The sequence below is a fragment of the Homo sapiens genome, chromosome 7 (assembly GCF_000001405.40).
Source record: "Homo sapiens chromosome 7, GRCh38.p14 Primary Assembly".
In the NCBI taxonomy this organism is placed as follows: domain Eukaryota; kingdom Metazoa; phylum Chordata; class Mammalia; order Primates; family Hominidae; genus Homo; species Homo sapiens.
The window spans coordinates 115,922,995-116,184,466 of NC_000007.14; the positions used below are offsets into that span (position 1 = coordinate 115,922,995).

The 261,472-nt window shown below is 35.4% G+C and overlaps 1 protein-coding gene across 21 annotated transcripts, besides 2 other annotated features; it reads right to left on the bottom strand.

Annotated features, from left to right (window-relative positions):
- On the bottom strand, nt 12,158-236,902 carry TFEC (transcription factor EC). 21 transcript variants are annotated; one of them, XR_007059992.1, is made up of 11 exons: nt 236,796-236,902; nt 188,998-189,044; nt 187,714-187,932; nt 61,268-61,519; nt 51,176-51,262; nt 33,685-33,799; nt 31,592-31,648; nt 27,880-27,955; nt 18,899-19,046; nt 17,115-17,937; nt 12,158-15,181 (listed from the first exon to the last, which is right to left on the bottom strand). XR_007059992.1 is itself a non-coding variant. In XM_047420050.1 (11 exons), the coding sequence occupies exons 4-11, from the start codon at nt 187,909-187,911 to the stop codon at nt 17,557-17,559; spliced, it is 1,314 nt and encodes a 437-aa protein (XP_047276006.1). In that variant the 5' UTR covers nt 187,912-187,932; nt 188,998-189,044; nt 197,126-197,435; nt 236,796-236,902; the 3' UTR covers nt 12,158-17,556. The 21 variants fall into 21 exon arrangements, 19 of the variants coding, with proteins under 19 accessions (XP_047276006.1, XP_047276007.1, XP_011514265.1 ...); XM_047420050.1 differs by adding an exon at nt 197,126-197,435 and having other exon boundaries at nt 12,158-17,937; XM_047420051.1 differs by adding an exon at nt 197,126-197,435 and having other exon boundaries at nt 12,158-17,937; nt 187,714-187,961.
- Nucleotides 174,441-174,735: an enhancer, noted in NCBI's record as "tiled region #6568; HepG2 Activating non-DNase unmatched - State 24:Quies, and K562 Activating DNase unmatched - State 8:EnhW". NCBI's record gives its function as "activates a minimal TATA promoter and a strong SV40 promoter by Sharpr-MPRA in HepG2 and K562 cells {active_cell/tissue: HepG2 | K562}" and the evidence as "EXISTENCE:reporter gene assay evidence [ECO:0000049][PMID:27701403]".
- Nucleotides 244,148-244,662: an enhancer, noted in NCBI's record as "OCT4-NANOG hESC enhancer chr7:115807196-115807710 (GRCh37/hg19 assembly coordinates)". NCBI's record gives its function as "activates a minimal SCP1, AML or CMV promoter by ChIP-STARR-seq in primed H9 embryonic stem cells {active_cell/tissue: H9 hESC(primed)}" and the evidence as "EXISTENCE:reporter gene assay evidence [ECO:0000049][PMID:30033119]".

Genomic DNA, 261,472 nt, shown 5'->3' on the forward strand with positions numbered 1-261,472 from the left:
GCAAAATGTTAAATTTTTGGAGGGGAACTTGCAGCTGTCAAACATTGCTTTTAGGATTTCTAAAAGTGAATATGATTCAGCTTTACCATTACTCCTACGACAGAACCATCATAACTCTTAGGGCATACTTCTTACTCCTAGGGCTTAGACTTTCTCAACTACAATCCTAAGATATTTACTAAGAACTCTCCACTTTATCTGGACTTGCACTTTAATTTATTTATAATACTCTCTGCTTCTGAAATTTATGCTCAGTTCTCTGGCCTCCTAGCAAATGTGTTATGCTATGCTTCCCAGAGACTTGCTCTGTGCATGTACAGCTTAGGCATCAGCTAAGGGCCCTGAGAGGGATTTTATGCAGATTTTGTAAGTATCTTTATCTGCAGTGTTCTATTCTCTAGTACTATGCTCTCCAAATCCTGGTTGTCAGTCAGCTCCAAATCCCAATCAATGTTTCCGCTTGGCCTCTATTTCCCTAATTTCTTAACGAAGGACTCACCTTTTGGATTTTCTTCTCAAAAATTGTAACCCTATCTTGGAAGCTTATCAATGCTCCAAACCATTGTTTCATTTAATTAATTATTTTTTTTTATTTACAGTGGGAAGCCAAGTCTAATCTCAGCTGCCGTATCATGTCCAGGACCAGGTATCATGAAATAAAATTTGAACAGAGAGAATGTTTAAATTTTAAAAGTAGATTAATCACTGGTAGGTCTAACTGCATATGGTTCTAACAGGTGGAGGCTCATGGTAAAGAAAAAAATGTTTGTTGTTGTTGTTGTGTTTGTTTGTCTGTTTTTTAAAATAACGCAAGGTTGCGGTATGTTGCCTAATCTGGTCTGAAACTCCTGGGCTCAAATGATCCTCCCTCCTTGGCATCTCAAAGTGTTGGGATTACAGGTATGAGAGCCACTGCACTCAGCAGAAAAAGCACTTTTAAAAAATGAAAAAAAAATTTTATCTGCATATATAGGAAAATGCAAATTATTTTTCAACCATGCCGCACTTTAAAAAATTATTTTTAAGACTTATTGTTTTTAACACATGTATTTCTTTTTTGAGGGCTGTATGTTAATGTTCTTTCTTGTATATGCCTTTAAAAAGCAAGTTACAGGCTTCTGTAGTTGAAATACAAGAAACTGATTTCTGCACCCACTTGAAGTATTAATCATATTTTTTAAGATACAGATAGAACATATGAAAAAGAAACAACTGGAAAAGAGACTGGACATCAGGAAGCAAAAGTGGTCCATGCGAGATAGAATAAAAATGAAGTGAGCCTCATAACTGCCCCAGCTCACTGCCTTGAGACAGTTTCAGAGCCATTGAACAAGGAGGGTAACCTAAGTGGAATTCAAGAGACTTCCTGAGTTAAGGAGACAGACCTAAGAATCTGGAGAGACAAAGGCAGGTCAAGTTTACAAAAAGAGTACTAAAGAGGAAAGAACTGGACAAAGAGAGAAATTCAGAAATCTCATAGGGCCTCTCTTGAGTATTCAGCAGAATATTGATTAATGCATGTGCTTCAACTATCCAAGCTGAGGGAAGTATTACTGAAAGGATCAGAGAAAAAAAAAAACAAATCCATGGAACAGACGCAAGACTGGGAATAGTGCCTATTCCACTAGCCAAACGGAAAAACAAACAAAACTTCATTCTTCACAGGCTTTGTGTATAGTACTTAGAAAGGTTTGCCTCAGTAGTGGAAAACAATTAGACTAGATTGAGCACTGTCCCAGATTCCAAAAAAATTGTAAAGCAAGTCCCAAAAGGATCAAACTATTTCCAAGTAACCTAATTCCATTCCAGAACAAAACATCCGTGCAAGTGAGCTAGGAAATGGATCTTTCCAAATTGAACCTTGAGATGACTGCAAACTTATAGAGATTCAGTCAAAAGATAGCTTTAAGTCATGTTTGGATTTCTGGCCCACAGAAACTGTGGTATAATAAATGACATTTTAAGTCAAGAAATGTTGGTGTAATATTTAACCCAGAAGGAAACTTCCTTAACCTATTAAAAGGTATCCATGAAAGACCTACAGCAAACATATTTAATGGTGAAAGACAATATTTGTTCCCTAAAGATCAGGAATAGAAAGGATGTCTGCTCTCACTACTTTTGTTCAACTTGTACTGTAAGTTCTGGCCAACAAGCTAGCCAGAAAAGGAAAATAAATAAAAGGCTTCCACATTTTAGGGGAATAATTAAAGCTATCTTTATTCATCAACAACATGATCATGTATGTAGAATATCTGACAAACTGTTAGGACTAGTGAGTGAGATTAGCAAAGTTGCATACCTCAAAATAAATTTATAAAAAATTATTACATTTCTATATTTTGGAAACAAAAAATGAGAAGTTGAAATAAAAATACCATTCACATTAGCATCAAAATATGAAATATTCGGGATAAATATGACAAAAAATTATACACCAAAAAGTACAGCACCGAGGGAGACTGAAGAGAAACTAAATAAATGGAAAGAGACCTACTTTCATGGGTTGGCAGGCTCAATATTGTTAAGTTGCCACTTCTCCTGAAATTGATTTATGTATTCAAAACAATTCCAGCTAAAATTCCAGTTGTCTATTTGAAAAAATTGATATTAATGTGATTCTAAAATTGATTCTAAAATTCTAAAATTGATATTGATGTAGAAATGTAAAGTACCTTAAAAAGAGAAAAAAGTTTTAGAACTTACACTATGTGCTTTCAAGGCTTGTTTATAAAAGTACAGAAATCAAGACAGTGTTGTATTGACATAAATTAATTAAAGAGATGAATAGACTAGAATAGAGGGCCCAGACATATACTCACAAATATATAGACAATTGATTTTCAACAAAGGTATAAAGATAATTCAGTACAAATATTACTGATAATTACCATTTACTAATTTTTTGTTTATTGCCTATCTTCCTTATTTAAATGTAAGCTAATGGAAGGCAAGATCTTGGTCTTATTAACTACCGTGTCCCTGTGTCTATAGTAATGTCTAACACTGAATTCAAATACCACCTTTTGTGGTGAAAAATGCAAATAACTTAGAGCTAGAAGCAGTTCTGGGTTATGCAATATAGTGCAATCTTATTAATCTTATGCACTTTAACTGTAATAAAGAAGTTGTTTAGTGGATGCGTAGATGGATGAATAGATAGGCAGGCAGAAAGAAATGCTGCAATGCATTATTAGAAACTACAGAAACAACATACCTCTGAGAATCTCACTTAAAAAATAAATAAACATGTGACAAGAAATGGCAATAGAAAGAAGAATCTTTCCTCCTCCTCCTCCTCCTCCTCCTTCTTCTTCTTCTCCTTTTTGACATGGGTTCCTGCTCTGTCACTAAGGCTGGAGTGCAGTGGTACATTCATGGTTCACTGTAGCCTCCACCTCCTGAGCTCAAGCGAGCCTCCCACCTCAGCATCCCAAGTAGCTGAGACCACAGGCATGTGCCGCCACACCCAGCTGATTTTTAAATAGTTGTAGAGACAAGGTCTCACAATGTTGCCAAGGCTGGTCTTGAACTCCTAGACTCTAGCAATCCTCCCACCTTGGCCTCCCAAATCACTGAGATTATAGGTGTTAGCTACCACACCTGTCCCAGAACCTCATTTTTTATGATAATTATAATAGCTATTATTTATGGGGTACTAAATGTATGCAGGAGATAATGCTAAATTCTTTATGCACCTTCTCTCATTTACTAATCCTCAGCAAAAATTTACTATGCTGGTTATTAAACTTGTTCCCATTTTACACATGAGGAGACTGATGCACAGAGGTGAAATAAACCTTCACAGTCATGTGCCCCTTAAACTGTAGAGAAAGGACTTGAACTAAGTTTGCCTTACAACAAAGAGTGTAGGACTCTCAAATATTACATACTGCCTCAGAATGACATCTGACAGTCTCCAAGAAATTCATCCCAGGAAACGCTTTGCATTTTCTTACTTGTTAAATGAATGTACTCTGTCTGAAAAAAAAATATTGAAAGTGAGCAAAGTTACTCAGAAAAGTTGCTGAAAACAATAATATCTAGAATGGAGTAATACAATCTGAAAACCAAAAAGTCATTCAAAACAACTTTTCTCGTTCCTCACTTCAGTAATTAAAGAAACCAGATATTTTCATTGAATTTGTTTATCTTTGTCTTCACTTTTTCATCCTTTTCCTCCTGCTGCCACTCCCCTATTTGCTCTTATTCCTCCTTTTCCTTCTTTCCCCTCCTCTTAACTCCCTTTCATTCTTGACTCCTCTAACCATCCTTTTCTGGTTTTGCCTTTTCCAAGACCATACGCATTTCCCTGGTCTTCAATACCAACTCTACCATGAGCAGTCTCCATCTGTTATAGACTAAATATTTGTGTGCCTCCAAAATTCACACGCTGAAGCCCTATCCCCCAGGGTGATGGTATTATGAGATAGTGTCTTTGGGAGATGATTAAGGCAAGAGAGCAGAGCCCTCCTTAATGGAACTGGTGCTTTTGTGAAAGAGGCCATAGAAAACTTGTTTTCTCTTTCTGCCAACTGAGGATGATGAAAAGATGGTGGCCTCTGGACCAGGAAGTGGGCCCACACCAGACACTAAATTTTCTGGCACCTTGATCTTGGATATCTCAGCCTCCAGAACCGTGAGAAATAAATTTCTGTTTTGTTAAACCATCCAGTCATGGTATTTTTGCTAGCAGCCATAACAGCATCTCCTTCATGTTCTCTCCAGTGGTCTACAAAGTCTACCACAATTCCACTGCACCCTCAAATTAGCTAGGCTTATTACCCCCATCACTCTATATTGGGTGCTTTAAAGCCCCAGTCTATATAGGCCTTGTGACTTTCCTCTTGTTTAGGCTATAAAATCCTGAACTAATTATTTACTATGCACCTCCACCAGCTGTCAAACTTAAGTCATATTCATCCAGGAAACCTGCATTGAAGAAATAATTGAAATAATTGCACTGTAAGCCCTATATCAGCTGTTTCTAGAGTGAAGCAGAGCTCCTAAAATCTGCAAAATAGCACATTCGGCTGAAACCTGGATACGTGGGATTTTAGTCCTAGATCTAGTTTTGCGATGGTGACAAGTAACATAACTACTTCCCTCTCAGCTGAGTGTTGGGAATCAAGAGAATGATAAAATCACACATTCTTACCACAGCAGGAATTATTCTCTGCTTTTAAGGTTCTATGTGATTAGATTAGGCTCACCTGGATAATGCAGGATAACTTCTCATTTCATTTAAACACATCTGCAAAGTCTCCTTTGCAATGTAAGGTAGCATATTTACATGTTCCAGGGATTAGAATGTGGCCATATTTGTGGGAACATTATTCCACCACAAGGCTGTTAAAACTAATGTTTGTATTAGGGCAGAAATCTAGTTATTTCTAAGAATCTTCCCAAAATATAAATGCAAATACTGCATGTCTGTTTTATTTTTTTTTTCTGCCTTTGCTGTCTTCAAAAAAGAAACTTAGAACTGTTACTGGTCAAACATTGAAAGCCAACATTGCAGAAAATACTATGGGTGAATGAAGAGAACGAAACAGGAGATTAGAAAAATAAACCGTCATACTGAATGGGCAGAAACTAGAAGCATTCCCTTTGAAAACTGGCACAAGACAGGGAGGCCCTCTCTCACCACTCCTATTCAACATAGTGTTGGAAGTTCTGGCCAGGGCAATCAGGCAGGAGAAAGAAATAAAGGGTATTCAATTAGGAAAAGAGGAAGTCAAATTGTCCCTCTTTGCAGATGACATGATTGTATATTTAGAAAACCCCATCAGATCAGCCCAAAATCTCCTTAAGCTGATAGGCAACTTCAGCAAAGTCTCAGGATACAAAATCAAAGTGCAAAAATCACAAGCATTCTTATACACCAATAACAGAGAAACAGAGAGCCAAATCATGAGTGAACTCCCATTCACAATTGCTTCAAAGAGAATAAAATACCTAGGAATCCAGTTTACAAGGGATGTGAAGGACCTCTTCAAGGAGAACTACAAACCACTGCTCAACGAAATAAAAGAGGACACAGACAAATGGAAGAACATTCCATGCTCATGGATAGGAAGAATCAAGATCGTGAAAATGGCTGTACTGCCCAAGGGGATTTATAGATTCAATGCCATCCCCATCAAGCTACCAATGACTTTCTTCACAGAATTGGAAAAAATGACTTTAAAGTTCATATGGAACCAAAAAAGAGCCCACATTGCCAAGACAATCCTAAGCCAAAAGAACAAAGTTGGAGGCATCATGCTATCTAACATCAAACTATACTACAAGGCTACAGTAACCAAAACAGCATTGTACTGGTACCAAAACGGAGATATAGACCAATGGAACAGAACAGAGCTGTCAGAAATAATACCACACATCTACAACCATCTGATCTTTGACAAACCCGACAAAAACAAGCAATGGGGAAAGGATTCCCTATTTAATAAATGGTGCTGGGAAAACTGGCTAGCCATATGTAGAAAGCTGAAACTGGATCCCTTCCTTAAACCTTATACAAAAATTAATTCAAGATGGATTAAAGACTTAAATGTTAGACCTATAACCATAACAATCTAGAAGAAAACCTAGGCTATACCATTCAGGACATAGGCATGGGCAGGAACTTCATGGCTAAAACACCAAGAGCAATGGCAACAAAAGCCAAAATTAACAAATGGGATCTAATTAAACTAAAAAGCTTCTGCACAGCAAAGGAAACTACCATCAGAGTGAACAGGCAACCTACAGAATGGGAGAACATTTTTGCAATCTACTCATCTGACAAAGGGCTAATAACCAGGATCTCCAAAGAACTCAAACAAATTTACAAGAAAAAAACAACCCCATCAACAAGTGGGCAAAGGATATGAACAGACACTTCTCAAAACAAGACATTTATGCAGCCAACAGACGCATGATAAAATGTTCATCATCACTGGCCATCAGAGAAATGCAAATCAAAACCATAATGAGATACCGTCTCACAACAGTTAGAATGGTGATCATTAAAAAGTGAGGAAACAACAGGTGCTGGAGAGGATGTGGAGAAATAGGAACACTTTTACACTGTTGGTTGGACTGTCAACTAGTTCAACCATTGTGGAAGACAGTGTGGCGATTCCTCAAGGATCTAGAACTAGAAATACCATTTGACCCAGCCATCCCATTACTGGGTATATACCCAAAGGATTATAAATCATGCTGCTATAAAGACACATGCACATGTATGTTTATTGTGGCACTATTCACAATAGCAAAGACTTGGAACCAACCCAAATGTCCATCAATGATAGACTGGATTAAGAAAATGTGGCACATATACACCATGGAATACTATGCAGCCATAAAAAAGGATGCGTTCATGTCCTTTGTAGGGACATGGATGAAGCTGGAAACCATCATTCTCAGCAAACTATCGCAAGAACAGAAAACCAAACACCGCATGTTCTCACTCATAGGTGGGAATTGAACAATGAGAATACTTGGACACAGAAAGGGGAACATCACACACCAGGGCCTGTCATGGAGTGGGGGGAGGAGGGAGGGAAAGCATTAGGAGATATACCTAATGTAAATGACGAGTTAATGGGTGTGCACACCAACATGGCACATGTATACATATGTAACAAACCTGCACATTGTGCACACGTACCCTAGAACTTAAAGCACAATAAAAAATAAAAATAAAAAAAGAAAAAGAAACCATCAATATAAGCATACTATGCATCTTAATTTTTTCTTTGAATAAATACATTTGTATGCTTCAAAAAATTTTTAAAAGGTATGTAATAAAAATATTCCCACATCTTCTCCCCCAATAACACGGCTGTTAGGTTCCTATACATCTTCCCACAGTTCATTCCTGCATGTATAGCAAATATGTATGCATATCCCTATCTTTCACTCTTCACCACCAAGAAAGAAGACAGCATTCTACATGCAACTCTACTCCATATAGTATTAAGTAAAAAATCAATCCCAGGGAACTTTTTATATCAGAACACAGGGTGTTTTTTTCTCCATTCCTCATTGCAAAAACATTCTACTCTATTTAATAGATGTACCATAAATCTCATGGCCATTTGATGTGATTACACACCATTTATAGAATAGTCTCGTCTATACTGATTTGTAATGATTTCCTTTACGTATAATTCCAATATGCATTTAGGCTTATCTATGTCCTATGAACTGTTTATTCATTTCCCATTCCACAAAGTTTTAATTAGTGAGACTTTAAGATATGTTTTAGGCCGGGCGCGGTGGCTCACGTCCGTAATCCCAGCACTTTGGGAGGCCGAGGCGGGCGGATCACAAGGTCAGGAGATAGAGATCATCCCGGCTAACACGGTGAAACCCTGTCTCTACTAAAAAAAAAATTACAAAAAATTAGTCGGGCGTGGCGGCGTGCGCCTGTAGTCCAAGCAACTCGGGAGACTGAGGCAGGAGAATGGCTTGAACCCGGGAGGTGGAGCTTGCAGTGAGCCGAGATCGCGGCACTGCACTCCAGCCTGGGCGACAGAGCGAGACTCCATCTCCAAAAAAAAAAAAAAGATATGTTTTAACGTCTGGTAGCCCTTGACTTTTCTCATTACTTTTCTTTTTCAGCTATTTCTTTTACTTCTTATTTGCTTATCTTTCTTTATAAAGTGTTATGGCAACTTGTCTTCTTTACAAACACCTATTGGCTTTTCTATTTATATCCATAAAATGTATGAATTTACATAGGGAGAACTGATACCTTTATGTTGTCTTCCTATCCAATAATATAGTATAATTTTCTACTTATGTAGTTTCTTTTCCTACTATGTTTCTTAAATGATATACGTGGGCTATTAAAGAAAATAGGCAAAGTGTTATTGAGTACTATTGGGCATTCATAGACAGTGTGGGAGAGGTACTTAAAAGAGCAAACTGCTAGCTGTAAGCATACGGTTAACTATATGCTTAAAACTAACAAGAAAAAAACAAACAAAAAAAAAACCCTTATCCCAGACAGGGACAGTAAACTAGCTGGGAAGGATAGCAGTAAACTAGCTTCGTTCACTGATACAGTGAACCACACACACTTAGACACACACTGAAATATACACTCTCTTACTCTGCCTAGGAGAAGTGACACAAAGGTCCTCTGACCAAGTGCCCCCTTCCTGAGTTTTCCTTAGTACACAAAACAACCTGGGTTTTGTGTACTAAGAGCCTTTTTAAAGTAATAACTCCAAATAAATCCAAATCTTCTGAAACCCCAGGGTATTAAAACCATTGATGAGCCCCCTGAATGAATAATTGTAAACTCACTGGATGCTTGTGCTTAAAGGACCTCTCCCCCTTCTCTCTCTCTCACCTCCCCTCTGTACCAAGCTAGCTCTTGCTCTGCCTTGAGGTATCAGTTTCCCTGAGACTGGTTTAGATGCACCAATGTTTGCTTCCATAATACCCTTAGCTCTGCTACCATCATATTTACTAAACCTTATTGGAAGATTTCAGTGACTTTTGTTTTTTATGTTCTCTTCAGCAACAACCACTGTTCCTTGGGAGATGCTCATTAAAGGAACAGTAAGTGAATCAATGAATAATTCTAGAATAGGAATATTCTCTATATCAAGTTTTGCAAAAGTTAATGTTATTTTCATTTCTCAAAGTTATAAGCCCAAAGAACACAAAAATTCCTATCTCACTGTAATAGAGATAATTGCAAAGAAAGATTGAAAGGTAAACATTTCAATGAATGGTCACAGCCTTGAGTGAACGCCATTTTATTATCTGATTGAAGAATTCGGCACTTGCATACTTTCCTTACCTAAAATTACCCATCACTTAATTATTTACTAAGAAATTAGCATGTTAAGTGATGTAGAATAAAAGAAAGCTAAGGTATATGTTTTGCCTCGAGTGCCCATCCATCTAGTGAGAAAGGTAATGTATGTATTAGCCATACAAAGATAAAAAGCAATACAAAGATAGAATTTAAGTACCAGCTGACTGGGATTGCCAGAAAAGACAATGGTGACGTTAACTGTTGACTGGGGTGGTGAGGGAAAGCCTTCAAAGTAGGAAAATGTTGAGTAGCCTTGTTAGATTAAAGAACAGAAGGCCAGATGAATATGGGAGTTGCCAAGACTGACTGACTTTATTGATCTGGGGACCTGTGTGGAAAAAGTAATAAATCTACATCTCAATTCTACTTTTTATATTTACCAATGAATAAATAGAAATTTAATGCTAGAATAAATAATGCCTCAGATATATCCTACTTCCTGTCCTTAGGAATATCAGAATCGATTTTACACAACCACCTACTGCTTCTAACATTACAAGTGATTGCAAAGTCTTGAAGAACTTAGAGGCCTGCTTGTTCCATATAAATATATGAAATAACTATTTCTTAAGAGATAACCATGTAACTCAAGCAATATTTTTTCTTTACACATATGCACATCACTCTTCACTTGTGTAAGCAAATAAATTATAATCTCGACTATAGTATTGGTTTTCAGCAATTTAATTTTTTCTGAACATAGCTTTTATTCTATTATAATGCTTGAATGACTCACATGCAGTGTTTCCAATCCACTTTTCCTGGCTTGTGAAACTTTTTAACAAAATGTTAGCATTTGCAAGCACCAGATGTTTTGACATAAGGAGAAGCAATATGTAAATTTTAATCCACGCTAGGAACAATAGCCTGCAGGCACCTTTTTCTTATTACGTGAATCATATACTTAACCACAATGTGGTCGAGCCTATCAAAATCATCACTATCTCAAATGTAATACTTTTGTCTTATGGTTGCCAATTAATGAAACTGATACATATTTAAAATGATAGGCATCCATTACTTAACCAATAAGCCTTATTGTATTTTACTACTTCACTACCACATAGCTAGAACTCTGCAGGTGACAGTAATAACTTTTTAGAGGGTTTTAATCTTCCTTTTGATGGTCAATAAAATCAATGCTTGTATTAGATCTTAATGTTTTATAGCTGCAAATATTATTTTACCAAAAATATTAAAACCTATTACAACTTTTTTCATCTTTTCCACCTTTAAACTCAACTCATGGTAAGGGGTATGATGTATGATATGTGTGTGTGTGTGTGTGTGTGTGTGTGTGTGTGTGTTTCTAATAGGAAAGATTTGGAGACAGCTTCAGTATTTGCTACATGTATTTTCCAATAAAGAATAACATATTCTTTTTAGCTTAAGGATTTTTCTAGGGCTAAAAGAATAACAAAGAAGAACATATTCTTATATGCAGTCTTTTCTAATATTGAAGAGTTATAAAACGTTTTAAATAAGCTCCCACATGGACACGTATATGTATGCCCAAACACACCACAGATGTACATACACATACAATAAACAATCAAGTATCAAAACCATTCAGTCATCCAAATTTTCAGCCTATATACTGTTTAAGAAGTCATCCTGACTTATTTTTACCTGTATTAGATTATTCTTTCCATACAAAGATTATTATAATGATCAGTATTTTGGGCATTGATAATACTTTAAGAAAAATATTCATATGATATCACTTTTTTAAAAAAAGCAAAGAACCTATATTTGAACATAGAATACCACCCTTTATGGTTAACTCTGAGCAGTCCTGTTTTAGTATTTTAAAATAAAGTATGGAGGGAAAAATTTCATAAACATGGTATTAAATATTAGAAAGTCTTAACACAACTGAAATCCTTATTAATTTCATTATCAAAGGATAGGTCTAGTCAATACCAATTAGCAGCTTTAAGATGATTTACATATTAAAATACAGTATTCTATTTATCCTAGATTGTCTGGGGACCATCTAGTATATTAAAAGGTTTTGCAGAGTTTCTTAGTGATTTCACTGCTACCATTATGCCTATTAGCAATTTAGCAACATTCTGATAAATATTTTCCATAAATCAAAGCCATAACAGCATGGTGAAGCAGATGGCAGGAGACCATATTAAAGAATGTAACAATTATTTTCATTAATAGGGAAATATTGAATCATCATTTTCAGCATGGACTATGTAGTGAGTAGTTGTCAGCTGTGATGTCTGGTGACTGTTTTAAATATCCTTTCAAATGATTAACCCACATTCTCTGTTTTCCAGTGCAGTCTATATACAAAGGCAGAACAAAAACTGTAAAACATTTCATAATTATAGTCTTTCATTTAATATATGCAAAGAAAATATTGGTACATTTTAAGGTATTTTTACAAAGATTTTTGTATGTATTAAAGTACACCAAAGTTCTCCATTTTCTTAGAAAATAAGACACATTACTTTGTTATTAAAAATGAAAAATAGCAATAATTACAAATTCTACAGTCTTATTAACAATGTTTTCTTGATCTAACCAATGTCAGATTAAAATTATAGGAATGTTACTTCAGCTATTTGTATATGTAAAACACTATTAAAGTCAAAGATTTTTAACTACATAATAATTATTAAGATTAAATAGCTGAATTAATTTTAGCCTTGTATGCCATAAGCAACTGCTATGCTGTTAGATAAGATTCTTGAATTTCGTTTGCTTTTAAAATTCAGTATCATATTTAAAGAACAATATGTAACTTCTTGATTATATATAATTCTTTCAGCAAAATCAGTCTCTTCTTTTATTTGTATATTTTGTCTGCTACATAAACTACCAGCTTTAGCACAAGAACAAAATTTATATTCTATGGAAAAAATACAGTGACAATATAGAATTTTTGCAATAAAACAGTAGTGCAGGGATAAAAGAGGTAGTATTACAAACACAAAAGTCTTTACTGTTATTCTTTATGCCTGTTGGATAATGTAAGAAAAAGACATTTTACAGAGAATTTCATCAGTAGAAAACACAATAGAAGTCATCTGATTATGCAGAAATACACATAAAAATCCCTTTACAAGCAGATAAAAAGTTCCCTTTTATGTATAAAGCAGTAGACAATAGTACTTCATCATTAAGTTGGTTGAATCCTGGGAGATATATTTTTTAATCAAAATAGCTGTTTTCGGATAATCTCCTATACATTCAAATCTCTATGGACCTCAGAGGGAAAATGTAGCACTGAAAATTTTAAGAAAAGCTATTTTTTCTGCTTTTGGATTGTTTCCTTGTTTTCAAATTAAAATTCATACAAACAATAAAACATTGGAACATCAATGCACAATGATTACAGGAGGCTCATGTAACATAGGAGATCAGTAACACTCGAAATGTATTTTGTATTTATTAGGTAAATGTAATGAAATCTCTGTATATATGTATACTAAGTCAAACTGACATACTTATCAACATATAGGGCACTGGAGGGATAAATGATGTAATTCCATGTAGCACATAGAGACTATGCCATTATCAATACTGAAACAAAATTCAATCCTTCGGGTGTCTTTAAGAAACCCAGATGGTTGATCTTGCGCTGATAACACAGTGAAATAATTAATTGATTCCAGTTTTATTCCACATCTTACACATCAGACGGTCAGTAAATACCTAAAGTGTTTGAATAGGGTCAAAGACATTGTAAAAAAATTTGGAACACTTAGTTATGCCATTTATTTATTTGAACGTTTAAATTCCACAATATCCAAACAGGAAAAAAGTGTTTCCATGATGCCTTGAAGTATAAGAAAATTCCTATATGACTCAGTTTTTCAAAATAAAATAAAAATATATTCCTTTTAAAGTTGTGAAATCTAATTCCCCTCATGACATTATGGTAAATGAGCACACCAAATCAAGACATTCTTTGTATCTGTTTTTTTAAGTAAGAGCTATTAAATATTTGATTTACAGTCATGTAGGTGGGAAAAAAATGAGTTGAAAAAGGAAGAGGAAGGCTATTTCTCAATGTCCCCAGCTCATCTGGCTATTTATTATTTAGGGCTTTTTTAAAAACCTATATAAAGAAAGCCATGGTCACTGATATGCCTATAAACTGAGAAAATACCATCTGTACATATATTCTCCATTTGATATAGGAAAAATTCAAGAAGAAAAGGCACTAAAGAAAAAAATTGTAAAGAGCTGTATCTACTCACAGGAGGTCATCATTATTTTAAGACAATTGGAAGTTGGAAAGGGCTGTTTAATGTGAATCCAAGAAAAAGCAGCCAATATTTAATAATATAAAAAATGATTGGATGGGATATTTTGTTGAAAAAAGAATGAAAAACAATAAAATTATTGTATCTTACTTTAAAGGAAGTTTTATTATAATTGTAATTATGAATTAAATCTTTAAATGAAAAGGGATAATTGTATATTAATTGAATGAATAAATCAATAATTATGCATTAATAGTCCCATTACAGTTGATGCTTTTTGTGACAGCATTGTTTGATAAACATATGCCTCTTTTACTATTATGAAAAATCTCATTTCTGCAAGAAATATTCTAGAGAGTCAAATTTTTCTAGAAGTCTATCTTGTTTCTTAGATACTCAAATAATTTGCTTTTAAATTCACACTATTTTTGTTTGGAAATTTATTTGCATCATTTCAAAATGTTATGGTCAGATGTTTATAACACTCAGTAATTATAGTGAAACTGACCCATATATAATAAATAGAAGGCATAGTTTGCTGAGTGGGGAGGACATGTTTGATAAACGACTACTTCATAAATGAACAACTTTTTTAGTGAATAATCTAAAGTTTGGTACACTATTACTTTCCTATGCAACCTCATCATTATTAGGATTGGGATAATTATATTTAGATAAGTAAGGGTCCCCCCATTGTTATACATGACATTAACCGCACACCTAAGAGACCTGATTCAGGAATTTTTCACTTGGGATCCAAGAAAACATTCAGGAGATCCCTAAGATCTCTGAATGCATGTGAATTATTGTCCATATAAACAGTTCTATACTTTTCTAGGGAGAGGGTCTATAACTCACTAGATTCTCAAGGTATCTGCCTTAAAAAGTTAAGAACTACCATCTAATTAATTTTTAATGTATTTCAGTTGACCGGGACACAGCATAACTCTTTACTCTCTTTAAAAATTCATTACCCTTTTTACAGTTCCCTGACATCTCATAATCTGAATGTAGCAGCAAATAGCAGTTCCCTCTCCAGATCTCTTGTGTCCAGGCTCTATCATCCTGTGCCAAGTCCTTATCTCAGCCAAGATTGTGAAGGATAGATTTCAAGGCCCAGTAGTTGTACCTTAACAGAACAGAAAATAATGACTGAGTAATGACATCATCAGTGCAAGTCTACTCAAAATATGAAGAAATGAGAAGAGCAGATAAAATGAGAACTGAAGCCAGTCTCTATCTAATAAAGTGGTGTGTTTTCTATGAACTCCAAAATATATTCCTTATCTATAATTTTTAACATTTAATCAAATTATCAACTCAGATAATGAAGTGGAATTTTGTTATAAAATTAAAAGTATGTAATATCGTCTTGAAAATTATTGAGAAGATGTATCTAATAGCTGTTTCACATGGCATATTTCAGATGAATTTATCTATCAGGCTTTAATGACTGTACCCAGAAGTTAGTAATTATTTTTCCATGTCAAACAATAAAATTATTTTAATTCTCCAAATTCTGAGCAAATGATACAAGCTAAGCCTGAGATAATTATTATACCATAATGATTTACTATTTTTCTACTTTTATCAGCATTAGGGTCTCACATTTCATAGTGACATATTTTCCATGTGAGAAGCAACTAAAAGATCCTTTCAAAATTTATCCCAAAGCTTAATATTCATGAAAGATTACATCTCACTCATTAGTAATATATATTTTAGTTTTTAGCATCCTCCCTGCTACTAAAAAGATTTGTTTCTATTATATTAATACTATATTATTTCACCATAGTTTTCTAAGGGCCTTCACAACCTGTTGTCAGTCTTATGCTTCAGAACTCCCCAACAGACATCTTCTAGGGCATCCAGATCTTTCTAATTAAAGTCCTATAAAGATACTTCCCCTATTATTCTCACTTTTATCATTTGGTTGGTATTATTCCTTTATATGCCCTCACTTTCACTCAATTAATGCCTTTCAAAGAGAAGTCAAATTCTGCTGTTCCCATAAAGTTTGTCAGTCATTTTCATTTTCTCTGACCTTCTGTATTTACAGTTTATGCTTAGATTTTTTATTCTATATGTCTTCTATCTTTTGTTTTTGTTTTTCATGCATTCTCATTAACTACCTTAGGAGTAAGACCATATCTTTTTCAACTCTTCTACATTTTCTCAGGACTCACTGCAGTTCTGAGTATGCCTCCATGAATACTCATTGATCGGATGATCACTCTTGGAGGTCCAGCACAGAGCAACGTGCTTGGTAACTTAATTTCCTAACCTAAAACAAGCGCAAGAGATAAAAATCTAAATGAAGCATCATAGTTATAAGTGCTTATAATAAATGCTAACAGTGCAACCAAAGATCATAGGACACTCTAAGTGTTTATAGAAATAGAACCTTACGTTCCTCTCAGAACTGAAAATAATAAGAAATAGTTTGTTGTAATAATTATTTTGTCAATTGGCAATTCAATTTTCAATATTTTATCCATTTGGAGAAAAACCAAATCAACAACTAATTGATTTCTGTCCAATACTGATGAAAAGTTTTAAGTACCTGAAAACTGTCCTTGCAGGGGGACATTTTATATTTTATTTACTAAAATTGATGATCTGACATCTCTTCTTCATAAGAAAAGAGAATTTGGAATGTGATTCTGATGCAGTCAGAAGCATGAAGAAAACAAAAGAACATATACTACCTGAATGATGTGCATATGTGTATGTGTATGTTTGTGTGAAGGGATACAATTCTGGTCCATATTCCTGAGGAAAATATTCAATATGTTCCTTTTCCTGAACAGAGACTGGAGATATAAATATGCATGGATGCTTTTAGAATTAGTGTAATTGAACCAACTACAATAAAATGAGGATCTAATTTTAGTAACCAATGTTTTTATAAGTTATCCATATTTTATTGTGGAAAATTCTCACATTTATTGTAGATTTGCCTTTCAACCACAAGTGACAGATAATCTATTATACATTTATTTATCCTATAAAGTTTGAACTTTAGACATGTCTACTAGACAATGGAGAAAGGCAATGACCACCTGATATGTTGATCTTGATTCCGGAAGACTGATGTGAAAGTTGAAGAGAAGATGGAAATGAGTAACTAAGAGACTGTTTGTATATTTCAGTCGTTTAACACTTTGCAGTCATTAGTTCCAGTAGTACACCACCAAGTTGCTGCTTTTAAAACATCAATAAAGAGCTATTTCTTATGCTGTACCTCTTTTCAGGAAAACAGAATTTAAGTGGATTTGGACTCCGTAGTCAAAGAAGAAAACACCTTTTTTTCGCCCTCAATAATTCATTAACACTATGATTTTTCTTCCTGCGAATTCTTCTGTTGCTTCTATCAGTTTTTCATGAACAACACATTCCTTTAAGAAAAAAAATAAGCCAAAGCAACATATGAAACACAGAGCATAATTGCATAGCACCAGCATAGAATTGCTTTCCAGTTGATGAATTGGGTCTGTTTATTTCTTATAATTCATCACCATCATCTGAGCTAAAGCTACTTCTCCTACTGCTTTCTTTGGAAACTGCAGGGGAAGTGGCAGATAGCAGAGGATCTGTTCCAAATGGAGAGATTGTGTCATCCAATAGCATGCCATCCAATCTTTGTTCCTCTTTCAATGCAGCACTAAATGATAAATCTGTGAAGTATGACAAAGGATCAGAAAAGGCTATAGCTTGATCACAGAGCTCAGGGCTTGGCCCCTGAGACACAGTCAGTTGTTGGCAATAGTCTACTGAATTCTGCTCAGGATGGCTCTGCTGTTTGGTGACATGAGCACCTAAATCAACCGTGCCAAGTGAAGCCAGGGTTGGCAGACCATGAGTACGAGCCTGAATTTCTAGTTCCTGTAATTTCAAACGAAAATCATTAAATAATGTCTTTGAAATTGGATTTAACACTAGAGAATAAGCCAGACATAGAATCAAAATATTAACAAGCATTTAAAATGAAGAGTAATACAATACAAATTATGAATAATCTTTGCAAATAATGAAATTGATACATTTCTGATGCATGAAAAATAACTCTGAGAAAATTACTCAGACTTTTTTTTAAGTTTGGTCTCATTGTTCTACAAAGGTTATGACTGATGATGGTTCCATAGTGGCTCAGACTACAATATAGCCATTTGGAGATAGCAGAAAGTCATCTATTTATTCTTCCTGATTAATTTCTCACTGTAAATGCAGGACCTTTTCATGGAAACAGTAAATGTTTTACCTGGTGCTAAGCATACTCACATTTTTAAAAAATCTTGAGAGTTATAAAAGCCCATATTTTGATATTTTGGATTATATGAACAGATGAGAAGTGACTTAATATACACTGTCACAACATGCCTTGAGGCAATGAAATCCATAGCAATGTTGGAAAGAAATGAAAGAAGGAGGGGAGAATTTAATGTCCAATATAATGTAGAGAAACAAATGTTTTACTTAGTATTATTATTTGATTAGGATAATAATGTGTGCATTTATGAAATGAGTTATATTTTATGCATTTTGTAATTTGTTGTCATTATATATGTGTATATATATATACATGCACACATACACACATATATACACATATATGTGTATATACATATATACATATATACATATTCAGCCATCTTGATCCTGGATTTCTAGTCAAATCCTAATTGAAACAACCCAATTCACGAACTTCTAAAAAGCAGTAAAATTATCCTTCAAAAGGAAAAATAATTGTTAATAAGAGAAAAAATAAATGAGACCAATGAAGAAAACTGATGACAGCTGAGTCATGTGTAAGCTATGTGACTCATGGCTACATTCTTATAAAAACCTGAATCCGAAGTAGAAGTCGCCTGTTAGCCTGCTCTAATTTCTTCTGTCTGTGTTCCAATTCTCGGGCTCTCTGTTGTTCTTTTTGTAGCCACTTGATGTACTCCACTGATGCTTTTAGAATGGTTCCTTTGTTCCAGCGCATATCACTGTAGAATGGAGAGATAACCTTTTCACAATTGTGCATGTCAGCAGAATTCATAAGAACTTACAAAATCTTTTACATTAATATGAAATAATGATTTACATGACTATTATTCACTCTTAGATATTATTGCTTCTGAATAGAAATTTTAATAGAATAGTTAAGAAGCCCTTATATAGTAAAATTAATCCCAGAATGAAAATAAGTGTCAAAAGAAAGTAATAAAGTGACTTTTTGTGGGAGAGCTAAATGCAATATCATGATTCTACCATTACAGTTTTTATATTTTTAGTGAAAATTGCTTTTATTATTAACTCCAAGATTAAAATCTATGTGCAGTATTTCTGCATTAATGAACTAGGAAATGTACATTACTGAGGACTTAAGCCTAAATTTTTTAAGATCATTTCAAATGTAGCAATCTTTTAACCTATTTTCTAATAAGGTTGCTTTTATGTTTCTAAGAAAAAATTAAAGTCCCTCCTGAATGGTGATCCTGAGCAATTGTGAAACAAATCAGACTCTGGCAACATCACTTTATGTAATAGAGCAAACTTTCTAAAACCATTCAGTCATTTTTTTTCTATACAAACATCATCAAAACTTTTTAAAAGCTTGATGTGAATAGCTATTTTTAAATACATTTAAGATAAGTAAATATAATTAAACATTACTGGATAACTTTTTAGGCTATAGCATAGAAGAAATCATTTCATTAAAACTTACTTTTAAGACAGGAGAAATTAAAGATATGAAATTGTGGAAGAGGCTACTGATTTTGATATCTGAAAATATACATTAATGAATGTAATACTGCATGAGAACTAATAATATGTTTGGAGAATGAGTCCAAAGTAATTGCTAAATGTTAATCAGAGTTGTTGGAAAACCTGGATACATTTTGAATTTAGAGTCACGAGATGTTTTTAATATAGCATAAAGTACACAGGTAGGGAAATATAACATTTTTCTACATATATTTTTGGTGATGTGACAATGCCATTAGCAGTAAAATATTAAAAGAAGAGACATTTTTCTACCAGCAGGTGAAAGTGCTTACTGGAGCCTGGATAAGAGCTCTGTTCTACTGCAATGCACCAAAACATTGTCAATGGACATCGCAAGTTTGAAAATGCTTTGTCATTTCTTTAAGGCTATAATGGCTGTTGGTCTCATTCCACTCACAGGGGGTGAGGGGAATGAGTGGGATGGTGGTGGTGGGAAGGGTGGGGAGAGACAGTCTATCTTTGGTGCTAAACCAAGTATCTGTAACTGAAACATGTAATGGACTCTAAACTAAAATTTAAGTAGTAGCAAAAGCCTTATGGACCCTTATTTTGTGTCATTTTTTCTCATGGAAAGAAAAGCTTGAGGACAGAGAAACAGATTTAAAAAAAAAGATAACCCTAGCCATATTTGAAGTTTAAAGTACTATTAGTTCAAAAACAAACCTTCAAAATGGTAGTAGAGAACACACAATGAGCCTCCCTTCAATTTGTACCTGATGTCACTTACAATAATTTTTTTAAGTTCCTCTATTTTAAAGAAATTTTAATGTACTAGATTCTTTCCTATTTATTTTTTATATTTACTAAAGAGACTTTTGCCTCTCTCCCAAAACAATTTCAACAAAGTAGGCATTACAAATATTATATAGGGTGGTACCATATAAACACAGACACACCAATAAAGGCATGGCTAAAGAATGAATGTTGATAGTTGATGCTGGCCCTTCATTTTCTGCACAACAATTTTTTAAGATCTTAAAATGTTGGTGGATTAAAAGCCTGAATGCATTTACAGTCAGAGCAGATAATACAAATGTATAAATTGGAGTAAGGAGTGCTGCCAGGCAAAACTATGGAAAATGTACAATCTGTTGTTATCTTAGGGGTGTACATCCACTTAAAAGCATTAAAAAATAATTTTAAAAAAAGATTTTAAAAAGAAAGAAAATAATACTATGACAGGTCTGAATTTTTTTTTTTTTTTTTTTTTTTTTTTGCTTCAACATTTTGTGACTCCTGACTTAGAAAGTTTTGTCAGGTCTCGTATTCTACACCAACTATCATTCTTACACAAAAGCAGGAGGAATTTGGTTGTAGAGGAGAGTAAAGATTAAGTAAAAAAACTTCAAACTATTTAGAAAACTTTTTACAGTGCAAAAACAAGAGTAATAGAGTAATTAAAGATCTAATAATACTTTTAACTTTCTACTCATGTAATTTTTGTAAACATGGCTCACAAAAACACATATGGACAAAAGTGTTTCCAAGAAAGCTAAAGAGGACAACTACTACATGTTGTAGAAGCTCTTCACTCTTTCTCTTTGATTGTTATTTTTGTTTGGGTTTTGTTTTGTTAACACCGGTCAAGAGATTGTCATTGCCTGGTCATGTTTTTTTCATGTAATTTTCTCAACCTGTACGTCTCAATTACAGCTGTTCTCTATATTACTTTTCCTTCTGACCTCACCATTTTGACCTGCAAAGAAATAGAACTTTCTGAATATTTTGATACATAGAAATAAAAACTTCATAGAATTCAAAGTGTCTTCAGGTATTAGCTTTTATTTCCTAAGCCAACTCCAAAATATATTCCAATCATGAGCTGGAAAGGTACTCAAAGGCCAACCATGCCACAATTGCTGCTATATGCCCAAGAGTATATGGTGTTTAGGAGATAAGCCCCAGGTTTCCTCTCTCAATTCAGTACTCTTTCTGCCAACCTGTGGCTTTCCCACCTTTCAAATGCATCTGTCATAAGAAATACGCTTTATATAGTGACTTGGCACACTCTTAGTAAATAAAACTGCAACAAAGATTTCACAGGGCTTTCCTATTCTCTTTACATGTAATACTCTCATATTTTCAATGCTATTCTTCCTTTTTTGTTTAAAATGCTGCATTTGTCTCATTTGAGTGATTCCATGACTCGTTAATAGATATGGCACATAATTTAAAATATCTCATACTAGATAATTGTATAGTCTGATATACTTTTTATTTTTTAAAAACTGTTCTTAGTCATTTTAATGGTTGTAGTCACCTGTTCAACAAGTTATTCAAAAATTTGCTAAACTCAAACTAAAATCTTGTATGGTCTTTTTTTTTTTTCAGATCCACTGTTTGTTAATTTCCTCATTGTCATAACATAATAATGTCATTTCTTCTTTTATTTTCTCACCCTCAAAGTAAATTTGCCTCCTCTATGCTACCCTTCCCTTTTTCCAGCATTCTTGTTTCCTGTGACTTTTAGATTATCCCTAATAACATTTGAAAATTTGACAAATGGATCCAGAATAATTTTGTCACGTAGATGGGTACTCCTTAGTCCATGGAGCCAGACCATGGTTCTCAGGTAGAGTCATTTTAAGAGGATACACTCTGGATTCAATCATGGGACCCTCATTGCTAAACCCTAAAGAGGGACACTGGAGTAACAGGTGAGGCCACAGCAAGCCAAGGAATAAAATGTATTTAAACAGAATTAGTACTGAGATTTTTGGAATGTCACACATTTCAGTGAAGTGTCTTCTCTACCTGTGATATACGGAAAAATCCACGTATAGACATATTCAACATCTAATTAATGTGTTTTCCATTAGACCCCAAATAAATGTTATTTGCCTACATACAACACAATAGAAATAAAACAAATAATAACCCTCCTTTCTGAGATTCATAAGGAAGAGAAAAACAATGCTTGCAATGCAGTTTTCCCAATTCTGGTCTATCATAAATTGAATTTTCATATTCTAGACCAAGGGTAGACAAACTACGGCCCATAGCTTATTTTTGTCAATAAATTTCACTGGATGAGGTCAAGCTCATTCATTCCATGTTGTCTGTGTCTGCTTTCATGCTACAATGCCAGAGTTAAATAATTGTGACAAAGACTTTTGTATGGCCTGCAAAGCTTGAAATATTTACTATCTGGCCCTATACAAAAAGTACTTACCATTCTATGTTCTAGAAAATGAATTAGAACTAGAAAGGAGTCTTTAGATAAAGTTTTTATTAAAATTTGGAGTAATAATCTCTCATAAAACTTTATAACTTGCAAACTATTCCCATACACCTTATTTGATTTTATTTTTATAAAAACACAGGCATATAGGGAAGACAAGTGTTTTCTTTAGCTAACAGAGTCACATGTTTAGAGACTTTAAAAGATTTGAAGAGTTTGGAGTAGAGTCTAAATTAGGCCTGAGCTCTTCAGACCCTAAATGTCTTCACAATCTAGTATGTACATAAGGACAAATATTGCATTCCCTTTTCTAACAAATTGTTGAATTGTCCAAATAAATGAGCAAATTCGGATTTAGAGAAAAAGTGCTTTAAAATCTCAGAAACATAACGTGTGTGTGTGTGTGTGTGTGTGTGTGTGTGTGTGTGTGTGTAGGGTCTTATTCTACCACCCAGGCTGGAATGCAGTGGTGCGATCATGGCTCACTTAAGCCTTGAAATCCTGGGTTCAAGTGATCCTTGTGTCTCAGCCTCCTGAGTAGCTTGGAGTACAGGTGCATGCTACCATATCAAGCTTGCTCTTTCCTTCTTTCTTTCTTTCTTTTTTCTTTCTTTCTTTCTCTCTCTCTCTCTTTATTTTCTTTTTCTTTCTTTCCTTCCTTCCTTCTTTTCTTTTCTTTTTTCTTTTCTCTTCTTTTCTTTTCTTTTCCTTTCTTTTTTTTAGAGGTCGGATCACACCCAGGTTGATCTTGAACTCCCGGCCTCAAACAATCTTCCTGTTTGGTCCTCCCAAAGTACTGGGATTACAGGCATGAGACAATGTGCCTGGCCCACAAGTATCACTTTATCAAACATGATCATTTCCGGATAATGAATAATATCCAGTATTTGGAGAAAAAAGTTCTCAGTTTTTTTTTAAATTTATTATTATTATACTTTAAGTTTTAGGGTACATGTGCCAATGTGCAGGTTAGTTACATATGTATACATGTGCCATGCTGGTGCGCTGCACCCACTAACTCGTCATCTAGCATTAGGTATATCTCCCAATGCTATCCCTCCCCCCTCCCCCCACCCCACAACAGTCCCCAGAGTGTGATGTTCCCCTTCCTGTGTCCATGTGCTCCCATTGTTCAATTCCCACCTATGAGTGAGAATAGGTGGTGTCTGATTTTTTGTTCTTGTGATAGTTTACTGAGAATGATGATTTCCAATTTCATCCATGTCCTACAAAGGATGTGAACTCATCATTTTTTATGGCTGCATAGTATTCCATGGTGGATATGTGCCACATTTTCTTAATCCAGTCTATCATTGCTGGACATTTGGGTTGGTTCCAAGTCTTTGCTATTGTGAATAATGCTGCAATAAACATACGTGTGCATGTGTCTTTATAGCAGCATGATTTATAGTCCTTTGGGTATATACCCAGTAATGGGATGGCTGGGTCAAATGGTATTTCTAGTTCTAGATCCCTAAGGAATCGCCACACTGACTTCCACAATGGCTGAACTAGTTTACAGTCCCACCAACAGGGTAAAAGTGTTCCTATTTCTCCACATCCTCTCCAGCACCTGTTGTTTCCTGACTTTTTAATGATTGCCATTCTAACTGGTGTGAGATGGTATCTCATTGTGGTTTTGATTTGCATTTCTCTGATGGCCAGTGATGGTGAGCATTTTTTCATGTGTTTTTTGGCTGCATAAATGTCTTCTTTTGAGAAGTGTCTGTTCATGTCGTTCACCCACTTTTTGATGGGGTTGTTTGTTTTTTCTTGTAAATTTGTTTAAGTTCATTGTAGATTCTGGATATTAGCCCTTTGTCAGAAGAGATAACTAAAATCAGAGCAGAACTGAAGGAAATAGAGACACAAAAAACCCTTCAAAAAATTAGTGAATCCAGGAGCTGGTTTTTTGAAAGGATCAACAAAATTGATAGACCGCTAGCAAGACTAATAAAGAAAAAAAGAGAGAAGAATCAAATAGATGCAATAAGAAATGATAAAGGGGATAACACCACTGATCCCACAGAAATACAAACTACCATCAGAGAATATTACCAACACCTCTACTCAAATAAACTAGAAAATCTAGAAGAAATGGATAAATTCCTCGACATATACACTCTCCCAAGACTAAACCAGGAAGAAGTTGAATCTCTGAATAGACCAATAACAGGAGCTGAAATTGTGGCAATAATCAATAGCTTACCAACCAAAAAGAGTCCAGGACCAGATGGATTCACAGCCGAATTCTACCAGAGGTACAAGGAGGAACTGGTACCATTCCTTCTGAAACTATTCCAATCAATAGAAAAAGAGGGAATCCTCCCTAACTCATTTTATGAGGCCAGCATCATCCTGATACCAAAGCCGGGCAGAGACACAACAAAAAAAGAGAATTTTAGACCAATACACTTGATGAACATTGATGCAAAAATCCTCAATAAAATACTGGCAAACTGAATCCAGCAGCACATCAAAAAGCGTATCCACCATGATCAAGTGGGCTTCATCCCTGGGATGCAAGTCTGGTTCAATATATGCAAATCAATAAATGTAATCTGGCATATAAACTGAACCAAAGACAAAAACCACATGATTATCTCAAAAGATGCAGAAAAGGCCTTTGACAAAATTCAACAACCCTTCATGCTAAAAACTCTCAATAAATTAGGTATTGATGGGACGTATCTCAAAATAATAAGAGCTATCTATGACAAACCCACAGCCAATATCATACTGAATGGGCAAAAACTGGAAGCATTCCCTTTGAAAACTGGCACAAGACAGGGATGCCCTCTCTCACCACTCCTATTCAACATAGTGTTGGAAGTTCTGGCCAGGGCAATTAGGCAGGAGAAGGAAATAAAGGGTATTCAATTAGGAAAAGAGGAAGTCAAATTGTCCCTGTTTGCAGATGACATGATTGTATATGTAGAAAACCCCATTGTCTCAGCCCAAAATCTCCTTAAGCTGATAAGCAACTTCAGCAAAGTCTCAGGATACAAAATCAATGTACAAAAATCACAAGCATTCTTATACACAAATAACAGACAAACGGAGAGCCAAATCATGAGTGAACTCCCATTCATAATTGCTTCAAAGAGAATAAAATACCTAGGAATCCAACTTAAAAGGGATGTGAAGGACCTCTTCAAGGAGAACTACAAACAACTGCTCAAGGAAATAAAAGAGCATACAAAGAAATGGAAGAACATTCCATGCTCATGGGTAGGAAGAATCAATATCGTGAAAATGGCCATACTGCCCAAGGTAATTTACAGATTCAATGCCATCCCCATCAAGCTACCAATGACTTTCTTCACAGAATTGGAAAAAACTACTTTAAAGTTCATATGGAACCAAAAAAGAGCCTACATCGCCAAGTCAATCCTAAGCCAAAAGAACAAAGCTGGAGGCATCACACTACCTTACTTCAAACTATACTACAAGGCTACAGTAACCAAAACAGCATGGTACTAGTACCAAAACAGAGATATAGATCAATGGAACAGAACAGAGCCCTCAGAAATAATACCGCATATATAAAACTATCTGATCTTTGACAAACCTGAGAAAAACAAGCAATGGGGAAAGGATTCCCTATTTAATAAATGGTGCTGGGAAAACTGGCTAGCCATATGGAGAAAGCTGAAACTGGATCCCTTCCTTACACCTTATACAAAAATCAATTCAAGATGGATTAAAGACTTAAACGTTAGACCTAAAACCATAAAAACCCTAGAAGAAAACCTAGGCATTACCATTCAGGACCTAGGCATGGGCAAGGACTTCATGTCTAAAACACCAAAAGCAATGGCAACCAAAACCAAAATTGACAAATGGGATCTAATTAAACTAAAGAGCTTCTGCACAGCAAAGGAAACTACCATCAGAATGAACAGGCAACCTACAAAATGGGAGAAAATTTTCGCAACCTACTCAAAAGTTCTCAGTTTTAATGAAATATTTTCAAATCATTATTAATGCTACAGATTCCATGTTTTCACTTTTTTTTTTTTTTGAGATGGAGTCTTGCTCTGTTGCCCAGGCTGGAGTGCAGTGGCATGATCTTAGCTCAACACAACCTCTGCCCCCTAGGTTCAAGCAATTCTCCCACCTCAGCCTCCTGAGTAGCTGGGATTACAGGCATGCACCACCACACCTGGCTAACTTTTGTATTTTTAATAGAGACAGAGTTTCACCATGTTGGCCAGGATGGTCTTAAACTCCTGACCTCAAGTGATCTGCCTGCCTTGGCCTCCCAAAGTGCTGGGATTACAGGCGTTCACATTTTTAAAGAAACATTCAACATTTTAAGTTAACACTTTATTTCTCAATATTTACAAGAGTAAGTAATTTGTTTGATGGACATTTTGTGCATACAGCACAAAGCCTGGTCAGCATCAATCAATATGCTTTTATGATTCCATTTGTTACTTGTGTGTCTCCAAAATTCGGGGACCTTGGAAAATCTAACAATTCTATTTTCACTTGCACACAAATTTTAAATTGGAAGAATTGTTATACTCATAAAAATTGAATATACCAGTCAGCATCATAAGTAGTATTTGACATTATCACTAAATTTGACAATATTGTCACCATACAGAAAGACTCACTATGAACTGAGGAAAAATAACTTATTTACTTCTTATAGCTCAAGAGGACAACTCTTAGTAACAGCCCTGATGCTCAATAACAATCAGACTGGAATAGACATTTTAAAATGAGCCCAGCAATAGCCTTATTTTTGCTATAAGCTGCTTAGTTTCCTAGTCATTGGTTCTCTCCTCCCTTCTTCCCTCCCATTCATTTTGGGGGTCTTTAAATTATAACATTATTATAGAAATGATTGTTGAACTCACGGATCATTAGACTTTGGAATAAGAGTGCCAAGCTCCTTGATTCGGTAATTAATATTATACCTTCTTCTTCTTTCAACTATTAAAGAAGAAATATTATTGATTATTCTCATTAATGCACAGTTCACTTTTGGTCAGCTGTAAACATTTTTAACAATCTTTTAAAAACAATGGGAAAAAAACTTTCCATTTAGTCAAAAGATAATACTTCTCAAGAATAAAATAAAAATTCTCATTCTAAAAGTAAAGGTTTCAATATTAGAATTATAAATCTATGATTTACACTGTTTTAAAAACATTTTGTCACAAAACATTTTTAAAAATTCCTTAAAATACTATAATACTCATAATGAAATGTGTATAAGTATATATTAACATGTATAACTCTTTGATTATTTCACACATTGGCAATTTGTCAGTCCATCAGGATTGTAATCATTCGAGGTCGTGCAACACTCTTTACTCTTCTCATATACTGTCCTCAAAGCCTAACGCAATGTTTAGCACATAGTAGGTCTGTGTATCCAATTAGACTCTATGACCTCCTTGAGGGCAGGGACCTAACTTACTTATTTTTGTATCACCAGAGAGCTTGACATATAGGAGGTGGTAAATAAATGTATATTGATTAGGCTGTAAATTTATTTTTCTATTTTAGTTTCCAATAATATATAAATAAGTGGTTTTTATACTTTGGCACTCTTTAGACACACCTGGAAGGATTGTTAAAATAGATTTGCACCACACACTTAAAGATTCTAATTTTAGTGTGTCCTGGAAGTAGGGGGACAAGAGTGGGCAAGAATTTCCATTTCTAACAAGTTTCATGGTGATGCTGATACTGTTTTTGTGGGGCCAATGCTTTGAAAACTGCTGATATAAGCTCTTATTCAGAGACTGTTTTCTCTTTTTGCATTTCCATACATTCATTGCTTATGGCAATTTTCTGAACATCGTAAATGTTCAACATACAATATATATCTGTCAAATTTCCTGTATTACTCTTCTCTAAGAGCAGTCTTCTACTCTATATTCCTAATATCAAGAACCATAACATATACTTATACATGGTATCTTTTTCAACAGATATGTTTAAAGCTTTTGGGGAAGTAAAGGTAGAAAAGGATATGAAGAAGAAGGAAAATATATTTTTTTAAATGTTGGAAAATACTTAAACAGTTCACATTTGAGAATTATGAACTGCTACTAGAAACAAGGAAAGTCATCAAAGACTATCAATTGCCTTGGTGAACTTACTCTACAAAGCAAATTACATGAATGAATTTGACCTTTAGGAATAATACATTGTGATTCCTCTAAAATGAGAATATAATTGGTTCTGGTAAGAGTTTATTTTCCCTCTTCACCAATCCTATTTCCCCTGTGCACATAATTCAAATAACAGCAAAATGACACCACAAAAAACACTGACTAGAAAATAAAGGTAAAGCTAATAGAAACATATATACACACATATAATACATATATACTTATATAGAAATGTATATATATAACATATGCACATATAAAATAATAAGAATTTCTTAATAATTTTGTGTCCACACACATTAACTCTTATAAGCCAGACTTTTAAATACAAGATGAAGAACAACTATGAAGGAAGTTCAGAGATTTTTTTCTCAAAATAAGGGACTGTTTTTGTCCTGTCACATTTCTTTAAGATATTTTATTTAAATTTATCTGATGTAGAATGTCAGAACCTTCTTCTCTACTCTTCTTAGGTAGTAGTCTATGAATTTTTAAATGGCTAATTAGAATGAGAAATCTGGCTCCCAATGGTGTTCATACCTAGTACTAGTTACTTATAAAGGAGTCAAGTTTTAAGAAATTACTAAACTACTTCATGTCATGGTGGTTTCACTCTTCACAAAGTTTTTGACATATTCACTTAATCCTGTACTTAGATCCAGGCAAGAGAGGCTCTTACTCTGATCAATATTTAGAGGAAGCACTCTTGCCTTCTCTGGCCATGCCTCTCTCCACTCAGCAAGGCAGCCACAGGGCCAAGGGAACCCTTCTAAACTATACTCTGGGTTATCGGCACAAGCAATTTCCTCCCTAATTCCCTGAGTTCACTTCCAGAGCCTGTGCAGACCACCTCCCTGGGTCCATCCTCCTGAAGACAGAACATGACACCGATGTGCTCACTGGGGGCCCCAGTTCTGACCAATGGGCAGTTGTTTGCAGGGCTGTATATGGAGCTTGAATGTACAGGACAGGGTGTTCACCGTCACATTTGAGGCCACTTGTAGCACAGAATGGAATAGGGGGTGCAGAAAGAACAGTGGGGGGCTGCAAGCTGAGAGCTGACACTGCCCTGCCCTGACATTTTCACGCCAAAATCCTATGAGCTGAAAATTCTAAATTCACTCCTGGCCTCTGGGTCTTTATGAAGAATGGAACATAATTTTATGTAAACTTCTGGTAAATTGGACTTACTTTGTAATTTTGCTATGATCATCACAAGTTTTTAGGGTTTTTCTAGATTCATTCTATTTAAAACTTATAATTTTTTAAGTGTTTGTTTCCTCCAAAAGCAAGATGATGTAGCAGGTGTATCTAGATTAAGAAACACTTCGATAATGGATATACAGGACACCATGTTACTCTACATTAAATGACTTGTTTAAGCTGCAGACACAGAAGAGAGAAGGTAGGATTAAGGTCAGTAATCGTTAAGTGGCTGATTAAGAGAAAAGTCCAAAAGTTCCTCAATTTACTAATCCCTTCTCTCAACCATTAGCTCTCCCCACTCATAATCTGGACCAAAGTTATCTGCTCTGACACTAAAGCCTTTGAGAATAAAATCATTTCTCAGAGGACTGTTATGACCATGTGCCAGCTCTTGTCTTACAGTCACACACTCAGCAAACATCACTGTGACACAGGCAGGTGCTTTATGAACAGATGCAGGTTTCACAAGTACGTGTATACTCAATTTCAGCTAGCGATACATAAGGAAATTAGTCATTAGTTTTAGGAATTTGCAATATTTTATTTATTTTAATTTCATTCTACTCTGTTCTCAGTTTTTGATTTGGCTTCCAGAACGAAAAGGCTTCACACTCAATTAGTCAAGCTCACTTGAGACAGTTACACATTTAAGACATGACCAAGCATTCTAAAGCTCAGCCTCGCTGCCAATCTACTTTTCTTGCCCGATTTCTCCATCTCATATGACCTGTTATCAGAGTCTAATTGACCCTTAGGAAGGCATGAGGGCTCTATTTGTTCCAGAGGTGAAATTCAGCACTGCAACACAGCAATGCCTTTCAGATAACATATCATTAAGAAAGGAGGAGCAAATTGACACAGAAAAATGAGAACCTGGAGTTATGTTTCTTATTATTTAAATGTTGTACATTTTCAAAAGTCACTTTTATCTCTTTAAACCTTTGAGTCAGTGAGTCACAACAGAATTCAAATGTAACCAAATGCACTCATCTCAGTCACAGGCAGCCTCCTTGGAAGTGAATGATCAAGGAGGGAATTCGAGATGTTTCATTTTGTGAAAATAGATAGCTTTTCTGAGAGCTCACATTGTTAATATTTCCCAAAATAAATCAAGTTATATGTGCAATTAATTTTGGCCATCTGACATGAAAATACTTATGGAGTATAATAAAAGACCACACACCTTAACCTCTATGCATTTCCTTTTGCATTAATTTTATATGGAAAAATATATACTCACTGAGGTTGTGGTTGTCCTTTTTTTGTCTCTCTTTTGCTAAAGCTCTAGTGTCAGTTTCTGATCAAAAGAAAAATAATAAAAACCATGCTTAGTTCTACCTTAAAACCCCTCCAGGCAACATAATTCAGAACTCCTAGGTGAAAATAAAATATTATTTGCTCCAAAACGGTACAATAATATTTTTGATGCAAATATTCAGAAATTTGGAAAACAGTACTCTTCAGTGAAAGGCAATGGCAAAGCTTTTAGGCTCTGGGATAATAAAAACTGAATTTATTTTCTGGCCCTCCATTTAATAGCCATGTGATCTATTGCCACACTTCTCTGTGTTTCAGGCTCTTCATCTGTAAAATGACTATAATACAATACCTACCTTAAAATCATTGTGATAACCAAAAGAAATATAGTATACAGAAAATATAGTATTCAATTATTATTTTCAGAATTTTGAGATTCAGAAATTATTCCAACCTAAATATTTTATTAGTAATTATTATTTCTACATCCCAAGAGTTGCAACTCACTATATTTCTCAAATATCCATATGAAACACTTCCACACTTTCTTCCAGTAAATGGCACTTCCCTGTATATATGGTGTGGTTGTATTTATATGACCATCAACCTCCAGGATGGCCTACAATGATTCTTAATTTGTAGTATTCACACCTTGTAATTCCCTCCCACATTAAATAAATAAGGCTGACCTGTGAAGCCACTAGCTTGTTGTGGAAATGACTAGTATGGTATCCAAGGCTAGATAATAGGAGAAATTTTTAACTTTCACATTGGCATCTCTTTGATCTCTAGTTGTCATGTCATGAGGACACTCAAGCAACCCTATGAAGAAGTCCAAGCAGTCAGGGACAAAGACCACTTGCCAACAGGAAGCACTATCCTACAAGAACTTGAGTGAAACACCTCGGGAGTGCATCCTCCAGCCTCAGTCAAGTCTCAGGTGTCTGTACTTCTGGCTGACATCTTGACTACAGCCTCATAAGAGATTCTGGTCTGAACGAATTCACTAGGCCACTCCTGGATTCTTGATGCTCAAAGACTGAATGAGATTATAAATGTTTATTACTTTGAGATTATAAATGTTTATTACTTCAAGTTGCTAAATTTCAGGGGTAATTTGTTGTTATGCAACAAAAATAATACAATATTATTAGAGTTATAGTTTAAAAAGTTAATAAGATAATACATTTTATTTAAATGTATTTATTTAAAACTATAGTCATTAATTTTAGTCTGAATAATTTGGATGCATAGACATTTTTGAATTATTGATTGAGCTTTAAGAGTGGTCATGTTGTATTTATTTAAAATTTTACCGTGGTGTTTGAGCTCCAAACCAAAAGTTTATTGCAGAAATCTCAAGTGAATTTATTTACTTTATTCTTACGGAGGATCTAACACTGGACTTGGAAGTCAGGAAACCCTTACGTTGATCCAGTTCTGCCTGTAATCAGCTGTTACACCTTTAGGAAAGTAGCTCCTTTGACCCTGGGTTGATTTCCTCATTTATTTTGGAAGAATTTGACTATGCTCCTATAATTTGAGTTGTAACAATTAAAATAAACTATTGAAAACTCAGGGTTTATTTTCAATTAAGAAAATTAAATGTGAGTCTATCATGAAATCCATAAAACAAGCTAAAAAGAAAAAAAAATCCAATATTTGTTTTTTATCAAATTCTGCATACAAAGAATAGACTAATTTCTCTAATTTATTATTTCACTTTGTAACCATGTTAATAAATGGCATCTATTTAATATAAAAATGAGCCTATGTTAAATGAAGCTGTCTTTTATATATGTATGTATATATGTGTGTATATACATGTATATATGTATGTAAAACATATATGTGCATTTGCTCAATTTCCAAAATAATGAATCAATTCAGTCAAACTATAAGTTATTTTAACTTACTGCTTGATTATCATAAAAAGAAAAGATGAATTTACTGTCTGCCTTCTTTTTTGTAACTGTTTTGTTATACTTTTAAAATCCTAGTTAGCACAATATATGTCACTCATAACTTATGTCATTAATAAAAATAAAAAGGGTAAAACTATAAAAGCAACATTACCTGTAATTTCTCTTTTCATTGGTAGACTACTTGGACAAGAAGCACTTGTAAGCCCCATGTTAATTGGTGAAATTCCTTGTTCACCGCTATACACATCCAAAATACTTCCAGATAACTTGAGAGGAAAAAGGAAGAAAAGATTAATAAAAACCTTCTGTGCAAATTGATATATTTAGTTATATATATTACATTTTCCACTTTAAATGTGGCATTTTGTTAATAATAATTTCTAATTTGGGGCATTTTGCTTTTAAACAAGACGAGTATGCATTAACTTTTTAAAAGATGCATTATAAAATGCTTACAGATAAGATGCGCTGAAAAAAAGTTATATGTGTTTAAGCAAAAAGAGAAATCAGTTCATGTATGAAGGAAAATTCCTATTAATATTTACAAAGTTATGGAAGTTTGATCCAGCATATGACCTGGTTATAAATGGATGTAATTAAAAATATTATTTTGGACAAAAATCAATATACATCTTTGCAAAGCTGGAAAGTTCACCACATCCCACAAATTAGGTATAACGGTTGAACATTTTGGGACCCTTCTTAATACCATCAGTGCTACCAGCAACTCACAGTCAAGAGGTGTTTTACACTGTTAATTAAATGAGAAACTCTTCCCTTCCTGGAAGGCATACTTTTTCTCATTGTACACTTAATGTTCTAGATTATTATAAATATCCCAGCTGGTAACCAAAAGTAGTCTAAAACTACTTTTGCCTCTAGTGAATATAGGGTACATCCAATTATAGCAACACTGCAATTCTTGAACTGCTTCTTGGGAACAATTTTTCAGAAAACCTAAGTTGCTTTATACACAATTCAAAATTGCACCAATTCATTATTCAAAGTGTGCTTATTGATTTGATTTCCCAAGAAAATAACATTTAAGTAATATTCATATTTCAGGTTAATACTCATTATTCCAGAACAAGCTGCATTCACTATGCAGGATTTGAAATTTTAAGATATTTCCATTGTGAGTATCTTTCTTCCACTTCTGTGCAATAAACCAAGAGCTGAATAAGAAGCAATTTTTTTTATTTCCTCAATGACTAGGAATAAAACATATAATAAAACAATGCTTTAACAAGTCTTCATGAAGAATCTAACTTCACAACCCACTTTTTGCAAAACTCCAATTCAATTTGAGAGAACTGATAAAATCAGACAGGAAGTAAATATGAAGAAAGGACATATTATATCCAAAATTAGTTTCTGAGATAATAATCTATTACAGTATATATAATAAATGTTGTATATACCTGAGGGGAAAAATTGGAAAATACAGTTGAAATCACGTCAGTTTATATGCATATCAATAAGGACATTTTAGACTTATATGGCTCTCAGATGTATTTTTTCATATTTTTTCATTATTAACTCTATTAGGACTCTTCACGTTTACTTTATATAAACTTAATTGTAAGAGAATTTTTGCTTTATGGGTCTTGGAAGGGAGCTATAAAAGCCACCTATTGGAGTCATCAGCTATTTCTCCTCAATTTTCTCATCTGTAAAATAGGGACAAAGTTGAGCAAATTAGGCAGACAATGTGTGTTAGTATCAAATAAATACAATTATTCTTTGGAAGAAATCCAAAAAGCAGATGTTTTTCTAAGATGTGACTCACTTAGCCATACTTTTTAAAGTGTAAATTTTCCAAGGTCATTTTTGAAAGGCCTGTTGGTTATGAGCTGAGGCATCACCAGCTTGAATTGCACATTTCCACTGTGCCTTTGAGAAGCATAATGGACACGTTGAACAAAAAGGGAGTGAGGGGGACAGAACTAGGAAAAGGGCACTTTCCCTCTGAAGAGCCTGAATTCAGATGGACTTCAATGAAGAAGTGGCAAGTTGCAGAAATGTTAAGGAAGAAAAGGAGCCATATTACAGATATACCGCAACAATAAAGTAAGAGGTACCTAACTATAGCATTTCCTTGCCTCCATATTACCTAGTCAGACAGCACCCAGTGCATTATTCCTTAGAAATGGGGTTTAAATTCTGATAATGAATCTAATCCGGCTGAACTGTAGCCGTATTGCATATTCTTCTGATCTTGGTTATTGTCTAATTTATGCCCTAAAGCACAATAATTAATATCCTATTTAATTTTATGCTATAGGTACTTCTCTATTTCATGTAAATGGCTCATCACTTTTTGAATATCATTAAACAATTGAGTTCAGTTTCAAAGTGTGTAATACACTTCATGTAACCTAAAGTGCATTTTCTCCATTAAAAGATGTAAGAGTCCAGTGTTAGTGAAAATGTACAGATTGCATTCACCTGTGAAAAAGTTTACAAAGAAAACTTCTATCAACATTTGTCAAAGGTATAAGTAACTTAGGTAATAAAGTCCAAGTTTTAACTTAATTTTGTAGATCAGTAGGCAAATGAATACCTATTTTATGAAGAAATATTTATTATGATATTTTTAAAAGGTTGCTTTCTCAGTAAAGCAAAATCTTTGATGTGACAATAGGCAAACATTATTATTAACAAAAAATTCACAAACTTTAAAGACATAAAATAAATAATTTATTATAAAATCCAGTCAACAAAGTGAGAGAGAAGGCCTGATAGAGCAGAGTCTACTTCTCTATAAGGCAATACTTCTTTCTGATAGAAAAAAGTGAACTCCTGATCTGAGAAACTGCTTTGAGGTGAGGAGTGAATAACAGTAGTTTCCTGGTATCAGAGGCTCTTCGCCGTAGATTTTATTCACATCTCCACGCTGAAGTCATAGGGACTGAAACAAATAGAGTCTAACCTTTCCACATATACACTGCTATCTACAGTAACTAATATTTCCTGAAGAAAATGAGCTAGCAGGTCAAAATATCAAAATATTTGAGGAAAATGACTATTTCAAAAGTAAGGCAACAAACACCATTATAAATAACATCAAAGGTATTTGTAATAACTTGTGATATAAAATAATGAACAGTAAACATAATGACCAAAGAGACCAAGGAGAAATGAGAGATATGAGAAATAGAATGCTTAGAAAAAAAATCCTATAGAATGGAAAAATAACATAATGGAAACAATAAAAAAGGAATAAACGAATTGGTAAAATATAAAGCCAAATTTTTAAAGTAATCTCCCAGGAGGATAAGGAAAAAGACTAAGAAATAGAACATATGAAAGAACACCTAAACAATACAGGGAATAGAATTATTAGAACTAAATTACAGATAACAGGAGTTTCGAAAAGAGAGAAAAATAATATTGGAAGAAAGAATTTTTTAAAGTAACGGAGACACATTTTTAAGAATTAATAGTAATCAATGGGCGACAGTATTTTATTTCACCATAAGTTATCATTATTTTATTTTCATTTAAAAATCAAAGTGTTTATAGAATGCCTAATAAGAATGATAGAAAAGACCTGCATTCAGATATATTATACTAAAATGAAATAATATACAATAATAAAGAGAAAAAAATCTAAAAGCCTAGAAAGAAAGATTGTGTACAAAGAACAAAAGTCCAATTAATATAAGACTTTTCAGTAGCAAAACTGAATGGAAAAATAAAACAAATCTGTATTTTAAAACATTGAAAGAAAATAAAACGAAGTTTTATAGTTTTATATCCAGCTCAAATGTCATTCACACATGAGGCCATGATAAAATATATTCTTAGGCATACAATGCTTAAGAAAGTTTATCCCATAAAGACTAACACTGGAAAAAGTTGGGGTGAAATGCTTAAATAAGTAGAGATATTTAAAGAATATGCTCAAAAATATAAAATAAAATTGATCGAATATCTTGGTAAAGTGATTGCGGAATAAATAATGGCAGTGGATCCAAGATCAAAGATTGAGTGAAACACATAACCATGTAACTCGATCCAGATAATATCAGCACAATTGGGTTGCTGTCGCAGGGAAGCCAAAGGATGTGAAAGTGGTAAGAATGTATTAAGGAGAAACTTAAAAATGGGGCACAAAAATGAATTAAGAAGAGCAAGTGAAAACATATCAATAATAATAATTGATCTAAACAGGTCAGACTCCCTAGGTAAAGGATTGACAGATAAAGTAAGAAAACAGGAACTAGATAAAAGTATCTTACAAGAGACATATCCACACAGTAAAAGGACACATAAAGATTAAAACTTAAAGAATGGAAAAAGACATATCCAGCAGATGATATCCATGGGGAAACTGATGTAGCTATATTAATATCAGAAAAAGGGCTTTCACGCTTAAAAAATTATTAGGGATAATGAGTCACTATTCCTAAAAGGTATAACAATTACAAGCATGTGTGCTCCTAATAAAGTAACCTCCAGATATGTGAAACAAAATGTTTAGAACTACAAGGGGAAATGAATAAATACACCAAAAATAGTGGAAGACTTTAACACACATCTCTTCATTTTTGAAAAGTCAAGCAGACAAAAATAATCAGTAATGCTACAGAAGACTGGAACAATAAATGTTAAATCTCAGCCCAATAGACTTGTATATAGTTTCACATGAAGAAATAGTGAATACAGTTTTCTCAAGTACATATGGAACATATACAAAAACTGACTAGGTGCTCAGTCAAAAGAAACCCTCAACACATTTCATAGAGTGATTGCCAAAATATTTTGAAATTTTAGAAAATTGTTAAAAACCTCAAAGTTTAAGATGAAATCATAGTGGAATTTTAAAATACAACAGAGATAAAACACATGTAAAAATGTCTAGAATATGGCAAAACAATGCTTTAAAGAAAATTCATAGCCTTAAATAATAAATGATAAAAATAGATTCATTTTTGAATTATATAAATTAACCATCATTCTTTTAAAAAAAGGGGAAATAACCAAATAAATCCAAAGAAACTAGAATAGATAATATAATAAGGCCGTAAATCAGTGAAGAACAAAACAATACAAAGATAGATTCATAAACCAAAGCTTGTTTTTGTTTGAAAAAAAATTAACAAGATTGACATGCTTCTGGCAAAACTGATTAAATGAATAACATTTCAAATGAAAGGAGAAAGTAACAACAGTACATTAGATTTAAAAGGTAAAAAGTTTCTCCACTAAGCTTAGGAGCAAGATAAGGATGCCTGTTTTCACTACTTCTATTCAACACAGTATTGTAAATTTAGGTGAGAATAACCAGGCAAGAAAAAGTAACAAAAGCTATCCATATTGGAAAGGAATAAATGAAATGATCTCTGCTAACTGTTGACACGATCTCATATTAAGAAAACCCTCCCTAAGATTCTACACTTACACACACACATGCACACACGCACATACACCATCAAACTGTGTGCTGATTTTATGTACTGCAGCTTAGCTGAACTCATTTATTAGCTCAAAAATCAGTTGCATTTCTACACATGAACCATGAACAAACTGAAAAAGAAATTAAGAAAACTATTCCATTTAAATAGCATCAAAAGGAATGAAATACTTAGGAATAAACTTAACCCGAGAAGCGAAAGGCTTATACACTGAAAACTAAAAAATACTGCTGAATGAAATGAAAGAAATCATAAATAAGTGGAAAGGCATTTTGTGTTCATGGATGAAAAGAAATAATATTGTAACATTGCAATACTATCTAAAGCAGTCTAAAACTCAATACAATTTTTATCAAATTCCAACTGCATTTTTTAAAGAAATAGAAAAATGCATTTTAAATTCACATGAAATCTCAAGGGACCCTGCAGAATCAAAACAATCTTGTGAAAGAACAAAGTTGGAGCACTCACACTTCTAGATTTCAAAACTTATTACAAAGCTGCAGTTATCTAAATCTGTGCTAGTGTGAGTCTGACAATAAGATATATAGACCTAGGGAGTATAATAGCAAGTCCAGAAATAAACTCTCTATTTTATGGTCAAATGATTTTTGACAAAGGTGCCAAGACCACTCAGTGGGGAAAGGAATTCTTTTCAACAAATGGTGTTGGAAAAACTGGCTATCATCATGCAAAAGAATGAAGTTAGATGTTTACCTAACACCACATACAAAAATTAACTCAAAATGGATCAAATACATAAACATAAGAAAAAAATCTATAAAACAACCCTCACAGGGGGAGAAGCTACTGGCCGATCATGTATTTCTTAAGAGATTAAGATCCAGAATATATACATAAAAACAAATCTTAAACTCAACAACAAAAACTAACAACCCAATTTCATTTATTTATTTTATTATACTTTAAGTTCTAGGGTACATATGCACAACGTGCAGGTTGTTACATAGGTATACATGTGCCATGTTGGTTTGCTGCACCCATAAACTTGTCATTTACATTAGGTATTTCTCCTAATGCTATCCCTCCCCCAGTCCCCCTCTCCCCGACCAGCCCCGGTGTTTGATATTCCCCACCCTGTGTCCATGTGATCTCATTGTTCAACTCCCACTTCTGAGTGAGAACATGCAGTGTTTGGTTTTCTGTCCTTGTGATAGTTTGCTTAGAATGATGACAACCCAATTTTCAAAATGGGCAAAAGACTTGAATAGACATTTCTCCAATTAAGATATATACAAATGGCCAATAAGCACATGAAAAGATGCCCAATATCACTAGTCATTAGGAAAATGCAAATCAAAGCTACCATGTAATACTTCAATCTCATTAGGATGGCTAATATCAAAAGAAAAATTGAGGAGTGCTGGTGGTAACGTGAAATGGTGCAGCCATTGTGGAAAGAAGTATGGAAGTTCCTCAAAAGGTAAGTATAGAATTAACATATGATCCAGTAATTTCACTTCTAAGTATGTATCCAAAAGAATTGAAAGCAGGGACTTAAACAGATAATTGTACACCAGTATTCATATTAGCATTATTTACAATAGTCAAATGTCCATCAACAGATGAATAGATAAACAAAATGTGGTGTATACACATAATGGAATAGGCTTAAAAGGAATGAAATTCTGATGAATGCTGCAACATGGGTGAAACTTGAAAAAATTATGCTAAGTGAAATAAGCCAACCACAATAGGATATATATTGTATTATTTTACTTATATGAGGTACCTAGAATAGTGAAATTCATAGAGACAGAAAGTAGACCAAAGGTTATCAGGATCTGGAGATTCAGAGATAAGGGGAGCTATTGTTTAATGAGTACAGAGTTTTTGTTTGGGATATTGATAAAGTTTAGGAAATGGATAGTGGTGATGGTTATACATTATGAATGTACTTAATGCCTTTGAATTGTACACTTAAAAATGTTTAGAATGGTAAATTTTATGTTACTTATATTTTACCCCAATATAAAAACATAATGGGATATACTACCAACAGGGAGCAAGATAAGGATGCCTATTTTCACTACTTCTCTTCAACATAGCGTTGTAAGTTTTAGCCAGAATAATTAGGCAAAAAAAGTAACAAAAGCTACCCACATTGGAAATAAATAAGTGAAATGATCTATGCTCACGGTTGACAAAAATTTGCCATTGATTGTAAATGCTTAGACAAAATGCAAAATTTTCTAGAAAAATATTACTTAGTAAATGTAATTACTGACTGAAGAAGTAATTAATAGTGGTAATCGTATTATGATTACTGAAGAATCAAAAGGTACTTTAAACATACTTCACAAAGAAAAAATCTGAACTAGATACTTTTATGGGGAAAAGTATCATATTTTCAAGAAATATATCATGCCATTTTGTAAAAATGCTTCCAAACAACTTTAAAGGCAAGCGGGAATATGTCCCAATTCACTGACACCAAAATCATACAAAGACATTAGAGGAGGAAAAACTATAGGCCCATTTCACTCATTATTATAAATATTCAGCAAAATATTATTAACACTTTGAATTCAAAAGCTATAAATAATTTGCCACCATCAAGTTTGATTTCCCATAAGTGTATTTTATAATTTAAAAGAGAAAAAGAATCTATGATCATCTCAACAAATTCAGAAAAAAGCATTTGATAAAAGTTAATCCCATTTATTATAAAACTCAGTTTATTAGGAATAGAATTTTGGTAATTTAATAAATAATATGTCTGAAACTTTAAGGCAAACATCCTAATTAATTATTCCCATCAAAATCATTCCTTTTGACATTCAACTTTGTATTTGAAATTCTAGCCAAGGTAATAAGGTAAGAGAAGAAAAGTGCTATGTTTACAGTATCAGTCTATCTCTTCATACAGAATATAGTATTAAGAGAAAACATTTGTTACAAAATGTCACACACAGCTTGATATCCTTTATATATACAAAGTTAAAAACAACTAAGAAAAACAAGTTGATCATGTTTTCTTAGCCCAATGCATGGTAGACTAGCAAAGGAGAAAGAACAGATAAGGCCATTGTTGTCAAGTGTGGTAACAACTGTAGAAATGACAGTAACAATTTCACAATGCTGCCAGATTTTCTTTTTAAATGCCTAACTGGAGTTTTCTGTATAGTTTTACATTAATTAAGTTTTAACTGACGTTGATATGAAAGTAATTCTACACATAAGGTATGTGTTTCATAAACTTTTTTGGATAAGATCAGTAAATAGTTTGACATAATATTTCTTACCTACAAAAATTCTACCACGGTAATAGCTTCTTAAAGGGAATTTTTCCTACCTCTTCAGGCTTAGATATTCTGATTCTGTTCATCAAATTTGTTACTCTTAATCTCCTACTCTACTACTGTGTAAAGATGCTGATTTAATTACATGTAGAATGATTCTATACAAAATTGTGAAACACTGTTTACCATATATCCTTATCCTCTAAATGGAATGCTTGTGGGTCAAAGTTTCCATTACACATTTGCTTACTGTTAGGATAAGGAATCGTGTGCATTTGTCTCACATTTTATCAAAATAGCACCCTTTTTTTTCTTTCTTTTTTAGTTGAAGTTACTAATGTCTCCAAATTGCAATTTTAAGTCTGGAAGAAAAGACAGTGAAACTTTTATTCAAATTCAGTGCATTGGCAACATATTTTTGAGACAATACATGTTTTCATAACCCTAGAAAAATATAGCTTTGTCTTTGTTTAAAATCAGTGCTGCTCTATAAGAAAATAATATCTGGGTCCAAAATTATTGTAGAAACATCTAAGTAAAATTAACCTCTGAAAATGTTCATATATCCATCTATTCTTATCAGGACAAATACAGGACAACATAAATAACCTGACCTGAATTCCACATATGCTTTTTCTACTGTTTTGGCCTCTTCCCTCTTCATATTTTATATCTGATCTATCACTCAGATATGACTTTTTTTAAGAGCTATTTCTCAGTTTGAAAATTCTTCCCTATTCTCATATTTCAAGATCCTCACAGCCCTAAGCCTAAATTATGTTCCCCGCCACTAGTATTTCTTCATCTCTCTCAATTAACTACCACTACCCCTCCCAGACTAACTCATAGTTTAAAAATACAACTTCCTTCTGCTTTCTCCCAGTCAAAAAATCTGAAATCTAAAATCTTTCTGCCTTAACTCATGTATTAAGCCCAAATTCTTGCGTTTAGTTTTCAAAATCTTGCTGCATGGCCCCACTTTCTCTATTCGACATTATTTCCCACTAACTCTCAAGATGAAAGATTTCTTACCACCACATGTAAACATACTGTGCCCATGGCTCTCAACAATAGACTTCAAACCCTAGCGGCAGGGAGGGTGTGAGGGGGAAGAATGTTACTGCAAGGAATCTGTGAATTTATATATGGGGAATTTTTTTAAGAAGATAATAAAATACAAGCATGATCCTAACATACGTGCTATGTCATAGACAGCTGAGTATTTATTACATACCAGGTACTAAACCAAGCATATTTCATAGTAATAATTTAAATAACTATATCTCAAGTAATCTTTACAACAACTCTAGTATTATAATTGTCATTTTAAACATAAAATAATTAAAGCTCTAAGAAATGAAATCATCATTTCATGATCATATAGCTTTATAAAGAAGTAGAGAGCTTGGATTCAAACCAAGGAATGTCTAACACAATGTCTGGATTCTTTATTATCTACCCTATAGGTAGAAGGGCCTTGCCTTTAAAACTTTTAGTCTTAAGTGTTTTGAGTGCTAAAAAAAGTTACAAGGCATTGGATTTAATTTTTCTCAGTTATATTCTTTCCCACTGCTGTTTTCTGCACTACCAATGTCCCCATTCCTTCAATAAGCATCCAAATCTAAGGCTCAACGTTGGGAAAGCCCTCTTCAGCACTCCTCCTCAGGCCAGCCTGGTTTATTTTTCCTTTCACCCTAATAACATGGGGCTAACAAACTTGCAATACATTTTCTAATTGAATTTAAATTAATTGTTTTATCTTTCTCCATTTTTATTCACTCAGCAAGAGAAAAGGCATTATAGTATGTATTTACCATGTTCCTGAAAATGGATTATATATGTAAAGCTAAGAATCTTTGGCATATATATGTGTATATACATATACATATATATAATGTCCTAGATAATTTCATTATAAATACAAAAATGTAAAAAAGTCTTATATATAGTCACATATTATATTTCCAGATAATTTATTAGTAGAGATAACAAAAGAAAAAAATACCTTATATATATGTGTCTGTGCACTATGATATATTTAATATGAGTGTCAAGGGAAACTGAGGCAGTATTTTGAGTTGTTTGGATCCTATATTGTGTTTTTTTGTGAAAACATTCATTGTGACCCTAAGATGGTAAAAGATTAGATAGAATAATTGTAGACATAAAAGGAAAATAAACTTCATGTATAAAGAGGATCACTGTAGGAGAGCCTAGAGTGCACAATGCATGCAAAAAATTGGCGTTTGAAAGATTATTGTCTTTCCTTTTGGGTGTTTATTAATGTAGATGCAATAAACAAGGTCTTTATAGTTTCAGGACACACACCATTAATATTCCTCTAAATTTGTTTTCTTTGCTACTAAAGCAGAGGTATACAGTTTAAATGACATGCACTGAATAGAGAAATCCCACTGTGTTATTGCTGTTATTATTTTTGTCCTATTATGACACATGTAAATATAATGTGTTGAGCTGGAATAGGAGATCCCCTGTCCTTGGTGAGCTGGTTTATAATATAGTGGCAGATTATCTGGAAATACAATATGTGACTATATACAATAATAGAAGAGATAAAATATAAAACAAAGAATGATAATTTATAAATACTTTTGCATCATGCATATTATATACATATGACCTATTTAGTAATAAATAAAAACAATTAATTTAATGTAAACACTGCAACAATTAGTTTGAAACCCTCATCTTTTGATTAAAAAGTAATAATAAACAGGAGTTTGAATATTTTTTACTAAATATACTGTTATAATTTTTTACTATAGTCCAGAGCACTAAAAATAATCTTGTAAGTAAGCATGCTTGTCAATACAGCAGAATATATTTTATGCGTTTCAAAGCTCAATGTTCACATACCTTATTTTATTGACTATAAGTTTATAAAGTTTAAATTCAGTATTTAAGGTGGTTTCATCTCCAAACACTGAAAGAATTCCAAAATATACTTGCTCACCAGTTTTAACTTTGAAGTGTCTATAACCTTCACAATAGCAATGGTTTTCTCTTTCTCCTTCATCATTTTCTTTTCCTTAAACTTGCAAACAATAACCAAGAGAACTGTGTGGAAACTTCTACACTAAAGTGAACTTTGGTTCTTCTTTGGACTTTAAGACTAATCTTGTCTAGATTGTGATTGACAAAAGCTTGCTCACTGATGTTATGCAGTCCTTTCAAGTTCCAACCAAGCACAGGGGGTTGTTAATATTTACTCATTCCTCGTCTCTGGAATGATCTTGAACTATAACAGTTTACTTAGACTACCAAATGCCACCAGCATTTACAGACACTTGATTGAAAAAATACCTATATATGTTAAAAGAAATGAGTTACTATGCACAACCACGTCTCTGAAAGAAAGGGGTGAAACTAAGACCAATGGGTGTAAATAATACACAGATCTAAACTCAGAGGCTAAGCAATCATTCAGCTGGAGTGTGCCAGATGATAAGATCTGTCTCAGACCCCTTCAAATCATAGGATTCTATAGTTCTATGCAATGGCTACTTCCCTGAGACCGCTGGCACAGCAGAATGGGTAAGATAGTTGCACTGGTTTCATGCAGGGCTGGATTCAAGGCCCTACTTTGCCATTCATTAACTATATGAACTTGGGCAAGTTACTGAACTCTCTAAGCTTCTTTCCTCATTTGTAAAATTTTAATAGGCAATAACAGTCTCTATCTCATAGGTTTGTTGTGAAATTAAATGTAGTTTTTCACTAAAAGTATTTTGCATAATTCTTGTCACCTAGTAAGTAACCAATGCATGGTAGCTATTATTATTGTTGTCTTTATTCTTGTTGCAGTAGTACCATGCTACTGCAACAAGAATAAAGTATTCCTGAATAGGAATTATAATGAAAACAATTATTTCAATACTATGTGTGAATTTTAGTCATTTATTTAACATGCATTTGCTGAGCACCTGTGATGTGTTAGTCACTATGCTGGGTACTAACAACAACAAAACAGGCTACTGTTTTAGGCTCCAGAGACACAGCAGTAAATGAGACATACAAAATCCCTGTCTTCAAGGGGTTTGCATTCTACAGGGGGAAGCATAGAATAAATAGGTAAATGCAGTAATAAAGAAGATCATTTGTGTTACACTACTCATAAGTCAGAGGGTAAATAAAATAAGACATTGATTTGAGGAGTCATGGAGTTAGGGTAATTGTGAAAGGCCCCTTTGACAAGCTGACATTGACTAAAGATCTGAATCATAAAGAGGTAACCATGCAAAGATCTGAGACAAAAGCATTCCAAACTAAGCAAAGGAAGTGCAATGGTTGTAAGATGATAATATTCCTGTCATGTTTGAGGAGAAAGGATGCCATTGAATCCAGACCCTGAAGTCAAAGGGAAGTGCTGACTATAATAAAGTGTCTGGATTATATTCCGAATATTTCAGAAAGTTAATAAAATGTTAAGCAAGGAGAAACAGGATCTGATTATTTCTTTAGGAAGATTATTCTGGCTGCTCTGTGAAGAACAGCTGTAAGGGAACAAAATGTAGCAGGAAAGCTAGGTCAGAGCCTGTGGCTGTAGGGAGAGATGATGGAACTTGTTTTACAAGAGGACATGATAGGAACCTGTGAGATTCTGGAAATCTTGGATGTAGATTACAAAAACATATTGATAGATGTGAGTATGGGAGTAAGAGAGAGAAAAGCAAAGAATGACCATTTTTGTTTGTTTCTTTCACATCAACTAAAAGCAGATTTTGGAGGAAGGACTTCTTTTCAGCCATGCTATGTTTAAGATACCTGTTAGAACCACAAAAGATATCAAGTAAGCAGTAGAATATATAAGTCTGGCATATAGGGGATTGATCTAGGCTAGAGATGTGTTGATGTTACCTATAGGACATGTATTGATATATGAGAAAAGAGGACCAAAGACTGAGCCTTAGGACACTCCAGAATTTAGACATCTGTGAGAAGAAAAAGAACCAGTAAAATGAGTGAAAAATCAGAGAATCCACAGAACCCCAGATAGCTCTTCAAGAAGAAGGAAGTGGTGAACCATGTTAAATGCCACTGAGGAGCCAAGTCAGGTGACAATGGAGAATTTGCTACTGGATTAGTTTGCTATTGATTGCTATTGATTGGCTTGCTATTGATTGGTTTTCAGAGCCCTTTTAGAATTGTGAGGACAAAAGCCCTATTGGGGAGGAGAGAATGAGAGGGAAGGAAGTCGAGGCAGGGAGAAAATGGGGGCAGTGAGTTTTTTTGTGTCTGTATGTAAAGGAGTCATGAAATAGCCTAGTAGCCAGAGAGGAAATGCGTTTAAAGGGTGCTGTTTGGTTAGGTTTGCTTTTAGTGAGTGTTATTAAAGATTGATAAATGCTGATATTTATAATACAGTAGATCAGCATATATTCATGATCTAGAAGGAGGAGCTATTTAGAGAAGAAAAGTCCTTTGGAAGGGATCCCAGACACAAATGGTAGGGCTAGCTTTAGATAATGAACTAGGACAATTATTCACATAGGAGCTAGTTATTTAAAAGAGCATGGCAACTTCTCCCCTCTCTCTTGCTCCCTCTCTCACCATGTGACACTCTGGCTCCCCTTCCTTTCTGCCATGACTAAAAGCTTCCTGAGGCCCTCACCAGAAGCAGATACCAGGGTAATGCTTCACGTATACAGTCTGCAGAGCCGTGAGGCAAATAATCCCCTTTTCTTTAAAAAGTACCCAGCCTTAGGTATTCCTTTATGGAAATGTAAAATGGACTAACGCAGACAACCCATGTCATATAGTAGGTAAACATAATAATAATTATTGGTAAATATTCTCATTTTTGAAGCTTATTTTAATAAACATCTGTTAATTTAGCCTGACTAGAATCCATTCACATTTGCTTGGGTAACGACTACTGCTTTCTTGGTTCTCACTCTTAGTCTGGGCAATTTGTTGTGGAGGGCTGTTCAAGCCACAGCTCTAGGGTAGGCCCAAGACCCAGAGACATTGGCTTAGAAATAGATATGTGACAGAAGCTGCTCCATTATCTCAGAGCTTTAACTGGAACTAAGAAGAAAAATACTTCCTCTTAGGTATCCCGTACTAACTGAATGTTTCCATTAGGATGCATTTGTTTTTGAGAATCAGAAAATCCTGATATAATTGGCTTATAAAATAAAGAAAAAAAAAACCTTACATATCCATAGGCAAAATAATTCTCCAGGGGCATATAAGCAGCATTTCTTTCCATATCTGTTGATTTTCTCTTTCCCTTTGTTTCTTTTGTTTTTCCTCACTTTATCTACCTTTTGGGGGGAAAAAAAAGGCTACAGAAGCCCCATAAATCATGGAGAAGCAAAAAGCCTTCTCTTTCTTGAAATTACAGACTGAAGAAAACTTCCAAGCAGGTCTCAGTATCCTGCTCAACTTGCCAGAATTGCAGCACAAGCCCATTCTTAAAACAATCTCTGGCAAAGGAAATGGGGCCACCAGAATTGGTTTAAATTAATCAGAAACTTCCTCTTTCTTGTGAAGGAATGGATGTCTGAAAAAAAACTAGGTTAGCAAGAAAAAAGTGTATGCATGGCTGGGAATAGGCTATGACAGTGTCTGTTCAATGGCTGAGAATAAAGCCAGCACAGAAGAAAACAGAGACAAATTTACAAAGGGATGCCCACATACAATATTACTTAGGGATTTTTAGATGGCATGAACCAATAAATTCCTTTCATGCTTAAGCCCCTTATGAGTCAGGTTAACCACCTGCAACCAAAAGTTCACTGGCTAATATACTTACTCAAAGCTTTTTTCTGAATCTAACAAGTCTTTGCTTTTATCTACATAAACTATAAAAATCCTTCAGAGTTTCCTACCCCTATTCTACCAGCTATTCTTGTACATTCTCTTTTTTCTCACTTCTTGCCTTATGTTGTTCTCTTAACTTGCTACTTTTCTGCCTTCATGTCTATCTCTTAAAATCTTAACTATACAGTACTTCATAACTATATTTCAAACATCACCTCTTTCTAAAGGACTTCCAAAAATTCTCACTTTCTCATGGTTTCTCCTTCATTTGAGCTGCAGAGCAAATCTCTGACTAGCATTCAAAATGAACACATGTAGTCTATAAGATATCAATTAAAACAGCCTTCAGAGACCAATATTTTTCATTATTCCCATAATACAGAAATAGATACCAAAGCAAAGGCAGGTTACGTGATTTGCACAATGTCTGGACTAGAAATGGGTTTGACCCAAGTTCCACATTCTTTCCCGCCCTCTCTCAGGTACAACTCATTGTGCTACCCCATTATATTGTCATCTCTTGACATGTGAATTGTGCCTCACTCAACTTGCAGTCTCATATTGTGTGAATATTATGCTTTACATATAATAAGTATTCAGTAAATATTTGGTTAATTGAACTGCTTTGTTTTACATGTGGATCTAAATTATCAGTTATCTTTGGTTAGTTAACAGCAGATATTTCTTTATGTAAATACACTTAGACCAGTAGTATCCATCTATGTAAAAGTACATTGTGTATATCAAACACATATTCCCAATGAAATTCATCACCAATTTTTTACTGAGTAAACCATTCTACAAAGACTCTACAAAACAAGTAGATAATTTGACAGAGAATGTTTCAGTATACAATTTCAATGAAGTAAGTACCATGTACAAAGAAGAGAAGGCTGCAGGAAATTAATATCATTTCCTCAAGCTCAGAAGTTGAATATTGCTTAAGAAAATAGGATCCTCATGCTGTGAAATTAGAAAGGGAGATATTAGCATTAATATCAAATGTATCTAGAGAATTAGTTTTCATGTCACTATGGCTACTTGAAATCTGAAGAGAAAAAAGGTAGAGTCATCATTCTATATTTAAAAAAATGAAAACTGAAAAAAAATCCTGCAACAAAAAACAGATTTGAAACCTCATCTGATATTTAGCAGGTAGAGTTAGTACTGGTGACTTGACTAGCACTATGTGGAGGTCCTGCATACTAGAGAAAAGGAGAAAGAGACACTTCTCTCATTAGATAGTCTACTTAAGAATTGATACAGAAAAAAGGGATGCTTCCACCATTTTTTTTCTAGGCCCTAAATTGAAAACATCCATCATAATGTAGTCTAGCCTATTGACTTATAGATGAATAGTCCACAACTCAATATAGTCAGAATTCACTTTTTTTAAATTAAATATTTAAAGTAACAATTCAATTGCGATCTTTGAGATTCTTTTTTCTCCTGTTCTCTAAAAGATTGTAAACTGTAAACAAACAAACAATAATCCTTCAAAATATGTTGAAAGAGCTTACACACCCTTTACAGATAACATTTTTATGATTCATAAATGAACAATCAGAAGGCGCATAGCAAGCAAATAGGAGATAATACACTATCCCTTCATATTGCAGGAATTTGTACTGATTTCAACATAGAAGTCTTTCTACATACTTTAAAGGAGGGTGAGGCCTGTTCTATCTTTTTCGATTTGACTTTAACCTCTGGCTATTGGCTTAGAAGTAAATTTATATTTTTCATTGTTGTAATATTTTCTTTCTTCTACAAAGGTATAGAGCCTCTAAATCTGAAAGCTGTATTAGTCATGGTAAAATAGTCAAAATTTAGTCATGACCTTTTAAGAGTGTTTGATTACTTGCTGTGCTTAAAATAGAAAATCTAAAGATTAAATTCCTTACAGAAAATGCTAGCAAATTAGATATATAGTTAGATGCATGTATATAGGATTAGACAGAGAGAGACAGAGAGAGAGATTAGTACAAGCACTATATTCTTCAACCATTAGATAACCTTTTTTTCTGCACCAATAAATATTTTCTAGTATTCATCTTTTATCTTGTCTGTTTAAAAAGTGCAGAAAAAAGCACCAGTTGCTAATCAAATATTTTTATTATCAGAGTGTATTCATTTCTGTTTCAATGACCTTCTTGGGTCTGAAAGCACTTACTGTTCTTTGCATTAGCAGAGGAGAGTCTGCTCCTTCCTCTTTAAAACTTGATTCCATACCGATTATATCCTCAATAACGTCCTCCATCTAGCAAAATATAATACATTTAGAATATTGTACATAATGATAAAAGTTGTGCTTCAGTCTGAAAACAGAGAGAAAAATTCTAGCAATCTTTAAAAGTTTTTAGACAATTTAAATTGAGGTTATATATACATATATATAAAACCTCAATATTATATATATATATATATATATATATATATATATATATATATATAAAAACACAGATTACTTTAGCATTGAAAATGCAGGAATCCTGACAATCTTTGGTCTGTTGCTTTTTCTTGCATTTGTGTCCAAAGGCTGACAGGTGACAACTTGACAAATCACCCTGGGCTAGTCTCTTGGAAATCAGTATCTACATAAATAGAGTGGTTATCATGAAATATCTCAAGGCAGATAGGGTCCCTATAGTTAATATGTACAGAGATTACTTTCTACAAACTTTATTTTTCTTTTAAAATGTTCTGATTGCATCTTACATGTGGATATCTAAATATTCATGGTTAAATATTACCCAGTACATTCCTGTAGATATAGAAGAGACGGAAACATTTCATCCTACCTTCTCTAAAGACCAATAATAATAGGTAATAGCAATAGCAATAACAAAAACAGCAATAATTATGAACATTTTAAATAGTAACAATAAAAATCACTTTTATAGTGCATGAGAGGTACCAGGCATGCTTCTAAGTGCTTTACATACATCATTCATTTAATACTTATAATCACTCAATGAAATGAGTACTTTGCTATATAGAAAAGGAAACTGAGAGAAAAAAATTCAATAATTTGTCCCAGATTATATAGTGAGTGAGTGGTGGAGGAAGGACTGACATCCTAGAAATTTGGCTCTATAGTCCAAATCTTATTGGCTTTCTATTTCCTTTCTCAGTTCTTTTCTAAAATAGAAACTTTCCTTCCCTTCTGTACTTTAGCTAGGGGAGATTTTTAAAGTTTATATGTTTAAAAAAATGGTTGCTTCTCTCTCTCTCTCTTTCTCTCTCTCTGCTCTAGCTCTCTTTGCTTCCATCATATTCCATTTAGTTAAATTTTTAAATGTGATATAAACTCAAATATATTGTGAATGTTTTATTTATATAACTACAGTACTGTGAATTTCCCATGATATATGCAGATACAGTCAGGAGTACACTCTAATAGATATGGAAAAATATTTTATAATTCTATTGATGTTATCTTCAAAGCAAGATATCTAGGAACTTAAGAGAATTGAGTGTTCGGAGAATTCTACTAAGATACTCCAAAAAATATGGAACACTATTCATATCTTAACAAATATTAATTAAGCAATGTTTACTGTGAGATCTTGTGGTTAGAACTGGAGCTACCATAGCCAACAGCAGGAAATTCTTCCTCTTATGCAGCTCAAAGTCTTAAGGAAACAGACCCATAAACAGCTTAATAACAAATAGTGGGCTGAGGAAATTAAAGCAGGTAGAGGATACGGCTTGATGAAAATGGTTGTTATTTTATAAAGTGCATCAGAGAAGATTTACTGACATTTGAACAGACATAAGATTAACATGGGAAAGGGTCATCCTTGGGAAAACAATAAGAAACACCTAAAGTAGGAACAAGTTCAACATGTTTGAGAAAGAATGAGCACTAATGGGAATAGAGCAGAGTGCGCAAAGGCAAGAGCGGTTAGAGATGAAGTGGAAAAGTATGCAAGAAACTGACATCACAGAATCCTCAAGGCCAGTGGTATCCAGTAGAAATTTCTGCAATGATGGGAATGTCCTACATCTGAAATGACCAATGTATTAATAGTAATAACTAACCACATGCCCTCATATGACTACTAAATACGTGAAATGTGGTTAGTGTAACTGCGAAAATGAAATTTTAATTTCATTTAATTTTTTTAAATGTTACTGAATTTGGCCGGGTGCAGTGGCTCACACCTGCAATCCCAGCACTTTGGGAGCCTGAGGCATGCAGATCACTTGAGGTCAGGAGTTCTAGACCAGCCTGGCCAACATGATGAAACCCTGTCTCTACTGAAAAATACAAAAATTAGCCAGGCGTGGTGGTGTGTGCCTGTAGTCCCAGCTACTTGGGAGGCTGAGGTGGGAGAATCATGTGAACCCCGGAGGCAGAGTCTACAGTGAGCAGAGATTGCACCACTGCACTCCAGCCCAGGTGACAGAGTGAGACCCCATCTCCAAAAAATAAAAATAAATAAGTTACTGAATTTGTACTAACTTTAAATTCAAATAGACACATGTGGTTCATGGGTACTACAGTGGAGGGTGTAGCTCTAGCCATGGTCAGATGTTAAATCCTTGTGCACAGAGAGATCTTTAAAGAAGCTAGGTTAATAGATGTGCATATTTTGTTTCTTTTGTTTGGTCCAGTCTCTGAAATTCTTTAAGTAAATTATTGATTGTTATTAAACTTGAATTTTTATTTTGTGATATTTTACTTATATTCTACCACTAAACGGGCAAAAACCTTGTACTGAACAGATGTGAAGAAGATTTGAGGAAAGAAGATTGCTAAACATAATTTATGAGGAGTGCTTTTCATTTGGATACTTGGAGTGGATTCAGTAAAAGTTACACATAAGTCATTCATCTATTTTCTCTCTGGAAGCTTACGTCATAAATGACACGGTCTGTTTAATTTTTCATGTTGACTATAAAGCATGCTTAGGTTTCCCTTATTCCAGAAAGAAACTTTTCTTTGTTACATGAGAAACATCCTCCTTTGGAGGCTGTGCCTTTGCCTTTAACACTACTATCCCTCATTTCTGTCATCTACCTACATGACTACTTTTTTCCCTAATTTCAGTTTTACCATTATCTTAATGGATGTTAAAATCTAAAACCCAGCCTAAAACCTTCACAACTTCTAAGTATCTCCATAATTAAAAACCCAAGAATCCATTTGTTATTTTAAAAAGACAAAAAACACACCATTTTGTATCAGATGAAACAGAATTAATAGATCAGACAAAATAAGAATTACAAACCCGCAAGTAAGCATCCTCAAAATAATAAATTAAGATCATAAGAATACAAAGAAAGAGCAAATTGCTTGACAAAAGTAAAAATGGAGATAATAGGCATAGAAAGTATAAGATTCAAGGACAAAGGAAAACATTTATGTTTTCAGATATGTGAAAATAAAGGTTTACAAAAGAACAAAACTTTTTAACAACACTGAGTGCAAGAAGAAAATGGGATAATACTAGAAATATTAAAGGTAAAGAACTTTGAACCTACATATTTATAGCCAACAAAGTATCTTTTAAGTATGTGGATGAAATTAAATTCTTTTTGGATATAAAAACTCAGAAACTTTAAGGCAAAAATACCTTTTAAAAACAGTTTAAGGAGTACTCCAGTCAGAAGATAAATAAAACCATGAAACTGATACAAAACAAAAGAATGAGTAAAGAACAGTAAAATGTTTGTGATCTAAGTAACTCTAGATATATGTAGAGAGAGACATACATGCATAATAATTACATATGTATTTCTATAGATAAGTACATATATATACATGAATTCTATACATAGATAAATTCTATAAATATCAATTCAGAAAGGTGGGTGACAACAAGGAGATGAGACCATACTAAGGTAGATTTTTACTTAAGAGTATGTCATATATAATGTTAAACAAGGATATAGATGTAGAAAAAAACATAATGATGACTCTTAAAATATTAGAAGTAACAAACAGAAAAGAAGATAAAAACTGACCAATGGAAGATAGAAAAAAGAGGGCAAAGAAACGGAAAGCATAGTAACTTAAAACATAAGAAATTGTAACTGTTAAATCCTAATAGTAAAGTAAGTACAAGAATATAAATGAGTTAACATACTGATTGAGAAACTCTCTCTTGAATTGGATTTTTAAAAGGTTTTGTAATATTTTGTCTATAAGAGACACACTTAAAAGTAAACAACAGAAAAAGCTGAAACAAGGTTAAAAAAGGTATCATAAATATAACCAAAAGGAAATCCACAGTAGTGGTATTCATATTAAGCAATATAAAATTCAAGGTTAAAATCTAAAGGAAAAATAATACCAAGTGATCATGAACACGTATACACCTAAAAATATATACAACTGTCAGAATTCTGTGGAAAAGTACATCAACACTTGCAGTTGAATATTTTAACTCAGCACTCTCTAAATCTGATAGTTCAGCACATAAACCTAAAAATCTTAAAATCCATGATCTTACTCATCAAATGCAGCCTTTGTTTTAGATCCAGTCTGAACACTGGCAGATCACCTGAACAATTTTTATTTTATGACCCGTTATGCCTTTGCTCTGTTACCTTTCTGTCCAACTATCCCAAACATCCCAGATAGTCAATCTCTCCACCTTCTATTAACTCTGAATTCAAAATAGAATGGCTTCTGCTCACCATCCTACTGACATCCCTTTTGTTGTTATTTTTATTCACTCTTTGCCAAGTTCAACAGATATTGATCAGTTCTTATTTTACTAGACTCATCTGCTATATTTGGGTGTGTGAATCACTCCCTCCTTCTCTAAACTAATTCTTTCTTTGGCATCAATGACATTGCACTCTCCCAGTTATCTTTTTACTTTACTTTTATGGGCTTTCTCTTCTAACCATCCCTTAAATGTTGGTCATCTTCAAAAGAGTATCTTTAGCTATCACTCTCCTCACTGTATTCAGGTTCTCAAGGGGATTTATTTCTCATTCAAGATTTCAAAGACCATCCGTATGCTGACAACCTCAAATCTCTTCCTCCAGTCCAGCAGATTTGGATATCTAGCTGTCACCAACATCTCCACGTGATGATCTCACTGATACCACAGTTCAACATGTTTTAAGGGAGAGTCTCACTTTCTCACACCCACAATAGAAATAGACTCCCAGCTGTTCCCTATCCCTGACTCCAGACTTCTCCCTCTATATAGCTGACAAAGTGATCTAGAGTCAAATCTGATTATGTTACCCTAGGTCCCAAGTTTCAACCCTACAGTGACTTGATACTGTTTAACATGGAGTACTAGCCTCTCTGTAATTTGCTGATTACTTACTTCTTTGATGTCATCTTTTACCACCATCTGCCTTCTTTTCTATTCATTTCACACTGCTTCCCATCTCTATTCTGCGCTCATGCTATCCCATCTGGCTAAATGCCCTACTAGTCATTTTCCTCTAAGTCTTTTTATATAATATTATAATTATTTGTTAATTTTTTCTCTTGCCCTCAACCTGAAGCTCCTATATGGTATAGATTATATAGGATGTGCAGTTTGTTCCCTGAGCATGTGGCAATGACAGCTGTCTGAATGAAGAAATAAATGAAATCTTATTGACCGTTCTAAGTTCTTTTTTGAGAAATAGATTTTTTATTTTCATTTGTCCTTTGAACCTCTTCTCCTGGTTGTCCTAAGTTAACTCATCATCACTTTCATGCCAAACTCTACACTCCTTCTAACTACCATACTTCTCTTAACAGTCCCTTCATCTATGTATGTTATTCATCCTGTAAAGGCTCAAAAATCTCAAAATTGCACCAAACTCATCTTCCACCTTCACTTTCGTATACAATATGACACTGAGACGCATCAACATTACCCCTGAGTTCATTTCTTTTATTCTCTCTACCACCAATTTTCCTGATTCAGGCTATAACTAAATTGCACTGTAATATTCTGTCATCTGTTCATGTAGCATGAAACTTAACCTCAATTCTTTCCCTCTCAACCGCCATTTAAATGTTTCTGAAGCATTGCTTTGATTATGATACTTTTGTACTCAAAAACTTGTTCCCACAGCAGATCCATTGAGAGTTGTGTAGTAAATATCAATTTTCTTCTTCTTTCTTACTAATGTTTTTGATGAAACAATATGCTCAGAAGAAAAATGCATTTTTCTCAGCTTCACATCAGCTAAATGTGGCCATGTGACACAGTTTTGACTAAGTCATAAGCATAAGTCTCTTGTGAATTCCTGCAAAATTTTTCCTTTCCTCATGGAGGCATTCTCCTAGCTTCTCTCTCTACTGTCCATCTGGTTTGAGGGCCTGAGAGATGAAGCAGCCCCCTTGTGATCACATGAGGCCCATTAAGATAAAAGTCACATAGTGAAGAAGAAAGAGGAAGAACTGATCTATGTTGACATCACAGAGAACTACAACAGCCTCTGACTACCTACTTCTGGCCTACTTTTCATGGGAGTTGCCCTGTTTTAAAAATGGAGATAATAGGGGCTGGGCATGGTGGCTCATCCCTGCAATCCCAGCACTTTGGGAGGCCAAGGCAGGTGAATCACTTGAGGTCAGGAGTTCAAGACCACCCTGGCCAATACGGCGAAACTCCGTCTCTACTAAAAATACAAAAATTAGCTGGGCGTGGTGGCTTGTGCCTGTAGTCCCAGCTACCTGGGAGGCTGAGGCACGACAATCTCTTGAACCCAGGTGGTGGAAGTTACAGTGAGCCAAGATTGTGCCACTGCACTCCAGCCTGGGCAACAGAGGGAGACTTGTCGCCAAACAAAAACAAAACAAAACAAAAAAAACAAAAAAAAACAAAAACAAAAAAAGGAGATAATAGTAAACCATAGTGCTGTTTAAAAAATTAATTTAAAATACCACCTGACATAAAGACTAAATGAATACTCTCTTATTTTTGTTGTTAATATCACTGTTAATATTCTATGTTGTTAATAATTATAAGACATAATTGCATAAGATTATATGAGATAATATAAGATTATTATGGGAGAAAAATTTGTAACTCTCATTTAGTTAAATCATGGGAAGTTATTTTCTCTTGCATGTTCCTAATGCAGATCTAATTGATACAGTCCCCCACTACCTTGGAATCATGTTCTAAGTTCCCAGATCTGCATTTAAGTCCTGTAGCCCCACCCTAATCCTCCTTTCTAACCTCAGTCACTTATTTGTACCAAATTGTATCACTCTCAAACCCACTTATGCTTGTCTACTCTGCCCTTAGCTTACAGCATTCTCTACTCAAAAAAATTATCTTCCGTCATCTTTGCTGTTGATGTATATGTCTTTCAACACCCAACTCAAGTATTACCACTTCCAGAATTTCCTGAGACCTCACATTGAAAAAATTTATCTTCTGAGTTTCTAGAATACCTTGATTTCACTTTTCTAATGGTTCTTCTCAAATTATACCACATTACTTAAAGTATCACTGTACTAATAACAGCAAGTAGAGAAATATTATTGAAATAAGGGTACTCATTATTAACTTATAAATTTGCCAAAAATATGCACTGATTATTAATTGGCAGAAATTCATCTTAGGAGCTAGATATTAAAATGTGAATAAGGTATTGTATTTTCATCAAGCAATTAACAGACTAAAAGATAAGAAAAAGAAAAAAGGCATAATTAAAATGTAGCATGTGCTGTGAGAATGCCATGAAAAGTGCAATTGTTATCCATATGATATCAGCGTTGCTATGAAAACTCAGATAACAGGCGCTAAGCCCAGACAGAGCATCACCAGGGAAAGCACCTTAGACAAGAAACCTGAAATGAATTTTGAAGGGTGAGCTAGAATTATCCAGACAAACGGTCATGATCAAATAAGCAGGAGGTAAAGAAAAGGTGTAAGAAGGAGAGCCCCGCCACCATGAGAACCAGTGGTAAACCCATAGAGCTGAAACATGAAGCTCTATGGGGATACTGAAGGATAAGTCTGAGCCAGGTGCAAGGGTTAAGTGCAGAAGGGTCCATGTGCTATGGGTAGAAGTTTGAATTGTATCTCAGAAAGACCCATGTTACAAAATGCTTCTTTTGATTTTACATTTCATCTTAAAGATTTTCAGTCTTCAAGTTACTCCTAATTCCAATTACCAAATCCTGAATCTAAAGCTGTTCTCAGACTTATCCTGTGGTAGCTATGATTTCTGGGGTCTTCTTTGAATTGATGAAATGCTCCCTGATGTCACAGGTGGAAAAGGCTTGGGAGAAAAAAAAAACAAAAAAAAACAAAAGATGGCAACAGACACCATCTCCTGGGCTCCCACTCTGCCCTTGTGTTAAAAATTTAAAATTCAAGCATCAAAACAACTCTACAATGTGTACACACATGGGTGAGAGAAATTAAGGACTGAAACCACACAGCTATACTATACTGACTATATCCAAAGACTATACACTTTCTGCCTTGAGTCAGACTCCAAGAACCAGTAAAAGTATTAGACTATTGCGACAACACAGGGTATATCCTAGCTATCAAAGATAGTAAGTCTGTGAATGATGGCAGTATGTGAAAATGTATAAACATACCAAATTCAAAGAGACCACACACTGATTAAAACTATTACAGACTCAGTAAAACTGTGATTAAATGGACATTAATGATGGTTGGGAGATACTTTTGTATACATAATTTAAAATATGATGGTTTAAAAAAATAGAAAAAAATTGTCTATAGCCATTGTTCGTTCACATTGCCCCAAGGCCAGAGCAATTCTTGGGACTTTCAACCCTTCTGAGCCATGAGATTATTTGATTGAGAGCACCCAAAGACCACTAAAAACATGTGAATTTTCTTTATATATACAAACTTAGGATAAAAGCAAAGGTAAGATGTGTGCTTAAAGAATAAAAAAAGTAAATAAAAGGCAGAAAGCTGATCTATGTTGCTTTTCCATTCTCATTTTTTAGAGTACATATTTTATAAAATATATAATAAAATCATTTCTAGATTTTACCTAGAATTAACTGGCATATGCATATCCTTCAAGATTTGTTTTTCTCTTTAGAAATCAACCTTTCACACAAGAAAATGAACTTTGGGAGAAGTAGTTGTAGGATAAACTGTACTGTGTGTAGATCTAACATTTACTGAACAGATTATTTCATCTGATATATATTTTTACAATCTTCATAGACTGAATAGAGAAACTGATTCTACATTCATTTTTTAGGAAAGTTTTTTATATATCCACTACTGTAAAGTTTGAGTAAATATACATGTAGGTATTTACATTCGGTTTTAGATTTCAAAAAGTCCCTTTTTTTATTGTTTTATTTTTTATTAACAATCTGCCACATCCTTATTTTTTTCTCTTTTCCAGGTTAACATAAAATTTGTTTAAAAAAATTCTCTATCATTTGGAATTTAAATAATGGGATTCTGAGCATTATCCTTTTGTGCCTGGAGGCTACAGGCTTAATAGATGGTAAGCATTGACCTGAAATCGGCAATAAACACCAGGAATGTAGATTGGGAGATTAAACCTGGGAGATCATAGGACCATAGCTTTATCAACAAATCTAATGGAAAAAAAGAAAAGAAAGCTCAGTTATTAATGTAGTTTTTTATACTGAAACATTAAAGGAAGTCTTTTTTCTAGTATCAGTGTTTCCCAGTTCTATTCATACTTCAACATTTTCTGAAGGTTCATTACAAGCAAGTCACAATAAATATAAACTCCATGAAGCTAAATACTCATTTATTTTGTATGATCAGCACCTCTAAATTTCGGTTATTTAGTAAATAGTAGCCAACTATTTATTAAAAATAGAATTGAATGTATAGAAAAGCAAAAGTTAAAAGATCCAGATATAATTTCATATAAGTGCAATAAAATTATTAGTCTTATTCTAATAGTCAATTTCTACAGCAAAAATTTACTGCTATTTAAGTAATTTCTGTCTGTTTTATGTTAATGGATATTTAAGACAATTTAACTACTGATAAATATTTCAACTAAATTTATCAGAAAACATTTACAATTAGGGCTAAATCTTCTAAACACATACCACTATTAGTGTCTATTTTAATTCACATTAATACATATTTGAAGTGCATATTAAACAAGAATTTTTATAATTTATTATGCATAGGAATTTATATGCATATAGTTAATAAATAGAGAATAATTAATTAAAAGCACATTTCTTTTGTTACATTTGCAATCAGAATGTTTACTGTAAAATGTTGACTTCAATTACTTTAATAGAGGTTTTTTCAAAAACTGATGATATATTTTTATAACCAGCCATTAGACATACATGCCATTGTGCATTGTCATCTTCTTTCCCAATAGCTAGTAACTTGGTGAGTGGGTTTTCTGTGAGGCCAGCATCACTGTCCAGAGTTGTGTGTGCATGCTGCACAAGAGGCCCACCACTTGGCACTGCAGGTTGTGACCATTTAAGAGTTGGATTGATGATCTGATGATCAAGGGTCATGAAAGAGTTTACTTTCTGTCTCTGGGCTTTCTGTAGCTGAGGCCTTGCAGAACTTTCCAGGTGTGCTGGGACCTACAAGATCAAAATTAAACAAATACAATGTGCAGCATCAGCTGTGAAATTAGAGTTCTCCTTTCCACAATTGCACTAGGATAATAAACACACTACACTATAGCATCTAGTTTCTCTCCAATCTATCGTCCATACTTCTGTCATAAGTTACATACAATTTTAATGGGTTATGATTATTAAGAAGTAATTTAAACTTTAATAAAATATTTTAAATGCTAACCAGTTTTTTTAAATGAGTAGCCCTAAAAATTAGGAATAAATATAAAAACCACAATATTTTTTGAGGGTCTAAAAAATGAGGGCCTAAAATAACGTAAGGAAAATACAGATGATTCACTATTACAAGTAATTTGTATATAACATGTATTACTTGGATTCCTTTATATTACACATAAATATTCTATGGAATATGATCAAAACTTTGTTCTTAAGAAAACTAAAAATTATAAGAGAGCAGGAACTAGAAATATATGTACAAAATATTAAGTGTGAAACTGTATGGGTAGTGAAAATCTAGATGATTTTTTTCTACTTTTCTGTACTTCCCTATTTCTATCCTGAGCCCAGTTTTATTTTTTTAATCTTATTTTTAAACCCTTTCATATTTTCACCTTATAAAAATGAGAAAGTGGTATAGTCATTATTATGACTTGACAGGAGCATTCAGAAAAAAATCTAACGATTGTCATGTGTCAGCTAAACAACTGTCCAGTCTGCCAAAATCCCTTTTTCAAAATATACCACATACTTTCAAAATTTTACACCTTCAGTCTAGTTATCATAGTTAATATTGTACTATCATTTGTGTAAGGACAACTTTAAGCATTTCAAATCTGCCCTTTAAAAGCCTGTGAACGTAGTTTTGCCTGGCAGTAGTCTTTATATTTACTGTGCTATTCTGTGGCTTCTAATACATTTTTCTCAAGTGGCCTATATATAAACCGATTTAATATTTCCCTCATGTTAAACAATAGTAAAGATTGCTGTACAGTGCTTATTTTTCCTTTTATTTCAGTTACACAAACTACTCCTTAAATCCCTTAACATGCATTAGCCCAGATAAATAGCCTCTACAAAGTATTTTGCATTTAAATTAGCTGGTTTGGGGTACAATATTGTAGTAGTTACTTTAGTTTAATTCTGTTATGCTGACATTTTTAGCATTATTTTAATTGTACTAGCATAAAATAATTTTTCAGTCATATAAAAAAGATTAAGATTGGTAATAAAGATTACACATATTACTAATTATATTGCTATGAGCTTTAAAGTTGTAAAATAACATTTCATTAAAATGCCAGTGGTAATTTTTTTAGGGTAGCTATTTATATTATCCTACTGTTCTAAATTAATTCTTTTTAATCTGTATACTTTTATGAAATATACATTATGAAGAACACTTTCAGTTTCACAAATCTGAATGATCTTTCACACTATGCAACTGAATGCCAAAGAACATTGTATACCTACAATTGGGAAATAGCTCTTGTTCTAAGAAGAATATGTTGAATCAGAATTTACAACATGCATTAACTAATTCATTTTTTACTTTTCATCCATTCATTCCAAAAGCCTCATTGAAGCACTTACTCTTGTGTTATATCAAGAATACAAAAGAAGTCACAGATGTGATCCCAAGGTTATAGGAGTTTACAATCTATTGGGAAGTGTTAATATCAACTATAGCAACAACAACAATGATAATAATATTAAGCAACAGATACTAGGCACTATGCTAAACAATTTACATATATTATCTTACTCCATTCTTGTTTTAACCTTAGGAGATAGGTACCATTAGTTAGTATCCCTATTGCACTATATAGATGAAGCCACTAAAATTTAGAGAGTTTAAATGGCATACCTATTACCATTCAGCTAGTGAGAGAAAGAAGTGGAATACAGAGCCTGTCTTCCTCAGCAGTACAATATCGGTTCCTGAGCAAATAACTGAAATGTTCACAATGCAAAGCAAAAGCTCCATAACACATGCAATGAAATTAAAAAGAAGTGGTTTTAAAAAAACATATTGAAAGAGAAAGTGATTTTAAGTCAGCTGTTGGAAGGAGAGATAGTACTACACAGCAGGCAAAGGAAAGAACATCTCAAATATTCTCAGCAAACTATTGCAAGGACAAAAAAATAGACACCACATGTTCTCACTCATAGGTGGGAACTGAACAATGAGAACACTTGGACACACAAGTGTGTGATGAAGGGGAACATCACACACCAGGGCCTGTTGTGGGGTGGGGGGAGGGGGGAGGGATAGCATTAGGAGAAATACCTAATGTAAATGACGAGTTAATGGGTGCAGCACACCAACATGGCACATGTATACATATGTAACAAACCTGCACGTTGTGCACATGTACCCTAGAACTTAAAGTATAATAAGTATATATAAAAAAACATAAAAAGAAAATCTCAAATAGAAAAGATCCAGATGAAACAAGACAAGAAGTTGTGAGACAGTCACAAATGTTACTCATGCAAAAGAAGTCACAGATACTTTTCTCAAAGCAAGAATACCATCTCCTCTTCAGGCCACTCTATACAGAGTCAGAATAAAATATAGTATGGGACTAACTCTAATTCTCCCGAAATTATTGATTATCTGTGAGGAATTACAAAAGTTTAGCAGGCAAGAGTGAGGACTGTGTTGGAAGCTATCTGTACAACATCTGTAAACTAAGCAGAAGAGTATAAAAACTTGGTGTAGCATGGAAAGATTCAATAAAATGTGATTATACTGTTCCCTAGAAAAAAAATCTCTGACTTTACTAACCATGAACTAATATCAGAACAACGGGATAACTCACTGTAAAACACCAGTTTAACTATGTACCACTAATTTTAAAATACCTTAAAAATTGCCTAGGTTATAAAGACATAAAATTATCTTGTGAATTTCTCTAACTGGATGTGCCAATATTTTGTGGGATAAAGTAAATGAAATTATAGGTTGCCATTGTTCATTTGTTCACTTATTCAAGACACAGTGTTTGAGTATCAAGCATGTGTGGGCACTAAGTGGTACACTGAAGGTAGAAGGCAGATTAACACAGTGTCTGCCCTCAAATAGTATACAGCATAGTCACAATCTAGACAGGGTAGTAAAAAATGAGTTCTTCATGGGCAAGGACTGTATTTATCTTGCTGGCTGCTCAACTGCTATGCTTCTTGTACATAGCCCAGAGAATGACAGACAGCAGGCACACAAAAATGTGTTTATATGTGCTCATATAAACACATATAAAATGTGTTTTATATATATATAAACATATAAACACATATAAAAATGAAAGAATGAGTCATTAGAGTAAATCTTGGGAATCCACTAGAAGACCATATAAACCATAATCAGGATATCAAAGTATTTGCTAGGAGGTCAGAGCAGCTACAGATTGTGATTTGTTTCATTGAATTCTCAAAGAGATAAGACCATCAAAATGAAGAGAAATTTTTTGGTTTTTAAAACAATAAGTAAATCATATCTTTAGAACTCAAAATTATGTTTCAATATTATCCTAACATGCTGCTATTGCAAATTAACCTATATAGAGAATATTTTCCTTTACCCAAAACCTTCCCACCACATTACTAACAGCTTATTTATAAGTTTCTTTTACATCCAGTACATCCTGCCTATCAAAAAAAATTACAAGACATACTAAAAGGCTAAAAAACATGGTTTGAAGAAGCAGAATAAGCATTATAACCAGACTCAGATATGGCATGGAAGTTAAAATTATCAGACCAGGATGAATTTTTTAAAAACTATGATTAATATGCTAATAGATAAAGTAGCCATCATGCAAGAGCAGATGGGCAATGCAAACAGAGTGATAGAAATTCCAAGAAAAAAAACAAAAAGGAATACAAAAATCAAAAACACTGTAGAGAAATGAAGAATGCTTTTGATGAGTTTATTAATACACTGAAGATGACTGAGAAAAGGATCTCTGAGATTAAGGATTTCACAACAAGAAACTACAGAACTGAAAAGCAAAAAGAAAAAGCTTAAAAACAAAAAAAGAAACAAAAAAGAATATCTAAGAACTGTGGGACAATGACAAAAGATGTAACATGTGCACAGTGGGAAAACCCAAGGGAAGAGAAAGGGAGAAAGAAACAGAAACAATATTTAAAGCAATAATGACTGAGAATTTCTTCAATTAATATAATGTACCAAACCACAGATCCAGGAAGCTCAGAGAACACCAAGCAGAACAAATGCCAAATGAAAACAAAACAAGAACAAAAAACAATCTATACCTGGGCATAATATATTTGAAGTACAGAAAATCAAAGATAAAGAAAAAAACTCTGGAAAAAAAATCTAGAAGAAAAAGCACCCTACCCATACAGAAGCAAAGATAAAAATTACATCTGACTCTTCCTTACAAACCATGCAAGCAAGAAGAGAGGAATTAAATACTTAAGGGATTGAGGGGGAAAAAACCCACCAACCTAGAATTCTGTAGGTTGTGAAATTTCCCTTAAAAGGTAAAGGAGAAATAAAGACTTTTGTAGACAAGCAAATATTGAGGAAATTTGTTTTCAGTAGCCCTGCCTTACAAGAAATGCTTTTAAAAATTCCTAGGAGGGAAAGAAAATAATGTAGGTCAAAAAGTCAGACCTACATAGAGAGACAAAGAGCATCAGAAACAGAATAAATTAAGGTAAAATAAAATTGCTTATTTTCTTATTCTTCATTGATCTACATTAATGTATTTAAAATAATAAGGCAATCATGGGAGGAGGTTCCAAGATGGCCAAATAGGAGCAGCTCCAGTCTACAACTCCCAGCGTGAGTGATGCAGAAGACAGGTGATTTCTGCATTTCCAACTGAGGTACCACGTTCATCTCACTGGGGCTTGTCAGACAGTGGGTGCAGCCCACGGAGTGTGAGCCAAAGAAGGGCGGGGCATCGCCTCACCCGGGAAGCATAAGGGGTCGGGGAATTCTCTTTCCTAGCCAAGGGAAGCCATGACAGACAGTACCTGGAAAATCAGGACACTACCACCCTAATACTGCGCTTTTCCAGAGGAGATTATATCCCATGCCTGGCTCAGAGGGTCCCATGCCCACGGAGCCTTGCTCACTGCTAGCACAGCAGTCTGAGATTGAACTGCAAGGCGGCAGCGAGGCTTGGGGAGGGCCGTCCACCATTACTGAGGCTTGACTAGGTAGTAAACAAAGCGGCCGGGAAGCTTGAACTTGATGGAGTGCACCACAGCTCAAGGAGGCCTGCCTGCCTCTGTAGACTCCACCTCTAGGGGCAGGGCATAACTGAACAAAAGGCAGCAGAAATGTCTGCAGACTTAAACGTCACTGTCTGACAGCTTTGAAGAGAGTAGTGGTTCTCCCAGCACGGAGTCTGAGATCTGAGAATGGACAGACTGCCTCTTCAAGTGGGTCCCTGACCCCCAAATAACCTAACTGGCAGGTACCTCCTAGTAGGGGCTGACTGACATCTCATACAGCCAGGTGCCCCTCTGAGATAAAGCTTCCAGAGGAAGGATCAGGCAGCAAAATTTGCCATTCTGCAATATTTGCTGTTCTGCAGCCTCTGCTGGTGATACCAAGGAAAACGGTGTCTGGAGTGGACCTCCAGCAAACTCCAACAGACCTGCAGCTGAGGGTTCTGACTATTAGAAGGAAAACTAACAAAGAGAAAGGACATCCACACCAAAACCCCATCTGTATGCCACCATCATCAAAGACAAAAGGTAGATGAATCCACAAAGATCGGGAGAAACCAAAGCAGAAAAGCTGAAAATTCTAAAATCAGAGCGCTTCTTCTCCACCAAAGGAGCGCGGCTCCTCACCAGCAACGGAACAAACCTGGATGGAGAATGACTTTGAGGAGTTGAGAGAAGAAGGCTTCAGAAGATCGGTAATAACAAACTTCCCTGAGCTAAAGGAGGATGTTCGAACTCATCACAAAATAGCTAAAAACCTTGAAAAGAGATTAGACGAATGGCTAGCTAGAATGAACAGCATAGAGAAGACCTTGAATGACCTGATGGAGCTGAAAACCATGGCACGAGAATTACGTGATGAATGCACAAGCTTCAGTAGCTGATTTGATCAAGTGGAAGAAAGGGTATCAGTGATTGAAGATCAAAGGAATGAAATGAAATGAGAAGAGAAGTTTAGAAAAAAGAGTAAAAAGAAATGAACAAAGCCATCAAGAAATATGGGACTATGTAAAAAGACCAAATCTACATCTGATTGGTGTACCTGAAAGTGACGGGGAGAATGGAACCAAGTTGGAAAACACTCTTCAGGATATCATCCAGGAGAACTTCCCCAATCTAGCAAGGCAGGCCAACATTCAAATTCAGGAAATGCAGAGAACGCCACAAAGATACTCCTCGAGAAGAGCAACTCTAAGACACATAATTGTGAGATTCGCCAAAGTTGAAATGAAGGAAAAAATGTTAAAGGGAGCCAGAGAGAAAGGTCAGGTTACCCACAAAGGGAAGCCCATCAGACTAACAGCTGATCTCTCCACAGAAACTCTACAAGCTAGAAGAGAGGGGGGCCAGTACTCAAAATTCATAAAGAAAAGAATTTTCAACCCAGAATTTCATATCCAGCCAAACTAAGCTTCATAAAGGAGAAATAAAATCCTTTACAGACAAGCAAATGCTGAAGATTTTGTCACCACCAGGTCTGCTTTACAAGAGCTCCTGAAGGAAGCACTAAACATGGAAAGGAACAACTAGTACAAGCCACTGCAAGAACATGCCAAATTGTAAAGACCATCGATGCTAGGAAGAAACTGCATCAACTAACGAGCAAAATAACCAGCTAACATCATAATGACAGGATCAAATTCACACATAACAATATTAACCTTAAATGTAAATGGGCTAAATGCTCCCATTAAAAGACACAGACTGGCAAATTGGATAAAGAGTCAAGAGCCATCAGTGTGCTGTATTCAGGAGACCCATCTCATGTGTAGAGACACACATAGGCTCAAAATAAAGGAATGGAGGAAGATCTACCAAGCAAATGGAAAACAAAAAAAAGGAGGGGTTGCAATCCTAGTCTCTGATAAACAGACTTTAAACCAACAAAGATCAAAAGAGACAAAGAAGGCCATTACATAATGGTAAAGGGATCAATTTAACAAGAAGAGCTAACTAACCTAAATATATATGCACCCAATACAAGAGCACCCAGATTCATAAAGCAAAGAGACTTAGACTCCCACACAATAATAATGGGAGACTTTAACACCCCACTGTCAACATTAGACAGATCAACAAGACAGAAAGTTAACAAGGATATCCAGGAATTGAACTCAGCTCTGCATCAAGTGGACCTAACAGATATCTACAGAACTCTCCACCTTAAATCAACAGAATATACATTCTTCTCAGCACCACATTGCCCTTATTCCAAAATTGACCACACATTAGAAGTAAAGCACTCCTCAGCAAATGTAAAAGAACAGAAAATATAACAAACTGTCTCTCAGACCACAGTGCAATCAAACTAGAACTCAAGATTAAGAAACTCACTCAAAACCACACAACTACATGGAAACTGAACAACCTGCTCCTGAATGACTACTGGGTACACGACGAAATGAAGGCAGAAATAAAGATGTTCTTTGAAACCAATGAGAACAAAGACACAACATACCAGAATCTCTGGGACACATTTAAAGCAGTGTGTAGAGGGAAATTTATAGCACTAAATGCCCACAAGAGAGAGCAGGAAAGATCTAAAATTGACACGCTAACATCACAATTAAAAGAACTAGAGAAGCAAGAGAAAACACATTCAAAAGCTAGCAGAAGGCAAGAAATAACTAAGATCAGAGCAGAACTGAAGGAAATAGAGACACCAAAAGCCCTTCAAAAAATCAATGAATCCAGGAGCTGGTGTTTCGAAAAGATCAACAAAATTGATAGACCGCTAGCAAGACTGTTACAGAAGAAAAGACAGAAGAATCAAATAGATGCAATAAAAAATAATAAAGGGGGTGGCACCACTGATCCCACAGAAATACAAACTACCATCAGAGAATACTATAAAAACTATGCAAATAAACTAGAAAATCTAGAAGAAATGGATAAATTCCTGGATACATACAACCTCCCAAGACTAAACCAGGAAGAAGTTGAATCCCTGAATAGGCCAATAACAGGCTCTGAAATTGAGGCAATAATTAATAGCCTACCAACCAAAAAAAGTCCAGGACCAGATGGATTCACAGCCGAATTCTACCAGAGGTACAAAGAGGAGCTGGTACCATTCCTTCTGAAACTATTCCAATCAATAGAAAAAGAGGGAATCCTCTCTAACTCATTTTATGAGGCCAGCATCATCCTGATACCAAAGCCTGGCAGAGATACAACAAAAAAAGAGAATTTTAGATCAATATCCCTGATTAACATTGATGCAAAAATCCTCAGTAAAATACTGGCAAACCGAATCCAGCAGCACATTAAAAAGCTTATCCACCACGATCAAGTGGGCTTCAACCCTGGGATGCAAGGCTGGTTCAACATACGCAAAAATCAATAAACGTAATTCATCATATAAACAGAACCAAAGACAAAAACCACATGATTATCTCAACAGATGCAGAAAAGGCCTTTCACAAAATTCAATAGCCCTTCATGCTAAAAACTCTCAATAAACTAGGTATTGATGGGACGTATCTCAAAATAATAAGAGCTATTTATGACAAACCCACAGCCAATATCATACTGAATGGGAAAAAACTAGAAGCATTCCCTTTGAAAACTGGCACAAGACAGAGATGCCCTCTATCACCACTCCTATTCAACATAGTGTTGGAAGTTCTGGCCAGGACAAACAGGCAGGAGAAAGAAATAAAGGGTATTCAATTAGGAAAAGAGGAAGTCAAATTGTCCCTGTTTGCAGATGACATGATTGTATATTTAGAAAACCCCATCATCTCAGCCCAAAATCTCCTTAAGCTGATAAGCAACTTCAGCAAAGTCTCAGGATATAAAATCAATGTACAAAAATCACAAGCATTCTTATAAACCAATAACAGACAAACAGAGAGCCAAACCATGAGTGAACTCCCATTCACAATTGCTTCAAAGAGAATAAAATACCTAGGAATCCAACTTACAAGTGTTGCGAAGGACCTCTTCAAGGAGAACTACAAACCACTGCTCCATGAAATAAAAGAGGACACAAACAAATGGAAGAATTCCATGCTCGTGGATAGGAAGAATCAATATCGTGAAAATGGCCATACTGCCCAAGGTAATTTATAGATTCAATACCATCCCCATCAAGCTACCAATGATTTTCTTCACAGAATTGCAAAAAACTACTTTAAAATTCATATGGAACCAGAAAAGAGCCCACACTGCCAAGAAAATCCTAAGCCAAAAGAACAAAGCTGGAGGCATTACGCTATCTGACTTCAAACTATACTACAAGGCTACAGTAACCAAAACAGCATGGTACTGGTACCAAAACAGAGATATAGACCTATGGAAGAGAACAGAGCCCTCAGAAATAATACCACACATCTACAACCATCTGATCTTTGACAAAACTGACAAAAACCAGAAATGGGGGAAGGATTCCCTATTTAATAAATGGTGCTGGGAAACCTGGCTAGCCATATGTAGAAAGCTGAAACTGGATCCCTTCCTTACACCTTATACAAAAATTAATTCAAGATGGATTAAAGACTTAAATGTTAGACCTAAAACCATAAAAACCCTAGAAGAAAACCTAGGCAATACCATTCAGGACATAGGCATGGGCAAGGACTTCATGACTAAAACACCAAAAGCAATGGCAACAAAAGCCAAAATTGACAAATGGGATCTAATTAAACTAAAGAGCTTCCGCACAGCAATGGAAACTACCATCAGAGTGAACAGGCAACCTACAGAATGGGAGAAAATTTTTACAACCTATCCCTCTGACAAAGGGCTAATATCTAGAATCTACAAAGAACTCACACAAATTTACAAGAAAAAATCAAACAACCCCATCAAAAAGTGGGCAAAGGATATGAACAGACACTTCTCAAAACAAGACATTTATGCAGCCAACAGCAGACTCATCATCACTGGCCATCAGAGAAATGCAAATCAAAACCATAATGAGATACCATCTCACACCAGTTAGAATGGCAATCATTTAAAAAGTCAGGAAACGACAGGTGCTGGAGAGGATGTGGAGAAATAGGAACACTTTTACACTGTTGGTGGGACTGTAAACTAGTTCAACCATTGTGGAAGACAGGGTGGTGATTCCTCAAGGATCTAGAACTAGAAATACCATTTGACCCAGCCATCCCATTGCTGGGTATATACCCAAAGGATTATAAATCATGCCGCTATAAAGACACATGCACACGTATGTTTATTGCGGCACTATTCACAATAGCAAAGACCTGGAACCAACCCAAATGTCCATCAATGATAGACTGGATTAAGAAAATGTGGCACATATCCACCATGGAATATTATGCAGCCATAAAAAAGGATGAGTTCATGTCCTTTGTAGGGACATGGATGAAGCTGGAAACCATCATTCTGAGCAAACTATTTCAAGGACAGAAAACCAAACACCACATGTTCTCACTCATAAGTGGGAATTGAACAATGAGAACACTTGGACACAGGGTGGGGAACATCACACACTGGGGCCTGTCATGGGGTGGGGAGGGGGGAGGGATAGCATTAGGAGATATACCTAATGTAAATGATGAGTTAATGGGTGCCGCACACCAACATGGCACATGTATACATATGTAACAAACCTGCACATTGTGCACATGTACCCTAGAACTTAAAGTATATTAAAAAAAACAAAAATAAAATAATAAGGCATTTGACTATGTATGCATATATATATACACACATATATATATGCTTACGTATGCTTATATAATAATTAAAATTAATGACAGCAATTATACAAGTGGCAAGAGGGAGAAATTAGGAATATTATTTGGTTGTTACAAGATATTTCCCAGAGGAGATGGGGAAGATGGCCGAATAGAAACCTCCAGCAATCATCCTCCATGCAGGAACAACAAATTGAACAACTAGCCACACATAAAAACACCTTCATAATAACCAAAAATCAGGTGAGCAATCACAGTATCTTGTTTTAACTTCATATCACTGAGAGAGACACTGGAGAAGGTAGGAAAGACAGTCTTGAATTGCCAACATCTTCCCTCCCCCAACCCTGACACGGCTCGGAGAGAGTATCTGTGCTCTTGGGGGAGAAAGAGTGCAGCGACTGTGGAACTTTGCTTTGGAACTCAGTGCTGTCCTGACACAGTGGAAAGCAACATAGGGCAGAACACAGCTGGCACCCGCAGAGGGAGCATTTAGACCAGCCCTACCCGGAGGGGAATTGTCCATTCCAGTGGTCAGAAGTTTAGTTCTTGCAAGTCTCACCACCATGGGTAAAGCTCTCTGGGTTTCTGAATAAACTTGAAAGGCAGTTTAGGCCACAAAATCTGCAATTCCCAAGCAAGTCTTGGTGCTGTGCTTAGCTTACAGCCAGTGGACTTGGGGAACGTAAGACCTAGTGAGATATCAGCTGGGGTGGCAAAGGGAGTGCTTGTGCCACCTATCCCCCAACCTAAGGCAGCACAGCTCATAGCACCAGGAAAGACTCTTTCCTTATGCTTGAGGAGGGGAAGGGAAAGAATAAGGAAGACTTTGTCTTGCAACATGGGTACCAGCTCAGCCACAATAGGATAAGAACAAGGCAGAGTCTCGAGGCCCTCATTGCAGAGCCTAGCTCATGGCCATTTCTAGATACATCCTGGGCCAGAAGGGAACCTACTTCATAGCAGGGAAGGATCCAGTCATGGCAGGATCTTTAAAATGCTAATTAGACCCTGGGCCCTGAATAATCAGCAGTACTACCCAGGCAGTACTTGTGATGGGCCTTGAGTGAGACTCAGAGACATGCTGGCTTAGATGTGATCCAACGTATTCCCAGCTATGGTGGGTTTGGGGAGAGACTCCTTCTGCTTGAGAAAAGGAGAGGGAAGAGTAAAGAAGACTTTGTCTTGCATCTTAAGTAAAAGCTAGCCACACTGGGGTAGAGCACCCAGTGAGCTCTTAGGGCCCTCAATTCCAGAACTTGGCTATCAGACAGCATTGCTGGACATTCTCTTGGCCAGAGGGAAGCCCACTGCACTAAAGGGAGAGTCCTGGAGCTGGCAGCATTCACCAAAAGCTGACTGAAGAGACCTTGGGTCTTGAGTGAACATTGGGAGTAACCAACCAGATAGTACTCACCACAGGCCTGGGGCAGTAATAGCTTTGGGAGAGTCCGTAGCTTGTGAAAAGGAAAAGAAAGAGTGGGAAGGACTTTGTCTTGTGGATTGGGTGCCAGCTCAGCTGCAGTAGAAAAGAGAACCAGGTAGATTCCTAAGGTTTTTAAATACAGGCCCTGGCTCCCAGCTGGTATCTCTGGACTAGCATGGGGAGGGGGATCTCATCACCCTGAGGGTGAGGACACAAGTCTGGCTGACTTTACTACCTGCTGATTGTAGGGCATTAGGCCCTTGAGAGAAACATAAACAGTAATCAAGCAATGGTTACCACGGGCCTTGGGCAAAACCCAGTGCTGTGCTGGCTTCAGTTCTGACACAGCATAGTCCCATTGGAGGTGGCCAGAGGGGTGCTTGTGTCACCCCTCCCCAAGATCCAGGTAGCTCAGCACACAGAGAAAGACTCCATTTGATTGAGAGAAGGTAAGGGAAAAGAACAAGAGTCCGTGCCAGACAACACAGAGAATTCTTCTGGATCTTATCTAAGACCGCCAAGGTGGTACATGTATGAGTCTGCAAGAGCCACAGCACTACTAATCTTTAGCTGCCTCCTAATGCAGATACCACTGCAGTGACCAAGAACTTAGATTACAACATCCAAGTCCCTTTAAATACCTGGAATGCCTTCCCAAGACGGATGGGTACAAACCAGCCCGGACTGAAAAGAATAAAATGAATACCTAACTCTTCACTGCCCAGACACCAACAAACATCCACAAGCATAAAAACCTTACAGGAAAATATGACCTCACCAAATAAACTAAACAAGTCACCAGGAACAAATCTCAGAGAAACAGAGATATATGACCTTTCAGGCAAAGAATTCAAACTAGATGTTTTGAAGAAATTCAGTGAAATTCAAGACAAAATGGAGAAGCAATTCAGAATATTATCATGTAAATTTAACAAAGAGATTGAAATAATTTTAAGCAAAAATTCTGGAGGTTAAAAGTTCAATAGGCATGCTGAAGAACGCATCAGAGTCTCTTACCAGCAGAATTCATCAAGCAGAAGAAAGAATTATTGAACTTGAAGACAGAATATTTGAAAATACATGGTCAGAGGGGACAAAAGGAAAAAGAATAAAAAAGAATTAAGCATGCCTACAGGATCCACAAAATAACCTCCAAAGGGAAAATCTAAGAGTTATTGGCCTTAAAGAGGAGGTAGAGGAAGAGAGAGGGATAGAAAATTTATTCAAATGGGTAATAACACAGAACTTCCCAAGCCTAGAGAAAGATATCAATATTCAAGCACAAGAAGGTACTAAAACACCAAATAGATCTAACTCAAAGAAGGCTACCTTAAGACATTTAATAATCAAACACCAAAGGTCAAGAATAAAGAAAGGATCCTAAAATGAGAAAAACAAAATTTTATGCAGTCAGTGGTAAGTTGTCATCAACTTACCTATTTAAACAATAGGTTATAAGATGGTATTTGCAAGCCTCGTGGTAACTCAAATGAAAAAACATTCAGCAGATACACAAAAAAGAAAAAGCAAGAAATTAAAACATACCACCAGAGAAAACTACCTTCTCTAAAAAGAAGACAGAAATAAAGGAAAGAAGGAAGAGAAGACCACATAACAAACAGAAAAAAATAACAAAATGCAAGAGTACTTTCTTCCTTATTAATAATAACATTGAATGTAAATGGACTAAACTCTCCAATCAAAAAAACATAGAATGGCTGAATGGATAAGTAAAAAAAAACACACAACAATCTGTAGTCTATAAGAAACACACATTAGCTATAAAGATACACATAGAATGAAAAGAAAGGGATTGAAAAAGATATTCCATGCAAATGGAAACCAAAAATAGCAACAGTCATTATACTAATAATAGATAAAGTAGATTTCAAGAAAAAAGGTGTAAGAAGAGACAAAGAAGGTCATTATATAATGATAACGTAGCCAATCAGTAAGAAGATATAACAATTATAAATATATATGTGCCCCAAAACTGGAGCATCCAGATATATAAAACAAATATTATTAGCGCTAAAGAGAGAGAGAGCAACCCCAATGCAATAACAGCTAGAAACTTCAATACCCCACTTTCAGCATTGAAGAGATCATCCACACAGAAAATCAATAAAGAAACATCAGACTTAATCTGAACTATAAACCAAATAAACCTAATAGATATTTACAGAACATTTCATTCAATGGCTACAATATACACATTCTTCTTCTCAACACATTGATCATTCTCAAGGAGAGACCACATAACAAGTCTTAAAAATTCACATAAGTCTTAAAAATTTTAAAAATATTGATATTATGTCAAGTATTTTCTCTGACCACAATGAAATAAAACTACAAATCAACAACAAAAGGAATCTTGGAAACTACACAAACACATGGAAATATAAAAATATGCTCCTGAATGACCAGTGGGCAAATTAAGAAATTAAGAAGGAAATTTAAAAATTTCTTGAAACAAATGATAATGAAAACACAATATACCAAAATGTATGAAATACAGTAAAAGCAGTACTAAGAGGAAAGTTTATGGGTATAAACACCTAAATGAGAAAAGTAGAAACATTTCAAATAAACAACCTAACAATGCATCTTAAAGAAATAGAAAAGCAAGAGAAAGTAAACCCCAAATTAGTGCAAGATCAGAACAGAAATAAATAAAGTTTAAATGAAAGAAACCATACAAAAGATCAACAAAATGAAAAGTTGCTTTCTTGAAAAGATAAACAAAATCAACAAACCTTTATCCAGGCTAACTAAGAAAAAAGAAGAGAAGACACAAATAAATGAAATGAGAGATGAAAAAGGAGACATTACAACTGATATCACAGACATTCAAATGATTATTAGGGCTACTGTGATATGAGCAAGTATATGCCAATAAATTGGAAACATCTAGGAGAAATGGACAAATTCCTAGACATGTACAATGTACCAAGATTGAACCACGAAGAAATCCAAAATCTGAACAAATAATAAGTAGCAAGATCAAAGCCATAATAAGTCTCCTAGCAAAAAAAAAAAAAAAGGCAATGGCTTCACTGCTTAATTTTACCAAACATTTAAAGAATTAATACCAATACTACTCAAACTTTCTGAAAAATAAAGGAGGAGGGAAAACTTCTAAACCCATTCTACAAGGTCAGTATTACTCTGATCTCAAAACCAGACAAAGACATATCAATAAAAGAAAACTACAGGCCACTATCCCCAATGAACATTGATGCAAAAATCCTCAACAAAATACTATCAAACTAAATTCAACAACACATTAAAAATTCATCATGACCAAATGGGATTTATCCCAAGGATGTAAAAAGATGGTCAGACATATGCAAAATAATGTGATACATCATATCAACAGAATGAAGAACAAAGACCACATGATCATTTCAATTGATATGGAAAAAAGCATTTGATAATATTGAACACTTCAAGATAAAAACCCTCAAAAAACTGAATATAGAAGCAACTCACCTCAATACAATAAAAGCCACATAGGACAGACCCACAGATAATATACTGAGCAGGAAAAAAACTGAAATCCTTTCCTCTAAGATCTGGAACACAAGGTGCCTATTATTCAACATGGTACTGGAAGTCCTAGCTAGAGCAATCAGACAAGAGAAAGAAATAAATGGCATCCAAATTGGAAAGGAAGAAGTAAATTTATTTGTGTTTGCAGATTAAATGATCCTACATTTGGAAAAACCTAAAGACTCCACACAAAAAAGCTATTAGAACTGATAAATTCAGTAAAGTTGCAGGATACAGAATCAACATACAAAAATCAGTAACATTTCTGATTTCAATATATGCCAACAGTGAACGATCTGAAAAAGAAATCAAGAAAGTAATCCCATTTGCAATAGCTACAAATAAAATAAAATACCTAGGAATTAACTTAACCAAAGAAGAGAAAGATCTCTACAATGTAAACTATAAAACATTAATGCAAGAAATTGGAGAGGACACCAAAAAATGGGAAGACATTCCATGCTAATGAATTGGAAGAATCAATATTGTTAAAATGTCCATATTACCTAAAGCAATCTACAGATTCAATGCAATCCCTATCAAAATACTAATGACATTCTTCACAGAAATAGAAAAAAAAAAAAGAAAACAGTCCTAAAATTAATACGGAAACACAAAACACCCAGGATATCCAAAGCTATCCAGAGCAAAAATAACATACTGGAGGAATCACATTACCTGACTTCAAATTATACTTCAGAGCTATAGTAACAAAAACAGCATTGTACTGACACATAAACCAATGAAACAGAATAGAGAACCCAGAAACAAATCCATAAATGTAAAGTGAATTCATTTTAGACAAAGGTGCCAATAACACATATTGGGGAAATGACAGTCTCTTCAATAAATGATGCTGGGAAAATTAGACATTCGTATACAGAAAAACAAATGACAATATGACCCTATCTCTTATCATATGCAAAAATCAAATCAAAATGGATTGAGACTTAAACCTATGAAACTACTGAAAAAAATTAACGAGACGTGGCAGTGTGCGCCTGTAGTGCCAGCGAATCGGGAGGCTGAGGCAGGAAAATTGCTTGAACCCTGGAGGCGGAAGTTGCAGTGAGCCGAGATCATGCCACTGCACTCCAGCCTGGGCGACAGAGCGAGACTCAGTCTCAGGAAAAAAAAAAAACAACCAACAAACAAAAAAAACACAAAAACAAACAAACAAAAAAAACATTGGGGAAACTCTCCAGGACATTGGACTGGGCAGTTATTTTTTGAGTAATATCCCACAAGCACAGGCAACCAAAGCAAAAATGGACAAATGGGATCACATCAAGTTAAGAAGCTTCTGCACAGCAAAGGAAACAATCAACAAAGTGAAGAGACAACCCATTGAATGGGAGAAAATATTTGCAAACTAGTCATCTGACATGGGATTAATAAACAGAATATATAAGGAGCTCAAACACTCTATAGAAAAAAATCTAATAATCCAATTAAAAATGGGCAAATAGTCCAAATAGACATTTCTCAAAAGAAGACAAACAGGTATATAAAAAGGTGCTCAAAAGAAGACATACAAAAAGGTATATAAAAAGGTGCTCAACATCACTGATCATCAGAGAAATGCAAATCCAAAACTACAATGAGACATAATCTCACCCTAGTTAAAATGGCTTTTAATCCAAAAGACAGGTAATAACAAATGCTGGTGAGAATGTGGAGAAAAAAGAACCCTTGTACCCTCTTCGTGGGAATGTAAGTTAGTACAACCACTATGGAGAAAAGTTTGGAGGCTTTTCAACCAACTAAAAATAGAGTCACCATATGATCCAGCAACCCCCTGCAAGGTATATACCCAAAAGAAAGGAAATCAGTATATCAAAGAGATATCTGCACTCCCATGTTTACTGCAGCACTAATCACACTAGCTAAGATTTGGAAGCAACCTAAGGATCTATCAACATATGAATGGATGAAGAAAATGTGGTACATATACACACTGGAGTACTATTTAGCCATAAAAATGAATGACATCCTATCATTTGCAACAGCATGGACGGTGCTGGAAGTCATTTTGTTATGTGAAATAAGTCAGGCACAGAAAGACAATCTTCACATGTTCTCATTTATTTGTGGGAGTTAAAAATTAAAATAATTGAACTCATTGAGCTATGTAATAGAACAATGGTTGCCTGAGGCTGGGAAGAGTAGTGGGGGTACTGGAGGTGGTTAATGGATACCAACATATCATTAGATATAATGAATAAGATCTAGTGTTTTATGGCACAACAGGGTGACTATGGTCAACAATAATTTATTGTACATTTAAAAATAAGTAAAGAGTATAATTGGATTGTTTGTAACACAAGGATAAATACTTGAGGTGATAGATACCCAATTTACCCTCATGTGATTATTATTCATTTTATGCTTGTATCAAAATATTTTATGTACCTCATAAATGCACCCCTGTTACATACTCACAAACATTAAAACTTTAAAAAAAGAAAGTGGACTTGGATTAGTTGTAAATGTATATTGCAAACTCTAGGGCAACCACTAAATTTTCTTTTAAAGTATAGTATAACTGATATGTTAAGAAAGAAGAGCAAATGAAATCATATAAAATGCTCAATTAAAACCACAAAAGGCGAAAAAAGAGTGGAAGACAAAGATAGGAGCAAGAACAAGGGTAACAAATAGAAAATAGTAACACATAGAATAGATATTAATCCAAATATATTAATAACCACTTTTAACATCAATGGACATCAATGGTTTAAATGCATCAACTAAAAGACAGATAACAAGAAATCTACTTTAGATGAAATGACACATATATAAATTAAAAGTAGGGCTAGGCCAGGCCAGCACCCTTCAGCCTCACACTCCTCTCTCACATTACCATTTTTAAACTTTAAATTTAAAAAAAAAAATTAAATAATTAAAAGTAAGTGGATGGGAAAAGATTTATTATGCTAACAGTAATCAAGAAAAAGCAAGAATTACTATGTTAACTTTAGACAGAGCAGGCCTCACAGCAAGGTAAGTGATTAGGGATAAAGAGGGCCATTAGATGATTTAAAAAAAGATCAATATTCTAAAAAACATAACAATCCTTAATATTTATATGCCCAAAAACAGAAGGTCAAAACACATGATCCAAAAACACAGGGAACGGCAAGGAGATAGAAATGAGTCCACTATTACAGGTGGATACTTCAGTACACTTCTGCCAGAAATGATTGAATCCGACAGGCAGAAAATCAGTATGGAGATAGTTAAAGACAACAAAAGTATCAATCAGACAGACATATTTAATATATAATAGACTATTTACCACCACCAACAGGATACACATTTTTCTCAAGCTCTCATGGAATATGTACCAAGATAGACCACATTCTGAACCATAAAAGACACTATACAAATTAAATTTTAAAAAATCATACAATATCTGCACTCAGATAATTGAGTTAAGCTACAAATCAATAACAAAAAGATAGCTAAAAAAAACCCTCAAAATATTTGGAGATTAAACCACACACTTTTACATTACACAAGTGAAAGAAGAAATCTCAAAGCAAGTTTTAAAATATTTTGAATTAACTAAAAATAAAAACACAACATTCTAAAATTTGTGAGCTGCAATGAAAACAGTGCTTAGAGAAAAATTAATGGCATTTTATGTACATGTTAAAAGAAAAATCTAAAATTAACCTGAGCTTCCAACTTAGGAAACAAGAAAAAGAAGAACAAATCAAATCCAGAGTAAGTAGAAGAAAAGGAATAATAACAATTAAAGAAGAAATCAATAAAGTTGAAAACAGGAAATCAATAAAGAAAGTTAACTAAACCTAAATATGATTTTTTGAAAAGATCAATAAAATTAATAAGCCTCTAGCTAACTAAGAAAGTTAACTAAAAATGAGGGAGGACACAAATTATTATCAAAAATAAAAGAATAAATATCTATACAGATCCTATGAACATGAAAGGGGTAATAAGTGAATACTACGAACAACTCTATGTTCAGTATAATGAGGAATACATATCCTTATGCATTTGTCCAAACCCATAGAATGTACAATGCCAAGAGTGACCTCTAATGTAAACTATGGTCTTTGGGTGATAGTGAAGTGTCAATGTAGGTTCGTCAATATTCACAAATGAACCACTCTGGTGAAGGTTATTGATAAAAGAGAAGGGTAGGCATGTGTCAGGCAGGGTATATGTGGAAAATCTCAGTACCTTCTGCTCAATTTTGCTATGAATCTAAAACTTCCCTAAAAAATACAGTCCAATATTAAAATAATGCTTAGATCCATTAACCAAAGAACCAGGGGCAGTATGCTTATTGAGTAAACCAAAATTTTTAAGAAAAATTAGAATCACACAAATTCATGCAAGTACAATGAAGAGAATAGTTGGTAAGGAAGAGAAAAAGCCATCTCCTGGTTGGAAAAAAAAAAAACATAATCATAGGGAGATCAGTATTACTGATATGATTTGGCTGTGTCCCCACCCAAATCTCATCTTGAATTCCCACACTTCGTGGGAGGGACCTGGTGGGAGGTAACTGAATCATGGGGGCAGGTCTTTCCTATGCTGTTCTCATGATAGTGAGTAAGTCTCATGAGACCTGACGGTTTCATAAGGGGGAGTTTCCCTGCACAAGTTCTGTTCTCTTGTCTGCTGCCATGTGAGACATGCCTTTCACCTTCCACTATGATTGTGAGGCCTCCCCAGCCATGTGAAACTGTAAGTTGATTAAACCTCTTTCTTTTGTAAATTGCCCAGTCTGAGGTATGTCTTTATCAGCAGCATGAAAATGGACTAATACAGTGAACTGGTACCAGTAAAGTGGGGCACTGCTGAAAAGATACCCAAAAATGTGGAAGCGACTTTGGAACTGGGTGACAGGTATAGGTGGAACAGTTTGGAGGGCTCAGAAGAAGACAGGAAAATGTGGGAAAGTTTGGAACTTCCTAGAGACTTGTTGAATGGCTTTGATGAAAAGCCTGAGAATGATATGAACAATAAGGTCCAGGATGAGGTGGTCTCAGAGGGAGATGAGGAACTTGTTGGGAACTGGAGCAAAGGCAACTCTTACTATGTTTTAGCAAAGAGACTGGCAGCATTTTGCCCCTGCTGTAGAGATTTGTGGAACTTTGAACTTGAAAGAGATGACTTAGGGTATCTGGTAGAAGAAATTTCTAAGCAGCAAAGCATTCAAGAGGTGACTTGGGTGCTGTTAAAGGCATTCAGTTTTATGAGGGAAACAGAGCATAAAAGTTTGGAAAATTTGCAGCCTGACAATGCAATAGAAAAGTAAATGGGCTTTTCTGAGAAGAAATTCAAGTGGGCTGTAGAAATTTGCATAACTAATGAGGAGCTGAATGTTAATCACCAAGACGATGGGGAAAATGTTTCCAGGGCATGACAGAGACCTTGGAAGCAGCCTCTACTATCACAAGCTCAGAGGTTTCTGAGGAAAAAATGGTTTCCTGGGCCAGTCCCAGGGTCCCCATGCTGTATGCAACCTAGAAATTTGGTGTCCTGTGTCCCAGCTGCTCCAGCTGTGACTAAAAGGGGCCAAGGTACAGCTAGGGCTGTTGCTTCAGAGGGCGGAAGCCCCAAGCCTTGGCAGCTTCCATGAGGTGTTGAGCCTACGGTGCTCAGAAGTCAAGAATTGAGGTTTGGGAACCTCCACCTCAATTTCAGAGGATGTATGGAAATGCCTGAATGCCCAGGCAGAAGTTTGCTGCAGGGACAGGGCCCTCATAGAGAACCTCTGCTAGGGCAGTACAGAAGGGAAATGTGGGGTCAGAGCCTCCGCACAGAGTCCCTACTGGACCACTGCTTAGTGGAGCTGTGAGAAGAGGGCCACCATCTTCCAAACCCCAGAATGGTAGATCCACCAACAGCTTGCACCATGCACCTGGAAAAGCTTCAGACACTCAACACCAGCCCATGAAAGCAGCCAGGAGAGGGGCTACATTCTGCAAAGCAACAGGGGTGGAGCTGCCCAAGACCATGAGAATCCACCTCTTGCATCTGTGTGACCTGGATGTGAGACATGGAATCAAAGGAGATCATTTTGGAAATTTAAGATTTGACTGCCCTGCCAGATTTCAGATTTGCATAGGGCCTGTAGCCCACTTTTTTTGGCCAGTTTCTCCCATTTGGAATGGCTGTATTTACCCAATGCCTGCACCCTCACTGTATCTAGGAAGTAACTAACTTGCTTTTGATTTTACAGGCTCATAGGCGAAGGGACTTGGCTTGTTTCAGATGGGACTTTGGACTGTGGACATTTGAGTTAATGCTGAAATGGGTTAAGACTTTGGGGGACTGTTGGAAAGTCATGACTGGCTTTGAAATATGAAGACATGAGATTTGGGAGGGATGGGGGCAGAATGATATGATTTGGCTGTGTCCCCACCCAAATCTTATCTTGAATTCCCACATGTTGTGGGAGGAACCTGGTGGGAGGTAATTGAATCATGGGGCAGGTCTTTCCTATGCTGTTCTCATGATAGTGAGTAAGTCTCATGAGATCTGATGGTATCATAAGGGAGAGTTTCCCTGCACAATCTCTCTTCTCTTGTCTGCCACCATGTGAGATGTGTCTTTCACCTTCCACCATGATTGTGAGGCCTCCCCAGCCATGCGGAACTGTAAGTCGATTAAACCTCTTTCTTTTGTAAATTTCCCAGTGTTGGGTGTGTAATTACCAGCAGCATGAGAACGGGCCAATACAATTACATATACAAAATGTATGTATCTACGGTTTTACCTTTTTGTGTTTTTCTATCTTTTTTTTAGACAGGAAATTAATGCAGGAGTTCTGACTACTGAGAGAACTGATAGAGATCCATGGGAAAGCAACCTAGGCCATAGAAAAAAGTCAGGTATCACTCTCTGATAATAGCAGCTAAACCAACACAAAGATGATTTCAGGGTATTTGGTATCTGATTTGACATCCCCAAGTTTGGATCAGTCTCAGAGGGTTCAACTCTACAAATCACCAAAGATTTAGTCAGAAATTAATTAAGATTAACTAAATGTTATTAACTTACCTATTTGCATTTGAATTTTAAAATCTCCTGGTAGTGGGGAGAGTTGTGGAATAATGTGGGCCAGCCAAGCAATGCTGGCTAGAAAGGTTCTTCATGCCCCCACACGGAGATATGATTATTTTCACAAAATGGTTTACAAATTATGCTCCTAAATACGTGACTTATTCCCACGATTTACTTTCTAGTGTTCTACGCTGTAGTCTTTTGACTTAGTTCTTGTATGTGTTTCAGATCCTACTAGGTGAATAACAGTAGAGACAGCATATTGTATAAGAAATTTAAGAAACAAGTGGGTAGTTGCAGCAAAAAAATTGTGAAGGATGCCATCAACCCCATGATTCTCTATTGTATAAGACTGTCTACTTGCATCATATCTCCTTAAATATTGTGATAACATCATACAAATGCTTTTAAATGTAATTCATATTTATGTAGGATTATATTCATTTTAGCTTCTTTTAAAATATTATCTTTCTATACAGAAAGCATACAATAATGGTAAAAGCCCTCAGCTAATTCTTTCAACATTCACTCAGCAAACATTTAATGAGAGTTTGTGCTTTGTTAAAACCAGTCCCAAGGGAAAGTGATTCCTCTCCAGAAAGCAGGGCTGTGACCTATATGTCACCACCCACCTGGAGACCACTTATCTAAACTGAGGGCAAAGAACCTGGGAGGAGATAAATCCGCTTCTTGGGTACTGGCCTTTTGAAACTCAAAACTAAAAAGTGATGGCAAACATCAGACAGGCAATTATCTCAATAACAAGATTTTTTATCACTGTTATTATAATAGCCAATCAAATTACCAAAGCAAACATGGGTGCCTACCTAATAAGCCTGTTTAAACCATCAGCAAGAATACGAACAGAAATATTTACAGGCAGAATTAGATTTATTCTAAGTAATTACCTGGTGATAGTAAATAAAAACATATACAACATCACCAAATACATACACACATGCATGCACATAGGCACATATACATATCAAAAAGCAAGACCATTCCATTCATTATAATATGACAGCCCTTATTTAATTTTGTTAATTTCATACTAAGCTTGAATTTAATAAATGAACTAAAACTCTGAGCTTCACAAGTGAATAATAGGTAACTATTAATTATGTTCTTGGTATCAGAGGTATATAAGAGGAAATCTATTTTGGGGGGCTTATGAAACTACTACCTCCTAGGTACCAACTCATAAAAGCCACATGACATTTGTTAATGTTCTGCAGTAAAGATTAATAACTCATTTCTTCAAATCTTTCTTTCCTCACAGCAGTCTGTGGATATGATATACCCATAAATCTCATCTTGACTAAAACTTAAATTATACAGTCGAGCTTGTCTGATTGAGATATAACTACTGAACTAAAGTAGAGCCCGGTTCATCAAAAGTTTTACTTAGGTTTCTGAATAACTGTCAGCATATTTCAGCTGCGTATTATATAATCCAAAGCTATTTAATGGATAATAATATAAAATGTGATTGTAACATATTCCTTCAGTCCCAATCATTTGAATTTGGATAATTCCAGTGGTGTGTCTTTGAGAAAAGATCCACACTTAAAAGACTAAAAAGACATGAGTATTATTAAGCAGAGTTTTTCTAATTCAATGGTGTTCTAGCAGTAAAATTCTTGCACTTGACGAACACTTGAATTTGGTCTATAAAGTCTAAGCTTCCCTTACAATTTCATCTACCTCCATTTATACATGCATTGATTTGTTTATAATAGTTTCTCAGTAAAATTACCATGTTATACCTTTAAAATAAATAAAATGAATACCAGCAATAACCATGGTTTGTTTAGGCTGATCCATTTTTTAAAAGTATGAGTAATTTTTTAAGATGTAAACTTGAATTAAGACAGAGACTGTCAACTTCATTTTGGCCTCAAAACAATACAACAGCCATGCACATACTAAAGTCAACTGTCCCCATCATCAATAATCAAAATAAGTTAATGTGAAACATTCAGAAAATGTAAGTAATGATACTTAAAATACACTTGACACTGTGCTCACAGTTTAGCATTAATTGAATCTGCAAATATTTTTGAGTGTCTACTACATATCATGTTTCATATTACTGCAATGGACTCTGGAGATATAATGAAACAAAACAGATATAACCCACTCTTCAAAGAATTCACAGTATATTAGGGGAGATAAATATTTAAACATATAACTATAACACAATGTGGCAAACCCTTGAAGGTAAAAGGTGTCATAAAACCAAGCAGAAACTAGATAAAATAGGAACAAGTCATTCAAGTGAAAGTCAGTTCTTGCTAGTAAATTCACTGATTGATTCATTTAACAAATATATGCATGCCTATATACGATAGGCACTTGAGTGGGCAGAGTGGTAGGCACAGTCAAACATGGTCTCTCTCCTCATGTAGCTTATGGGCAGGTGGAAGAGACAGATTTTAATCAATCACACAAATGACTATAAATGGTTAAGTGCTATAAATGATAGGACGGAGAAATGCACATGACTTTGAGCACATAGGAAAAGGACATTGTCTACACAGAGGTCAGGGAAGACTTCCCAAAGGATGGGATGATAGGGCTCAAACAGGATGGGTGAACAGGAAGTAACTACATCAAGAGTATAGTAAAAAGCATTTCGGAGAGATGGAGCAGTATATGCAAAGATCCTGTGGTGAAAGGAAGCAAGGGGAGAAAAACACACTGAAAGGATAATGGAGCTAGAGCAGAAAAATAATGACATGGTCCAAAGGGGCTGTAGAGGCTAGTAGGGCCAGCCCATGCAATCCTTTAGCTATATAAAGGTGTCTTATTTTCTTTAATAAAGGGAGGGGCAAATAAAAGTTTATTCAGATAAATGCTGAAGAGTAAATGAGGGAGTCCAAGAAAGAAAAAAGCATTACTTGAATGAGGGTCATGTGGTGAGGGTAAAGTTGTGATGTGGAGACAAATAGCTGGATTCAAGAGATGTTTAGAAATAGATTAAGGAATGACACCTGAGTTCCTGGCTTAAGTAACTGAATGGATAGTGATGTCCTTTACTGAGAAGACTGGTGTTCAAGAAAGAATAGAGAATCATGAATTTGGTTTTAAACATATTGAATTTTTGAAGCCTTGAAGATGTCCAGGAGGGGAAATGAAATAGGTAGCTAGACGTATGTCTGGAACTTGGAAGTGATGTATGGTCCATTATAATTTATATGACATCCACACTTAAGTGACAGGTGAGATGGACATTGAAGGAAGAACCTACTTAGAAGACAAGAAGGCTTAGAACTAAATATGATGGATTCCTAACTTCTAATTACATATAGGAAAATCTATTCTGATATTAAACTTTATTTTTCCCCCTTCTCCTTATTGAATTTTTTTGCGTGTTTTGCAAAATTGTTGTTTAAAGTCTGTGCGTGTTACACTGTCAGGTAAGTTAACCTTAATTAAATAATTATTAGTTTGCCCTATTTCAGAAATTATGCATTCAACCCTTTGATACAGAAAACCTTTATTTTCCTAATCCAACACTATTATAACTTTCATATTAGCAGTTCTCAACCCCTTATCTGCAGCTCTAAAATCCAAAAAGCTCTGAAAACCAGAAGGATTTTTTAAATTGGCACAAGCCCATTAGGTGATAAAATCATCCAGGAGATAAAGGCTATTAACAGTCTTTCTTTATTCCAGTTAGAGTAAATATTCGTATGCTTTGCTGCAGATGTATTAATATGTTAGATTATGGGATGCTGCCTTAGGCCCTTCTGGGGGTGTCAAGTAATAATGTTGCACCATATTACTTTTCTAAATCTAAAATATTGATAACTCCAAAACACATCTAACCCTAGGATTTTGGATAACACATTTTGCACCTCTTTTTGCTTATTGAGTAAATAGCACGTGGAAAAGACTATCCTGCATGCTTTGAATATATAATATCTCATTTAATTTCATGACCTCATAAGGTGTCATGATATCATAAAACTCAAATAGGTCTCCACAGTTATTTTTAAGACTTCCCTGTATATAAAATTGTTTATTCTTTTTATAAATTATAGTATATCAAAAATTAAAATTCAAATTGATTGTATGCTATCTATTGAAGAAATAGTATGAAGAACTGTCCTTTCCAATTCAACAGACCAACTGAATGAATGAAATATATATTCTTTTAATAAGAATTAATTGTCCAGGTATTAACAATATTATATGGTTATATTACTAAGCATATTTATATTTAGAACTTATGGATTGATGTGGTTTTGACATTTGCCTCCCAATCTCATGCTGAAACATGACCTCCAGTGTTGGAGGAGGACCTAGTGGGAGGTGTTTTGGTCAGGGGGTGGATCCCTCATCAATGGCTTGGTGCTATTCTCACGATAATGAGTGAGTTCTCACTAGATCACTTCACAACAGAGCTAGTTGTTTAAAAGAGCTTGGAAATTCCTCCTCTCTCTCTTTCTCTCTCTTGCCATGTGACACACCTGCTCCCTCTTCCCCTTCTGCCATGACTGTAAGCTCCCTGCAGCCTCAGCCAAAGCAGGTGCTGGCACTATGCTTCTTGTAGGATCTGCAGAACCATGAGCCAAAATAAACCTCTTTCTTCGTAAATGACCCAGCCTTAGGTATTCCTTTATAGAAATGCAAATTGGACTCACACATAACTGTATTTAAATAAGTTAATATTACAGTTTATATGCTTTTTAGAAGCTTAAGGCCCTCTACAATTCAATAGTTTCCTGTAAAGGTGGAAATGTACAAGTTAATTACTTCAATTAGATTCAGTAAAATTTCTTTAAATTTCTATTCAAAAAAGTTCATCTGATTGCATTAGAGTTTAAACATTAATATTTATTAAGAAGGCTTTTATAAAGCAAAAGACATTTTGCTTCAGAAATCAACAATTGTGTTTAGATGATGTTTTACACTTCACAGTTACTTTTAAGTTAAAACAAAGCTCTCATGTCATGCTTAAATGTACTGTTTTCCATCCTCAGTATAGTGACCTTTTGATATCATTTTCATTATGAAGTTGTGAATGTTCTTTCAAGGATGCAGAGAATAAAGGAGAAACAAGACTGATTTCTTTAAAAGGTCATATTTCAAATATCTGGAAAGTCATCAATGCACTTTTTAAAAAAATCTACATGCTGTAAAATAGATCTAAAGCCATAAATGGGAACATCTGGGATAAAAACCCAAAACTTACTATAGTGTTTGCCATCTCTTATAAAATTCTGTTGCAAATACAGTATATTTATTGTTGTATTATATCCTAATGCTGGATATGGAATATCAATGTATTCTCAGCCTATTCAGATATTAAAAAATGAATTCATTGGCTAGAAAATATAGTTGAATTTATAACAAAGAAACTTATACATTTTCATAAGAATAAAAGGATTATAAAGATTTATTTCTGGAAAAAAAAAAAAAAAAAACCCAAACAATTCAAATGGTCTTATACTATCTTAGGCTGGAAAACTTTTTATATCCTTATTTTATGGGTTGATATATGATCATCAATTAATGAAGTCATTTTTATCATAATAAAATGTCATGATTAGAACTGCAGTATTCTAGTCTAACCATTTTCTAAAGAATATGATTGGGGCATTTTAGGTAGTTAAATATTAAAATAATCTAATTGAAAATGAGACTTTTAGATTATTCATTTTGATTGACAAACTGCAGAAAATGGGTTTCTTTCCTAAGTACATTTCTATCACTCAATTTTGGTAGATAAAACCAGTATTTCTGAGTAAAAGGTAAAATATACCTTGTCTTTGTTTTACTTAACTAATAAATGCAATTATTCTTGAATTTTTGTGTTTTAAATGCACCTGTTATTTTGGCATCTACATCAATCAAATTCCTCAAGTACTGTGCTTCTGTGTAGGAAAGGTGTTCAGTTACATGGTTGTCATAGCTGCATTTTCCCCTTGTAACTAAACAACAATGTTCTTTGGAATTAAAGAAGCACACTTTTGATTTAAATTATTTATAGTTATAAAAAGAACATTAAAATGGAGGAGCAATTCATTGAGAAGACTGATCACAGGACCTCATGGACTAACTGAAAGCTTCAGAATGCAAAACAATAGCCACAGTCATGAGGTGAGCATTCCAGTGACTTAACTTGTACTTCCATTTCATCTATTAAAAAATACTGGACCTCAGATGAATTATCAGACTTGTTCACAATCACACAAGCAACAAGTGAACTAAATTGCATGTATTTTGATTGTAATAGGGTATTCTTTCAACTGTAAGTTACTTATTATCAGTTAATAAGTATAATGAAATTTAAATCCAGTCCTCATTACTAGGGGAAAAAAATGTGTTCTATATAAACAAACAAATATGAATCAACTGACCTCACTTTCTGGTAGAAAAATCATTTGGAGTTGCTTTCCAAATATAGGTGGAACTTGACATAGTCACTCATTACTTTTTGTTGTGTCTTGTGTTTCACTTTGTTTTGTAATCACCATATGCTGCAAGATCTAGGTTCTTCATACAGTACAGGACAATGTTACAATTGAAATCTACCATCAGAAAATATTAACTTTAGATGAGTGTTTTATTTCTTTTAGGTGCTTTCTTCCACTTTAGTCCCTAGATTATGTAATAAATATACACTGAACAGACCCAGCCTTCTTCTCCAGGAGAAATTTTAGTTTCTTGAGATCATCTTTACTGTTATCTTAATGTTTGATTTCCTGAAAAACCTCTAATTCCCTTTCACAAGAAAGAAGAATGAAAAAGGAGAGAGGGAGCAGGAGGCAGAAAATAATATTATTTTCAGCTTGGCTTATCCTGCATAAATATCATGATTATGCTATTTTTTGAGAGATAATTTTAAGAAATGAATAAGTGCATATAAAATGTTGGAAAGAACTAAAATGACACAAAATTTCTTTGTACGATTTTTCCTCTGTGTCAAATACTTTTGAGAGATACAGAGAAAATAAAAATACTAGATAATGTAGCTTTGGAATATATGGAAAATGTTTTACTGTAACTTCATAGAGGAGGACCCAAAATTCTGTTTTCCATACTAATTTGAGCTTACAAACCAACTTTAAAAAAGAAAAAAAATTCATTGAAAATTTACAAATTAAAACAAAAATATTTTTGAAAGTATATTTGTTTTAGCCTTTTTAATCTTTTTTCCAGTTACTTGCAATTTCTCTGTAGCAGGCAAAATAATACCTCCCCACCAAAGATGTCCACATCTTACCCTAGAACCTGTGGATAAGTAAATTTACATTATACAAGGAGTTTTGTATGTGTTATTAAGTTGCAGACCTTGAGATGGATAGATTATCCTGGATTATCGTGCATGGCCTAATATAATCTCAAGGGTTCTTATAAGATGGTGACAGGAGGACCAGAATCAAACAGAAGGTGTGACTGTGGAAGTAGGTATCAGAGTGATGTGGAACACTGAATCAGTGTGGGCAGCCTCTAGATGCTGGAAAACGCAGGCAAGCACATATTTCTCTAGAGCCTCCAACAAGGATCTAAACCCTCCTGATACTTTGATTTTAGCCCAGTGAAACTCATTTCAAACTTCTATTCTCTAGAACTGTAAGATAATAAATTTGTGTTGTTTTAACCACTGAGTTTGTGGTAATTTTGTTACAGCAGCAATAGAAAACTAATATATACTTATATATCATTATCAATATTATATTTATAATATAATTATAAATTATTAGAATTATATAATTCTGAGTTTTATTTTCTCATTCTTATAGCACCTGAAATTTTGCTGATGGTTTCTATCAAACACGTTTCCTGGAAATGCTGGTGCCATGGTATTTCCCCATCATAACTGAAGTAACTTGAGGAAAATTCTGACAAAGGTCAGTTTCCTAAATCTAATGCCTTTAATCAATCCCTCAATGTTATTAAATGCTCTAATAGTAGAAGTTATAAAGGAAAAAAGTTCTCTCTTTTTCTCCCTTTCTTTCTCAGCATGATCTGAAGAAAGTGTAGATGAGAACAAATTACAATAGAAAAGAAAGCAGAAGCTATCCATAAGGAAGTACAAGCACTACCCTAAGCTTTGTTCTTACAGCCCCGATGACACACTTGAGGCTTTTAGTAGGATAATAATGTGATCAATTAGCATTTCAGAAATATCCCTCAGGCAATAATATAAAGGGGGAGTTATTGAAAGACCTTACTGGGTAAAAGGACGAAAAAAAGAAAAAAGAAGACTCGTGAGCCAAATATTACCGATAATATATAGGAATTAAAGGAAAATGTGTATAAGACTTCTGATTGATTTATACACCACGATGAAGGGAAAGGAAGATTCACATATTATGCATTCAGATGAAATGGGAAATAGTGAAGAAGATGGCACCAAAATAAGGAATAGAAGTGAAAGCAAAATGTTGAAGGAAAGAAGAAGAATTCAGCATTGGGCTTAATGAAATGAGAGCCTGTGGAACATGTAAGGGGAAGGTCTAGTTCACAGCTAAGATGTGCAGATTTAGAGACACAAACGTGGTGGCCAGTTTAGAAGCCACTGCATCAGGGTTTTAGATAAAGTCACTCAGGATGAAGAATTAGATTTAGAAGGACAGAATGTTAAGTAAAGGACTTGAGGAGCATCAATATCCAAGGGGTAAGAGAGACTAAAAGAATCTCAAAAAAGTATTACACAAGGAAAGTCAAGACAGAACACCATCACAAAGCTAATGTAGGATAGAGTTTCAAGAAAAAAGTGGTTAACAAAATCAAATGCCTCAGGGATGAGGGAAGAGAAGGAGCAGAAGATATCCCCAGCAGACTGAGAAATAACTGGGTCACTGGCAAGCCTCAGGAGAATTAGTTCAGGGACTTGGCAAGAACAGAAATCAGCCTGCAGGGATTGGAGGAACTTTGTGAACTGTCAGTGAGGAGACCTCAGGGCTCAGACTAGGCACCTTCTTCTCTCTCTCCACATTCTTCCCATAGAGGATCTCATCAGTGCTCATGGTTTTAAATACCAGCTATATGCTAATGACTCCCAAATTTGCATTTCTGTTCCCTATCTCTGTGTGAGGATGGAAGCTCACATGCAGTGACTTGAACAGTGAATTGGGGGTGCCACAGGTACAGCACTAAGCACCTCCTCCTCCCTCTATTCACTTTCCATGTGAATGACACGCCCTATTCCCACAGATAAAATACTATGTACATGCTAATATAACATAAATTCCAAAGTTATGTTTCTGCTCTGGAATTTTCACATTTTTTTCTAGGAGGCCCAGCTACGTAGTATATATAATATATAGTATATTGGATATATATAGTTATAGTATATGCATACAGTATATAATATTCTATATGTACATAGCATATCTTATATAGGACACCCAGCTTTATATACGATATACTATCTGTATTATATACTACTATGTACTATATCTACCTATCTCTCTATATAATCACAAACATCTCAATATTTAAAATTTATATGTCCCAAGCACTTATTATTTCTCCTAAAACCTGCTACTCCTTAGTCTTGTCCAATTCAGAAACTAGTCTTCCTTTATTCCTTCATTTTCCTTACCCCCAACATACAACTCCACCATCCACTCTAACCTGCAACTATGTCTCAAATAGAACCATCCTTGCCTCTGCTACCAGAGCTCTAGTCCAAGCCACCATCATTGCATACTGTGAATCCTTCATTACTAATCTTCCAGTTTCCTCCAACCCTCTCCAATCATTCTTCTTACAGCCTTCAAAATGTACTTTTAAAATCACAGAATGGATCACCTGTTCTCCCATCTAAAATCTTTCAATTGCTTTCCATGTTTTTTTGTTTGTTTATTTAGACAGAGTCTCGCTCTGTCACCCAGGCTGGAGTGCAGTGGCACGATCTCCACTCACTGCAACCTCTGCCTCCCGGGTTCAAGTGATTCTCCTGCCTCAGCCTCCTGAGTAGCTGGGACTATAGGCACACACACCACCGCAGCTGGCTAATTTTTGTATTTTTCGTAGAGATGGAGTTTCCCCATATTGGCCGGCTGGTCTCGAACTCCTGACCTGGTGATCTGTCCATCTTGGCCTCCCAAAGTGCTGGGATTACAGGCATGAGCCACCACACCCGGCACTTTCCATTTTATCTAGAATGAAATCCAGCTTCCGTACCATGACCTTCGTGTTGAATAGGTGATCACCCAACTATCTATCCAACTTCTTCCCATACCACTCTCTCTCTCCTATGCCTACTGTGGTCTAGCCATACTGGACTTTTACAGTTACTGCAATAAGACAAACACTATCCCCCAATACAGCTTCCATTTATGCTTTTCCCTACTGCCTGGAATGCTCTTTCTTGGGTTCTACAAAAGCATGGCTTCTCTCTTTTCAGGAACAGGTTACAATGTCTTCTAACCACTGTTTAAATAGGTCCTTCCCTAATATATTTTTGTTTCTGAACTCTCATAGTATTGGCATTTTGTAATTAGTTATTCATTTTTTTATGTATTACCTGTCCTACTGACTACATTCTAAGCTGCTTTAGGACAAGCAATTTGTCTCTCTTTATTTATTATTGGACATCCAGTGTTGGGCAAATATTAGGTTCTTAATAAATATTAATTAAATGAACAAATCAGTGAATGAGGAAAAAAGCCAATAATAATAATATAGTATTAATAACTACCACATATTAAATGCTTATAGATGTCAAGACCTATTGCACATGTTTTACATGTATTAATCTTTTAATCTCCCCAACAGCCCTATGAGCTAGGAACTATTACTATCCTGGTTCAGTGATGAGTTTACTAAGATAAAGAGAAGTTAAGTAATATGCCAAAGGACCCATAGCTAGCAGAGCCAGAATTTGAATGCAGGAAGTCTGATTCCAGAGTTCATACTCTTCATCTGCTTTAAAGATTTCAGAATGCCTGATCATAATCAGAAAGAGAAATTTTGGGGACTTCAGTTATTACAGATGGCTCCAGGGTTAATGGATGTATGTGAGTGTGTGTGTTTATAAATGGAGAAGCTTTACCAACTTTATATGCACAGGCTAACATGTTATTGGATTGAAGTAGAAGATACAAGCAAGAAAGGGTGACTAATTAAGTAAGTGACTGAAAAAACAGGTGTAAGTGAGACCTAACACAAGGAATCTAGCTTTGGGAAGATCATTCTACTTCTGTGAAAGAGGAGAAAAAATAGAGCTGAGGCTCATAAGGACATTTTAGATTTCTGGGGAGGAAGTTGAAGATTTTAAGTTTTTATTAGATTTTCCCAATAAAGTCATAGGCAAATTCGTCTATTGAGTGTATGGGGAGAAATGATGAAGTATGAGGTTGAATGAGAGAAGTGAAATGTACCAAATATACCAAATGGAATGGAAGATAATGGGCTAAAACAATGCCAGCTGGATAAGGTAGAGGCCCCAACTGAGATGGAAGACCACTCACTGGTTTGTAAAAGCAAGAATCTGCAAGTTGTTGTGGGACTATCTTCCACCACAGCAGCCTGGAGGCTGAGCTGATAGGCTGCACTGGTCATGGATGGTTAGGTAAAGCAGAACAACAGGGCCAGAAGTGACTCTAATTATAAGAACTGATTTAATCATCACAAGAAAAGGTAAAGGCTGGATGTGGAAGGGAGCAATGGGCAGGCCAAAGAGTGAGGAAAAAAAAATAGCCAATGGATTAGGAGACTCCATCAGACCAAAGAGAATGTATAGAGAGAGAGAGAGCAAGAGAGCTGGAAGACTGAGAGCTATGGTCCAGCCAAAAACACTGGATCACTCTGAAAGCTCCTGGGCCTAGGAAACAAGGCACCCCTCAATCTACCCTTGTTAACTTTTACAACAATTTCATCTTTCCCTTCAATTGCTCACTAATTCTCTAAAGGAATGACTCAACATTCTCATAAGTGTCCGTGCTTGTATATTCTATCACAAAAGATTTATTGGTAAACTTGTCTACCAACCATACTTCCTGTTCTCAATGGGAAATTATTCCCAAAGGTTGCAGCATCCAACATGGTTTTAGTCCTCTTTCTTAAGGCTTACACACTATCTTACAATGACAAAATGGCAGCCATCTTCTTAACTTTAAGCGCAATGTTTTCATCAGACTAAATAAAAAATCAGTGATGTATTGCACAGATAATTTGGTTTCTAAATGTTTCCATCATTTAATAATTTTCACCACTGGTGACACAATTTATGTGAGTGTTCTCTATTATTGAAACTGAATATTTTGCTACACAGCCCCAAGATTATGAAACAAGCAGACAAGTGGAATAGAATCCAAAGAGAACAGTGAAAAGAACAAATAAGACACCCATACAGTATTTTGCTATTTACAGAGCACTTTCTTAACCACTGGCTTATCTAATCCCTTCTATAATCTCTTATCTGATCCCTTATGATTAGAATTCCTTATTTGATGCATTTTATTGATGAGCTAACTAAGGCTCAGAGAGATTAAGCAACTTGTGTGCTAACTTCAATAACTTGCTTAATCTAAAAATCAAACCAAGTCTACTTCTATTCTGGTGAACTCTTCAATTTTAAAAATATATTAATAATAATAGCATGAATTGCTAATAATTACTGAAAGTTTGCTATGTGTCAGGCATGTTATTTAGAGCTCTGCCTGCCTTGCTTCATTTAATCCTCACAGCAAGCCAGTGAGGTGAGCCACCTTATTCTCTACATACTACATAATGCCTGAGAAAGTGGGGCCAGAGGATAGGTTAAGGACTTCTGAAGCAAAACGATAATTCAAATCCACACTCACTACTCACTACTGAGTCTTTGTTCCTAATCACTTAGTAATTATGAAAACAAAGCTTTTGCTTTCCAAATTAACATTTTTTTTCTAAATGAGAATACCTTGTGCAGAGGAGGGAGCAATCCAATAGGCTCTGTGAGTTGCTGGTAGGGAGATAAATTTGGACAGTACATTTTTATAGCTAAAGAAAATAGTTCTGAATGTGTAAAAGATTTGAAGCAACAAGATGATCGCTGAAACATTATTAATAATGATTCTATAATGTAAATAACACATAAAATTTAAATATATACCCTAGTGGTCTCCCTATAGCATTCTTTAAACTGTGGGATTCGATTTAGTTCTCTCTTTTATTCAGGTCAAAGGGCTTCTTTGCTAAAAACAATCATAATATAATTAGAAAGCATAAACCTGCAAAGCAAAGCTAACATGTTTCCTTTCCTTGTCGTAATCACACAGCAAAAATTTTAAATAGAATACGTAAAGTGACTCTAAGAGAAAATATTACTGCTTAGCAATTTTAAGAAAAGTGTCATTATTTTAAAGTTGTTATTGACACTGTAGCCCTAAAATCTATCTAATCGTACCATTGGATTTTTTTTTTTAAGTACAGGAGATAGCATCTAAGTCCTGAACATTTAGAAAACATATTCACAGGAAAAGTTAAAATTTTAGGCAAATTAAGGAGCAGCACATGAATAAGACTCTCAAACAATAACAGGATCTTTCAAACTCTCAATATGAATACATTAGAATATTCAGCCAACATAAAACAGACTTTATAAAAATGTGCTTACAACAGACAATAACCTCATTATGTTCTCCTCATAAAATCCAACACTATAATGTGAGAATAAATCATTCCTTCCATCCTTATGGTGTTATTTTTGTCTTGCCCAAACCTGGGAACTTATATGAAAGTACATTTTCTAAAGGAACATAAGAATTGATATATAAAAGCATTTCCTTTTAAAAAGCCATGCAAATAATAATTCCAACCAAATTCTCTTTCCTCTCATAAAAGGTTTTGTTTGGGATTTGTTTTTGTTTTCTTTCATAGCTTCTTCTTAAAAAGCACTACCATTAAAGGCAAGGTCGACTTTGCTTACCACAAGTTACAAATGACTGAATTGGTAACCCAATATCTGAGAAGTCATTTGCTGTTATAAATCTATTATCAGTGCTTCAGAAGAGTAAGAGGATAATGCCTTATTAGGACTTGGCCACAACAGGGTAGAGTTTCAAACTTCTTGAACTCTGTATATGCACAGGGGAAAAATGTGATGGTGTTGTAGCCTATAAATACATTGTCAGCTCTAGCAAGCAATGAGACATCTCACTCCAGAAAGTCAAAGCTGCAATGTGTCACTTTCAGACTTCTCTCACTGGTCCCAAGAAAATAGGTATAGATTTCAAATACAGTTATTTAAAGTAGATTCTGGTATACAGACACCCACGTCCTCCAAAGTTAAATTTTCCAGTTAAACTGTCTCCAGTCAATCTGACCACTTCAACCTGACAGGCAAGCCAGTCAAATAAGCAGTCAGTGGGCCAAAATCTGTCAAAATGGTTTTCTTAACTGGTAATTACTTTTTGACTGACTTGAGCAGTCAAGTTCATCAGAACAGTCAAACCAGGTTTCCAATGTATACAGTTTTAGCTCTTCCTGTTTTAGTAGGTGTGCTCTGTTTATATATTTGAAGGGAGCTTTATTAAGTCATATTGTTTAAGAGAAACAAGTCAAGAAAGTTGTGAGCAACTAGTTTGACAATAAGGGCTCCCCCCAGAGTTGGTCCTCAGATTCAGCACTGGGGAGAACAGGCTTATCGGCCCTGCCTGAGAGCTATGAAAGGCACAAGGGGAAGGGGTGGCCAGGAGAAAAGCACTGTGGAAGTACCCGCGTGCCCACCTCTTGACATGTCCTGGTTAGAGGTCTGAGACATGTGTCCTCTAACAAGGGAGAGATAAGGGAATGGGCTCACCATATTTTTGGAGATTTATAAAAAGACACTTAGAACTCAGTGGAGGGTTTGATGACATTGATGCCATTGTTGGCAGCGGTTTTCCATTCTTAAACAGCCATTTTTGTCAAGAGAAAGAGAAATTTTAAGAATCCCCTTAATTTAAAAATGAGGGTGAGGGCAATGTAATTTCTCAGCTTTCACAAATGACAACCTTGAAATGCAGTCTAATGCATGTTAAAAAGCATTGTTTGAGCAGCATTTAAGATTGCAGATTTTGGAATTAGCCCACCTAGTTTCAAACCTGGGCTCCCACTGACAAGCTATATGCCTTGGAGCCACATATTTCCTTCCTTGGATGTCAAGTAGCCTTATCTTTATAATGAATAAAATTAAACAACTCAATTCTCAGAGTTATTTTGATTACTAAGTGATTAAATGTTAGTAAAATATTTTCAACAGGGCAGGGTAAGGAACACTAGCTATGTAGAGGCATGGCCCAGTTCAAGTTCACCATAACTATGAGAGCATCTTGTTCAAATATAGTATTTTGTAATGTATTCGACTTCTTTTTTACAGGTCTCTTATGTTTAAGTTTTGCTTTAATTAATAGTTTTATCTTTAATATCTTCATAATTTATTTAAAAGCAGCACTAAAAAGCATAAAGGCTAAAGTTGCCAGGTTACCATTCTATACAGGCATTGAACTATACGTTTTACCCTCCCTTTCTCATTTAATAACCATGAAACCCCGTGAGGTAGATCAGGTTTACAAATGAAGATACTGAGTTTCAATCAAATTATATGACCTGTCTGTGATCAAACAGCTGATTATGGCAGAGCTGGTTTTAAAATTAAAATGTAACCAGCTTGCTTTAAAATCTATTAAGAGCCCGTAATATAACAAATAGCTAATTAACAATAACAAATTTCTGGTTCTTCCAGCAAAAAAAAAAAAAAGAGTGGTTTATATTGTAAGTTCATGACTTCCTAAAGAGAGACACTTGTCTATTAGGCCTCTGAAGTTATTGTAAGTAAATCAAAAGAACTAGAATGATTCAATACTTATCTATCACATCCAGAAACCAATCTTATTTCCACTTTCTGCAGTGCCACTTTGGATTTCAAAACAATAAAACAAAATATCTGAAAGATAAGACTCATGTATTCCAAAGTACTTAGAGGTATACAAGAATTCAAAGACTGATTAATTCAGCAAATAAAGATAGAATGTCTTGTTACTTGAAAATGGTCCAAGCACCAGTTAGTATCCTGAAAACTGAGAAACTATTGTGATATCAAACTGATTTCATAGTGTTTTCTTCGGTGATTTTTTGGTCATTGATAGAGATAGAACTCTTTTACAATATTGTGCAAAAAAACTAAAGACTCTGAAGGAGCATGAATGAATTGAACCTCTGGAAAGAACTTAGGCTTCCCGCTAAAACTCACCCTCAGAGGGTGTAATCTAACATACAGCATGAACATCTCAAGAGACTTGCCCTAGGTCAGTTCATCTCTCTGTGATGCCATATCCTCTAGATGGAAATAAAAACAGTGAACTCTTTTAAATGTGCCCTATGGTCTGATTAAAGATTGAAAAGGGCTCTAAAAATCCACAGCACTCCCAGGGAAAAATGCTAAATATCATTATCATTATTACACCAAATGCCATAATTTGGTCTCCTCAGATTCCCTTTTTATGTAGATTCCATCACACTCTGACTTTTGACTTTTCGCCTCTCTGACCAAATCTCCAATGACAAAGCAAAGGGAAATATTGAGGCAATTAGTGGGAAATGGAAGCAATTAATTCCCTTTTTTAGTGGAGACCTGGCCTCTGTGAACCAGTTTAACCAAAAATAATCAATGACCTTTCTCTGACCAAACTGAAGCAAATCTACTTGATATTTGTCACTGGTTATCCATCTACTGCTTCGACATTAATGAGTCCCTTCACTTTGCCCCTTTCTTTTATGAAATAGAGCCATCTTTTCTGGTCCCATGTTACCTCTACAACTACTATTTTTGCAAATCTAATACAGTCAAAGGCCTCATTATCCATGTGTAAGCCTAGAAACCATTTTTAGCAAAACCGTGATTTCTGATTTTCTTCTACCCTTCTCCCTTGAACTGTTTCCCTTTCTCTCCTATGGAGAGGCGAGGTTGTTCAAAATGAATGAAAGAGAACAACAAAGACAAAGTTTAAATTTAAAAGGGTCCTAGAAAAGACTGTATAATCCATCTGGGCCTAAACAGCATCCAGACCTAGATCTAAGTCTTTGGCCAATCATTGCTCACTGTTCAGCTTTCACCTTGGGAAATTTACCTATCCTTCACAAATCTCAGTTTTCTTTTCTGAACACTGGAGACAACATTACTTGCCCCAAGAGTCTTGTCAGACAAAAATTAGATGATACATGTAAAGCCGTTAGTACATAAGGAGAGCCCAATCAATGTTTCCTATTACCACCTGTTTCAAAGAAGAGGAGAATATTTCATAAAATATACTGTTTTGATACTCAATACAACTCTTCTAAAATGACTGCTACTCAAGCAAGAATATTCAGCATTCAGGGTCTCACTTTTATCCCCCTGTTAAGAAGAGTACTTCATGTTTTAGCTTATCCATTTATTTTATACATTATTTCCATCTCCTATCATATTCCAGAATATCTTTGCTTGCTATTTTGTTTTAGCTTATCCATTTATTTTATACATTTTTTCCATCTCCTATCATATTCCAGAATATCTTTGCTTGCTCTTTTGTTGTTGTTGTTGTTGCTGCTATGGTTTTGTTTGTTTCATCTTTAGACAAACACCCCTTAAGCAACTGTTCATCAGCTGTCATATATCTCACTAAGTGTGGTCCATTAGGCCTGAATCCAAGTGAATTTAGAGACAGCTCGGTATAACCAGTGTTTCATATAAAAACAAATGGAGATGCAAATGAATTGGCAATACATTTTGAGAAAATATGGAACACTAGAGATGTCCTGTGAAGAAAAGGCAAATTAACAGTTACTTCTCAAATTATGCAAGGAGCTGCTTTTTCCTCTATTTCATTTTGTTCTAAAAAGCTCTGTCCTAAGGCAGGCTTCCCTGAGGCTGTTTGAATAGGAGAGAATATTAAGGAAAACAAGACCAGATGTATGAGACATTGGCCCATTGTTATGTTCTGTACTCTGAAAATCTTTCAGAAATGTGGGATGAAGGGCCTCAAAGGAAAAAGGAGAGAGGTCCTTCCTTTGCACTCTGAACTAGATTTCCAATCTTAGAGCTCCTAAATCCAACCCAAGTTTGATTTCTCAGGAGCAAATTCAGAGCTGCTCTTCAGGTACAAGAGACCTAGATTTAAGCACCACCAGACACTTCAACCTTCACCCTCAGGCCCAGCCCCAGCCTTTCACTCTCCACACTAGATATTAATTCAATGTGAAATCTTCAGGAAATACACACACACAGACAGACAGACTTACTCATAGTCACATGTCAAGTTGGTAGCAAGCTAAAAATGCTGAACTTCTGACTTCCCATTTCACAGTGTGTTCTATCAAACCAAGCAACCATAAAGAAATCACTGGATCACTTGTAAATATTTGCTCAGTCCACTGGTTTGCTAATCCATGTTCAGTTTAAGAGAGAATTGCTGCAGTAAAAAATGTAGTAGTACATCACCTTCAATTTTCTCATGAAGTACATTCTACCATCTTTTCAGCCTCTCTCTTCTTGCCAAAGGTACAACTATTTTGAAGGTATTACCCATAGTCACCACATACAGTCATTTTTGCTCTCTTAAATCGGATACAGAAACACTCTATCAACAAAAATTTAAAACTAATAACTCCAGTCTTTCACCCTCTAATGTGTCTTCCAAATGGCCAGAGCTGGAGAACATAAAACTAAACATAATCAAAATATGCTAAAACATAATCAAATCAAGCTCCTTCTCTGGGTAAACCCAACAACTCTTAAAAGCATAGCTGTTCATGGTCTGCCCCCACCTTAACTCTTCAGCCCCACTTCATGTTATTTCACACAATGGTTCCACTTCTAATCAAAGACCCCTGAATATGCCATGCTTTTCACAACTCTGCACATGCTAGTCTTTCGATCCACTGGACCTTTTGGCCCAATGCCTTCGCCTGCCTAAAGAATAGCTAATTCATTTTAAAGATATGCTTCACCCATCTTCTCTTTGAACCCTTTCCAGATTGGCAGATAATTCATATATACTTTCATTGTAACATTTGTCTCTGTAATTAATTGTTGAAATGCCTGAACTGCTCACTGGCAGGTAGCATACCTTATCCATCTTAGCATCCTCAGAACCTAGTACCGCACCAGGTACACTCCTCCTCTACTTGTACACCTCCATCTTAACTAACCTTACATAGATATTAATTAAATTACTGAACGAGGTAAAATCACATATTCTCTTCCTTCTCCAGAAAATGGTGTCATCAGTCATGTCACTGGGCAGATTCATCCACTGGCTTATTCCTACTGTAAGAGTGGATATGCTCAGAGCTTTTCAAACACTATTAGAAGGGTTAATAGAGAAAAATGGTTGTTTGCAACAAAAGCAATAGATGTTTTAACATTTGAAAGCAATGACAAAGTAAAGAAGGTTGAATATGTCTACAGAAAAATCTTTAACAGTAGGTGCAATTCTGATGAAAAGAGCAGATCATCCATCACATAAAAATTGCCTTGCACATGTGAAGGACAATCATAAGCTGTAGAAGAGGAAAAGTGATTGGCTAAGTGGGGAGAAACACTAGAGAGTATTACTAAAATATCAGATGCCTCTTAGCCAAATGTTAATTAAGAAGAAGCCTAGAATTTTACCAGAATTTAAAGGCTGGGGGTGAAAATGTTGCTGACAAACTTTCTATTGCAGACCTCAGATAGTTCAGTAGGTTCAAATCCATTTGAGTCTACACAGGGTCAAAGGGAACAGAGTGTTAACATATTAGCCCCTGAGAAGTTCTCTGCAGACATTGGCAGGGATAAATACCTGTCTATAGACAGATTGTCAATAATACGGTAGGTACTGGTCTAGATTTTGGGAGCGTGAGGAAAGATGCCGCATAGAATGAGTGCTGCAAGTGGAAAACAAGATATAGCCAAATATTTGATTGAACAGATAGGAAGTCTAGGCTTGGCAGGGTGTGGTTGCTCATGCCTGTAATCCCAGCATTTTGAGAGGCTGAGGCAACCACTTGAGTCCAGGGGTTTGAGACCAGCCTGGGCAACATGGCGAGACCCCCCATCTCTACAAAAAAATACAAAAAAATAAAAAGAAATTAGCTGGATATTATGGTGCATGCCTGTAGTACCAGCTACTCTGGGGGGTTGAGGCGGGAGGCTCTTTTGAGCCCGGGAGGTCGAGGCTGCAGTGGGTCCTGATCAAGCCACTACACTGAAGCCTGGGTGACAGAGTGAGACCCTGTCTCAAAAAAATTTTTTAAATGTGCAGGCTCACATTCTTACTTGGGTGGAAATACATCTAAGGAAGCTGAGCATTGGAAACATGTTTGTGCAAGAAAGAATAAAGAAGGGAATAAAGGGAGGTATAAAAGAAGTCTCTGGCTCAGTGGCAAACTGAGAAAGCATGTTTCAAGAAGAGAGACAATTTGAAAATACTCTTCCATGGTAACTCTTAGGAATGAACATTAGGAGGCATGAGAATCCTTATTAAAACTCCACCTCTACGTCCTAGACTCTCCTTTCAATTCCTTTTTTTAGATCGATTTTCAAATTCTCACCTATTCTTTCAAACCTGAAAAGAGAAAAGAGAAACAGAAACCTAACGGGTCTTTAAGATCATTAGGCTCAACTTCCCTCTATTTCCTGAGAGCAACTGAAAAACTGGGAACAAGGGCTTTCTCGCCTTGACCAATTCATTCTTAAACCTGGTCACCTGAGGAGATTCTACATCTCTATCTTACTATTTCACTTTTTCAATTATACGAATTCTCCCAATTCTCCTAACATTTAACATAAACTACCTCTAATATTCTCCTGTTCTTCTTTATTTATTGGTGTGTAAATGGCCAAGACTTTTTATGCTCCAATAAATACAATTTAATGGAATCACAAAACCATCTATCATCAGCTAAGCTCTCATAGGCAAAGTATTGTCCACCAAATTTTTATAAATCTCCAAACACCCACAACACAATTCTACAGATTTCTCTAATTAGCTGGCATTCACAATTCTATATAATAAGGAATATTTGCGTAAATTAGTTTCTTGCTGTTTTTCTTTTCCTACAAGACTACTGTTAACCTCTCTCTTCGTAGGTTATGACTTTGGGGATGATTGTCATTCCTACTGCTCTATGCCTCCCAGACTCTTCTTAGTAAACACCCCCAGTAAAATCTGTGCAGGAACCATGCTTTGCACTATGCATGTGTTTTATTTTGTTGACAAATAGTTCAAAATAGCAACCTATTTGTAAACACCACCTTTCTGGATCTGCTATCACTCCATATCATAATCCAGTATTTTTTACTGTAAGAGCTTTCATCTCCATGAAGAATCTGGAATGTCTAATTGACATCTGATAGCTTTATTTGTAAAACGATTTATAAAAGATTAAGTGATTGCTTTTCCACTATTATGGAAAATATCAACAGCCATAATGATTCCATTTGAGTTATATTTCACTAGTTTATCTAAAACCATTGTGTAAGAATATTTTGTTTCTTTCAGTTTCTTCTTTCCTTATTTCTCCTTTCTGACTATTCAAACCACTGTTTTCAAAACTATTTTTACTTCCACTATATAAGTTAGTAGTATTTCTGAAAATTTCACTATGCTACAAATTTGTACCTTATTTAAATGTCTTGTAATTATTTTGGGCTATCTAGAACTTACAACAAACCTTATGCCGCAGTCGTTAAAATTAAACTGACTTTTAAGAAACATTTTTCAGCTTGTTTCATTTTTGACATGAGCTCCAAGTTTCAGTTCAACAAAATGTACTACATTGAACTATTCTACTGTTTTGGAATAAAATTGAAAACTTAAAAAAAAAGTAATAATAACCCAAACCAAGGAAATAGACATGAAAATTATATGTATTCCATTTGTTTTAGAGCTAAAAAAAAAAGTTTAAAAAAACTTCTTAAAAGGAGATCTTAAAGTTTAGCCTACTTAAAGTAGCTTCCATCCAAAAGTAAAATATTTAACATAAATTTAAAAGATACTTGCAAGTGCACTGCTACACTCAGATTCATCTAAAATAGAAGTGAAGCAGAATTGTCCGAATAATGCTGATAATAAACTGCGTACCATTTCACTTTGCTGTGCTGACACACTTTCTGAATACGAAAGAATCATGAAGGTTATTTTACACTCTTATAGTTAAATGAAGTTTCTTATAAACTATCCAAAATGAATTTGAAATTACCTCAGGTTTCTCCTTCCCTTAAAATGCATATTCCCAGTGAAATATTCTAAGACAATATTGAAAGTATGGAGTTATAACTTATATAAATATATATGAAATTATATCTATTGTAATTTATATAAGCAAATGTATATATACAGCATATATATATGTATGTACATGTGTATAAATATCTTCATATGTATCTTAATCTTAAAGTTTCTACTACAACTCTTTTGATTATTACAATTGAAAACTATTACTTTAAAAAAGTAATTGCTGGGAGGCCAAGGCAGGCAGATCATGAGGTCAGGAGTTCAAGACAAGCCTGGCCAACATGGTGAAACTGCGTCTCTACTAAAGATACAAAAAAAAAAAATTAGCCAGGTGTGGTGGCGCATGCCTGTAATCCCAGCTACTTGGAAGGCTGAGGCAGGAGAATCACTTCAACCCGGGAGGCAGACGTTGCAGTGAGCAGAGATCACGCCATTGCACTCCAGCCTGGGTGACAGGGTGAGACTCCATCTCAAAAAAAGGTTGTTGCATTGGGATACTTGACATCTTCTACACAAGCTATTTAGATCCACATCTACATAAAAATAGGAATTAATTTTTAGTCCTGGAATAAGAATATATGCTAATATACTATCTGGTACTATTTTGCTATAAATAGAGCTCATATTTTCTTACCTTTAAAGCCAATAAAATAGATATTGCTCAAATGTAAACAAAAATTAATATTTACTCATAAAATAACATATATAAGAGGCAACAAAATGTTAAATCATGTTCCAATTTAGTAAATATCTGAAAATATTAAACTTGAAAAATAAATAACTTTGGTTACCATGAACTAAAACAGTGATTTCCACATCTTGGTTGAAATAAGACATTAATAGAGTTTCAGACATATTTTCCCCAAATAATAGCAAATCACAACTTGACTACTCAGATATCCTGATACCTAGTTATCATAAAAGATGAAATTATAATTATAAGCAAGCCACACATATCAAAATAAAACAAGTATTGATTAGTTTGTCTTCCTAGTTTGTTTAAAGTACAGAAAATTAACCTGCCGGTTTAGTTACCTACCAGCAATGAGTGGATTTTATCAGTGTTGTCATCTCTACAAACAGCACCAAATTATAATCCCTCTTCCCATAACATATGCACCATGCCAGAAGGGACAACCAAAGTAAACGATCTAGCCGTGAGTAATGAATACTTTGGGCTGGTTGGAATCCAGTTAGTTGAGGAAAGAGAAAAGAGAAGTGGCTCATTAGGGCATTTCCTGAACCCTGGTTGGAATTTCAGTTAAGGAAGAAGAAATGACACAGCAGTTTCAAGTTAAGACGACTTCCTTTCTTTATCTGAAATATGCCACTAATTTGAGAAAGAGCACTCCTAGAAAACTACTCCACAATACTGTGGCCACAGTAAAAGCTCTTGTTGGTCCCATTGTGGCTCCATAATTAACAATTCTTACCAGAATATACACAAGCAGTACATGGTTGTTATCATAATGGACTGAGATCCTACATTTATTGCAACATGTTATGTTTCACAATGAACATTTCTTCAACAAATTGACCTGCATCATTTTTTTTTCAATTTTAGGAATTGCACATTTCTTTAGAGCATTAATAGATTTTGAGTTTTTAAGGCCATTGCATTTTCCATATTTTCTATAATTACATTTTTCTTACATATGATTTTACTCCTAAAGTGACCCCAGGATAATTTTTATCTTGTCCAAGAATATTTTATCTTCCCATGTAGATTAAAAATACACAGTTCAGCTTATGAGATTTCTTTGTCTTATAATTATTATTTACATCCCAATTTCATTTGTATTTTTAAGGGACATGAATATAGGATACTCATGCCTTTACCAATGTGATAAAAGAGGTCTCATTTCATGTGTTAGGTATCTCAGGAACTTAAAATGGAAAGGTACAACTTTGTTCCCACCCTGTAATTCACACTGTGAAAATCTGAATTCATTCTTGTAACAGTTACATGACTTTCTTGTCTTACCTATATTTTAAAAAATATATGCAAAGCAAGGCATTTATGCAAGCTACTGAAGTTTAATGTGAAGGTTACATTCAGATTTCTCTTGCCTTTGTGATCTAAAAATTGTGCAATTAAATTGACATTTGTGTTTGTCAAGAAGTGGAGATTATATGAAAATATTTCAGCACTATATCTTCTGTAAGAACTTCAAAGCTATTAAGTAAAAAAATTGTTCTGTCACTATCAATAGCACATTTTTGAGTCACCTTACCTTTTCTGGTTGTTTTATCATACATCTAAATCTCCTAAGGTGAATGGAAATAGTAAATAATTAAGTGTAAAATCAATTTATTTAGGTTAGTATTAGAAATAAACAACATTGATATTAGAAACATTGTGAGAAAAGAAAATATTTGGGATTTTAACTCATTAGAAAATACTTTAGATTGAATTAGAGTTTAATACATTTGTATGATACAACATGTTTAACATATTTAATGTATTTGTATGAAATACATTTGCGAGCTTCAGAAGGTAAATTTTAAAGCTGTATTACTATGTGGGCTTCAAAAGTTGGAAACATGCACATAGATACATATTCACACCTGAAAGAATAAGCATCTATTTGTTAATATCAGTTATTTCTTAATGGTGGCATAATCGGGTAGTTACTTTTTTTACATTTTTATCTATTGCTTCTATATTTTATATAAAGTGTGGCAATTCCTCTATCTAAAACCAGAAATACCATTCAACCTGGCAATCCCATTACTAGGTATATGCCCAAAGGAATATAAATCAATCTATTATAAAGACACATGCACACGTATGTTCACTGCAGCACTATTCACGGAGGAAAGACATGGAATCAACCTAAATGCCCATCAATGGTAGACTGGATAAAGAAAATGTGGTACATATACATCACAGAATACTATACAGTCATAAAAAAGAATGAGATCATGTCCTTTGCAGGAACATGGATGGAGCTGGAGGCCATTATCCTTAGGAAATTAATGCAGGAACAGAAAACCAAATATTGCATCTTCTCTCTTATAAGTGGGAGCTAAATGATGAGAACACAAGGACACATAGAGGGGAACAACACACACTGGGGCCTATCAGAGGGTGGAAGGCTGGAGGAGTGAGAGGATCAGGAAAAATAATTAATGGGCACTAGGCTTAATATCTGGGTGACAAAATAATCTGTACAGCAAACCCCCATGACACAAGTTTACCTATGTAACAAACCTGCACATGTATCACTGAACTTAAAATAATAGTTAAAAATTTTTAAAAATCATGCATGTCGTTTCTAATAAAATATAGTTTTCATTTCAAAAATAGTTTATAAACCAAACTTTTAGTATAGTATACTACTTGCCACAAAATAATTTTACCACAAATTATCTGCTCCCTTATGACAAGAATGAGGGAGATCTTATAAATAACTGATATAATTTAAATCTTACCTTCTGTCTTTACCTGATTGATGTTTACAGACTCCCTGCAAGATGCATTTCAGTTAATTAATCACGTGACAAAGAAAAGGGCAAGACATCTTCTCATGATTCATCAAAAAAAAAAAAAATCTTTGTTTCTGAGGATGTATCCTCACTCCTCGCATTTAAATGGTCAAGTTCTGGCCATTCTATGCCTGAAATTCTTCTCACAAAGAAGAAATGTGTCAAAGTGCTTGGCTGCAGGAATTTGGTTAAGAGTCAGACTGATTTGGTCTCAACTCCCAGCTCTACCTCTTTCTAGCTATGGCACCTTGGTTAAAATACTTCACTTCTCTTTGCCTCAGTCTCCTCAACTGTAAAACAGAGAAACTAATAGTACCTAGAGCAGGGCTAGTATGAGGATTAAATAAATAATAGAAGTAAATTGTTTAAATAATGCCAGGCATGTAATAAATGCCATGTGAGTTTTACCCATTTTCTTCCTTTTTTCAGTTGCCTCTGTCAATTTCTTTATTCCTGCCATTCTCCATCCTCCATGTCTATCCACTCCCTGTACCAGTACCCAAATACTCCCATTTGTTATCATAGATGAATTATATGTCATCTTATGCAGAGAATAGCTCTCTCCATTTATACCAGATCCCATCCCTCCCACTACCCAAGACCACCACCTAGCAATGCCCTCCTCTCACCTGTAATCTACAGTGCCAAACATTGACTCAACCAGATCATTCCTTTTAGAATACAAGCAAGTGTTCTTTCTCCCACCTAAAGGAAAACAAATAATCTTCTCTGAACCCTACTTCTCCCACCAGATGTTACTCCATTTCTTTGTGCCCTTTTTGAAAAACTCAAAAGAGCTATCAATACTCACTGTCTTCAATTCCTCTTTTCCCATTCTTTCTTAAGCTCCTTCCAGTAAGGCTTTGTGCTCCACCAGAGCACCATAACTGACCTTGTCAGGACTAGCAATGACCTCTGTCTTGCCAATCAAATGGTCAGTTCTCACTTCCAACTTACTTTCCCTATCAGCAGTGAATGCGTGATCATTCTCTTTGCCTTTAATGCCCTTTTTATGGGTTTTCAGGACACTACAGACTCAAATTTTCACCTATATCACTGAGTATTTCTTCTCAGTCTCCTTTGCTGTTTCCTCTCTTCTCTATAGTGAAATGTCCTAAGTCTCAGCCTGTTCTTTCCCCTACCCTAGCTATATTCATTACCTTGGCTATATCATGTACTTTCATGACTTTATATCATCTATATGCTAATGACTCTCATGGTCATACTTCCAGGCCTGATATCTCTCTTGAATTCCATACTCATATATCCAACAACCTACTCTATGTTTGCATTTTCCTGTGTTACAGACAACCAAAATCTTCTCTTCCAACCATGCACCACTTGCAGCCTTCCCCAACTAGATTAACACCATCTTCATCCCTCCAGCTCACTCCTCTCTTTCTCTATACCCTTCAACGTGTCCATCAGTAACTCCTGTGAGCTCACCTTCAAACCCACCTGGAATTTATCTGCCTCATCCAACTTCCATTGCTATTATCTGAGTCAAAGCTAACCTCATCTCTCACCTGGATTGCCGCAAAGACCTTACACCTGCTCTCCCTCCTTCTATCTGTTACACACACACTAACACGCACAGGCATGCATACACACACACACACACACACACACACAGCAACCAGAGTGGTTCTCTTAAAACTCAAAGCTGATCATGTAGCTTTTCTATTCAAAACTTTGTCAAAGCATTCCTCATACTCAGAGGAAGAACTTAAGTCATTCCAATTCCTTAAAATGGTGTCTAAGGTCCTAGGCCTACACACCTCCTTTAACTCTTTGTGGAATATCAACTTCTGAATGAAGTTTTTCCTGACTTGTCTGAAATTCCACCATTCTCTTGTCTCCCCCATCTTCCCCCACTGAAACTGTTTATTCTCCTTACCCTACTCTGCTTGTCCTTTTTTCCATAGACCCCATGACCTACCAGGTTTTCTGTTTAATTTCAATCATTCATTGGAAAGACAGCTTCACGAAGACCAGGATCCCCATCTCCTTGCTGATGGACATATCCTAAGCACTAATCACTAAATGATTAAATGTGTGATTTTTCTAAATTTTATTCCCTTTATTTATAATCATAAAAAAATTCCCTACTGCCTAAATTTTGACTCCAAATTCTCTAGGATCACTCATAAATGTCTTCTCAACTAAATCTGAGTCTGAATCTCAAGCTTTACCATAATACATTCTCACTTTCTTTAGGTTACAATGTCCCCCTGCAGGACGCTCCTCTCTTCAAAGTCCAGATCATACGTGACCTCCTGTCTGTACTTTCCTTGAAAGATACAGAATTAAGGGCTCTTGTGTGTATGTGTATGAACTGAGGACACTTTACACATATTTCTTTTATAAGCATTAATGTTAACATTTTTATTCTCTTCAAATGTTGCAAAGTCAATATAATATCCACCAAAATTATAGTTTTATTCCATTGGGTACATTTGTTAATATTTACCAAGAAGAATAAATGAAAAAGCATAGCCAAAATATTTTGAAAATTAAAAAAGTAAAGAAGGATTTGAAAAATGAAATATTAAACACACGATAAGACTATGCTAATTAAAACAGCTTACTACTAATATATAATAGACAGAAAGTGAAAACCTTCTGCATTTTTAGAAATTTAGCACATTGTTGAAGGTTGTATTTCACATCAGAATGAAATAAATATATTTCTTAATAAACACTTTTAGGACAAATATCTAATAATTTGTTGAGAGAGAGAGAGAAAGAGAATGGAAAAGAGAAAGATCCGTACCTCTGATTACCAAGAATTTAATTTCAAATACCTTAAAGATTTAAACATAAAAATTTTTAAATGTGGCTCAGAAAAATATGTGACTACTTTGTAATCCACACAGTGGAGAAAAAAAATCACTAAATACAAATTTTGGCCACATAAATATTAAATCTCTAAGAAAATAATTATTTTTAAATTTCACAAAACCAAAACTGGGAAAATATTTTTCCATATGTTAAAAACATATAATATATAGATAATTGTTATACTGTATTGTCGATTATTTTGCCTCATTTGTCTTCTATCCTGAAAATGTGCTTATTTTGGAATTGGACCATAACATTTTCTTCTTTGTGTTATAGTTCTGTCTTAGTTTTATCACACTGAAAATTGTGTAAAATGCATGCCTCAGATGTTTCCCAGGCAGAGAGGAAAAGAGCTAGGGTATTTACACTCTCCAGTACTTGTCAGTCACTGGTTTCAGGCTGCCTTCACGAACACATTAATTTCCAGGCACATGCTTCCCAAGTTGCAAATGGGCAAAGTAGTTCATATCATGCAGAAAGCAGCTCTCTGACAAAACTTAAAAGTGCTAGCTTTCTGAAACAAGCTGTCATTCACTGAAATGATATAGGGGATATGACAATATAGACCAAATACCATCAGCATGTGAATTGGTCTTGTCACATAGTAGAGAGTATATATTAAACACTATGCCTTAATGTTCTTTACATTAGTGTTCCCATCAAAACTAATGCTGTAATTATTTATTCATTAATTAATAAGCTTCCATTAAATACCTGCCATCTGTCAGGCAGTAGGTATACAAAGCTAAACACTCCTAGCCTTTACCCTCAAGGAGTTTAAAATCTAATCAATTTTTAAAGATAAATTACCCATGGTTTAAATTAATCCATAATAAAAAAAGTAATTTAATGGGATAATATATAAAGTAGAAAACAAAAACTGGTATCAGGAATAAAAGAATTGTTTTCCTTATATCTGACTTTTGGCCAGGCCCAGGATGTTGGAATGAGAAATACCATGAAAGTAGAGGTTGTCTTGGTTTCCAAAGTCAAACATAAGTTGGCCACTAAGGCAACAGTTGATAATAGATAACATTTAAGTTTAAAATATTAGCAAATAATGCAGAAACAAATGTTATTTGCCAAATGGCAGCTAACGCACTTTTGGAAATGGACTCAGAAAGTCGTTCTGCAAGTAAATAAATAGTAGAGGAGAAGATCTCATATTAGTCCTTCAAAAAAGAAAGAATAATTTATTGTTACATTAGATTGCTTTTACAGAAGTCTCAAAAATAAAAGGCTACTGGTACAAATCTTTTTAACGGCAATTGATTTTGTGCACGGGATGTTGAGGGTCTTTATGCCTACAACAATGTCTTTTCTGTTAGCAACAAGTGGGCCAGTTAAAGGCAATCATTATTTATGAAAACTTCTAATCTGTTAAATCTGAAGAAACTTAGCTTCCCTCCTAAAAATCTAAGGCAAAGGAAAATATCTATGTCTCCTAAGAAATTTAGAAATAAAGTCCAAAATCAGTATCATATAGAAAACGAAATCAGACATGGGTGCATAGAACTGGATTTTTTATGCTACTCATTGATCAGAATTGTACCTTTAGAGTTGTTAATATTATAATTGAGTCTCTTGGCAAATAATTGGCATTAATTATTCAAAAGTCAGATTTTATTACCAGTTTGAGAAATGCGGAAGAAATTAGGAAGTGAAAGTTTCCTACTTTTATGCAATAATACCAGATTTTGCCTGTATAACACTTTAAGACAAACATTAAATGTCAAATTTGGCCTTGGCTTCCAATAGCATTTAATAACTACAAATTATCTAAAATATAGGAGTTCATCCCTCTAAAAGACTAAAATTGAAACTTACCAAGATTTTTACTATTTCATTAGCATACTAGTAAGCATAATATTAGTAAACTTTTGAAATATCTTTAAAACTGCATGAGGTTTTACTCTACCAAAGTTATTATGTCCTTAACAAGAAGCATGTCAGGCAAAAGTGTGGAGGAACACATTTAAAATGTGCATATCACTATACAATTGCAAAAGCAGTACTTTTTCACTGCTAAAACGCATTTCATCTATCTCGATGAGCTTCAGAAACATCAACTCATCAATATCTCACCAGTCAGCAGAAGTACATCTACTTATCATTGCTCTTTGAGAAATGGGTAAAATCAATCAAAAGAATCATATGACTTTCCCAAGTTTTCTGTCCCCTGCAAATCAGTTTATAAGAACAAGGAGTTTCTAGAAACCTTTAAGGCATTAATGTAATTTAATTCTTCTATAATACCAAGGACTAAAATTTCTCTAGAGCTTATATTTAATCTTGGCATACACTAGAGTATTAAACAAAGAACCAGTCCATCTAAAAATTTTGAAGTAGGCAAAACTTGTCTTTAACATGCAATCTCTGTGTCCTTTTCCCTTTTGCCAGACAGGTGCCATGATCCCTTATCATTTCCCCATTTTTGCCACTACCTAAAACTATTTTTAGAAAACATTCTAATTCATTACATACCTTACTCACTAAGGCATAAACGACTGATAAGACTTAAAATATTCTCCTTCCCAAAGGCATTTGCATTTGGAAGATAATGTATCCTGAAGGTAAAGAAGGAAAGATGTATTTAAAATTGGGAAAGGAAGATTATGTATGAAATTTCAAAAATCAAAAATATTTCATGGAGGCTACCATCTCATGTTAGCATGCTATATTCAAACTAGAGAGCATAAAAGAGATGAAAGTAAAGCTTCTTCCTTTGTAATGTTAGAATGTTCCCAATGAGATGGCATGTCTCATGATTGACATTGTAGCTTCCTAGAGATTAGAGAAATTACAAGTCTTCTAGAGCCTGCCAAAGTTGTACCATTCCTCTCTATCAGGGTAGGATAGGATATGCTGGTGTAACAAACAACTCCATATAAACATATAGTGTTAAAAACAAAATGTTACTTCATTCTCTACGTGTCCAAAGTAGATTAGTGGGGAAGTTATTTTCCTCATAGTTACTCAAGGACACAGGATAATGGAGGCTCCATCTCCAAATATGCTTTCAGCACTACTGAGAGACGAAACGGGATGTGGAAAACCATATACAGATTTTTAAAGGTCCTGCAGGAAGTGACATTCATCACTTCTATCCATCATTCATTGGCCAAAGCAGTCCATGGTTATGCCTCCTTCAAAGGAAATTAACCTGCAACCCAATTATATGCTAAGTGAGGACTAGAATATGTTATAGGACAAATGACTATGACATTCTGCTAAATATCTTTAACATATCAACTTTTCCCAGGAAATCACTGTTAATAAAAGTTAGTTTTTCTATAATGTCATATAAGAAATAAATTCAGTCCATCAAATAATAAGCTGTAAACTGTATCCTTAACCATTTTACTATAAGTACAAATAAGAAGAAGAGAAAAAAGAGAAAAATTATAGGAAGAAAGGAGGGAGTAGGCAGATAGTTGAAGATGATAATAACTTTGATAACCATGATTTGGGGATAAAAACTAAAACAAAAGAAAATTCTGTGTGTGTGTGTGTGTGTGTGTGTGTGTCTGTGTGTGTGTGTGTTCATCAGTATTATGATTCTTGTTCTCAAGATATATGCCAAAAGCACCTTCCAGAATCTATCTGCAAGGAGAAAAATGTCGTCTTTCAGAGGAACATCAAACTACGACAGAGACATTTCACAAATTTTCTACAAGCAAACAGAAAGTTTTCTCCAGGAAACTAATAACTATAACAGTACAATTATTATTAAAGAAATAAAACTTGGAAAGGGTAATAAAACCAGAGAGATAGAAAAAAAGAAATGAGTTAAAATATTTTTACATTTCCTATTTTGAGTTTTTTTATTCCTTTGGTGGTTAAAAAACGCCCTTTAATATAAAACTCCATTTTGAGTTATTTTATTCTTTTAGAGGTTAAAAAAAGTCCTTCAATACAAAAGAATCATCAATGCACACTTCTTGTTTGAATTTATAATTTTTGGTTGATATTTTTAACTGTGATGAAACTACAATCCAACAAAGCAAAATTAGATAAAAGAGGAGAACTGGGGTAAGTTTCCCTTGTTCCTCAAGTAAGACAGGATATACTTTGCAATAATCTAAAAAATCTAGATGTGACCTGGACAAAGAGAGAGAGACAAAGTATAAAATGCTTTCTTAGGGATAACTCATACTCTTGGTGACAAGAAATGTTAATGGTGTCCTGAAACCTTTTGGTCAGTGATTGCTCCATTATGTGGGAAAAACATAGGAAAATAAACATAGGAAAAACAAAGGAAAATAAAAGACTCATAGTACTTCAATAAAAGTTGTCACCAAATCCCAAGAAAATGATTGCATTGGAAGGAATATTCTTTTTGTTTTAATTGATAGTATTTTAGGAAGTAGCTAACACTTGTTCTTATTTCCTAGCTTAAAAAGTGAATATATGCACACACATATATAACTAGAAAGTGATATATTAACATTTTCTATTAACAAGTTTTTTATCTCATAAAAGATATTCTTTGGCTTTCGAAGAGAGAAGCCAAAATAAATATCACATAGGCATTTCAGATATCCCTTCCTTTAAATGTTTATAGTGATACATAAAATAGAAATTGCAAATATTTGATATTTTAATATTATTTTTGCTTTACAATAGCATTTTTAGTGCTCCATTTTAATTTATTTTATCTCTCCAGGTTAATAATCTATCATAATGTCCAAATTACACAGTATTGTATTGGTCAGCTTTAAGTGCCCAGATCAATGACACTGAACCTGGCAAATGCAATGCACATGCACAACGCCTAGCTTCTAACATCATGGCTGTTGAAACTGTCTCCTCTCCAAAGCATTTTCCCAGCCCCATCTCTGCCATTTGGGTCTCATCTGATAAGGTTTAACCATGAGTTGTTATACTCCATGCATGGCCTCTGCATTTGTGTGTATTGTGATTCTTACGTCAAATGGTAAAGAATAACATTAGATTATTCGCTTTTATTTTGACAGAGTTCAAATAGCAAAATAAATTAGATATACTGTCACAGCTTAAGAAATTTAAAATGAAATATGTTGTAGTCAGGTGGAAGTTTCTGCCGGGGAAATATTAACACCTAATTTCCCAGAATACTTATTTCATGCATTGCAAATATCTATCTCCTGTCATGACACTGAGATGAAAAGGATCGGTTAAAAGTTTGCTAACTGAACTATTTCCCACAGTGTAAATAACTAAGTGTTGGTATAGACTAGTATGGAAACATACTAATTACACTGGGTGTAAGCTATGTGAGTTGCCTTATCTTTTCACATAACATTTATATGTATTGCATTTCCCATATCGTTTCCTTTTGTTTTGCTGATAACAACTAATGAGGAAAAGAAAGGAAGCATTAAAAAAAAAGAAAAAAAAAGTCTTCCAACAAAACTGCTAGAGAGAGAAAGCCAACTATTATAAAATATAAGCACAATTCTATTGAAATATCAGCTCCAGATTCAAGTAATTTTGGGCATGTGTATTATGTGCCAGGAGATTTCACTTACATATGTTATGGAACGCAGTGATTTAAAAAACAAAACAAAAAACAGGTAATACACTTCAGAAATTTCAAGGTTAGAAAATTGGAAAAGTTAACCCCTTGAAAAATTTCAATTTGAAACAAGAGAAATCAAGAGCTGGTTATTAGCAGTGACCACACTGGTATATGTGAAAATCTGTGGCAAGTAATGGTGTGCTCAGAAGTAATTCTCTTCTCCTGTGTATAGATCTTGCTAATCACGTAGAAAACTCTACTTCATTGTCTGATTTCAACTGAAAGCAGGCAGAGATTGAAAAACCCAGAGATTTCACAGGTTTTATAATCCTTGTGATGCTCTTCCTGTTTCAGACACAGGTCTGAAACAAAGACAGCACATACCCACACGCACAGACGCATGCACACATGCAAACATTGTGGCTGTTGGTGACTCTAACCCTTCCAGGACAGAGCTGCATGATCAGCCAGTTCCCAAAACAAAGGGCGAGAGATGCATCTCTCACACAATATGCAAACCTACAATTGTTCACCTTCTGCTGACAATCTGATACAAAGCTACAAATCAAGCATTAGAAAAACACAAGTGTGACAGGGAAAAAACAGTGGTGGAAGTGGTGCCTAGTAACCTTAATTTTAAAGAAAAAAAAACAGGTGAATGTAGGTGACACAGTTAGATTTTAGACATCTATATAATCAATTCACAGAGTATAGATGGAAAAGTGAAAATGACATTTCTAGCACAATGAGATAAATGCAATCCCACAGTTACCACTGAGAGTCAGTAGAATGGCACTCTTTTCTAGAATAGAGCCATGGAAGAACATTCTTGTCTTTAGAATACATATAATACAGCATAAGCGTTAGAAGAATTGCATTGTATATGAAGAGAAAACAACTAAATGGGTTATGTAGGCTCAGGGCAACACACACTGTAGATAATTTTGACCAGATATTGACGAAAAGAGAAGTTATATGAGATAGGTAACATCCCATATCATGAGTATGTTCAGAGTTGTTGAGCTAATGTTATTTAATTCTGAATATTAAGTGTTTAGTTGAAAGTAGAACTTTGCAATTAAAATGGACAAATTTGAATTCACGATTAATTTGTTAATAGTTTATCCCTACAGGAATATTAAACTTAACCTTGGACATAATTAATAATCTGTAATGACTTTTTATTAACCATAATTGTGGCAAAATTATTTGGAAACTTGAACTAAACATTTTTTAAAAAATCTTCCATGCCTGAATCCAACAGTATGCAGGACTGATTCAGGAGTCAGGCAGGGATGATCGGGAAAATGAATCAGAATAAGTCAATATCTAGGTCAATATGACTCTTCTCCCTCTAAATTCCATTAAGAAATCTCTTTAATTCAATGGGGAAATTGCTGAATAAACGTCAAAATTATAAAGCTGAGTAGCATATTTGGACTTCTGTTAAAGCTAATGACTCATATTCTTCAGAAATCTAAAATAAACTTTCCTTACATTGAGAGAGATGACAATAATATGTGAGAGAGCTGATCACAAATACATGTACTTTTGTTGCTAAAACTTGAGTCTTTGTACTCGTTAACTCAAACTGCCTTGACTTCTCATGTTTATGCAAAACAGGTTTTTTGGGAGTAGAAAGAGAGGTACTATAACATCAGAGGAAATCATCAAAGAACTAGTGGCAACATCTTAAGGCTTTTATCAAAGTAGTGAGGGAATGCATTAAAGCAACAATATCTGAAGCTTACATGTGATGGGACTACTAAATTTAATAGTGTATCTTATGAACATATGTGGATATAATGATTTTCCTGGAAGAATACTCCACTCTTAAGGACTTTTTTTTCTGAGTAAGAGAACATTATTCTCTCAAGACAATTTGAAAAAAAATTCCACCAATATTTCATTAATAATAGATGCCTCACACTCTACAAACAGAAGACCAAAGTTTTTTAAACCTATATGAACTACAAGCAAAGGTCATACAAATGGGAATAAGCTTATGGATGGAAAAAAGTTCTTAAAGGTATCAGTCATCCAATTGTTGCTAGAAAATACTGAACTAAATCATGGGTAAAGTACATAAGCATTTAAGTAAAAATAAGAGGTTCTCATCTTGCAAAGCTAAGTGAGCTATGATCAAATTTGAAATATTTATTTACATTTATCAAAATATGTTAACTATAAGCCATTTCTTACTCTCAAATAAAACATATTAAAAGCAGTATAGCTGTACCTGCAAATAACAGGAAGAAAAGGAAAAGAAACATATGAAAATACATCTGAGTATTGAACAGAGTGTGACCACCTGATGCACTCCTACCAAGAAATGTCATGGAAGGTTAATAATGGATTAACATACACTGAGAAATCCAAAGTCAGCTTCTTATGCATATTCAATCTACTTCAGGTCATAAAATGATCCAAATGCTATTGAGCTCTTCAATTAGTGAGGTAGATTGTGTAGGTGAGAATAGTACCACTACAAAGGAAGACTCTTCTGGGTGCCAATTTGGGGCACTCCTGTGAATGTGAACTACAAAGCCTCTAGGATTCAATTTATGGGGCTTCTCAGCTGCCATGTAATTCTTAGTTATTTTCTCAAAAATAAGAAAGTAATCTACAGTCTCTGAAATTATAGCATCTACATGTATGGCAGAATTAGAATCTAAGTCTTTCACTGTGAAAGATGTTAAGTTTTACTCAGAAGTTGTAAACTTGGGCCTCTGAATATTAAATATAAAAGTGACTTGCCCTAAGAAAGGCAGGAGTGGGATCCATTAAACGAATTTTAAAATTCTCCTATGCATATCCTTCGTCATGGCCAGAGCAAGTCTTATAGCTACCAGGCAAGCTAATAATGTGTTACCCCTTTTCTAATTGATATTTTAAGGTATTTGTACAAAATGTATTTGATGGGAGTGGGCACGTGCTCTTACTACTAACAATAAACCTTTTTATATTCAAAATAAGAAAGTATTACATGCTTTGAACATAACACTTAATTGTTTGAAATATTATTTCTTTTCACAGTGTTATAGACACAAGAACAGCTGTGACTAACCTACACTTATTTTGTGATACATACTTCAGAACAGAAGTTTATTTTCTTTTGACTACTATATAAGCAAAATGTTCTTCAATTTCTTTAGTTTTTATTTTCTTTTCAGTTTTTTGACAACTACTTGGGAAGTACATTTAAGGGTTTAATGGTTAGGTAATAAAGTGAATCACTGGTTCCTAATCAACAGCCAGATGCTGGGTATCATTTTTCTTCAGCATCTTGACTGCCTACACCTGCTGACTGCAGGCATCTGCCAGCTGCCTTTCTCAGGCTGGGAGGCATAATCTGTAGTTCCACTTGTAACCTGCCTCTTTAAGATGCAAAATACTCCACTGGGACAGGCTAGCATTGTGATGAGGTTTTTTCCCCCAAATTTATTTCCACTCAGAAGCACTGTCTACTTTAGAAGAGGGACGAAATTAGATTTCACCAGTTACGTAAGGAATGATGTGGGGAAACCTGAGGAAACTGTACCCCTTTATCCAATGCATCCCAGTGGGTCCTAAAAACTGGCAGCCTATAAACTGGCACCAGTAGAGTGGGGCATTGCTGAAAAGATACCCGAAAATGTGGAAGCGACTTTGGAACTGGTTAACAGGCAGAGGTTGGAACAGTTTAGAGGGCTCAGAAGAAGACAGGAAAATATGGGAAAGTTTGGAACTCCCTAGAGACTTGTTGAATGGTGTTGACCAAATGCCTGATAACAATATGGACAATAAGGTCCAGGCTGAGGTGGTCTCAGATGGAGATAAGGAACTTTTTGGGAAATGGAGCAAAGGTGACTCTTGTTATATTTTAGCAATGAGACTGGCGGCATTTTGCCCCTGCCCTAGAGATTTGTGGAACTTTGAACTTGAGAGATATTATTTAAAGTATCTGGCAAAAGACATTTCTAAGAAGCAAAGCTTCCTCATGCTGTGTGCAGCCTAGGGACTTGGTGCCCTGTGTCCCAGCTGCTCCAGGCTATGGCTTCAGAGGGTGGAAGCCCCAAGCCTTGGCAGCTTCCACTTGGTGTTGAGCCTGCGTGTACATAGAAGTCAGAAATTGAGGTTTGGGAACCTCTGCCTAGATTTCAGAAGATGTATGGAATTGCCTCGATGCCCAGGCAAAAGTTTGCTGCAGGGGCAGGGCCCTCAAGGAGAACCTCTGCTAGGGCAGTAAGAAAGGGAAATGCGGGGTTTGAGCCCCCACACAGAGTCCCTCCTGGGGCACTGCCTAGTGGAGCTGTGCGAAAACGGTCACCATCCTCAAGACCCCAGAATGGTAGATCCATTGGCAGCTTAAGCTGCAGACACTCAATGCCAGCCGGTGAAAGCAGCCAAGAGGGAGGCTGGACCCTGCAAAGCCACAGGGGCGGAGCTTCCCAAGACCATGGGAACCCACTCTTCAATCAGCATGACCTGGATGTGAGACCTGGAGTCAAAGGAGATTATTTTGGAACTTTTTAATTTGACTGCTCCATTGGATTTTTGACTTGGATGGGCCCTGTAACCCCTTTGTTTTGGCCAATTTCTCCCATTTGGAATGGCTATATTTACCTAATACCTGTACCTCCATTGTATCTAGGAAGAACTAGCTTGCTTTTGATTTTACAGGCTTATAGGCAGAAGGGACTTGCCTTGTCTCAGATGAGACTTTGGACTGTGGGCTTTTGGGTTAATGTTGAAATAAGGTAAGAGTTTGGGGGACTGCTGGGAAGGCATAATTGGTTTTGAAATGTGAGGACATGATATTTGGAGGGGCCAGGGGCAGAATGATATGGTTTGGCTGTGTCCCCACCCAAATCTAAACTTGAATTGTATCTCCCCGAATTCCCACATGTTGTGGAAGGGACCCAGGAGGAGGTAACTGAAAAATGGGTGACGGTTTTCCTGTGCTATTCTCGTGATAGTGAATAGGTCTCATGAGATCTGATGGGTTTATCAGAGGTTTCCATTTTGTTTCTTCTTCATTTTATCTCTTGCTGCGTTTCCCCTCTTGCCATGATTCGAAGGCCTTCCTAGCCATGTGGAACCGTAAGTCCAATTAAACCTCTTTTTCTTCCCAGTCTCAGATGTGTCTTTATCAACAGTGTGAAAATGAAATAATATAACCTACAATGCTACAAAATTGGTCCAAGCCTTAATCCAACATGAATATCATAAAGAAAAGAAATAGTTAGGCATATAGTGATTTACGTGATGCTTTATACTTGTTTTATACCGTAAGTTCTAAGAAGGCAGGAACTGGGTCAGCTTACTCCCCACTGTACTTCACCACAAAACTAACTGCACAACATATAATTAATGTCCACCCTTTTGTTTCAGAAAGATGTATATACAAAAATGGGCAAAATCATGCCACAATTTATAATTTTTGTTATGATAAATGATTCCCATATTCTCTCACCAGAGAGGTGAGCTGTAACACAATCCCTTGAATTTATTATTTAAAACCCTCTCAGGGAGAATACCATTTTATTACAATAAAAACAAAAATGATAAATACTTAGAAAGCATTTACTTGTGTCAGTGACTCCAGTAAACACTGTTCAAATATAAAATAAATGAATAACCTGGTTCCAAGATGGCCGAATAGGAACAGCTCCAGTCTGTAGCTCCCAGTGTGAGCGACGCAGAAGGCAGCTGATTTCTGCATTTCCAACTGAGGTACCAGGTTCATCTCACAGGGGCTTGTCAGACAGTGGGTGTAGCCCATGGAGCAGGGCGGAGCATCACCTCACCCGGGAAGTGCAAGGGGTCAGGAAATTCCCTTTCCTAACAAAGGGAAGCCATGACAGAGGGTACCTGGAAAATCGGGACACACACAACCTAATACTGCGCTTTTCCAATGGTCTTAGCAAACGGCACACCAGGAGATTATATCCTGCACCTGGCTCGGAGGGTCCCACACCCACAGAGACTCGCTCACTGCTAGCACAGCAGTCTGAGATTGAACTGCCAGGTGGCAGTGAGGCTGGGGGAGGGGTGTCCACCATTGCTGAGGCTTGAGTAGGTAAACAAAGTGGTCTGGAAACTAAAACTGGGTGGAGCCCACCGCAGCTCAAGGAGGCCTGCCTACCTCTGTAGACTCCACCTCTGAGGGCAGGGCATAGCTGAACAAAAGGCAGCAGAAACTTCTGTAGACTTAAACCTCCCTGTCTGACAGCTTTGAAGAGAGTAGTGGTTCTCCCAGCACAGAGTTTGAGATCTGAGAACTGACAGACTGCCTCCTCAAGTGGGTCCCTGACCCTCAAGTAGCTTAACTGGGAGGCACCGCCCAGTAGGGGGAAACTGACACCTCATACAGCCAGGTGCCCCTCTGAGACGAAGCTTCCAGAGGAAGGATCAGGCAGCAACATTTGTCGTTCTGCAGCCTCCACTGGTGATACCAGGCAAACAGGGTCTGCAGTGGACCTCCAGCAAACTCCAACAGACCTGCAGCTGAGGGTCCTGACTGTTAGAAGGAAAAATAACAAACAGAAAGGACATCCGCACCAAAACCCCATCAGTACATCACCATCATCAAAGACCAAAGGTAGATAAAACCACAAAGATGGGGAGAAACCAGAGCAGAAAAGCTGAAAATTCTAAAAATCAGAGCGCCTCTTCTCCTCCAAAGGAACACAGCTCCTTGCCAGCAATGGAACAAAGCTGGATGGAGACGAACTGAGAGAAGAAGGCTTCAGACAATTGGTAATAATAAACTTCTCCGAGCTAAATGAGGATGTTCGAACCCACCACAAAGAAGCTAAAAACCTTGAAAAAAGATTAGACGAATGGCTAACTAGAATAACCAGTGTAGAGAAGTCCTTAAAAGACCTGAAGGAGCTGAAAACCATGGCACCAGAACTACGTGTTGCACACACAAGCTTCAGTAACTGATTTGATTAATTGGAAGAAAGGTTATCAGTGATTGAAGATCAAATGAATGAAATGAAGCAACAAGAGAAGCTTAGAGAAAAAAGAGTAAAAAGAAATGAACAAAGCCTTGAAGAAATATGGGATCACATGAAAAGACCAAATCTACATCTGATTGGTGTACCTGAAAGTGACAGGGAGAATGGAACCAAGTTGGAAAACACTCTTCAGGATATTATCCAGGAGAACTTCCCCAATCTAGCAAGGCAGGCCAACATTCAAATTCAGGAAATTCAAAGAATGCCACAAAGATACTCCTCAAGAAGAGCAACTCCAAGACACATAATTGTCAGATTCATCAAAGTTGAAATAAAGGAAAAAATGTTAAGGGCAATCAGAGAGAAAGGTCAGGTTACCCACAAAGGGAAGCCCATCAGACTAACAGTGGATCTCTCAGCAGAAACTCTACAAGCCAGAAGAGAGTGGGGGCCAATATTCAACATTCTTAAAGAAAAGAATTTTCAACCAAGAATTTCATATCCAGCCAAACTAAGCTTCAGAAGTGAAAGAGAAATAAAATCCTTTACAGACAAACAAATGCTGAGAGATTTTGTCACCACCAAGCCTGCCTTACAAGAGCTCCTGAAGGAAGCACTAAACATGGAAAGGAACAGCCAGTACCAGCCACTGCAAAAACATGCCAAATTGTAAAGACCATCATGCTAGGAAGAAACTGCATCAACTAACGAGCAAAATAACCAGCTAACATCATAATGACAGGATCAAATTCACACATAACAATATTAACCTTAAATGTAAATGGGCTAAATGCTCCCATTAAAAGACACAGACTAGCAAATTGGATAAAGAGTCAAGAGCCATCAGTGTGCTGTATTCAGGAGACCCATCTCACATGCAGAGACACACATAGGCTCAAAATAAAGGGATGGAGGAAGATCTACCAAGCAAATGGAAAACAAAAAAAACAGGGGTTGCAATCCTAGTCTCTGATAAAACAGACTTTAAACCAACAAAGATCAGAAGAGACAAAGGAGGTCATTACATAATGGTAAAGGGATCAATTCAACAAGAAGAGCTAACTATACTAAATATATATGCACCCAATACAAGAGCACCCAGATTCATAAAGCAAGTCCTTAGAGACCTACAAAGAGACTTAGACTCCCACAAATAATAATGGGAGACTTCAACACCCCACTGTCAACATTAGACAGATCAACGGGACAGAAAGTTAACAAGGATATACAGGAATTGAGCTAAGCTCTGCACCGAGTGGACCTAATAGACATCTACAGAACTCTCCACCACAAATCAACAGAATATACATTCTTCTCAGTGCCACCTCACACTTATTCCAAAATTGACCACATAGTTGGAAGTAAAGCACTCCTCGGCAAATGTGGAAGAACAGAAATTATAACAAACTGTCTCTCAGACCACAGTGCAATCAAACTAGAACTCAGGATTAAGAAACTCACTCAAAACCACACAACTACATGGAAACTGAACAACCTGCTCCTGAATGACTACTGGGTACACAACGAAATGAAGGCAGAAATAAAGATGTTCTTTGAAACCAATGAGAATGAAGACACAACATACCAGAATCTCTGGGACACATTTAAAGCAGTGTGTAGAGGGAAATTTATAGCACTAAATGCCCACAAGAGAAAGCAGGAAAGATCTAAAATTGACACCCTAACAACACAATTAAAAGAACTAGAGAAGCAACAGCAAACACATTCGAAAGCCAGCAGAAGGCAAGAAATAACTAAGATCAGAACAGAACTGAAGGAGATAGAGACACGAAAAAAAACCCTTCACACAATCAATGAATCCAGGAGCTGGTTTTTTGAAAAGCTCAACAAAATTGATAGACAGCTAGCAAGACTAATAAAGAAGAAAAGAGAGAGGAATCAAATAGATGCAATAAAAAATGATAAAGGGGATATCACCACTGATCCCACAGAAATACAAACTACCATCAGAGAATACTATAAACACCTCTATGCAAATGAACTAGAGAATCTAGAAGAAATCTATCCATCTGAAAAAGGGCTAATATCCAGAATCTACAAAGAACTTAAACAAATTTACAAGAAAAAATCAAACAACCCCATCAAAAAGTGGGTGAAGGATATGAACAGACACTTCTCAAAACAAGACATTTATGCAGCCAACAGACACATCAAAAAGTGCTCATCATCACTGGCCATCAGAGAAATGCAAATCAAAACCACAATGAGATACCATCTCACACCAGGTAGAATGGCAATCATTAAAAAGTCAAGAAACAACAGGTGCTGGAGAGGATGTAGAGAAATAGGAACACTTTTACACTGTTGGTGGGACTGTAAACTAGTTCAACCATTGTGGAAGACAGTGTGGCTATTCCTCAAGGATCTAGAACTAGAAATACCATTTGACCCAGCCATCCCATTACTGGGCATATACCCAAAGGACTATAAATCATGCTGCTATAAAGACACATGCACATGTATTTTTATTGCAGCACTATTCACAATAGCAAAGACTTGGAACCAACCCAAATGACCACCAATGATAGACTGGATTAAGAAAATGTGGCACATACACACCATGGAATACTATGCAGCCATAAAAAAGGATGAGTTCATGTCCTTTGTAGGGACACGGATGAAGCTGGAAACCATCATTCTAAGCAAACTATTGCAAGGACAGAAAACCAAACACCGCATGTCCTCGCTCATAGGTGGGAATTGAACAATGAGAACACTTGGATGCAGGGTGGGGAACATCACACACTGGGGCCTGTCTTGGGGTTGGGGGAAGGGGGAGGGATAGCATTAGGAGATATACCTAATGTAAATGACGAGTTAACGAGTGCAGCACACCAACATGGCACATGTATACATATGTAACAAACCTGCACGTTGTGCACATGTACCATAGAACTTAAAGTAAAATAATAATTAAATAAATGAATGAATAACCTTTTGAGGAGGTACTATTTTAATCCCCATATTACAAATGAGAAAACTGAGGGATAAGAGTTCAAGTCATCAGTATCATACTAGAGGCAAAATTCAAGCTCAGGAAGTCTGGCTGAAGTCGAACTCTTAGCACTACACTACACCATTTCTCTCTCATGATGAGGTGTTCTAGGTACCTCTCAAACAAACCTCACATGAGCAATCCAACAAGAATTGTTCTGCCACAGAACTGGAACAAATGGTATATCATATTTTGTGTCAATATATATCTGATGGGATTTAAACATTTTATAATTTATATTTAGGTACATGTGTGTGCTTATGTATCTACACACATATATATGAATCTATATTAGCATAATCTAGATCTATTTCATGGAGGAGGAGGAAAGAGTAGTATCAATAATAGTAAAAATAGCTACAAACATTTATTGAATATTTATATCAGACACTGTGGTCAGTACTTTTCATGCACTATTGATTTAATTTTCCTCAGAATTTTTGATAGGTACTATGTTATCATCTACTTTTTTCAGATAATAAAACTAAGGATTAGGTAAGTAACTTTTAGTGAGCCACAGGTTCTCAGGGCCTTATGCAGAAGATATGCATTGTTAGAGGAAACTAGAACTCAAGTCCTTTGTTCTGAGAAGGTGTAAGGATGAAACTCCCATTTCCTGATATGGGTAATCTGCTAGAGAAATCAGAAGCATGGTTTTTAAACGTTTTAACTTTGAGGTGCCTACTAGATATCCATCAGACAGGAGGGGATGAGATGCAAGGGGCAAATGAGGGGATTGGTCAAGGTAGAGACACCAAGAGCTCATTCAGCGTAAAACAAGGGGAGCCTGAGGATATGAGCAGACTCAGATTATAGGAATGTAGCTGTGAGTCAGTGGATTTTAGTAAAAATAAGAAATTCTCATCTTGCAAATCTCACTAAGCAAGCTATGATCAAATTTGAAATATTTATTTACATTTATCAAAATGTGTTAAATATAAGCCATTTCTTATTCTCAAATACAACATATTAAAAGCAGTGTTGCTTTACCTGCAAATAACAGGCAGAAAAAGAAAAGAAACAAAAATACATTTAAGTTGTTTGGTTTGTTTGTTTGTTTGTTTGAGATGGAGTCTCACCCTGTTGCCAGGCTGGAGTGCAGTGGCGCAATCTCGGCTCACTGCAACCTCCAGCTCCCGGGTTCCAGTGATTCTCCTGCCTCAGACTCCCGAGTAGCTAGGACTATAGGCACATGCCACCACGCCCTTCTAATTTTTGTATTTTTAGTAGAAACAGGGCTTCACCATGTTGGCCAGGATGGTCTCAATCTCTTGATCTCGTGATCCACCCACCTTAGCCTCCCAAAGTGCTGGGATTACAGGCATGAGCCACCGTGCCCAGCAACATCTAAGTATTTAACAGAGTGTGACTACCTGACACACTCCTACTAAGAAATGTCATGGGGGCCGGGCGCAGTGGCTCACGCCTGTAATCCCAGCACTTTGGGAGGCCGAGGTGGGCGGATCACGAGGTCAGGAGATCGAGACCATCCTGGCTAACACGGTGAAACCCCGTCTCTACTAAAAAAATACAAAAAAATTAGCTGGGCTTGGTGGCAGTCACCTGTAGTCCCAGCTACTCGGGAGGCTGAGGCAGGAGAACGGCATGAACCTGGGAGGCGGAGCTTGCAGTGAGCCAAGATCTTGCCACTGCACTCCACCATGGGCGACGGAGCGAGACTCCATTTAAAAAAAAAGAAAGAAAGAAATGTCATGGAAGGTTAACAATGGGTTAATCTCTCCTGGCTGCTTACATTTCCTTGGTGAAGAATATATAAGTATGGAGAGAAAAGCAAAGTTGTTGAGAAAAGAGAAACTGTGAAGGGGAGATGGAATGAATCTTGGACATGCAATTGAATTTCTAGGCAGCAGTAAGGACGAATTTGAGGTTCACAGTTACTAATCAAATGTGAAACCCCTCTAGTTTATCTGTGCATATACAGCATACAGTTGGATTTAAATGGGGTTTGTGGAGAAAGGATTTGAGAGTGTGAACAAAGGCATTTGGACATTTTTGAGGATAATAATGCTGCTGCTGCTGCTGATGATGACAAAAGCTAGCCTTATAGTGTAGTGTTGATACGGTTTGAATGTCTTTTCCAAAAGTCATGTTGAAACCTATTTCCCAAAGTGGCAGTATTGAGAGGTGGAAAACGGGTGATTTGATCATGAGGGCAGAGCCCTCTTGGATTAATGGGTCAATAGGTTAATGGATTAATGGGTTATCATGTTATTAATGGGTTATCATGGGAACAGGCAGCTTTTTAAGAACAGAAAGAGAGACCTAAGATAGCACATTTGCATGCTCAGCCTCCCTCCATGTGGTATCCTGTGCCATCTCTGGACTCTCTAGAAATTTCCACTAACAAGAAGGTTCTCACCACTTGTGGCCCTACAACTTTGGACATCTCAATCTCCAGAACTATAAGAAATAAATTACTTTTCTTTATAAATTATTCCATTTGAGATATTTTGTTATAAGCAACAGAAAACAGACTAATACAAATGCATACTGTGTACCAGAAAGGAGCCATTCTAAGTATCTTATATAAATTATTTATTCATCATAATAACCTAATATGGTATGTCTAACTATTATTGTTGCAATTTAATAGTAAACTGATGCAGAATGATTTGATAACTTATTGGAGTTTACAGCTAGTAGAAGGTGAAGGCAGGGAAATGCTTTTACAAGCCAGGTAGTCTGGCTTTGTATACTAATAATTCTATACCATCAGGGAGGACTGTGCTATCTACTGAATAAGGAGAGGATTAAGAACACCTAGGAGGAAGGTAATGAAATGGTAGAAGAATCTATGAATTGTGGGAAGAATCGATGAGTTGTAGAGCAAAAAGAATGAATGTTGGAGTTGGGATCTTCAAAGAGGTATACTAGAAAATTAGGAAGGGTTGGTTGGAGAGTGGAAGGCTTGAAATTAAAGATTATAAAGGAAGTGTATATATTTGGAATGATAAGTTCTAGAATACAATCCTGTAGAAGTGTGACTAATGTAATAAAGTTCAAGGTCTCTGGAGGAAAAGAGATCAAAGAAGAAGTGAGAGACCAAAGTACTGGAAATATTATATAGCAGTACTGAAGTCATCAAGACAGAACTAGTTTTGAAGGGAATTACTTAAATCCAGGGACTAAAATGGTCAACGAATAAAGTGAATTGACACTTAGCTGGTGAATGATGGAGGATGGAGTTGCCAGATTTAGCAAATAAAAAATACAGGATGCCCAGATACATTTGAATTTCAGATTTTTTTAAATGAATATTTTTAGTATAAGTATGTCTCAAATATGGCATGGAACATACGTACACCAAAAAATTATTTGTTGTTCATCTGAATGTCAAATGTAGCTGAGCATCTTGTATTTCATCTGGCAACCCTATTACTGGAACCAATATCTCAACTCAAATTTGTCTTACTTACAGGCTGAACTCCTAAACTGGATAAGATAGATCTTTACCACTAGTATTAATTTAAGCAAACAGAGCAATGAATAAGTTTTACCAAGTCAGAATTTTATTCCTAGTTGGCTAAATTAGAGTAACTGTATTCCAGGATCTTATAATAATATATTCACATGAAAATATGAATGCATATGGCATTTTGTAAAAGCAAAAGTATTTTCACAGCATAAGCTGCATTCTAAAATTTTTATCACTAGTTATATGTGTAATAGGATGCCAGTGGGCAAGCTCCCTGATCATCTCTTGGTTGTTAATTCAGTTTAGTGAATAAGTTCAATTATGATGACAGGAAAATAGCCTATGCATTATCACAAATCATCTTTCATCTTTGATACAAATGAAAAGATTACTTTCAATAATTCCATAGTTATATTTAAAGCAAATTTAGCATTGTGTTTGAAGTTATGCTTTTAAAAGTAATAGGTCCCACAATTTGGAACCAATACTGTAAAAAGATCTGTCATTTAAATATGGCTTCTTTCCTTTTCAAAATGCTATTACTATTTATTGAATTATATAGACAAAATCATGAAAGATAGGAATATATGTGTATTAAAGAGAATAGAAATCTAAATAATTTCAAATGAATTAAACATACAAATATGTTCTAATATAGTTATATGGTGATTTTATAATCCATTAGGACCCTAAGTGTTTTCATATTATGGACTTTTCCTGTGAAACCTATAAATGATATAGGAAATATACATGGATTATATATTACAAAAATATTTTGATAGATATTTCATAAAATTTAAACTTTATAACTTTTAAAGATATCTCACATTTTCATAAAATGATATTTCAAAGTAATTTTATATATATCATCTCAATGATTGCCACAATTCTGTGAAGAAGATAGAATAGGTATAATAATTTTTTTCTGTAAATAAGAAAATTAAGGAAAAATGGAAAGCTTAAAAGGTCACAAGCTAATAAATGGGAGAGTGGGTTGAAGAACCAGATATTTCTATTATTGTTTCTGTGTTCTTTTTACTGAAATAACATACCTCCTAAGCTGCTCCTATTTGTGTATACTATACCATGCCGTTTCTGTTCTTATTAAAATTATAATTAACAGCTCTTAGAGATCACTTTATAATTCTTGATAACATATTATTGAAATCTCACTAAAATCATTGTTTAAAAATCGTTAAGAATGCAAAACCTGGATATTACTGTATCCAACCAAGATAGAGTAATGGGGACCAGATTTACCCTCTTAACTGAAACAACCATAAAACAGACAAAATATTTGAAACACTACCTTTCAAGAGACTAGACATCATCAACAAAAAAGAGTGATCCCCGAGAGACAGGAAAGGTAAGGTAACTCAAGAAAGAAAAGGTAAGCTCGACAATTTTCCTACTGTCCTTAGAGACTTTCCAGACTGTGATACAAAAAAAGCAAACCCAGGCAGAGGCTGGCAGACTCCTCGAGTTGAGTTGGTCTGGTAGTATTGGGAGACTAGGTAGCTAGAGTTCTCAAGACAGTATACCAAGATGGAAAAGCTACAGGGAAAGAGATTTAACAGGTGTTTTTCTCAAAGTATTCACTAAATTATTATCACACATACATGTGAGGAAAATACTGAAGGACAGAAAAAGCACCACTCAAAATGACTAGAGGTGACAGTGACCAGTTCTCACACCAGGCCAAGAATGGTGCCATTTCCCACCAGCCATACTGGAAATCACATAATTCATGGCATTGGATAGAAAGCACAGAAAGATCTCGCCTCAATCATGAGAATCAGCCTTAGATCAAGCATTGCTCTGGTCCTATCTAGAAGAAATCTTAAACACCTGACCCAAAAGTATCAAACTCTCTTTAACTAACTAAATTGTGTCCCAGAACAAAGTTCAAAACTATTTATAGGAATACAAAAATATCTAACATCTTATAAGGTAAAATTCATGATATCTGGCATCCAATAAAAATGATCAGGCATACAAAGAAACAGGAAAATATAACCCATAATAAAGAGAACTATCAAACAAAAGATCAAAACTGACACAGATATTAGAATTAGAAGAAAAAGGCACTAAAACAGTTATAACAACTGTATTCCATATGTTTAGAAAATTATGTAAAGACATACAATATATAAACAAGACTCAAATTGAACTTCTAAATATGAAAGCTACGATGTGAGATGCAAAATACGCTGGATGGAAATAACAGCAGATTCACTACTGCAGAAAAAAACTAGAAAACTTACAGACAAAACAAAGAAACAATTTAAAATGAAATGCAGAGTAAAACAGTAAAAACAACAACAAAAATGGGCAAAGTGTCCATTAGCTATGGGGCAAATTCAAGTGGTCTAAAATGTATATCATTACAGTTCCCAGAGTCAGCAAAGGGGAACAGAAAAAAATTGAAGAAATAATAGCTCAAAATTTTGCAAATATGATGAAAACTATAAATCCATAGATTCAAGAAGCTAAATTAACTCCAAGCCCTAAACATCATTACTGAATTGTCAAAGCCACATTATGTACAGAAAAACAAAGACAAGAATGACAGCAGATTTCTATCACTGAAGGTCAACCTATATTTCTATATTCAACAAAGACATATTTTAAAGATGAAGGTGAAACATAAAAAATCGGAAAGAATTCATCACCAGCATACCCATACTATAAGAAATGTTAAAGGAAGTTTTAGACAGACAGATATATGAATCTATAAAAAGAAATGAAAAGACTGGAAAGAGTAATTTATGGGTAAACATATACAATTTTTAAAAATTATTTAAGTATCTCTAAAAGATAATTAACTTTTTAAATTTTTTGATAATTGACTATCTAAACAAAAACAATAGTAATGCATTGAGGGGTTTATACTATCAGTAAAAGTAAGATTAACGAAAAAATAGCAGAAACTGGAGAGGAGAAATCAAAGTACACAATTGCAAGTTCTTATACTATATGTAAAGAGGTATAATATAACTTGAAAAATTGTGGTAAGTTAAAGAACCCTAAAGCAACCATTGAGATAGCTAAACAAGGAATTATAGTAAGTAAGCCAACAAAGGAGATAAAATGCAATCATAAAGATTTGTTTACTTTGATTAATCCAAAAAGAAGCAGAAAATGAGGAAAGAGTGAGCATAGATGGAACAAACAGAAAACAAGTATCAAGATGACAGATTTAAACCTACTCAAATTAATAATCACATTAAACGTAAATTATCTTATTACCCAATTAAAAGGCAAAAATTGTTAGATTGTATTTTTTTAATTAAGACCTAACTATATGCTTTCTATAAGAAATTCACTTTAAGCATAAAGTAACAAATAGGTTAAAACTGAAATGATGCAAAAATTATACCACACTAACACGGATCAAAAGGCAATTGGAATGGCTATATTCGTACCAATTAAAGTAGATTTCTGAGCAATGAAAATTAGCAGGGATAAAGAGCATTTTATAATAATAAAAGTGTCAATTTATTTAGAGAGCATACAATCAGTTATGAACCTAATAACAGAGTTTCAAAATATATAAAGCACAAACTATATAGAATCAGAATCAAAAAATAGAAAATTAGAAAATAGAAAATTGTACCATTAAGTCAGATATCTTAATAACTCTCTCAATAATTAATGATAGAATAAAAGGACAGAAAAATTGGTAAGAATATAGAAGACTTGAGCAACATTATCAACAACCTGACCTAATTGCTTTTATAGAGCACTTCACCCAACAACAACAAATATACACTGTTTTCATGTGCACATGGGAAATTGACCAAGACAGGTCATACTATGGGCAATAAAACAAATATTAATAAATTTAAAAGGATTCATATCATGCAAAATACGTTCTCTCCATAGCATAATTAAATTTTAAACAAACAGAAGTATTCCTGGGAAATCGCCAAATATTTAGAGCAAAATAATATAATATACTTTAAAATAACCCATGGTTCAAAAAAATCAAAAGGGAAATTAGAAAGTATTTTTGAACTGAATGAAGACAGGAGTAAAACAGACTTAAATTTGTGAGATGCCGATAAAGCAATATTGAGGGACGAATTTTTAGTACTAAATGCCTGTATTTAAAAAAATAAAGATCACATGTCCAAGACTTCAGCTTCTACCTTAACACATTAGAAAAAGGAGATAGATTAAATCCAAAGTAAGTAAAAGAAAGAAAATAAGATCAGAAGGAAAATTAATGAAATAAAATATAAAATCAATGTAACTGAAAGCTTATTCTTTAAGAAAATCAATAACATCGACACTCTTTTAGCAAGATCATAAAGAGAGGGAAATACAAATCACCCAATAAGGAATGAGAGAGGTGACATCACTAAAGATGCCACAGATATTAAAAGGATGATTAGTGTATATGACAACTTCATGCCAAAAAAGTCAAAACTTAAATTTTTTTGACAAATTCTTTAAAAGGTACAAACAAGATTTCAAGAAGAAATAGATAACCTAAATAATCTATACCTGTTAAATAAATAGAATATGAAGTTTAAAAGCTTCCCAAGAAGAAAACTCTAAGCTCAGATGACTTCATTGGTGAATTCTAGCAAACTTTTAAGGATAAAATATACCAATTCCGTACTCCTCCAGAAAATTAAAAAGGAGCGTCTTCTTCCCCCACTCACTCTATAAAGTCAGTATTGCCCTGAACCAAAACCAGATTTTACAAAACAAGAAAACTACAAATCGGTATCCTTTGCGAGCATAAATGGAATAATTTTAAACAAATATCTTGCAAAACAAATTCAACAACATTATCAAGTGAAAAAAATCAGGATTAGGTCGAGTGCATCCTCAAAGACAGGGCTGGTTTAACATGTGAATGTTAATCAATGTAATTCACCATATTAACAGACTTAAAAAGAAAAATGATATGATCAGCTCAGTAGACATCAAAAAAGTATTTGACAAAATACAGCACCATTGTTGATTTAAAATTCTCAACAAATTAAGCCTACAGGAGAACTTTCTCAACCCAATAAAGGGCATCTATGAAAACATATATAACAGAAAAAGACTAAATGCTTTTCCACTAAAATCAGAAATGACAAAAATGTTGTCTCTTGCCATTTCTATTGTACTAAAGTTTTTATGAGTTCAATAAGGCAGAAAAATGACATTAAAGAAAAGACATCTAGATTGGAAAAAGAAGTAAAACTATCTTTATTCTTAGATCACATGAGTGTCTATGTAAAAAAACCCAACTGAATCTACAAAATAACTTCCAGAATCATCAAGTAAATTTAACAAGGTTTCAGGATACAAAATCAATATGTAAAAATGAATGACAGTTTTATACACTAGCAATGAGCAATTGTAATTTTAGATTTAAAAGTACTAAAGTCAAAAAAATAACATGCTGGCAAGGTTGCAAAGAAAACACTCATACACTGTTGGTGGAAGTGTAAATTAGTTCAACCATTGCGGAAAGCAGTATGATGATTCCTCAAAGGACTAAAAGCAGAACTACCATTCGACCTAGCAATCCCATTACTGGATATATACCCAGATGAATATAAACCATTCTACCATAAAGACCCACGTATGCAAATGTTCATTGCAGCACTATTCACAATATCAGAAACATGGAATCAACCTAAATGCCCATCAATGACAGGTGGGATTAAAAAATGTGGTACATATACACCATGGAATACTATGCAGCCCTATAAAATAACAACATCATGTCTTTTGTGGAAACACGGATACAGCTGGGGGCTATTAGCCTTAGCAAACAAACTCAGGAAAAGAAACCAAATACTGTATGTTTTCACTTACAAGTGGGAGCTAAATGATAAGAAATTATAACACAAAGAAGGAAAGAACAGACCCTGGGGTCTACATGAATGGGGAGATGGGAAGAAGGAGAGGAGCAGAAAAGATAACTATTGGGCACTGGGCTTAATACTTGAGTGATGAAATAACCTGCACAACAAACCCCTGTGACACTTGTTTACCTATATAACAAACCTTCACATATACCCACAAACCTAAAATAAAAGTTTAAAAATAAATAAATAAACAACTTCAAGAATAAGTGTGACAAAATATGTGAAAAAATATTACAGTTAAAACTAAGAAGGCATTGCTAAAAAAAATTAAAGAAGACCTAAATATTTGAAGAGGCATACTGTGTTCATGAGTCAGAAGACTCAATGTTACTAAGATGTCAAAAAATTCAAAACTTGATCCATAAATAGATTCAGCATCTCAATAGAAATCCAAGCAAGATTTTGTAGAAATTGACAAGCTGATTCTAAATTTATATGGAAATGGAAAAGATGTAAATAGCCAAAATAATGGAAAAATAAGATAAAGGTTGGAAGATTAACACTACCTTCTTTCAAACTTATAAAGTTTCAATAATCATAATGATGTGGAATTGGTACAAAAACACAGGCATAGATCAAAGGAACAGAATAGGGAGTCCAGAAATGGATCCATACATATATGGACAACTGATTTTGACCAAGGTGTAAGGGCAATTCAGCATAAAAGGGTAGTCTTTTCAACAAATTATTCTGGAGAAGTTAGACATGCCAAAAAATGAATTTTTAATCCATAACTTGCACTATATACAGAAATTAACTCAAAATGGATCATAGACTTAAATGCAAAATGGAAAACTACAAAATTTCTCAAAGAAAACTTGGGAGAAAATCTTTGTGAATTTGGGTAAAGGCAAAGATTTCTTAGATATGGCACCAAAAGCATGATCCAGAAAAAATAAGAATAAAGTGAATTTCAACACACAGTAAACACCTGCTCATCAAAATACACTGTTGAGAGAATGAAAAGATAAGACTACGAGACTAAGAAAAAAAATTTCAAATCTTGTAGTTGATGAGGGTGTATATTCAGAATATGTTCTGAAACTCCCTAAATTTAATACAAACAGCCCAATAAGAAAGAGAAAAAACTCTTTGAACAGACACTTCACCATATAAGGTATATGGATAGCAAATAAGGCTCAACATCAACAGTTATTAGGGAAATGCAATTTAAAACTACTATGAGATACAACTACACACCTAGATATTTATTAGGATGACTAAAATGTAAAAGACTGATCATTCTAAGTGTTAATAAGGTTGTGAAGGAACTTGAACTCTCATACTCTGCTGGTAGGAATTTTTTTTTTTTTAATCCCTCACCTCCTTCCCATCCCTTCCCCTAGTCCCCAAAGTCTACTGTACCATTCTTTTTTTTTTTCTTTGACAGAGTCTCACTCTGTTGTCCAGGCTGGACTGCAGTGGTGTGATCTTGGCTCACTGCAGCCTCCACCTCCCAGGTTCAAGTGATTCTTGTGCCTCAGCCTCCCAAGTAGCTGAGACTACAGGCATGTGCCAACATGCCTGGCCTTTTTTTTTTTTTTTTTTTTTTTTTTTTTGTATTTTTAGTAGAGACAGTGTTTCACCATGTTGGCCAGGCTGGTCTCAAACTCTTCACCTCAAGTGATCCACCCCACTTGGCCTCCCTAAGTGCTGGGATTACAGGCATGAGCCACAGTGCCTGGCACCATTGTATCATTCTTATGCCTTTGCATATTCATAGCTTAGCTCCCACTTATGAGTGAGAAAATATGATGTTTGGTATTCCATTCCTGAGTTACTTCACTAAGAATAATAGTCTCTAATTCCATACAGGTTGCTGCAAATGCAATTATTTCATTCCTTTTTATAGCTGAGTAGTACTCATATATATATATATATATATATATATATATATATATATATCACATTTTTTTACTTGTTGATTGATGGGCATTGGGCTGGTTCAATATTTTTGCAAATTGCAAATTGTGCTGCTATAAACATGCGTGTGCAAATATAGTTTTTGTATAATGACTTCTTTTCCTCTGGGTAGACACCTAATAGTGGGATTGCTGGATCAAATGATAAATGTACTTTTAGTTATTTAAGGAATCTCCACACTGTTTTCCATAGTGGTTGTAATAGTTTACATTACCAGACTGCTGGTAGGAATGTTTAATGGTATAATCACTATGAAACGCTTTTGGCTAACTCATAAAAAGTTTAACATTCATCCACCATATGACCCAGCCATTCCACTCTTAGGTATTTATTTAAGAGAAATAGAAACATATGTTCTTGCAAATATTTAGACACAAATATTTATAAAAGCATGATTGGTCATAGCCAAATGTTGGAAACAATGCAAATGCCCATCAGTAGATTTATCAATACAAGAGAATACTACTCAGCAATAAAACAGGAATGTACTATTGACACATGCTACAACATGGATGGATCTCAAAATAATTACACTGAGTGAGAAAAGCCAGACCAGATAATAATATGTACTATATATTCTATTTATATAAAATACTAGAGAAGGCAAGCTAATGCATAGTGACAGAAAGATCAGAGATTGCCTGGAAAAGGCAGCGAAGGAAGATGCAAAGGTTCAGGAAAAAAGGTTATGAAGGGGCAGCAGGAAACTCTGGGGTGGCTGGGCGCGGTGGCTCACGCCTGTAATCCCAGCACTTTGAGAGGCTGAGGCAGGTGAATCATTTGAGGTCAGGAGTTCAAGACTAGCCTGGCCAACATGGTGAAACCCCCCTCTCCACTAAAAAATACAAAAATCGGCTGGGCTTGGTGGCATGTGCCTGTAGTCCCAGCTACTCCGGAGGCTGAGGCAGGAGAATCACTTGAACCTGGGAGATGGAGGTTGCAGTGAGCCAAGATCACACCAATGCACTCCAGCCTGGGCAACAGAGAGAGACTGTCTCAAAAAAGAAAAAAGAACACCCTGGGGTGATGATGGATATATTTACTATCTTGATTGTGGTGACAGTTTCACAGGTGTATACATATATTAAAAATTATTGAAATATATTCTTTACATAATGTCCTCTAGGTTCATCCATGTTTTTACAATAACAGGATTTCCTTCCTTTTTAAGGCTGAATAGCATTACATTGGGTAAACATACTGCATTTTCTTTATCTCTCCATTCATTGATGGACACTTAGGTTGATTTCATTCTTGGCTATTTTGTATAACGCTACAATGAACATGGGAGTGCAGATATTTCTTCGACTTAATGATTTCATTTCCTTTAGATATGTACCCAAAGTGAAATAAGCCAGGAACAAAAAGACAAACACTGAATGATCTCACTTATATAGAAGATCTAAAAAAACTGAACTCAATAGAAGTAGAGAGTAGAACTGGGGTTTCCTGGGATGGAGCGGGGGGGCAGTTAGAGAGATGCTGGCCAAAGGATACAAAATTTCAGCTAGATAGGAAAAATAACTTAAAGAGATTTATTGTACAACATGGTGACTATAGTTAATCAGAATGTACTATATTGTTAAAAATCACTGAGACTGAATTTTAAGTGTTCTCACCACGAAAAAGTATTTGAGGTAAGGCATATTTAATTAGCTTGATGGAGCCATTCTTCCATATATACCTATTTTAAAATAGGTATATATACACCATGTTGTACAAAATAATATATATATTATTTTTATTTGTCAATAAAATAAAATAAAAAATTAATTATTTTTAAAAATATATCTTTTAAATATGTGCAGTTTATTCTATGTCAATCATAACTCAATAAAGCTGTGGTAAAGAAAACAAAACCCACAATAATAAAGAAAAAAGGAAAGAGAAACACAATGGCAGTTTTGGAAACTGAAAAGCAACTCAAGGGGGTGGAGGGCAAGGGGAAGGACAGCATTAGGACAAATACCTAATGCATGGGTGGCTTAAAACCTAGATGACGGGTTGATAGGTGCAGTAAACCACCGTGGCATATGTATGCCTATGTAACAAACCTGCACATTCTGCACATGTATCCCAGAACTTAAAGTAAAATTAAAAAAAAGAGAAGCAGCTGAATTAGTGGCAACTTATGAAAGATCTAAGAAAACTAGATTTAAGAAAGCACCATGGAAAATCAAGGAGTTCTGGGCCTTAAAGCAAAAAAGTCTCCAGAACTGTTGGCCACAGGTACCCCTGAAAATAAGATGAGAACTGAAATGTTCATACTGAGAGATTCGCTGTTAGATTCCAGTGTCCTCTGTTTTACCCTAATAAAACCATGGAGATTAATTGTCTAAAGAAAATAATCAAGATATTCTATGAGTTAGACACAAGACACAAGAGTGGATTGTTCTCCTGAAAACAGGAGGATGAATTGAACACAAGCCCACCAGTTCTATTCTCCAGAATACTCAGAACACTCACAGCCAGGCCACTACTCTTCGAAAAGGAGACTTAGATGATCTTTCCTTGGAAACCAGACCAGCACAAGAGGAAAAATCTGAAGGCAAAGGTATAAAACAGTGCAATATGATCATTTTACAATGCAGCTAACAGTCAACATGCCCCAGCCATGCTACCAAGATTTCCAATAATTATATGAACCTCTGATTCTTAAATATGAGCAAAAATCCCAAGACTACAAGACACCTGAGAAAAGTTCCTAGGAGAACATTGAGCAGTAAAGGAAATTAATCATGGTTTACCTTATCATTCCATTATGAATGGTGCTTACATGGTATAATAATGTAGACACATTATATTAATCTAAGCAAAATAACAATTGTATTGAGAAATGAAAATATAGAAAGATACTTCATGCATTATGGGAGTGAGTGGAGGAAAGAGGTGATTTCTGGTCCTTTGAACTGGGAAGTCAGTTGATAATGCTTAAAGCTGTCAAGCCAAAAAGTATGGTTCAACTGCATAATCTAGAGACTCAACTCATACCAAACGAATCAGCAATACTTGTGTATGGAGTTGCTTCTGAGACAGGGAAAATGAAGGGAGGGGATGAGTATGGTAGATTTTCATAAAAGCCTTGTTGAACCATTTGAGTATGTATCACTTTGATCAAAATGGGAACGAAAAGAAGAATTTATATCAAATATAGACTTTTAATTACAGCACATTCAAGTGCTACAGCATGAATACCTAAGAATAATGATGCCCTATTGTTCCTTAGGGACATCAGATTGCCCTCTGCAGCAGAATTGAAACATAGTAGATCTCACTGGAGCTACATGGTGCCAACTTAAAGAGAGAAGAGGGCTTCCTAGGCAGCTAAAAAATGGAATGCAACCCGATTGAGGTTATTGGATTGCCTGAAGAAAAAAATACATCAAACAGAAATAGCTATACCAGCAGTGGAAACAATTTAAAGTAAGAATCACTGGCAAATGCTAGCAAAGCCCATTACAGACTTGCCCAAGGAAGATGATGCCCTGCTTATAGCCTAATGGCTCCAGTGGCTCTTCTATCCCTATTGAGGAGATGAATTCACCCATTTGTCATTACCTGCTGCCATTAGACGTTTGAATGACTTAGCCAACTCCCCTTTATTCTGATTCCAGGCCCATGACAAAGCTGATCTACAAAGATCAAATATACTCATTGGAGGACACAAATATGCAGTACCTTGGTAGCTGCATTTCTGATTAGAAATTAATATAACTTACGTCTTTCTTTTGATATAAGTTAATGTAAGTTCATGTCTAAGAGATTAATCAACATTTAGTATGCTAGAAAATAAGATATTTTTAGTTTGTAATTATGGGTTAGTGGAGATGAAATAGGGAGTCATGTTTTTAAAACTATCAGGGGTTATATATATATATATGAGATAAATCTGAAAAGCAGTATATCTTCTTATTTTAAAATGTCAAATTATCTTTGGGAGTAAAAATTTTCTTTCTCAGTTGTAATGAGCCTAGGAAAAGTGGAAAATATTTGAGTGTTTGAATGTAACTGGGCAATGAACTAGTTCAGATGAAGCAATTTAACCAAGTTGTAATTGTTTTCATGATATTTAAAAAATACAATTACAATTTTTTTTATCTCTGGACCTGAATATAGAACACAGGATTATGTCTACTGTGTAAATGGCCATTTCAGTGAACTGAATGGTGCCCTCGTGGTCTTGAGAAGATAATGCAATTCACAAAAGGCTTAAATTATTCCCTAGGCACCGTTTAGTTTACACAGTGCAAGTATGTATCCTATTAAAGTCAAAGTACAGTTTATGTAGAGGCCATAATTTGTCTTGGCCAAGTGGTAATTTCAAATGAAATATTTGGAGTTTAATCATTCACTTAAGAAGTGTATGTATTTAAGGAAAAATTAAAATGATATAAAGTATCAAATCAGTTTTTATAAAATGGAAAAATATATTTTAATTAACTTTTAAATTCTGATTTGTGTACTAGCATTTCTTAGAATTATTGCACGTGGTACCTCATAAAAGGGAGACTTAGAAAGATCCCTGAGATAAACCCTCTAGGCCAGAAGGATGAGGCCATAGAACATAGGGCCATAGAACATAAAAACTTTTTATCTTTCATAGTTTATTTTACTCAGGATTCCCTCATTTTAGATGTTTAGGTAACATGTAATATTCATAGACGTTTCCATGTCTAAGGCAGAAATGAATCAGTGATTTCAAGCACTAATTTGAGAATATCTGCAATGCCTCTGATTTCAGTGAAAACATAATGGCACCTCCAGTGAGATGTTGACCATTCTTGGCTCTGTATTATAAAACAGAAGGTGAAACAAGAAATGAAAACAAGAGAAATATGAAAAAAACCTGTAATCAATCAACCGAGTATTTTGGATATCCATGACTATAAGCATTTAGCTTGACTGGTTTTCACTCTGTATTGCATAGGGCAATTTCTTCTTATACAGAGTAGTCAGTGATGCATTTCCCTGTGTCTACTGCTTTGAATATTTGACACTTGTTCCTACCTTTTCTGAATATGCATTTACTTGTTAATTTAGTAAATATTTATTGAGATCTACTATGTGAAAATTGTGGGTGGCTATTACTTCCAAACTCAATTTTACTTAATTCATCATTAGCCATAATGGACTATGTCCTTGACTAAAGTCTTTCCCACACTTACTCCACATTCCTCTTCGGCCTAATAATGTGTTTGGCCATTAACCTGCAGCATTCAGTGCTTTGATGAATTAAATTCCTTGATGGAAGAGGGAAGGACAGGAGCTCTCATCTCATTTCTAACCCAAAGTGCTGTATGTCACCCTAAGCCTATACCTCCCTGAAAATCTTGACCCAAAATTTTCTCACCATGTTCTCTCAAATTCCTACTCTATCTCTCTGATATATCTAAGACATTTGAAAAAAAATAAGTCCATAAAAATATCGACCATTTGGGAATTTTTTTCTTGCTTGTTTTGAAAAGGAATACTTACTATATTTCAAATGAAGACTTAATTGGTAGAATTTCAGGGAGTGCTGCAAAATGAAATAACAATTTCAAGCAAAGTTGAAGCAATATGTTTTTTTGTATTTTTGTCGGGGGTTGGGAGACTTGGAAATCCCATGTATGACAGGATAGTTGCTTCTTTTTCTTCTAAGCTCAGCCCTGATCTCACTGAACCTGGGCAAATAACTACATCAATGTTACTAAGCCTAAAATTGTTTGATTAAGTATTACATTGAGTGCAACCTAAAAGCAAGCATTTAGAGACTTGACCCAAAAATCAGCAAGGGTAGGAAAGTAAATTGTAAATGTATAGTGTGGGTACATAGGTAATGATGAGGTAAAAAGCTGGGAAATATAAAGCTATATCTAAGAAATAATTAAGCTAAGTCTCTGATGCTAAAACTTTCTAATATTCCAAACAATATGCCATAATGCACTACAGTCATATTTTTTCAACAGTTTGAAGACTTTTGGAATAATTAACAAAATAATAGAAAAGCTTACTAGTATATATGCATATTATCTATGAAATAAAATATTAATGATTATTTTAACAATACTAGAAAATAATGCTTTGCCTTCACATATCTTAATGAGAATTAATAAATCCAAAAATAAAAGGCAAGAAGTACATCCCAAAGCCAGAAAGCAACAGCAGAAAATCTACTAGATACATCTAGATTTTTAATTCATATGTAAGCTGTAACAAAAATCAACTTTCTCTCATTTTTCGCTGTAACATCCATACAATATTTTCCAATGACATTTTCAAAAATAAAATATACAGAACCTGAACACATTGAAATAATGGAAATGATACAAACCCTGAACTTGATGAAATAATAGAAATGAGAACACAACTTGAAGAAAATAGAAAACATAGGCAAATATGATTCTTTAAGATTTGTCAAATTTAGGGTTTATAAACTCTACATTTCTTCATACTTTGATTTTCAGCTAATATGTTGAACTGTCATATATAGAAAGAGTGATAATTTTGCAAATTCAGTGAAATACAAACCAGAGGCACTCTAAAGATCAAGAAGGCTGTGCTGATTCTTTGCAGGAGGAGAAAATAAGATAAAAAAACTCTGGCAAAATTGATTAGAAGAATAGAGGAGACATAAACAATATGATGTATTTTGAAAGACAGAACCACAGATAAAGAAGGAAATGAAGAGATAATGAGAGTATTATCAATCCCTATTTGGGTATATTTTGAAAACAAAATTTACAAATTTCTAAAAAAAAGGTTCATCAGAATTGACTCAATATGAAATAAAGAGTTTGAGTAATCCTATGGATATGTTTGATACATATTCCTTCTTTCTGCTGATGATAAAAATGTTGAAGAGGAAAAGTTCAAAGAATACATCCTCTAAAACCTTCCTTGAACCTTGCCTCCAGGTAGATGAAACACTATTAATGAACAATGTAATAGTGATGTGTCATGATTATAACTATAATTTTAGAATAACATGATTTATTCATGTAGAGTTTTAATGAGCACTGCTTTCTTTTCCAAAGATGTTATAATTAATGGCTAATGCTATGCCAGCAATGTATTAATCAGTAGTTGAGCAATCTTCCCACTTTTCTCCTTCCCACTGTCCCTGCTTTAGTTGATGGGGTTCATGGTTTCTTGTGTGGAAAATCACAAAAGCATCCTACATGGTCTTTTGCCAACCACAATTCATCTTTCTACTGATTAATTTTTAAATACTTTTAGAGATTTAGGTCTAATTTCTGGACTAGAGTAATTTTAATCTGTCAAAATATGTGACCAGTTTCAGCCTGTAGTGATGATGTACTCTGAATTTCTCAGATCTGCTTCTTTTAAAACAATATGAACATATAAATATATAAATATGTAGATGTATAAAACAATGTTAAATAATTTGTAGAATATAAAAACATTATAAATATACATACATACTTAATATGTACATATTTATGTGTGCATTTATGTCTTTACATAAATATATGCATATACAAAGCAATATAAAAACAACATAAATATGTGTGTCTATATATGTATATGTGTGTGTGTGCGCGTGTGTGTATATATACATATAAATGCAGCTATTTTCAAAATTTCCGAAGAAATTCAACCTTGTTAATTATTAATAAAACCTATAAAATTTAATGTTTCTCATGTTAAAATATCAAGTATATTCATTTATTACTTCTTTGCCACCAAAGTGTAAAGTCAAATTAATCCCCAAAGCAAACAAATAGATTTTTGCTTATACCAAAAAATGTCCCAAAATGTATTCATTTGAAAATTAAGTTATTTAGAAATCTAATATTTATAAGCAACGACTGAACCAATAAATTACCTCAAACGACCTAATACAAAATTGTAGTGTTAAATGCCTTAGTATTTTGGTACCAAACAATCTAATATTAGACTTCCAGAAATGAGTATCATTGGGTCATGAGATAAACCGGAAGAATACATATAAACACATTGGAAATAAAAAGAAACATAATTCAATACATACACCTATTTTAGCTGTGGGTCAGAAATGTTCTCTTTTAATATACATCACAATAAACATTATTGTCTCCTAGACATACATTGAAGTTTTAATGGCAAAATTTAGCTGTCAAGTATTAAGATTTTTCTATGACCAAATTAAAAACACTCTTAGATATCCTTATTATACAACTTTAATAAAATCAAAGTTAACAGTGTTATTGTCCATGTTCCTTTTATTAGAGAAGCATGAAAAAATAATTCACCAAAAGTGTATTAGAAGAAATAATTCTATATGAAGAACAAGACAGAAAGAAAAATAAGGACCCAAAACCCACAGTAACACATAATACACACATACACATTCAATTAATGCACAATCAAATCGACTTGAAAATTCCACTAACTTATAACCATCTGTGCTCTCTGCAGAATGATTAAAGAAAAGAAAGACAAAGATTCAAATGATAAATACATGCAAAAACATATTTTAAGCTATTTTATTTGGTTATTGTATAAGAAAACGATTTTTAAAATGAGATATTTTGAGGATCAAAAAGCCAACATTTTTGCTATATTTAGATGCCAAAATAGACACCTAAATGAAAAGAAAAATATTCTTGACACAAAAATAATATTAAAGTTTAGAGATTCTCTGAACTTAAGCTTACCCCAACAGCTATGACATAATGATATTCCATGTATCAAATGAAATTAGTACAAGATGAGATGACTCTTTCATCACAGCAGGCATACTAGAGTTAAAAAAAAAAAACCTGAATATGGATCAAGGTATTAGGTTTTTAAAGGGCAACTCAGGTAGATAGCAATACAGAAATATTTATATTGACTGAGATTTTAATATACAGTATTATCAAAGGTATTTTTAAGGAATAACATGATTTTAAGAATAAGTTGTTAAATTATTCTTAACATGATTTTAAGAATAAGTTGTTAAATTAGAAAAATATTCCTACTTTTTCTAAAAAGTGTACTTGACTAGATCTAAAGAGATTTATTTAGTCATTTATAATGATTGTTATGTAGAAGATGATTTATAATGATTGTTATGTAGAAGATACAGTGAAAGAAATCCTGCAGTTGCCCTATAATGCACAAATTGTATTTTAAGTAATTCTCTTATGAATGCTCACAACTTCCTGTTCTGATATAAATATCTGCCTTCATTAGAATGCCTCCCTGCCTGTGATAATGTGCTTGGATTTTCTCATGTTTAAATATCATATCAAAACTGAAACCTATTTTCAGTTACATTGTGTATGCCACAATTTCAAGTAAAATATGTAGTATTACTTAGTAGTAACAGTAGTATTACTTAAATTAGAAAATGTGTATTTCTCAAAACAGAAATACATAAAAGACCTTAATTAAAGTACAGCTATTCATTGTTGATTTCTTTCCCAAAGATTAGCCCCATTCTGGCTTCATTGAAAACACATAAAATTACAGCTATAGCTGAATATGTGTGTGTTTATTAAATTAAATAAGTTAATTTTTATTTTATGGGCAAAAAGAAGGTATGGAATATTTTACACAGAAAGCTATGTTTACATTTTAATCTCTTTTTTTAGTTCTAATAGCTTTAGAGCAAATTCTTTAGAATTTTCTATGTATAAGACCATGCTATCTACAAATAGAGATAGTTTTATTGCTTCTTTTCCAATCTGAATGCCTTTTTATTTTTGAATATTAAGTAGAATAGTAAATACATTCCTTTTGCTCATAAAGTAAAAACTAACTTCTTAAATAAACACACACAAGTACTCAGCTGTAGCTACAATTGTATGTATTTTAATATTAAATGCATTATTTTTATGCTTTGATATGTATTGTTTAACATGAGAAAATCCAAGCATGTTATCACAGACATGGAGTTATTCTAATGAAAGCAGATATTTATATCAGAACAGGAAGCTAAACAAGTATTCAGCTAAAGTATGGTAAACACAGAACATACTTTTGTGGCTGGGACCATTTTTCTTAAAGATACATATTATTTAAAAGAACGATTTATTACAGAAATATTTAAGTAGCCTTATAATGTTGTATTGATGTGTATCCATGGACTGGTAAGTTTAAATTTTTTAAATATCAACTTATAAAACCACATGAACATCTCAATAGATGCAGAGAAAGCATCTGACAAAATATAGCACACTCTTATGAAAAGAAGTATTCAAGAAACTAGGAATCAAAGGGAACTTCTTCAACTTAATATAGGGTATCTATGAAAAAACACAGTTAAGATGATACTTAATGATGAAAAACTGGATGCTTTCTCCCTACTAACAGGAACAATACAAGGATACCCACTCTTGCCACCTCTGTTTAACATTGTGCTGGAGGGTCCAGAGAGTGCAATTAAATAATTAATTAATAATTAATTAATTAAATAATTAAACAAAAAAATAAGCATCCAGACTGCAAATGAAGAAATATACTATCTCTGTTTGTAGATGGCATGATCTCGTACATAGAAAATCTTAAAGAATTCACTGGAGAGGTATTAGAACTAATAAATGAGTTTAACAAGACTGCAAGATGCAAGATCAATAAACAAAACTAATAAATTTCCATAAGTAAGGAATGGGCAATCCAAAAATGAAATTAAGAAAACAATTCCATTTACAATGCATTAGGAAATAAAATACCTGGAAATAAATTTAGCAAAAGAAATGCAAGTTTGTATTCTAAAACTCCAAAATATTGTTGAAAGAAAGATCTAAATAATTGAAGAGACATCCCATGGTGATAGATATGAACATATAACTCTGTTGAGATTTCATGCAAAATTGTTTTAATTAATGATAAGCAAATGGCTCTTAGAAAACTTGGAGTATTTTTCTTTTTTTTTTTATTATACTTTAAGTTCTGGGATACATGTGCAGAACATGTAGGTTGCAGCAAACTACCATAGCACGTGTATACTCTGTTGAGATTTCAACAATTTCCAAGTTGATCTACAGATTCAGTGAACTCTCCACCAAGATTTGAGAAAGTTTTTTTGCATAAATTGACAAGCTGATCTTAAAATTCATATGGAAAGTCAATGGACCCAGAATAGCCAAACAAGTCTTGAAAAAGAACAGCTAAAAACTGAGTTGGAAAACTTACAATTTCCTATTTCAAAACTTACAACAAAACTAAAATAATCAGAACAATTTGGAACTGGTCAAGAATAAACATAGGTCAATGGACTACAATAGAAATCCAGAAATAATAGACATAGATCAATAGAATAAAATTGAGAGTCCAGAAATAATAGACATAGATCAATAGAATAAAATGGAGTCTAGAAATAAACCCTTACATTTATGGTCAATTGACTTTCAGCAAGGGTGCTCAGACAATAAAATGGCAAATAATTATCTCTTCAACAAATGGTACAGGGACACTGGATTATTTACATGCAAAAGAAGGAAGTGGACCCCTTCTTCACAACAAACACATTAATTAACTTAAAATGGATCTCAGACCTAATCATAAGATCTAAAACTATAAAATTCTTAAAAGAAAACATATATATGCTTATATATATTTATGATTACTAAATATGTATTTACCTAAATATTATACATTATATATTTTTTGTGTATGTGTATATATGTGTGCATGCATACACACACACACAGACACACACACACATATATAAATGGACTTCCAAAATGAAAAATGTTTGTCCTCCAAAGAACACCAACAAGAATTGAAAAGACAACCCACATAATGGGAGGAATTATTTGCAAATTATATGCACGACAAGGGGCTTTTATCCAAAATATATGAAGAACTCTTACAACTTATTTAAAAAGATAAAAGAAACCCATTAAAAATGGGCAAAGGATCTGATTAGACACTTCTTCAAAGAAGTTATAGAAATAGCCAATTAGCACATGAAAAGATGTTAAATGTCATTAATCATTAGAAAAATGTAATTCAATACTACAGTAAGATTCTGCTTCATGCACACTAAGATAGCTAAAGCAAGAAGACCAATAATAATAATTTTTGGTGAGGATGTGGAGAAACTGGAATGTTTATAAATTTCTGGTGAGAATGTAAAATTGTGCAGCCACTTTGGAAAATAATTTAGCATTCCTTGAAGTATGAAACATAGGGTTACCATACCATGTGCACCAGTAATCACATACATAGGGTATATATAGATATGTCTCAAAATGAAACATATATATTCATACAAAAACTTCTACACATATATTATAGCAGCGTTATTCACAATAGCAAAAAGCAGAAGCAACCCAAATGTCCACCAATTGATAAACAGATGAATAAAATGCAGTGTGTCCATCAATGAAATATTATTTGCCAATAAAAACGAATGAAAATGAAGTTCTGATACATGACATCCTATGGCTAAATCTCGAAAACGTTATGCTTATTCAAAGACACTACTAACAAAAGAGTTGGGGAAATGAGGGTAATAGAGAGGGACTGCAAATAGATATGATGGTTTTCTTTGGAGAGGGTATTGAAAATGTTCTAAAGTTAGATTGTGGTAATGTTTGCACAACTCTGTAAATATACTAAAAAACTATTGAATTGTACACTTTACTTGGGTGAACTAAATGGACTACGAATTGTATCTCAGTGAAGCTATTTTTTTAAAAGTCCATCTCAGATATAGGATTAAGATGGCGGACAGGTGGCAGGACTAGCTTGCAGCACCCACCCGGATAGACAGAGCAGTGTGTGGAGACTCACATCATGAAATTTTGCTCCAAGAACTACTGGAGAGAAAGCTGAGGGAATCCACAGACCCTTTGAAGGGGAACTGGATTGCTGCTGCAGGCTCACTGAGACAGCAAAAAAATGTGGGTGTGCTTGCCTTCTCAACAGGGAGGCTCGTGGTCTGGGGCAAGTTCTCAGCCCTGGTCACCAGCTGCCTGGAAACAGACTTGGTGCTGTTGGGGGTGGGGCACAGTGGGAGTGAGACCAGCCTTTAAGACTGCCATCTGTGTGGGAACGGGATGAGGCCTGTGGCTGCTGGATTTCCCCCACTTCCCTGGCAACCTGCATGACTCAGCAAAGGCAGCCATAACCCCTAGGAACATAATTCCATTTTCCTGGGAACCACATCCTCATCCCCACAGCAGCAAGCCCCAACCAAGGAGAGTCTGAGCTCAGACACACCTATACCCACCCCCATCTGGTGGTCTTTCTCTACCTGCCCTGGTAGCCAAAGACAAAGGTCATAATCTCTTGGGAGCTCTATGGTCCTACCCACCACCTGAGAAATCTGAATACTTAACCAGGCATCCCTAGGGCAAGTTTGCATCCTCCCTGTAACACCACAGCTAATGCGCTCTTGAAAGTGCCACTTGCTGGCTGGACGCCAACCAACATAAAACCAGTGCACTATATGAAAACACAACCAAGGACCCTCACAGAGTCCACTTCACTCCCTTGCTACCTCCACTGGAACAGGTGCTGTTATCCACGGCTGAAAGACCTCAAGATGGGTCACATCACAGGACTCTTTACAGACACTCCCCAGTACCAGCCTGGAGCCCAGTAGCTCCACTGGGTGGCTAGACCCATAAAAGCAAAAACAATCACTGCAGTTCAGCTTTCAAGAAGCCCCATTCCTAGGGGAAGCAGGAGAACACCACATCAAGGGAGCACACCATAGGACAAAAGAATCTGAACAGTAGCCCTTGAGTACCAGATTTCCCTCTGACATAGTCTACCCAAATGAGAAGGAACCACAGAAACAATTCTGGTAATATGACAAGACATGTTTCTTTAACACCCCCAAAAGATCACACCAGCTCACCAGCAATGGATCTAAACCAAGATGAAATCTCTGAATTGCCAGAAAAAGAATTCAGAAAGTCGATTATTAGGCTGATCATGGAGACGCCAGAGAAAAGTGAAGTCTAACTCAAAAAAATCAAAAACATGATACAGGATATGAAGGGAAAAATCTTCAGTGAAATAAATAGCATAAATAAAAAGCTATCACAACTTCTGGAAATCACGGACACACTTAGAGAAATGCAAAATGCACTGGAAAGTCTCAGCAATACAATAAACAAGCAGAAGAAAGAATTTCAGAGCTCGAAGGTAAGGCTTTCAAATTAACCCAGTCCAACAAAGACAAAGAAAAAAGAATATTTAAAAATGAACAAAGCCTCCAAGAAGTTTGGAACTATGTTAAACCTCCAAACCTAAGAATAATTGGTGTTCCTGAGGAAGAAGAGAAATCTAAACATTTGGTAAACATACTTGAGAAAATAATTGAGAAAAACTTCCCCAGCCTTCCTAGAGATCTAGATATCCAAATACAAGAAGCTCAAGGAACATCTGGGAAATTTATTGCAAAAAGATCATCACCTAGTCACATAGTCATCAGATTATCTAAAGTCAAGACAAAGGAAAGGATTTTAAGAGCTGTAAGGCAAAAGCATCAGGTAACCTATAAATGAAAGCCTACCAGATTAACAGCAGATTTCTCAGCAGAAACTCTACAAACTAGAAGGGATTGAGGTCCTATTTTTAGCCACCTTAAGCAAAACTATTATCAGCCAAGAATTTTTTATCCAGTGAAACTAAGCTTCGTAAATGAAGGAAAGATACAGTCTTTTCCAGACAAACAAATGCTGAGAGAATTTGCCACTACCAAACCAGTACTACAAGAACTGCTAAAAGGAGCTCTAAATCTTGAAACAAATCCTTGAAATACACCAAAATAGAACCTCCTTAAATCTCACAAGACCTATACAACAATAACACAATGAAAAAAATAAACCAGGTATTGAGGCAACAAATAGCACAATGGATAGAATAGTACCTCACATCTCAATGCTAATGTTGAATGTAAATGGCCAAAGTGCTCCACTTAAAAAATACAGAATGGCTGAACGGATAAGAATTCGCCAACCAAGTTTCTGCTTTCTTCAGGAGACACACCTAACACATAAGAACTCATATAAACTTAAGGTAAAGGGGTGAAAAAAGATATTCCATGCAAATGGAAACCAAATGCAAGCAAGAGTAGTTATTCTTATATCAGACAAAAAAAACCTTAAAGCAATAGCAGTTAAAAAAGACAAAGAGGGACATTATATAGTGATAAATGGACTAGTTCAACAGGAAAATATCACAATCCTAAATATAGATGCACCTAACACTGGACCTCCAAAATTTATAGAACAATTACTGCTAGACCTAAGAAATGAGATAAACAGAAACACTATTATAGTGGGGGACTTTAATACTCCACTGACAGCACTAGATAGGTCATCAAGACAGAAAGTCAACAAAGAAACAATTAACTTAAACTATACCCTACAACAAATGGACTTAACAGATATTTGCACAACATTCCACCCAACAACTGCAGAATATACATTCTATCCATCAGCACATGGAACATTCTCCAAGATAGATCATATGATAGGCCACAAAACAACTATCAGTAAATTTAAGAAAATCAAAATTATATCAAATACTCTCTCAGGCTGCAGTGGAATGAAATTTGAAATCAACTCCAAAAGGAACCCTCAAAACCACGCAAATACATGCAAATTAAATAACCTGCTCCTGAATGATCATTGGGTCAACAATGAAAGAGGAAAGGTCATAGCATTAAATTCCTTCATCAAAGAGTATTAAAAAGCACAAATGGGCAATCTAAGGTCACATCACACAGAACTTGAGAAACAAGAACAAACCAAACCCCAAACCAGCAGAAGAAAAGAAATGAAGATCAGAGAAGACCTAAATGAAATTGAAACAAACAAAAATATAAAAGATAAATGAAACAAAAAGCTGGTTATTTGAAAAGATAAATAAAATTGATAGACCATTAATGAGATTAACCAAGAAAAGAAGAAAGAAGAACCAAATAAGCTTAATTAGAAATGAAACAGGAGATATTACAACTGATACCACAGAAATACAAAAGATTATTCAAGGCTACTATGAACACCTTTACATGCATACTCTAGGAAACTTAGAGAAGATGGATAAATTCTTGGAAATATACAACCCTCCTAGATTAAACCAGGAAGATATAGAAGCTCTGAACAGACCAATAGCAAGCAGTGATATTGAAATGGTAATTTTTAAAATTGCCAATACAAATAGTCCAGGACCAGACAGATTCACAGCTGAATTCTATCAGACATTCAATGAAGAATTGGTACCCATCCTACTGACACTATTCCAAAAGATAAAGAGGGAATCCTCCCTTAATCATTCTATGAAGTCAATATCACCCTAATACCAAAACCAGGGAAGGACATAACCAAAAAATAAAACTACAGGCCAATATCCCTGATGAACACAGATGCAAAAATCCTCAACATAATACAAGCAAACTGAATCCAACAGCATAACAAAAAGATAGTCCACCATGTCAAGTGGGTTTCATACCAGGGATGCAGGGATAGTTTAACATATCCAAGTCAATAAATGTGATAGATGACATAAGAGGAATTAAAAACAAAAATCACATGATCATCTCCATAGACGCAGGAAAAACATTTGACAAAATCCACCATCTCTTTATGATTAAAACCCTCAGCAAAATCAGCATAGAAGGAACATACCTTAAGGTAATAAAAGCCATCTACTACAAACCCATAGCCAACACACTACTGAATGGGAAAAAATGAAAAGCATTCCCCCTGAGAACTGGCACAAGACAAGGATGCCCATTTTCACCACTTCTATTGAACATAGTACTGGAAGCCCTAACCAGAGCAATCAGACAAGAAAAACAAATAAAGGGCATCCACATCAGTAAAGAGGAAGTCAAAATGTTAGTGTTTGTTGATGGTAAGATCGTATACCTAGAAAACTCTAAAGACTCATCCAAAAAGCTCCTAGAACTAATAAATGGATTCGGTGATGTTTCAGGATACAAAACTCATGTACACAAATCAGTATTTCTCCTATATACCAACAGTGACCAAGCTGAGAATCAAATCAATAACTCAACCCCTTTTATAACAGCTGTAAAGAAAATAAAACACTTAGAAATATACCTAACCAAGAACTTGAAAGACCTCTACAAGGAAAACTACAAAACACTGCTGAAAGAAATCATGGATGACATAAACAAATGGAAACACATCCCAGATGCATGAATGGGTAGAATCAATATTGTGAAAATGACCATACTGTCAAAATCAATGTACAAACTCAATGTAATTCTCATCAAAATACCATCAGCATTCTTCACAGAACTAGAAAAAGGAATCCTAAAATTCATACAGAACCTAAAAAGAGCCTGCATAAGCAAAGCAAGACTAAGCAGAAAGAACAAAACTGGAGGCATCACATTACCCGACTTCAAAAGGTACTACAAGGCCATACTCACCAAAACAGCATGGTACTGGTTTAAAAATAGGCACATAGACCAATGGAACAGAATAGAAAACCTGGAAATAAAGCCAAATACTTACAACCAACTGATCTTCAGCAAAGCAAACAAAAACATAAAGTGAAGAAATGACATCCTATTCAACAAACCGTGCTGGGATAATTGGCAAGCCACATTAGAAGAATGAAACTAGATCCTCATCTCTCACATTATAAAAAAATTAACTCAAGATGGATCAAGGACTTAAATCCAAGATCTGAAACCACAAAAATTCTAGACATTGGGAAAACCCTTCTAGACATTGGCTTAGGCAAAGACTTCATGACCAAGAACCCAAAAGCAAATGCAACAAAAAGATAAATAGATGGGACTTAATTAAACTAAAAAGCTTCTGCACAGCAAAAGAAATAATCAGCAGAGTGAAAAGACAACCCACAGAGTGGGAGAAAATCTTTACAATGTATGCACCAGAAAAAGGACTAATATCCAGAATCTACAAAGAACTCTAACAAATCGATGAGAAGAAAAAACAAAAAACAACAACAACAAAAAACATTCCCATCAAAAAGTGGGATAAGGACATGAATAGATAATTCTCAAAACAAGATATACAAATGGCCAAGAAGCATATGGAAAATTGCTCAACATCACTAATTATCAGGGAAATGCAAATCAAAACCACAATGCAGTGCCACATTACTCCTGCAAGAATGGCCATATCAAAAAATCAAAAAATAATAGATGTTGGCATGGATGTGGTGAAAAGGGAACACTTAACTGTTGATGGGAATGTAAACCAGCACAACCTCTATGAAAAACAGTGTGGAGATTCCTTAAAGAACTAAAAGTATATCTATCATTTGATCCAGCAATCCTACTGCTAGGTATCTGGCCAGATGAAAAGATGCCATTACATGAAAAAGATACTTGCACACGCATGTTTATAGCAGCACAATTTGCAATTGCAAAAATATGGAAGAAGCCCAAATCCCCATCAATCAACGAGTGGATAAAGAAAATGTAGTGTGTGTGTGTGTGTGTGTGTGTGTGTGTGTGTGTGTGTATAAATATAAAATGGAATACTACTCAGCCATAAAAATGAATGAAATAATGTCATTCACAGCAAAGGTACTGGAGATTATTCTAAGTGAAGTACCTCCGGAATAGAATACCAAACATCATATGTTCTCACTCGTAAGTGGGAGATAAGCTATGAGGACACAAATGCATAAGAATTATACATTGGACTTTGGGAACTCTGGGGAAAAGGTGGGAGGGGGTGAGGGATAAAAGACTACCCACTGGGTACAGTGTACACTGCTAGGGTGATGGGTGCACCAAAATCTCAGAAATAAAAAAAAAATAAGTCCATCTCATTATCTTCCCACAAAGAAATATTATGATCACAATGTACCAAACACCAAAAACATAAATCTCAGGGATTTTCCTCAACTATATGAACTTCTTCAGCTGTCCGTATCAAATCCTCTGCAATCTATCTCAGCAATCTCCTTTAAATCAGCCCTACTCTTCTCTATGACCACTGCCCTGCCTTAGTTAAGTAGGTCATGGTTTATTGTGTAAAAAGTTACAGCAGCTTTCCAGCAAGAGCTGCCGCTGGTAACTGCTCTCTCCAAATCAGCAACCCACTGCCTACACACTCGTCTTCCTAAAGCATGTGCTCTTATTGGTACTCCAAAGTTCCCACTATAGCTCTCAGAATTAAGCCCAAATTCTTTAGCACAGATATGAGGTATTTTTCAACCTGACTCCACACAATGTATTAGCCCAATATACCAGCAACTTTCAAACCAACACTTTATACTCAAAGTAATCTTTTAAGCAACTTAATTTGTAGCTTTTCGAACACTGTATGCTCTTTATACCTTGGTAACTTCAAATGATACATCCCTTCATCTTGCGCCTTTCTTGCTTGATTAATGTTTACCTCTCAAGACACACTTTTAAATGCTACCTCTTCTATGCAATCTTCCAGGAGGTCCTTCATGTATATGTATTTAGTGGATCCTTTCTTCTGCTCAGGAAGAATTTTACTTATATCTTTAGTATGGTACTGAGCACTATTGTATTGCTATTCGTTTATACATCTGTCTCCCAAGAGACTGTGAACTTAGTGATGATAACTTTATTCATCTTTGAATTTCCAACCCACCTATTACAACGCTTCTTATATTAGGAAATGCTTATTCGATATTTATAAAATTATGTAATGTATGCAAAAGTAATAAATGTGTGTACATACGTATCTGCTACAGGGTGAATGAGGACATTTAGCACTGAAAAGCAAATTCTCCCAGTGCCTGCCTCACTCCCAAATTCACTACTGCATCCAAATTTAGCATAACATATCAGAGATAGGAGGACCTTTTCCTAGATTAACTTGATAAACTACACTGAAACGATGGTATCTAAGAGCTCTTAAAATTCCAAATTATGCCTAAATATATTCTAACTCACCAGAACTATTTTGCCAATATTGTGTATTAACAAATCATTTGTTAGCAAAAATGAAAAAGTGCTTTCTGTTAGTCATAAAAACATGAGTATCTTCATTTAAAATTTAGTGTACCACTATGATCTAAAATAAAGAAACTATGCTAAATTAAACACTGTTCATCGAGAAATGTAAAAGCTAAATTTGTAGACTCATTGATTTATTATACAGAATCTATGATTTTCCAACAATATGCTCATATGAATTTGTGATAATGCCATAATTTTTTTTGGCAAACATTAGGTGTTTAGCAGATTCATCCTGTCTAATTAGTAGAGATTTCATTATTATGTACATATGTATGTATAGCACCTACAACAAGGCTCTATTTAAATGTTTCTAGACCGTCTCATCAGCCACACTGTTTATCAATCCTGTTCAATGCATTTTAATAGATGTTTTATTTAATTGGAATCACAAAACTAAATCTCCAACTCAGTCTATCTCCTGTAATACTTTACTGTAATTTGTCTTCAAAGCTCTAGAAAAATTCAATTGAAACATCAACAATAAATATATGGCATAGATACCAAGATACGTTATGCTTTTAATAAAGATAATGAAATAAATAGCTAAAAATATGTAAGACTTTTAGTAAAATTCTAGTTTAAAATGATAATTTTAAGTACTACGAAAATATTTAAAATTCTAAATAATAACTATCAGATGCATTAATTAGTATTTGACTATAAGTGCACAATGTGTCTAATCTCTAAAATTAAAATAGGTGTAACATGATGATGGAAATTAATAATTACAAGGCTAACTTCTTCTAAAGATTTTGGAGTGACTAGTGAAAAAAATATTTTGTAAGTATCCAAGTGAAAAAATAAAATTTACCATGCCTTACATAAGAACCAAACAAAAATAACAAAGCATAAATCTAAAAAAAAATTTGTATATTTTGTGCATGACAATACAAATTCAGCTTATTAAATTAGAATAATTCAGAACACTTATCTTAGAAATATGTTAGGAATTTCTCACTTTTTCTCCTATTGTGATCATCAAGTAAATAAAGGGAATCAAAAGTTTCACAAACTATATAATTCAAAATTATAAGAAAAACTACACAGTCACACACTTGGAGTGACAAAACTCTTGATGTCTTTACACGTCCTGGGTCAATAATTCAACTTTATTTAAAATAATACAAAGAATATAAACCTTCTCACCATGGTCTTAAATGTCATTCAAATGGGAAATATACATACCTGCCCACACCAACCATATTCCAGCATTGTAGAGTTGGAGAATATAAGGCTTTTTCAAGATTCTAAATATTAGTGTAAAAGCTGTTGATTCATTCAGAAGAAATCTGCTATTCTCCTTCTTCAAAGAGTGGTTACCAACTACAAGTTCTTACTTGGCCATCAATACTGCCACAATCCAAGCTTTGTTGTAATGTTGTACTCTTACAGCTAAAACCTGTTGATAATGAACCTGAACCCATTATTTTGAGTCAATGAATTGAAAGAAATAGGGCAAAGAATGAAAGCCACAGGGCCAATTACGAACATTCTTTGATGTATTACTTGCTAGCACCCACCATATCACTTTGTGTCTTTGTCTTGATCCCCTCTGTTACTCATTAATTATTCTGGAAGGGTTAAAGTTCAGAGAGCTAATTGCACAAACCGTCTTTCTTGGTAGGGATTCTCCTACTCTGACACTTTCCCCAACTGTGCCCAGCCACCTTGTATTATGCCAATTAACCCAATTCTTGGCATTTTTGCTTGGCCTTCCAGCATCTTTTCAAGCTTTGCCTAAAATATTTTCACTAGTTTGCCTACAGAATAAACCAACACAACTTTAAGGTTTTATTCGAATTTATTTCATGATATAATCTTTCCTAAACTCCTAATAGTACAACTAACTTTATTCTGCACTAATTATATCATAAACACAACTTTATAACAAATAAAAATATTTTAACTAGCTAGTTGCTGAAGACTTACAATACTAAATTATTCATTCTACCTTTCTACACTGAGTCCGAGCTCGTTCTAATAAAAATGACTTTTTCCACATTTGTTAGCCAAGATCTGAACAGAAAAGATGCAATTTTTATATGGCACATTGGGTAGATTTTCATAATTTATAGACTAACTCCAATATTACCAGGATATTTATGAGGCTACATAGTTTCTGAAAAGTTTCTAATATTTGATTATTATTAGAATTCTGAAATAAAATTTGAAAAATAAATAATCATGTACTGTAATGCTTCCTGGGATATGTCACATCATCCCTTATTTTTCTATGTTTTTCAAAATCTTTTAAAAATCCTTTGTTTTTCTATGTATTTCAGTTTCAGTGGTATCCAGTAATTGTTTGAAGGCATCTTTTTCAGAGGTAGGCACTAATTAATAACTATGTTTATTTTCAGTTATTGCAGTTATATTTGTATCAATTAGTAATTTTTGAGCAACTACTGTATATCACACATTTGCTGGCTGCTGTGACTAACGTGTGCATTTATCAACTTCGGGCTAATGGAGATGTCAGAAGACCAACATATAAATAAACACAATATAAGTACTTAGGAACAGGAGATAGCTTGAAGAAAGAGAAAACGTATAGGACCATCAACTTAAAGAATAAAAAGGAGCCAGTCATGCAAAGAGCAGGGCAGAAGGAACAGCATATGCAAAGTCTTATTAGAAGTAAGCTTGCTGGGCTTGAGGAGCTGAATTAAGGCCAGTTTGCAATCTAGTGAAAGGCAGACAAATGGCTTGGGACTAGATTAGAAAGATAGATAGAAACCAGATCATGCAGAATGTTTTAGACTATGAAAAGGAGTTATATTTTATTTAAGGAACAATGCATCTGATGTGATTGATTTTTGTACTACTGAGAATGTGTCAAAGAGTTTTTAAACCAAGAGAGAAGTGAAGCGGGGATCAGCTTTTAAATAGAAATCCCATAAATCTTATCATCTTTTTCTATGGTAGAGAGAGTTCTTTGCACATACCCATAAAACTTCGCTTAAAATGAAATTTATAGAACGGGTTTGACCAAATGGATTGTATTTGTTAATTTCCATTAAACAGATACTAAAATCCCATACTCCACAAAGCAACTGTGTCAAAAGAACATGCCAATAAATTCATGGCTTGGATGAAAATATGTTTAAAAGTCCAAAGTATAAAATTATTGAATAAGATTTTTTAAGTTTGTTTATAGATTTCATTAAATGTCACAAGAATAAAATGAGTCCAAAATGAAGCTAAAATGAAATTATTACCTCCACTGAGGTCAGAGCAATCAGTCAGCTAAAGTTACATAGATTTCACCTTTAGCTGGAACTGTGTGTAAAATGTATTTGGTTAATTCATTCACAGTGTTATCCATGACAGAACTTTTCAGATTGACCTTTTGATAAAGCTAACACAAAAATAACCAACCATGATTCCAAAGTTATTAAATGTATCCTTTTAACCTCTCTTTCATAAGATTCTCTAACATTAACATTAGGGTGGCAAAAAATAGTTCCATGAATTAATTGACTCTTACATAACCACTGTAAAATATATCTTTCAGAGCCTGTGGTTGTCTATTCCTCATTTTTAGAATGCCATTTATTCTTTTTTTAATTTAATTTCTTTCACACATGATTTATTGAGATATTAAGCTACTTTTCCTAATGAAAATTAAAGGTAAATGATAATTTTTAAAAAGTATTTTCATTCTAATGATTTCCCTCAACTCAAATTTACATATTCGAAATAAAGAGGGGCACTTTAGATTGATGCTTAGCCTCCCAGAATTCACTCCAATCCCCTTCCTCTTCCCACACCCAGTTTGTCAAACTAAATATTCATCCCTGTCTGTTTCCAGTTAGTCAATAATGAACACTTTCTTAAAATAATACCATATTTAGGACCAAAGAATGTGAGAAAAGCCAACTCCAAATAACCATTCAATTGTTCTTATCCTCATTATCAACTGTGCAATTGAGTTACAATTTAATGTTTGATGCATACATGTGTGGCATAAAGATCAAATCAGGATATTTAGGTGTGTGAGGTGTGACCACGAGTGATGAGGTGATGGATATGCTAAATTTATTATTTTAGGATATCGAATGCTTCTTTATGAGTACCCCCCCACTGTTTTCCAAGCTGTAATGCTATAAGACACCACATTTACCCCCACTGAATTGTTAGCAAATGCAAAGTGACAATATGAATACTTGGAGTTGGATCTTACCTCCAGGGATCAGATTCTAAAAGAATGGTAACTCAGCACTTGACAGGAAAGAGAGAAAGCAGAATATTCTGCCAAGTCATGATTTAAAACTCTTTTCCACTATTTGTAAACTACTAGTAAACAGCTTATACTTAAATAGAATGGAAATTGTATAATTATGCAATTTCTACTCCCACATATGTTTTTACATTTTCTACGAGATTATTCTTTCAACATATTCCCTACTGGAACTATGGATGTGATAGTTCTAAATCCAGCAAATGTTGTAAAATAAGTGAAGTGACATCATTAGCGCAGCAGCACAATAATGGAGTTATTTTCCACTGGTAAAATTCATTATCTCTGTGGCTTAGTCTCCCACAATTTAAACCATTACAAGGAATTTCATGGCAAAACTGTTCGGTGCATGAATTACAATTGATTAGAGATCAGGGGAGGGACAACATCTCAGCCAATGTTAAAAACTTCCAACTAAGCCTAAATGCCACACCCTGGGATGCAGAATTTTACCCCAATGAAACTGGGCTTAAAATACATTTATTTGGAATAAACTATATAAAAAACTCTTAAATATTTTACTAGAGCATTTCATATATTAAATGAAGTGCTTTGTCTTCTAAGGGACTGTTACAGGTGAAAATTAAGAAATAAAAATTATCACATTTAATATTTAGGCCCTTCAAAATATACATTTTATTAAAATAGAATGTCTAGGATACTGAGAATATTGTCCAGTGTTGCCTATATTATGTCTATTCTACTCTCCATATCTAAACAGAAAATGTGTGTAATAGACAACCACTGTTTCATAATCCTTTACTACTTCTCCAAAATGCACAGGCTTTCACCCATAAGCTGTTAAGATTACTCACAAACTGAACTTCAAATATTATAAATCCTTTTCTACAAATTCTGTACTCAGCTAATTAAAGTGCTACATTCCATTGTTCATTGTTTTAACATCACCTTTGCCAGGCTAGCAATGGTTTCAGGGATAAGGGAGATGGAAGGTATCTTTGAGAACAATTTAAATTCTTTCCCAATAGGAGAAAGAAAGAAAAAAACCTACTATTAATGAAAAAGGAAAAATTTCCAACTTGTAATTAAATAGCTCCAGCAACAGGGATCTCAAACCCATTCTGTTGTTGCATTAATGTCAGAGCCAAAAGGCTTACTTTTAATCTAAAACTGTAGACTACCACATTCTAACTCCTACATGTTAACTTCTGTTAGTAATTCTTCCTTCTGGAATAATGTGAAATAGTATTATTCTTGCCATATAACAATCTTTCAGAAAATACTTGTTATCACAATTCCCTGTAAGTCCATCTCTGAGATAAATATACAGCATACTCCTTCAACATTCTTTATAGGACTTTGCTGTCATGATTCTCATGATCTCTCCTGTTACACCTACTATTTCCTGTGCCTAGAGTACTTTTTCCTTGCCCCCTACTACTCCAGTCTTTTCTCATTCATCAGCCTAGGGGATAACTTGCTTGGGGAAGCATTCTCTAACCTTCTCAAAGAGTGGATTGGACAACCACCCATCCCCACTCCTCGTTACTATAGAACTCTGTGCTGACCCCTACTGCAGAACTTTTCATTATTTACTGTAATTCTCTTTTCATTGTCTTTCCAATTAGACTGTCAACTCTCTGATAAGAGGAACTGCCTTAATCACTGACACGTCTCTAAAACTGAGTACATGGTAGTAGTCGGCTAAATATTTGCGATAATTAGAAAATCAAAGAATGAGACAGGATGGTGACCATCTGTGTTCCTCAGTTTCTTTATACATAAACTGGGAATGAAAACAGTATTCACCTCTCAGGGTGGTTGTATTGGTCAATTGAGTCAATATATTTTTTAAAAAACCTATTTAAAAAGCATCTAGCAGATAAGAAGGTTTTTTAAATCTTAGTCATTATTTTTTATGATTAAAACTCATCTCTTTTTTATATAAGCTAATGTTAAATTATGTCTACCCATTTTTGTACTTATGATTAGGTTTTTTAACATAAATGAGAAGCTTAACATTCACATTTGTTCCTTTTCATCTTAATTCTTCCTGATAACTGAAATATATATGTACTTAATATTATCATCTAAGTTATATATAATATACCCGCAGAGCACACACATACACATAAACACACACACACATATATACACAGATGTGGGCAGAGAGGGAAGGAAAAATGAGACAGACAGGGAAATTTACTGAGTGAGTACAAGGACTATGGACACAATTGACCTTGGGTTCAAGACTCAGTTCATGAACTTTATGCAAACTTGGACAAGTTGCTTACTCCCTCCTATTATTAATCTCCTTGTGTATGGAGGTTCACCCAACCATCAATTCACTACAGTCCATTATCACCATGCCACTGTTTCATTATTACTTAGCATGTACTTGTTTAAATCTATAGCAACTAGAAGTAATCTCAATCCTCTGAACCTGTACCTACTCCATACTGTTTATCACAGAAAAGCATAGAATATATCTGATTATATAGAATAGTGAGTATCATATGTCAGCTTGAAAATATGGTCCATAAAAGGTAGCAAAGAACCTTGGAAAAATAGGAAGTGTATAGATTATTTAAGGAACACAAGGATGAATAAAGTACACTTAATTGGAAGAGTAGCCAATGAAAGATTTTTAGTGGAAGAATGACAAAATTGGAGATCTACCTCAGGAGTGTAATGTGTCACATTGTGAAAGATGATTGGAAGAGGCTGACTCTTGACCAGGAGACCATTAAAAAGTTTTTGTATTGGCCGGAACAAGAGGTTTACCAAGAGTGCTTGCCAAATGACTAAGTATAAATCACTGCCATTGGCATAGATGGGAATTCAATCATGAAATATGCACTGGTCTTACAGGCTAGAAACACATAAGCAAGTGAACTTAAGAATGTAAGTATATATATGTATATATAAAACCTCTCATATAAGGCAGCTTGCTTCCACCCAAAATATAAATTCAACTGATGATTTAGAAGATGAGATATTAATTCCCACTGAGGGTGCAAAAGACAAAGGAAAGTATCTCTGGAGAAATACTATTGAAACTGGGCTTTGAGGACAGGTAAATGTTAATTAACCACTAGCTATGGGGGAAGGATGCACATGAATAAAAACGTATGGAAATTCTGGTTTTGAAACAAAGAAGTCAACTTTTTTTCTCTGTCCATCTAGCCAGTATCCCTGGAACTTCCCTTCTGTCCAAAGGCCCAGGGTGTCAAGGTTTGGATCACATAAATTCTGTCTTCTGGGAAGAGATGCCTAACCTCACAGTGAGGCAGAAGAAAGGGTCTGAAGGCAGGGGACCTAAGGCCATTTCACACTGACTTCCTAGAATGGAATTGAAAGGAAAACCCTAACTTTCCATGCCTAAGTAACAAAAGGACAAGAGACTACCTTTGCAAATCCCCACGTTTTTCTGCCCAGCAGATGAGAAATTGAAAGTACTTCTGATTGGTTGATTTTTGCAACCAATTAGACGTTTGCATAGGAGTGTGACCTTTGTAACTTCACTTCAGCCTCTGGTTGGTTTCTTTCTGCAACCAATTAGACTGATTGCGGGCCACCAATTCATTTACATGAGGTGAGCACCAAGTGGCCCATGGGAAATCTCTAGGGGGCATTTGGACCTGAGAAGATTCTGTATCTGGGCCCTTGAGCTCCTATGCTCGGCCTGCTCCCACACTGTGGAGTGTACTTTCATTTTCAGTAAATCTCTGCTTTTGTTACTTCATTCTTTCCTTGCTTTGTTTGTGCATTTTGTCCAATTCTTCATTCGAGACGCCAAGAACCCGGACACCCTCCACTGGTAACAAGAGGACCTACAGTATGGCTTCTCCCAGATGTGTCAAACTATCACACAGACTGGCAACTGCTCTCCAAAATGAGGTCCCGTCACTTAGGTGAAAGTAGAAAATACTAGAATGGTTACCACTTCTTTTTTTCCTAAAACTAAAATATAAGATTATATTTTATCTGAAAATATATTAGTTCAAGGTTGAAGTAAAAATTTTACAATCTAATAAGACATAGATACTTTGCACGTGCTCAAAAATGTTTACCGATAGAGTTATGTGATGGTAAAAAATGAGTTCATGTCCTTTGCAGGGACATGAATGAAGCTGTAAACCATTATTCTCAACAAACTAACACAGGAACAGAAAACCAAACACCACATGTTGTCACTCATAAGTTGGAGTTGAACAATGAGAACATAGGGCACAGGGAGGGGAACATCACACACCAGGGCCTGTCGGGGGTGGGGGGCAAGGGGAGGGATAGCATCAGGAGAAGTACCTAATGTAGATGACAGGTTGATGGGTGCAGCAAACCATCATGGCACATGTGTACCTATGTAACAAACCTGCACGTTCTGCGCATGTATCCCAGAACTTAAGTATAATAAAAAAAGGAAAAAAAAATTATGCTAGAGATCTGAACTGTAGACTTAAAAGAGAATACACAAGAAATACTTTTTCTTCTAATTCCTTATGCATAAAACTTCTTCAGGGAAATTGGTAATATAATTCAGAATTGTATGAAGAACATTGAATAATAGAGCATTAGCATCTAGTGTTCTCTTTCCTCATTTAGCTTTTTTAAAGTGTCATTTAGCTTTCAATTGTTGCAAGTACTATTAAACAATGTAAAATCCTAAATAAAAGTAAATGTGTAAATAGTGAAACAACTTGTTAATGTTGCCTTTCCCTTAGAAGTTTACAATTGTGTTTTCCTTCAGTGTGCTTCTCCCTCAGCTAGGTCATCACTAACAGAAAAGCAATCTTAATACAGGCAATTCATAAACATCTGTAATATGTCCCCACCATTAGAAAATCAACATTTTTACAAGATGTTTCCGTAAGAGAATAAAACTAGAGACTCAAGACCCTATATAAACAAAGATATTTGGCTTCCAAATAGATGTCAAAATTGAGTCAATTATACTCTAGATGGAGAAACATCTCTAATAAAATTTTTAAATAAATAAAAATAACAAGAACTCAAATTTCTTAACCCAATTTACAGAATCATTCAAGGCTGAAAATGTGCATTGTTCTAAATTCTTCTTTTTATAAACATGTGCTTAGTTGTATAGAAAAAAAGATTATCCATTTGCAAATGCCATGCCAAAAACAATTTGATAATTACGCTAAAAAAAAAAGGAAAAAGAAGTAGTAAGATATATATACTATTCATCCCCTTTAACCATTAAACTAAAATGGCCAAACTGAATCTCTCAAACAAAATAGCTTCTGGGCTAGAATCTTAATGCCAACTTTAGCCCAGAGCAAATTCTTACAGTGACGATGTTTGCTCTGCAAAATGCCATTTTAATGGAAACACTGTCCGACCTTTGTCTCCAGTAAAGCTACTAGATCTCCCATAAAGACATAATTTAAACTTCCAAATATAGGGACCTTTTTTACCTATTAATTGTCCTTTCAGAGATCAGATCTTATCCCAGTGTCTCCAGTGAATTCCCCTGTGAACTCGAAAGCACTTTCACATTGCCCTAAGGTTCAAGTGGAAAGAATAAATGGCAGGAGTTAGATATTACTGTTTGGTTCTTATGCATCTATTACTTTAATACTAGTTACAACTTGAAGTTCAACTAACTGACAAAGCCTGAAGACTCCATTTGATTAGCTGTAATAGGACTGTAACACTGCTTTGGAACAGCAGACTTAAATAGACAAAAATCTTTGCAAATACATCTTTCGTGTATTCCATTAATTCTAAAATAAATATGTTACCTGAGGCAAAATAAGTATAATCAGATATTTTAGTATTTTACATTTCAGTGGAAGTATTTTTGTTCCATTATGATGACATTTTAACACTCAATGTTTAAGAAGGAAGTTTAATATGTATGTGTACATGAATTAAACTTTTACTGAACATACCCTTCTTTTGATGTTGTTCTAACAGACTTAAAATCAGGCTATGGTTAAAGGAGATGCTCACCACATTAATACATTTAATTAATTTGTTTGGGCATTCTCCACCAACTACACAAGGCATATTTCTGAGATGTTTATTACTGCTCTCTTTACCCATATCAGGGGTGAAAAAGTAGAAAATGTGGGTCACCTCGATAGTCACTGAGTAGTTAACCACTTGCCAGATTAGATCTCTAATCCTATGTCCAGAAAATATACTATGGAAGCGAGTCTGACCATTACTTTAGGACTAGACACTTCCATAGGCTCTACAACAAAATACAAGTTAAATTAACAAAAGGCCCCAATAAGTGCCCTTACAACAATTTAAACCAGTTTAAAGGAAGCATAGATTAATAATTTTTTACAAAGGTGAAGGGACTTGCATCTCTTTCATTGTTTCATTTATCCAACCAATTAACATTTACTGAGTACCTATTGAGTTAATACATCAGCAGACTGAGTACTTTGAAATTTCAAAGTAAGTAGTAGACTTGGGCCTTGTCCTCACGGGAAAATCTCTAGTAAGAAGACGTGACATCCATGAAACCATGGTAAGACACGTGAACTCTGCAATGTGGTCCATAGAATATATATGTTTGAAAAATGGAAACCAAAAGAAAAATCTACAGGTACAATTCTTAGATGAGCCCTTTATTTTAAAAACGAGAACAAATATTTCAAGGGCACACATATGAGAAAGAAGGATCATAAAGGCACAGGACAACAAAATGGGCAAGAAAAGACCCTTTCTTTTCAGAAAGAAAAGAAAAGCATTTCAGAAAGAAAAACTGAAAATGCAAAATTTGAGGCTTTGACTTCTGAATATTAGACGTATATGCTCCACAATTTAATATATGACTAACCTGTTAAATGGCTTTAGCGTGGGTCTGATTTTGTTTCTTCTTTCTTTTTTTGTTTAATTTTATCACTTTTTCACTGTGCTCTTACCAAATGCATATTCTCTGTGTCACTTCATATTCCATATTTTACATCTGCTATGCCAAAAATAATCTCTAACTTTTTTATAGACAAATCCCTGTCTTCTCTGCAAATATTATGACATCATTGATTTCCAAAGTTCCGATAGGGAAAGCAAGATCAAAGTGTATGTTAGGAAAATATATTCATAGGTGGATATACCTTGGGGGAAATGCAAGCTCTAAAAGTTAGTATAGACATAACCTGACCCACCAAAAAATCAGTAACAGAAATGTGGTAATGTTCACTTGTCTTACCTTCCTGAGATATAAACTTTTTAAGGCGGTTTGCAAAACTTTTGTGCATAAGGTTTTGGTGATTTTCCTTCATTTTCCATTTTCCCCAGGCTGCACAAATTTGAAAGAACTTATAAAAGTGAGTCGAATTTACAAAAACAAAACCACAAGAAGAAATTGAAAGTAGGCAGGACAAGTATAGAAACCACTGAAACAGATTGGACACCAACAGAATAACATATGAGGTAGTTTTAAATACATTAAGGAGGGAGAAAAGGACATAAATAATCTTGATTCCTGAGTGTGAGATCATAAACACTACAGAGAATTTGCCTCCAGCACCTGGTAACCTGAACAATGTTATAAAAGTCAGAATTGGTTTGAAGTCAGATGCATAAGACCAACAGCTGTTAATGTGATTACTTTTTTCTCATTATGTTTAGGTCTAGACTAGACTTCAGGTTTTAGTTTTTCGTAAGTACTACCATGTAATGACAAATGTATTTAAAATTTTAAAATAAGAATACATTTTGGCCAGGCGTGGTGGCTCACGCCTGTAATCCCAGCACTTTGGGAGGCTGAGACAGGCGGACCACAAGGTCAGGAGATCGAGACCATCCTGGCTAATATGATGAAATCCCGTCTCTACCAAAAATGCAAAAAATTAGCCAGGCGTGGTGGCATGTGCCTGTGGTCCCAGCTACTTGGGAGGCTGAGGCAGGAGAATTGCTTGAACCTGGGAGGCTGAGGTTGCAGTGACCTCAGATTGAGCCACTGCACTCCCGCCTGGGTGACAGAGAAAGACTCCGTTTCAAACAAAACAAAACAAAATAAAAACAAACAAACAAAAAACAACAACAAAAAAAACAGAGTACATTGAGATATAGTAGTCTTACAGATGGTCCAACTTACAAATGGCTTTTCTTTGTTCTTATTTCTTATTCAGTGGTCAATTTATTGTTCAATGTTATAATAGCACCAGTATTATGGAATGAGCTCAGCACAGGTAACCTTTATGCTGTAAATTGAAGTTAAATTGCTAAGTCTCATTCGATGTTAATTAAACTTACAATCACTGATTTTATATAACACATTGTGCTTTAAATATATATGCCTGGGATATTCAGCAGATGAACTGCTACTTATAGATACTAATAATGAGGATGTTGTTGGTTATTTTTTCAACTTTAATTAACAAGCGTAATACCCACTTGCAAAAGCATCATTAAAATGGTATCCAAGATTTACAAAATTTATAATACAGGGCTGCTTACTTAATATCCCTTTCATGGTTTGACCTTTTCAGAATGTAGTCTAATATTTGGCCATAAAACCACTGAATTTTCAAAACTTTTTTGCCTTAACTCACCTTAAATCCTATTTTTTTCATAAAGTTTTTCTGTTTTATTGAAAACATAAAGCACTTCTAGTTATGCAACTATACTAATTGCAAAAACAAAACAAAAGTGTGTGTGTTTAGGGGTACAGGCATGCATGAGTGAAAAGGTGACATTGTAGCAAATGTGCTAGCATGCATGTGTGGACACATACACACATACACATATACATACACACATACACATATACATACACACATATCCAAACCCCAAAGCTTCATATGCAATATCCAATATATGTGACTAATACAAATGCTGTAGACTATGGTCCTATCACTAAGACTTTACTGTGATGTACCCTGAAACTATCGTCAGTTCCCCTTTCCTCCTTTTACTACCAAAGTAGCCTTTTATATTTTGAACTCACTCATTAATATGTTGTAATCTGGCTTCTGTTCCCAAATCTTTTTGAAACTATGACACTTTCAAAGGTCAGCTATGATCACCTCAGTTCAATGACCTTTAGGGATTCTACGTTTCCTTTTATTTTTTTTTCTACTGCATCTGGAGGAGCTCTCTTTCTTGAATATCTCTTGCTTTGCCCTCTATCATATCACACTACTTTTTTTCTCATCCACTACTCTCAACCCTTCCTCTCTTCCCTCCTAATCATGAGTGTATTCCAAGATTCTATCCTTTGCTTATTATCCTTCTTTGTCTTGGCTTCATCTGTTGCCTTTGCAACTAACTGCCACATCTGTGCATTAGATGTGTTTCCTCTTCTAAAGTCTAATCCAAATCCAGTACTAACTACTTACTACCACTTTTCCATTGTAATCTTGAACTTAATACGTCTTAAATATAACTTTGTATTTCCCTTTATTGACTAAATCCTTCTTCTTCAACAACTCTTACAGGACTTTTTCCCAGATACTTTGACTAAGATTTCTACTGTCTTATGGGCTCAGCCAACATCAACACTCCCCGCTCCACACACACACATAAACACACACACCCCTATAACTACTTGTCTTGCCTTCCTGAGATATAAAATTTTAAGGGTGGTTTCTTTATAAAATCTCTGACTGTTGCTTCACTTTTGTATTGCTATTACCTTCATACTTGTCAAATAGTCTCATATTTTAAATGAGCATAATCTGTCCTTAATGTCGTTTTCATTTGGTGACGAAATTAAACTGTATTTCTCTCTCCAAAAATAAAACAAAAGAAAAAAGGAAGGTTGGAGCAGGTGGATCCTTGACAATATGTGGTATTTTCATTGTTTTGGATTTTAGCCATTCTAATATGTGTATAGTAGAATCTCACTGTCATATTAATTTGCAACTTCTCCATGACATATGATACTGAGAGTCCTCTTACTATGCGTTTTTTTTTTCCACTTGTATATCTTCTTTTGTAAAGTATCTGTCCCGATATTTTGTGCATTTTAAACTGGGTTGTTTTCTTATTCTTGAGTTTTGACAGTTCTTTTTTCATGAGCTTGTAAAGTCATGTTTGATGATTTAAGCAAATATTACAATGCCTTCTGATGTGTGCTCAAAGTATTTAGACAAACTAATATTATAAATAGAAAGTGGGCAAGATAGGCTGGGCGCTGTGGCTCACGCCTGTAATCCCAGCACTTTGGGAGGCCGAAGAGGGCAGATCACGAAGTCAGGAAATCGAGAACATCCTGGCCATCATGGTGAAACCCCATCTCTACTAAAAATACAAAAATTAGCTGAGCGTGGTGCCGCATGCCTGTAATCCCAGCTACTCGGGAGGCTGAGGCAGGAGAATCGCTCGAACCAGGGAGTCGGAGGTTGCAGTGAGCTGAGATTGCACCACTACACTCCAGCCTGGCGACAGAGCGACACTCTGTTTCAAAAAAAAAAAAGAAAGAAAGAAAGAAAAAAGAAAGTGGGCAGGATAAAAGAATCTGAATATAAATCAATTTTCTATACTTTACGCAAAGTGGTAAAATGTCAATACAGGAGACTATGAAGTATGTAGACCGTGACAGTAGACATATGTATACAGTAGTCCCCCTTTATCCATGGGAGGATATGTTCTAAGACCCCCAGTAGCTGCCTGAAACTGCATTAGTACTGAACTCTACATTTACTATGTTTTCTCCTATATAGACATGTCTATGATAAATTTTAATTTACAAATTAGCTTCAGTCAGATATTAACAACAACATAATAAAATAGAACAATTATAACAATATGCCAACATCAATATTCTTGCATTTTTGGGCCATTATTAAGTAAAATAAGGGTGACTTGGACACAAGCAGTGTGAGACAGCAAAAGTTAATCTGATAACGAAAATGGCTACTAAGTGACTAACAGGAAGTAGCTTTTATAGTGTGGCGATGCAGGACAAAGGGATGATTCATATTCCACAGGGGACAGAGAAGGAAGGTGTGTGATCTCATCACACTCCTCAGAATGGAGCACAATTCAAACCTGTGAATTGTTTATTTCTGGAATTTTGTATTTGATATTTTTAAACCACGGTTAACCATGGATAACCGAAAACAGCACAAACAAAACTGTGAATAAAGGAAGATTATTGTGCTGTAATACCCAGAGCAACCACTAAAAAACAAAACAAAACAAAACTATCCAATGATATGGACTCAGAAATAGTGTAAATAAATCAAAATGAAACTCTGAAAAATGTTTAAATTATCTACAGTAAGGACAGAAAAGGGAAATCAAAGAATGAGAAACAGAGTGAGTGAACAAACAATAAATACATAAACTGACAGACTTAACTCTTCACATATCAATAGTTATACTAACTGTAACTGATCTAAACATATCAATCAAAAGATAGAGATTAGCAAGGTGGATAAAAACATGACCAAAATTATAAGAAACTTGCTAAAAACATGATAATATAAGCAAATTGAGTGGACAGAAAAAGATATACTATGCAAACATTAACTTTTTTTTTCTTTTTTTTGAGACGGAGTCTCACTCTGCTGCATAGGCTGGAGTGCAGTGTCACGATCTCGGCTCACTGCAACCTCCCTCTCCCGGGTGCAAGCGATTCTCCTGCCTCAGTCTCCCGAGTAGCTAGGACTACAGGCGTGCACCACCACGCCCAGCTAATTTTTCTATTTTAGTAGAGATGGGGTTTCACTGTGTTGCCTAGACTGGTCTCGGCGTGAACCACTGCGCCCAGCCGCAACCAAGAATAACTGTATTAGTATCACATAAAATAGACTTCTGAGCAAAAAGACTTAAGCAGAAACAAAGAAGGCTATTACATAATAGTGAAAGGGTGAATCCACCAAGAACACCTAGTCATCCTACTGTACATGCACCAAACAACAGTTCATCAACATATATAGAAGGAAAACTGAGAGAACTGAAAGAAAAATAGACAAATCCACAATTTTAGTTAGCGATTTTAATACCCTATAACTGTTAAAGTAACTGATCTTAAATTTGAAAACAATAAATTAATCTTTAGGCCCAGATGACCAAACATTAACTAAGAATTGGCACCAATTACACAGAATCTCTTTCAGAAAATATCATTTAAATGAATACTTCCCAACTTATGTTATGAGATCAGCATCACCTTGATACCAAAACCAGACAAAAACAAAAGCAAGAAGGAAAAGAAGAAAGAAAGAGAGAGGAAGAAAAGGAAGGAAGGAAGGAAGGAAGGAAGGAAGGAAGGAAGGAAGGAAGGAAGGAAGGAAAAGAAAATTACAGATCAATATCTTTCATAGATTTAGAAGCAAAAGTCTTCAGCAAAATACTGGCAAATTGAATCTAGCAATGTATAAAAAGAGTTCTTACATGATACCAAAAGCACAATCCATAAAATAAATATTCATTAAATTGGACTTTATCAAAATTAAAATGTTTTTCTCTGTGAAAGATCTTGTTAAAAGGATGAAAAGATAGATAGGGAATAAATATTGGCAAACCACATGTCCTACAAAGAATCGGTATCAAAAATATGTAGAGAGAAAAACTGATCAAGTAAGGAATTCGTTTCACTGATCTTTACATTTTCTACACAGTTCTCTTCTCTTGCAGATTTACAGGATTTAGCACAAGATTCTAGTAATGACTGCACCATGTTAAATAATTAGGAAAGTAAGGTTCTGCTAACTGGTAATCCTGAATAGCAATATGTGGTAGATTTTTACAGTTAGGGTACCCAATGAATCACACCTCCCTCTATCCACTCCATTATGCAGTCTTCTCCCACGGCGACTCTAGAGTTAGCCATGATGATTTGGCTGAAGGGACAACATACAAGTAGAAGTTTAAAATAACTTCCACATTACGACCAGTCCCCTTTCTTCTTGCTTTTAGATCCACATATGAAGAAGCCAAACCATACTGCTAGAGACACACGGCTCAGCCAACAGTCATCAGTCAGTCTCAAACAAGACTTTTGAGTGAAGCTGTCTTAAAATATCAATCTCCAGGACACTCACCCAACAAGATGCAGAATGGAAGCAAGCGAATGAACCTAGCCCATATTGCTAACCCAGAGAATCATGAAGAAGTAACATAGTTGTTTTAGGTCACTGATTTTCATAGTAGTTGGTATTGCAACAATGCGTAACTAATACAGCATATTATTACTAAATGTTTAAATTGTACTTAAATATAAGCCAAAATAAATGGGTTAATCCAATTGTGTAGTTGAGTGCTTTCATTTCAACCTTTATTTTAAAAGCCTTTCATAATGATTCTAACTTTTTTAAAATCTGAAGTGTTTATGATGTTCTGAGTGTTTTGGAAGAGATTAACAGCATCAATGTAGATGGTATGGGAAATTGAATTTATACAGAACCTAATTTGTATATTGTATTTTTAATTTACCAATACTGACTATAGCTCCAATTTCTGCCTGCCTTTGTAATATCAAATGGCTAAAAGTTAATAAATTCAGAGTTTACCCAGAGGCAATTAATATATTTTACTAAATATACCTTTATACAAAGAACCAAGCCTTAAACCACTATAGACTGTGGTCTCTTTTTCTTATCATCTATTTGAAAATAGTCTAAAAGAGAAGATCCAATTGCCAAACATGGAGATCAGCACTCTTAAAAGTTTAAAATGTTCATCTGTCACTGTAATTTTGCCAAATCATGTTATTAAGAGTAATTTGTGAAATTTACTACTCAAGCTATTATTTTAGGTCAAACAATCTAGTAAGCACATTAATATGAAAAACATCCCATTTTTCAGCATCTTAACTGCAACAAACTTTAAAGTATGCCAGTCTTCATGCTTTAGGGCATAATTTGGTTACCAGCTGGGGTCAGGAAGAAATTTTCCCCATAGTGTAGTATTGCCAATTACCATAGGTGTAGAGCGAACAAGAGAAAGAGACAGGGGGTTACTTGGTTCTCTAAAGCATCTGGTATTGGATGCATTCTGAGTGAGAATTCAGGATAAGATGAAACATTCAATTGTCCCTCTATGTCAATTCCAATATTCCTATGAGCTGCCAATATGACACGGCTGCCACAAGGGAGGGATTTTCTACAGAACAGATGTCACTTACAGTATTATGTGGGCTATCTATCTCAACAAATAATTGCTTGGCACTTCTGCCCTATGGCAAGGGTCTGAAAATATGTTAGGGTGAGAACACACCATACAAGCAGATGGGCATAGATAAAAGAAAGAGCAAGAGCACACTGAGCCTGAAATGCATGTGTAAAAGCCAGATGGGAGGACGGAAGCAAATGTTTTTTTTTCCTTATCTTTAGTGACTAAAGCCCCAAACCAGGATTTTCCAGCTATTAGTTATTTAGAAGTTCTATTTTAAAATTTCTTTAAATAAGAATGAGTTGCAGGAGGCTCCAATTTATTGAAACAAAGAAACATTGCCTTTTTGGTATAAACTTCAATTCACATTTGAAAATGATTGCATTTTGCTTAAGCCCTGACACTGATATGAGACTCCCAACACCAATGTCCCCCACTTTCATGCCCCCCCCCAAAAAAAAGAAAAAGGAAAAAACTAGGCTGGGATAAGAGGATGGACACAAAGACTGACAATGAATGACAAAGGACAATTGAGATGGGACTTGCCTGAGAGAGACAGCAAGAGAGGAAAAAAAGTCCTTTTAAAATATCAATAAGAGAATCAAAGAAAGCAAGATCCTTTTTCTGATAAAAGGGGAAAAGTTAATAACAGTGAAGAAAGAGAAGGGAATTGCAATATGCTCCTACTGTAATGGAAGAAAAGAAGATGAAGGTAGAATCAGAAAGTAACAACTTTAAATAAGTTTAACATATATGTTACTTTTACACTTTACACAATCTGTGGATTAAAGTTTTAAAAATATTCAAACTACTTGCCCCAATAGTAAACCTGACTGGCTCTTTAAATAATTAGTTGGAGAAAGAATAGGGGTGTTTTTGCTCACAAGAACCAGCAAAGAAATTTTCACTTTTAAGATACGTTGATTGCAGAAAAGACCTTGGGGGGAGTTGGGGCAGGGGGGCAACAATGAATGTATTGTAAATTATTAAAAGGCATTAAGTTATATCTCAAAATTAGAAAATGCTTGACGGCATTATTGATACATTTTTATGTCTGAAATGGGATGCAAGTAATAACTGAAAGTTTTCTAGACAAAAATAAGTTTGCCATTCAGTAATGTCTGAAAACTGTGATTCAACTGAACATTTGTTCATATGTTGGAGCTGATTCAAAGATGACTCTTACAGAAAACTCTAACCATTGCTTACTAGTATCCTTTTCTATAGTCTTTTAATCTTCAGGAACACTGGAGAAATTCTTTAATTTTTATCATAAGATATTCGTCCTATCACATGTTCCTCTGTTTTCAAAGTTTAATAATCAACCCTTAATTATTAATATAGAAAAACAGGATACAAGTTTCTCATGGAAAATATAACCTCAAATTTTTCTATCTGGCTTCTAACTATAGTCTAGCTTAGAAAAGTATAATGCGGGAGAAATTGCCTAAGGATCAACCATGTGATTTATTTACTCTTCCCAGCACTCAAAGCAAAATAGGTCAGTGGGAGGGTTAAGGATACACCACCCCATTTCAGCTGACATAGGAATTGGACTTTTTCTGAAAGAGAATGAGAAGCCACTGAAGAGCTTTCATTGGTGTGTTTGTTTGGAAAAAGGGTATCAATCATAGTCACATTTAGATGATGACTGATCTCTGAGGATATGTGGTAGAGAAAGATTGGATAGGAACGAGATTGGACCCAAGGACACCAATGTGGAATATTGTAAGAATACAGAAATAATGATGACAAATAATGATGACCTTGATTAGGGTGGTAGCAGCAACAATAAAGGAAGGAGGATAGATTTGAGAACTATTTACAAGGCAGATTCAACAGGATTTGGCAATAACAAAGATGAAGGAGACAGAATGAAAGGATGACCCCAATTTTAAGGCTTGACTAAGTGCATGGATAAGTATTCCAGTTATGAAGTACACAACACCTAAGAATAAGCAAGTTTTTCATTTCATTTACACTTGTGGCAGCATTCAGAGAAACTAGCTTATTCATTTAGTTTGGGTCTAAATATTGAATTTGAAGTGGCATCTATGTAGAAGAGGATGGATACTTGAATGTGTAGCTCAGAGGAGGGCTATAAATGAGACAAATATTTGTAGGTTGTTAGCATTTACATTTATCGAAGCAGTGTTAGTGGATAATTTTGCCTGTGATAGTATGAAAAGTCAAAAGCAAAGAAATCCAGAAACAGTTTTAAGGAAAACCAAATATTTGGTAAGCACCTACTGTGCTCTAGTTTCTGGAGCTGCATCTATCAATAAGATAGGCAGGGTGAGATAATAGTGTGCTATTTTCAGAGACTTTTAAAGGTTGTGTAGAAAATAAGACAGGCATGGTAATAACGATTACCTGAAACTGGCAGAACATTTTCAGGGAGAGGCCAGAAGTGAGACAAGCAAAGGAAAGCCTGAGGGAACACTTGGAGCCCCAGGGAAGCAGAGCAGGAAATGGGAATAGGTCTCCACAAAGACAAAAGCAGGGAAGCTGTGATCACTCAGAGCCAACCAAGACACCAGAAAGTGGAAAGTTCGTTTTCTCTCTGGTAAGTGTAGTAGAAGATGAAAAGTGATTCTGCCAAAGCTGCTGCTTACACAGGATTCAGAGCAGTCAGAATGGACAGGTCTCAAAAAAGTTGTGAAAGACAATGACTTGAACCTAAACTCTAGAAACCTGAAAGGACAGCAGGAAAGATGGGTAGCTGTTCAATCTAGTGAGCAAAAATAATAATTAACAAATAACCAAGACATGACATTTCCTTATATCTTTCACTGAATCTCTTAGTTTCTATAGTTAAATATTAATATTAAAATGTAATGTGGAATAGAAATTATACTATTTCTGTTTTTGTCAATTATCTATATCTGAAATTTCAGCCACAGGGTCAGTTAACACGTAGAGACACGGTTATTCATTCGGTGGCAGCTACTAGAAATAATTAGTATCTATGTCTCCGGACACGCATATTTAAAAGATAATTGAAAATGAGGAGAGCAGTTTGCCACTGAAAATTAGCAAAACAAAGTTGTTTGTTGAGTATATATTATTTTAAAAATCTAAAGAAGTATTTTTTAATCAATGCCATGATGCATTTTCAAATAACTACAGGAAATTTAAAGAGGTCGCTACTAGTTATAATAAACTCCTAAAAGCCTTCAGAAGAGGAGACATACAAGAAAAATTTGAAAATGGACAACAGTCTTTACATTTACAGAGGAAGATTATGAAGTTAAAGGTGACCAATTTTCTATGTTTCAAGATAAGTAAAAGGAAATTATACTAAAATTACAGGTCAATAATAGTGAAGAAAAGGGAGAACATTAATATTCTAACTTCTCCAGATCCTGCAATTTATTATCCGAAGGTTGTCTGATTCTCTCTGCTTTATTACCTAAAATCAAGACAGACCCAGAAATGTAGGTATTGATTAATAAGAACCACAGTGCCAGACTGCCTTCTACTTGAGGACTCTAAGAGAACAGGTGACTCCCACTCTAATTTCCCTCAGCTTCAGTGAGCCATTTTCCTCCATTAGTAAGCTCTTGGGCTATCAAGCTATTTCACAGGGTATTAGATGCTGAGTCTCAGGTGTATAATATATGTTATTCAGGCAACACAATGGGCATTATATGACTTCTCTAAGTTTCTTGATTATGGTGTTGATCAAAATGCTTATAAAATTAGCATAAGCATGGCTACCATTTCAGTTCATCCATTACTCATTATCAGAGAGTGCTAGATACATTTGCTCAAGTCCGAACCATGCATTCCTTACATTTATAACAAAAGGGAACTCTGGGGGAAAATGTTTTCATTCTTATTTGAAAAACATTTTTACAGACAATGCACAGTTGTTTTTACTTTTTCAGCTTTGCAGTTTCTCTAATTTCTATCCCTTTTAAACTCCCTCTATAGGCAGAGGGACTTTGAAGTATGTAAAGTATAATATACAGTCCACTTGACATAATTTTTTAAGCCTGTATTTCACAAAAAAAAAAAAAGCTAAAGTTTTAAGAGGTCTTTGAAATAGATGACTTCAAAAGGGTGTTCAGCGTAAATGTAAATGAGATTTATATCTGGAGGAGATGATCAAATCCTACAGGTTATTTAACAAATTTAAAACACCCAAAGCACAACTAGAAAATGAGATCTAAACATCGAAGACTTAGCTACTGAGGCTGTGATTGAATATTTTTTCACTGCCTTCTCATGTTCCATAAGTTTTACCTCTGTGTCAGGATTAATATCCTCTATATACATCTCTTGGTATTTTTTATATTTTGAATCCGACCTCCATTCCCTGCAGCCCTCCAGTCCTATGGCCCCAGAGAAAAGGAAGGATGAATGCCAATGCTGGAAAAAGGAAGATGTAAGAAGTTTCTAGAAGACCAAGAAATCATATGTTTTCTCCAAAAAAAATTATAGAAAGAGGAGAAAGAGAGACCAGGAGGCAGACATGAGAGTCCTGATCCCCTACTCTGGCACAAAACCACTAGTACATATGCAGTAGAGAGTTTGCAAAAGGACAGAAACCCCAATGTATCCACTACCACTGCTTTAATAAAAGTAAATGTTAATAACCTACAAATATTTTTCTCCAGTTAATAGCCTTTCTCTGAGCTACAAATCCAAGTATGCAACTGCCTCTACCTAGGTGCCTCTTCAAATTCAATGCAGTCCAACAGAAAAAAGAAACATACACAGGAGAAGCACCTTAGTGTTGACCTAAATATCCCTGCAGGCCCCCAGTGGATGAGGGGCAGCAACCAAAATAGTCTAGCCTGGGCTCTGTGGGTGAGACTCCAGATCCGTTGGCATTGACCGCTGATGTTGATGCTGCTAGGAAAACATGCTATGAACCTTGTTAGCCACAGACTCAGCAGCGCAAGCCAGCAGGAAGGCCAGTGGCAGTCAGAGAAAGAAGCATCTCGGAGGTAGCCATCCAGGTCAGAGGACATAAGCACATGAAAGCTTTGCCTCACATCCATGAAAGTCTGAGTGTTTGCCAAAAAGAGACAGATTTAACCTTAAAGTCACCACTTTACAAAAAAAGGCTTTGAGACATTTAACTGGGAAGTTAAATTTTCATCCTAATATCCTCTCCCCAATTAGCAAGCTCCTTTTCCCCATCTCTTTCCACCTTCCATTCCCGAGTAAGATGTACGTGTTGATAGAGTGGTGGGGAATTCAAGACGTTGTAGAAAAGAAAGAATTTCTTTTCTTTCTTTTGTAGAAAAGGTAGAATTTCTACCTCTCTATCTTTATCAACAAAATTAAAGTCAGCATTCCAAGAAGATAGAGCTTCCCACATAGAGTATCTCTATTCACATTCAACACAGGGCTGACATATGACGTTGCTTAGAAAGAAACAGTTTCCTATTGATTAAAGAATATCTCTTATTTTAAATACTCTAAAAACTGTCTAATTTCACTCTTTAAAATAAATTAATAAATACTTGTTGAAACACATTACAAGGTCTCATGAAGAAGTTTCACAGCATTTAAAAGACACTTATCACAGTGTAAGTCTCTAAGGCTTAGAATCTTTCCAGTAATGTGCCTCAACACTTAAAGTGTCAGCTGACTGATGACTTCAGTTTTTTGTTTTTTGTTTGTTTGTTTGTTTGTTTGTTTTTTGAAACAGAGTTTTGCTGTCACCCAAGCTGGAGTGCAGTGGCACAATCTTGGCTCACTGCAACCTCCACCTCCCAGGTTCAAGCAATTCTCCTGCCTCAGCCTCCTGAGTAGCTGGGACTACAGGCACATGCCACTACGCCCAGCTAATTTTTGTATTTTGTTTTTAGTAGAGACAGGATTTTTGGCCAGACTGGTCTCCAATGCCTGACCTCAAGTCTTTATGTCCACCCGCCTCAGCCTCCCAAAGTTCTGGGATTACAGGCATGAGCCACCGTGCCTGGCTGACTTCAGACAGTTTCAAAGTGGGCAGTACCTTCATAAAGTCACTGCAGACAAAAAAAATCTCAGCTTTTTGAGGCAAGAAATGTAATCACATAGTTTTGAGCGAGCTCTGAAATGTTGGCACATGCTAGCCAAAAGCAAGGTTGACCAAATGCACCCAGGGTGTCTGTTTACATATCACTTTTGCAGAGTCTGAAGTCTGTTCAACACACGTTAATTTTTCTTTTAATTGCATAGGCTGATCCTGTTCCCCATCAGAAACAGAATTTCCTACCTTAGATTTTTTAAATGTTTAAGATTTAGAGACTATATTTGGGTCAAACCAACTTTAACTGTTCAAAATAAACTTGACAGAGTTTTTACCTTAATGGACAATATGAATCCAAAGCTCTCCATCCTACAGATGCGATTTAAGAGAACTAATCACCTAGGGTGTTAAATGGTGAAGACTTAACTAAGACAAGAATAGCAGAGGCATCATAATGACCTGTGTTATAGCCACAAATTGAGATAACTGCCTGGCTTATGCAATTACTTGGAGGCCATGTCTGTACAACCCCTTTTGCCTCCCAATTATAATAACAGACCATCCCCTCCCTCTCTCCCTACAGCCATCAAAGCGAACACCTGACTTCTAAAAAAACTGAGCATAGCACTTACCATCTTGGTCATAATGACCAGGCCAAGGGCTAGACATGCGAGCCAGCAAATGTTCCCTAGAATAGTTCACACTGGAGCTGAATAACATTAAATACTTATTTTCCTTGATGGCAAGCTGTGAAGATGTGAGCCTGGAGGGACTGAAGCCTATACTGTTTGCTGCAAGGAGGAGCTGGTCTGAGAACAAAGACAATATGCAGAGAGCACAGATGAGACCTAGAGCTGTTCCTAGTGATATTTGAAGTTCTGGCTCTAGTCATCCCTGATATCAGCTCTCTTTCCTGGAAATAGCAGCCAACAAATTCTCTCTGTGATTTCATCTACTTCATACTGGGTTACTCTTACCGGGAATCATCAGCGTTTTCAATAATAAAGCTAGTGAGAAAGTAGTGAAACCCAACAAAGCAGACAAATAAGAACCACTAGGTCATAGTCAGAGAACAGTAATGTTGGTGCCAGTCATGCAATTTTGAGATCATTTCTTAAAATCTCTGAGCCTTAGTTCAAAATCTGCAAATGGGGCTTCCAGCTACTGAACTAGATTATTGAAGAATTAGAATACTATATGTAAAGTGATTAGCATGATGCTTGTCCCATAGCAATTGCTTACCAAGTGCTAAAAATATATTGTTTTATCATGAGGCTGTGAGGATAATGATGAGGAGGACTCAAAGAAAACAAAGATTATAGAACTCAGAATCTTCTACAACTTTTCATTAAAACCCTACTGGCTTAAATATTTTTGAGGAAAAATAAAAACTGCAAGCACTAAATAGAAAAATGTAATGAAGTTAGAAATAATTATAAACAGAACATTCTGATTATTTTAAGACGCAAAGGTATTTTAAAGCTCAACTTACAATAAATAAGCATTGTTATTGAAAGTTTACTCAAGGTCAATGAAATAGTCTTATTTTTAAGAAAAACTGTAATATGAAAAATAAAGCAAGTATTATTGATATAGCTACTTCCTGAAAATGGAGCTGGCAATACTTGTAGGCCCAATTCAAATGTCTCCACAGTAACAAAGCCTTCCTTGACATCACCAAAACCATGTACAATACTATACACCACACCAATGGTGCAAGCTTTTCTTTCATCGAATTTATTTATTTCCCATTCCACACTATAAAACCCTCCTAGCAAGGCCTCTTTTTTCATATCTGTACCTTTAAAATGTAGCTCAATAACTTGATCAAAAGCAGGTGCTCAAAATATAGTATTAAAATTAGACTAAATTTTAGATGTACACTGAGAGCATGAGACTTGGGTTCCAATCTTGCTTCTGCCACTTACTAGATGTGCTACCTTGAATAAGTCACCAACTATAGGAATATATCCTCATAGTGTTTGCTTTCAAAGTTACCTACAATAACCTCCTACCCCAGTACAAAAATTCCATCTCAATGCATTTTCTACCTACACACACTGTGATAGACCCTCTACAAAACGTAATCTTCAGTCAAACTTCATAAGCAGTTTTTGGCATAACTATTATCTTTCACATTGAATAAGTCAACAAAGCAATGCTTTATAAAGCCCACTATCAGAGAGCCAACAATGCAGACTCAGAATTCTAACTTTAAAAAACAGTCCTTCCCAAACCTGACAAAAACAAGAAATGGGGAAAGGATTCCCTATTTAATAAATGGTGCTGGGAAAACTGGCTAGCCATATGGAGAAAGCTGAAACTGGATCCCTTCCTTACACCTTATACAAAAATTAATTCAAGATGGATTAAAGACTTAAATGTTAGACCTAAAACCATAAAAACCCTAGAAGAAAACCTAGGCAATACCATTCAGGACATAGGCATGGGCAAGGACTTCATGTCTAAAACACCAAAAGCAATGGCAACAAAAGCCAAAATTGACAAATGGGATCTAATTAAACTAAAGAGCTTCTGCACAGCAAAAGAAACTACCATCAGAGTAAACAGGCAACCTACAGAATGGGAGAAAAATTTTGCAATCTACTCATCTGACAAAGTGCTAATATCCAGAATCTACAAAGAACTCAAACAAATTTACAAGAAAAAAACAAACAAACCCATCAAAAAGTGGGTGAAGGATATGAACAGACATTTCTCAAAAGAAGACATCTATGCAGTCAACAGACACATCAAAAAATGCTCATCATCACTGGCCATCAGAGAAATGCAAATCAAAACCACAATGAGATACCATCTCACACCAGTTAGAATGGCAATCATTTAAAAAGTCAGGAAACGACAGATGCTGGAGAGGATGTGGAGAAATAGGAACACTTTTACACTGTTGGTGGGACTGTAAACTAGTTCAACCATTGTGGAAGACAGTGTGGTGATTCCTCAAGGATCTAGAACTAGAAATACCATTTGGCCCAGCCATCCCATTACTGGGTATATACCCAAAGGATTATAAGTCATGCTGCTATAAAGACACATGCACACGTATGTTTATTGCGGCACCATTCACAATAGCAAAGACTTGGAACCAACCCAAATGTCCATCAATGATAGATCGGATTAAGAAAATGTGGCATATATCCACCATGGAATACTATGCAGCCATAAAAAAGGATGCATAGTATGTCCTTTGTAGGGACATGGATGAAGCTGGAAACCATCATTCTCAGCAAACTATTGCAAGGACAAAAAACCAAACACCGCATGTTCTCACTCATAGGTGGGAACTGAACAATGAGAACACTTGGACACAGGAAGGGGAACATCACACACCAGGGCCTGTCATGGAGTGGGGGGAAGGGGGAGGGATAGCATTAGGAGATATACCTAATGTAAATGACAAGTTAATGGGTGCAGCGCACCAACATGGCACATGTATACATATGTAACAAACCTGCACATTGTGCACATGTACCCTAGAACCTAAAGTATAATAATAAACAAAAACAGTCCTTCCTACACACTACACCACTTCTCTGTGCTTTAAAAGTCTTGGAGTGTTTTTAAAAATTTTCTCTCTATTGATAATCTTCATTATGGCATACTACAATGATTGATTCAAATAGCAAAATGAGATGATATAAAACTTCTTTGTGAAGTATAAAGTGCTCCAAAATATCAAGTAGTAGTTGTATCATGACAATGATGTAGATGATAATGATAATAACAGGAAAGGGAAAAGTATGTACTTTGGGTTCTTTGTTGCATTAATACTTCCATGCTGAATATTTCCATGCTGTTAAATGGGTCAGTTAATGTAAATTGTATCCACTTACTGGAAATTGGGAGGAAGCCCTGGGTTTTTATTCTTGTTTTTTTCCTTCAATTTTTTGAGTACAATTAAAACAGACAGATTTTCAGAGGTAGTTACTATACTTACTTAGAAATTACGGCTGTATATGTATACAGATACATACCCTGGTAAAGGATGGTAATTGACTTGAATAAATTTGTGGTCTTGCTGGGACAAGTCTATGCAACACTGGTTTGTATGAAAACTGCATGTGGAACTCTGTTCTATGGGCACTGATTTCCTGGCTGATTTGAAGTCTTCTCTCCTTTTCTCCTAATTGTTCTTTCAGCTGAAATTGAAGTCCAGTTAAAGCTTGTAACATATTTCTCTTCTTTTCTTCTCACTATTAGTGGATTTGGAAAAAAAGGAGCACTGTAAAACACATACAAAATAATATTTTATCACCTGAGACTACATACTATAAAATAAATTTAGTAAATGATAAGGGAGGTATTTGAAATAGAAAACAAACTCATTATTTAATGGTTATGGTTCATCCATAAAGAGGTAATTCTTAATGTTCAAGTTAAAAAAAAAAAAAAGATGAGAAGAAACAGTTGGCATTCAGCTAACAATTGTGTTTGGAGATTTGTGCCTGACTTTGTTATTCTGAGCAAAGCCAGGTACCAGTCTCTTGGGATTATGTACAAAGGCAAGAAAAAAAGTGGACATGAACAAACCTCAAAGGTGACTGCTGGGTTAATAAAACAGTCTGTTTTCTGTTCACCCACTCTTGCTCTCAGTGTGCAAGTATATTAAAATATGTCAAAAGGAAAACCATTCACTGTGCAAAAATAATTCAACTACAAGTCACAATTTCCAGCTGGTGGAGTGCCTTAGTGTATTTAAGTGCACTAACAAGTGACCCATACATCTCCCCGGATGAAAGTTGTATCCTCATTAAATGAGAAACAAACACAAAATAGGAACAACTGTCACACAGAAAAACAGACCACAATGGATACTGCATTTCCCACACTCAATTTCTGGCTTGAGCTATGGCAGACTGAAGAACAGTGCTGTCCTGGAAGTAACCTCTTAAAAGGGACTGAAAGTAAAACAAGGAAGCTGTTGGGGGACCTAAATGTCTTGCTAATAGCCACCCAAATTCTCAGTCAGAGTTTCTGGGAAAATATCATTTTCTTTCTGGGCCCTAAAAACTCCCATATTAGGTAAGACATTATATAATAACACTAATGTGAAGTAACTGGAATAAACAGACCCAACCCCCAAGGAATTTAGAATTAATGCTGTAAGTTATATTTTTAAATAACTCTGTTAGATAAACTCTGGTTTTAGTGTTTATAAGATATCATACCACACCCTGGTAAATGATAGTACTTGATTGAATAAACTTGTGGTCTTGCTGAGACAAGTCTATGCAACACTTTGTATGAAAACTGCATACCTTTTACTTTCTGATTTTCTCTAGGGAACTAAATCATTGATAGGACTCTGAAAAGAAAAAAAAAGAGAGAAGTTACTGTTTTTTAACTTTAATAATACTGTTCTTATTTGATTCATACGTTGTACATTATTATAAGGCAAAAACATACATTGGATGTTCAATGTGATAAGTTGCATCTTATACACAACAGGACATACAATAGGAGCATGTGTCTCCAAAAGGCAGATAGACAATATCTGGAAAAATAAGGGAACACTACTTGAGAGCAAATAACTGATTACAAAAGTATGGTACTAACAATTATTTCAAAGTAGGGTAAGATGTTCCACTTGTATACAGGCAACACCTTTGTTCAAACATTTTCATAGCAATTAGCACACACTAATTTCCTGTTTACTATCCCCTCCCTTCAACTAGAATATAAGCTCCTCAGGGTAAAATTCATTGTATGTTATTTCTCATATCATTAGAACTAGTACAGCCTCTGGCACATAATACAAACTCCAAAATTATTAATTGGTTGTTTGGCTAACTGATTATAGCTGTACACATGACAATTGGTGCCCAATATTGAATTGTCAACCTCCTAATGGAAGACAGTAGAGGAACTGGAAAGGGAAGATGTTTCTAGAAAGAGACTAATGTTTTCTATGACAAACTGTAGCCCAGGAGCAATGGATATATGTATAGAAAAAAAGAACCACACGGCTCTAAATTATGCTTTAAACTAGAATATATAAAACAACCATTAAAACAAAATTGAAGCCCAATAGAGGAATGTAGGTAATAACGGATCAGCAAACCAATCTAAAGAAATTAAAATGTCTAGGCCCAGAATAATTATGTGAGCTTGGAAACAAGAAAAGTATTTGAGGAACCAAAGTTAATGATAAGAAAAACTTATTAAAAATAGGAAAAGACAGATTTTAGAAACCAAGAGCTAGTGAGCTTGATTTTTAGGCATCATGAAATTCTAAAGCAGATTGATTATTAAACAGCTGGTCTATGAATTCATGAAAAATAAAGTGGAATTCACTAGGAGATAGGGAGCTGGACTCAAGAGAGTATTGCATGAAGACAAAAGTCCTTGGTTCATATTCTGAATGTGTGCTTCCTCTTACTTTAATGATTTTTCCTTTTCCCTATTTCTGCCAGTTAAACTATATCTCCCCCACTGCCACAATAAGTACTAACTCCTAGTACCTGTAAATATGAACTTATTTGGAAATAAGGGTCTTTGCAAATGTAATTAAGGTACACATTAAGATGAAGTTATATTAGAGTAGGGTGAGCCCTTAATTCAATATAACTGGTGTTACAGGAAGAGGGGAAGAGACACAGAGAACATGGACAGAGAAAGAAAAGAATCCCAAGTGATGAAGAAAGCAGAGATTAGAGTTGTGCTAGGAGGCAAGCTTGGAATTCTCCCTCTAAGCTCTCAAGAAGGAACCACTCCTGCTGACAACTTGATTTGAGAATTCTGGCCTCCAGAACTGTGAAAGAATAAATTTCTCTTGTCTTAAGTCACCCAGTTTGTGGTCATTTGTTATGATAGCCCTAGGAAATGAGTACACCATCCTATAAAAAGGAGTCAGTGATATATCTTTGCCAGGTGATTGTCAGGAGGATTATAATAAAGCATAGGTAAATATTAATTTCAGCAAAGCTTTTTACTAAGATTCTTATAATGCGTTCACTGATAAAATAAATCTGTGTGAGCTCAATTATTAGTTAGGTTCAAAGTTGCTAAAATTGCCATTTCCAAAGACAGCTGATTAATAATTCAACATAAACTTAATCTTTCCCAAAATGTTCACTTATGGATATACTGAAAATAACTCTCAGGTCTCAGATTTCTATCATTTAAGGCCCTTTATAGACAAACGGACACAAGTTTTGGAAAGTCACCTGAAGTAATAATGTTAATGATGGACACAGAACCTTTCATTCATCATTAGTTGTTCAACATATTTACAGGACTTAGAGAAGTACATAGAATGGATGCTATCCAAATAAGGGAGAAAAAAGTAAGTTGGGAAAAATAAAAGTAACACATTTAAAAAGAAAACTCGTTATCTTAATTTATTATCCTAACAATATAATTTAGTAACCATTATTAATAGTAATTTGATACTTTAAACTTCAAACAGTGCTTCACACATAGTAGATACTCAGTAAGTTACTGTTATTATTAATAGTATGATAAGCTAGAATGATGGGTCAAACCCACTTCAGCGAAAAACACACAATATTTCATTTGGGCTCAAAATTTAAATGGATATCAGGTAGAAAATATCCAGGCTCATCATTAACTCATAGGAAATAGATTTGGGGATTTCAGTTGATCAAAGTTTCAGTGAATGCATCCAAACAGTGTTTTGTGAGACCTCTAAAACAAAAATAAAACAAAATAAACAACAAAGGTGAGAATTTAGGATAAATCAGTAGATGTACGTAAGCCCATGACAATTTGCAAAGGGCAAGCGTAAGGGGGATTGTTTTTCTAAAAGCAGCAATTCTCCTCTGTACATTTGAGAGATGTTCTGGATGCTGAGGGCATCTGGATGCTGTGGGGGTGAAGTTCCAAGGGAGACAGAGAGTTTCTGCACACTCCCATCCTACACTTCCAGAAGATGAAGAGACGTAGGTCCCCACGGCATGCGAATCTGAGGAAGAAGATCTCTTGGTCAAAGACCTTTCTTCTGCCACCTAGAAACAACTGACGCTTCACAAAAGCAGCATCCGAGAAATGCAAGAGCGGTAAAAAATTATCAGAGGCTCCCTCGGTTGAGACTGAAGCATGCAAAGAAGGATGACAGAAATGTGAAGGAATCAAAGAAAGACATCAGCTAGGAAGGGACATTGAAACATCTCACTCTCAAAGAACCAAAGGAAACCCCCCTCCCCGCCACCCCCCAGTAATGGGGAGAGAGGACATTTGACAGAGAATGAAGACAAAGACATCAGAAGAGAAAAATCTCCCCACACACTGACTGTCATGAGCATGAGGGATAGCCAAGAAAAGTAAGGTAGATCTAATGTCAGTAGTGTGGTCCTTTGTTAATTAACCTTCCCTTTTTAAAAGCTGTTAGAGGTATCACATGTAACGTGGAACCTTCTGGATGTTAAGATGTATTTTTCTATATATTGACTAGGAACACGGAGCCTATAATACTCATCACAGAAGTAATTCAGGCTCTTTAGACCTCAGTTATTTCTAATACATGGTTTCAGACAGTTTTGGATACAAACTACACTCGTTTCCTGTGGCTGCTTTTAAAAAAATTTACCAAAAACTTCGTGGCTTCAAACAACATACATTTTTTGCTCTTATACTTCTGTAGTAGAGAAGTTTGAAAGTAGTTTCCCTAACCTAAAGTCAAGATGTCAGCAGGATAGAGCTGGCTTTTTTAGGAGGCTTTATGGGATAATCCACTTTCCTGCTTTTTTCAGATTCTAGAAGCTGCCTATATTCTTTGGCTTGTGGCCCCTTCCTCCATCTTTGAAGTGTGTCACTCCAACCTCTGGTTCCATGGTAAGATGTCCTTCTCTTTTACTCTGACGTCTGCATCCCTCTTATAAGGACTGTGTGATTGCTTTGGGTTCACCAAAGATAACCCCACAAAAATCTCCCCACCTCAACATCCTTAACTTAATCACATATGCAAGTTTCTTTTGCCATGTATAGTAACATCCACAAGTTCCGGGGATTAGGACATGGGCATATCTGGGGGTTCATTATTCAGCATACCACATCCACTTTAAAAAGAAACATTATAGGGAGAGAATATAGTATAGAGTGAAAGCATAAACCAGCTTGCTTGCTTCACAGACACTTAGAGTGCTTTTTATATGCCGGATGTTTTTATAAGTGCTTAACAAATATTAGTTCATTATTACTCTCTACAGCCCTAAGACATAGGCATAATTATAATTCCCCATTTTTCTGATGAGAAAGCTGAAGTACAGAAAGGATAAGTTACTTGTACATGGCTTTGTGGTTATTTACAGCTGATATGAATCCAAATCATGCCTCTTAACTAGGTGACCTTGACACAGTATTTTCACTAGAAAGAACATATTTTACATGGTTGGTGTGAGTATTTAAATCAAATAATGTATATAAAGTGTTTATCACAGTTCTTGGCTCAAAATTTACTCATTACATGGTAGATAGTAAAATAACTATGTTAGAGACATCGACCAAAAAAATGGAAAAGAAGAATAAAAATGGTTAGGGAACTAGAAACACTATCATCTTAAAAATGGTAGTTTAGCTTGGAGAAGAAAAGAAGTATATGGGGGACATGATAGCTGTCTTGAAATATGTGATGAACTTTCATGTGAAGGAGAAGTAGATTTATTTTAATGTTCCCCCATAAAACCAAACTAAAACCTAAGGGTGGAAATTACATGGTGATAAAATCTGGCTCAAGAAAAAAGGAAATATCTAATAATTAGAGTGTTACACCAATGAAAAAGGCTGCCCCAGAGTTTTGTAAGCTTTCAGTAAGTTGAAATGTTCAAGCACAAGCTAAATGACTCTCTGTAGTATATAAAATAGAGAAAGGATTTCAACAATGAGAGGAATATTAAAATACATTCACGCATTTATTCAGCAAACATTTACTGACCATCTTCAGTGCACAGTGCCTGTAAGGCCCCTTACAACTCTAAAAATAATAGAATCTACTATTCTATGAATGAGCAAATAAGAGCACATGTCCCCAAAATGTACAGAATTTCTGGCTGATTCTCATTGAAGGGTCTACTGATTCTTTCAATCAGGTTCTCTAGTTTGTCTGGCATAATCTGCAATAAGCTTTATTTTCGCAGTCACTTATCACTAGTCACAGGAAGACTTTTTCTACAGTAAAGAATCAGTTCTTAATGGGAAAATCACTCAATTTTATATTCTGATGAAAGAGACTTTTCTCGAAAGGAAAGGATTTTATTTCATAATAGTTGTTTTTTCTTTCAATCTATGCAAACAAATGTAATAACATCTTTTAACCAAAAAATAAACAGAAAAAGAGGATTCCTCTCATTAATGTGGAGCATTTGCCATCCTTGAAAGAATCCAACAAAAATAAACCACTCTGTTGGACCCACAAATAAATTAATTATGGTGGAAACCTATTGAGTCTGATTTGTCCTGGGAACTATTAAGAGGTCGCCTACCTACTTCTCATTTAATCTGCTTGACTAAATAAGATTGCTTTGTTGGAGAATTACCTGAATTACACACAGAATCCAAGAAAGTCTCCAATTAATGACCAAAATGTCCCCAGTGTCTATACCATCCATACAACATTTCACCACATAGCAGCTGATGGCATTTATTACACAGCTGTTAGTAAGTGTCAGAATTAACCAGACAATAGGACAGACCTCTCCGTGATTTTTGCTGCTTACAATACTTTCTTAGCGGAAGATACAGAATAGGAATAATAATAACCCAAATACAAGTTGATTTTAATGAGCTCTTACCATGTGATGGTATCATCATAGGCAATTATTTCAATGACCGTGTCAAGCAGGAACCTCTCTTATCCTATCTAAAGAATGTGATGGAGCCAAAATTAAAACAGGGACGTGGAGTTCTCGAACTGTTATTGACTGATAAACTGCTTCCACAATCTTTAACCCTTTCCCTAACAAAGACGAATAAGTTAGAAGAAATACTGAACAGTAATTACAAATCTGTATTTTGATCTCTTTTACAGAAATAAACAGTGTGCCAAAGATGGGATTAGAACCTAGTTCTCTAGATACCTATGGTCCAAATAGCTACCAATTAAATTAAATGTAAAAAGCATTCTCAGCCCTGTGGGCTAGCCACATCACTGAGTTATTGAGTATCATGCAAGATTCTGTATAGGCAAGAACATTGCTCTAAAATATGGTAAATTTCCTTCTCTTTCCTTTCAAAATGCCCCAAGGCACTCGTATACATTGTGGACACCACCGGCCTGAAAATTCTCAGTTGAGGGAAAAAGAAATTCAAAATCCTTGAATTTATAAGAGCACTAAAAGCATCTAAAATGATAACTATTTTGCCCCTTTAACACCAAAAGATCAACTGATTTTTATTTTTCTCTTAGAGTTGACCTTTATTTAACCCATGGCATGCCAAAGTTATGGCCTGAAGCAATTTTTTCAGTGACTGCCTTGACTTGGGACAAGAATAGACATTTCACTCAACCTGTCTCTGAATCATCATTCCATATCACTACTGATGGTCAGTCTAACAAAGAAAAACCGTTTTCAACATTTAGAAAACACTAAAACTTTCTGTTGAATTATTTATTCCCTCCATTTCAAATAAGTTCGGACCTGCAAAATGTTTGCAAATTCTAAAATTATCAAATGTTTTCTCAAAGTTTTTATTAAGCTCTTCAATAAAACGTTTGTATTCAGTTATGTATAAAAAATAATGAGCTCATTGTGCCTGCATCATAAAAAGCTAAAACCATTTCTTTTGATCAGTTGACTACCTGCTGGCATCTTTTCCTAATGGGGAAATTAATTTTAAGGCTTTGTGGTACCTCTTTTGCCCCCTATATAAGTCCTGCACCTACACACAATTGTTCAGGACACTCTCACTATTTTGAATGTAATAAATGAGGTATATCTAAAGAATTTAGACATGATTAGTGGTGTCTAACACTTTTCCTCTAACAAAAACAAATTCAATAGTTGCATATTATGAAAGATTACAAAACGAAAGAGAAACGTGCAAAGATACAGTAGGAGATATTTAATTTAGAGATTAAGAATTTATGGCTATAAGCGCTGGGAGGCACATCTGTGAGTTATCCAAGGGAGAATGCAGATTCTCTGGAGGTTTATAATGACACAAATAGCTATGTTTCTGGGCTGGCATAAATGGGATCCTGGTTATAGGTCGGCAGCATAATAAAATAACTATCTGTGTCAAAAAGTCTAGCTCAAGGATTTCTACAAAAAACTTTCAATGACAACAGTATTTATATGAGCATAATTTAATATTAGCACAAGCATTTTATTGTGGATCATCTTTACCTGATTTTATTTCCTGAGCAGCATTGATCTTTAGAAAGTCAATGAAAAATGAATCAATATCTACCACACATTAAGCACTTTGCTAAGCATTTTATTTTTTATATCCTTCAATAAATTTATTAATGCTTCCCATTTTTACCAAATAGAGAAGCTGAAACTCAACAATCATAAGCAATTTGCCCCATGCTACACATTTAAGAAGTGGTATATTTAACCCAGACACATTTGACTTGAAAACAAATACCCCTAAACTACATTATACAGAAAAATAGTATTAGCAATAATTGAGAAAAACATGGATCTAGCCAATGCAATAGGTCTGGAAAGATAAATATGAATTAAAATTAATTTTAAAATATGCATTTATTAATTGTAAATGATACAAATAACTACATAGAAAATCTCTGAGAAACAACAAGAAAAATGAAATGAGAGCTTAAACACAATAAATTTAATGAATTAACCAAATCATACGTACAATATTTTGAATATATGTTAAAAAAACACTGAATTATACACTTTAAAAGTGTGAATTTTATTGTATGTAAATTGTATGTCATTAAAAAGTTAAATAAAATGATTACACTAGCCAGTTAATATGGGAGGTAAATGAAGTGGAAATGAGGACTATTCACCGATAATATAAATGTAAAAATTTGAACAATTTTTCTAGAGGGTAATTACATTTTATTTACCAAAATCCAGTTATTATATTTTTTAAATCTAAAGAGTTAATCAGAGATATGGCTTAGGTTTATATACAATAAAATTTATCATAGTCTTGTTTGAAATACTTCTCCCAAAAGGAATTTAAACAGTGGAAACTATATAAATCCAGGAATTTCTAAATATAGCTTGATACATCCATATAAAGTCATGGTTCAGAATAGTTAATTACATTGGAAATGCTTACAATGTTAAGTAAAACAGACAAGATAAAAAAAAAAAAAGTAACCAAACATTAAAAAGAAATTAGAGCTGCAGTGAATGTTATGAGAGAAGAGGATTTTTTTGCAAAAATATATTCGGTAAGATAAAGAAAACTGATGCAAAGTTGCACCTGGGCCTGGGAATGAATTCTTACATTTGTTGGTGGAGAATAGGCTGTGACTGGTATAACAGGGAGTCAAATGCTTTCTAGCTTGTTCTGTGTTTGTAGAACCCCTGTGTTTCAGGGAAGAAGATGGGCTGCTATTCCATATAACTTTTTCTCGGATAACCAAGACTTCTCCCTCCATGGAACCTTTGCAAAAGCTCCTTTCTCTCCATGGAATTTTCTTTTCCTAGATTTTGACTTGGATGGCTCTTGATGCACACTCCACATTCACATCTTCACTGAAAAGTCACTAGTTCAGTCAGGCTTTTTCTGCCCATTCATAGCAGCATGGCATCACCTGGGAATTTGTTGGAAAGACAGAATTTCATGCGCCACCCAAGACTTACTGAATTTGAATCTGCATTTTAATAACATCCCCAGATGACTCTCATGCACACTAAAATTTGAGAAGCACTGTCCTTACAGTCTGTGATAGAGACTGCATGCCAGCTCCCTGCATCATTTTCTCCATAGGACTTATGCATATCTAAAATTATTTATTTGCTTTCTTAAACATAGTTTCATTAGCATAGAATTTGTTTTGTCTTTTGCCTGTGTTCACAGTTCCTAAATAGTGCTTAATGTACTGCTGGGACCCAAAGAATATTTGTTGAATGAAAGCACAGAATAGGGAGAGGTATAGTTCAGTAATTTTGATTGAAGAAATGCCATTTTATATCTTCACTATCTAAATAACTCTGTCTTTGGGGCCTCAACTATTGATTAAAGCTATAAGAGCTAATAAATTGTGTTCCAGTCCAATGCATCATGTGCCTGTAATATTTACTGGTTCTATAAAAAACCCTACCTAATAACTTTCAGAAGGATAACCAGTATTATTATATGTAAAAATAAAAGTAGGTTGCTCAAAAAGTTAGAGTATTGCCATGTGACTCAGCAATTGCTCTTCTAAGTATACACCCAAGAGAATTGAAAACAAATGGTCAAACTAATCTTATACACAAATGTTCATAGCAGGATCATTCATAAGAGCCAAAAAAGTAAAAACAGCCCCAAATGTTTATCAATGAATGAATAAATCTGCAAAATGAGGTATATACCCTCAATGGAATATTATTCATCCATAAAAAGGAATAAAATACCATTAATGTTACAACATAAATGAACCTTGAATATATTACATTAAGTAAAAGAAGCCAGATACAGAAAGCTGCATTTTGCCACATATTGCAAAAGCCACATACATGAAATGTCCAGAATAGGCAAATTCATAGAAACAAAAAGCCAATTAGTGGTTGTCAGAAGCTGGAAGGAGGGAGAAATGGGGAGTACCTGCTAATGGACACGGAGTTTCTCTCTGGGGTGACGAAAATATTCTGCAATTAGATAGTGATGATGGTTGACATCATTGTGAATGTACTGGAAGTCCTTAAATTGTACACTTTAAAATAGTTAAGATGGTGAGTTTTAGGTTATGTGAATTTCACTTCAACAAAAAATAAATATATAGAAGCAAATTACTATTTTAAGACATAGTGGCATTAAAATATATTGACTTGCTATCCAGAAATTTTGTTTTACAGACTCACTATTTCAGAGGTCAGGGTGCCAAATGATTAATATTATGTGACGATTATCTTTTTCAGATAGAGATAAGACAGGGAAATAAGGTAAAAGAAATGAGTCTGGGATTTGCCTAAGCCAGGACTCAAATTCCTTTGATCCTTGGCTAAAAGCCCTGATTGGTCCAAAAGGTCAAATGGAAAGGAAAAAGCACTCAAGAATAAATCAGTAAAATAAAAAATTCATTAAAATGTAGCTATTGGGAGGAAAGGAAATAACCTTCCTTTCTTCTACTAAAGAGTGAATTGACAACCTAATTTTCCGAACAGGTAACAAATGTATAGCTGTAGCTAGGTGCCCAGAATTTCTTCTCTACAGGGAAATGTTGGAAATAAATTATGGAGGAGTCTTCAGACTTACTGAAGCCACTGAAATTGTAATTGTTGTTACAATTGCAAGGGTTTATTAAAGATCATCAGGAAACTTGGCATTAAAAAAGTGTTTGGATAGATAAGACCCCTGTTTGCACTTTAAGCCTTTACTGTTAATTACATGTTACTGTGATTAAGCACTTCAGAAGTGACTTTTATGAACTGTGCTATTATTTCATTTAATAAGAACTTGTTATAAAGTCACAGGTTAGCAAAAGTTCATTAATAAGTTCAATGTTTGGAACTCAAAAAGCATTTTCCTATGGAGCAATGTTAGCCATGGTGGTTAGGTTTCTATGTAAGTGGGGTCTAAGAAATCAGGTAAGCCATACACACCTGCTCCCGTAACACTGAACAGCACACTACACGTTTTAAAAGATTTCCATGGAAACATGCATTCAGCATTCTGGGACCAAGACATCTCTTCCCTCTACTGCATTAGTGATGCTTGTTCATTCATTCATCACTGAATCACTCATTCAACAAGCATTGGCAGTGTCTGCTATGTACCAGGCCCTTTAGCAAGTTATATTCCTTTTTATCTGCCAGGTAGCAGGCTTTCTTCAACTTGGAGGAAGTAACCATTGGCTTAGCATATGAACTCCAGCATATAAGAAGCAGAAGATGAGGTTCTAGGGCAAGTAGAAGCAATGAAGGTTAAGGACGACTGGAACAAGGTGATGGCAAGTGAATGATTATTTAGCCCAGCTGCCTATGCCCCTTCCCCCCACTTTCCTCATTGTGGCCAACACTGGTGTTAGTGTGGAAATTCTAGTGGATGACTACAATAAATGTCAGCTATGTAATAGATGCCCTTTCCCGCTTCATTCTCCCTTAGAGCAGTGCCCAGGGTTGGGAAATGCCAAGTAGCCAAACAAGCGTGAGAACTGAGATCTACATTTTTTTAACCAATCCCCCCATCTTACTTGAGAGTACAAATCAAAAAGAAAAAAACAGAGAAAGGAAAACATTAATGAACATATATCCATAGTTATGAATGTTATATATCAGGGATTGTGTGAAACAAAAACAAGCAATTGCTGAACTCACATTTTTTTAAAAAACTACAAGTTACCAACTAACAAAGATCACCACCTAGTGGCCCCAGCAAGATAACTGCACTTGAACAAGATGCATTGAAATTCAAAAATATTGGGGGTTTGTTGCAAGAACGTAAGGTAACATTGAAACACTGAAGCCTCTCCTTTTGTCCCTTGGATCCAACCTCTCCTTTTTCTTTCATTCTGAGTCAGTTTCTCTTAGTTTATGATTCTAGTTTGTCTTGAAAGCATTCTATTTGCAGTTACCTTTAATCTTTGCAATTAGCTACTTTGTCATCTTTTGAGTTCCTCATCTTTTATGATACACCACAAGCCCTTCTGAGTCTTGCCTGAAATAGTGGGTTTAAACATCATTTTTGTCATGCCACTTCCCTACAAAAAAAAAATTGAATGCTTACGTGGATCCTGTTGTCACTTATATCAAGCCTGGTCTAACCCGCATATCCCCACACTCCACTTTTGCAAACATAATGACTGCCCACTGGGTACTTTTCTTTATTGATGCTTCACCACACTCAAATCTCAAACACAACTGCCCTTTTTATCTATTTCTGAGTACTTTTATCAAACTCAAATTCCACCTTTTCATAACTTTTCCCCTACTACTCCTATCATGTTCACTTCCTTCTTCTCTAAGTTCTTACATTCATGGTTATTAACACCAAGTTTATGATTTAATTATTGTCTAATTGTTTTATAAGTATTATGTCTGCAAAGGAAGTTCCATGGTTTAAATGTGTCTATATCTGCCACAAATCTTAGCATGATATTAAACATAACACAAGAGCTCAAAGAATAAATGACTGATATAGAAATGGATAGATTAGAATTCCTGCAATTAAAGGACTTTTAGTTGTCTATGGGTAAGTGACAAGGAAAGAAGAAGGAGAGTACAGAGTGGGGAAAGATTGCTGGAACTATATTCCATGAGTGGAAAAAGATTAATTTTATCCACCTTTATTATGTAAAATGCCAGTGACAAATTGAAAAGTTATCTCCCAAAATGCCAGGATACATTTAAACATATTCCAAAACATATAGTATAATATAACCACGAAAGTTTTTAATGGAATATAGTTACTTTGGGTGCAGACAGTGAAAGGAGCTCACTCAGACAAAGAGAGGGAAAAACGGGGGAAAAAAGAAATTGTTATTAAACAGGTAATGAAATGTTAACTTGCATTCTAAGGTAGGACAAAGTTTTACTTCTTGGGCAGCAGCATAAAATCTGCTCCAGGGATGTGAATTACAGATACGTTAGGCAACTGCACACTGGAAATAGCAAGACTGGGAGAAAGTTCTATGCAATCAAACTTTGGCGTATAATTCAACCAACTTTGAATGTGAATGGAAATATTTTACCCCTAAAATGTGAATAATAAAACAAATAAAATATTAAATAATCTACTCAAATGAAGAAGTCTGCAGAATAAGTAATGTGAACTTGAAAAATCTCATTAAGTGTCACCAGAATTCTATTTCTAGTGCAACTGCAAGTAGTTTTATAACTAGGTCTCCAGTAAAATAATTAGACTATTTTAAGGGGTAGCAACTGACTCTATCTTGAGGAGAGGAAAGAAAATGCTTCTCCTATGTAAATTTTCCCCCAATTTTTCAAACTGACATTTTCAAAGGCATCATAGAAGGACAATTACTTCTATGCTGTATATATTGCTGTTTTACCATAAAAGAGCACTATGTATGCAAGGCACTGTGCAAGCTATGGTAGAGGTAAACAAAGAATGCAAATGGCCTGCATTATATCCTCAAGTATCTTACTAGGGTGAGAAGATCCACATGTATTCAATAGATAATAATTCTGTAATTAATTTTTAAGAAACTATACCACATATTATGCAGACAGCCTGAATTTTCATACTTCAACAAATACTGAAGGCCCACAATTAGAAAGATGTTATAAGATGTTTTGTGAGTACAAAGTAAATCCATTACTCAACTGGCCCTCAGCAACAGTGAGTATAATAAGAAATGGACAGCAGGTACCTCAATAAAGATGAAATTACTTGATGAAAGAAGTATAATCTGTGATTTATCTTAAAATGCAGGTGTGGTTTAAATATGCAGGGTTGCAGGGTATTAGAGAAAGCATTGGAGGCAGACTTATCACATACAAAGGCACTGAGTTGATAAAGCAAGGATGGGTGTGAGAACTTAGTTCATTCCTTTTAGTATGATGTATAGAAAATGTGACATGAAACAATAGGCAATGATGTTGGAAAGCTGACTTAGAACTAGAGTATGGAAGATATTAAATTCCAAGTTAAGAAATTTGGCTTTAATCTATCAAACTAAGAATCATCGAAATTTTTGAGCAGCTAAGACCATCATGGTTGTGCTTTGGAACAATTAGGTAGCAATGCATGAATTGGTCTTGAATAAGGAAGCATGGAGAATACATTAGTTTAGGAAAGAGGTAATGTTGGCGGAATGTATGGTAGTGACCGAGATAGAGTGGAAGGGACAATTCCAAAAGATCCTACACAGAAAAAAGAAAATTGACTGAGACTTGGTTGATTCAATTAAATATAAAGAGCTATCAAGGATGAACTCAAAACTAATGCCATTTAGAGAAACGAAGACCAAAAGAGGGTAAGGTTGGTGCCTCCGGGGATTGGACAACTTCAGTAAGACATATTTGCAGCTTGAAGTGCCTTTCAGAAGAAAATATCCAGCTGACAGTTAACAATATTAAACAATTGAGATGAAAGCTAAGTTGTGATTTGCAAACCATCAAGAGCCAGTATGAAAGAACTGAGCAAACTGAAATCTCAGAGCTTGTACAGGACAGCAAGGAGAGCCACCCTGATACCACAGAGGCCCAGTAGTGAAAACAGATCATGAGAAAATGTGACTAGGATCAGCTAGCTTCCCACATCCCCACCCTGCATTTGGTCCTCTTCAAATATGATAGGGATTTACACATTGGAGAATTTAAGCCAAGCAGTATAAAAATCTCCCAATAAGAAAGGTATAAGGAAAAAAACTCAGAAGAAAATGAGAAAATGTGTTCAGGGGATAAAAGAAAAAAACAAAGCCTGAAATTGATAACCTCAAAATAAAACAATATCTTTTATGAAATAAAAATCCAGATGCACTAAAAATGGACAAATCAATTTTTTACTCACTAAATAAATGTAAGGGACTATCTTAAAATGCAGAAATAAAAGAGGTTGATGGAAATAAAAGAAGGGAAAAAGTAAGATAGAGGTTCAATCATGGAAGTATAACATTAAGTAAACTAATAGGAGTCCCAAAAAGAAAATAAAGAGGGCAAAGGGATGAACAAAGAATAAAGACATTATTTTTAGAACTGAAGCTCATTAGTTTCCAGATGGAAAAGGCCATCAAGCACCCAGCCCAAGAGATGAAAAAAGGAACACTATCAAGAAATTTTAGTGAAAAAAGAACACAATAGCAATACACTTTCAAAATCTGAGAGAAAATGACTTTTAGTATATAATTATTAAATTAGTAATTAGGGAGGAGCGTGGATAGAAAAAAGGACATATTCAAAAAGGTGACATCTTAAAATTTTATTTCCCTTTTACACTCCTTTGATCCACCACTGAATGATATACCCCAGTCAATTGAGGGAGGAAACAAAAAAGGAGCAGGGTGAGATTGAAAAAATAAAAACTATTTCAACAAAAAGAGAACAAATGATACCTAAAGAACCACTGTCCCCTGGGTACACAAAACAACCTGTCCAGATATTGGGACAAGAGAATGAAGGACTCCTGAAAAAAGAACCCTTCGACAAAATAAATTAAATAAATAAATATTGCCAAATACGGATTTCTTCCAAATCTCCAATGGTAGTAGATTCTAGTTTATTGGGCTTTACCTTAATTTCAACCTTTCTGACTGGTTTTGACTTAGATGAAGCTCCTGAAAACAGTACATGTCTGGGCTTTGGTTTTTGTTTTTGTTTTTTGTTTTTTGTTTTTGAGACGGAGTCTGCACTCCACCCAGGCTGGAGTGCAGTGGCGCGATCTCGGTTCACTGCAAGCTCTGCCTCCTGGGTTCACGCCATTCTCCTGCCTCAGCCTCCCGAGTAGCTGGGACTACAGGCACCCGCCACCACGCCCAGCTAATTTTTTGTATTTTTAGTAGAGACGGGGTTTCACCATGGTCTTGATCTCCTGACCTCGTAATCCCCTTGCCTCGGCCTCCCAAAGTGCTGGGATTACAGGCGTGAGCCACCGCGCCCAGCCTGGGCTTTGGTTTTTTATCCGATGTAATAATTCGTGTCGTTTAGTTGATGAGAATAATTTGTTTACTTTTACTGAAAGCAGTGATATGTTTGCACTTACTTCCATTGTCTTTTCTCTGTTTCTATTCTTTTAGTGTTTAGCAAATGTATTTACCTCTAGACTTTCTAACAAATCCCTATTTGTTCTATTTTTTTCTTTACCTTCAAGTACTCCAAGATTACTCATTGAATTACTCATTGAATCCATCCTCTCATTTTGCTATTACCACCACTGCACTCCAGCCTGGGCAACAGAGTGAGAGTCAGTGTCAAAAAAAAAAAAAAAAAAGATAAGAATATTGGGAATAAAAAGGCAACTTATGTGAAAGAAGACATAAATTTGAGCCTGTTTCCCTTATATTTCTAAGTAATGGCTTGTCCTCCATGTTACAAATTCATAGCATGTTATGGCTTATCTATGTTGCCTTTTCTAGCCCACACACCCACACCCCACTTTTATGTTATTCCTGGTTCATTTACCTCTCAATGTTTTTGTCAAACTACTCTTTTTTTAATCCATCTAAATATATGTACAGTCTTTGAATTTATAAGGCTTTTCTAAATATACTACTAAAGCCAGCCAAAAACCACAAGAGAAAAGATCAGCTACTAAAAAAGCAGTAACTCAAATTACATAACTTTTCTATTGCACAAACTAACATGCTCTCATGTAAAATGCAAAATAGTCAATAAAGTTGAAACTTGGGCACACTAATTTGAAATCACATTCCACATACCCAGGAAGTTTAACCAGGTTAAACCACTCCCAGCAAAACATAATATATGAAACAAAAATATTTAAAGCTAGTAATGAGAAAATAATGATCAGCTTAAAAGCAATGAGAAATAGAATAATTGAGACTTTTCATTGGCAAAAATGAGGCTAGAAGACAATGAAGTAGTAATGAGAAAATAATTATCAATTTAAAATTTTATACCTAGCTAAGCTGACACTCCACGGTGAGGGCAAAGTAAATCAACTTCTACACATACAATAACTAAAAGAATTATTCAACAAGAATATAACTGATGCCGGGGGAAGGTGTGGTTTATATGAAACAATTATGAGCATAAAAATGATAAACTATGTCAATATAACAATTTAACTATTTTTATATAAAAATAACTAATTTTTATTTTTATAAATCAAAGCTAAACTAAAACTCTAGACTAGTGCTTCTCAAAGTATGATCATTTGATCTGCACCTGTGCATGAATTACTTGTTATTGATCTGCAGTACTTACAGAAACTGTGTGAAACTGTTTTAGATATTTGACTGCCTCAGTGTTACTGACTGAGGAAAAAACAAACTTTTACTACTGATAGTTTGAGATGTGTGTTTCTGGGTGGTAAAAGCAAAATGAGAGGATGGATTCAATGAGTAATTCAATGAGTAATCTTGGAGTACTTGAAGGTAAAGAAAAAAATAGAACAAATAGGGATTTTTAGAAAGTCTAGAGGTAGATACATTTGCTAAACACTAAAAGAATAGAAACAGAAAAAGACAATAGAAGTAAGTGCAAACATATCAGTGCTTTCAGTAAAAGTAAACAAATTATTATCATCAACTAAACGACACGAATTATTACATTGAAAAAAAAACCAAAGTCCAGACATGTACTGTTTTCAGGAGCTTCATCTAAGTTAAAACCAGTCAGAAAGGTTGAAATTAAGGTAAAGACCAATAAACCAGAAATCTACTATCATTGGAGATTTGGAAGAAATCCCATTTGGCAATATTTATTTATTTAATTTATTTTGTCGAAGGGTTCTTTTTTCAGGAGTCCTTCATTCTCTTGTCCCAATATCTGGACAGGTTGTTGTGTATACTCAGGAGACAGTGGTTCTTTAGATATCATTTGTTCTCTTTTTGTTGAAATAGTTTTTGTTTTTTCAATCTCACCCTTGTCCTTTTTTTTTTCCTCCCTCAATTGACTCAGGTATATCACTCAGTAGTGGATCAAAGGAGTATAAAAGTAAAATAAAATGTTAAGATGTCACCTTTTTAAATACGGCATACAGAGAGCATTAAATGTCACTGTGTATTAAAGATAATATAATAATCCCCAAGGCTCACCAAGAAAATAGTAAAGGAGCAAAATCTAGAAAACAACCCTCCTTGCATGGTGTTTTTCTTGCTACCTTTGTATTCCCAATATTCTTACTTTTTTTTTTTTTTTTTTTTTTTTGACACTGAGTCTCACTCTGTTGCTCAGGTTGGAGTGCAGTGGTGGGATCTCAGCTCACTGCAACCTCTGCCTCCCAGGTTCAAGCAATTCTCCTGCCTCAGCCTCCTGAGTAGCTGGGATTACAGGTATTTGAGACCAACCTGGCCAACATGGTGAAACCTCATCCCTACTAAAAACCCAATATTCTTACGTTCTATAATTTCTGAGGCTAGTTCTTAGCCAAATTGTGGAGAAGATGGGTATCATCATTCTTCCAGATGCCTTTTTCTGATGTACATTTTCCCCTTCAGTGGTGGCTTCCTATCACCATAAACTTTCTATCACCATAAACTTCCAGTGGCTCTCCTTCCCCTCATGCTATGATGCTTATTATTCAGTCATTTTTTTCTGTATTCCTGTCTATATCACTATATTCCTGCCACCAAACATGCAAGAACACACACACACACACACACACACACACACACACACACACTCTTACTTGAAAAACTTATTTTTGTTCACTTTTCCAGATCTGAAGCCCCATCCACTAGAAATCTCTGATTAACCAATTGTGGGGTGTGTTGTTTTCTCTTGAAAGTTTCCTATATTCTCACTAACACTGCATTTATCACAGAGTGCTAGAAGTTTGTTTTCTTATCCATTCACTAGCTAGACTATGAATTTCATGAGAGCTGAGGCCTAATCTGACTCTTTCATTGTTATCCTCAACGTGCTCTTTATGGCAGCATGACAAATATATAAGCAAACATGTAAGCAAATGGCAGAAATTTTCTCAAATGCAGAGAGAAGGAGATGAAAATGGTAATATAGTAACCTACAAGAAAATAATACTACACAGTTAAAACTTGGTGAAAGTCCTGTGAAGAAACCGATAAGAGACAAGTGGTCAGAATCTCGAGTTTAAAAACATACAAATTTCCAGATAATCATTCCAGTTAGCTCATTTAGAGCTTACTCATGTGTCTTCAGTCCTGCTGTCTTTATTCTGCACAATATTTCTTTTTTGGGGTAGAGTGGTGGGGACAGTTTCCCTTTGTTGTCCAGATTGGAGTGCAGTAGCACAATCCCAGCTCACTGCAGCCTCAACCTCCTGAACTCAAGCAATCCTCCCACCTCAGCCTCCCATGTAGCTGGGACTACAGGCACAAACCACCATGCCAGACTAATTTTTCATTTTTTGTAGAGATAGTGTTTCACCATATTGCTCAGGCTGGTTTCAAACTCCTGGGCTCAAGCGATTTGCCCACTTTGGCCTCCCAAAGTACTGGGATTATAGGCATGAGCCACTGCACTCAGCTTGCACTATATTTCTCAAAGACTTCATCTTCATTCCCTTTGCAGAATCTTTCTAGTTAAAATTTTCTATAAAGTAGTATACACACAAATTTATGTGACACTGTATGGATGAACTTTCCTTTTACTTTAATAGAATCTACATTAATGTGTATTAATACTAATTATATTTGGTACGTTTAAGACCCAAGATCTGATTTATGCTATTGCCTTATGTGCAGCAAATTTTTAAAAGTAAGTTGATTTATAAATAATTATTAAATATACAATCTAGTTGGAAAACAGATGTGACTGCATTTTCACATCATCTGTAAACTGAGCCAATATGTCATCAATGCCATCCATATGCTCATGGAAATAATGAATAAATATTTTAGACAGGATAGAAACCATGTGCCTTTGAACAGGGCACAAAGACCAGCCACTGTAGACTTCCTTCTGAGGTAATAGGAACCCACTAATTAGGACTAGTCTGTAAGACAGCTAAAATTCATTAACAATTCTATCATCCATAACATAGATCTTTACCTTGGTCACAAAGATATCATGAAAGTTTATATCTAGAATAGATTTCTCATTTACTAATTTAGTAACCTTACATATATTAGAAAAGCAAGTGTAATCATATTATGTTTTTATTATTTTGAACTAACTGCATACAAAATATTGCCTCATAGAAAGAGTCCTCAAAAATAAATAAGAAAATAAAGTAATGGTTTTAATTAGCACTGTCCACTGTCTATATTTAAACATTTTTTTCTAGCTAACATGAGTGTACTTGAAAAAAAATTGTTTCCTCAAGTATTGTTCCATCTTGTTTCTATCATCATCTCCACTCCCCTTAAAGAGTTTGCTAAGCAATGATAAAATTTAGATTAGCCTCTGCCCTAAGAGGTATCCATTGCAATAATGATTTACAGTATTAGTACCCTTGAGATATTAACGCACATTAAATATAAAGTGAATTGAGATGAGCTTTTCCCACAGGGGCACAATAAATAGTAAGATCCAGGTGCTTAATTATTGTTGCCACTTTCTGCACTCCTAAAAATTTTCCTTTGAAGTTTTACTCTTGCTATAATCATATTAGGTCATTATGCTTCACTTTATGCTCCAAAAGCCTGTAAAGCACATTTGATGGCGAGGTCAGAATGGTTGGCTTTTTTTCTTTCCATCATAAAGTATGCTGTTTCCCCTAGATCAGCAAAACATGCATAGCAGGTGATAAGATGTACTGCAGAGAAGCCAACGGCATCATTTTAAGGAATTAGTGCATAAAGTTGGCCTATAAGTCAAAGAAATGTATGTAATCAAAATTACTCATGGAAATCCCCTAACTCTACCATAAACCATATCCTTTAGTGTTGTTTATATGGCACTGTTCAAAAATGCTATTTCTTAATGTTTTCTTAAGGATTTGAACAAATTTCTGCTTCTTGGGTCTGGCATCAGGTAAAGTAGTTGGCTATTCAGGTCTACAGTGAATTTTTTTAAATATGCAAAAAAGATCAAAGCTTAGAATATTATCAGCTAAGTATAACTCTCGAAAAACTGAATATGCTCAAGGATCAGGTCTAATAAAGTTAATAATTTTTACAGCTTCATCAAAGGCAATCCTAAGTAAAGTTGGCATTGTTTTCTTTAACTGTGAGTGCATGGCAGTGAAGAATATAATGACTGACTAGCGGTTTGGTGCCACGGCCTTCATTCATAAAAAGGCACATGCAATTTATTCACCATTGCTTTTGCACAGTAAGTGCAAATATTCAAACTGTGAAAATGGAAAATAACATTTTAGCAATAAAATGTTTTAGGAGACACCTCGGGAACTATAGAACATTCTTTGAGAACTATAGCGTTAAAACAACTTTTAAACAAGCTATAGAATATTAGTTAGCTGGAAAAAAGTGAGAAATCTTTTCCTGAAATGGCAAAGCATCATTAAATTTTGTTGTGAATGTTTACAGTGAATATTTTAATTAATATGCATATAAAATTTCACCAATTGTGTTTTTTGTCTTTTATCTCATTTATCTGTCCTCTTTTCAATACATTGTCAACTTTGTAGCTTTGTTTCATTAATTTTTAAGCTTTTCTTCAAAACAGTTTTAAGACTACTTTAGAAAATAAATTATTACAGTGCTTAAAAAGAAAATAAATGTATGCAATAAAAGCTATCATCGATTTTTAAGTTGCTTATAATCTTTTCAGTTTTTGTCAATTTTCAAAAGTTACATAATGACAAAGAGTGATTTAATTTTTGTTTACCTCACAATACCTTATGTTTAGATTCTCGGCAACAAAACTACAAACGTGTTATGTACCAAACGAAAATAATTCTTTCCTTAATTAGAAAAGTCTGGCCAGGCACGGTGGTTCATGCCTGTAATCCCAGCACTTTGGGGGGCCAAGGCAGGCAGATGACTTGAGGCCAGGAGTTCGAGACCAGCTTGGCCAACAGGGTGAAACCCCATCTCTACTAAGAATACAAAAATTAGCCAGACGTGGTGGCGTGTGCCAGTATTCCCAGCTACACAGGGGACTGAGGAACCCCACAAAGTGGACATTGCAGTGAGCTGAGATCACGCCCCTGCACTCCAGCCTGGGTGACAGAACAAGACTCTGTCTCAGAAAAAAAAAAAAAAAGTAGGGGGATGGGGAAAAACATTCTTTGCCAATAAATGATTTCTGGGAAACATAATTTAATCATTTAAATTAAAGACTTTTCATGCCCCTCTTGTTGATTTCCCAAAAATGTAGCTTTTTTTTCCTGACTGAATTTTCTTTGAAATAATTAAAAGAAAAAGAAAATTTACCTCTTTACTTCTCATGTTCTTGTGTTATCTTTCAGAGCTTAACCTATGGTACTGTAGTAAACGCTAAAACTTTATGAATAGCAGCTTTTTAGATGCCTAAGACATCTTTAAGATTAGAGAGCGATGTTTATGAAGTAGAATACTATTGAATTAGTTAAGCAGGTAAAAGAGAAGAACAGGTCCTGAGCAGTAATAATGCAAAACAATAGCAACAACAAAAAAAAATTAGATCAACATAAGCTCCTGATGTGTAATCACTGACAGAAAAAGCTGGCAAACCAAGCCAAGAGATAGCAGGCCAGTCAATCCAGACTAAAAGCTTAAGCTAAAAATAACTGCCTCACTAGGTCTTTGTAGAAAAATTCTACATGCTAAGGATGTCAACTTAAATGTGTCTGGTTTATGAATAAGAATATTTAAGAACAAAGGCTGCATACATTAAAAGAAATAAAATTAATATAAAAGACTGAGTCAAGTAAATGATCTGTGTAAGTTCAGAAACTTTTAGATTAAATAGTTGAAAAGCTGTGAAACTAGAATGACAGCTTTTATCCTTTATCATATTTAAAGCAGGGTGTCTATGCTTGACTTCTGTTCTCATGCTAGATATAAAAAATAAGAATAAAAAGAAAGAGGGAAGGAAAAATGTATACCATATATTGCTGCTTCTAAATCAATTACACATTGTACACAAATTGAATCACCTCTTACTTAAAAGCTAATCAGAAACATTACTATGCACAGAAATGACCTGTTTTCCACCTAAATTCTAGTTCAAACCCTTCCCTTTGGGTCTCTGAAATTTTTTTTATTCACTTCTTTTTATTACTTTTACATATCAAGAGTAAATGTGGTTAGTTTTGAATCATTTATTTTGAAGGAAAAAATTACATGAAAACAGGTTAATAAGACTGTGAGCATTGCTATACGAAAAATTAGAAGTCTTCTTCGCCCTTTTTTGATAACTGCATTAAGTATATGAACCCAAATACTTTCTCTAATTATACACATCTTACAAATATGTTCATATTAATGGAAAACAAAAGGTATGCTATAGCTTTGTGGTAGAGTGGAAATAAATGCACCAATTATACTTAAAGTATTAAATAATGTTATAATACTGGCCTTTGAAACTAAAATAAATGTCTTATTTATAAAGCATCAGGAAAACCTCTTCAGCTCCTGCTCAAATACGTTGCACATTTGAATAATGCCAGTCTCTGTAGGACTTGATATTGGACTATGAATATTTGACCTAGAATATCATTAACAACTTATACATTTTAAAATCACATTTTGAAATGCGTCAAAACTAAGATTGTAGTGAATTTAATTTCAAAGTCATACTATCCCTCCTTTTATGCTGTATGTGGTAATCCTTGATTTTTTTGCACTGATGCTAAATGTTAATGAACAGAGCCACCGTGTACCATTTCACCTGGAGCAATGAAAACATTAAAATCTCTTTAGAAGCCTGAATAAAACTTTATTTTATAAATATAATCCATGTTAAAGCTCCACCGTTTCACTGTACTTTTGAAATAAGGGCACATGGAAAATATGGAAGCGTTTCCTTTGAGATAGCTAACTAAAGCTACAAAATGAGCACGGTACAGCATTTCCAAGGAACATGGTTCAAAAGTTGTACGATTACTACTAAGGTTGTTTTATTCTCTACCACATTTGGAACAGGAAGTCTGTGTTGTTCTTGAAGAATTCTGAAAAGCAATGTCACACTCTGATGACCTCTTCTCCTCATTAAAACGTTCCCAAAGACAGCGCTCTGCATGATGTTTTGTAGCTTCAGCAGCCATGAACTAATTTGTACCTCTTATTTTGATCATGCACTGGTGAAAGCACCAAACAATATTTTTCTTTAAACACAGAGAGGTCTTTCAACAGCTCAGCATGCACTTCTACCCTCTTTTTAATCTTGGAGCACCTATTTATTTGCTCTTTTCACCACTAAATCTTCTTTGCTCCTTTCTGCCCCCTGCAAAGTGGCTAGTTAAAAATCTTCAGTGTTTTTTCTTCATAGGCTTAAACCATTAAAAGGGTATTACCATAAAAGCAGAGATGAGGGCTTATAGATATAGTATGAGGAGAATTTGCATTTCTAATTTTTAATCCAATTAAACTAAGATAATATTTATTTAGTTACTACCTTTCTATAATGTGTATGATCACAAAAACTAATACAAAAAAATTGCTTTAGAAAATTAGCTTTTAGGGTTCTCTGCAAAGACTAGTTCCTCACAGTGAATATTAGAAGACTCTTTTTAAAGCTTATTTGTATGTATATAACTCATTTATTTTCCATACCTCTACACTTTCTTTGGTTCAATTACACCAATCCTTTCTATATGTTTCTCTATATCACCAAGAAGTATCTTGATTATTGTACTCAGTGTATAGGAATTTGGTTTTTAAGCCATGCATTTAATTTACTCAGAAAAAACAAAGGAGAGGGACTACAGTAAAATGACATTGGTAACGAATATGACTTTTTAGGCAGTAATATTATGAACTCTATTAATGAAAACAATTCGAAGCAATTTAATAATTCAAAAGTATTGTTTTAAAATGTATATTAATTAAAGTTACATAAAACTCAAATACGCATATCTGCTAAAATTGATTAAATTATACTAGATTTCATCAAGCCTATGGTACAGCTGTAAATAGAACATAGTGCTAAGATTTCAGGTCTAGTTAAGGAGAAATGTACCATTACATACTAATAAATAGATTCTTTCTTCATCATGAAATATTTATTCTCACAAAATGTATTTACTGAACACATTGGATTTCCCTTAAACAGCTTGAAGTTAATAATGTAAACATTTCACTATTAATAAATCATAGTATGTTTTCAATCTCAATAGAAAATTGAACATTAATATTAGGTTATTTATAATGTTAACTCATTGACTTTCAAATTTTGAAAAATCAGTTGATTCTTGAATACTGTCCTAAATAAAAATGCAAGTCATATGAATAATTTCTCAATTTATTTGTAAAGCTAAACATTTGTAAGAAAAGAAATGAAATAAGAGAAAGGTGTCATTTATGATGATATTATCAGTATTTAATTTTAGTGTCATTTAAGATTTTTTCAAAGTAAAATTAATTCAATTAATGTTATCAAAATAAATTATGTGACTTTTTAAAGCACCATATCTAATTCATTGATCCCTTTCACTATTCCAAATCTCTTCTCAATGAAGTAATTTTCAATGGCAAACTGGAATGTGTAAAAACTGTTAATTTCATATAATATTCCTCCAAATTTAATCAATATTTGCTGTTTAAAGTTGTTTCTTCTATAAATTTGTCTTTGGCTAATTTAATCCTAAAACTTTACCACATGTTCTGTTGTGTCTCTATCATATCTTAAACATCATTTCCTCATCATCATGGACTTCAGAGTGACCAGCAATTATCACATATTTTCTTGATGATCTTTTCCCCCAAGGTAAGAGACTCATCATGTTGTTTTTGTCTTTTAAAATAATTTTTAAAAAGCATCTGAGATATTCAATTCTAAGTTGTATTTATGTTTCTGTGTCTTTATGTTTGACAGGTCTAGTTTGAGACTTTACAAATGCTTACCAGTGGACTTCTAAATCCTCAAGGGAAAGAAATAAACACACACAGTGCCAGCTTTCTGGGGTCACCTTACTTGCAAAAGTGTTGCTTTTCGGCATTGTTTTAATAAACTCAGAGAGACTTGGATGTGAGTATAGGCCTTGACAGTGACTCTCTCGTAAACTTGAGCAGCTATTTTATGTCTTTGAGTCTTAACTTTCCAACTATGAATTGGGTTTAAGGATTCCATTCTACAAGTTATTAAGATGATTAGAAATGATATATGTGAAGATGATTAGGGTAGATGCTAACTGGTAGTTACTCTCTATTGAGAGTTTAACTGAATTCCCCCAAACATTAAGAAATTTACACACACTGCATCAACAGTGAAATTCTACTAGAAGGGTTCAAATGTCAAGAAACTTGGGCTTTTTAGTTCACAAGTCATCTTACCTTCCTATCAATTTATAAAATTTGAACTAAATACCTAAGACATTTTTATTGATAATCAACTTAAATGATACTTGTGAAAACCCTCTGTACAGTATAAAATAGTTTAGAAAATGAAAATATTAATAAATAAATAATTATAAATTTGAATATGAATATGAAATGAATATGAATAAAATAAATGAAAATAATCAAGAATTCTAGATTTCCAAACCAGAAGAAATGCGGTCATTTGTTTAACCATGCACTTTATATGTGAAAGTAAAGAGATTCACAATCTTTCCTCAGGTTATATACCTAGCCAAACACAACATTCATTTCTGCTACGTAAATCTGCCTCTCCAATGTTGATAATGAGATATTTTCCATCATGTACAGGATCTATTAAATTAAAAATCTGACACTGCTGCAATAAACTAAGTGTAATCAAATAAGATAAGCCATTATATTTATAATGAATTCAAAACAACAGATAACACTAAAATCAGGTGTTAGATGTACATGGTATTTTATCTTCACAGACAGTGCACTGATTTTCTGATTTTTTCATAAGCATGATATTATCTGAAAGTTAGGATCCTGTTTGGGTATACAGTTTAATGTTCCATTCTGACTTTTGTCCACTAGATGTCCCCAGTACGTCACACAGAAGCTCTGATCTCATATAGGCCCTTGTTAGGGAGAATCTGCATCTTTTTGAAGTGAGGCCTGAGATAACTCGGTCAAATGATTTTTATTCCTGAGTTCATTTCATCCCTAAAATTAACAAGCTACTAATCTACAGAGAAATGCAATCATTTAAAGATTTTTGTCTAAGAGACAGAATATAACTTTGCCAATTTAAGAAGCAATTAAAGAACATGTATATCTTCTTTTCTGAAATGCATTTAAGAAATCAAAGACCTGAAACAAGTTAAAAATCCTTAGAGAAAAAGTTCATAGCCTTGCAAAGGAAGACTCTTAACACAACTTTTAATTGTATTGATTTCAAAGGATGAATAACATTTACACAAAATAGTTCAGAAAACTTTGGTAACAGCAGGAGCCTTGTTTAATTTGAACTCTAATAAATTAAAGAAAAAAAGTAAAGGCTTGAGCGGTCACCCAACGTGTCCCCTCCTAACTCACACAAAAACCTCTGTAACAAAGGCTACGAGACTGAAATACAATAATAATTGCAACATGGGGATGTTCAATTAGAACTAAGCTTGCAAAATGCTGTCTTTTTTCCCCAAAAGCCCAGTGAGCCCATATTACAGGAGGCTTCTACCTCTGACTGAAAAATAACACTCTCTGGGGTTGCCGTGGCAGATTGCTGCACTAGAGGGCTAAGAATCTACTCTTCTAAAGCAATTCAATAAGGATTCCTACAAGGTGTCTCAAAATGGAAGCACTCAGGCAGCATGTTTCTGCCTCTCAGGGCAAGAGGTAAAAAGTTCAGCCTGTGAAGTAGAACAGTTTCTGCCCCAGAGCAAGAGAGAAAAAAAGTACAAGAGCGTTCTGATGAATTATCTCTTACTCAGAGCTAACACGGGCGTCCCAGGAACAATGGCCAAGTCTAACCAGAGTTGACAGCCTCCATTCACTGCCCAGCACTCCATCCCGCACAGTGTCAGAACAATGATCCATTCTCACCGCTTCTCAACCCGTCCTCAGCCTTTCAACAAACCTTCTCCGTTCAAGAGCCACTGCTTTATCATGCTTTCTTTGATTAAAGCTCACCTTTCATCACACTAGAATTTTATTGTTATTATTTATTGAGTGTGCCAAGAATGGAGGTAATGTAAAACAAAAAGTTTAAATCATTGAACCTTGCATTTATTTAGTTTATGATCAAGGTTAGGAAAGTAAACCAAATCTTAAGAAACAGAAAACAATTCTGTGATAAACTAAGGGATCCTGGCCAGAATTACTCTGGTAGTCCACAGAAGGAGATTATATTTGTGTCCTGGAGAAGAAAGGTTTGTAGAAGAGAGGGAGTTTGAGATAGGCCTTAAAGACTGGGAGAATTGAGAGAAAGAAGGTAGGCAAAAGGAGAGACCAGAAGATAAATCACCAGATGATGGTATGCAGATACACAAATGAGCATAGGATAAACAGAAGATAGAAAGAAACCAGCTGAACCTTGACCAGGCACTCAGGGCACTTGGACAGAAATGGGCATAACCCCCATGAGGCTGGATTGCAGATGTCCAAGAGACATAGATCCAAGGATAAACAAAGCAAAAGGGAGCACCATAGTGTTTTATGCTGGGGCATGATGCAATGGAAGGAATGTTCTAGAAATATCATCATAGCAGGTTAAGCATAGCAGATGAAGCAGGAGTGAAAAATTCTACCAGGAGAGGTGAAGGACTGTGAGGAAATCCATTCATTGGCTATTAAAACAATCTAAGGTTTCAGTAATAAAGGCCAAGACTGGAGGATTGACTTTTGGAATCTAGAAAGAGGCAACTCTGAGAAATAAAGCATGACATGATGGAAAATCAGATAAGTGAAAGAAATGAGTGGCTCTGGAAGAGGGTCTACTCTTTGTTTAGATTCCACAGTTTAACATTCTTCACGCAAGAATAGAGCCAATTTAATCTATGTGTTCTGTTTAGTATTCCACAGAATCAATAACATGCTTGAATAAATTTACCTTTTTTAATGACTCCATCTCATAAGGAGGAATTTTAGGCTCCAAAGACTACCTCAGCATCCTTGAGAGAGCCTAGTAGATCCTCTCCAAATCCTGAATTTCTGCTGACAAGAACTTTTATATAATTTCAAAGTATTACATCATTAAAACTAATAACAAAACAGATATGTGTATTATAAACTAAAACAATGATGTATTGGCAGTGTCTTACAACATATGCATGCCAATAACTACTTTAGATGTAATGCCTAAAGGAATATGAATAACACATACCCAGCCATAGAGGCTAAATGAGAAGTCAGGTTAAAACTATCTTCAATTTTTGCCTTCCCATTTAGAACCCTCATCTGACCCTCCACACTCTGTAGTGCATTATGTGCACTGTAGCATTTCATCATTCAGCAAATGTTTATAGGGCAACCATGATGAACTAACACATCCATGAGACATGAAATTCTATCTACTAGAGGTGACACAATGTATTTCCTCAAGGAATTTGCAATCTAGCAATCTTTCTGGGCTGTCAACAAATTTTCCCCACCATCCAGATATCAGCCATTTATCTATAATACAATTATTTTGTATAAAGTATCAAGCCCTCTAGGAGACTTGGAAAAAATTCTCTTATAATGTCTAGAAATTTACAATCATTGTAAATTACAGAGGTTTGTAAACAGATGCATACCTATTAAAATTTAATTAATAAGGCATGCTAAGTAAGTAAGTGCTGTAAGAGTTGTTTCAGAGGTTCACAGGAGGAATGTATCAGTAAGGCAGGATATAGCCAGTAAAAGTAAAAAATAAAAGACAATTATGATTCCAAATTTAAATTGCGTGAGCAATTTTAAATATCTAGAACTGTGAAAAGGAGCTGGAACAATTTAAATTAATATATTCTCATGATGTTAATGTCATAAATAATAAATAATCTTTATGGGGATTTTTCTAAATTTTTAATAATTTTTTAATAACTAAGTGAAAAAAGTTTCTGTTACAATGTTGTCTTGCAACAAACTATGGAACTACTCAAGTTATAATAGGTGTCTTTAGTCACCTTCTAAACAAGCCAACTCATTAATCTAAAAACATGCTCAGTACAACTGGACAAAGGTAAAACAGACAGAGTCCCTTGGGTATGATCATGTGTGCTTTGTTTTGTTTTTTCTTCTCAGCTTCTTTAGAAAAGAATGTTAATGACCACCATCCAAAGACCACTGGAAGCACAGAGGCAGTCAAAGTTAGATGTATTATTTGCTGAAGCAGGGGCCACCATATCCCATGAGGAGCTCTGAAGTTATCTCTGCAAAAAGGTGATATTGGGAGCAGGTAACAGAAGTTGGGTTTGTTTTACATGATTTTTAGGGAGGGCTCAAAGAAGGACTTAGCTATAGACTGAATGTTATCAAAAAGTAGGGCTAATTCAACAATTGGATATCAATAGTTTTCTAAGAAGCAGAAAAAACACAGTGAGTTTAAGGCTGCAATTGATAAATAGTCGCTCATGTTAACCAGGAGGGAAAGATATTTGGTCATTTTTGTGGTTTGCACATGGTCCTTGTTCAGATATTATTATGGTCTGGTTTGGGGTTTATCTCTTTTCATCATGATCACAGAGTGATATCACGAGATACTGGTGCCATTTAGGTTAAGCAAGAGAACACTGTGCCTTACTGTGAGTGCCAGGCTAGTAACCAGTGGGCAGCTGTCAGAGCAGCTCTTTTTCTTTCCCAAGTACAATTTTCTATGATGAAAAGATTACCTATACAGCTAGAAGAATGTACATCTTCAGAGGCCCAAGGGGTTCTCCATTTTCTTCACAACTCCCAAACAATTAGATTTACTATGAACTCCTCTGGTCTCTATGACATACGCTAGCCATAAACTCGTAGAGGATGAAACAAAATATAACGATCATTCATATTTGAAGTGATGGATTACTAAGAATACTGATAAGACTCGAGGTAGTGGACACATTTTAGGGAATCTATCTTTATTTTTCAGAATGTACTCCCACATACAGCTGGGTCCTACCAGCTACAATTGTACTGTATGACTCCCACCGCATTTGCAACAATTAAGTGCAGCAGAGGTAGACACCTGACCCTAGTTGAACCAATCAGATTCCTCCACCCAGATATTTGGAATTGAAACTTAGAGAAGTCAAATGAGTTCTGCATGCAGCTAAAATTGCCACAGGTTAACTTGTTGAGGGCTCTTCAGATGCTCTTAAGGTGCTTTTTCTCATGTGCCCAGAGGGTCAAAGAAAGCCAGGCTATGAAAAAAGAAAGGATCAGAAATACAGAGAGAAGCAGAGATGCAGACAGAGGAAGGATTCTAAAAATTTTCAGTTCCTGTTTCCAGTCTCTTCCTGAAGTCCATTCTTACCCTTGGATTTCCTGTATCTTTATAATAAATTCCCCATTTTTGTTAAAGCCAGCTCAAAAGTATTTGTTATTTATAACAAAAAAGTCCTAACTATCAATAATAAAAAATTGAATGCCTGGTATAAATGTAGCATAGACCACCGATTATTTATAGAACCCTCTGAGTTTTAGCTGAGTACCTGGTTGTTGAGGTAAAGCCTGCATTTCCCAGCCTCCCTTGCAGTTAGGCGTCACCCTGTGACTACGTTCAGTCTCACAGGATGTGAATGAAGGTCAGGCGTGCGACTTTGAAGTTATCTCCTTTAGACAAGAAGCCTGCCCTAAATTTCCTCTTTTACAACTCTCGCTAGCTGGATAATGGTGACCACTGGGACAATTGCCTTGAACCAGAGACAAAAATACATTTGAGAAGGACAGACCCAATCTACCAACAAATATACTGGTTGACCTTCAGGAGAAAAGATTCTACCAAGATCTTCAGACCACCTGCCTGACTTTGGACTATTCACACAAGAGAAAATAAACTCCTATCTTATCTGCACCTCTATACTATGAGATCTTTTTGATACAGAAGACCAGACTCCCCTAATCAATACAGAGAGGTTGTCATAACAGACCTTTATAAAAAATGCAGAATAAGCCAAGCAGAGGATATGAGGGTTAATAATTCTCATTCCAGGACGAAAAGCTGAATGAAGTGCAACATGAAAGGGACAAACATCAGTCCAGGGTTTCCCAGCTGGAAGTAGACAGAGAAAACATATTTAGTGAACTGAAATTGCTGAAGTCTAAATCAAGAAACTGAATAGATGTCTTTCCAAACTGAGTTCTGCACATCACCCCTTGCTGTGTATATGATTGATGCTTCTATAGGGAACTGCGGGATCCTAGCAATTAGAAAAGGATCTGGGAAGAGTCAGAGAAGTGAGGAAACACACTCTCCAGGTGCCTCCAGCAAGTCTCTGTCCCTACTCCTTCTGCAAACATATCACAATGCCCTTAATTATAATGTTTAGTACAGGTTTATGGGGAGAAGGGAAATCACAGAAGAGACTAGAGATGAAGGGCTCCCAGACATTCTTCATTTTCCTAGGTTTTTATAAACATTTATTGATTCTACTGACACTCAGCTATTAAGAAAAGGTAGAGCCTCGCCGAGCGCGGTGGCTCACACCTGTAATTCCAGCACTTTGGGAGGCCAAGGCAGGCAGATCACAAGGTCAGGAGATCGAGACCATCCTGGCCAACATGGTGAAACGCTGTCTCTACTAAAAATACAAAAATTAGCCAGGTATGGTGGCACACGCCTGTAATCCCAGCTACTCAGGAGGCTGAGGCAGGAGAATCGCTTGAACCCAGAGTCAGAGGTTGCAGTGAGCCAAAATTGTGCCACTGCACTCCAGCCTGGCAACAGAGTGAGACTCCATCAAAAAAAAAAAAATGAAACAAAGAAAAGGTAGAGCCTCAACACAATAACTCTAAGAAATATCACTCATCTAGGTATTTGGATTATTAAACTGAAGTATTCACAAGGCATAACCCAAAGGTTACAGGTTTTGGCAAACTGAATCATGTTAACTGAAATCGGCAGGCAGTCCACTAAAATTTTATAAGATTTGTGATTGTTAATTTTTTGTGTCTACTTGGCCAGGCTACAATGCCCAGTTTGTTTGGTCAAACACGGTCTAGATTTTGGTATGGAGGTATTTTTTAATGTGATTTACACTGACATTTATTATTTTTTTTAGAAATGGGCATCTCACTACGTTGCCCAAGGTGGTCTCAAACTCCTGGGTTCAAACGCTCCTCCCACCTCCATCTCCCAAAGCATTGGAATAACGGGCATGAGCCACCATGCCTGGCCTCAACATTGACATTTACATCAGTAGACTTTGAATAAAGAAAATTAATCTCCATAATATGAGTCGGCTTCATCCAATCAGTTGAAAGCCTTAAGAGTAAAGACTAAGATTTCCAGAAGAAGCAGCAATTCTGCCTCAAGATTGCAGCATAGAATTCCTACTTCAGTTTCTCATCTGTTGCCCTGCCCAGAAGATTTTAGATTCAAGACTGCAACATCAGTTCTTACCTGAATCTCCAGTCTGCCAGCCCACCAGTCATGTGAGTCAGTTACCACTCTCTCTCTCCCTATCTCTCTCTCTTTCTCTCCAGATAAATAGATAGATTCTGTTTCTCTGAGGAACCCTGACTAATATAGACTATATTGCTAGGAAAAATGTAATCCTAGCCAACTGTAGCAAAAAAGTAAAAGTAAATACAAATAAAACTGTATTCTATAACAATCACCCCACCTTTTTCCTTTTACCTTAGGAAAGTTTTGATTTGTGGAATTATTCTTTTCACAAGACTAAATTATTCAAACAGCTTGAGACTGGTTCCTCTTCTCTCCCTGAAAATTCACCTGTCCTAATCTTTTCTCTTCCTTCCCAAATGATGGTCACCTTACTAATAATAAAATTCATGCTCATGAGAGAGTAAATTGATATCTACAAATCTCACCCCCACCCCTGAGCTAACTGATGATTGTGACTCCTGCTTTTGCTGTCCCATGTGAAGTAGCTAAAACAGTCATCTCTAGGCCACAGACGAACAGAGGAGAAAAATCACTGGGTCAGAAGGGGTCAGGCAGCACTCATCAACTCACAGCACAGAGACCACTTCCTTTGGTGCACACACATAAAAGACCATAACCGTTAGACTCACATCTAGCAGATGCTCTGAGCTCAATGAATTACAGGCAATTCTTAGAAGCCAGAGTATTTCTACACAAATACCAAGATCCTAGAAGCCAAAAAGAAACTTTTGATTTGTTGAGGGACCTAGGAGATATTATCAGGTCTCAAGGAGTTTCAGTTTCAGACATACTCTCAGGAACCCAAGTTATTTTGGATTAACTTAGGTCCAGGTGCCAGACTGAATCCACACACAAATGGACTTGAATTCTTCACTTACTGACTTAGAAATGTCCATGGCATCCACTAAAATCAGGTCATTCTAGAGCAGGCAAAACTTCTCAGACTGCTTATAAGTTAAAATGCCAAAACCCCTATAACAACCAATAAAGTAAGACTTTAAGACTCAAGTATGGTACATAATTAAAAATCAACTATCACTATTTCCTTTATATTTTTGAACTCAAATTAAAACTGAGATGACAAATTCAAAGTAATAGATAAAGGTAAAACAAACACTGACAGGAAATGAAAGTTTGAATTCTGTTTCCAGCAATAATGGAAGACAAGTAATTAAGTGAAAAACCTACGAGTACAGTATACCCAATAATGTTAACTAGCAGTTTAAAAATCATTTTGACACCTGTCTTGGCAAGGGAAGACAGTCAAGGAATTCCCCAACCAGCAGAAACATGAGCAACTGCAGATCTACAAAGACAAGTAAGTCTCAGAGTAGGAATTTGCCCGGTACTGCTTGCCAATCCCTGACAAAACAGAGTTCTAGACTCAGTAAGTTTCCACTTGAGGGATGACAGGCGGAGTCCAGGACCTGAGTATAACAAAGAAAACCTACCAAAACCAGGAGCCTTGAAAAAAGAGCATTATTGTCAGTGTCTGAAAGAAATATCCCTGTTTAGTGTCTATGGAGATACCTGCCTATTGCAGCTTTGCCTCTGAGTGGAGGGCAGAAAGAGGTTGGAGAAATTTAATGATCTTCAATTCCTAATCACAAGCCTCCATCTCAGGTGTCTAAGGCAAGAATTCACATCACCTATATGGTTCAAAATAACCTATTAGAAAATGCAGATTAAAGTGATCCAGGGTTGGTAGGATACACAGTTTCCTGACAAAAGGAACCCAAACCTTCTATAGACAAACTCATTTTAATACATACCTTAAGAAAGTCCCATAGTTAATGCTCTGAGATTGGCTCACAGTGAAAAAGTCCACCAAATACCAAGGAACAAACAATCATGAGGGAGAACCAAGATTTAAACTAGTAACTGTCAAGTAAGGCCATCAAAGATGGTTGCTTTTATAATAATCAGAAGAAGCCTACAAAATGAGTTTACCTGATATATTTAAATAAATAAAAGAGACTACTGAAAGTGCAATGAAGAAAGAAAATATTATGGGAGCTGACCAGACATATTTGAAAAAGAACAAAATAAAATTTTTTGAAGTGAGTAATGTGATAACTAGAATTAGGAACTCAAAGTTTGGATTAAGCAACAGATTAGCCAAAGATGAAGACAAATTTGTGAACTGCGAGACATATCTGGATAAGTTACTCAAAATGAAACACAGAGAATCAAAAGAGTGGAAAATATTAAAGTTAAAAGATGTAAAAATAGAGATTCCAACATATATCTGTCTAATTAGAGTTTCAGAAATGGATGAGAAAAAAGATGTAGAAGAAATATTCACAAATATAGTGACAGACATTTCCTAATATGATGAAAGATGTTAATCCTCAAATATAGGAAGTTCAAGGTTTTTATCAGAATTACATAAAAGAAATCTATATCTAGACATATTATAGTGAAAGTGCAGAATATCAAAGACAAAGAGTTCTTAAAACATCCAAAAGGAAAAGACAGATTAGCTAAAAAGAACAATGAATTGACTAATGGATGATTTATCTTTTTATATTTTTTTTATTATACTTTAAGTTCTAGGGTACATGTGCACAACGTGCAGGTTTATTACATATGTATACATATGCCATGTTGGTGTGCTGCACCCATTAACTCGTCATTTACATTAGGTATATCTCCTAATGCTATCCCTTCCCCCTCCCCCCACCCCACAACAGGCCCCATTGTGTGATGTTCCCCTTCCTGTGTCCAAGTGTTCTCATTGTTCAATTCCCACCTATGAGTGAGCACATGCGGTGTTTGGTTTTTTGTCCTTGCAATAGTTTGCTGAGATGGATGATTTCTCAGTGACAATAATGGAAGAGTGGAAAGTAATAACTTCAAAGTACTAACAAAAATGTAGCTGTCAACGTAGAATCTTATACCCTATGAAATTATCTCTCATTCAATCATTCACTCCATTTAACAAAAATATATTATGTACTTACTATGTGTTGGATAGTGATGAGAATCCATCAGTGGATAAAATAGACAAAAAATATTCCTGCTCCACTAGAGTTTACATTTCAATGGGGGGAAGAGCCAATAAATAATAACTCTAATAAATAAGTAAAATATGCTGTGAAAGGAATGGACCCAGATAAGGGAAGTAAGATTGACAAGTAGCAGAGGTCTACAAATTTAAATAGGGCTATTGGAAGAGGATTCATAAAGAAGGCGAGATTTAAGCAAAGACTTCAACTTAGTTAGGGGTTTCTTGCAAGGAAGAGTGTTCCAGACAGAGATAATAGACAGTACAAAGCCCTGTGGTCAGAGTATTCCAGAAACAGGAGGCCAATGTGGATGGAACCCAGTGAGCAGGGGCCAATTTAAGGACTTTGGCTTTTACTCAGTGAGATAGTAAATGAAAGAGGAGCGAGTGAAGTGTTGACATGAATTTTAGCAGGATCACACTAACTGCTCTTTGAAAGTATATAGTGCTATGGGTGGGGTGAAGGGTGAGACAAAAGGGAAATTAATTAGGAGACATTGAAGTAATCCAGGCTCAAGATGAGGACGGTTTAGACCAGGGAACAGAATCCACGAACAGAGCAATGGAGTGGTGAGAAGTGGTTGTTTCAGAGCAGGGAACAGAAGCAGGAACAGAAGGAGTGAAATGGTGAGAGGTGGCTGGATTCTGGATTTATTTTGAGTATAAAATGACAAGATTTCCTAATAGATTGGGCAAGAGGAGACTCTAGATAACTGAATTATTTTGTCCAAAATACTGGAAAAAAAGAAGGGATCTTTAACCTCCATTGCGGCTATGGATGAAGTAGCTTCAATAGGAAGAGGGAAGACATCAGCAATTTTCTTCGGGAATGTTGAGTTTGAAACATCTATTAGACATCAGTGTGTAGATGCAAACCAGAAGTTGCACAATTTAGTCAGGAGCTCTGGAGAAAGGTTTTTCACTATAGATGTAAATCTGCGAGTCATTCACATAGGGTCGCTAATTAAACGCACAACACTCGATGAGATCATCAAGAGAAGGACTGTAGATACAGAAAAAAAAAAAATGGCCCAAAGACTAATCTCTGAGAAACTTTAAGCGATCAGGGAGATAAGGGTAAATGGATCCAGAAAGAATGATTGATAGAGTAAAAAGGAAAACCGAAAGAATTATGGTGTATCCAGTTAAAATCTTTGAAACTGACAAAAATGGCTAAGCATCCAACTTAATGAACTGAGAAATAGAATAGCAGAATTGCCTCTGAAAAAGAAGGATGAAAAAATAATTATTAGAGCTGAACTCAGTAAAAAACAATGCAAATATAAAGTTAAAACCATCAAAAAAGTTAGTTATTAGAGAAATAACAAAAATAACCTCCAGCAAAGTTGACCAAGGGGAATAAATATAATTCACAAATACATAATGTAGGGAATGAGAGGGAAGACATAACTAGATGCTGGTGAGAGTTAAAAAGATATTAAAAACAAGTTTACACCAATAAATTTGAAAGCCCAAGTGAAATTAAGAAATCACCAAAGACATAAACTATTAGAACTGAATCAAGTAAAAGCAGAAAACTATTATAGTCTTATTAAGGAAATTTAACCAATAGTTTAAAATCTTCCCAAAGGATAACCCAAGGCTTCTATAATTTTATAAGGAGAATTTCACAAAAATTAATGGAAGAGATTATTCTGATATTATAAAAACTCTTTCAAAGTTTTGAGGAAAAGAAATTGTATTCCTCAATGTATTTTTATTGCCTGCAGTAAGTACACAGTGGAGAAAATTAGTATCATTGATGAACAGAGATGGAGATATCCTAAAATATTTATTAGCAAATGAAAACCAGCAATGTACAATTAAAATAATAACTCATGAAAAAGTAAAGTTTATTTCTGGCTTAAAATTGCTCCCATTGTCCCAACTCCTGCATTCCACATCCAACTAAATAAAACAAAAACTCTTAATTTTCAGCCTTTTCTCCTGAGATCAGACAATAAAGAACTCCGAGACATTAAGTGTTCATCACTGGACTCAGCTATTAAACATTATTTCTTCATGTAGTTTGTCTTGACTCTAGGCAATGGGGCATCCATGCAGTAAACTCCTTTACAACAGTCAACATAAAACCAAATGGAAATTTGACAAAACCAAATATACTTTCTCCTCCCTATCTTGTTTCCCCACCAAGTAAATTCTGAAATTGAGAAGTTTGTTTCTGTTGGCTTTTAACCTCCAAATAATTACATATTCCAAAACACCAACATCTTTTTCACACTTAATCTAAAATTAACTTTTAACAACTATAAAAGTATAGTTGTTATGCTTTGTTTGCTTTCATAGTTTTACTACTAGTCTTGTATTTCTTACTTAAAATTGCTCAGTGTTAATCAGAAGGCCTTACTTCTGTTTAAGCTCCTCTTCTTTGGGTGGTGGAACTATAAGTGCCCATTCTCAACTTCACTCTATTTTCAAGATTTTCAATGACATGCATGAATTATTTTTACAATAGAAAAAAATTATTTAGTAAATTTTAGAATTCAGGGAATAAATTGCATTAGAACAGCTGGGACACCCAATACAATATTGAATACATGTATCAACACTGGACATTCTTGTCAGTTTTATTTTGGAGAAACTAGAACTATAATTCAATGGCATTAAAAAAAATAAAATAAAAACTATGACCTACCTTTCTGCTTGACAACCAAACCACCACAGTCACACGGTTATATATCACATGGTTGGGGATATTAAGGAAAAACAACAGCAACAACCCTGGCACCTACTCTTCAAATAAAATGCTTGCATTTTTATTGTCACATTGTTTTCTTGCAGAGTGTATAGTTAGGGGAATGCTATTTTAATATTATGCTAAAGGAAGTGAAACTAACACTTAAAAATTCATAAGAAGAGTTTTCATGTTCTTATATTAGCATTCAGAGGTAGAGTAAGGGTGATTGGAAGGCATGTGAGTGTGACTCAAACCCACATCATATTTGTTTATATTAAAATAATGCCTTCCTGATATATGGCTTTATCCGGAATCAAAGTGCTAAACATTAATTTTTGTATGCATCCCTCTTAAATGACTATAATTAATGTAAAATCAGGATTTGGAGTTCTAAAATTATGAATTCTAAACATAATTTAAACATAATTTTATCCAAACCACAGTATTCTCATTGGTCTCCTTTAGAAAGAATGCAGTGCACTGTTTAGTGAGTTTTTCTGGCATTTCACATGCTTAATCAGTAGCATATGAAAATAAAGAAATATGTGAGAAAGTCTGAATTTCTTTTAAAAGAATGATCAATCTTAAATTCAAAATAGATTTCTTGTAACATTAATCTAAACATAGAATATTTCCTTTGATATTATGTCAGATTTTTTTTTTTTTTTTTTTTTTGAGATGGAGTCTCGCTCTGTCACCCAGGCTGGGGTGCAGTTGCACGATCTCAGCTCACTGCAACCTCTGCCTCCTGGACTCAAGCAATTCGCCTGCCTCAGCCTCCTGAGTAGTTGGGGCTACAGGCACCCACCACCACACCAGGCTAATTTTTGTATTTTTAGTATAGATGGGGTTTCATCATGTTGGCCAGGCTGGTCTTGAACTCTTGTCCTCAAGTGATCCGCCCACCTCGGCCTCCCAAAGTGTTGAAATTACAGGCATGAGCCACTGTGCCCAGACCTAGCTGTTGAAATTTTTATTCTTCAGTTGGATTTTTCTTCTCCTTGTAGTAGGGTTTGTTTTTTGGTTTTGGTTTTGGTTTTTTTCCAAAATGAGAACTTGTTACAATGGAATTTTTTTTTTCATTCAACAGGACAAATATGCTTATCTCTTAATATCATTATAAAAATTTTTATATTTGGGAGATTTACATTTTAATGGATGAAATAATGCATGGACATATCTAGTCTCAGATAATATGAAGTGACAGATTTAATTGGTTTATAAAATACTACTGAAACCTGAATTGATTTGTTTCACTGGGTTAAATATTTGTTTTCCATCCATACTAATTCAGGAAGCACCTTGGATGTAAACAAAGATAAAATTTCTAGAAGATTTTTCATTTCTTCCCAATACAGGAAGTAGAATAGTTTAAACAAATATAAATCTCTCTGTGACCACTTTTTCTCAAAAAAAAAGGTAGTAAACCCTTTCTTATTGAGGGTGCAGAGTAATACTCATCTCTCCAAGTACACCTAGATTAAACTTTGAATTAATAAAAAAGTGGTATTTAGGAGCAATTTGCGCAAAAAGTTTAGTTCAGTTAAAAAATGTCAAGGACTCCCATTGCCAGCCAAGATAGAAGAACAAGGATCATATTTACCCTCATACCTTAAACAACTAAAAAGTCAAAGAAAACATATGAAACAATTTTCCGACATGGAACAACAGGCACCACAGAAGCATGATCCTGATAAAAGAAAATAAACTAGGGAATAAACCCAAGAAGAGGGGATCTAAACAGAGTCCAGTGTTCTTTTTGAATTGAGAAGACAGAGATGAGAATTTGGGAGGCTCAATGCAGTTAGAATTTGCAGGGCAGAGTTTACCAAAGTAAAAAGAGCTGCAAAGAGAAGAAGCTCCTGAGATCTGCAGAGGGTTCCCCTAGAGTCTTCAAGCGGGTACTGATCAGGGCATGTGTGTAAGCAAACTACATGAGACCAGGCAATGACTGGAAAGGAGCAGAAGGAACAATTTCCAGAAATCACATAAAGCTGGGAATGGTTATTTCCAAAAGCCAGAGGGGAGAAATATTATATTACACAGGACATACATCAAGAAATGTACTCAGAATCGTATTGCCTTAGTAATGGAGACAAAACCAGCCTCCTCTGGTTCCACCTAGCAAAGTTGAAAAAGTAGTTGTGAAAGGATAAATATGTTTCTGAGCGACTTAATTGCATCCTAGAGCAAAGCTCAAAAATATTTTCTTAAAAAAATACTAAAAATTCCATAAGCTCACAATGGTCGATATCCAAGCAAAAATTATTAGTCATGCAAGAAATTAGGAAAATATGACCAATGAGAGGGAGAAAAATCATTCAACAAAAACTGACCAATGAATGAAGCAAATGACAGAGATAGTAAAAGCACATTAAAACAGCTACTATGACCCCACACCATATGTTCAAGAAGGTAGAGGAAAGCATAAGCATGTTGAGGCGAGCCACGAAAGATATTTTTAAAACCTAAATCTAAGTTATAGAGGAAGAAAGTACAATGCCTCAAATAAAAATTATACTGGACAATATAAATCCCAGCCTGAAGACTGGAAAAACTTGCAAGCAGGAAATACCAACAGGCTGGACAAATAGCAATGACATCCCTTATCCTTTGAGCAAATTAGGTTAGGCAGTGGTGGCGATGTTGTGGGTGTTTTTGTTTTGTTTCGTTTTGTTTTGTTTTTTTGAGACAGAGTCTCGTTCTGTTGCCCAGACTGGAGTGCACTGGCGCAATCTCGGCTCACTGCAATCCGCCTCCTGTGTTCAAGGGATTCTCCTGCCTCCGCTTCCTGAGTAGCTGGGATCTACAGGCATGAGCCACCATGTCCGGCTAATTTTTGTATTTTTAGTAGAGACGGGTTTTTACCGTGTTGGTCAGGCTGGTCTCAAACTCCTGACCTCGTGATCCACCCACCTCGGCCTCCCAAAGTGCTGGGATTACAGCGTAAGCCACCGTGCCCAGCTGGCTATTTTTAATTTCTTTGTTGTCACAGTTGTGGTTATTGCTTTCTGTTTTGCATTCCTCCTCTGATCATTCACTTTACCAGTAGTAATTAACAATAATTGGACAAAGAGGAAAAAAAAAAGCTCTTCCTTCCTTTACTATTTTAGCAAACCAAATAAAATGTATAATGAAGTAAAAATTTTAAACCACTAGGTAAGATTGGAATGAATTGGACACTGCATAAAAAAAAGATTAGGAAAGTTAAAGAAACAGCAACAGAAATTGTTGGACAAAATTAAACAAAGACAGAAAAAGACTTAAAAAATTAGGAGGACACCAGTGAGCTGTGAGATAACTTCAAGTGGCCTGATAACACATGTAACTGGAATCATAGAAAAAGGAAGAAAACAGAAAAGTGTCCCCAGGTTTTAAAATCTCATGTCTGTGACCCATCTCTTAAAGCAGGGGATTAGATGAAATTGTAAGGAGAGAAGAGTGTTTCTGCTCTTAGTGGTAAAGTACACAGGGCCAGCTAACCATTGCCTTGAAACAGACATTAAGAGGACTGTTCTTTAATTTTAGTTATGCATCTTGAACTCAATGGCCATTCTTCAAATGATGCTAGTCTTCCTATTCCTTATAAACATCCTCCCAAGTTGATATATGTACTGGGTGACCTATGAAATGAGAGGGTGAGATGCATAGAACAGTCCAGGCTTAGAGAAAAAAGAATTTTTCCAGGCTCTGAAACTCTGTCGATTTCAAATGCACCTCCTTTTCTTTCTCTATCTCCATTCCTCACTTTCTTCAGATGGAGGCTTTACTATCTCCTGGTATATCACTGAGCTCCTATTCAAAATCACTTTTGAAGGAGTACGTAACTAACATGTACTCCTTCAAGAGTTTCATAATTCTTGAAAGCATGGTAGGAATGATGGCATTCATTCAGGTATATTTTTATTTATTCAAAATCTTCTATGGGTTAGATGCTATGAAATGGACTGGGAATATATATTAATGAACAAGGCAGATACATTCCTGATCCATGGAAATTACAGACTGCCTAGAGAGATTGGCATTGCACTTATAATAGCATTAATGAATATATAATTCTTTAAGATATTAAGTATTAATATTTGCATCAGCCTAATTCCTTTCTCCCAGGTTCTGTTTTATTATCACAGGAAACCAGATATATCCCTGCAAACTCTATCTTCTAGAATTTTTTGCCAATTGACTTCCAGTTTGGTTTGGCCAATAAGAGGCATTGGTGCAAGATTAGAGGGTAGTAGGAGGGGAGAAATCGCGGATCTTCCTCTCTTGGATATTAATTCTCTCTTTGTTTTGTGGTGGTATCTCTGAAAGGGACTGGAAACCTTTCACAGGGGTCTCAGCCTTGGCCCTGGTTTTTCCTCTTCTGCCATACTATCCCTTGCCAAATTTTCCTCTTTGGTGGTTCTAGCCCCTGCTATGCACCCCCGGAAGTCACAAATACATTCTCAGTCTCTGAGTTACCTCATTTTCAGTTGTTGCTTTCAATGCTTTCACCAGTTATGTAACCAATTCTCTCTATTAGATTCACTCTCCTTGAAAGACCTAGTACGATTTCTGTTTCCCTGACTGAAACACATCATTCTGATGAATGCTACATATGTGGTCCAATGAACATACAAATGGGAGATCTAATCGATTCTGAGGAATTAGAGATAGCTTCCTTAAAGAACTAATATTTAAACCAAGAACTAGAGAATGAATAGAAATTAGCTAAGGGAAAGGAAGCAACCACAGCCACATGATCAAACATCACGTTTATTTAAGATATCGAAGGACTATTTTACAAAAGGCAATTTCTCGCTATGCTACAGTTGACATATTTCCACGTCGTACTTCTTACTGTGCCATTGGGCCTACAGCAAACCTGCCAGCATCTACCTCAGATGGCTAACTCAAAGGTTTTTTGTTTTTGTTTTTAAAGTTGATCCCATTAAACTCAGGCACATTTTGCTTTCTACCAACTCTGATGTCTTTGCAGTGCCAGGAAAAAAAAAGAAAGAAAGAAAGAAAACACTTCTAGGGAGAAATGTCCAGCTGTGAATGCTCTTATGCACTTGCTTTTAGCAGCATCTCCAAAGCACGGTCCTCACTTGCCATCCTCAGGCCACATGTTTAATCAGGACTGTTAACATATCAAAAAGATTAGGTTGGCTGACTGAATGACTGCTTCTATCTTTCTTTTTTATAACATTCTTTGTCACGGGGCTGCCTAATTATTAAGATCTACCTTACCAATAAAATAAAATGCCCTGCTTTTCCCCAGCTCTCAGATCAGCTTTACTGATTTTCTTTTTCTTTTGTCCCCAATATGGCTCAGCACAGCACCTTTACTGATCCTTTGATACTTTATGCATTACAGAGTTTGGGGCGTAAATTTTGATTTTTAAAAAATATTGCATTAATATATTATTTATCTTGATTTCTGAGTTTTTTGTTTTTGTTTTTTGTATTCCTTTAAATTTCATACCTGAGGCAAGTGCTTCATACTCCTGGCCCTGGTCCTGATGCTGAAGGAGTCCTGGTTACTCCCTTAAAGAATCTTAGCCTGTGCTGACAGCAGAGTGGGACACTTATGTCTACACTGCCCCAGAGGCTCCCAGCCATTGGAAAGACAGAAACAGCAGGAGGGAGAGAGGGATTTCATTCTCTTAAATCATATTCAAAGACAGCTCATGGAGCATTCTTGGAGCAAAGCATGGAGTGTAAACAAATTTGAATATTAGACACAATTATTTCTGAAACATTTGTCTCTAAAAATATATATCATGGGTGTCAAATAGATTCTAAGATAAAAAATCTATTTTTTTAAAATAACCTTCATATCAGTCCTACTTCTAAGATTATAATCAAACCACAATTAGCAAAAGACATTAAAAACATAGGAAAACAAGATATTACAAACCAGAGGAATAATTTATTTCATGTGGGCTTCTCCATAACTACACCCATCCTCAGCCTTGAATCTTTTCTTGCAATTTGGCCACATTGAAATGGCTTGTGTGTATTTTAAGCTATCTATTTTTTTGTGTGTGTGATTCTTTAGAATTTCTACTTGATTTCTCAAGGGCTTGCTTTTACAGTTCCTAGATGTAGTCTACAAATATGCCATCTTCCATATCAATGTTAACAGGCCTCCATTTAATATGAATAGAGCCCAGAATGTGAGGCTCCTAATGTTTTCTTGTTTGTACACGGTAAAGGCATTCATACCTTCATCTCCTCATCTCCTAAATGAAGGTTTTGGACTAAATGGCCATTAACATACTTTGCCATTTTCACATCCTGTGATCAAATAATTCTGTTCCACATATACATTTTATACTATATGGAAGGCTTAGCTTAAGTTGACCTTATTGATACTTTTTTTGTCTTACCTTTTGTTTAATACTGAATTTTATTTTGAAATAACTACAACTAAAATGGAGCACTTGGAAAATGATTTGTGGACTTCCAATCACAGCAAGAGTTTGGATTTCATACATTAGGCCTCCGATGATCTTTCCCATACTCTCTTATGTTCTGTTTTAAAATTGTATCCTTCTTTTATCATATTCCCTAAAATTTTCCTATATCTCAATGCTTTGATACTTTCACATGCAGAAGAGTGAAAGCATAGCACTGCTCACATTTATTAACAAGCATTTATTTTTCCTTTGCCCCCTTTCTTTCCCGCTTTTTTTCTCTATTCTCTTTTCCTTTGTCTTCCTTTGACTCACTTTTCCCATTTTCTCCTTTCCTCTTCTTCTTATTTTCACTTATGACAGTTAACATGGTCCTAGATGTTCCAAAAAAAATAAATAAGTAAGCACAAATAACATTACAAATTGAATTTTATTCAACAGTTAAGTTATGCATACTAAATTTGATGCATATAGAATAACACAATAAGGAAAAGGTATTCCAAAACTGAAATGGGTTTGTGATTATAACTAGTATATGGTGACTGAAAGTAAGTTTAGTAGGGAATGAGCAGTCTTGAGAAAAATGGAAATCAGGATTCTAAGGGAAATCAAAAAATAATATGTTGAGTGTGGGGCTAGGAAGTGACTAGGAGACGAACAGATGCAAAAATGCCCACATTATCTTTAGCTCTTTTTAGGGAAGTTGGACTCCTGACAACTCTTCTAACTGTTGCCTTCCCTTAAAGCCTTCCCTAGGCATCCCCAAATTCAATGGTCCAGGCCCACTTTGTTTTCTCACCTGTATTCTAATACAGTCACACACAGAACTTCTGTCACACCGAAGGTACTCATTCACTTGCACATCTGCTGTCCTGCTTCCCACTAAACACCAGTCCCCTGGAGGACATGGCTGTACATTATTCGGCTTTGAATTTGAAATGTGGCACATATCAGACACCTATCTTCAAATTCTCTGTCCCCCGTTTACAATTCATGCAGATACACACAATATTTCTTTTAATATTTCGGAGCCACAATCTCCTTATTTGTAAAATTAGGAAAATACTACCCTTTATTGTGTTATTCTATATGCATTGAATTAAAATAAAAGAGATAGGTTTAAGCTTCCCTTAAAAACTGAATAACTACCCAAACTTTTGTTTTTGAAAACTTAACACATTTTTGGAAGAGGCATTCTCTGAGCATCCTATATTTGTCACCTAAATTTTTTCAGTATAATGCTATGAAAGAGGTTTCTGGTCCATTTTCGAGCCTATAGAGTCTTTTTTAATGACTATTTCTCTTTTTTCCCCCTCATCTTCAAAAGTAATATCAGCTAAAACTCTTTGTAGCTTTAAATGAGCATTACAGACTAGAAAAGAAATACCTAAACTGAGTAAGCCAAATTATTTAGTTGTGAAAAATTATGCAAACATCTGAAGCATGAATTCCCTCTTCTTGTCAGCTTTACGTAATTTAAGCAACTAACTATATATCTAGCCAAATTTAACGAGCTCACATCTTAATTATGCTCACTAAGCCATTTATTTTTTTATTTTCTCAAAATTCTGGCACAATTCTCAAAATAGCGAAAAGTGTGCTGATGAAAATCAATGATATCCAAAGGAAAAAATTTGATGTTCTGAAGTACAAAAATATATTATGAAGTTTGGTTGTGCTCTCCTTGCTTAAAGTACATAATAATGGATAAAATGTTAGGCTTTTTCTTTCTTTTGCAATAGCATATTACTATAAAAATGTGATACTAGGTCCCACTATAATAGCACAAATCCTATTTTGTAGTATTTCACAAATCCTAATTTAATATGTGAATTGAAGAAGACATTTTCTTATTATATTTGCTTTTGTTTTTGATATTTGCTCATATTAAAAAGATGAAGTAACAAAAATGTACAAAGATTTCTTCATTTTTGTCCCTAAAAGATTATAAAATGTTTTGCTAATTTATTATATAATTTGTCATGCTTAAGCAATAATGAAAATTAGTTTTACAAATATGAGTTTGAATAACTTGTGTTTTATACCATTCATATATAGTTCAACTGACTCACAGTTTTTATATGTAACTTAACAGTTTTTATATGTAAATAACTCATTTACTTAAAGAGCTATCTGAAATAGGATTCAACATGATACAAGAAATAATAAGTCACAAGTGTATTTACACTGATAATCAGAAATAAATGTCTCACTTTTACTAAATTATGAAATTCAAATTTATGTATGCCCTACTTTAAGAATATAGAATTTTCAAATTTTCAAATTTATGAAATATGTTTTTATCAAAAATATACTTTATAAAATAACCATTTTGTCTTGTGTTTTTCTGAGATGATTAATCGATGCTAGATTAATAAATTCTACATTATATATAATAATTATATTTTCAACCAATTCTTCAGAGACATATATATTGCATAAAAGGAGAGAAACATAGTCTCGCCAATTCTCTATAAACTTCAGCGATATTTGAAACCATTTTGCACAGTCCAAAAAGAGTAACATTTAGAAGTCTCACAAAGCAGTTATCCAATTTACCATTTCCTTTTCCTTCTAGTGAATTCACCAGTGAAGCATTATAATCAAATATCATCCATAAAAAACAAATAGCAGCATTAAAAGTTTTATCTATTTCTAACTTTTTGAGCTAATGTAAGTTAAAAGTTAATAATCTTAAACATTTAAACTAAGTTGAAATTTATAGCCATATGATTTTAAAGCCCAAAATACGAGTGATTTTATACTTTGTAGTTCCAATTAAATAATTCAGAGGAAAAATTACCTTTGCTGGTGGCTCAGGCGAAGAATCCGTGAGACTCAATCTCTCCATTTGTTTTGTATGTACCATAAGCATTATCTTTCTGTTTACTCCCACTTCTCCTCTTTTTCTACTTCTAAGGGAGGCCAAGCTATATAAACCATGATTTAGTTCCTCTTTTTGATGTTACATTCATTTCTCATATTTTCGTATAATGGTAAAGAGGAGGAGTAATATTTATGAGCTCATGATTTCAACAAATTGCAATTACAAACACCAGTCCAATTCTTTACTTTTTTTGCTGTATGGAATATTTTATTATTTTATCAACAACTATCTATACACAAATAAAAGTTACAGGTGCTTAATAGAAAAAACTGAGTAGCAAGCACAAATTTAACTGTGCCATAAGAGGACAATATTGCCACTGTTAGGTGAAAGCCCCTGGGAGAAAATAAATTGTCCCTCAATCATCATAATCTGGCTTCAGTTTCTCTGGATTTTACAAATCCTTCCTAGAGAAGTCAATAAGTAAAACAAAGCAGGAAACACTGGGCTTACCACATTCAGAGTCTTGTAGGGCAAGTTGGTTATCACCCCGGGAAATAAAAAGAAAGAAAGGGCAAAAAGTGTGTGTGTGTGTGTGTGTGTGTGTGTGTGTGTGTGTGAATACGTGCATATGACAATTATTACCAGTGTTGACCACTTCACTCAAATTCAATTCTTCTCTACTTCTAGCTCACTCAGAGTTAGTAGTGGCCACGAGTCTAGTTCTGGTCAATGAAGAGGGAGGGCTGAAACACTTTCTTGCCAGTGCTTGACTCTACAGCTCTCCTCTGCAGCTGACTCAGTGATCACCAAAGCAGGTGTCCAGATGGAGCGTCCATCAGCTCAGGCCTCAAGTGGTTCTGATGAACAAAGCTTCCTTATAAGCTATGTTGGACTCGTAGCATAAATGAAAAATAAACTATTTTATTAAAACTACTGAGATCTGGGGGGTTGTATGCTATAACCTAGCCAATTCTGACTGACTCAGGAATGAAGTTATAATTAATATATTTTGAAAAGCAGTGTGCCATTTAACATCCATATGTAGAACAACAACAATATCCTCTGCTCACTCCGGTATAATACATGGGCTACCTTCCCTCTAGAGCGGATATGAGGAATAGTAGTATGAGAGAATGGAAAGAGGAGAAGGTTAGAAGATCCGGATACTTGTCTAAAGTAATGCAAACTAATTAGCAGCAGATCTTGGTCCACTCACTAACTTGTATGCATTACTGTGGACAAGTCATTTCAGCACTCTAAACTCAAGTTTCTCATTTGTAAAATGGAGACAATAATAGCTTCTCTGTCTTATAACAAAGGTGAGTATCAAATTTTTGTGTGTTGCCATTACTAGATCATAGAAATATATTCTATTCTTCTCTAAATTCCCAATTACCTAGTAAAATATCTTACAGTACCATAAGTACTAAATAGGTGGTTAATAATTAATGGCAAATTCTATTCCAACAATTATGTAAGCCTTTAACTAATGTCTAACTCTGATTTATAGAATACACTTACTTCTTACCATGAGTTCCACATCAATGGATGCAAACAATCATAGAATGAAAATGTTTGGAGAAAAAAACAATAAAAATAAGAAAATAACAAAAGCAATATAATAATTTTATTTGTATTTTTATTGTTAACAAAAACAATAAGTTTATTTCATTAACAAAAAAATTCAAATAAAAATGTATAACAATTATGTTTATAGCACTTATATTATATTAGATATTATCAGTAATCTAAAGATGATTTAAGGGGTCCTGGAACCAGTATCCTGCAGATACTGAAGGACAACTGTATGTGAGAACATGTTCTTTATGAAGTACCTTGCTAGCAAAGTGTTTAATTACTTTTTAATGTGTTAAATACTTATTAATCATCTACCACATGTCAGGCACTGTTCTAAGCATTAGAGGAGTGAATCAGGGAACAAATTAGACAAATTATCTGCTATGATGGAGGAAAATAGACAATGATAGGCAAAGGCTGTGTGTGCTAGAAGGGGGGAGGAAAGGGTGAATCTGATAGATGGCCAGGAACCTCCTTGTTAAGTTGACATTTGAGCAGTTAATTGAGTGAAAGAATGCAAACCATGTAGGTACTTGAGGGACTGACATTCCAGGCAGTAGGCACAGCATGTGTAAGGGCTCTGAGGTAAGAAGAGTATTCTGGTGCTTAAAGAATAGCATGATCATGTCCTTTGCAGGGACATGGATGGAGCTGGAGGTCACTATCCTTAGCAGACTAACACAGGAACAGAAAACCTAATACCACATGTTCTCACTTATAAGTGGGAGCTAAATAATGAGAACACAGGGACACTTAGAGGGGAACAGGACACACTGGGGCCTTTTGGATGGTGGAGGGTTGGAGGAGGGAGAGGATCAGGAAAAATAACTAATGGGTACCAGGCTTAATACCCGGGTGATGAAATAATCTGTACAACAAACCCCCATGACACAAGTTTACCTGTGTAGCCAACTTGGCACTTGTACCCCTGAACTTAAAATAAAAGTTAAAAAAATAGTATTAAAGCCATTTAGACTCAGGCAACATGAGTAAGAGAAAGAATATAAGGGATAAGATCAGAGAAATGAAAGAGGAACCAGGTGCCTAGCAGGCTATGATGAGGACAATGAATATTATTCTTAGCATTAGAAAGCATTAGAAGGTTTTGAGCAGAGGAGAAACATGATTCAACTTATATTTTCAAAGGATCACCAAGTCACCCAGGCTGCTTTGTGGAGGACAGACTGGGGAGGGGGGTGCAATTACAGAAGCAGGAAGATGAATTGGAAGGCTACTGAAATAGTCCAGCTGAAAAAATTGGTCCCAACTCCCTTGATGATATATGCACATATATAAGAAAACCAGGTTTTCTTACTGCAGCCATTCACAGGGTCTTTCCTATATTACTATGGCAAGAGTCAAACTGGAGAGCCAAGAAATGTGTCTGCATATGCAGGAATATATATATATATGGCGCTATATGCAGGAATATATATAGCGCTATATACATACAGCTATAGTCAGAGATAGCATCATGATATGGATAGCAGGAAAGGAGGGCTTTGCTTTAACAGATGTACAAGAACAGAGTTTGTGTAGGAGAAGGAGGAGGAAGAGAAATTTTATTTGCTAAAGGTTAGTTATTTTGAAAATGTGTTCTTTGATGAGAAGGATCAGGAATCAGGATAGTCTAGATAGAAAACACAGAGGCAACATATGTGGCACACACACACACACACACACACACACACAAAACACCAAACAAACAAAAAGAAAGGCCTGTTGATCTATTTCTGAAGAGACATGAGAAGAGTTATTTAGAAAGAAGAGCCAGCAGGAGGCAATGTAGGCTTACAAAGTACAATAGGCACATCAGCCTAGAAATCTTCAATCAATCAATCAAACCTTTCATAATGTAACTAATAGGGAGGAAAACATACTGGGAGGCATAGGATTACTGTGAGCTGTTTTGTAAAATACTCAGTAGTCATTGGTTTCTATTGTTGTAACAAAATATCCCTTTGTTATATATGATTAGCAAAATTGCCAGTGCCTGCATTTACAAATCCTAAACTCTATAGAGTTCATTTTCCTAAATTTCAACTACATTTGAGCTAATCAATAAATGGTCCCCTGACAATATAGCCCAGAGTTTAATTCCAGAGAAACCAGGAAGGGACCACTGTTACCAGGAGCAGAGTATTATCCCAAAGAACAACTGCAAATTCAATTGTTCAGGTTGGTTGGAGGTCATGTTCTATGTTCTACATGAACAGGAAAAGGACAGAGGCATTGTCTGGGTAGTCCATCCCAAAGAAACCACAGGGCAAAGTCTGGGACAAAAGAAGAAACACTAAAGCTGCCATGCACTTGCATCTTGAAGTCAGAGCAGCCAGGAAAGCTACTGTTCCAAAAGCTGCTTGAGAACTTCTGAGACTATTAATGTTGGCACAGCTCAGTCCCACAGACCAGCAGCTCAATAGAAATCCCTGGAATTTCTAAAGGTATCTGATGTTTCTAACTTGCCACTACCAGCTGTCAGGAGTATACACTCAGCACAGTAAAGAGCCCACAAATGTGCCCAGTTTACCTGGAAACTACCTTTTCCTCTATATTAGTGCTGTATTCCTCTAAGGGGTTGAATAAGTAGGACACAGGCTGAGCTTCTGAAATAGAGACCCCAAATACAGTGGTATAAACAAAGTGTAAGTTTATTTTGTGCTCATTTGATTATGCAGAGATTAGTAGTCCCAGATCGGGTGAGAGAATCTGCCTTTCTCAACAGGGTGTTCCATCTCTGGGCCACCTTGGCTGTCCCAGTCGCATCACCTTCTAGTAACACACATCACTTTCTCTCCTATTCCTTTGGTCCCAACTAAGTCTATGAGAGGAACTGGGAAACAGAATGCCTACCGAGCAGCCACACACCCTTCAGAAACTCAAGATTTCTTTTTAAAATAAGGGGAGATGAATCCGGATAGACGTCTAGGAAACTCTGCCATGGGTAACTTGACAAATCATCACAAACGTGAGGCTTGAGAAGAGATTAATTGGGATTTTCCCTGTTTTATAGAAGAAGAAACTAAAATAAAGTTGTATGACATTTTTTTAACTCATTCAGAAAAATCTAGAAGTCAGTGGGTGACTTTCCTTGCTGTCATTCGTTATAAAAACTCCATGCTTATACACTTGTTTTTGTAAGCATTTACATCCTTTGTACATACACAAAATTTTGCTGGAAATAATTTTATTCCTCCTCCTATTACTTTTAAAATTATCAGTGGTCCAGAGTTCAAAGATTAAGAATTATAAAATAGACCATGGAAAATTTAGCAATAATTGAGCTCTCCATGTCTGGTACTTATGTAGAAGCATGTTTTAATAAACATCTGCAGAACATATGCTCAGTGGAAAACCCCTTTGACTGAGCAAGATTGAGAAATGTTTCACCCAGAATCATCACTCCCATTTCCAAATGAATGCATATAATTCCCCAGCAAGAGATTTTTAAGGCTTGATTCTTTTATGTTAAAGTAAATATGCAGGAAAATATTAAATAATTATGAATGTCTATGCAATATGATAATATTAGTAATGCTGCACCACAATTGCTGGGGGTGATAATAGGCATTTTACAAACATCACTTCTAATTCTGACAGCAATTCTGGGCAGATATTATAATAACCATTTTAAAACAGAAAATAAAGGCTTGAACAATTTAACAACCTTGCCCATAATTACACAGCTTGTAAGTGACCGACCTGGAAGGTCAGTGGAGATCTTTCAGTATTTAAAATTTGCATGGGACATGTTAAAGTAGCATTGTGTGTTGGCACTGCTGTTGAATCATAAATGTGCTCCATGGACTGTTTAAGTTAGACGGTGACCTTCTAGAAGGTGCCAGCCTTGAAATAACCACTACCTTCATTGTAAGTTCCCTTTCCATGAGTTTTCTTTTATTTTTACACCTTTGTTATTTTCTTTTTCTATTTTATTTAAGTATCAACAGGGAAAACAATCTAAGAAATGTTTACTATGTAATGAGCAATTTCACTTTTTAAGATATTAATATCAAACGAAGACCTTGGCTGATAGATTATAAGGAATAGAACGCACACTGTGAACTTAGAAATGACCCATATCCAACTTCAGTATGGTTATTTGTGACTTGTTAATTCAGTGAACCTTTTTGAGAAAAGAATGCCATTAGCCAAAATGCCATCATTAGGTTATTCATGCTAACCTCTTAATTCTATCAGTACAATTAATTATCTTACTTTTTCTGTTTTCAGTGAAATTACTATATAGAAGGTTAGTACAAGCAAGGCAATAGGGGAATTCATCTAACATAGAGAATAGAACAAATAAAGCAAACAATCTAAAAACAAAACTTTCTTCAGGAAATAGATCTATTTTCATAAAGTAAAATCTACAGTGGAGTTTACTCTTATATTTTAAAAACTATTAGGACATCAGCAATTGGTATTCTTCACTTCTCTATTCTTGTTAATGTAGTTCCTCTTTATTCTACTTGCATAATAAAAAAGTAATAACAGTCTTAGTTCTTGTTAGAAAGTCCCTAGGTGGTGGTGGCGCAGATTGGAATTAAACTGCTGACTCACTCTCATATGACTGCACTGTAAAGTCCTAGAATTCGGGGGTCTAGAAAGAAAATTTTGTATCAAATACACTACACAGTCACAAGAAAGTAGCAAATTTAGATTTGAATGTGCTGTGGTTAGATGGAATTTCCATAGGCTACAAAATACACCTGAACTTCCGATTTTAAAATCTAAGGCTCCATTGTAACATTTCAGGATTAATGACTGAACAACTTGTTACAGGCCACTTGAGGGGAAGACTGGAGGGAAAGGTGCCAATATTCCACACTGTCTTAAAAAGTTAAGGAATACTACTGGGTAAGTGGGAATGCACCAAGCTCAGTAGCATTACTACGCATTTGCCTAACTGCAGTAAGAGGAAACAGTGGGTGAAGGAAGTCCAGGCTCTATGAAGGCATGGCATAAATCCATTTCACTAAGCTGTTGGCCATCGCTGATGCTATCCTTGTGAACAAGATGATCAAATTTCAGATGATTCAGGCTTGAAGATTGATGTTGCTTTGAGGAACAGGCATTGGTTAAATACCAATGGACTCCAACAAGTCAACCTTGTAATCAGCTCTCAGGAGGAAAATATAAAACCTGCTGTTCTGATTCTTGCCCATTTGCCCTACCCCACTGCTCCTACCCACCATGCCATTCTCTACCCTGCTTCGCCCTGCTCTGTGCCCAGGAACAAAGGCTGATTTACTATGGAGCTAATGAAGCTTCAGCTCAGGACTCCATAGATGTTACCTCTTCCAAACTTTGTGCCTAATGTAATTTGGAACTATTTTTCTTATAGATGGCCTGCTCCTCACTGTATAAGCCTCATCTCTACCTAATTTGGAGTCAGCCCTGTCCAGGAGGCTGAATCCTATAGACTATCAACTGATACGATAAGCAAAAACAATGGCCCCTCTAAAGACATTCACATCCTAATCCCTGGAACTTGTGAACATGTTACCTTATGTGGCAGAAGAAGTCGGTGATGCTATGTGAAGACTCAATCTTCCATTGCTGGCTTTGAAAATGGAGGAGCTGGCCACGAGCTAAGGAATATGGAGGGAATTTTGAAACTGGAAAACGCAAGGAAATGGATTCTCCTCTAGAGCCCCCAGAAAGGAATACAGCCCTGCCGACACTTTTATTTGAGCCCAGTGAGACCTTTGTAGGACTTCTGACCTACAGAACTGTTAGATAAAAAATTTATATTATTTAAGCCACCAAGCTTGTGGTCATTTGTTACAGCAGTAATAGGGAACTGCAGCTGGCTTCTGGTTGAATTTGGCTAATGGGAATCATCTGAAGAAGATCAGATGCTGAGAGGAAGAAGTGGTTGGAGTACTCCTTTACTATTCTCCACTTGCTCTGCGCTGAGTGTCCTGGTGAGGGCGACATCTCTCCCCAGCTAGAATGTCTCCTCCACTGCTCTGGCTCTCAATGGGATGCTGAGGCACCATTTCCTGTTTGCCCCTTCAAGCCTAGGGCTGGTAAGGACTTCCTGTTCTTATCTGTCTTCTTACTCTACCCACAATTTCATAAGTAGTTCGTGAAGTAGCTCAAATAGTGTTCCCCAAAATTCACGTTCACCCAGAACCTCAGAAGGTGACCATATTTGGAAATAGGGTCTGTGAAGGTATAATTAACTAAGGATCTTGAGATGAAATCATCGGATATTTAGGGTGACCCCTAAATCCAATGACTGGTGTCTTTGTGAGAAGAGGAAAAAACACAGAGAGACACACCAAGAAAGCCATGTGAAGATGGAGGCAGATTAGGGTGATGCCTCTTCAAGCCAGTGAATGCCCAGGATTGTGAGCAAACACCAGATACTAAGAGAGACGCATGGGCTTTCCCTCAGAGCCTCTAGAAGAAACCAATTCTGTCAACACCTTAAGTTTGGACTTCTAGCCTCCTTAACTGTGAGAAAATAAATTTCTTTTGTTTTAAGCCACTGGGTTTGCGGTAATTTATTATGGCATCTCTGGGGAATTAATGCAACACCTTTGTTAAAGTCTCTTGAAGCATTCAAGTAGGCTTCCATTTTCCACTCTGGCTGGCAGAATTCTATTTTTATTACCCTTTAAAATGGCACAAAAATAGGAGGAATAGTTATCTTCTGGATTATGGGGTCAAAATTAAAAATAATCTTAAAAATCTAGCATAAAGGGCTGTACCTGGAAAATGTGAAAAATAACAGCTTTGTACTTCAGTTCAAAAAAATCAGTTGCCATTATTGCCCATGGAACCTTAGACAAATCACTTAGTATTCCTGACTCTAAGTTATATCATGTTTAGAATGGAGATGATAAAACCTGTTCCCCTTACATTCTTTTAAGAGCAAGAAGAAATAACTGAATACAGGGAAATGAGTGCAGAATAGGAGTCATTCGATATGAAGCTAAACTTGGCTTTGTCACCAATAAGCTGTGTAAATCTTCCTTAAGTAAATTAACCTTAATGTTCTCTAGTTCTCTCATGAGAAGGTTGGACTAGATGCTTGACAAGTGGATCATTTAGTCCTAATATTCTATAAATTGATTGCATAGTACAACAAATATGTGAATAAACAGTCATCCTCATGAAAAAGACCAAGGGGATTTTTGGTAGTTGATCACATGCTTAATATTAACCAACTATGGCATGTGACTGCTAAAAAAAAAAGAGTGATTAATTAACTAATTAATGCAAAAGAAAAAATGAAAACAGTATAGACTTAGTCTATTTTAGAAATATCCCTATCTAAGAGAAGATAAGTATCCTACTAAGCTGTGTTGTATGATCAGTTATAAATATCACATTTTCAAAAGAATATTAAGAATGATGAATATTGTCAAAACAGGATTATCAGGATAGTTTGGCATCTAAAAAATATCACATATGTATTGCTTTAATGAGCAAAGAACACATATCCTGAAGAAGGAAAAGTTTAAAAGGATAAACAGGGAGAACTAAGGCCAGTGAATCAAAGTAGAGCAAAAGCAATTTTAGAAGCAAGATCAAGAAAAGAACTATCGTAATTAGAATTGCCAAGTAGTAGAATGGTAATGTTGGTCACTAGACTTACTCAAAGGTAAGGCTGGGTCACATCTTACAGTTGCTATCAACCTATCAGTGGTTTGTTAAAGCAAGAGACAATTGTTAGTACCTCTTCCAAACTCCATATTCACTGACATTATTTCAGTAGGTTGAAATTGGCCAACTTGGGAGTATATACACCACTGAAGTCAGCAAACACTAAAAAACACGGGCCTTTGTTTTCCCTGGACATCTGGTGGTTAAATATTTACCACCACACTACTGGGTGCTATGGAATTCCTGCACTGAGTAGTTTGACCTCTATAATTGTACTGCCAACTCTGTAGGACTCAGATTCTTTTTGACTTAGTCTAGTGGGGAGTAAAATCAAGAGAGATGAGTCTAAATAAAGTTAAAATGCCTTCAACATAAGACTTCTAGACTCAGCTTCCTGGTTGTACACACTTTCTTTTTCTTCCCCTGATGGTGATTCTTCAAACCACCTTGAATATCCTCTCCCTTTCAATTTCTTTTTCTTCTTTCTTATCAAAACTAAGATAGATCTGACAATCAGACAAAATGGACACACATAATAGATTTTCAAATAGGTGAAAGGTTATCATGTAGAAAAGAAATGAGGCTATTATCATTATTAAATAGATCATGTAGTAGGGAAACATTATCGTGTGATTTAAGCAACATCAAGGACAATATATGCATCAACATCATTCATTAGCTGCTATTGATTAGCTACATAGTGTGAGCAAGTCACTTACTAGTCCTTGGATTCTGTTTCTTATCTGTGAAATAGGACTCACAATTTCTAACTCAAAAGGTTTTCTCAGTTCTATAAAAGATGATTAAACAAAAATATTTTGTCAGGTGCTATACAAATAAAAATTATCATTGTTAGTATATTATTACTACAATTTATTTACATCTTAATTCAAAATGGTGTTTATTCTATGATTATAACAAGAGTGGAACAAGAAGAATGAGATGCACATCCCTACTTCCTTATCACCCACTGACAGCTTCTATGTGAATATGATTCAAACCAAAACAATGCAATCCTGTCCTTCCCATTCCTCACATAAAAGTAATAACAAAACTGCAAACAGGTGTTTTTCTTCTTTTGCCCATATCCTCAGCATTTTAGTAGGGACTTATTATATCAAGGGTACCCAGAGCCTTGCTAGCCTTTCCCTCAGCATGGTTCTGTGCTGTAAGAGATAAATAAATTTTTGAAAATTAAAACATCTTAAAATACCTCACATTGTGTTTTCCCTTGTATTAATCCTACTTTAAAAAAAAAAAGCCATTCCTTTCACCATTAAGGATAAGGCATAAGGTTCATTGTCCTAGAAAAAGAGAGAGAGTGGTAAGAGTCTAGAACAAACAGGCTTCTCATTGTAGCTCAGAGTTTAAATATTTGAGTTCACAGTCAGGGAATACTCTTGAAAATCAGGCTTTGTTTAGAAAGTAAAGAATGTTCTAACCCAAAGCCAATCTTTACATAACAAGGTTGGAGATCTGAATATAAAAATTCCCTATAAGATATAGGCAGAGAACATTCAGCAGATCACATATGCTCATATGTGCCTGAAGCTCTTATCTGCCTACAGGCTTGGGATGCACAATTGGGAAGAAGGGTGTTGGGGGTGAGGAGGGGGAATGTGCAGGAACTGGGGAAAGAAGTTCAGATAAGACAAGTCCAGGGTAAGGAAGCAGCAGGCACCTGGAAAGGGGATCAATCCAGTAGTTGATAGAAGTTCTGACACAAACTCCAAATAAGTTGAGAACAAACCTGAGAACAATTGAATGGGTGCTCCACTTCACACCTTGGGGAACAGTAGAACAGCAAGAGCAGATAAACAAGTCCCGTCACATGGAGCAGGGTAGTCCTACATCTTCTGCCTGTCTCCTGAGGAACAAGAAATGATACAGAATTGCCCATGTATGGGAGAAGGCAGATAGCATGAGCTTACCTGGGGAGTCTGGATAAGGAGAAAGTTAATTTACATACAGCACAAAGCTTTGGGATCAACTTCCCATGTCAGGGATTGAATGAGAGTCACAGCTATATCTTTGGGCAAGTTCTACTAAGCCAGAAATAGTGAACCAGATGGTGGAGGTGACTTGATCAGATAACAGAGGTGACCAAGTTCCCCAGAGCAATCTCCTCACCATGTCAAGGCCAAGAGAACAGACCACAAATTGTACCACCTAAAGACACATTAAAAGTGGCAGCAGTATGGAGTCCTCAACCATGGCCCCAGTGAACTGCATGTTACACAGTTATGTGTCATCAAAAGACTGATATGCCTTTATATTATCAGAGTGAGATTTGATGCCAAAACATCCAAGCCAAGTTCTGTGGGAGTCGCAGATAGAGACAAAGCACAAAGCAAATTGTTCCCCCTCAGCCTTGCCGTGGGTTTTGTAAGAGGCAGGAGAAGAGAATATGTGAAAGAATGAGCTTAACAAAAGAGACCATTTTAAAACAGAAGAGCATGAGCTACTTAACTGACAATTTTATATCTATTCCACAATCCCCACTGGTAAAGACGGGGGTTTGTAAGCAAAATGATTTCAAAATAAAGAAAATAAACTGGTTACTTTGTTACTTTTTTTTCTTGCACATCTGAATGGTAATGCACATATTTTCACCTCCCATCGCCAATCCTAGGCATTTGCTCTTGGGAAAGGTACCTTAGATCATAAGTCAGCTAATAAAGAGAATGGCAGACCCATGTTCTCATAGTGAAAGGATTAAAAAGAAAGCCCTGCAAGGAGGATCTACGTTCACTGTTTCTTAGAGGGCTGAAGAAGAGCATCAACGTCCACCAGTTCGAATCCCAGAATCTCAGACTCAGGTGGATCCAAGGAGTGATGATCCTTCCTGTGAAAAGCAGTAGAGGTTTTGCAAGGGAAGATAGTAGAGTATTGAATGGAGAATGTTCAGGAATGGAATGTTTGGAGCTGGAGGGCACACAGGGGTTTAAAGGTGAGGACTGGCTGCGCATCTTTGGAAGGTGGAATGGGAGTCATCCATGACGTCCCGTTCTTAGGAAGCCCTACGTTATTTTGGTTCCTTAACTTGTGAGATTTGAGGAAAACTCCAGGTTAACTAGGACTTTAATATGGTCCCTTTTAACCTTGTAATTCCTTTCTAAAATTTCTCTCATCCTAAAATAAAGAGGTCACATATTTTTAGAAAATCAGGTGTGATGCCTTTGTGGAGGATGAAGGATGAAAGTAGACAAGAGGTCTCATGGATCCAATGGAAAAAAGTATGTAATAATATTGGGGCAACCACACCTCAGAATAGGTGAATGGATGAATAGAAATGCCAGAGCATGACCCACAGAGAAACTGGTAATGGAGGGAGATCCTGGAATCTGGAAAATATCCCAGAAAAAATATGTGGATGAGACATTTTACAACCAAACCTTCCTCCAACCCTCACAGGTTACTGAAGGAACAGAACAGAGCTTGTAAACTGCAAGCTACATAGTTATGTGTCTTCAAAATACTAATGTTGTTTGTATTATAAGTGGGATTATGAGTCATTTTGTTTCTTCTGTTTTCTAGAGTTCATGTAGACACATGCTTTCCATCCAATAAATATTTATCAACATTTACAATACACCAGGCATTCTTCATCAGTGAGTAAAAGAGGCAAAAATAAACCCCTGCCTGTACTCTAAAGAAATACAATGTAAAAGCAGACAAAAGCAACTATTAATATTTTTAGCTCAGTGGTCAAATATGCCTCTCTCATGTGTGCACAAATGCATGCACGCAGAGGCACGCACACATGCACACAAACAGAGTGTCTTTCCCGGTTTTCTTAATTTCAACCTGTTTATTTCCCCAGTCTCCCCACTTATTTCTAATTCTTCATTTCACTCATAGGTTTATTAGAATTTCTCAGAGTTCTTTGAGCTAAAAAGCTCAGTAATTATAAGTCATCTGTTGTGCCCCGAAACCTTTATTAAATTTTATTTAGACAAAATTATAGAAAACAATTCAGTATGCTTCAATTAAAATTAGCCAAACTATTTTCTCATACACACTGCATTCCTACTGCCTCAACACACATATACACAACCACATACACCAGTAATATTAAAAGTTAAAAAGTAATTTGCAATTCAAGTATGTTTGTTGAAATAATTACTACAGTTGTATATGAATGTTCAGTGAGGTAAGAGGAAATTGTTTATTACTGAATAATGAAAAAATATTACGCTTGTCCATTGGGTGGCAGCAAAACTCTTCCATACTGTTAAATTCTCAAAGCCTTTGTCTTCAGTGTCTTCATGCTAAATTTGATAGATTATACTACACACAGAGGAAAATCCTCAATTCTTCCCTTTCAGGAAGGGGCTGCAGAAGCAGTGAGATTAGTGCTGCATTGAGTTTAAAGTCTTACTGGGTATAGAAGAAATTATCTTTTGAATTTAAAAAACAACAAATTTTATTATTTTATTCTTCAATTCAATCCAAAAGATTCGTGTCAATTACGTGTCAGTACTATGCTGGAAACTTTCTATTTTCATGAAGTTGGCTCCAGCGGGTAGAACTCTACACGAAAAAATAAACATCTGCAACATCAAAAACACCCGGCTTCAATCTCCATCTTCCCTCTCAACACCCTCCTATCATCTGAGCAAACACTCCTTCTTTCCAAAAAGTTACTACTTGATTGGAAACTTAAGCTAGAAAATCACCATAACACAGCATCAAAATTACTGTTTATCTAAAATTGTATAAGTAAAGCAAGGATATCCACTCCATCCCTAAGGTCAGAATTTTTAAATCCACAAACAAATATTTACTTAACCTGCCTGCTCCACAGGGGCCTTTGACCCTCCCTCCTTTGCTCCCAGAACAAAGAGAGAAAAGAGCAATACAAGTGAAAGGAAGAGAATTAACAGTTGAGTGTCAAGAGATGCTGACTGAAATGAACAGAACAGGGCAAGTATGTTAAAGTGCTTCCCAGGTTTTTTCATACGGCATACATCGAACATGCTATTTGTTTTGATACTTTGAGGTAAATGAATGATACCCTTAGATCTGGAAGTGACCAGCCTAGAGTATCTGGCTGTTCTGGGCCTGGAGACCCTGAAGGCCAAAGAGACAAAGGTATCTGTCCATCTGTTCCACACACATGGCACAACCTCTATGCCCCAGCTCACCTACATGGACATTAGGGTTACATGGGGAACTAAGAGGGCTTTAAAATCACTATTCTCAAGAAGGTCCATAAACTCATCAGTTTAGAGAATCTTCTTCCTCCCATTTTTATTTTATACATTTTATGCTTACAAAATGTACATTTTGGGACAATGTGCCCCTGTGGCTTCCCCAGCTTATCCACATATCCCTCTCCCCACATACTATTCATGTGTTGTCACCCACCAGTTACAGAATCATGGAAGGTGATTTACTTTATATTCACTATGTTTGGGGGAATCTTCTTTGGAACCATTTTGTGCTGGGTCATTGTTTTTAAAATTTTTAATTTAATTTCAAGTTCCAGGATACATGTGCAGGATGTGCATGTTTGTTACATAGGTCAACTTGTGCACCAAACATGGTGGTTTGCTGCACCCATCAACCCATCACCTAGGTATTAAACCCCACGTGCATTAGCTATTTATGCTGATACTCTCCTTTCCCCAACCCTCCCCCAAGAGGTCCCTGTGTATGTTGTTCCCTCCCCGTGTCCATGTGTTCTCATAGTTGAGCTCCCACTTCTAAGTGATAACATGTGGTGTTTGGTTTTCTTTCCCTGTCTTAGTTTGCTGAGGATAATGGCTTCTAGCTCCATTCATGTTCCTGCAAAGGACATAATCTCATTCCTTTTTATAGCTGCATAGTATTCCAAGGTATATATGTACCACATTTTCTTTATTCAGTCTATTATTGATGGGCCTTTGGGTTGATTCCATGTGTTTGCTATTGTATATAGTGCTGCACTAAACATACACATGCATGTATTTTTATAACAGAACGTTTTATATTCCTTTGGATATATACCCAGTAATGGGACTGCTGAGTCAAATGGTATTTCTGGTTCCAGATCTTTGAGGAATCGCCACACTGTCCTCCACAATGGTTGAAATAATTTACATTCCCATCAGCAGTGTAAAAGTGTTCCTATTTCTCCACAGCCTCGCCAGCATCTGTAGTTTCTCCACTTTTTAATAATCACCATTCTGACTGGTGTGAGATGGTATCTCATTGTGGTTTTGATTTGCATTTCTCTAATGATCAGTAATGTTGATCTTTTTCTCATATGTTTGTTGGCCACATAAATGTCTTCTTTTGAGAAGTGTCTGTTCATGTCCTTTGCCCATTTTTTGATGGGGTTGCTTTTTTCTTGAAAATTTGTTAAAGTTCCTTGTAGATTCCGGATATTAAACCTTTGTCAGAAAGACAGATTGCAAAAATTTTCTCCCATTCACTCACGTCTGTTCACTCTGATGATAGTTTCTTTTGCTGTACAGAAGTGCTTTAGTTTAACTAGACTCCATTTGTCAATTTTTGCATTTGTTGCAATTGCTTTTGATGTTTTTGTCATGTAATATTTACCCTTGCCTATGTCCTGAATAGTATTGCCTAGATTTTCTTCTAGAGTTTTTATAGTTTTGGGTTTTACATTTAAGTCTTTAATCCATCCTGGCCTAATTTTTGTATAATGTATAAGGAAGGGGTCCAGTTTCAATTTTGTGCCTATGGCTAGCCAGTTTTGCTCACTAGCCATAGGCACATAGGCCCTTTTTTTTAAACTTTGATATGCATAAACCTATCATGGTAACCTTGAATCAATAATTGCCTAGGCTGGAGTACAGTGGTATGATCTTGGCTCACTGCAACTTCCCCCTCCTGGGCTCAAGCGATTCTCCTGCCTCAGCCTCCCAAGTAGCTGGGATTACAGGCATGCACCACTACGCCCGGCTAATTTTGTATTTTTAGTAGAGATGGGGCTTCTCCATGTTGGTCAGGCAGGAATTTTATGGTTTTAGTTCTTCCATTTAGGTTAGTGACCCATTTAGAGTTAAGTCATAAGAAAACACTCCAAAAGATATTTATTGTGCCAAGATGATAAAAATATGGGGATTTATTTTTTCTTCTTTTCCAAAACTTAAGTAATGTACACATATTAATTTTTAAAGAAAACAAAAATTCAAAGTAAATTTTAAAATAAGATTGTAAAGCATATTTTTATAGCTAGACAAATATTCAAAATTTTATATGCCCTTTCTGCTTTTTATGTAACATCTTCTCTGTTCTTCAGTGTCTCATACTTCCTATTTGAAACAAGAGCCATCATTGCAAAGCACTGCACCCCTGTAGGATATTGGTGTTTTATGACATTTCTAGGCTCCTATGGTTTTTCCAGCTCTTGATCCAAGGCCCTTATGAAGCCCAATAACACCGCTTATCCTTAAGCCCCACGGTATTCCCTGTAATCTCTATTATTTCCTCATGTTTACAGCAAACTAACTTCAGCAGCTTCAGTTGCTTGGCATGAAAAGTTTCCTGACCAAGACAGAGAACAAAAATCTCTAGTGATGAAAAACCATCAATTTGCTGCTACTGTATGAAGGGCTCAAAAGACACAGCAGAGAAACCTGTCATGTCCTAAAGAGGTGGTTAAGAAAGTCATCACCAAAAGCCATTGCAGCTGCATCCTTGATTTGAGTTATAGAAGGATAAATCAGTTAGCATTTTAGTCATGAGGACAGCTAATTCTGGAAATTGTCTGTGAGAAACTTCACCCCTCTTTTCTTCTACGAGTAGCCACTTAGTTTATGCCTTTAAAGCAAAACATATGCCTTAAAGGTCAGAGAGATAAGTAATACTCTTCAAGTACCAAAGTTAATCAGAACAATTCAGTATTCAAATGCTCGTATTTACTTACATTTTCAAATAGATGTTATTATTCTCAGTTTATAGGTGAGGGCACTGAAGCTCAGAAAACTATTTTGCTTGAGATCTCAAACCTATTAAGTGTGAATACTAAAATAAAGCCCTAGGATTTTTATTCTAAGTTAGTGGTCTTCCCACCCGTCCAGAGCTACTTCTTTAAGACAATAATACAGGGCATGCTGATCTCAGTGGAGGCCAGTCTTATGAATACCGACAGCTAAAGAATGTGCCCAGGGGTTTAAGGCAACATTCCCTACACCAAAACATGCCTCTCACTGCCTAATATTATTTCTTCATCCTTTGACTCAGGTCAGGAGGAATTTAACTGAGGTGAAAGAAATAACAATGTTTGCCTTTATCAGTGACGGATATCAACATCATGAAGCTTTTTTACCATACTTATGTCTACATCCCTCCATTACCCTTGCCCCTACAAATCCAGATTCCATATATCTGAGGTAGGACTAGCACATGTGTATATTGAAAAAATTCCCCAGAGGATTCTAAAGTACTGTTCTAATTTAAGAACGGCCTCATAAAGATTTCTTGATACATAGCTGGAAGCAAATAGACATGCAGTAAATTTTATTTTTCCTTTAAAATAAATGTATGATCAACCCTGTGTCAGGCGCTCTATCAGGCAGTGGGAACATATCAATGAACGAGTCAGGTACGGCCATTGCTTTCATGAAACTTGTATCTCATTTTGTTGCAGTGTAACAATTAATTCTATTCTATCCATAAGAGAGTCAAGTATTAAAAGATAATAGGGAAGATGACAAAAAGGAAAACAAAGATAAATCATCCATACTTTAAATTTTAGGAAAGTTAACAGTAACTAAAAAGAAGCAAAATAAATATTAAGGCTTGAGAAATAGAGATATATTGATGTTAAAAAGTAAAGTCATGCATTACATAACGACAGGAGTATGTTCTGAGAAATGCATCCTTAGGTGATTTCATCATGTGATCATAGAGTCCACTAACACAAACCTAGATGGGTTAGCCTACTACACACCTAGGCTATACGGTATAGCCTATTGCTCCTAGACTACAAACCTGTACAGCATGTTATTGCGCTGAATACTGTAGGCAACTGCGAAACAATGACAAGTTTTTGTGTGTCTAAACATACATAAAGATGGAAAAGGTACAGTAAAAATACGGTTTAAAAGAAAAAAAAAGGTACACCTGTATAGGGCAGCTCCATCATAATCTTATAGGACCACCATTATATATGTAGCTCCTCTTTGATTGAAACGCCATTATGTGGTGTGTGACTGCAATATTCTAGCTAAATCCAGCTTATCCAAGCAGTAACTCAACAGACTTGCAGTAACCTATTCTAGATATTATTAAAACACAAACACTAGGCAGGGCGCCGTGGCTCATGCCTGTAATCCCAGCACTTTGGGACGCCGAGGCGTGCAGATCACGAGGTCAGGAGATCGAGACCATCCTGGCTAACACAATGAAACCCCGTCTCTACTACAAATACAAAAAATTGGCTGGGCGCGGTGGCTCATGCCTGTAATCCCAGCACTTTGGGAGGCCGAGGTGGGTGGATCACCTGAGGTCCGGAGTTCGAGACCAGCCTGACCAACATGGAGAAATCCCGTCTCTACTAAAAATACAAAATTAGCCAGGCATGGTGGCGCATGCCTGTAATCCCAGCTACTCCGGAGGCTGAGCCAGGAGAATGGCTTGAACCCGGGAGGCGGAGGTTGCTTTCACTCAGGAGGCTGAGGCAGGAGAATGGGGTGAACCCAGGAGGTGGAGCTTGCAGTGAGCCGAGACCGCGCCACTGCACTCCAGCCTGGGCAACAGAGCGAGACTCTGTCTCAAATACAAAAATAAATAAATAAATTCATTAATTAATTTTTAAAAAATTAAAAATAAAACACAAACACTGAAGAGAAGAAGCTTAGAATAAGGGAGGAAAGCATAATGATATAAAATTAAGTAAAGTAATATTTAGTTTGCTCAGAGGGAATAAACATCTTGTGAGAGAAAAAAATTAATGAGGTTCTTGGAAGTATTTCTCTATCTCTTAGACAATTGGTAATTATCATGAAATACTACTAGTCATTAACATAGAAAACTGGGCTAGACAGAGACCTAAGAGTTATACACCCATGATTAACTTTGATTGGAGAAAACCAATTGCAATGTATGAGATCTCCTTTAATACTACTTCCTTTAATTCCATGTCTTCCCCTTCCTGCCACCTCAATTTCCACCATTTAATTTGGCACATGATGCCTCTCATAATCTGGTCTCTCAGATCTCACTACCCCAAATTTTCGACGGCCCTTACCCACTATATGACCAGTGATCCGGTAGTGCCAAACTACTTTTAGTTTCTCAAGTAAGCTATCATCTTTGATGGCCATTTGTTTTGCATATTTTCTTCCCTCTGCTTAGAACAGTCTTACCATTACCTCGAAAAAGAAATCAGACTATATTAGTTTGCGAGGGCCACCATAATGAAGTACCACAGACTGGGTAACTTAACATAAATTTTCTCAGAGTTCTGGAGGCTAGAAGTCCAACATAAACAAGTCAGCACAGTTGATTTCTTCTATGGGGTCTCTCATTGGCTTGTAAATGGCTGTTTTCCTGTGTTTTCACATATTTCCTCTGTCCATGTCTGTGTCCAAATTTCTTCTTCTCATAAGGACACCATTCATATGAAATTAGGGCCTACCCTACTCACCTCACTTTAACTTATCTCTTTAAAGACAATATCTCAGAATACAGACACATTCAAGGTTACTGAATGCTATGACTTCAATATATGAATTTGGGGGGAGAGTAAAATTCAGATTATAACAGACAAATTCTTACTGTCTACAATACAGCTTTATAGTAATTTCTTCTAAGAGTTCTTCATCTTGAATCTTTCCATCTCAGTCTGAGTTAGGTCTCCTTCCTCAGAACTTCCAAAGCACTACCTGTATTCCTCTATCACATTAAAGGATATGTTTTCTCACTCTGCTCTAAGATGTGACTTTCTTTTCCTTATCCCAGCACCTACCCCTGTGCCTCACACCTGGTAAGTGTGCCATACTCTTTGTACCTTGAAGTATAAGCCCTCTAGCCTGGCTGTATTGTGATAGTATTTCATTGGATAGGAAATATAGAATTAGAAAACATAGACAATTAGTGCCTTTTTGTAATGTTGAGTTTAAGAGATATCTATATATAGAAATAAGTAGCAAGGAAGTGGAAATACAGGCATGAAACTCAACGGAGAAAACCATGCTGAAAGTATGATTTGGTGAATGGGTATGATCACTCAGGGAACATGTATAAATGAGAATAGCATGGAAAAATCTTTAAAGAATAACAAATTTTTGAAACAGCAGGAGAAAGAATAGAAATGTCAGAGAAGCAAAAGGAGGCTAAGAGAGAATAGTTTCTCTTCCCATTGATACTATTTTCCATACTAGCATCAAACTTTGCAGTGAGCTGTTTATCCTTTATATTGCCACCAGGGGTCTCCAACAACTTCTGCAATGCCTGACAGAACTCAAAGTATCTTATAGCTGTCTTTACAAGGGCTTTGGCAACAATAACATTCCTTGAGAAAGAAGACCAGGTAGGTGCCTCAAAACAGTGTTAGATATCCTTGACTGAGCTGAAGTCCGGAGGAGTCCTTTAAGTTACTCTTGGTCTGCAGCTTACTGACCACCAGGTAGTCTCTTGTACTGGCAACTTTGTCACACAATGAATCACTGAGACATACTCTCCCTATCAAGAATTGAGACTGGTTGTTCACCTACGACACAATGAAGCCCAATACATAGATTGCATAAGGTTTGATGAGCACCCAGAGCAGACTGAAAAGAACTGGATGTTCTGAAGAAAAAAATTAAATCATGTAATAGGGACTCTATTATTTTGATTCTAGAAATTATCTATCTTCAAAAAAAAAAAGATGAGAAAAAAATGTTTTAAGTCTATCTCCTAGAATAAAGAAAAATAAGATTAGGCTGAATAAAGCTGACATTTATTTCTTAAACTTTTTCCTTTTTCTAATTATTCCTGCAGACAACTGCAATTAACTTTTATATATATATGTACTTTCATATTAAATGTTTAGAATTTTCACTAACATGGAAACGTTTAGTACAGAAAAGTAAAGATTGAACAATATTACTCATAGACCTCCTACCTCATTAACATTTTGCATATTTGTTTCTTCCATATATGTTTTGTCTCGATGTGTCCGGAATTGGTGGGTTCTTGGTCTCACTGCCTTCAAGAATGAAGCCGTGGACCCTCGCGGTGAGTGTTACACTTCTTAAAGGCGGAGTATCCGGAGTTTGTTCTTTCTGTTGTTCAGATGTGTTCGGAGTTTCTTCCTTCTGGTTTGTTCGTGGTGTCGCTGGCTCAGAAGCGAAGCTGCACACCTTCGCGGTCAGCGTTACAGCTCTCAAGGCGGTGCGTCTGGAGTTGTTCGTTTCTTCCAGTGGGTTCTTGGTCTCACTGGCTTCAGGAGCGAAGCTGCAGACCTTTGCCGTGAGTGTTACAGGCCCGTAAAGGCAGTGTGGACTCAAAAGAGTCAACAGCAGCAAGATTTATTGCAAAGAGCAAAAAAACAAAGCTTCCACAGTGTGGAAGCCGGACCCCACCTAGTTTCCACTGCTGGCTGGGGCAGCCTGTTTTTATTCTCTTATCTGGCCTCAACCACATCCTGCTGATTGGTCCATTTTACAGAGAGCTGATTGGTCTGTTTTACAGAGAGCTGACTGGTCTGTTTCGACAGGGTGCTGATTGGTGCATTTACAATCCCTGAGCTAGACACAAAAGTTCTCCATGTCCCCACCAGATTAACTAGATACAGAGTGTGGATTGGTGCATTCACAAACCCTGAGCTAGACACAGGGTGCTGATTGGTGTGTTTACAAACCTTGAGCTAGATACAGAGTGCTGATTGGTGTATTTACAATCCCTTAGCTAGACATAAAGATTCTCCAAGTCCCCACCAGACTCAGGAGCCCAGCTGGCTTCACCCAGTGGATCCCGCACTGGGGCTGCAGGCGGAGCTGCCTGCCAGTCCTGCGTCGTGTGCCCGCACTGCTCTGCCCTTGGGCGGTTGATGGGACCGGGCGCCCTGGAGCAGGGGGCGGCGCTCCTCGGGGAGGCTGCGGCCGCGCAGGAGCCCACGGGGGTGGGGGGAGGCAGGGAGGGTCAGGCATGGCCGGCTGCAGGTCCCAAGCCCTGCCCTGCAGAGAGGCAGCTAAGGCCAGTGAGAAATCGAGCGCAGCAGCTGCTGGCCCAGGTGCTAAGTCCCTCACTGCCCCGGGCCTGCGGGGCCCGCCAAGCCCACGCCCACCCGGAACTAGCGCTGGCCCGCAAGCGCCGTGCGCAGCCCCGGTTCCAACCGCGCCTCTCCCTCCACACCTCCCCGCAAGCTGAGGGAGCCGGCTCCGGCCTTGGCCAGCCCAGAAAGGGGTTCTCACAGTGCAGCAGCGGGCTGAAGGGCTCCTCAAGCGCGGCCAGAGTGGGCGCCAAGGCGGAGGAGGCGCCGAGAGCAAGCGAGGGCTGCTAGCATGCTGTCACCTCTTACTGAGCCATTATAAAATAAATTACAAACATTATACTTCAAACTAATCCCTTTAGCATACATTTCCAGAAAATAAGTGTTCTCTTACCTATTAGCAGTGCTGTTATAACATCTGACAAATTTAGAGAACTTCTTAATGTTATATATTTACCAGGCCACATTTAAATATTGCCACTTCCCTCCACAAAATGTATTATAGGCTTTTTAAAATAAGTTTTTAAACCAAGATTTAGTCAAATACCATGCATTGTCTTTGACTGTTATGTTATCTTTTCATCTAAAGCAATTTCCATTCCCTTTCCTTTTTTCCTCCATGATACAGGCTTAGCAATGAGACCAAATTGTCTTGCAGAATTTTACATAGTCTTGATTTGTCTGTTCTTTGTGGTATCCTTTAAATTGATCCTGTATCACCATTATTTCCTATAAATTGGAGGTTAAAACTGTAGGCTGAATTAAATTCCAATTAAGCATTTTGAACAAGAATATTCCATGGGTGATGCTGTGTACAATATTGTGTATCACATTAGAAGGCATATAATGTTTGATATCCCATTATTAGTGAAATCCCTGTAGGACTTCTTTTTTTCTGTTTTTTTTAATTTCTTGTTTTTATTGACAAATAATAATTGTGCCTATCTATGGGGTACAGGGTGACATTTTGATACATGCATACATTGTGTAAAAATCAAATCAGGGTATTTGGCATATACATAGCCTCATTCATTTATCATTTCTGTGTGGTTAAAACATTCAAAATTCTGTCTTTCAGCTACGTTTAAATATACAGTATTTGTTAACCATAGTCACCCTACTGTGCAATAGAACAGAACTTATTACTCCTAACTGTAATTTTATACTCATTGACCAATCTCTCCCTGTGCTCTTGTCCCCTTCCCTCCTAGCCTCTGTTAATCACCATTCTAGTCTCCACTTCTACAAGACCAACTTCTTTAGATTCTACATATGAGTAAGATGATACGGTATTTCTGTTTTTGTGCCTGGCTTATTTCATTTAATGTCCTCCAGGTTCTTCCATGTTGCCACAAATGACAGAATGCCATTCTTTTTTTGTGGCTGAATAGTATTTCAGTGTGTGTGTGTGTGTGTGTGTGTGTGTACACACCACAATTTCTTCATCCATTCATCCATTCATGGACATTTAGGTTGATTCCATATCTTCGCTGTTGAGAATAGTACTGCAATATACATGGGAATGTAGGTAATCTCTTTGACATGTTGATTTCATTTCCTTTGAATATACACCATGTAGTGGGATTGCTGGATCATATGGTAGTTCTATTTTTAATTTTTAAAGAAATCTTCATACTGTTTTCTGCAGTGGATGCACTGTTCCCAACAATGTGTAGGAGTCACCCTTTCACCACATCCACAACAGCATTTGTTACTTTTTGTCTTTTTGATAATAGCTATTCTAATAGGAGTGAGGTGGTACCTCATTGTGGTTTTGATGTGCTTTTCCCTGATGATTACTAATGTTAATCATTTTTTTCATATACGTGTTGGCCTTTGTATGTCTTCTTGTGAGAAATATCTATTCAGGTATTTTGCCCATTTCTTAATTGGATTTTTTTATTGTTTTGTTTTGCTGTTGAGTTTTTTGAGTTCCTTCTATATTGATATTAACCTTTTGTCAGATGCATAGTTTGCACATATTTCATCTCATTTTGTTGATTGTCTTTTCAATCTTTTTTTTCCTTTGCTGTGCAAAAGCCTTTTAGTTTTATGTAATCCCATTTGTCTATTTTGGTTTTTGTTGCCTATGCTTCTGTGGTCTTACCCCAAAATTCCTTGCCTTATGTTTCCCCATGTTTTCTCCTAGTAGTTTGATCACTTTTGGTCCCCTACTTAAGTCTTTAATCCATTCTGAATTGATTTTTTTAATATATAGTGAAAGATAAGGATCTCGCTTTATTCTCCTGCATGTGGATATCCAATTTTTTCAGTACAATTTATTGAAGAGACTGACTTT

Bases quoted from the DNA above. Each gene is read 5' to 3' on its own strand.
- TFEC (XM_011515963.2), bottom strand. From the start codon at position 187,911: ATGTTACAAGCTTTAACTGGACTTCAATTTCAGCTGAAAGAACAATTA. The intron at 19,047-27,879 runs GTGAGTTCAACA...TCCATTCTACAG, and splicing joins ATTCCAAAGTCTAATGATCC to TGATATGCGCTGGAACAAAG. The intron at 17,938-18,898 runs GTTTTTATAAGA...TTGAAATTACAG, and splicing joins GACTTCTACTTCGGATTCAG to GAACTAGAAATTCAGGCTCG.